The sequence below is a fragment of the Nycticebus coucang genome, chromosome 16 (genome assembly GCF_027406575.1).
Source record: "Nycticebus coucang isolate mNycCou1 chromosome 16, mNycCou1.pri, whole genome shotgun sequence".
In the NCBI taxonomy this organism is placed as follows: Eukaryota; Metazoa; Chordata; class Mammalia; order Primates; family Lorisidae; genus Nycticebus; species Nycticebus coucang.
This window is the reverse complement of record NC_069795.1, coordinates 91,315,574-91,603,931: the sequence shown is the minus strand read 5'-3', so window position 1 is coordinate 91,603,931 and position 288,358 is coordinate 91,315,574. Positions and strand designations below refer to the sequence as shown.

The following is a 288,358-nucleotide window of genomic DNA, read 5'->3' as shown; positions in this document are numbered from 1 at the left end:
GAAGGTTTAAGGGGAAAAAATCACAAAGCTTTAAAAACTGTCAGTCTCATTAATGGGGCCATTGGCTTCTTTGCCATTTTTTTTTTTTTTTTTTTTTTCACTTTTTAAAGGGATGGAGCTCATTGGTTTTCACCCAGTCATGTTCTCACTCCTGTATTTGTTTTGCATGGAACTTCAACTCTCTTCTGTATGTAATCTTCAATCTGCCAAATTGTATGCATGACTTATGTTGGTGTTAAAAGATAATTGCTCATTTGAACATTCTAAATCTAGCCTTCCATGGCAAGTTTACATTCCTCATGCAAGATAAAGTGAATGGGGAGATCACAAAACCAGAGCAGTGAGGAACACTGCTTGATCATGGTGAGTAAGATCAGTTTTGTTGTCTTAATTGCCTTGTTTAAATTCTTGTGAAGAACTGGTTGTAAATACTTTAAACCTTATTAAAGAAACACTTGAAACAAAGGCCTCAGATTTCGGCTTCTGGCAGTAAGAGAGATTAAATATCCTGAAAGGTCCTCCCCCCCAGAAAAAACAAGTAGCTCCATCCTTTACTGCATTTCTGAATTGTAAGGAAAGATGGAAATCTTCAGGTATTCCTCCAAGAATAAATTTTTAAAATGCAAGATGGTGACTGGTGATTAAAAGAGGAGAGTGGACTGCTTAAAGACAAAAGCCAAAGTCGAAGCTTTGGTAGCTGAACTAATTCTTGAGCTAGAAGCAAGTACAGGAGTTGAAACTGAAAGTCCCACTTTAAGGTGAGACTCTCAAAAAACACAAAAATATGCCAGGTCAATAGTTACCCTATTTCCTACCAAAAGCAAAATAAATTTTTTTCTGGAAAAAAATCCACAATGGATTCCCACAGAGTAAAAGCAAACAAATATAATGTAAAAACTAAAATCATCAAATACACGTGCGAAGAAGTCATCATTAAGGTAAGTCACCAATAGCTACAATAGTTTTAAGCCTGCAAGAATTTATATTTTGGAATTGTCAGGTACAGAATATAAAATTGCTATCTATAAACTAATTAAAAATGTGTTCATAAAATGATTAATTATTCAGAGACTGCCAATATATCATGCAGATTTAAAAGTAAATACAAAAAGAGTTTTTAGAAATAAAAAATATAATTGTTAAAAAAGAAAACTTAACAAATAGTTTAAGTTGCAGATTTGATGTGGATGAAGAAAGAATTTGTAAACCAGATAATATATATAAAAGAAATACCCAGGATCGGGCGGCACCTGTGGCTCAAAGGAGTGGGGCGCCAGCCCCATATACTGGATGTGGTGGGTTCAAAAACCCAGCCCTGGCCAAAAACTGAAAAAAATAAAAAAAGAAAGAAATATCCAGGATCTAGTATAGAGAAAAAAAGAGGTAGATATTAAATTAGAGAGATTAAAAGATATGAAGAATAGGGCAGCGCCTGTGGTTCAAGGAGTAGGGTGCCGGTCCCATATGCCAGAGGTGGTGGGTTCAAACCTAGCCCCGGCCAAAAATCTAAAAAAAAAAAAAAAAAGATATGAAGAATAGATTAAAAGGCTTTAATACAATCAGTCAGAATCCTAGATAGGAGAATAGAGAGAATGGAGGAAAATATTTGAGGAGAAAATGACAAAGAATTTTCCAAAACTGATGAAATACACAAGGTAAGTAAAAAGAAACACACACATAGTAGTAAAATTACGGACTATAAAAGACAAAAAGAAGATATTAAAAAGTAACCTGAGCATTGGATTAAAGATGGTGGTCGAGTAACAGCTTCCCTGCAACTGGGCACAGTTAGTCTGGGGAGATAAGACTCCAGACATCTCTGGCTGGTGGGATCTGTCTATAATCATCCCTTTGAGGATACAGGGAGTCAGCAAGGGATTTCTGGACCCCAAGAGGAGGACAAAAACAGTGGGAAACTGGCAAGTGGTTGCGTGTGTTCGATCGACCTAATCACGCAGGCAACCGTAAGTACAAGCAGCAGTGAGACTGCAAACTGCACAGGCCTTACCTGTGAACTGTTTTGGTGTTTTTGGACTTGGCACTCAGTTGAACTGCCTTGGGGAGAGCTTGAGCAGGAGTGTGGAGAACTTTGGGCATTGCCTGGGGCCCCAGACAGAGCCACTGAGCTGGGCTGCGGGGAGCCATTGTGTGAGAGAACTGATCCAGCAAGCTCCGCCCTCAGGGTCCTGGAGCAAGGATTGGGCGAGACCTAGTTACCTATCAACTGAGCAGCCTAAGGGCGGGGACTGAGTTGCCTTGTAGCCTTGACCCTTAGGGGCAGAGTGAGATGGTTTTGACACTCTGCAGGCTCAAGCTGTTGCCCTGGGTAGAGTGCCATGTTGTCCACAGCTCATAGCAACCTCAAATTCCTGGGCTTGGCACTGCCCAGACCTCCATGGGATCTGTGCTGCGACCCTGCACCAACCGGACCTCCGCATGCACTAACCAGGAACTTCGGGAGCCATGCAACCCTGCATCCTCCCTCCTGTGTCCAGCCTCCACACTGGCCCGCTCGTCTGGCCAGTGATACTGGTAGCCACATGCCCTCTGGCGCCCTCCCTGCCTCTACACGGAGCCCTTCTCCTGGCCAGAGACTGCTGAAGCATTGGGCTCTCTGTGCCAAAGTCACTGGGTGCCAGGCACTCCCAGAGCCATGCGCACCACCTCCCGCCCTGTGGCTGGATCCGGGTGTGTCACACACCGGAGCTGCTTCCACAACCAGAACTCCCTAGCTAGAGCAGCCCCAGAGGAACTACACAGGGTCACTCCCTACAAAGATCAAGCAACAATAGAGTGATCCCACTGGGATCTAATCTTGGAGAGACACCTCCCCAACTCTGAGGATGGCCAGAGGCAACTGTGAAAAACAATCATGAGGTGAAATCAACAGAAAATCTCTGGCAATATGAATAATCAGAGTAGATCAACTCCCCCAAGGATCAATGGGGCAGACACAGCACAAGATCCCATGCACAAACAAATAGCTGATGTCAGAAATCGAATTCAGAATCTGGATAGCACATAAGATTGAATTAGAACTCTAAGCAATAACCCAAAAGATATCTCAAGAATTCAACAAATTCAAAGACCAAATGACCAAAGATTTTGACACATTGAGACAAGAAGTTGCAGCCCTCAAAGATCTGAGAAACACAGTAGAATCCCTCAGCAACAGAATGGAGCAAACAGAAGAAAGGATTTCTGACACTGAAGACAAAGTTTTCGAACATTCCCAAACTCTCAAAGAGGATGAGAAATGGAGGGCAAAAACAGATCACTCTCTCAGAGAGCTCTGGGATAATTTGAAGAAAATGAATATTCATCTTATAGGGATCCCCAGAAGTGATGAAGTGGCTTCACAAAGCACAGAGTCTCTTCTCCATGAGATTATGAAGGAGAACTTTCCAGACATGCCAAGAGATTCCGAAATTCAGATAGCAGACAGTTTCAGAACTCCAGCCCGACTCAACCCAAATAAGACATCCCCCAGACACATCATAATCAATTTCACTAAAGTTAATATGAAGAAGAAAATTCTGAAAGCAGCCAGATCAAAGAAAACCATCACCTACCAGGGGAATAATATTAGAATAACTGCAGATCTCTCTGCTGAAACCTTTCAAGCTAGAAGAGGATGGTCATTGACTTTTAACCTCCTAAAACAAAATAACTTTCAACCCATACTTCAATAACATTCACATGTTGAAGAAATTTGCCATAAGTAAACCAGCTCTCCAGGATATCCTCAGACATATCCTCCATAAAGACCAGAGTAATCCTCCACCACAAAAGTAAACTAACCCAGAAAATTTTGATCAAATTCCAACTTCCACAGTCGCAAAAGGATTAAAAATGTCCACTGGACTCTCGAAAGGCTTATCAATATTCTCAATCAATGTGAATGGTTTAAACTGACCTCTAAAGAGGCACAGGTTGGCTGACTAGATACAAAAACTCAAGCCAGATATCATACAAGAATCGCATCTTACATTAAAAGACAAATATAGACTCGAGGTGAAGGGATGGTCATCTATATTCCAGGCAAATGGAAAGCAGAAAAAAGCAGGCGTTGCAATCCTGTTCGCAGACACAATAGGCTTTAAACCAACCAAAATAATTAAGGATAAGGATGGACACTTCATATTTGTCAAAGGTAATACTCAGTATGATGAGATCTCTATTATTAATATTTATGCACCCAACCACAACGCACCTCAATTTATAAGAGAAACTCTAACAGACATGAGCAACTCGATTTCCTCCACTTCCATAGCAGTTGGAGATTTTAACACCCCTTTAGCAGTGCTGGATAGATCCTCCAAAAAGAAGCTAAGCAAAGAAATTTTAGATTTAAACTCAACCATTCAACATCTGGACTTAACAGACATCTACAGAACATTTCATCCCAACAAAACTGAATACACATTCTTCTCATCAGCCCACAGAACATACTCCAAAATCAACCACATCCTAGGCCACAAATCTAACCTCAGCAAATTTAAATAAATAGAAATTATTCCTTGCATCTTCTCAGACCATCATGGAATAAAAGTTGAACTCAATAACAACAGGAACCTGCATACCCACACAAGAACATGGAAGCTAAACAACCTTATGCTGAAGGATACATGGGTTATAGACGAGATTAAGAAGGAAATCACCAAATTTTTAGAACAAAACAACAATCAACACACGAATTACCAGAACCTCTGGGATACTGCAAAGGCAGTCCTAAGAGGGAAATTTATAGCACTGCAAGCCTTCCTCAAGAAAATGGAAAGAGAGGAAGTTAATAACTTAATGGGACATCTCAAGCAACTAAAGAAGGAAGAACACTCCAACCTCAAACCCAGCAGAAGAAAAGAAATAACCAAAATCAGAGCAGAACTAAATGAAATTGAAAACAAAAGAATTATACAACAGATCAATAAATCCAAAAGTTGGTTTTATGAAAAGATCAATAAAATAGATAAACCTTTGGCCAACCTAACCAGGAAAAAAAAAGAGTAAAATCTCTAATTTCATCAATCAGAAATGGTAACGATGAAATAACAACAGATCCCTCAGAAATTAAAAAAAAATCCTTAATGAATACTACAAGAAACTCTACTCTCAGAAATATGAAAATCTGAAAGAAATCAACCAATACCTGGAAGTACGCCACCTACCAAGACTTAGCCAGAACAAAGTGGAAATGTTGAACAGGCCTATATCAAGTTCTGAAATAGCATCAACTATACAAAATCTCCATAAAAAGAAAAGCCCAGGATCAGATGGCTTTACATCAGAATTCTACCAAACCTTTAAAGAAGAACTAGTACCTATACTACTAAACCTCTTCCAAAAATATAGAAAAAGAAGGAATATTACCCAACACATTCTACGAAGCAAACATTACCTTGATCCCCAAACCAGGAAAAGACCCAACAAGAAAAGAAAATTATAGACCAATATCACTAATGAATATTGATGCAAAAATACTCAATAAGATCCTAACAAACAGAATCCAACAACACATAAAAAAAATTATACACCATGACCAAGTGGGATTTATCCCAGGGTCTCAAGGCTGGTTCAATATACATTAATCCATAAATGTAATTCAGCACATAAACAAACTAAAAAATAAGGACCATATGATTCTTTCAATCAACGCAGAAAAAGCTTTTGATAATATCCAGCATCCCTTCATGATCAGAACACTTAGGAAAATTGGTATAGAAGGGACATTTCTTAAACTAATAGAGGCCATCTACAGCAAACCCACAGCCAATATCATATTGAATGGAGTTAAATTGAAATCATTTCCACTTAGATCAGGAACCAGGCAAGGTTGCCCATTGTCTCCATTGCTCTTTAACATTGTAATGGAAGTTTTAGCCATTGCAATTAGGGAAGAAAAGGCAATCAAGGGTATCCACATAGGGTCAGAAGAGATCAAACTTTCACTCTTCACAGATGATATGATCTTATATCTGGAAAACACTAGGGATTCTACTACAAAACTTTTAGAAGTGATCAAGGAATGCAGCAATGTCTCAGGCTACAAAATCAACACCCATAAATCTGTAGCCTTTATATATACCAACAATAACCAAGCCAAAAAACAGTCAAGGACTCTATTCCTTTCATAGTAGTGCCAAAGAAGATGAAATATTTGGGAGTATACCTGACAAAGGATGTGAAGATCTCTACAAAGAGAACTATGAAACCTTAAGAAAAGAAATAGCTGAAGATGTTAACAGATGGAAAAACATACCATGCTCATGGCTGGGAAGAATCAACATTGTTAAAATGTCCATACTACCCAAAGCAATATATAATTTTAATGCAATTCCTATTAAAGCTCCATTGTCATACTTTAAAGATCTTGAAAAAACAATACTTCGTTTTATATGGAATCAGAAAAAACTTCAAATAGCCAAAACATTACTCAGCAATAAAAACAAAGCAGGAGGAATCAGGCTACCAGACCTCAGACTATACTATAAATCAATAGTGATCAAAACAGCATGGTACTGGCACAAAAGCAGAGAAGTAGATGTCTGGAACGGAATAGGGAACCAAGAGATGAATCCAGCTACTTACCGTTATTTGATCTTTGATTTAATTGATCAAGCCAATTAAAAACATTCAGTGGGGAAAAGATTCCCTATTTAACAAATGGTGCTGGGTAAACTGGCTGGCAATCTTTAGAAGATTGAAACTGGACCCACACCTTTCACCATTAACTAAGATAGACTCTCACTGGATAAAAGATTTAAAATTAAGACATGAAACTATAAAAATACTTGAAGAAAGTACAGGGAAAACTCTTGAAGGAATCGACCTGGGTGAATATTTTATGAGGACTCCCCAGGCTATTGAAGCAATATCCAAAATACACTACTGGGACCTGATCAAACTAAAAAGCTTCTGCACAGTCAAGAACATAGTAAGTAAAGCAAGCAGACAGCCCTCAGAATGGGAGAAAATATTTGCAGGTTATACCTCCGATAAAGGTCTAATAACCAGAATCCACAGATAACTCAAACATATTAGCAAGAAAAGAACACATGGGAAAGGGACTTGAAGAGAAACTTCTCTAAAGAAGACAGATGCACAATCTACAAACACATGAAAAAAAAAGCTCATCATCCTTAATCATCAGAGAAATGCGAATCAAAACTACTTTGAAATATCACCTAACCCCAGTAAGAGTGCCCACATAACAAAATCCCAAAACCAGAGATGTTGGTGTGGATGCGGAGAAAAGGGCATACTTCTACATTGCTGGTGGGAATGCACACTAATACGTTCCTTTTGGAAGGATGTTTGGAGAATACTTAGAGATCTAAAAATAGGCCTGCCATTCGATCCTGTAATTTTTTTACTAGGTATATACCCAGAAGACCAAAAATCACAATATAAGAAAGACATCTGTACCAGAATGTTTATTGCAGCCCAATTCATAATTGCTAAGTCATGGAAGAAGCCCAAGTGCCTATCGACCCACGAATGGACTAGCAAATTGTGGTACATGTATACCATGGAATATTATGCAGCCTTAAAGAAAGACGGAGACTTTACCTCTTTCATGTTTACATGGATGGAGCTGGAACATATTCTTCTTAGCAAAGTATCTCAGGAATGGAAGAAAAAGTATCCAATGTAATCAGCTCTACTATGAAGCTAAACTATAGCTTTGACATGAAGGCTATAACCCAACTACAGCACAAGACTATGGGGAAAGGGCCAAGGAAGGGGAAGAGAGGGGGGAGGTTTGGGTGGAGGCAGGGTGATGGGTGGGGCCACATCTACGGTGCATCTTAGAACAGGTACAGGCGAAACTTACTAAATGCAGAATACAAATGCCTACAAACAGTAACTAAGAAAATGCCATGAAGGCTACGTTGAACAGTTTGATGAGAATATTTCAGATTGTATATGAAACCCGCACATTGTACCCCTTGATTGCAGTAATGTACACAGCTATGATTTAACAATAAAAATAAATAAATTTAAAAAAATAAAAAGTAACCTGAAAAAAAGATGATTAGCCTCTCAACAGTAACAATAGAAAACAAAGCAAATGAGAATAATATAGTCAACAAAGCCATCCTTTCAGAAATAAGACAATAAGGACATTTTAAGTTGAACAAAAAGCTAGAAAATTTGTTGCCAACTGCTCTTCATCATAGGAACTTCTAAAAATGTGCTCCAGTAGGACAGACACTTAATGCAAAAGGAAAGTTTGAAATGCAAAAAAAATAAATCAGCACATATGTGGATAATTCTTTTTTTTTTTTTATTTTCTTTCTATTGAGACAGATTCTCACTCTGTTGCCTAGGCTAGAGTGCCATGGCCTCAGCCTAGCTCATAGCAACCTCAAACTCCTGGCTTCTAAGGATCTTCCTGCCTCAGCCTCCTGAGTAGCTGGGCTATAGGTGCCTACCACAATGCCCAGCTAATTTTTCTATTTTTAGTAGAGACAGGATCTGATTCTTGTGCAAACTCCTGAGCTCAAGGGATCCTCCCACCTTGGCCTCCCAGAATGCTAGGATTACAGATGTAAGCCACCACGCCCAGCCCAGATGTAGATAATTATAAGGTGATATCATGTGTATGAAAAAGAGAAAGACAAGGACAAAGAAGAGGAAAAGAAAGAAGGAGAGAAGGAAAGGGGGAAGATCTAATTTATAATGTTTAAAAAATAAAATATAATAAAAAAATAAAATATAAAACTGAAGTTTTTACTTTCAATGGCATTTGAATCAGAAGTGAGTAGCTGATTGGAAAGTGTTCTAAGATCCTTGGATTTTTTTTTTAGGAGAACATTGAACTTATTGGCTAACTGTGTTAGTTCATATTGCATTGCTATAAAAGAATACCTGAGACTAGGTAATTTATAAACAGAAGAGGTTTGTTTGGCTCACTGTTCTGCAGACTGTATAAGAAGCATGGTGCCAGCATCTGCTTCTGGTGAGGACCTCAAGGAGCTTCCAGTCAAGGCAGAGGAGGGTGCAGGCAAATCACATGGCAAGAGAAAGAGGAGGGGGTGCCGGTTTCTTTCAAACAACAGCTCTTATGTGAACTAATACAGAGAAAACTCACTTATTACCACGGAGGGAGGTTCCAAACCATTCATGAGGGATTTGGCCCCATGACCCAGACACTTCCCACCCCAGTACACTAAGGATCAAATTTCAACATGAGATTTGGAGGGGCCAAACATGCAAACCATATCACTTACTTTAAACCTATTTAAATTTAATATGAGTGATAAAATTTCAACATTAATTACTAAAAGAAAATAATATGGCTCTCGCACTCTGAGACGCCAAGGTGGGTGGATTGCTTGAGCCTAGAAGTTCAAGACCAGCCTGAGCAAAAGTGAGACCCTGTCTCTAAAACTAGCCAGGCATTGTGGCGAGTGCCTGTAGTCCCAGCTACTCAGGAGGCTGAGGCAAGAGAATTACCTGACCCCAAGAGTTTGAGGTTGCTGTGAGCTATGATGCCACAGCACTCTACCCAGGACAACAAAGTAAGACTCTGTCTCAAAAAAAAAAAAAAAAAGAAAAAGAAAAGAATAAATTATTTTAACTAGTCTAGGAGAAACATTTGGATAAGAAAAAAAAATCTAGGCAAAAAAACTGAATTCATTTTGGCTCGGCGCTCGTAGCTCAGTAAGTAGGACGCCAGCCACATACACCAAGACTGGCGGGTCTGAGCCAGTCCTGGGCCTGCTAAACAACAATGACAACTCCAACCAAAACATAGCTGGGCATTGTGGCAGGCACCTGTAGTCCCAGCTACTTGGGAGGCTGAGGCAAGAGAATCACTTAAGCCCAAGACTTTGAAGTTGCTGTGAGCTGTTATGCCATAGCACTCTACCAAGGGCAACATAGTGAGACTCTGTCTCAAAAAAAAAATAATAATAATTTTTAAAAGGCAAGGGGAAGGCTTGGCAGCTATGGCTCAAGCAGCTAAAGCGCCAGCCACATACACCTGAGCTGGTGGGTTCGAATCCAGCCTGGGCCCGCCAAACAACAATGATGGCTGCAACCAAAAAAAAAAAAATAGCCAGGCATTGTGGCAGGTGCCTGTAGGCCCAGCTACTTGGGAGGTTGAGGCAGGAGAATCGCTTGAGCCCAGGAGTTGGAGGTTGCTGTGAGCTGTGATGCCACGCACTCTACCCAGGGTGACAGCTTGAGGCTGTGTCTCAAAAAGAAGAAAAAAAAAGGCAAGGGAAAAAAAGCAAGTGAAACAAGAGGAAACTTTATGTTAATAGAAATAAATTCAAATATATCAATAATCACAACAAATGTAAATGGATTAAACATCAGTTTTTAAAATTGGGGAGTTGTTTTGTTTTATTAAATCATAGCTATGTACATTAATGCAATCATGGGGTACAATGTGCTGGTTTTATATACAATTTGAAATATTTTCATCAAATATTTTCATCATGGTTAACATAGCCTTCACGGCATTTTCTTAGTTACTGTGTTAAGGCATTTATATTCCACATTTAGTAAATTTCACACGTACCCTTGTAAGATGCACCATAGGTGTGGTCCCACCAATTACTTTCCCTCCACCCATCCTCCCCCCTCCCCTTTTTCTTGGGCTATAATTGGGTTATACCTTTCATAAGAAAGCTATAAATTTATTTCATAGTAAGACTGAGTACTTTTTCTTTTCCTCTTGAGATACTTTGCTAAGAAGAATATGTTCCAGCTCCATCCATGTAAACAAAAGAGGTAAAGTCTCCATCTTTTTTTAAGGCTGCATAATATTCCATGGTGTACATATCCCATATTTATTAATCCATTCATGGGTGGATGGGCACTTGGGCTTCTTCCATGACTTAGCAATTATGAATTGGGCTGCAATAAATATTCTGGTACAAATATCTTTGTTATAATGTGATTTTTGGTCTTCTGGATATATACCTAGTAGAGGAATGGAGGATCAAATGGCAGGTCTATTTTTATATCCCCTAAATGTTCTCCAAACATCTTTCCAAAAGGAACGTATTAGTTTGCATTCCCACCGGCAGTGTAGAAGTGTTCCCTTTTCTCCACATCCATGCCAACATCTCTGGTTTTGGGATTTTGTGATGTGTGCTTATCTTACTGGAGCTATCTCAAAATACTGTGATTTGCATATCTCTGATGATTAAGGATGATGAGCATTTTTTCATGTGTCTGTAGGCCATGCGCCTGTCTTCTTCAGAGAAGTTTCTCTTCAAGTCCCTTGCCCACCCTGAGATGGGATCACTTGTTCTTTTCTTGCTAATACGTTTGAGTTCTTTGTGGATTTTGGTTATTAAACCTTTGTCGGAGACATAACCTGCAAATATCTTCTCCCATTCTGAGTGCTGTCTGCTTGCTTTACTTACTGTGCTCTTGGCTGTGCAGAAGCTTTTTAGCTTGATCAGGTCCCAGGAATGTATTTTTGGTGTTGCTTCAATTCAATTGCCTGGGGGGGGGGTTTCCTTCTCATAAAATACTCACCCAGGCTGATTTCTTCAAGTGTTGTTGTTGTTGTTGTTGTTTTTGAGACAGAGCCTCAAGCTGTCACCCTGGGTAGAGTGCTGTGGCTTCACAGTTCACAGCAACCTACAACTCCTGGGCTCAAGCAATTCTCCTGCCTCAGCCTCCCAAGTAGCTGGGACTACAGGCACCCGCCACAATGCCTGGCTATTTTTTGGTTGCAGCCATCATTGCTGTTTGGCGGGCCCAGGCTGGATTCAAACCAACCAGCTCAGGTGTGGCACCTTATCCGCTTGAGCCACAGGCGCAGAGCCTTCTTCAAGTGTTTTCCCTGCACTTTCTTCCAGTATTTTTATAGTTTCTTGTCTTAAGTTTAAATCTTTAATCTAGTGAGAGTCTATCTTAGTTAATGGTGAAAGGTGTGTGTCCAGTTTCAGGCTTCTACAGGTCGCCAGCCAGTTCAAAAAATTGGGTTTTTTTTAATCTAGCTATACTATTTATAATAATCACACCTGAAAATGTGGGAAGGTTAAAAAAAAAAAAGAAACATCATACAAATAAAAAAAAAATAATGCAGAAGCCACTACATTAATATTAGATAAAATAGATTGTAGGACAAGGAACATCACTGGGAATGGAGAAGGATACTATATAATAATTAAAGTTTTTAATCTACTATGTGATTATAACAATTTTAAACCTGGATGTACATAATAAAATTGCATCAAAATAATTATAGGATGGTCTAGCATACCTCAATCGATGATTTAGAAGATAGCAAATTAATATAGATAAAGAATATTACATAACAACATGTGTATAACTAGCATATGCTAGAATTGTGCACCTAACAGCTAGAGACAATCTCATAAGCAGCATTGCTAAAAATCAACCACTCAGCCACAGAGCAAGTCTTAACCCATCTCAAAGAATCAGTAACACAAAGACCATATTTTCTGGTCAAAAAGTAAACAATAATACAAATTTGATGAAAGACTTTCAGGTGCACATTCAAGAAGTTTTATGAATCATAATCAGAATAACTACAAAGAAAACTTAGCATATCAGAGTAAAACAGCTGAAAAGCAAAAACAAAGAGCAAATTTTAAAAGCAGTTGGAAAGAAAAGACCAACAGTAAGACAAGCAACCATCCTCCCAACAGAAACCCTGGAAGTCAGAAAATAACAATAATGTAGCATTTCATATTTACCAAAAATATCCTTCAAATATAAAAGCAAAATAAAGATTGTTTCAGACCTATGAAGTTTTGGTCAATTTGTCACTAACAGACCACATTAAAGGAAATGCTAAAGGGTGTTCTTCAGACAGAGGGCAAACGGTCGTGGTCTCAGATGGAAGCTCAGAAGTACAAAAAGAAATGAAGAATAACAGAGAAGATAACATTTGGGTAAATATAAAGGACTATTTGCTATGTAAAACAATAAAGAATATTGCCTTATAGACCTAGATGTATGTATACATATAACAGCAATAACACAGAATTCAAGTGAAAAGTAAGTAGAGTCTAAGTGTCCTAAAGTCTTTTTACCTCATACAGTTGTTCTTAAAGTGTAGTCTTCAGGTGAGCAGCACCAGTATCACTTAGAAAATTATTGGAAATGCAAATCCCCAGGCCTCACCCCAGACCTATTGATGGAAGGACACAGCAATCTGTGCCGTAGCAAATCCTTAAGATATCTCTGATGCATGCTCAAGTTTGAGAACCACTGACTTAGGAAATAGGAAATAGCAAATGTACTAATTTACATACATATCCAATAAATTGAGTAGCATGCTATTATCTCTAGGCTAACCACTAAGAGAGAAATAAAAGAACATATAATTAATAAACTAATGAAGAGGTGAATCAACAAATATAAATTACCAAAATAAAAGGCAGTATCTGACAATGAGCAAAGGCAATTCAATGGAGAAGGGCAGACAGTCTTCCTAACAAGTGGTACTGGAACAATTGGATTTACGTAAAACAGTAAAAAAGAAATGTAGACACAGACTTCACATCTTTCACAAAATTTGGTTCAATGTAAATTATAGACCTAAATGTAAAAACACAAAACTGTAAATTTCTTGATGATAATATGGAAGAAAATATAAGTTGGGTTTAGTTACATGTTTTCAGATACAACCCTAAAAACACAGTTCATGAAGGAAAAGAACTAAGGAGTTAGACTTCATTAAAATTAAAAACTTCTGTTGTTCAAAAGACACGTGGCTTTGAAAATAATGGCATCTGTAAGACTCAAGGCAAAAGGAACTATATGTTAAGGACTCCAGTGAACTAAGTGTTTTCCCGTGGAGGTGTGGGTTAACAGTTCTAATACCTCCGGATACCACAATACACATATACAGGAATTGAACAATTAAGTAAATGCGTAGCAAAAGCTAGAAGGCAGTTTTCTCACTTTTGAAGCAGGACTTTATAAAGAAAGGGAGAAAGAATGAAGCATGTGGTAACGGATTAGAGTTAGAGACATCAGTAAGAACTCACATAACAATGAACAATGTCCACACAGATGGCTCATATAGAAATATTTATAAATATGCGTATATACACAAGTCAATGTATTTCTTTGTTCTATCAGGTGAGAAGCCATAAAACAAAATGGCAATCCCAATAGCAATGAACACACCTAGCACCCAGACCTTGGTTTTTAGTACCATTCTCCACATAAAAGAACCAACTCCTTGGAGAAATGACCATGTAGGGCAGGGGAAGGCTATGTACAAGATGAGCCTGGAGCACTGGTAGTGTCAGAAAGTAAGGAAGTGTTCACACACGCACACACACACACACACACAGGTGCGCGCACAAATTAATCAGGCTCGGAAACCAAATGAAAGAGCTCCCAGTGGCCAAAGCAACAAAATAAGTAAAGTAGTATTAGCTATAGCCCAAAGTACAAAATATATACCTACAAGCCCAGACTTGATACAAATGAATGCTTGAATAAGTTAACAAGTACCCGAAGAGAAACAAATACCTAGTATAAAAGAATTTCAAATAAATTCTGTAGATATTTTACCCTAAAGGAGGTGAAACAGTGTTTTTACAATGGACAGAAACTTGAAAAATGCTACCTGAACCAGGTGGCCAACGTCTGCATCAACAATCGTAAGTCATGTTGACAGTCGTGATATTATATGATGAAAATGGCACTCTTCCTCTATGATCTTCCCCCCAAAAGCCATAATCCTTCTAATCATGAGAAAAACATCTGTCAACCTCAAGAGGGAGACTCTCTAAAAGAAGATGGTGTTTACTCAGAAATAGGCACTGCAAATAAGAATGTGCATGTCATAGCAAATTATCTACATATTCGGGGAGGTAAAGGAGACAACGGTTTTTAAAGGAAACAAGAGGAAAATTATATAATCGTTTGAGATAATTACCCTCGGATAAAGGATCGATGAAAAGGGTGGCGCCAGTCTGAGGTTGGACAGACAGTTGCTGGGCCGACGTCCTCATAGAATTACTTTTTCTGTGTAAGGTTGCAATGGCCTTGCAAGGTTGTGGCTTTCATAGACTCTTCTGTGACAGTTCTTGTTATCAGGCATTTGTGCATGAGCACCCTCCCTTCGTGGCCTTCCCTGGCACTTCAGGTATGCTAGATGTGTGAATTCATTCCAATGCTATTGGAATTCGTAAAATCTTACAATATACCTGACCAGTATGCCTCAAAACTGTTAAGGTCATTAAAAGCAAGGAAAATCGAAGGAGTAAGGAGACATGACAACTAAATGTAATGTGTCAACCTGGATAAGATCCTGGAACAGACAAATGAGATTAGGTAAACACCAATGATATTTGCAAACAAAATATTAACTTCAGTTAGCAATAATGTATCACTACTTATCAATCGATTATAACAAATGTTAACTATTATAAGATGTTAATGATAAGGGAAACAGGGAGTACACAGAAACTCTGTTCTATCTGATCAATTTTTCTGGAAATCTAAAACTATCCAAAAATAAAGCCTAATATTATTAAAAGCAAAATAGGAGAGAAAAATGCCATTGAAAAAATGAGAAAAGTGAAAAGCATATGGTAAGATGGTAGACAAAATTCAATTTTATCAATAATTGCATTAAGAGCAATTAAAAAAAAGATGGTCAGGCTGAATTTTCAAAAACAATTATATATTGCTTATAAAAGACAATTTTAATAAATGATACATTTCATTTCTTGAAATGAAAGAATGGGAAGAAATGTCATGCTAATACTAACCCCCAAAAGCCGGCACATCTTTTTCTATCCTTTACTTTCAATATTATATTTCTGCATTTTTTTTTTTTTGAGATAAAGTCTCACTTTGTTGTGCTGTGGCATAATAGTTCACACCAACCTCAAACTCCTGCAACCCTCTTGCCTCAGAGTCCCAAGTAGCTGGGACAACAGGTGCCCACCACAACACCTGGCTAGATGTGTACATCTATTTTTCTATTGTTAGTACAAATGAGGTCCCACTCTTGCTCAAGCTGGTTTGGAACTCCTGGGCCCAAGGGATCCTCCCGCCTCAGCCTCCCAGGGTGCTAGAATTACAGGTGCGAGCCACCACACCTGGCCTATTTCTGCATCTTTATACATAAGGTGGATATGTGTGGGCTATACTATGTCAGATAAAGTAGAGTTTCAGACAAGAAACATTACCAAAAATAAAATGAACATTTTACAATAAGGAAAAAGTCAATTGACCAGGAAGATATGACAATTTCAAATCTTCAACTAATAAAATAGTCTAATTCAATAAGTATAAAGCAAAATTTGACAGCATTAAGAAGAGAAATCAACAAATATGAAATCAGTGAGTTTTCTTCAATTTCAGATTAATATGAGAGTACATATGGCTATGTTATACTGTTTGCATTGGTGAGGTAAAGTCTCATTTGTAGTTGTGTCTTCACCCAAGAACTGTGCCGCTTACCTGTACATTATACCTGTTAGGAGGGAACTTACCAAACCAAGAGAGTTTTTTTGCAGTTTTTGGCCGGGGCTGGGTTTGAACCCACCACCTCCGGCATATGGGGCTGGCACTCTACTCCTTTGAGCCACAGGCGCCGCCTGCAAATGACAGTTTTTAAAATTACCTTTCTCAGTTTTGATAGAAGAGGCAGGCAAAAAACTGATAAGGATTTAGATTATCTTAAATATATGATTAACAATTTGAACTTAGTAAATATAGATAGAAAACTGCCCTCACGGATACAAAATTCACATTGTACACAGAGAATGATACAAAAATTGGCTATCTGTTCTGTCATTAAGCAAGTCTAAACAAATTTAAAATATTAAATAAGAATATATTATCTGACTGTAGCAGAATAAATCTAGAAATAAAGAACAAAAAAATTAGTAGGAAATACCTTTATACTTAGAAAATGAACTGTACAGTTCTAAATAAACCATGGACAATATTTTCAGCCAGGTACAGTGGCTAATGCCTATAATCCCAGCACTTTGGGAGGCCAAAATGGGAGGATCACTTGAGCCCAGGAGTTTGAGTCCAACCTGGGCAACATAGCAAGATCCTTTCACTGAAAGAAATTTTAAAATTAGCCAGCTATGGGGGCATATATGTACAGTCCCAGTTACTCAAGAGGATGGGGGAAGAGGATCCCCTGAGCCCAGGAATTGGAGGTTGTAATGAACTATGAGCACCCTACTGCACTGTAGGCTGGGCCCAAGAAAGAGAAAAAGAGGGAGAAGGAAGGAAAAAAGGAGAAACAGAGAAAGAAAGAGAAAAAAGAGAAAAGAAAGGAGGAGGGAAAGAGGGAAAATATTTTCAATGGAACAACAAATAAACTACATTTCAAAACATGTAGGTTGATATAGGTTGCATATAAAACCAAGTTTGCAAGAGAAATATAGAGCTTTAAATACTTACAACTTAAAAGAGATTGAAAAGGCAATTATCTAATCATGTATTCTGAAGGAGCTAGAAAAAGAGCAGCAAAATAATACCAAATAATAAATAATAATACCAAATAAAAGTAAAAGAAGACAATAAACACAAAAAAAGGAATCAATGAAGTAGAAGCAGGCATATAATATAGAAAAAGAGAGAACACATAAATTATAAATATCCATCAATAAAAGAGGAGATATCACTAGAAATACTACAGACATTTAAAAATTAATGTAAAAGATACAATAAATAACTTATGCCAATAAATTTGACAACTCAGATGCCATGGACAAATATCTTTGAAAATATAACTTACCAAAAGTGACACAGAACAAATAGAAAAGGTTTTCCTTCTGCAACGTTTTTTACAACATATTATTTGGTTATTAATAGATGCAGCATTATTTAAGTTATTTGCATCTTCTTTCGGAGCTTTCAACTTTTGTGCTCTCAAAGAATTTGCCTATTTCACTTAACTTGTCAAATTTAGGAGTCTACATTTGCATGCAATACTTCAATTTATTGTCCTTTTAATGACTGTATGGTTGGTATTGATGGCCCTTTTTCATACCTAACATCAGTCATTTGTGTCTTTTTCCTCAGTCTGACAAGAGGTTTATCCGTTTTACTGATCCCCTCAAATAACCAGCTTTTGATTTCATTGATTTTCTCTATTTTGCTGTTTCTTATTTCACAGATTCCTATGCTTATCATTATTATTTTCCATTATTCTGCTTACTTTGGGCTTAATTTGTTCTTCTTTTTCTAGCTTTTTTTTTTTTTGAGACAGAGTCTCACTTCGTTGCCCTAGTGTCACAGCTCACAGCAACCTCAGACTCTTGGGCTGAAGCAATGCTCATGACTCAGCCTCCTAAGTAGCTGGGATTACAGGCATCTGCCACAACACCTGCGCATTTTTAGAGATTGGGGGTGTGTCTCACTCTTGCTCAGGCTGGTCTCAAACTCCTGAGCTTAAGCAATCCACCTGCCTTGCCCTGCCAGAGTGCTAGGATTACAGGTGTGAGCCATCGCACCTGGCCCTTTTTCTCGCTTTTTAAGGTAGGAGTAAATAAAGGACACCTACAAAAACATACAATTAATATCATACTTGAAGAAAAAAGACTGAAAGCTTTCCCTCTAAAATCAGTAACAATACCAGGATGTCTGCCTTCACTGTTGCTATTTTATATCATAATGAAGATCCAGTGGAATAAAGCAAGAAAAAGAAAAAAAAGGCACACAAACTGAAAGTGAAGAAATAAACCTATCTTTATTTACAGAAGCTATAATTTTCTATGGAGAAAATAAATTATAAAGAATCTACAAAAAAAAAAGACTAGAAACCACAAGTTTAGCATGGTTTCAGGATACAAAATCAATATAAAAAAAATCAATTGTAATTCTATATGCTAGCAGTGAAAAATTGGAAATTCAAATTTAAAAGTAGAACTACTTACAGAAACATCAAAAAAATACAATATTTAGGAAAAAATCTAACAAAATACAAAAGCTGTACATGGAAAAATATAAAACATTGCTGATAAAAATTAAAGAACTAAATAAATGTGCTGAATCCACAGATGAGAATACTCTATATTTTTCAGATATCAATACCTTACCAATCAATACATTGCCAATGAATATCCCAGCAGGCATTTTCTGAAAATAGATAAGTTAATCCTCAAATTTTATATGGAAAGAAAAAGACCCAGAATAACCTGTTTTCCCATCAGCCACCCAGACTCCCTATATTTTGAGTTTCATACCATCTTTAAGATTCAGAATTTTCTCCTAACTAAATCTATTCACCCTGTACTCATTGCTTAATCTACTGTACATTGAATGATTTATGTGTTCTTTAAACTACAATCACATTTTATTTAGAGCAGTGGTTGACATAAATACACTCAATTAGAATAACTTTCTGTTTTTGATTGACTTTCTGGGAAGAATCAAGAAATTCAAATGTCAAGGTATAAATTTACCAGATAACCCTTTTTCTAGAAAATAAAAGTGTGACTGTGTACCTCCTTACTTGCAAACAGAAGTAATAAGTATTATTCTTTTCCATACTTTTCGAAGCAACTTCTTTCACTAACATCTGGTGCTCTTTACATGTTTACCTGAAGATATGCACCAGTTATCTTAAGCTCTATCAAAAAGAAAGCTAGAACATGTGTGAACCAAAACCTTAAAATATGCCGGTGGTGCCTGTGGCTCAGTGAGTAGGGCACCAGCCCCATATACCAACGGTGGCGGGTTCAAACCTCAGCCCTGGCCAAACTGCAACAAAAGAATAGCCGGGTGTTGTGACTTCACCTGTGGTCCCAGCTATTCAGGAGGCTGAGGCAGGAGAATCACCTAACCCAGGAGCTGGAGGTTGCTGTGAGCTGTGACGCCACAGTGTTCTACCAAGGGCAACAAAGTGAGACTCTGTCTCAAAAAAAAACCTTAAAATATGAATTTAAGCCTCTCCCTATCTTATATCTTATCCAAACTTTGCCTCTAGTTTCTGTGGATGTTTTTATAAAATCATTAAACCCATGTCCTTTGGTCTCCTCATCCCTACACTCCACCACCACTTGCTCCACCCAGTCATCTCCCACATCCTGCATGTGCCATGTCTCCAAAGCCTGCTAGAAATTTAGGCTTGATTTCTGCTGATTCTATTTGATTAGCTCATTTTGCAAGTTTCTGGGTCGATGCAGACGATCACAAAGCCCACTTGGCCAAGGGACAGAAATCAATAAGGAAGGAGGCAGCAGGAACGACAGGGGTCGGGTTCAGAAACCTTGCCACACAGTGCGCTGGCTTTGTTGAGCTTCATGGCACCGGCCCATGTTCTGTAAACTTTTCATCTGCACACAAATTGCATTTCACAGTGATCCTAAAAGGGTAGGTTACTGATGCCGCACGTGGGAGGTATGTGCACAAATCCTGTTATCAGATAATGGGATTACCATGCATGCCTCCTGAGCATGCTTTGAAAGTTTACTCCTAAATCTACGTATACGGCCACAGGCCAGCCATTTTATAGCACAAATAAAATCACTGCCAAATCATTTTTACAGTCACGATTGTTGTGGTTGTTTCCGTCATCCCTTGAGTTGAGCGGCAGCAACATCCAGATCAAAGTTTTCTTCCCTCCCGTATCCCTGTTGTCACACCCCACCCACTCCAGGTAACACCAAAATATTTATTAGTATTTCTTCTGAAGCCCCAGAAACTCATAGCCCTCAAGTAAATAAAGAAGAAAAATCAATGGAGAAGTAAGAAAACACCAGGTATTTTAGCAATACCAATGAGTTACCTTCTACAGAACTAATAACCTTAGAAAGCTATTTAAATGGTCATTTACCATCTATGTTGTCATTGGCTTTGATTTCACTTTGCACTTGGTCTTAAGTTATGGATAGCACTAATGTAGGTTCAAGCCTGCACCCAGCGTCAATAATTTCACGTCTATTACTTTGGCTCTGTTGTGGCTAGGAATACCTCACGCTGTGCTCCATCTTCACCACTCCAGCTGGGGAAATTGCCCCTCATGAGGAAATTAGGCTGTGATCCTCAGGACCATGGTGACTGTCAATCAGAGTCCCTGTACTGACAATCAGAATGCCATAATTTATAAATAGTATTTCCTTAAATGTGAATTTATTCATTTGGAAATTATTCGAGGTATTCAAATAAATCCTTTTTGCATACACATTTAGTGAATCATTGTTACTATAAATTATATGAAAAGAAACACAATATATGTATAAATAAAAAATAAATATACAATTCAGTGAGTCATCTCTTGGATGGGTCTGTAGTTGTATCTCGCTGTAATTTTAATTTGCATGATCTTTATTACTAAAGAGTCCAAGTGCCTTTTCATAGCTTTATTGACCATTTAGATATCCCCTCTCCTGCACTGTCTGTTCAAATCCTTTCCATTGCTTTACTGAGCTATCACTTTTTTGTTTGTTTGTTTTTTGTTTCTTGTTGAATTGTAAAAGTTCTTTTTATATTTAGGATATGAGCCCTTTGTTTGTTAGATGTGGGGGTTTTTGCTTTTTTCGTTTGTTTGTTGGAGACAGAATCTCACTCTGTTCTCTGGGTAGAGTGTCATGGCATCATAGCTCACAGCAACCTCAAACTCCGGCTCAAGAGATCCTCTCGCCTCAGCCTCCGCAGTAGCTGGGACCACAGGCGCCCGCCACAACTCCTGGCTAGTTTTTCTATTTTTGGAGTCGGAGTCTTGATTTTGCTCAGGGTGGTCACTGTCCATTAGATGTGTTGTGTTTTCTTCCTCTTTGTGACTTTCCTTTTCCTCCTCTTAATGTCTCTTCTGACATATGTAGTAAAATTTAACAATCTCTTTTTTTCCTGGGCCTTACTCACAAATATCTTTCCCTTGCCCAGGGGCATAAAGGGATTCTTTAGATTACAAAAAAAACCTACACTGTTTTGCATTTGACATTGAGATCTGCTTTCCACATAAAACTGACTTTTGTCATAGAATAGATTGTGGAACCAATTTCTCCCAGTACTCCTTTTTCTTTTTCTTTCTTTTTTGCCATTTACGACTCATCTGTCTTAGCCCCTTTCATTGAAAAGATGAAAAGATAGTCCTTCTCATACAGTTTCCATTGCTTCCCTTGTAATCAATGTGATCAATTTATAAGTATCTGTCTGGGTCTTAAACTCTCTATCGTTTGCCTATTTGTCCATTTTTGAACAAAAATAATGCTTCATACTTACTAATGCTTTTAGGGTTTGGTATCAAATAGAGCCAATGTTCTCACATTGGTCTCCTTCCTTAAGAGTATCTTAGCTATCCTTGGTCCTATGCATTTTCATATAAATTGTGAAATTACTTATCAAATTTTATTCACACATACAGAGAGAGAAAAACAATTTTTCTATTTTTTACTGGCATTACATGAAATCTCTAGATTTATTTGAAGAGACTTAACATTTTTTTAAAATGTTGAATCATCAAATCCATAAACATGGCACATTCATTTAAGTTGTTCACTTAAGTTTTATAGTTTTCTTCACATTCTCCACTTTTTTTAGATTTATGCCTAGGTACGTAACTTCTTATGCTATTTCGAATGATATCTTTTATTTCATTTTCTAAATACTGGTTACTGATACATTACTGATAGAAATGTAATTAATTCTTATACTGATTTTGTACCTATTAACAAATTTGGTTATAAATTCTAATGATGTATTTATAGGTTCTTTGGATTTTCCATATCACTATCATATCATTTCTAAATAAACCACTCTGTTTGTTGTTGGTTTTTTTCTTTCCAATCCTTATACCTCTTATTCCTTCTTCTCATCTTATGGCTCTGAGGCTCAGCTAAACTTCTGAAAGCAAATAGTAATAATGAGCATCCTTGTATTTTTTCTGATTATCTCATTTGTACCCATGAGATCTTTCTTTTATTATCTTAAGGCCCTGTCCTTATCCTTGCACGGGATTTTTATTTACAGAGGTGACTGAGTTACAACATGAAGAGGTTACTTGCATTGAAGAAGACATTTCCCAACAGAAAGGGGCAGCCACACCACATAGGGCCGCATGGGCAGCCCAGGCTTGGTCAGGAGGCAGAAGCAGAAATAAGGGGAACACCTACGAAGCCTTTACCAGGGTTTTCTCAGCAAAGGCAAGGTAAGACAGTAAAAAATTTGGGTCAGGCAACTTTGAATAATAAATAACAGGCTTTGGGCACTAGGGGGCTCTCTAGCTGCCATGTTCATGGATTTGATGACCAAAGGCTTGGTGTGTGAGAGTGAGAGTTAGATAAAGGGAGAGACTAGCTTGCAGAGAGGAGTGAGGCTCCCATGTTATTTACGGTTTTTAGAAATTAGCAAGCCCTGGGAAGGCAGTTTCACTGCAGCCAGCAAGATTTTTTAAAATGTAAAAACATCATTAGATACAGAAAATCAAAAACATGATTAACACACTGATCTAAAAGAGAAAGTTACCAATATTCCATTAGTTTTTATTTTATTTTGTTTTACGTAGCCTTTATCCTAAAAAAGTTCTTTTCTATTCCTAATTTTCCAATAGTAGTTTTCCTAAATAGAAACAGATGTTGAATTTTATTGAATATTTTTCCTAAATCAATTGATTATATAACTTTCCTCACATAACTTGTCAATATGAATACTGCCACTTCTTAAACTTTTAATGCGAAACCGTATTTTTATTTCCTAGAATAAACTCAACTTGGTCATGATGTATTTGCTTTTATATATTGTTGAATTTGGTTTATCAACATTTTGTTAGAATTTTGGCAACTGTATTTATAAGAGAAACTGATTTTAGTTTTTTCTTTTTCCTTTTTTTCTGTGCTGTCCCTATTTGATATTGGTAGAAGGTTTCATCAGCCTCCTGAAATTAGTTAAAAGGTGCACATCCTTCTTCTGGACCAGTGTCTTTCAACCTTTTTATCTCACGGCACACTTGAACCTATAGTTAAACTTCCACGACACACTCAAATTATGTTAATATAAAAAAAGAGTAGATGGAGGCGGAGCAAGATGGCAGCCGAGTAACAGCTTCCTTGCATCTGGGCACCGTGAGTCTGGGGAGATAGGACTCCAGGCATCTCTGGCTGGTGGGAACTGCCTATCATCACTCCTATGAGGATACAGGGAGTCAGTGAGAGACTTCTGGACCCCAAGAGGAGGACTAAAACAGTGGAAAAACGGCAAGTGGTCGCATGTCTTTAATCCGTCTAAACCCGCCCACAACTGTAAAGTTCAGTAGCAGCAAGACTGCAAACCAGAAAGGCCTTACCTGTGAACTGTTTTGGTGTCCTTGGACTTGGCACTGAGTTGAACTGCCTAGGGGAGGGCCTGAGCAGGAGTGCGGAGAACTTTGGCCGTTGTCTAGGGCCCCAGTCTGAGCCGCTGAGCCAGACGGAGCTAATAGTGTTTGGCGGTGGGTCACACGGAACCATTGTCAGTGATCTGCCCCAGCAAGCTCCGCCCTCAGGGTCGCAGAGCTAGAATCGGGTGGGAGCTGGTAACCCAGCAACCAAGTAGCCTAAGGGTGGGGTCTGAGCCGCCTTGCAGCCCTAACCCTCAGGGGCAGAGTGAGACCCGTTTTGGCACACTGGGTAAGTGGATAGTCACTTCAGCAGTGATTCCAGCGAGAAAGCTGGGAAAGCTTCTGCTCAGCAAGTTTACAACTTCAAAGTGCCTTTTAGTGGGCTGAAGAGAGATTTAGGGTGTCTACCTGCTGGGGTTTGAGAAATCAGCAGCCTCCAGTCGTATCAGAACTGTGATTAACATCTCATACCCCAGAAGACCACGTGTTGCCCAGACAAAATTCAATAACATATACAAACTGTTTTGTTTTTGGTTGTGTATTTTTTTCTTGTTTTTTGTTTGGTTGTTTTTTTTGTTTATTTTGACGTTGTTAATGATCTTTTGCTTTTTAATTTCAATCTTTTCCATACAGATCCCTTTTTCTTTCTCAATTTTTCTAGTTTAATTATAATTTCCCATTGCTGCCTTTTTTAATAACTAGAACTTCATTTTTGCTAGTGTTTCTACCGCTATCATTTGGTTTTTCACCCAATTTTATCCCCATAAAGTTTTCTGTTTGCTTGTTTTGGTTTGATTTATAGCATTTTTGTCTTTCCTCTCTACTTGGTGGAGGTGGGGTACTGTGTCTGATCAGGTTAGCAAAGAGCTGCTGACCTCAAGGGAACCACCCAACTGGGCACACCCAGAAGGTGGGGTTTTTTAAGGTTGTGTCAAAGTACCCTACTGTACACCTATATTGCCCTGTCTCCCTCTTTCTGTGCCTCTCTTCTCTTTGTCAATATTCCTTATACACACCCACTCTCCTTTCTCTATCTTTCTTTTTTTTCTTATCACTCGGTCCTCCTTTCTTTCATCCCTTTTTTGCTCTTCAACCTTCTCACCCTTCTGGTCCTGTAACCCTTAGTCCACAGGCACGAGAACTTAAAGAGCAAGAGGAAGTGAAAGGAAAATTAGGGCAAGGAAACAGATAAAAGAAATCACTCATGAGGAAGAATCAGCAGAAAACTCCAGGCAACATGAAGAACCAGTCTCGAACAACCCCACCAAGGGACCATGAGGTAGCTACTGCAGATGATTCCACCTGTAAAGAAACGTTAGGAATGACAGAAAGGGAATTTAGAATACACATGTTGAAAACAATGAAAGAAATGTTGGAAACAATGAAGGAAATTGCTAACAAAGTGGAAAATAACCAAAAGGAAATCCAAAACAGAATCAAATAAGAGATGAACGATATGAAGAATATAAAAAGGATATAGCAGACCTGAAGGAACTGAAACAGTCAATTAGGGAACTTAAAGATACAATGGAAAGTATCAGCAACAGGTTAGACCATGCAGAAGAAAGAATTTCAGAGGTAGAAGACAAAGTTCTTGAGATAACTCAGATAGTCAAAGAGGCAGAAAAGAAGAGAGAGAAAGCAGAACGTTCACTGTCAGAATTATGGGACTTTATGAAGCGTTCCAACATACGAGTTATAGGAATTCCAGAAGGGGAAGAAGAATGCCCCCAAAGGAATGGAAGCCATACTAGAGAATATTATAAAAGAAAATTTCCCAAACATCACCAAAGATTCTCACACACTGCTTTCAGAGGGATATCGGACCCCAGGTCGCCTCAACTCTAACCGATCTTCTCCAAGACACATTGTGATGAACCTGTCCAAAGTCAAGACAAAAGAAAAGATTCTGCAAGCTGCCAGGAATAAGCGCCAGTTGACCTACAGAGGCAAATCCATCAGAGTGACCGCAGACTTCTCTAATGAAACTTTCCAAGCAAGAAGACAATGGTCATCTACCTTTAATCTACTTAAACAGAACAATTTCCAGCCCAGAATTCTGTACCCTGCTAAGCTAAGCTTCAAAATTGACGGAGAAATCAAATCATTTACGGATATACAAACATTGAGGAAACTCGCCACAACAAGACCAGCTCTACAGGAAATACTTCAACCTGTTCTGCACACTGACCACCACAATGGATCAGCAGCAAAGTAAGAACTCAGAAATCAAAGGACAGAACCTAACCTCCACACTGATGCAAAAGATAAAACTAAGCAATGGACTCTCACAAAATAAGACGAATAGAATACTACCACACTTATCAGTTATCTCAATAAATGTTAATGGCTTGAATTCCCCACTGAAGAGACATAGATTGGCTGACTGCATTAAAAAACACAAGCCATCCATTTGCTGTCTGCAAGAAACACACCTGGCTTGAAAAGACAAAGTAAAGCTACGAGTCAAGGGTTGGAAGACAATTTTTCAGGCAAATGGAATTCAGAAGAAAAGAGGAGTTGCAATCTTATTTTCAGATACATGTGGATTTAAAGCAACTAAAGTCAAAAAAGACAAAGATGATCACTTTATATTGGTCAAGGGAAAACTACAACAAGAAGACATTTCAATTCTAAATATTTATGCACCCAATTTAAATGCTCCCAGATTCTTGAAGCAGACCTTACTCAGTCTGAGCAATATGATATCTGATAATACCATCATAACAGGGGACTTTAACACTCCTCTTACAGAGCTGGATAGATCCTCTAAACAGAAAGTAAACAAAGATATAAGAGATTTAAATGAGACCCTAGAACAACTATGCTTGATAGACGCATATAGAACACTCCACCCCAAAGATAAGAATACACATTCTTCTCATCACCCCATGGAACATTATCCAAAATTGATCATATCCTGGGACACAAAACAAATATCAACAGAATCAAAAGAATTGAAATTTTACCTTGTATCTTTTCAGACCATAAGGCACTAAAGGTGGAACTCAACTCTAACAAAAATGCTCAACCCCACCCAAAGGCATGGAAATTAAACAATCTTCTGTTGAATAACAGATGGGTGCAGGAAGAAATAAAACAGGAAGTCATTAACTTCCTTGACCCTAACAACAATGAAGACACAAGCTACCAAAACCTGTGGGATACTGCAAAAGCAGTTTTGAGAGGAAAATTCATCGCTTTAGATGCCTACATTCGAAAAACAGAAAGAGAACACATCAACTATCTCACAAGAGATCTTATGGAATTGGAAAAAGAACAACAATCTAAGCCTAAACTCAGTAGAAGAAAAGAAATATCCAAAATCAAATCAGAGATCAATGAAATTGAAAACAAAAGAATCATTCAGAAAATTAATGAAACAAGGAGTTGGTTTTTTGAAAAAATAAATAAAATAGATAAACCATTGGCCAGACTAACTAGAAATAGAAAAGTAAAATCTCTAGTAAACTCAATCAGAAACGATAAAGGGGAAATAACAACTGATCCCACAGAGATACAAGAGATCATCTCTGAATACTACCAGAAACTCTATGCCCAGAAATTTGACAATGTGAAGGAAATGGATCAATATTTGGAATCACACCCTCTCCCTAGACTCAGCCAGGAAGAAATAGAGCTCCTGAACAGACCGATTTCAAGCACTGAGATCAGGAAACAATAAAAAAGCTTCCAACCAAAAAACGCCCTGGTCCAGATGGCTTCACTCCAGAATTCTATCAAACCTTCAAGGAAGAGCTTATTCCTGTTCTGCAGAAATTATTCCAAAAAACTGAGGAAGAAGGAATCTTCCCCAACACATTCTATGAAGCAAACATCACCCTGATACCAAAACCAGGAAAAGACCCAAACAAAAACGAGAATTTCAGACCAATCTCACTCATGAATATAGATGCAAAAATTCTCAACAAAATCCTAGCCAATAGATTACAGCTTATCATCAAAAAAGTCATTCATCATGATCAAGTAGGCTTCATCCCAGGGATGCAAGGCTGGTTTAACATACCCAAGTCCATAAACATTATCCACCATATTAACAGAGGCAAAAATAAAGATCACATGATCCTCTCAATAGATGCAGAAAAAGCATTTGATAAAATCCAGCATCCTTTTCTAATTAGAACACTGAAGAGTATAGGCATAGGTGGCACATTTCTAAAACTGATTGAAGCTATCTATGACAAACCCACAGCCAATATTTTACTGAACGGAGTAAAACTGAAAGCTTTTCCTCTTAGAACTAGAACCAGACAAGGTTGTCCTCTGTCACCTTTACCATTCAACATAGTGCTGGAAGTTCTAGCCAATACAATTAGGCAAGACAAGGAAATAAAGGGAATCCAAATGGGAGCAGAGGAGGTCAACCTCTCCCTCTTTGCTGATGACATGATCTTATACTTAGAGAACCCCAAAGACTCAACCACAAGACTCCTAGAAGTCATCAAAAACTACAGTAATATTTCAGGATATAAAATCAATGTCTACAAGTCAGTAGCCTTTGTATACACCAATAAACAGTCAAGATGAGAAGCTAATTAAGGACACAATTCCCTTCACCATAGTTTCAAAGAAAATGAAATACCTAGGAATATACCTAACGAAGGAGGTGAAGGACCTCTATAAAGAAAACTATGAAATCCTCAGAAAGGAAATAGCAGAGGATATTAACAAATGGAAGAACATACCATGCTCATGGATGGGAAGAATCAACATTGTTAAAATGTCTATACTTCCCAAAGCTATCTACTTATTCAATGCCATTCCTATCAAAGTACCTACATCGTACTTTCAAGATTTGGAAAAAATGATTCTGCGTTTTGTATGGAACCGGAAAAAACCCCGTATAGCTAAGGCAGTTCTTAGTAACAAAAATAAAGCTGGGGGCATCAGCATACCAGATTTTAGTCTGTACTACAAAGCCATAGTGGTCAAGACAGCATGGTACTGGCACAAAAACAGAGACATAGACACTTAGAATCGAATTGAACACCAAGAAATGAAACGAACATCTTACAACCACCTTAATCTTCGATAAACCAAACAAGAACTTACCTTGGGGGAAAGACTCCCTATTCAATAAACGGTGTTGGGAGAACTGGGTGTCTACATGTAAAAGACTGAAACTGGACCCACACCTTTCCCCACTCACAAAAATTGATTCAAGATGGATAAAGGACTTAAATTTAAGGCATGAAACAATAAAAATCCTCCAAGAAAGCATAGGAAAAACACTGGAAGATATTGGCCTGGGGGAAGACTTCATGAAGAAGACTGCCATGGCAATTGCAACAACAGCAAAAATAAACAAATGGGACTTCATTAAACTGAAAAGCTTCTGTACAGCTAAGGAGACAATAACCAAAGCAAAGAGACAACCTACACAATGGGAAAGGATATTTGCATATTTTCAGACAAAAGCTTGACAACTAGGATCTATAGAGAACTCAAATTAATCCACATGAAAAAAGCCAACAATCCCATATATCAATGGGCAAGAGACATGAATAGAACTTTCTCTAAAGATGACAGACGAATGGCTAACAAACACATGAAAAAATGTTCATCATCTCTATATATTAGAGAAATGCAGATCAAAACAACCCTGAGATATCATCTAACCCCAGTGAGAATGGCCCACATCACAAAATCTCAAAGCTACAGATGCTGGCGTGGATGTGGAGAGAAGGGAACACTTTTACACTGCTGGTGGGACTGCAAACTAGTACAACCTTTCTGGAAGGAAGTATGGAGAAACCTCAAAGCACTCAAGCTAGACCTCCCATTTGATTCTGCAATCCCATTACTGGGCATCTACCCAGAAGGAAAAAAATCCTTTTATCATAAGGACACTTGTACTAGACTGTTTATTGCAGCTCAATTTACAATCGCCAAAATGTGGAAACAGCCTAAATGCCCACCAACCCAGGAATGGATTAACAAGCTGTGGTATAAGTATACCATGGAATACTATTCAGCCATTAAAAAAATGGAGACTTTACATCCTTCGTATTAACCTGGATGGAAGAGGAAGACATTATTCTTAGTAAAGCATCACAAGAATGGAGAAGCATGAATCCTATGTACTCAATCTTGATATGAGGACAATTAATGACAATTAAGGTTATGGGGGGGGCAGAAAGAGGGATGGAGGGAGGGGGGTGGGGCCTTAGTGTGTGTCACACTTTATGGGGGCAAGACATGATTGCAAGAGGGACTTTACCTAACAATTGCAATCAGTGTAACTGGCTTATTGTACCCTCAATGAATCCCCAACAATAAAAAAAAAAAAATTAAAAATACATACTTACTGTGCTTTAAACTTCTTTTGAAAATAATTTAATTAATGATCTTTAAAAATTTTCGCATCACACCAGTGAGTTTTTCAACCAGTGTACCACAGCATGCAGGTTGAAAATCACTATTCTGGACCAAGAAAGAGCCCATAGAATGTTAGCATTTTTACCCTTAGTGAGTAGAACTCTCAGTTACACCAATCAGGCCTGGAATTGTCTTTGCAGCAAGAACTTTAACTAGGGATCTGGTTTATTTGATAGTTATAAAAGTGTATACATTTTCTATTTCTTTTTTTGTATCAGTTTTGGTAGGATGGTAAGTTTGTGTCAGTAGTAGTAAGATCGTATTTTTCTAGGGGTCTGAACATTTCATCCCAATTTTCAATTTTTTGGCATAAGATTGTCAATACTATCCTTATAAAACTAAACTTCTTTTTTTTTTTTTTTGAGACAGAGTCTCACTCTGTTGCCCTCGGTAGAGTGCTGCAGCATCACAGCTCACAGCAACCTCCAACTCTTGGGCTCAAGTGATCTTGCCTCAGCCTCCCCGGTAGCTGGAACTACAGGCGCCTGCCACAACACCCAGCTACTTTTCTCTTTTTAGAGATGGGTCTCACTCTTGCCGAGGCTGGTCTCAAACTCCTGAGCTCAAGGGATGCACCCCACCTCAGACTCCCAGAGTGCTAGGATTACCGGTGTGAGCCACTGTTCTGGGCCATAATATTAAACTTATAATCTTTTTAATCCCTACAGGATTGGCCATTTTCATTTCTGATATTGTTTGTTCTTTCTTTTTTTTTTTTTTTGAGACAGAGTCTCACTATGTCACCCTCACTCCATGGTGTCACAGCTCACAGCAACCTCCAACTCCTGGGCTTAAGCAATTCTCTTGCCTTAGCCTCCCAAGTAGCTGGGACTACAGGCACCTGCCACAATGCCTGGCTATTTTTTGTTGCAGTTGTATTTATTGTTTAGCAGGCCTGGGCTGGTTTCGAACCTGCCAGTCTCAGTGTATGTGGCCAATGCCAAGCCCTTTCTTTTTTTCTTGATAAACCCCAGCAAAAATTTATCACATTTATTAGGCTTTTCAGATGACTATCTTTTACCTTTGTTAATCTTTTCTGTTGAAAGTTTGTTTTCTAGTTCATTAATTTATGTTTTCACCTGTTGTCTTTTTTTTCCTCCTTTCTAATTGCTGTGGATTCAGTTTTCTGTTCTTTTCTAGCTTTTTGAGATTGATGTATGGCTAAATAATTTTCAGCCTTTTTTTCTTAATATATACATTTAAGTCAATACATTTTTCTACTAAGTACTGACCTAACCCTACTTTTAAAAATTAAATGTGTAGCTTTTTCACGATTATTGCAGACAAAAGTATTTTCCAGTTTCTTTTGGAATTTCTTCTTAGGTCCATAAGTTATTTAGAAGGACATGGTTTTAATTCTAAACAAATGAGGATTTTTGTAAATTTATTTACAAAATATTTATTGTACAATAAATAAATCTGTACAATAAATAAATTATTACAATTTATTTATTGTAAATTTATCTTTTTTTCTCTAATACATGGTACTAGTGAACATATTCTTTATTATTTGAGTTCTCTTAAGTTTGTTAAAACTTTCTTTACAGTTTCCATATACTGTCAGTTATCGTAAATACTCTGCATGACTTTGAAAAGAATATGCGGCAGCTGACGCAGCCCTCTGCGTGTGTCGCTTGTCAACGTGTTGAGCATGTTGCTCATTTCATTTATACACCATCTGATTGTTTTCATCTTCTGGCTTTATCAGTGAGTGAAAAGGATCTATTGAAATCTTCCCTACGATGGTGCATTTATTCTCCTTGTAGTTCTACCTGGCTTTGTTCTCTCCATATTTATGTCATTAAAAATATGCAAATACAGAATTGCCCCATCTTCCTGAGCAGTTTGGCCTTTTATCATTATGAAGTAAAGCACTTCTGCTTTTTCCTACAGTCTATTTTGTCTGATATTGCCATAGCCACTCCAGTTTTAAAACAAAATGGGAAGAGAGGAGGAGTTACTATCTTACTTTCTGTCTTTCTATATCTTTATTATCTTTATCTTTTAGGTATATTGCTTGAAAAAAAATTTTATATATCCATACACACGATTTTTTTCACTGGAGCATGTAGTCCTTTTTTTTTTTTGAGACAGAGTCTCACTCTGTCACCCTGGGTAGAATGCTGTGGCATCATCATAGCTCACAGCAACCTCAAACTCTTGGGCCCAAGTGATCCTCCTGCCTTAGCCTCCCAAGGAGCTGGGACTACAGACACCTGCCACAACACCTGGCTAGTTTTTCTATTTTTAGTAGAGATGGGTCTCCCTCTTGCTCAGGCTGGTCTCAAACTCGTGAGCTTAAGCAATCCACCCACTTTGGCCTCCTACAGTGCTAGGATTACAAGTATGAACCACAGGGCCCAGCCCATTTAGTCCATTTGTAATTAATGTAATTACTGTATTTATCATCTTACTGTATGCCTATTTGTCTACTAGGTCTATATTCTCTTTCTTTCTTCTCTTGTCTTCTTGTGTAGTGATTCCTTGGAATTTTGTTTTATTTTTGAGACAGAGTCTCATTCTGTCACCTTCAGTAGAGTACTGTGCCATCATAGCTCACAGCAACCTCAAACTCTTGGGCTCAAGCAATTCCTCCCAGAGTTCTAGAATCCAAGGTATGAACCACTGCACCCCATCTGTTTGCTTTTATTTTTATTATGCTTTTTTCTCTGTTAGTATGAATGATGGACAATCTCTTTAGATTTCTTTTCTTTAGTGATTACACTAGAAGTTACAAAACAGATTTTAACTAACAAAGTCTAATGTAAATTGAAAAAAAGTATTCATAAAAATGATTTAATGGGCTGGGTAAGGCAGCTTATGCCTGTAATCCTAGCAATCTGGGAGGCCTAGGCAGGTGGATTGTTTGAGCTCAGGAGTTTGAGACCAACCTGAGCAAGAGTGAGACCCAATCTCAACTAAAAATAAAAAACTGAGGCAAAGGGTCGCTTGAGCCTAAGAGTTTGAGGTTGCTGTGAGCTATGACACCATGGCAGTCCGCCACGGATGAAAAGCGAGACTCTGTCTTAAAAAATAAATTAATAATAATAATAATAAAAATTTAATGGCAACAATAGCATTATAATCTTCCAGATACTTTGTTTTTTGTCTTTTTTTGTTTTTTGAGACAAAGTCTCACTTACTTGCCCTCACAGCAACCCCAAACTCTTGGGCTCGAGTGATTTTCTTGCCTCAGCCTCTCAAGTAGCTGGGACTACAGGCGACTACCGGCTATTTTTAGAGAAGAGGTTTCACTCTTGCTCAGCAGATATTATTTTTATTTGTTTCATTCAGGCACCTAGAGGCACTGGCAGTCAAGAGCACCTAGCTTGGGATTTTCCAGGCCACCATTATGATCAGAAAGGCATAAACCCTGCATGACCCGATCTACTTCCAGTTCATTTTTATTGCTGTGCTGCGTGTCCAAAAAGTAGGAGCAGGGTGTTATTTATCAAGACACACATACTTTGCATGCCCTGGACTCAGATCTAGCACCCCTAGGTCAGTTGGACATCAGCTCAGCCTTACAGCTGCAGCTCTTCTGAATCAGCAGGGTAAGTGAGCAAGTGCTAAGTTCACATCCTGAGCTCCTAAACTGTCCACTGCTTGCTTGCTCTTTGATACATTTTAGAAAAAAATTCAGTATGTTTCATTTAGTTGCAATGCCTTAGAAAGATTATCCTCTCTGTCTTTGCCACTGAAGTTCCTCGAGCTACCAATGACCTCTTTACCTGTTTAACCAGTACTTACTGAGAGCCTACAGCAGTAAAGCCCTGCCCTGGAGGAACGGACATTCTAGCTGAAGAAAGAGGTGATAAACAAGTAAACACATCTGAATCGAGAGAATAAACTAAACAAAATCCTGCTAAAGAGCTTCTTAGGTAGGTGAAACAAGTTCAGAGGCCCTGAGAAAGGAGAGTGCTTGGTAATTAAAACCACAGCATGGGGCAAGTTCCTGCAGCAGATTGAAGGATGGTAGCAGAGATGAGGACAGGAGGGCCAAGGCCCAATTGTGCAGAACCTTGTAGGGTTTTATTCTAAGCGTGATGAAAAGTTCTTAGCATGGAGAAACTTGAAATAACTTGTATTAAAGTGCTCTGGGCCAGGTGCAGGGGTTCATGCCTTAGATCCAAGCACTCTGGGAGGCTGAGGCAGCTGGATTGCCGAAGCTCAGGAGTTCAAGACGGGCCTAAGCAAAAGTGAGACCCTGTCTCTACTAAAAATAGAAAAAACTAGCCAAGTGTTATGGAGGGCACTTGGAGTCCCAGCTACTTAGGAGGCTGAAGCAAGAGGATCTCTTGGGTGGCACCTGAAGCTCAGTGGGTAGGGCACCGGCCACTTACACCCAGGCTGGCAGGTTCGGACCCGGTCCAGGCCAGTTAAACAACAATCACAACTGCAAAAACAACAACAACAAAATAGCCGGGTATTGTGGGGGGCACCTGTAGTCCCAGCAACTTGGGAAGCTGAGGCAAGAGAATCACTTAAGCCCAAGAGTTTGAGGTTGCTGTGAGCTGTGATGTCATCCCATGGCACTCTACTCAGGGCAACAGCTTGAGATTTTGTCTCAAAAAAAAAAGAGGATCTCTTGAGCCCAAGGTTTGAGATTGCTGTGAGCTATGACAGCACAGCACTCAACCCAGGGCAACTGAGTAAGACTCTGTCTCAAAAAAAAAAAAATTTTTTTTTTTGCTCTGGTAGTTTTGTGAAAAAGAGCTTATAGATCTTTTCTCTGATTCTAATTTAAAACATTCCAATAAATTCCTTTTCTCTCCTGAATTAGCTATAATTATAGAACCAAAAGGAAAAAATCCTAACTACCGCGTGTAGAGGAGACTGTAGAGAAACGTGAGGTATTAAATTTGGTGGAAGACAGTGAGGACCCCCATTCATATTCCAAGTTGGGAAACTAGCAGCCTTAGGGTTATAGGCCTCAAGCCCTGCTAACACTCTGACTGATTTGGCAGAGCCACTACCACAACAGAAAATGGAGAAAAGCGCTGCTGCCTAGCCCCAGGCTGCTCCAGGAACCAGCCATTCCCCTGAACAATCAGGACTTGTTCTCAACCTAGATCACTGGCCCCGATTTCTCCCTCCTTCATCCCCAGTGGGCACTTCTGTGTTCTCTGCCACCCAGTGAGTCCTTCTTCAGTTAAGGTCACACCTGTCACCTGAGATGTTCTTAGAATGGAAAGAGATCAGGCCATGACACCAGAGATCAAAGTTGCAGATAGCACAGAATAGGTACCACTGAGTGGTAGCTGAATACAAGATCAGTCTCACTTGGCAGAGACAGAACACTGGTGCAGAACTTCAGAAAGCAGGTTTTGACCACGTTTAAAAAATGAAGTAGAAATAAAGCGATTATGGCACAAATAGAAAGGCAAATGTGAAAAACTCTAAGGAAAATGGTTTCCCGTTCCTAGATTGCTTGTGGACACATGTTAAACATTACATATCCCAAGATGGGCCATAGCGGCCAAACAGCCACTTGGTTCCGTGTGATAACACTTCATCCCTTCAGGGTCCAGCTGTCTAGCTATTTCAGCTATCCAGAATATAGGTGTAAGCAAGACAATAAACAAAAAGTTATCCCAAGATTCAAATAGATTGAACAGGCTTCAACTTTAAAATGTCTCTTTTCTCTTAGGTTATTCATATTTCTCTCAGTTCTTTTTTCTGTTGGTTATTTTCAATATATTGATATTAGATTAATTGTAATCAACATAATTTGATATGTATAATTATTGATATTGAAAGAACCAGACCAGTGCCATCTTAAGAGTTAAGTTTCGCTTTCCCTGCCATTTCACTCAGTACAAGCCCAGGTAATTCCCCGAAATCATGAGACAACCGCCCACCAATCAGGGACCCCCCCACCTAACCAATCCAAAGCGCCCCCTTTGTTTCAAGCTGTGCATGCGGACCCACTGCGCAGAACCATAAGAACCCCTTGCTCCAGAGTTCGGGGCTCCTGGCTCGGATCCGTTGCAGCGGAGTCCCTGGGAGCCCAAGTTTAAACGTGCAATAAAAGGCCCTTTTGCTTCTGCATCAGACTTGGCTCCCTGGTGGTCTTTGTGGGGGATTTCGAGATCTGGGCACAACAATATCAATTAGATATATTGAAAGATGGACTACCACAGGAAATATGTAGTACATTGAAAGCCACCAAAAATAACTGAGTAAAAATTTGAAAATACAGATATAAATATTATATCTTTAAAAATAAGGCAGTTTGGACCCATTTTTGTCTCTGGGAAAATGGCTATTACATAACAGCTAAAATACATAAAGATTGGCCTTAAAAATGTCGACCTAAAATAATCAAAAGGGATGGAATCTAGTTTAAAGAGAACTTATTCGAGCACAATGTTTGAGTGCAGACACCAAAGAATGGAAGAGAATGTAGACATATAAGTTGTTTATATAGACGAAGTTTAGGGAAGCTGAACAGAATTTCAGCATCTGTCTATATACTGCTCAATGCATGGTTACAATGATTTGATCAGTCAAGGTGCATAGTTAACACCCCACACGGAAGACGTAATAGTCATGAGGTATTTATACCAGTGGTCCCCAACCTTTTTGGCACCAGGATTGGTTTCAGGGAAGATGATTCTTCCCCCAACAGGGGGCAGAGGTGGGGGTGGGTGGGAGGGAGGGTGGAGGGGAACTGACAGGAGGCAGTGCTCAGGGGGTGAGGCAGCCCTGGGAAGCGGCTGTGAACACAGAAAGCTTTGCTCTCCAGTCCACTGCTCACCTCCTGCTGCTCGGCCCAGTTCCTAACAGGTCATGGCTTCATGGAAGACAATCTTTCCACATGTGGGTGGAAAGTGGGGGAGATCTGATAGGAGGTGGAGCTCAAGTGGTGATGGGGAGTGGCTGTAAATACAGAGGAAGTTTTGCTCCCTCTCCAGCCACTTCCCTACTGCTGTGTTGTCCAGTTCCTAACAGGCCACAGACTGGTACTGGTCCCCAGCCCAGGGGTCAGGGATTGCAATTTTACACCACCTGGCCTGAGTTAGGTAAAGGACTATAGAGTGTGCAGCTGATCTGTAGCAAAGATCAGTGATTAGAAGGGCAGGAGGTCTGGTCTCTGGTGTCTCCTAGTCATTTCCAGAATAAGAACAATGAGGAAGAGAGTTAATCTATAATCTAAGAAACAGAAGTTATAGCTACAGGACCCTTAACTCAATAATAGCCACATCTCCCAAGGCTGAAAGCATATCGGGGGTTCCAGTATCTTTAAAGTTTGGCAAGAAATGTGTATTGCCTTATAGAAAAAGTACCACTAAAACATAATTGAGAGTCTTTTTTTTTTTTTTTTGAGACAGTCTTACTCTGTCACCCTGGGTAGAGTGTCGTTGTCATCACAGTTCACAATAACCTCAAACTTGGGTTCATGGGATCCTCTGGCCTCAGCCTCTGGAGTAGCTGGGACTACAGGTGCCAGCCACAAAGCCCAGCTAATTTTTCCATTTTTAGTAGAGACGGAGTGCTACTCTTGCTCAGGCTGATCCACTCACCCAGCCAAGAGTCTTTTTTAAATATGAGGGAATGTGGAGTTATAACTCATTTACACAGCCCACTGTTTTATTACAGTAATTTTTTCTTCTTTTCACGTGGTGATTACATAAGCACCGAGAACATATATACGATTGTGTGGTTAAGAACCAGGGCTCTGCCTGGGGCAGTGGTTTGTGCCTGTAATCCGAACACTCTGGGAGGCTGAGGTGGGTGGATAGCTTGAGCTCAGGAGTTCGAGACCAGCCTGAGTAAGAGCCAGACCCTGTCTTTAAAAACAGCTGAGCATTGTGGCAGCACCTGTAGTCAAGGAAGATTGTCTTCCATGAAGCCATGACCTGTTAGGAACTGGGCCGAGAACTCGGGAAGCTGAGGGAAGAGGATCGCTTGAGCCCAAGAGTTTGAGGTTACTGTGAGCTATATGCCTCTACCCAGGGCAACAGAGTGAGACTCCATCTCAAAAAAAAGAACCAGGGCTCTGAAATCAGACAGATTTAGACTCAAACTATTTAACAGCCATGTAATCTTGGAAAAGTTACTTAACTTCCCTAAGCCTGCATTCCTTCCTGATCTCTAAAGCGAGATAATCAGCACCTTCCTCAGAGGGTCGTGTGAGACGCTCACCCCACACAGCACACAGCAATTACTCAGAGAATAGAAACTATTCTGTCCTAATGCTGGAGGCCAAAAGAGTGTAACTGTACCTACCTCCAGAGCTGTGGGATAATTGAGTGAGTTAAGGCATAGAGAGTGCTTATATCAGGGCCTGGCACTTAGAAAGCACCAAGTATGTGCGGACTGTCATTGTTATGAGTGACTGACCATACCATTTTCATGAAGTACCTCTCCTCCTGTATCTCAGCTTCCTTCCCCTGGCGTCCGTTGGCAAACAGGTCAAATGCAAAGTGCTTTTATGTACCTTGTCCCAAAGGCGTCCTAGTACATGCTGTGATACAAACAGAGGGAGAACCTGATACAAATGGACATAAATTCACACAAACATTTGTCTTAACAAGTATTGAACTGAATGTGAACTCTAAATATTAAACAATACAAATGTCATGACACATAATAGTAAATTTGAAAAAGAAAAGAAATTAATGTGTAGCATCAGAAAAACAGGGTCTTCATCTCTAATTCCTGGAGGGTATAGCTACTGAGTCCAGGGCAATGCAATTTGTTTAAATAGATGCAATTCCTCCACTGGAGCGTCAGGTGGAGCCAAAGGAGGCCTTAATCTGTTGTTCTGTAACAGAATCTCTGTGTTGGACAAGATGTTACAGATAGCCAGAAAGTCTAGGAATTCAAGCAAGACTTTCTAAGTTAACTGGATGCCCTCAAGGAGCAGCAGTTGTTAGTAGCTTTCTAGAACCTTCTCAGCCAACACTTATGAAATTGTTTCATCTTGGGTAAGACCAGAAAAGTTACTTTGCAAAAACAGGCCTAAAAATAACCTTTGGTTCTACTGATATTACTCAGGGCTTACTCTTTGACACCTGCCAGGAAGCTGTGCTATTTTCTGTTTCTTTTGTTTTGTTTCTGGCAGACAAAAGTAACCTATACAGAATGTACTGAAGCATCATACTACAACCCACAGATAACCATTAACCTCTCTCCCAAATTTTCAGCTTCCCAAATTCCCTATTTCTAGCTTTCTAAACTCTCTGCTTCCTAATTTTAACCTCCCAAATCCTGTACCAATATTTTCCAGTGGGCTAAATTCACAATATTAGAGGTATTTTGCTCTTTCCTAACAAAACAATAAAGATATCCACCTAGAATTACATTGTTTTAAAATGTTTAATCATCGGAAATCTGTGGCACAGGAATGTGAATATATTTACACTATTGACTTGTACATTTAAAAATGTTTAAGAGGCTCGGCAACCATAGCATAGTGTTTATAGTGCCGGCCACGTGCACCGAGGGTGGCAGGTTCAAACCCAGCCCAGGCCAGCTAAACGATGACAACTGCAACAAGAAAACAGTAGGGCTTTTTGGTGGCCAGCTACTTGGGAGGCTGAGGCAAGAGACTCTCTTAAGCCCAAGAGTTGGAGGTTGCTGTGAGCTATGACACCAAGGCACTCTACCAAAGGCAACATAAACTCCATCTGAAAATAAATAAATACATAAAAATTAAAATGTTTAAGATGGTAATTTTCATGTTATTTCCTTTTTTATCCACAATTAAAAGTTATTACATTTTTTCAAAAAGGAAAAGTGTTTAACCATTAACATTTTTATGCATTTTTATACACATTAATTTAAGCAGTCTTATCCACAGTACAGAGAAGGATTGGAAAACAAGGTAATAAAGAAGTTCAGGCTGGGCAGCACCTGTGCTCAGTGGGTAGGGCGGTTCAAACCTGGCCCCTGCCAAACCGCAACAAAAAAATAAGCCGGGCATTGTGGCAGGTGCCTGTAGTCCCAGCTACTCGGGAGGGTAAGGTGAAAGACTTGCGGCAGAACCCCCCACTCAGCCCGGAGCTCTGACCACCCCAATCAACCGCAAGAGTCGTCTCTTGATGCAAAAACGCAAGAGGATTTTTATTCCTGTATACGGGGACTTGATTCACAACTCTTTTAGGAGCCGAGAAATCAAGTCCCCCACAGCAGTTTTTTACAAGCTTATAAAGGCAAAAACTACAAAGTAGGCGGGAATAGCAGACATGCCAGGGACTCTAACAAAGTAAGAGAGAATAAACACACCTGGGATTCTAATTAGATAAGGAGAACTCTAGTTCACTATTCAACTGTCTTAAGACATGACTAATAGTCAAATATTTACTTAATAGTAAACATTTGCTGAAGCTCCTGGGGCTATCTTCTGGAACAGTTACAAAAGGTCACATTCCTATGGTAGGGAGCGAGAAGTGGTCACATTCTCATGGTAATATTTTCTTTCAAAGGCAAGAGAATTGCCTAAGCCCAGGAGTTGGAGGTTGCTGTTAGCTGTGACCCTACTGTACTCTACGGAGGGCGGTAAAGTGAAACTCTGTCTCTAAAAAAAAAAAAAAGTTCAGGCCAAGGAAAGAAATTAAGTAACCTTGTGACTTTGGGACTCACTGGGCATGTGTTTCAAGGAACATACCATTCCTAGTGCTGGGTAACAATAGGGCAAGATAAACGTGAAGATTAAGACTGTCAACTTCAACTCTAGTTTCTCCAATGAGTTGGCCATGAAGTCCAAGTAACCCTGTGTACTTCTTCTTCTTTTTTTTTTTTTAAAGACAGAGTCTCACTTTATCGCCCTCAGTAGAGTGCCATGGCGTCACAGCTTACAGCAACCTCCAACTCTTGGGTTTAGGCAGTTCTCTTGCCTCAGCCTCCTGAGTAGCAGGGGCTAGAGGTGCCCGCCACAACACCCAGCTATTTTTTTGTTGCAGTTAGGCTGGGGCCGGTTCAAACACACAACCCTCAGTTTATGGGGCCAGCACCCTACCCACTGAGCCACAGGCACCACCCCTGTGTCTTCTTTAGGAGGTCAGGTGATGACAAAAAATTGGCAATGTCCTAGTCTTTGGCAACTACAAGAATAATTGGGTATCTACGATGTGGGGGAGGAATGACAGAAATAACTAGTTACAGTCTGAGACTCCTCCAGATTTCAGGATATGGTTGAGGTGAGATGTTTTGTATGATGGGGTTTAACAGCTGGAAATCATGCCAAAGTGAGATTTCGGGGTCTGCAAATCTCCAGAAGCAGACTGTATGCCTTCAGACCCTACCACTTACTAGCTGTGCAGCTAGCTTTGCAAATAATTTCATCTTTATGTGCCCACTATCCCTTTCTGTAAGGTAGGAATAATGGCATATCTCATGGTATTGCTAAGTAAATGAAAAGAATTAATAGTATGGCATTCAACATACAGAAATCACCTGAGAAATGTTAGCTATGAGTAGTGATTCTGGAGGGCCTTGAAAATTAGTCTGAAAAGTCTGGATGGTAAGCAGCAAGGAAACTCATTCAGGAAGAGAGGATGAAGACAGAAGCCCAGGAGAAGACCAGTGTGTTCACAGAGAACACACCTATTTGTTCACCTATTTGGCTGAAATAGTGGCTGTAGGGAGCAATGTATGTGAGAAATTGATTAGTTATTGTGAGGAACAAATGTCAGAGGGCTTAAAAGTACCCTGTTTCCCCAAAAATAAGACAGTGTCTTATTTTAAGGTGTGCTCCCAAAGATGCGCTAGGTCTTATTTTCAGGGGACGTCTTATCTTTCCTGTAAGTGGGTCTTATTTTCAGGTGATCTTATTTTCGGGGAAACCAGGTAGAAAGAGCACCTGGGCAGCGCCTGTGGCTCAAAGGAGTAAGGCGTGGGCCCCATATGCCAGAGGTGGTGGGTTCAAACCCAGCCCCGGCCAAAAAAAAAAAACTGCAAAAAAAAAAAATAAAGTAGAAAGAGCACCCTACTAAGAACTGGATAGCTTGGGCCTGACCAGATTTTGAGTCTTAGGGAAGTCATGAAAGCTATTCCATCCTCTAGTCATTCTTCTGTTAATATAGAGCAGAGATTTTCAACCAATGTGCTGCAAAAATTTTTAAAGATCATTAATTAAATCATTTTCAAAAGAAGTTCAAAGCATACTAAGTATATTCTTTTTTTTAACTTTTTTTTTTTTTTTTTGAGACAGAGTTTCACTTTGTCGCCCTTGGTAGAGTGCTGCAGCATCACAGCTCACAGCAACCTCCAGCTCTTGAGCTCAGGCAATTCTCTTGCCTCAGCCTCCCGAGTAGCTGGGACTACAGGCGCCAGCCAACGCCCGGCTATTTTTTTGTTGCAGTTTGGCCTGGGTGGGTTTACCACCCTGACAATATATGGGGCCAGGGCCCTTCTCACTGAGCCGCAGGCCCCGCCCATTTTTTAAACTCTTTCTTTTGACCAACATAATTTAAGTGTGCCACAGAAGTTTACCTATAGGTTCAAGTGTGCTGTGAGATTAAAAAAAAAACAAGGTTGAAAAACACTGAGTTAGAGAATATCTTCACGTCCTCCCATACAGTTTGTTGGGAGAATAAAATTGAATTGTTTGCATGAAAATACTTATAAAATAATAACATTCTTAATGGATATTACTACTGTTTTGTTAGGAGTGACTAAAATGCCTAACAGGTGAATTTAGTAAACTAGAAAATATTGACAAAAATATTTCTAACAGAATATAGAATTTGAAAGGCTAAAATTTCAAGAAGGGCTGAAAGATAATTAAGCCAACTTCAGAGCTATGAAATGGAAGTATTTAGAACACTAAACCTTAAGAACTGGGTTTAAAACATTCCATAGTCATCTAAATTGACATTAAATGAAGACTTTAAACTGCTCTGAAAACAATATAACTGAAGGGGTTCAATAGAATCAAAAACTCCACTGAAAGATGAATTGAAACATTAAAAGAACTAAACTTCCCTTTTAAAATTAAAAGGATCGGGGCGGCGCCCATGGCTCAAAGGAGTAGGGCACCGGCCCCATATGCCAGAGGTGGTGGGTTCAAACCCAGCCCAGGCCAAAAACTGCAAAAAAAAAAATTAAAAGGATCATGGGATGTAAAAGTGGAAGAATGGGTTCTCCAAAATATGCCACTTTGGCATAAAGGTGCATTTTGAGCTAAGTGTACTTGAAAAACAGCAGGTGCAAGAAGGCATTCTAATCTCTTCTCTTTCTAAAAACAGGAAAGAAAGACTCCCACATTAACCGTGGTTGCATGCTAAAGATTGGGGTCAGGAACCCACCCCAAGGAAGTGGTTTTAAAACATCTGGTCAAGGTAAACAACTGAAAATGTGAAAACAAACCATTGGTGTGGTCACACACACTTTGGTACACAACTGTTAAAGGCACGCTCCCTGAACCAAGAGAAAAGAAACATTCTCTGAGGGGGAGGCATAGCCAAGAAAATTCAGTACCAGCAGACCTTGTTAAATTAATTTTTATCTTCCTTTAGCCTCCTTATATAATTTACTTTCCACATTTGCCTGTCTTTGTTCAACCTAAAACAAATCATTTGGCTTTGCCACTCCTTTGGATCTTCGTTTTCTCATGGGCGCTCCTGTATCAAGCAAAACCTAAGTTTGTGTGCTTTTCTCCAGTTTATCTTATGTCAATTCAATGCTGAAGCCAGCTGGGGACTTTAACAGGGTCATGGTGAAGTCTGGCCTTCCCTACAAAAGGAGGTTTAATTCCATCATGGGTGGCCCTGAAGAGACATAATTAAAAGAAAATTGAGCTGCTTAAAGTGAAGACTGATTTCTGGTTAAACAAATAGGTTAATCACATACTTCTATTTCCCCTGCTATTCAAATCCTGCTTAAGTATCACTAAGTGAAGGAAAAGGTACCTACTCTAAGGACAAAGAGAGTAAGTGAGGAGACAGCAGGTGATGCAATGAACTTTTACTAGGCAAATCGCGGGGTGTCTTAGCAAAGGGGAGAGAGCTACTACCGCCACCTGGAGAAGGGAATCCCAAGGAGAAACAAGCCAATTTGCTTTGCAGAGCTGTTGAGAAGCTTAGGATTTGGAGGAACCACAGAAGGTGGGAGATGCTGTGAGGGTCAAAAATAGGGAAGTAGTTGAAAATCCACTCATGAAGTTTGGACTCCTGCCTCTAATATGACCGCAATTCAGTATCTGTAGGTGGGAGGGGGAGAGGGGGAGAGGAAATGCCTGGGCAAGAAGCCTCCATGTACAAAGTTATGCTTCTATGTTGTTTGTTTAAAAACCTCAGAGGGATCTGTGCGTGGAGGGAGTGGACTCCCTCCATGCATTGAATTTCAACACTGCAGACCACATCTCCCCAAACGGAGGAGATAAGCTCCCTTCTCTGAAGCAGTATAATCCTCTCCCCACCCCAGACCCCACGATTGAGGAACGATGCCTCTCAGACATTCACAGGGAGGAGGAAAAAGAAGACCTTACGAGCAGAGGGCCGGAAACAGCAAAATATCCTGTGGTTGTTTAACATTGGTTTAAATGGACCCAAAGGTGGGAGTCAAATAACCCCTAGACTGATTTTATTTCCCTGTATCCTGAAGAGTCCACCTCATTCCTCACAATAGCAGCGCAGTGAAGGGAGTCACTCCTGATTTTGATTTGTGACCCAAATGTAAAAACTGACACTGGGAGACAGAAAAAGAAAGGTAGGAAACCACCACCCTTACAACAACCCTGCATGGCTGGTTCGGTGCCTGTGGCTCAAGAGGCTAAGGTGCCAGCCATATACACCTGAGTTGGCGGGTTCGAATTTAGCCAGGGCCCACAAAACAACAATGACAGCTGGAACCAAAAAAAATAGCCGGGCATTGTGGCGGGCACCTGTAGTCCCAGCTACTTGGGAAGTAGAGGCAGGAGACTCGCTTAAGCACAGGTGTTTGAGGTTACTGTGAGCTGTGATGTCACAGTACTCTACCCAGGGTGAAAGCTTGAGGCTCTGTCTAAAAAAAAAAAGACTGCATGGCTCTTTTTAGAAAATGAAGCAACCCAAGAAAAAGGAAAGGTAGTCGCCTGCTCTCCTTGTTCTCTTTACTCTCTATATCTTGGTAAAAGACATCAGAAAATAGTTGGTGACCTTAGCTTCTCCCTGCAGCCCACTCCTTTCTTATATCACAGACAAGTACTAACCTCTTTGTGACTCATTTCTCAGCAGTAAAATTAACATTGTGATATGCAAAAGTGCATAGTCATTAATAAGACACACTCTCTAAAATGAGACAGAGCTGGGTTCAAACCTCCATGTCCGACCAGGCACAATGACTCACGCCTATAATCCTACCACTCTTCTTGCTTGAGCTCAGAAGTTTGAGACCAACCCGAGCAACACTGAGATCCCATCTCTACTGAAAATAGAAAAAACTAGCTGGTGGGCACCTGTAGTCTCAGCTACTCTGGAGGCTGAGACAAAAGGATGGCTCTAGCCCAAGAGTTTGAGGTTGCTGTGAGCTATGACAGCATTGCACTCTACCCAGAGCACAGAGTGCTCCTATTATCTGGATGATTTCATTCATTGCTTAACCTCTCTGAACCTCAATTTTCTCATCTATAAAAATGGTTATCATAACATATATGCCATGGAGTGGCACTATATATGTATTATTGTGGGGATCCAATGAGATTATGTGTATATAAAACTTGGGCAAAAACAAAATTTCATCAGGTACAAGGTTCTGCATTCGTTTCCTATAGCTGCTGTAACAAATACCACAAGCTTTGGGACTCAAACAACACACGTTGATTCTCTTATAGTTCAGAAAAGCAGTTTCCCAGGTGTGGGCAGGGCAGGCCCGTGGCTCCTCTGGAATGTCTAGGGCTGAACCCATCTCCTTGCCTGTCCCAGCCCTGAGAACCACATGTATTACACTCCTTCCTCCACCCCAAAACTATCAGGATTGCGTTTTGAGTCCTCATTTTGCCTTCTGCATCCAATCACCCGTTGCCTCTTTCTTAAAAGGACACCTGCATTTAGAGCTCATTTGGATAATGCAGGATAATCTCATCTTGAGACCTTTTAACTTAATCACTTCCGAAAAATCTTTTTTGCCATGTGCTATAGTTTGTATGTTTGTCCTCTGAAATCTTATGATCCCCACTGGTGGGGGTGGGGGTGGGGCCTATTAGAAGGCACTTGGGTCATGGGGCTGTCATGAATGGCTTGGCGATATCCTTATGGCAAAGAATGAGTTCTTATTCTGTTAATTCCCAGGAGAGCTGGTTGTTAAAAAGAGCCTGGCATCTCCCTCCTCTTCCTCGCCTCCTCTCTCCCTTGTGATCTCTGCACATGCTGGCTCCCCTTCACCTTCCACCAGGAGTGGAAGCATCCAGAGGGCCTCGCAGGAGCAGATGTGGTGTCATGCCTCTCCTACAGCCTGAAGAACTGTGAGCCAAATAAACCTCTTTTCCTTATACATGACTTAGCTTCAGGTATTCCTTTATAGCAACACAAGTGGACTAAGGCACCATGTAAAATAACCTTCCCAGATTAGGACCTGGATATCTTTGGAGTCATTACACAGCCTACCATAGGCTTTATCTACAATATATGCTTTAGGGGAAGAGGGGACACCCAGTGACATTTTTAAAAACTCATCAAGTATATTGAACATCAAAATGCCCCTGCCACCCTGGCTCCCCCTTATCCTACTGCATTCTGGGTTAAAACCAACTGAATAGGAAAATATCCCTATCCTGGCTCCAGCAAGCCAGAAAAGAAGTTTTTCGAGTCACCCAGTCCTAACTTTGTCTTCATGAAGCCAGAGAGGGGCCTCCGCTGGCTCTGCAGAGTCCCTGCTGCTGCTGTTCTGTCACCTGTGCCTTGCCTGCCCTGCTGGGGCTATTGGCAAATGCCACAGAGTGCAGGCAGGTCGTGGAACTCCAACAGAGAGAGGCATTGGGGGGTTTCTTTACTCTGCAGCCCCCACCTGGAGCCCTGCCAAGGCCAGCACCAGAAATTAGGAATACATACTGTGCTCTCTACTTCTTTGGGTGGGGGTGGGCGTATCAGGCCTTCTGTGTAGATAAAGAGCCTCTTTTTAGACAGCACCATCTGGCATGGTTCCTTTTCATTATTAATTGCAGTGTTTTTGCTTTTGTTTTTACTTCGGCAAGGCTTATGGCCATGTAGCTCCCAGGCCATGTCATTCTTCAATATTTCACTTGGCCATATCTTATAGACTTGGCAATACACTCAGCATATGTAAGGACTACCAGTGAGAGACAAGGAAATTAAATGAAACAATATCTGTTGAGGGCCTGCAGTGTACCAGGCACAATGCTGAGTGCTTTACTTATGGTATTTCATTTTGTTTTAACAGAAAACACATCATACAAGTGAGGGAATCAGGGCTCAGCTAAGTCAAAGGGTAAGTTACTTTCCCAAAATCATGAGGTTAATAAGAGGCAGAGTTTGAGTCATACTGAAATGTGTCTGACTCCCATACCATTGTGCCAGTGCACCCTTCCAGGGTATCTTATCACGACCATGACTGGGTGTTTTGGTTTGAAGTTCCTTTGTTACCAGCAGCAGGTTATTCCCTCCTTACAGGTTCATACTCCTGGTCACAAACAAATGGTTAAGTGATCGGTAAATAGCACACAAGTTAGACATTGCTCTGCAAACTAAAATCTAATATATTCTGCTTGTATGACTAACTGATTGCCTATGGGTGTATGGTCTCCAATAGTATATGACTATGCATCCTGGTCAGTAAAAACTGGACCTAGTTGACCACATCCCTAATAAAAGTATAGTCATTTGTAAAAATTATATGTAGGCACTATCAATAGGAAAAAAACACAAAAGTAAGCATTCACAATGTGAGATTTTAGCAGTTAGATGTTCTAATGTTTTCTTTTCACACTTTCCACAGTCTGTTTGCACTCATTGTTGTATGAACAGGCCAGCTGGAAGACACTGTCATACTCGGTTACTGTTGCAAAACAAACGCACTGCTATATACCAAAACTCATTCATCAACATCTAAGAAAACCCTAGCAATGGGTATAAATGGCCATTATGAAAGATCACTATTTCTATAATCAACTCAGGTGATGCTGAATTCTACTAATCATTTAAAAAAGAACTAATATTAATCCAACTTACACTATTCCAAAAAATCAAGAAGGGGATACTCCCAACCTTGAGACCTGTATCACTCTGGTACCAAAACCAGACAAAGACACCACCACCACAACAAAAAAGAAAAGTATAGGCCATTATCTCTGATGAACACATGCAAAAATCCTCAACAAAATGCTAGCAAATGGAATTCAACAATACCTTAAAAAGATTATTCATAATGATCAAGTGGGGTTCATCCCAGGAATGTAAGGATGGTTCAACATAATGAAGGACAAAACATTACAATCATTTTAACGGATACTGAAAAAGCAATCGAGAAAATTCAACATCCTTTCATGATAAAAACTTCCAAAAAACAGGGTACAGAAGGAACTTACTCCAACACAATAAAAGCCATATATGAATGGGAAAAAAACAGAAAGCCTGTCCTCTGGGATCTGGAGCAAGGATGAGGCAGAGAGGAACCAGAACGAACAGGTTGAGGCTATTGCTGGAGTCCAGGAGAGAGACAGTAGTGCTTAGATCGGGTGTCAGCTGGGGCAGTGGAGGAAAGTGGAGATAAACCAACAGAACCTGTTGATAGATTGCAGGGGGGAAGTGGTACATAAGGGAAAGGGAAAAACCAAGGATGACAAATGAGATAGCAACGTAGGCAGGAAGCACTGCACCAAATAAAGAGATTTGGTTAGGGCAGTGCCTGTGGCTCAAAGGAGTAGGGCACCTGGCCCTATATGCTGGAGGTGGTGAGTTCAAACCTGGCCCCAGCCAGAAACTGCAAAAAAAAAGAAAGAAAGAAAAAGAGAGAGAGATCTGGTTAGATTATGGCTTCCTGGGAGGATAGCAGAGAAGATTCCTGCTGGGAAAGGGGTCAAGGTGCCAAAAGGTTGATGTCCTGTATGGAATTTCTGTTTCAAGGGTTTGAAGTGAGAGGCCTTACCAATGGCCAGGCTATTTATTTCATCTTATTTTGAAAATAGATACAGACAACTTTATGCAATCTCCACAGACTTGAAGGTTGGTTCCTTGGTACTTATATCATCCTGCATATTTAAAAATGGCACTGAATTAGTCAATGCCTAAAATATTCAACTCATTTGAATTGTATTTTCAAATAACTTGATTTGTCAAATTAAAAGGCCATGAAATCTCAGCTGGACTGTTACTGGCATATAGGAAGTCCACTGATCCGTGGATACTTTGTTTTCTTGATCACTTCTAAGAGTCTCTGGGGTTTCCAGGTATAAGATCATGTCATCTGCAAAGAGTAAGAGTTTGACCTCCTCTGTTCCCATTTGAATACCCTTGATCTCCATCTCTTGCCTGACTGCATTAGCCAGGACTTCCAGCACTACAATAGCACTGGAATGGCAGTGAATAGCAGTGGAGACGGTGGGCATCAGGTCTGGTTCCAGTTCTAAGTGGAAATGCCTTCAATTTTACTCCAGCTATACAATATTGGCTGTAGTTTTTTGTAGAGGGCCTCCATCAGTTTAAGAAATATTGTACCCTGACTATTTTCTTAAGTGTTCTTGTCAGAGAAGTATGTTGAATTTTGTCAAAAGTCTTTTCTGCATCAATTGAGAGAATCATATGGTCTTTGTTTTTGCTTCTATTTATGTGGTGAATTACATTTATGGATTTACATATGTTGAACCAACCTTGCAAGTGGTTATAAAACCCACTTAATCATGATGTATAACTTTTTTAATGTGTTGCTGTATTCTGTTTGCGAGGATCTTATTGAATATTTTTGCATTGATAGTCACACCTGTAATACCAGCCTTCTGGGAGGTAGAAGCAAGTGGATTGCTTTGAACTCAAGAGTTTGATACCAGCCTGAGCAAGAGTGAGACCCCATCTCTATTAAAGATAGAAAAATTAGGCGGGCACAGTGGCATAGGCCTGTAGTCCCAGCTACTTGGGAGACTGAAGTAAGAGGACCACTTGAGCTATGGATGTTGTGAGTTGTGATGCCACAACACTCTACCCACAGTGACAGAATGAAACTCTGTCTCAAAAAAAAAAAAAAAAAGATATTGGCCTATAGTTTTCCTTTTTGTTAGGTCTTTTCTTGGTTTTGAAATCAATGGAAGCAGCCCAAGTGCCCAAGTATTAATATGAAACCAACATATAAACAACTACATGCCCACATGAAAGAAAAAACACGAGTATAGTCTAGCAAGGGGGAGGGGAGAGGAGAGAGAGGGAGATGGGAAGGGGAGGGTGATTGGGGGGGATCTCACCTAATGTGCACACCGTGAGGGTGTTCAGCAAACCTCCTAAGTGAAGGGCTCAACTACGACTTGAACTTTACTTTAGAAATGAAAATGTAGTTGCATCCCTGAGGTTTTCCTTCTATGAATCTGAAATTAAAAAAAAAAAAAAAAAAGCCATGAAATCTAGTGTCATGAGACAGGATTCTCTGGGATCTATGACTCTGTTTCCAACAAACAGGATCAGAGGGCAATGCCCCCTGGTGCTGAGCTATCTGTATGGCCAGTACAGGACATTTAGCATCCCTACCCTCATGCCTGCAAAATGCCAGTTGTAGCCAGTCATTGTAACCAACAAAAAAGCCCCACACATTTCCGAATAGCCCTTGGGTATGCTGACCCTTGCCAGCAGAAAGCCCCAAGTTGTGCATTTATTAGGATCACTTCACTCTGGATAATCTCATCAATCACAGTCACAGAATCTAACTCAATTATGTTCTCACTAGTCCATCATACTGAGATGGTTCTGGTTATTTACTTTGCAAGAAATAATTATGTTTTCCCACACTCTTTTTCTCCTACAAACATCAGCTTAGACTTTTTATCTAGTTCCCTTGGGCTCACACGTCTTTGAAGTAACTGTCTTCTTAAGTAAGTTGGTCTTAATGGGAGAGTCCTGCTGTTACATGCCCCTGCCCGTCCGCTCTTGTCACCACTTTTTATCCTTATAGGCACTGGTGGAATGCTGTATGCACCAGCACAGAGCATTCCCAGAAGGGGTACGGTAGGGGGTTGGGGATGTTACATGGCAAATGACTGGATCAAAAATGGATCCAGTGGGGGCATAACTGCTGTCACTAATGACACTGACTACCTTTCCAGGACAAAATATATTGTCTTGAAAAATAGTTCGACTTTGCCAGAGAGGGAGAGACGGCAGCAACTTTTATCAAACAAGGCGTAACGACTCCCTCCTTCTCAGCAGGTTTCGCCAGTTTTGCTTTTGGGTAGCTTGATCTGATAGAACCAAGGGTGGATTACCTCCTGCCTCTGCCTCTGACTCATAGCAAGTTTCTCCTCTGGTTGTTGTGAAGGATGTATTACTCACCAAAAAGTCACAGCCACCAAACTCTGTAATTGGCTTCTCTGACATCCTCTCAAAGAAAACAGTGTATAATTTCAGAGTACAGAGTTATGAAATATATGTTGCAGTCAATTAAGTCTGTACTTTTACTCTGTATAAATGCTGACGAGTTTTATCACACATATTCTGTCATGATGCGATTGCATTATTTACTTCCCGTCATGACAACAGACAGTTGCCCCATTTTCATTGAAAGTTACGAAGCTAAGGTGTACAGCAGACTGTGTCTCCTTCTAACACTTTTTCCCCTCGCTCAAACATCAGTGTACAGTGACACAATCTTCTGCAGAGTCTCACGTGGGTGAAGCAGTGGACACCCCCACTGTAACTTGATTCACAGACCGTGTGGATTGCAGCAGACACTCACGTTACTGTCTTATCTATGCTGGAAACACAAGAGCAGTGCCTCTTCTCCCCTCGGTTCTGCCTCGGAGCATCTCTCTTTACACCTTCCTTTCACCCTCTCCACCTGTGTCAGATGGGGAACGTGCTGCTACATCTCCCCTCTGCTCCCTCCACTGCTGTGGCCTCACCTTCCTCCTCACTGTTGAGTCCTTTCCTCTCTCCAGCACCTTCACTGTCCCCTGAGTCACTGCCCTTCTCTTCCATCTACCCTGGGAAATAAGCCCGCCCTGCCCTAGAAATAAACAAAACCAAGGAAAAACTGTGGCTAACTCACTGCCTCGGCACCTTACCCTGCTCCTCCCCTGCCTTTCTCTGCCAAACTCCCAGTGTCCACCCACTGCTTCCACTTTCCTACTGTCCACCCACCTCACTCCAGTTCCACTTCCAGAGTTCCGAGGAATCTGCATTCTCCGGTGCTGTTCATTCACATTTTCCTCTGTAGTCCTCTGCAAATGACCACCCCTATTTAAAAGGCTCTCTTTTCTTTGAATTCTGAGAAAGTTTTCTAATCAATCTTCTCATTTCTGTTTTCTTCACTCTTGATTCCTTTCTTCTCTACAACCACTTGCCCAGAAATCTCACCCACATTCAGGTTTTCCAGCTGCCCCTGGCAGCCTTGCAGGTCCAGCAGCTGTGCCTGCCTCAGCAGCGTGTCCGTTTCACAGACTTTGCCTCCTGAGCTGCGGCATGGGAAGACTAGATGACTGAGGGGAAAGGCCCAACTCACTCCTAGCCCTGTTCTCCTTGACATGCCTGCTGTCAGCGGCTCGCGTGCTCTGCTCTCCCCGCAGGTCGCCTGGGGGTTCCACCTTGGCAGCACGTTTATTTCTCACATCCTGCTTCTTGAGTTTTCTCCTGAGGTTTAAGTCTAAATTTCACCTGCCTCCTAAATGTTTCCACTTGGTTTTTCTCTCAAAGTCAAAGTGTAAGAACAAATGTATCTACCCCTAGAGGAGTCAAGGACACGTGGTACACTTTCTGACTCACAAATTTCTTTTCTTTTCTTTTCTTTTTTTTTTTTTTGTAGAGACAGTGTCTCACTTTGTCAACCTCCGTAGAGTGCTATGGTGTCACAGCTCACAGCAACCTCCAGCTCTTGGGCTTAGGCGATTCTCTTGCCTCAGCCTCCTGAATAGCTGGGACCACAGGCACCCACCACAACACCTGGCTATTTTTTTGTTGCAGTTTGGCGGGGGCTGGGTTTGAATCCACGATCCTCACTATAGGGGCCTGGCGCCCTACTCACTGAGCCATAGGCACTGCCCGAGTCACAAATTTCTATCAGCAGCATTGTTATTCACTTAGTTAATCTCAAAATTCTAGTTATTTTTTGCTTTCCTTTTGTTCTAGTTACCAAGCCCTCTAATTCTTCCTCTGTACTTCACATACAGGAAAAAGGCCAAGGTATCAACCTCCAAGCACAGTGGGATCTAGGAACTAAAGCAATGTTGTTCAGGGTCTCTCTCTCTCCACCTCGTGCGGTGGCTTCTCTGTCAAGCACGTTCTTCCTAAGTGTGACAACATAGCAGCCACTGCCTGCAGACTTGTGCTGTGGAGTGTAGGGTCATTAACATCATTGGAAAGAGAGTACTCTTTCTCAGCTGTCCACCACAAGTGCTGACCCAAGACGTCAGTTTGAAAGACCTGGGTCATGGACCCAACTTGGAGCCAGGAGGGCAATGTCAACCATCCAAACTGCCTGGATTAAGAGTAGAAAAATCATGTTTCCCACAGAAGGTAAGGGTGCTATCTCCAGAGGAGAGTACGGTCACGGGTATGCAAAAGCAACCGATGTCCAATACATTCTCTCATGAACATATGAAGATATTAGATGGCCTCAGTCTGACACTCAAGGTATGGGCACCTTCATGAGTGTCAGACTGGCACCTCAAACTTCCTTTCCAATTTTCTCACCCCTTATTCAACACATACCTTTTGCAGAACCAATCTTAACTATTTGTTATCCATGATAACTTCTGCGGCCTTTCATATCTCTACACCTTCATTTATGCCACTACCCCATCACTGCTTCAAATTTTACCCTCCAAATGCAAGATCAGGACTCTATCCCAGAGTGCAATGATTTATGCTTTTGTTGACTCAATTAACATTTATTGACTATAAGCTGGTCAGACAGAAATAGGAAACAGTGTAGTATCCATGCCTGTCACATTGCTAAACACTTAACCAAAAGATTGCTAAAGATAGGCCTCATGCCTATAATCCTAGCACTCTGGGAGGCCGAGGTGGATGGGTTGCTTGCACTCAAGGGTTCGAGACCAGCCTGAGCAAGAGTGACACCCGTCTCCACTAAAAATAGAAAACTGAACCACCAGGTATTATGGCAGGCACCTATGGTCCCAGCTACTCAGGAGCTTGAAGTGGTAGGCTCTCCTGAGGCCAGGAGTTTGAGGTTGCTGTTAGCTATGACAACACAATAGCACTCTACCTGGGGCAACAGAATGAGAGTCTGTCTCAAAGAAAGAAAAACAAAAAAAAGATTGCTAAAGATAGAAAAAGCTAGTAAAAGAGTGAATATTTATTTAGAACGAGAAAATAAATCACAACTAATTATAAATTTTGAAAAGGTGATGCATGTCACAAATATTATAAGATCCAATAGGCAAAAGTATTTTTATTAACTGACTGCCTGGTACCTCTCTATAAACTTGTTTGCTACATTTTTGACTGTGTTTTCTTTAGGCAGCTTCTCCTTTGACAATTATTTCTATTTCTGTACAGAAAAGAGAAAGATAATTCAATATTTCCTATAGCTTAGCTAAGGCTTTATTTCTTATGTTTCAAAATTTATTTCAGGGTTACAATTCATATTTGGTAACACCATGTAAATATTTAGGATGCTGTCAAACTTGGGGAAAAAGCTACCAGCAAATTTTTAAAAATTTATAATCTATCATATTCGGAAAAAAAATTTTTTTTTTATTTTTTGTAGAGACAGAGTCTCACTTTGTCACCCTCAGTAGAGTGATGTGCCATCACAGCTCACAGCAACCTCCAACTCCTGAGTTTAGGCGATTCTCTTGCCTCAGCCTCCCAAGTAGCTGGGACTACAGGCGCCCGCCACAATGGCTATTTTTTTGTTGCAGTTTGGCCGGGGCTGGGTTTAAATCCATCACCCTCGTCATATGGGGCCGGCACCCTACTCACTGAGCGCCTACTCACAGGCGCCGCCCCTGGAAAATTTTTTAATAGGTTAGTTTGTGGCTCATACATATATAAGTCAAATTATGGCTCAGAATAAACCTCTTTAAATTATGTAAATTTAAATTATATAACTCTCACCCACACTTGAGTCTTCCAACTGCCCATTAAAGCCTTGTGGGTCATATTTAAGGATTTGTGCCAACTCCTGCCATATATATAATAATTTATATAATTTAAAGAGCTTTATTCTGAGCCATAATTTGAGGATCATGTCCTGGATGGAGCCACACCCAAGAAGCCTTAAGTAGTGGACATTTGGGGTTATAGTTTGGTTTTATAGATTTTAGGGAGTCAGGAATTACAGGTGGGTTCATAAATCAATACATGGAAAACAGATATTGGTTTGGCCAAAAAAGGTGGGACATCTGGTGCGGGCCTTATAGGTTATAGCTGGGTTTAAAGAGTCTCCAGCTGAAAACTGATGGAAAGAGTTAGGCTTTGTCTGAAAGACTTGGAGTCAGTGAAAAAGAATGCTTAAGATAAAGGGATAAAGGGTCTATTAATCTGAGACAAAGTACTGGAAAGACTCAAGTAGTTTGTTGTGTATATTGAGGACCTTAACCCTGTTAATGAGTCATGAAGGACATCTATAAGAAGGGAAAGGGACGTGATGAGCCATGTCTGATCTTCTTTCTCAAGGCCAGCAACACAGTGTTAGGGATCCCCTTGCCCAAGAGGGGGGTCCAGTCAGTCATCTGGCTCCTAATGTTTTAAAACTTGTTGCTTCTCTGCCTCTGGTACTGGGTGAATGGAACATGGACATATCACAATGAGAATTATGATCCTGCTGCTCTTTGGGGTGCAGAGTGACAAGTGAATCAGCTCAGATGTTGGAAAGAATATTCTCAGAAGCCATTCCATTTCCTTCACTGGGATGGCTAGCAATAAGTTTGCCCAAGGTAGGGTTAGTGAACATGTAAGTATATATTACTAAAATTAAATAATTAATAAATATATTTCCAACTCAACTGTCCCTTAGCTGGATCCCAAAAATGTTCATGGCCACCCCAAAGCCATAAGTGGAAATGGCATAAATTGTAAGGCAGAGTGTAAGGTAAAGTTATACCAAATTACTCAATTATGGGTAAAATATTTGTTAAATTTTACAAACACATGACTATCCTGCTAGGAAAACATGTGAAGAGTGAATTATGTGGGTTATGAGTGTCTTATTTAGCATACTCTACTTGGTTTTCTGGTTCTATAGGGGCTTATGCTTTTTCATTGACTTTGAGCTATTTTCAAACTCTGTAAATTGTTAAAAATGTATAGTAATACAAATGATCACTGTCCGTAGAAATGCAATATACATTATCCTGTGGAACACAATTGATTATTGCTCTGTGGATATTGACTACATTGGGGTCTACATGTAAACGCAACTCCATAATCCTGATTGCATATATGTAGGTATATATACACACAATGTACAGAGTCTGACAATTAAATTAACAAACTCACCCTAGAAAAAGTACTACATAACCTCATTACTGAATATTATTACAGTCACCTTGGAAATACTCTCCTTGGGAAGCTACAAACTGACACCGGTGTCTAGTCCACCCTTCAAAGCAATTTTGGAACTCTTTTGGGAATGGCCCTCAGAGCTGTCATAATATTACCCTTGATGTCCTGAATGTCATCAAAATGTCTGCCTTTCAATATTTCCTTTATCTTCAGGTAAAGAAAAAAGTCGTTGGGGGTTAGAAAGGTGAGGAGGAAGGGCATTCCAATACAATTACATATAACTGGCTAAAAACTTCCTCACAGACAGTGTCACGTGAGCTGGTGCATTATAGCAATGCAAGATCATGAGTTCTTAGTAAAAAGTTCAGTTTGTTTATTTGTTTTGTTTTGTTTGAGACAGAGTCTTACATTGTCACCCTGGATAGAGCACTATGGTATCATAGCTCATAGCAATCTCAAACTCTTAGGCTCAAGTGATCCTCTTGCCTCAGCTTCCCAAGTAGCTGGGACTATAAGCAAGCACCACTATACCCAGCCCGTTTTTCTATTTTTAGTAGAGTCGGGGTCTTGCTCTTGCTCAGGCTGGTCTTGAACTCCAGAATTCAAGCAATCCACCTGCCTTGGCCTCCCAGAATTCTGGAAGGATTCCAGGCCCAGGATGTTTTCATCTAACTTTTTTGTGCAGCCTTTTCCACACTTCCAAATAGTAAACTTGGTTAACTATTTGTCTAATTGATACAAATTCATAATGAACAATCCCTCTAATATCAAAAAAAGATAGTAACATTATCTTGACTCTGATTTAACTGCAGAACTTTATTGGTTGTAGATATTTGGCTGACTTCCATTTTATACTTTGATGCTTTGTTCCAGGGTCATATTGCTACATCCAGTTCTCAGTCAGATTTAGGGACATACAGGAAGAAGCCTGATAAACAAAATTATGTTTTGGGTCATGTTTCACTATATGTGTGTGTGTGTGTGTGTGTGTATGTGTATATATGTACATATATGTGTGTATATATATATATACAGTGTGGCTGAAAAGTTCACATACAATTTAAAATAGTGTGCAATTAAAAACTGCACACCAACTTCATGGCCACCCTACGTATGTATATGTATGGTCTGACAAGTTCATGAACTTGTCAAAACTTGTCAGACCATACATAAAAAGTTCAGACCATACATTCTCTTGCCTCAGCCTCCCTAGTAGCTGGGACTATAGGTGCCCGCCACAACACCCAGCTATATTTTTTTTAATTCTGCTTCAAACTAGTTGTAACTGCTTATTGGTTCCTTCATTAACTAATGAGTTAATCTTTGCTACATATTCATTTTATTTCTATGTGTTGTTATATTACCTTTTTAAAAAATAACCTTTTTCCTTTAACAATATAAACACATTGATAGGGCCCCTCCTAGAATCTGGGAAGGAGCCCAGGCAAAGTGAGGTTATAACATTTAAGTTTCTTTAGCCTCATGAAAAGCCACCCTCTGCTTCTGCTTTGGAGAGCATCTTAATTCTATTTCAATTTGCAGTTTTAAGGAAGGAGCCAAAGAGAAAAACAGAAAAGGATTTTAGAACTGACATAATTTTATTCAGAGCAAGAACAGCTCCCAATACTGCTTGAGATTGTGTGTAGCACCTAGGAATCAAATCCTACATCTCCTTTTATCAGGCTTCTTCCTGTATGTCCCTAAATATGACTGAGAACTTTATTCCAGAGCATTTCCCTTCCTGAAGGGGAATGTCCCAGATCAAAGCCACAGGTGTCCAGCTGCTGAGCTTTGTCTAACCACTTGGACCAGTTCCACAAGTTCTTATCAGTTCTAAACTAATGCTAGTAGGGGGAAAAGCGTGATGCTGGGTTAAAATCTAGTATCCGGAATGACCAGCTGTAAAGTTCTAAGCTTTTTTACTAAATGATATTTCCCTAACAATAAATGCCTACATATACCAGTTATCTAGCTGGAGATTGCTTGAGCCCAAGAGTTTGAGGTGGCTATAAGCGATCACACCTTGTGCTCTACCGAGGGTGACAAAGTGAGACTCTATCTCCAATGTGTGTGTGTGTGTGTGTGTGTGTGTATATATATATATATAAATTTAAAAAATAAAATAAAATTTATCTTGAAAATACTTTCTGTTGCAGTGGATAGTAGATAATATATGTAAAGCCTTAGGGACTCCATTAGTTAAATGAATGTAGTAAAGAAATTCTTAGAAAATTCTGGATCATTTATGCAAAGGGAAGAGTTTCCCCTCCAATAGCAAGGAATTCAACACCTATAAACATTTAAAAAATAAAAGACTAGACATTATAAAATACTTTTATCATTTTTACAGTCTCATTCAACATACTCCTTGACACAGTAAGTCATCTTACAACCTGTTTAAAAAAAAAAAACAGAGGTCAAAAGACAAAATCTATGTTAACTGGATAAGGTGTATTTCTACATAAAATATTTTACCAAAATGTAAAAAAGTTCATTGTAACATAGACACATCTCTGATTTTCACTTGTCTTAAACTTGACCCCATGGTAAATGCAAACCCTAGTCAGGCACTCTGTGGAACATTAAACATGTAACTCACTCTTTATATTCACTTAGTAGTGTGGTAGCAGATCGCAGCAGCACACAGTAGTAGGGTATAGCAGCGTAACCCCCCGAGCACCACTACTATGCACTTAGTGTATGGTATGGTGGAGTGGCTAAGCAAGTTGGTGCTAGAGCCAGGCTGTCTGACTCAAATCCTGGCTCCATCACAGAGGCAAATATGCCTCACCTCAAAAATGGTAATCATGGGTCTTCACCTCATAGGGCTGTTGGAAGTTAGTACTGAGTACAAGGAAATTGGGGCTGTGCCTGTGGCTCAGTGAGTAGGGCACCAGCCCCATATACAGAGGGTGGCCGGTTCGAACCCAGCCCCGACCAAACTGCAACAAAAAATAGCCCGGCGTTGTGGCAGGCACCTGTAGTCTCAGCCACTCAAGAGGCTGAGGCAAGAGAATCACCTAGCCCAAGAGCTGGAGGTTGCTGTGAGCTCTGATACCACTGCACTCTACTGAGGGCCACAAAGTGAGACTCTATCTCTAAAACAAAAACAAAAACAAAAACTGAGTACAAGGAAAGCATAAGCAAAAAGTAATTGGCCAATGGATTTAGATACCACTGTTATTAGGACTAATAGTAAATAAAGAAGAAAATACATTACATTTCAGAATGGTCAACTGATGCAAAGTTAAAACACAGTACTACAAATGAGCAATTATAAAATTCTAATGCCTATGTACTAAATGATGTTCCCCCAGAAAAGATATGGGGGCATAAAAAGCCGACATTGTATCTTTCTTTCTTTAGCGTGCAAACATTGAGATAAACAGTACCTCTTGTTGTATGTGTGACTGTGCAGATATCATCTAGGATGGGGTGTGTGGGAGAGTCTCAGGGGCATTCCATGCCATTCTAGGCAAGATCTGACTAATGAGATTATATTCAATAACTCTTAACGACAATCACATTGGATCCCATATGGTGGATTTTCTGAAACTACCATGTTATTATGACAAATATATCATACATGATAATTTTTTTTTTTTATTGTTGGGGATTCATTGAGGGTACAATAAGCCAGGTTACACTGATGGCAATTGTTAGGTAAAGTCCCTCTTGCAATCATGTCTTGCCCCCATAAGGTGTGACACACACACCAAGGCCCCACCCCCCTCCCTCCTTCCCTCTTTCTGCTTCCCCCCCATAACCTTAATTGTCATTAATTGTCCTCATATCAAACTTGAGTACATAGGATTCATGCTTCTCCATTCTTGTGATGCTTTACTAAGAATAATGTCTTCCACTTCCATCCAGGTTAATACGAAGGATGTAAAGTCTCCATTTTTTTTAATAGCTGAATAGTATTCCATGGTGTACATATACCACAGCTTGTTAATCCATTCCTGGGTTGATGGGCATTTAGGCTGTTTCCACATTTTGGCGATTGTAAATTGAGCTGCAATAAACAGTCTAGTACAAGTGTCCTTATGATAAAAGGATTTTTTTCCTTCTGGGTAGATGCCCAGTAATGGGATTGCAGGATCGAATGGGAGGTCTAGGTTGAGTGCTTTGAGGTTTCTCCATACTTCCTTCCAGAAAGGTTGTACTAGTTTGCAGTCCCACCAGCAGTGTAAAAGTGTTCCCTTCTCTCCACATCCACGCCAGCATCTGCAGTTTTGAGATTTTGTGATGTGGGCCATTCTCACTGGGGTTAGATGATATCTCAGGGTTGTTTTGATTTGCATTTCTCTAATATATAGAGATGATGAACATTTTTTCATGTGTTTGTTAGCCATTCGTCTGCCTTCTTTAGAGAAAGTTCTATTCATGTCTCTTGCCCATTGATATATGGGATTGTTGGCTTTTTTCATGTGGATTAATTTGAGTTCTCTATCGATCCTAGTTGTCAAGCTTTTGTCTGATCGAAAATATGCAAATATCCTTTCCCATTGTGTAGGTTGTCTCTTTGCTTTGGTTATTGTCTCCTTAGCTGTACAGAAGCTTTTCAGTTTAATGAAGTCCCATTTGTTTATTTTTGTTGTTGTTGCAATTGCCATGGCAGTCTTCTTCATGAAGTCTTTCCCCAGGCCAATATCTTCCAGTGTTTTTCCTATGCTTTCTTGGAGGATTTTTATTGTTTCATGCCTTAAATTTAAGTCCTTTATCCATCTTGAATCAATTTTTGTGAGTGGGGAAAGGTGTGGGTCCAGTTTCAGTCTTTTACATGTAGACATCCAGTTCTCCCAACACCATTTATTGAATAGGGAGTCTTTCCCCCAAGGTATGTTTTTGTTTGGTTTATCAAAGATTAGGTGGTTATAAGATGTTAGTTTCATTTCTTGGTTTTCAATTCGATTCCAAGTGTCTATGTCTCTGTTTTTGTGTCAGTACCATGCTGTCTTGAGCACTATGGCTTTGTAGTACAGACTAAAATCTGGTATGCTGATGCACCCAGCTTTATTTTTGTTACAGAGAACTGCCTTAGCTATACCGGGTTTTTTCCGGTTCCATACAAAACGCAGAATCATTTTATCCAAATCTTGAAAGTACGATGTTGGTATTTTGATAGGAATGGCATTGAATAGGTAGATTGCTTTGGGAAGTATAGACATTTTAACAATGTTGATTCTTCCCATCCATGAGCATGGTATGTTCTTCCATTTGTTAATATCCTCTGCTATTTCCTTTCTGAGGATTTCATAGTTTTCTTTATAGAGGTCCTTCACCTCCTTCGTTAGGTACATACCTAGGTATTTCATTTTCTTTGAAACTATGGTGAAGGGAGTTGTGTCCTTAATTAGCTTCTCATCTTGACTGTTATTGGTGTATACAAAGGCTACTGACTTGTGGACATTGATTTTATATCCTGAAACATTACTGTATTTTTTGATGACTTCTAGGAGTCTTGTGGTTGAGTCTTTGGGGTTCTCTAAGTATAAGATCATGTCATCAGCAAAGAGGGAGAGTTTGACCTCCTCTGCTCCCATTTGGATTCCCTTTATTTCCTTGTCTTGCCTAACTGTATTGGCTAGAACTTCCAGCACTACGTTGAATAGTAAAGGTGACAGAGGACAACCTTGTCTGGTTCCAGTTCTAAGAGGAAAAGCTTTCAGTTTTACTCCATTCAGTAAAATATTGGTTGTGGGTTTGTCATAGATAGCTTCAATCAGTTTTAGAAATGTGCCACCTATGCCTATACTCTTCAGTGTTCTAATTAGAAAAGGATGCTGGATTTTATCAAATGCTTTTTCTGCATCGATTGAGAGGATCATGTGATCTTTATTTTTGCCTCTGTTAATATGGTGGATAACGTTTATGGACTTGCGTATGTTAAACCAGCCTTGCATCCCTGGGATGAAGCCTACTTGATCATGATGAATGACTTTTTTGATGATAAGCTGTAATCTATTGGCTAGGATTTTGTTGAGAATTTTTGCATCTATATTCATGAGTGAGATTGGTCTGAAATTCTCCTTTTTGTTTGGGTCTTTTCCTGGTTTTGGTATCAGGGTGATGTTTGCTTCATAGAATATGTTGGGGAAGATTCCTTCTTCCTCAATTTTTTGGAATAATTTCTGCAGTACAGGAATAAGTTCTTCCTTGAAGGTTTGATAGAATTCTGGAGTGAAGCCATCTGGACCAGGGCATTTTTTGGTTGGAAGCTTTTTTATTGTTTCTTTGATCTCAGTGCTTGAAATTGGTCTGTTCAGGAGCTCTATTTCTTCCTGGCTGAGTCTAGGGAGAGGGTGTCATTCCAAATATTTATCCATTTCCTTCACATTGTCAAATTTCTGGGCATAGAGTTTCTGGTAGTATTCAGAGATGATCTCTTGTATCTCTGTGGGATCAGTTGTTATTTCCCCTTTATCATTTCTCATTGAGGTTACTAGAGATTTTACTTTTCTATTCCTCGTTAGTCTGGCCAATGGTTTATCTATTTTATTTATTTTTTCAAAAAACCAACTCCTTGTTTCATTAATTTTCTGAATGATTCTTTTGTTTTCAATTTCATTGATCTCTGATTGGATTTTGGATATTTCTTTTCTTCCACTGAGTTTAGGCTTAGATTGTTCTTCTTTTTCCAATTCCGTAAGATCTCTTGTGAGATTGTTGATGTGCTCTCTTTCGGTTTTTCGAATGCAGGCATCTAAAGCGATGAATTTTCCTCTCAAAACTGCTTTTGCAGTATCCCACAGGTTTTGGTAGCTTGTGTCTTCATTGTTGTTATACTCAAGGAAGTTAATGATTTCCTGTTTTATTTCTTCCTGCACCCATCTGTTATTCAACAGAAGATTGTTTAATTTCCATGCCTTTGGGTGGGGTCGAGCATTTTTGTCAGAGCTGAGTTCCACCTTTAGTGCCTTATGGTCTGAGAAGATACAAGGTAAAATTTCAATTCTTTTGATTCTGTTGATATTTGTTTTGTGTCCCAGGATATGATCAATTTTGTAGAATGTTCCATGTGGTGATGAGAAGAATGTATATTCTTTATCTTTGGGATGGAGTGTTCTATATGCGTCTATCAAGCACAGTTGTTCTAGGGTCTCATTTAAATCTCTTATATCTTTGTTTAATTTCTGTTTAGAGGATCTGTCCAGCTCTGTAAGAGGAGTGTTAAGGTCCCCTGTTATTATGGTATTATCAGATATCATATTGCTCAGACTGAGTAAGGTCTGTTTCAAGAATCTGGGAGCATTTAAATTGGGTGCATAGATATTTAGAATTGAAATGTCTTCTTGTTGTATTTTTCCCTTGACCAATATAAAGTGACCATCTTTGTCTTTTTTGACTTTAGTTGCTTTAAATCCACATGTATCTGAAAATAAGATTGCAACTCCTCTTTTCTTCTGAATTCCATTTGCCTGAAAAATTGTCTTCCAAACCTTGACTCGGAGCTTTAATTAGTCATTTGAAGCCAGGTGTGTTTCTTGCAGACAGCAAATGGATGGCTTGTGTTTTTTAATCCAGTCAACTAATCTATGTCTCTTCAGTGCGGAATTCAAGCCATTAACATTTATTGAGATAATTGATAAGTGTGGTAGTATTCTATTCATCTTATTTGGTGAGAGTCCATTGCTTAGTTTTATCTTTTGCATCAGTGTGGGGGTTAGGTTCTGTCCTTTGATTTCTGAGTTCTTACTTTGCTGCTGAACCATTGTGGTGGTCAGTGTGCAGAACAGATTGAAGTATTTCCTATAGAGCTGGTCTTGTTGTGGTGAATTTCCTCAATGTTTGTATATCCGTAAATGATTTGATTTCTCCATCAGTTTTAAAGCTTAGCTTAGCAGGGTACAGAATTCTGGGCTTGAAATTGTTATGTTTAAGTAGATTAAAGGTAGATGACCATTGTCTTTTTGCTTGGAAAGTTTCATTAAAGAAGTCTGCGGTCACTCTGATGGATTTGCCCCTGTAGGTCAACTGGCGCTTACTCCTGGCAGCTTGCAGAATCTTTTCTTTTGTCTTTACTTTGGACAGGTTCATCACAATGTGTCTTGGAGAAGCTCTTTTAGAGTTGAGGCGACCTGGGGTCCGATAGCCCTCTGAAAGCAGTGTGTCAGAATCTTTGGTGATGTTTGGAAATTTTCTTTTATAATATTCTCTAGTATGGCTTCCATTCCTCTGGGGCATTCTTCTTCCCCTTCTGGAATTCCTATCACTTGTATGTTGGAACGCTTCATAAAGTCCCATAATTCTGACAGTGAACGTTCTGCTTTCTCTCTCTTCTTTTCTGCATCTTTTACTATCTGAGTTCTCTCAAGAACTTTGTCTTCTACCTCTGAAATTCTTTCTTCTGCATGGTCTAACCTGTTGCTGATACTTTCCATTGCATCTTTAAGTTCCCTAATTGACTGTTTCAGTTCCTTCAGCTCTGCTATATCCTTTTTATATTCTTCATATCATTCATCTCTTATTTGATTCTATTTTTGGATTTCCTTTTGGTTATTTTCCACTTTATTAGCAGTTTCCTTCATTGTTTCCATCATTTCTTTCATTGTTTTCAACATGTATATTCTAAATTCCCTTTCTGTCATTCCTAACATTTCTTTATAGGTGGAATCCTCTGCAGTAGCTACCTCATGGTCCCTTGGCGGGGTTGTTCTGGACTGGTTCTTCATGTTGCCTGGAGTTTTCTGCTGATTCTTCCTCATGAGTGATTTCTTTTATCTGTTTCCTTGCCCTAATTTTCCTTTTACTTTCTCTTGTTCTTTAAGTTCTCGTGCCTGTGGACTAAGGGTTACAGGACCAGAAGGGTGAGAAGGTTGAAGAGCAAAAAAGGGATGAAAGAAAGGAGGACCGAGTGATAAGAGAAACAAAGAAAAATACAGAAAGGAGAGGGGGTGGGTAAAAGGAATATTGACAAAAAGAAGAGAGGCACAGAAAGAGGGAGACAGAGCAATATAGGTGTACAGTAGGGTACTATGATACAACCTTAAAAAAAAACCCACCTTCTGGGGGTGCCCAGTTGGGTGGTTCCCTTGAGTTCAGCAGCTCTTTGCTAACCTGATCAGACACAGTACCCCACCTCCACCAAGTAGAGAGGAAAGACAAAAATGCTATAAATCAAACCAAAACAAGCAAACAGAAAACTTTTATGGGATAAAATTGGGTGGAAAACCAAGTAATAGCGGTAGAAACACTAGCAAAAATGAAGTTCTAATTATTGAGATAGGCAGCAATGGGAAATTATAATTAAACTAGAAAAATTGAGAAAGAAAAAGGATCTGTATGGAAAAGGTTGAACTTAAAAAACCAAACAACATTATCAACATCAAAATAAACAAAAAAAACAACCAAACCAAAAAAAAAAAAAAAAAAAAAACACAACCAAAAACAAAGCAGTATGTATATGTTATTGAATATTGTCTGGCAACACGTGGTCTTCTGGTGTATGAGATGTTAATCACAGTTCTGATATGACTGGAGGCTGCTGATTTCTCAAACCCCAGCAGGTAGACACCCTAAATCTCTCTTCAGCCCACTTAAAAAGCACTTTGAACTTGTTCACTTGCTGAGCAGAAGCTTTCCCAGGAAAGTGCTTGTTGCTGGAATCACTGCTGAAGTGGCTATCCACTTACCCTGTGTGCCAAAACTGGTCTCCCTCTGCCCCCGAGGGTTAGGGCTGCAAGGCGGCTCAGACCCCGCCCTTAGGCTACTTGGTCGCTGGGTTACCAGCTCCCACCCAATTCTAGCTCTGCGACTCTGAGGGCGGAGCTTGCCGGGGCAGATCACTCACAATGGCTCCCTGTGACCTAGAGCCAAACACTATTAGCTCCTTCTGGCTCAGTGGCTCAGACTGGGGCCCTAGACAAAGGCCAAAGTTCTCCGCACTCCCGCTCAGGCTCTCCCCAAGGCAGTTCAACTGAGTGCCAAGTCCAAAGACACCAAAACAGTTCACAGGTAAGGCCTTTCTGGTTTGCAGTCTCGCTGCTACTGAACTTACAGTTGCGGGCGGGTTAAACGGATTGAACACATGTGACCACTTGCCGGTTTTCCACTGTTTTAGTCCTCCTCTTGGGGTCCAGAAGTCTCTCGCTGACTCCCTGTATCCTCGCAGGGGTGATGATAGGCAGATCCCACCAGCCAGAGATGCCTGGAGTCCTATCTCCCCAGACTCACGGTGCCCAGATACAAGGAAGCTGTTACTCGGCTGCCATCTTGCTCCACCTCTCATACACAATAATTTTTAACAAAAGAACGTATAACAGTTATTCATAAATAATTGGTGGGATGGATTTTATATCATGATCATTTCCAGTAGGGCCTCATTTATACAAAAATAGTAATAATAACCAATATTTACTGAGTTCTAAACACATGTCAGGAATCGTTCTAAGTGCGTTACACGTATGTTCTCATTCTACCCCCTCAGCAGCCCTGTGAAGTGGATGTTGTTATTATCCTCACCTTATGTTGGCTCCGAGAGGTTAAGTAATTTGTTCACATCACAAAGAAGTTATAAAGATGATTCAAAACCATGTAGTCTGATTTCTTAGTCCATATTATTAAACACATCATATTGCAGAGAAAGAAATTAGCAGGCAATTCTTCACTTTTCAAAAAAGTTTACTAAAGTTTTATCAGCATATCTTAATATTTTAAAAATATGATACCATTTATCACACACATCTCAGGAGCCCATAATTTGCATGATTTTTTTTATCAGTTCACTCTAAGAAAACAGCATATTGCTTTCCTTTTAAAATGATTTTTACCTTCAAGTCATCTGGTTAAATGCTTTTAAATCAAATCTATGCATGGTTACTCATTTAATATGCTTGAAATACAAACTTAAAAGACATAAAACTAGGGTGCCTGTGGCTCAGTGAGTAGGGCACCAGCCCCATATACTAAGGGTGGTGGGTTCAAACCCAGCCCCGGCCAAAACTGCAATAAGAAATAGCCAGGTATTGTGGTGGGCACCTGCAGTCCCAGCTACTTGGGAGGCAGAGGCAAGAGAATCACCTAAGCCCAAGAGCTGGAGGTTGCTGTGAGCTGCGATGCCATGGCACTCTACTGAAGGTGACAGAGAAAAAAAAAAGACATAAAATTAAAACACCATTTTCTATTTGGAGATGCATATATATACGGGTATATATGTTTCCTAGAGGTACACAGTTTCCTAGGGGTACTGCGGGGTATAAATAGATTTCAAAAAAATCATGAATAGTATCTTTAAGGAAATGATAAAACACTAAATCTGTAAAATAATACCAGGATGGCATTTTTATAGAGAACAATTGGAGAATAAGAAATATGCAGTCAGCTGGGGACAGTGTCTCACACTTGTAATCCTAGCACTCTGAGAGGCCAAGGCAGGTGATTGCTTGAGCTCAGGAGTTCAAGACCAGCCTGAGCAAGAGTAAGACCCCATCTCTACTAAAAATAGAAAAAACTAGCCAGGCATTATGGCAGGTGCCTGTAGTCCCAGCTACTCAGGAGGCTGAGGCAAGAGGGTTGCTTGAGCCCAGGAGTTTGAGGTTGCTGTGAGCTATGACACCATAGCACCCAACCCAGGGCAACTGAGTGAGACTCTGTCTCAAAAAAAAAAAAGAAAAGAAACATGCAGTAACCAGTTTCTAAGATGGCGCCCTGTGGTTGATTCTTTCCTCTTGGAATTCAAAGCCTTATGTTATCCCCTTCCAGACTGTATCAGGATTGGTCTGCTTGACCAAGAGAACAAAGTACAAATAATGTTATTTGACTTTTGAGACTAAGTTATAAATAAAAGATATTGTGGTTTCTGAGCATAGTGATGTGGTCAAAGCTCACTGCAACCTTCACCTCCTCGGTTCAAGCGATCCTCCCACCTCAGCCTCCCAAGTAGCTGGGACTACATGTGTACACCACCATGCCTGGCTAATTTTTTTTTTTTTTATTGTTGGGGATTCATTGAGGGTACAATAAGCCAGGTTACACTGATTGCAATTGTTAGGTAAAGTCCCTCTTGCAATCATGTCTTGCCTGGCTAATTTTTAAAATTGTTTTAGAGATGAGGTCTCACTGTGTTGCACAGCCTGGTCTCAAACACCTGGCTTCAAGCAATCCTTCCACCTCAGTCTCCCAGAGCACTAGAATGACAAGCTCAATGTCCCTGAGGCAGGAACAAGGTTCCTTCCCTCTCACAACCTGATAAACCAGTCTGCCACAGGTGTGAGTCACACAGGAGTCTTTGTGCTTTATGGCTCAATAACACATATCAAGCTCTACAAATGGCCCTACTAAAGCATCTCCTGATAGGCTTGAGGTGTGGGGTGAGGTGCCCCACACCCTCCTCCTGCCCTTAGTAGTTAGGAAGCACCATAGCTTCTCCAAAGAAATTTTTAAATGTGTAAGCAAAGGCCAGGAAAAAAAATTGTTAAGAGTTGAAAGTGGCCAGGCATGGTGGCTCACGCTTGTAATCCTAGCACTCATGGATCACTTGAGCTCAGGACCAGCCTCATTTACTTAATTATTATATTAAGACATTATACCCATATTTAATAGGATCCGACATGTACCTTGCAATATGCACCATAGGTGTGATCCCACCATTCACTCTCCCTCCATCTGCCCTCCCTCCTCCCCTCCCCCCTCCCTCCTTCATCCTGGGCCATAGTTGTGATCTATTCTTCATATGAAAGTGTGAGTGATTATAAATTGGTAAAAATTATCTATGAAATCAGCACATGGTACCCCATAAATGCATTAATGTATACATGATCTACCTCTTTATGATATAATAATAACAATACAAAGACAAGCCTGAGCAACAGCTTGACCCCATCTTTACTAAAAATAGAAAAACTAACAGGGTGTTGTGGCAGGGGCCCGTAGTCCCAAATACTTGGGAGGTTGAGACAAGAGGATCAAGAGTTTGAGGGTGCTGTGAGCTAGAGTGAGAACAGATCACTCTACCCAGGGTGACAGGGAAAAAAAAAAAAAAAGAGTTGAAAGTGGCGGTCTCTGAAGAGTGGAACTGGGAGACCACTAGTTTATGAAGTCAAACAGCCACAAAGGGCTTATAGCAAAAGATAGTGTTTGACTTCATAAACTAACCTCATGTATTACTTTGATAAGGAATTTAATTAGGAAACAGGAAAGAGAAACACACAGGTGTTTTCTTTCAAAAAATGTAATTAAAGGCAATTAGCACTGACATAAAGCATGTTATAAAATGTCTATATTTTACTAATTAAGAGAAGAATTTCCTGCGAGTGCAACTGTAACATTTATCATGATAACATTTATCATAGCAATGTCCCTGGGATATGTAGTGAGAGGAATGTGTGATCATATTCCCAGGGAAATGCTTTGGAATCAGTCTTCCTCTCAGACACCAAGTAAACAATGTCTCCACCTAACATGAAGTTTAAAATGGCCCCGTTAGTTGCCATAAGAGAGGAAATGCCACAAAGTAGGGGGCAAAGAATGTTCAGGTTCAAGCAAAAGGGAAGATCTGCGTGCACGTCAATGGCCCTCCCCAGGTCACCAGGTGCAGCCAGCCTGGGCTTCTCCAGACCATGGTTAATGCAAGGATAAAGCCTCTACAGAGAATTTAAAGAAAACTTTGAAAGTGTACAACAGCAAAGGCTAAGAACTTAATGTAACTGGGCCCTGTTATAACAAACTGGCATCTTAGCATGAGAGGTAGAACTCACGTGGAAAAGAATCAGCAGAACCTGGGACAAAAAGGAATGCAGATCAGACCAGAACACAGGCTACAAGTTCTTCTGCTTCTAGAAGGCCCTGGAAGTTTATATCAAAGCCCTGGATTTGTCTTTAAAGTGGTTTATAGCAAAATATATTGAGTTGTCAGAGGAGTGAACAATCCCAAACCCTTTATTGTTAAAAAATCTCTTTGAGGGATTGGCATAGACCTGTGTCAGAAGAATTTTTTTGTAATTCTAATTTATTCAGTTCTCCTGTTTTTCTCTCCCTCCAGGCTCAAGCAAGAAGCAAAGTCCTTTGTAACTTCTTACCATGGGAATTTTCACAGAGCTGGAAAACATGTACATATGAAGTCAGAGGCTTTTCTGGTCTATAAAACTGAAGTCCATAGAAGACGTAACCCTGGGTGTCTTGGAGCAGAAGTGGGGAGAGGAAAGCATCTTTAAAAAAAAAAAAAAAGCAGAAAAGAGAAAGAGGAGAGATTCTGGGAGACTGGACAGGGGACAGAAGTGTGTGTGTTCCACAAAGTGTTGGGTCCCTGTGCAAGGCTTGACAGCAGCACCCAGGGGACGTGGCAAGGCTTTGGAGGGCCAGGCTCATGGTGCTCCTGGGGAGAACAGACCCAGGGTTCAAGGGCTCCCAGTGCTCCCCCCACCCCCACATAGTCCTGCTCTGGGAACGGTCCACAAGCAGCTAAATCATCAGAGCACACTCATGAGACACGGGCATGTCAGCAGGAACCAGTGTGGGCCACCACTCGCTAACCAGAATGGTTAGCATTTTCCCAGAGTTTTAGCACGGTCCTGTGGCAAGAGCCAATTGTGACAGCAAGTGAACGCATGCTGGCAGTTCTTAGGATGAGGGCTCAGAGTCAGATTTCAGTGACTTGAAGAAAACAAAGAAATGCTGTATTTGCTGCATGGCTGAGTTTTTGGACTTCACTCCCACACAGATGGCTACCCGGAATGATGGATACCACCTGACTTTCATAGGCACGGTTTTGGCATCTAGTGGGGACGAAATGGGATCATCAATCCCTCTTACAGAATGTCTTAACAAGTTTCCATAACTAAGTGGAGTGGAGAAGTTTTTTGAAAAATAATTGTTTACTGGGAGAAATTATCATCCCATTTCTGACAAGTTGTGGGATGATGTCTGGTGGATTAAGCTTAAAAGTGTGGAAAAATTGGTCAATCAGGCCAGTTTATTAACTCTGATAGTTTAAACATAGAATACATCTGTATTTATAGAACATATTATGAGTACTTTTAAGAGATTTATTTTAAAATATTATAGAGTTGGGCAGCGCCTGTGGCTCAAGGAGTAGGGCGCTGGTCCCATATGCCGGAGGTGGCGGGTTCAAACCCAGCCCCGGCCAAAATCCACAAAAAAAAAAAAAGAACATAAAAAAAATAAAAAAAATATTATAGAGTTTTGCCTCTAAGATCTCTCCCTAAGATTAAAAATCAGTCCATGTTAGCTTAATAACATTACAGAGAAATGTAAAGAATATTCTACATGGGTCAATTACCATATTGATTGTATTTGTTTATTTACTTATTTATTTATATTTTTTCGAGACTGAGTCTCACTCTGTTGCCCTGGGTAGAATGCCGGGGTGTCATCATAGCTCAACAACCTCAAACTTCTGGGTTTAAACAATCCTCTCGCCTCAGCCTCATGAATAGTAGCTAGGCCTACAGGCACGTGTCACCATGCCCCACTACTTTTTTCTATCTTTAATAGAGAAAGGGTCTTACTATCGCTCAAGCTGTTTTCGAACTCCTGAGCTCCAGCAATCCTCCTGCCTTGGCCTCCTAGAGTGCTAGGATTACAAGTGTGAGACACCGTGCCTGGCCTAGATTTTATTTATTTTGATCCATATGGAATTACACTATGGAATAATAGTGTAATTATTAAAAGTCACCTTGGGAATAAATATTTCAGTTAATTTTTAAAGGGTCCATCAAATACTTTCAACTCATTATTTTAGTGGGGTTCCAAAACCTAATGTTCTTGTATCATTCTCATTCCAAAAGTCATAGTTAGGGAGTTTATTCTTAACCTGGCAAGATTCAATAGTGTAAAAGACAAAACATGAAATACTCTCTAAAAGTAAATTGATTAGCAAGGATTCCTCGCACAAACCAGGGGAAGCATTAATACAATGTAATGTGTTAACTAAAAATGAACTAAAATTATTAAATAGCCTAAAGTTAAATTTAATTTCCCACTCTAGAAATACAAGTATTAGTGGAGTTTTTCCCCCTTGTTATTACAAAATTGTGTGGAGGAAGAAAGGAATGGAGGGAGGATGGAAGGAAGGCAGGAGGGAAGGAAAGGAAGGAGGGGGGCGGGAGGGGCTACCTTGCCTTAACAATCTTCCAATCTAACTGAGAGAAAAAGTATACCTGAAAAAACTCATGAACAAAGCAAACACAATCACATGCTGGGTCAGATACCACAAGCAGCTGATATATCATTTTACTAAACAGGTTGAAAATTAAACAAGCACTTTATGCATGTGGAACATTTTATTATCACTTATTAGGTGCCAAATGTATGTCAATATCAAATAAAGGGCAAGGGCACCTCCTCCCCCTCCTCGTCCTCTCATCTCTGCCTTTCTGTTTTCTTCAGTAGTAAAAGCCAGTAGGCCCAGATAGTTTTGGAACAGTACAAAGTGTTCAGGGCAAAAATACCTGGGTTTGAGTCTCACCTGGACCATTCCTACTTAATCCTGGACTGATTAACTTCCTTTAGGCTCTATGTCTCTTAGGTAAAGGGGAGATAACAGTGCCAGGCTCAGAGAGCGAGGATGCGGGGAAACGGCATTCAGGAAGTGAGCCGCCAGCAAGAGCAGGCATGCAGTCACTGGTGGCCATGATGTCATTATTCTTTCTCCTTCGAAAAGGGGTAAAAAAATGAAGAAGTCTGTTTTAGAGCAGTGTTTCTCAATTTGTGTATGATGTTGCTGTTAAAGTGGAAAGCTGTTAAAATACAGATTTTGATTCAGCAGGTCTGAGGTGGGGCCTAAGAGTTACTGGTTCAGGCACCACCTTTGGGCACCATCTGTAGTAAATTTTTAGAAGTGAAAAGAACATGTAAATGGTCAGAAGAGAAAGATAAATAAGGAGGGAAATAAATCAATATACATAGAGTGCCTACTGTATTCCTAGAAACGTATACCTAAATATATCTTTTCTTCTATTTGATCCTCAAAATAACTTTAAGAAGTGGGTTTTGTTTTCATTAAACACAGCCAGAAATTGAGAATCCGGGGCCTTTGCTCATAAGAGACTATGGAAATTCCAAAGTTCACATTCACTGCACACCTTGAGAAAGGACACTGTGGCTAGAAACACAGAGATGGGCAAGACAAATGAGTCCAAGGGGAAGCCTGACCAGGTTAGGGTAGGCACCCGGGACCTGTGCAGGGAAGGTGGAGGGCCTGGGGCATTGGAGGGCACAGAGACAAGGGTGCAGGAGCAGGAATCCCATCTCCCATCCTCCAAACACCAGAACAGTTGCTGTTCTAAATTCAACCCATCACTTTTTACGTCAAATCATCATTAACAAAGCATTGATGCGACTGTTATCTTCCATGCGATGAAGGAGTGGGTCTCAGCCAACTTCATTCACCTCTCCACGTTGTTTCTCTAGTTACCAAGATAAGAAAGTGCAAAGAGGTGGAAGGAAGAGAACCAAGTGTTGCAGTTCTAAAGGGACTTTTTCCAACTTTTTCAACTCTGAGCTTGGCAAAGAGTTCTTATCTAATCTAAGTTCAACACTGCACTGGTAAACAAGAGCTGGAGTCAGAGGTATGAGCCCATGATTATAATGAAGTCTAGCAGGTGACAAGTCATGTGGCACAGGAGAAATACCACCCTAAATATCTTAATGTGAAGCAGCGAGTACTGCAGTGTTTAGGCTCCATAAGGTGTGAATTTCATTCAGGACAGACACAAAGATCATAACTATTTTTAATAAGCTATAACTTTAATTTTGCTTTTAGCATGACTACTGAACTATTTTCATGGCACCAGATTCAGAAATATACTGCTTTGAACCCAATCAGTAAATTTCTTCAAAAATCGTCATGAAACCTATAATTATTAAATCAAACACATTTATATGATCTGTTTTATTGCACTAACTACTTCCTTCCTTGAGGGTGTAGGGTTTGGAATGAATTGAAATAAATGGTAATCTTTATCTGCATGGGTAAGACCTGAATAGGATGACCCCCAGAGTAATCTTGATCAGGGATCAAAGTTATACCAGAAAAATGGTAAAAAGCAGCAGTGAAGAGAAAAGCAGGACCAGCTTTATGACAAGGAAAGCCACGATGGATTCAGTATTACCTACAGATATTAATTGTATTAAATTTTCACAAACCTGTGGACTAGATAGTGATATTCCCACTTTAGATGCTAGGACTGAGGTTCAAGCAAGTTAATTAACTTGCTCCTGGTTGTACAAATAGTAAATGGCAGTCAGGATTTTACAACAAAAAGGCAATGCTTTTACAAAGGGCATAGGGATTACGGAAGAAAGTGTTAAATGTTTCCCTATATCAAGTCTCCTCGTCTTCCTTAACCTAATCCTGATTTTTATGTGGACAAACTGTCAGTTTGAATAAAAGACTATATTTCACAGCCTTTTTTGCAGCTAGTTGTGCCATTTGCCTTAATTCTGGACAATGGGGCACAAGTGAAAATGTCACGTGGAATGCTGGGAAGTATTGACAGAGCCACCCTGTGTGTGGTCAGCGGCATCCTGCCTTCCCTTCTCAGTCACTGGTGCTTAGTTCTCAGGCCATCCCAACTAAAACTGGGCTCCAACTGTGAACTCCATCGCAAATGGTTGAAACCTTTAATTTTCCCTAGCCCCAGCTCAATTCCTGTGTGCTTTTCCCCTGAGGGTGATGCTCCTCTTCTCCCCTGACCTCCCTATGCTGACCAGCATGCCCTGGAAGCCTGCCTGAGTATCAGGAAGCAACTATTCCCAAATAGCTTCACTAAGAGTGACCAGGCTCATAGCTGGTCCCTAGTGCCTGGTCAAACCTCTTTCCGGAATCTCTGGGGGCCTGGAGCCCAGCTCTGAACCCCACCAGGCTGGCTGGGGCCCTCACTGTCTCCTGGCTACTGATGACCCGATTTCCAGAGCTGGATTGTGATATGTCTCACCTCACCATGAACACACCCCTCTGGGTTACAATCTAGTCCCCATAACATCCACAGTTAGCGCTGCCTGCACTACCCCTTAAAATCAGATCCCTTCCAGCCATAAAATAAACTGAATACTGCATGCAACTGAAGTCTCCCGAGTAGCTGGGACTTACAGGTGCCCTAAGTCCCAACAAGATATTATCAAACTGTTATGCTTCCCAAACAACAAGGTGCCACATGTACACCCTCATCAGAATATCACTAGCGAGCAAGTCACAAATCTGTCTCAGCTCAAAACTCTCCTCCATTCCTAGTACTGCCATCCAGAATGCCATTCTGTGAGGAAAGAAGGGAGAGCAAGGGGCAGAAATCCTTTTATGATAATGAAATATAACTAACTGAACCACTCGGGTTAATTTATATATGTAGACTGCATATGCTAGTATAAATTACATACATACCTACACAGACACACACACACACACACACACACACAAATTAGATCAGTTTTAAATGGTAGAACTATGCCTAAAATCTGATCCTTATTTTCTACTCTCTTTTTCTTCTTCTTCTTCTTTTTTATTTATTCATTTTTTTTTTTTTGAGACAGAGTCTCGTTATGTCACCCTCGGTAGAGTCCCATGGAGTCACCATCACAGCTCATAGCAACCTATAACTCTTGGACTTAAGTGATTCTCTTGCCTCAGCCTCCCAAGTAGCTGGGACTACTGGCGCCTGCTACAACTCCTGGCTATTTTTTTTTTGGTTGTAGTTGTCATTGTTGTTTGGCAGACCAGGGCTGGGTTTGAACCCATCAGCTCCGGTGTAAGTGGCTGGAGCCCTAGCCGCTGAGCTACAGGCACAAAGCCTACTCTCTTTTTTAAAGTCTTTTTTAGAGATGAGGTCCACAGAAAAGTCTAGATAGAGCACATGAACAATGTTCTAAGGCTTCAGTCACATGTAAGCTCATACGAGTTCTATTCAAACTCAAAGAGCATCTGGATTATTTTGGAGCAAATTCAAGATACATAATTTCTTCTATATATATTTCTTTTTTTTATTGTTAAATCATACCTGTGTACCTTAGTGCAATCAAGGGGTACAATGTGCTGGTTTCATATACAATCTGAAATATTCTCATCAAACCGTTCAATGTAGCCTTCATGGCATTTTCTTAGTTATTGTATGTACTCATTTGTATACTGCCTTTAGTAAGTTTCGCCTGTACCCATTCTAAGATGCACGGTAAGTATGGCCCCACCCATTACCCTCCATCCACCTTAACCTCCCCCCTCCCTTGCCCTTCCTTGGCCCTTTCCTCATAGTCTTGTGCTATACTTGGGTTACAGCCTTCATGTGAAAGCTATAATTTAGCTTCATAGTAGGGCTGAGTACATTGGATACTTTTTCTTCCATTCCATTCCTGAGATACTTTGCTAAGAAGAATATATTCCAGCTCCAGCCATGTAAACATGAAAGAGGTAAAGTCTCCATCTTTCTTTAAGGCTGCATAATATTCCATGGTATACATGTACCACAGTTTGCTAGTTCATTCATGGGTCGATGGGCACTTGGGCTTCTTCCATGACTTAGCAATTATGCAGTGGGCTGCAATAAACATTCTGTTACAGATGTCTTTGCTATATTGTGATTTTTGGTCTTCTGGGAATAAACCTAGTAAAGGAATTATAGGATAGAATGGCAGGTCTATTTTTAGGTCTCTAAGTATTCTCCAAACATCCTTCCAGAAGGAACGTATTAGTGTACATTCCCACCAGCAGTGTAGAAGTCTGCCCATTTCTCCACATCCATGCCAACATCTCTGGTTTGGGGATTTTGTTATGTGGGCTACTCTTACTGGGGTTAGGTGATATTTCAAAGTAGTTTTGATTTGCATTTCTCTGATGATTAAGGATAATGAGCTTTTTTACATGTGTTTGTAGATCATGCATCTGTCTTCTTTAGAGAAGTTTCTCCTCAAGTCCCTTGCCCACCCTGAGATGGGATCACGTGTTCTTTACTTGCTAATGCGTTTGAGTTCTCTGTGGATTCTGGTTATTAGACCTTTATCCCGAGGTATAACCTACAAATATTTTCTCCCATTCTGCTTACTTTACTTACTATGTTCTTGGCTGTGCAGAAGCTTTTTAGTTTGATCAGGACCCAGTACTATATTTTTGATACTGCTTCAATTGTCTGGGGAGTCCTCCTCATAAAATATTCACCCATGCCGATTCCTTCAAGAGTTTTCCCTGCACTTTCTTCAAGTATTTTTATAGTTTCATGTCTTAAGTTTAAATCTTTTATCCAGTGAGAGTCTATCTTAGCTAATGTTGAAAGATGTGGGTCCAGTTTCAATCTTCTACAGGTCGCCAGCCAGTTTATCCAGCACCATTTGTTAAATAGGGAACCTTTTCCCCACTGAATGTTTTTAATTGGCTTGTCAAAGATCAAATAAAGATAAGTAGCTGGATCCATCTCTAGGTTCTCTATTCTGTTCCAGACATCTACTTCTCTGTTTTTATGCCAATACCATGCTGTTTTGATCGCTATTGATTTATAGTACAGTCTCAGGTCTGGTAGCATGATTCCTCCTGCTGTGTTTTTATTGCTGAGTAATATTTTGGCTATTCGAGGTTTTTTCTGATTCCATATAAAACAAAGTATTATTTTTTCAAGATCTTTAAAATATGACAATGGAGCTTTAATAGGAATTGCATTAAAATTATAATTTGCTTTGGGTGGTATAGACATTTTAACAATGTTGATTCTTCCCAGCCATGAGCATGGTATGTTTTTCCAATTGTTAACATCTTTAGCTATTTCCTCTCTTAAAGTTTCATAGTTCTCCTTGTAGAGATCTTTCACGTCCTTTGTTAGGTATACTCCCAAATATTTCATCTTCTTTGGCACTACTGTGAAAGGGATAGAGTCTTTGATTGTTTTTTCGGCTTGGTTATTGTTTATATATATAAAGGCTACAGCTTTATGGGTGTTGATTTTGTAGCCTGAGACATTGCTATATTCCTTGATCACTTCTAAAAGTTTGGTAGTAGAATCCCTAGCGTTTTCCAGATATACGATCATATCATCTGTGAAGAGTGAAAGTTTGATCTCTTCTGACCCTATGTGGATACCCTTGATCACCTTTCCCTAATTGCAATGGCTAAAACTTCCATTACAATGTTAAAGAGTAATGGAGACAATGGGCAACCTTGCCTGATTCCTGATCTAAGTGGAAATCATTTCAATTTAACTCCATTCAATATGATACTGGCTGTGGGTATGCTGTAGATGGCCTCTATTAGTTGAAGAAATGTCCCTTCTATACCAATTTTCTTAAGTGTTCTGATCATGAAGGGATGCTGGATATTATCAAAAGCTTTTTCTGCATCAATTGAAAGAATCATATGTTCCTTATTTTTCAGTTTGCTTATGTGCTGAATTACATTTATAGATTTATGTATATTGAACCAGCCTTGAGAGCCTAGGATAAATCCCACTTGGTGGTGGCGTATAATTTTTTTGATGTGTTGTTGGATTCTGTTTGTTAGGATCTTATTGAGTATTTTAGCATCAATATTCATTAGTGATATTGGTCTATAATTTTCTTTTCTTATTAGGTCGTTCCCTGGTTTGGGGAACAAGGTGATGTTTGCTTTGTAGAATGTGTTGGATAACATTCCTTCTTTTTCTATATTTTGGAAGAGCATTAGTAACATAGGTACTAGTTCTTCTTTAAAGGTTTGGTAGAATCCTGACATAAAGCCATCTGATCCTGGGCTTTTCTTTTTAGGGAGATTTTGTATAGTGATGCTATTTCAGAACTTGATACAGGCCTGTTCAACATTTCCACTTCATTCTGGCTAAGTCTTGGTAGGTGACGTATTTCCAGGTATTGGTCGATTTCTTTCAGATTTTCATATTTCTGAAAGTAGAGTTTCTTGTAGTATTTGTTAAGTATTTTTTCAATTTCTGAGGGGTCTGTTGTTGTTTCATCGTTACCATTTTTGATTGATGAAATTAGAGATTTTACTCTTTTTTTTCTGGTTAGGTTGGCCAAAGGTTTATCTATTTTATTGATCTTTTCAAAAAACTAACCTTTGTATTTATTGATCTGTTGTATAATTCTTTTGTTTTCAATTTCATTTAATTCTGCTCTGATTTTGGTTATTTCTTTTTTTCTGCTAGGTTTGAGGTTAAAGTGTTCTTCCTTCTTCAGTTGCTTGAGATGTCCCATTAAGTTATTAACTTCCTCTCCGTTTTCTTGATGAAGGCTTGCAGTGGTATAAATTTCCCTCTTAGGACTACCTTTGCAGTATCCCAGAGGTTCTGGTAATTCGTGTGTTGATTGTTGTTTTGTTCCAAAAATTTGGTGATTTCCTTCTTAATCTCGTGTATAACCCATCTATCTTTCAGCATAAGGTTGTTTAGCTTCCATGTTTCTGTATTGGTATGCAGGTTCCTGTTGTTATTGAGTTCAACTTTTATTCCATGATGGTCTGAGAAGATGAAAGGAATAATTTCTATTTTTGAAAATTTGTTGAGGTTATATTTGTGGCCTAGGATGTGGTCGATTTTGGAGTATGTTCCGTGGGCTGATGAGAAGAATGTGTATTCAGTTTTGTTAGGATGAAATGTTCTGTAGATGTCTGTTAAGTCCAGATGTTGAATGGTTAAGTTTAAATCTAAAATTTCTTTGCTTAGCTTCTTTTTGGAGGATCTATCCAGCACTGCTAAAGGGGTGTTAAAATCTCCAACTATTATGGAACTGGAGGAAATCAAGTTGCTCATGTCTGTTAGAGTTTCTCTTATAAATTAAGGTGCATTCTGGTTGGGTGCATAAATGTTAATAATTGAAATCTCAATCATATTGAGTATTACCTTTAACAAATATGAAGTGTCCATCCTTATCCTTCCTTATTTCAGTTGGTTTAAAGCCTATTGTGTCTGCGAACAGGAGTGCAACGCCTGTTTTTTTCTGCTTTCCATTTGCCTTGAGTAAAGATGACCATCCCTTCACCTTGAGTCTATATTTGTCTTTTAATGTAAGATGCGATTCTTGCATGTAGCAGGTATCTGGCTTGAGTTTTTGTATCCAGTCAGCCAACCTGTGCCTCTTTAGACGACAATTTAAACCACTCACATTAATTGAGAATATTGATAAACCTTTTGAGATTCCAGTGGACATTTTTAATCCTTTTGCGACTGTGGAAGTTGGAATTTGATCAAAATTTTCTGGGTGGGTTTACTTTTGTGGTGGAGGATTATGCTGGTCTTTATGGAGGATAGGTCTGAGAATATCCTGGAGAGCTTGTTTAGTTATGACAAATTCCTTCAACATGTGAATAACATTGAAGTATTTAATTTCTCCATCACAAATGAAACTCAGTTTAGCTTGGTACAGGATCCTGGGTTGAAAGTTATTTTGTTTTAGGAGATGAAAAGTCGATGACCATCCTCTTTTAGCTTGAACAGTTTCAGGAGAGAGATGTGCAGTTATTCTAATATTCTTGCCCTTATAGGTGATGGTTTTCTTTCGTTTGGCTGCTTTCACAATTTTCTCCTTCATATTAACTTTAGTGAAATTGACTATGATGTGTCTGGGGGATGTCTTATTCGGGTTGAGTCGTGCTGGAGTTCTGAGACTGTCTGCTATCTGAATTTCAGAATCTCTTGGCATGTCTGGAAAGTTCTCCTTCATAATCTCATGAAGAAGAGACTCTGTGCCTTGTGAAGCCACTTCATCACTTTCGGGGATCCCTATAAGACAAATATTGTTTTCTTTGAATTATCCCAGAGCTCTCTGAGAGAGTGATCTGTTTTTGCCCTCCATTTCTCTTCCTCTTTGAGAGTTTGGGAGTATTCCAAAGATTTGTCTTCAATGTCAGAAATCCTTTCTTCTGCTTGCTCCATTCTGTTACTGAGGGATTCTACTGTGTTTCTCAGATTTGTGGGCTGCAACTTCTTTTTTCAATGTGTCAAAATCTTTGGTCATTTGGTCTTTGAATTCGTTGAATTCTTGAGACATGTTTTGGGTTACTGCTTGGAATTCTAATTCGATCTTATTTGCTATCCAGATTCTGAATTCAATTTCTGATATCTCAGCTATATTTTTGTGCATGGGCTCTTGTGCTGTGTCTGCCCCTTTGATCCTTGGGGGAGTTGATCTACTCTGATTGTTCATATTGCCAGAGTTTTTCTGTTGTTTTCGCCTCATGATTGTTTTTCACCATTGCCTCTGGCCATCCTGGAGTTGGGAAAGTGTCTCTCCAAGATTAGACCCCTGTTGGATCACTCTATTGCTGCTGGATCTTTGTAGGGAGTGACCCTGTGTAGTTCCTCTGGGGCTGCCCCAGCCAGGGAGTTCTGGTTGTGGAAGCTGCTCAGGAGTGTGATACACCCGGATCCAGCAACAGGGCGGGAGGTGGTGTGCAGGGTTCTGGGAGTGCCTGGCGCTCTGTGACTTCTGTATCCTCAAAAGGGATGATTATAGACAGATTTCCCCAGCCAGAGATGCCTGGGGTCTTATCTCCCCAGACTCACTGTGCCCAGTTGCAGTGAAGCTGTTACTTGGCCACCATCTTGCTCCACCTCCTCAAACCCTATTTAAACAGAAGTCTGATGGTTCACTGCTGTAGCGTTTCAGATGAAATTAAAGCACTAGCTTAAGTCTTTCATTTTCTGTCCTCCATGCTTTAATGAAAACATTCAGATTTGCCGTGAACCACTGGCATTCCGTGTGGGGCTGTCACGGATGTGCTCACAGGTGAGGCTGGCAGGGTTAGACGACTTGCAGTGGTTCTCAACCTGTGGCTCATGACCCATGGGAACTGTATTAAAGGGCTGCAGCATTAGAAGGTTGAGAACCTCTGACAAGGAGAGACATGGGGCTCAAATTTAGGAGCTGCCCCCCACCCATCTTCCCAACCTGAGGGGACATGTGTTCTCCAGGCCACCCTGGGGGAGCTGCCTTGTTGAACTCCAGACAGAGCTGGTTAGGAAAGGAGTTTTATATATATTTCGATATGTGTCTTTTAATAAGGGACTATATACACTCAATACTAAACTGGAACTAATCAGTTGACACTTATCTGCACATAAAGAAGTAAAACTCAATGAAAATATAGCAGGTGGTTTTGTGTCCAGGAATTCCCAAAGAGCACACCATCACACTAGTCGAATTAACAGAAGAGTTCTTTATTGTCAGCTGGCGACTGCCTCAGTGTCCTAACAAGGGGTTTCTGAGAGCAGTCCCAAGTGCTTAAGGGGTCGGGTTTTTAAGGCCTGGTCTGCATGCTGGTTGGTGTGCAGGCTGTCCAGGTGCATCTGGGTAGGACAGCAAGCAAGCATTGTGGTTAGTTAGCTACACGCCATATACCCCCTAGACATCTTAGTTTCATACATCTTGTCTCAGTATTTTCTCCACCTGGTATTGTTTAAAGGTTGGTCTGGGGACAGTTGGTTTGTGGTGAACTAGAAGTAACAAATCAATTAGTATTTTCTCATTTATTTTTGGGGATTTTTCTCATTTATTTTACTTCATTTCTTTTTTAAAACTTGCAGTCCAGAAATTTGTCAAGAGTTAACTGGTATTTTTCCATTATCGTCTAGGCCTGACACTTTCTTGCTTTAGCCTAGGCCCACTTAGGCCTAACAGTGGGAAGTGGGAAGAGGGGATGGGCAAATTCACACCTAATGAGTACAATGCACATTATCTGGGTGAGGGCACAGTTATAAATTTGACTCAATCTATACAAAAGTAAACCATGTAGCCAAAACTTGTGTGCCCCCATAATATTCAGAAATTAAGAAAGAAAAGAGATTTAACTTTTTTTTGAGACTGCGCTTTTTATTTTTATTTTTTTAATTTCAATCTACTATTTGTTAATTAATATGGGTGGAGACTAATACCCTCATAAGGTCCTTGTGTCAGAAGGTAACACTAAAGTATGCAAACCATCCTAAGGGAAGATGGGTCTGTCAGCAGGCCACAGGCTGGACAAGGTGCCCCACCTGTTCTCTTTCTACTTATTTATTTATTTTATTAAATCATAGCTGTGTACATTAGAGACTTCGCTTTTTAAATAGCTATAATACTCTTGCTCCCCCCAAATTAGGAAAAATTTAATATTATCAAATATCCAGTACTTCATTTTCATTATAACTTTAAAACCTTTATTAAAAATAGTTTATTCATATCTACAGATAAACAATTTCTGCACATTGTTATTGGCTTATATACAACTTGAAGTTTGGGTTTTCTTGAAAAATCTGTAAGTTTTCCCCTAGATCTTTTTTTTTTCTTTTCTTTAAATTTTATGGTTGAAGAAAATGGGTAACAGTCTTGCAGAAGTTCCTACTGTTTGGATTTTGCTGACTAAATATCCATGGAATCATCAAACATGTTCTTCCAGCCTGTGTATTTTCTTTTTCTTTTTTTTTTTTTTGAGACAGTCTCACTTTGTCATCCTTGGTTGAGTGTCATGGTGTTATAGATCACAGTAAACTCAAACTCTTGGGCTCAAATGATTCTCCTGCCTCAGCCTCCCAAGCAGCTGGGACTACAGGTGCCTGCCACAATGCCCAAATTATTATTATTATTTTTTTTTAGAGACAGGGTCTCACTTTTGCTCAGGCTGGTCTCAAAGCCATGAGGTAAGGCAATCCACCCGCCTCAGCCTCCCAGAATGGTAGGATTACAGGCATGAGCTACCATGCCAGGCCTGTGTATTTTCTTTTTTGTTTCTTCCATTTGTTCGTGTCTTCTTTTTTGTTGTTGTTATTTTCCAGCCTGTTTATTTTCTGTAAATTAAAATCTGTAACTTGATCATTTGTAGATTTTTTTTGGGGGGAGGGGGTAGAGTACTTCATAGGTATTAGATGCTTCCATCAAAAAGCCATATAATGTCTGGTGGTCTTCCCAGGATGCTAGCAGTCAATCCTGAGTAATGCCTACATAGTGATGCCTTAATTCAATTATTTCTTCTTCATTTATTAGATATAATACTGTTAAAGAGAAACTTTCCCTCATCATGTTATTAGGTTACTCCCAGGCACAGGTCATATTAGTAGCAACAGCAACTGAAACTATACCTGTATTAAAGTTTTGTAATTAAATTTTATAAGTTTGACATTATATTGCAGAATCAATCATTATTCATCACTATCAGCTGCTGGATTGTGTCCTATAGTCTCTGTACCACACATACGTATTATAAAATATATGCTTAGTTTTGTTTTTGTTTTTATGAGATATATATATATATATATATGTTTTTTGTTGTTTTTCTTTTTGAGACAGAGTCTCACTTTGTTGCCCTCGGTAGAGTGCCATGTTGTCATAGCTGACAGCAACCTCAAACTCTTGGGCTCAAGCATTCTCTTGCCTCAGCCTCCTAAGTAGCTGGGAGTATAGGCGCCTGCCACAACACCCAGCTATTTTTAGAGGGAGGGTCTCACTGTGGCTCAGGCTGGTCTCCAACCTGTGAGCTAAGGCGATCTGCCCGCCTCTGCCTCCGAGAGTGCTAGAATTACAGGCATGAGCCACTGTACCCAGCCCACTATTTGAATATTTTTCTAATGTTAGATGCTTATTTTCAACTAAGATTGATGAAGGAATGTGGTATCTAGTTTCCAAAGATAATCAACCAAAATCTTAATCTGAATAGTGATTAATGTATATCAATGTCTTATTGTCAATAAAGAGGTGATGAATATATTCATATATTTATCTTTTGTTTTTGAATTGGGGGGATAAATTCCTCAAAATATTATTAATAAAGCAAAGTATTTGACTATATTTATGAGTATTATTCCTGATTCCTATATTCTTTTTCAAAAGGATTGCATTAATTTACAGTGCCATCAAAATAAGTACATAAATTTTACTTCAATATTGACAACTGTTATAATGAAAAGTTCTACTTCTTGCTCCTTTAGTAGATAAAAAGTGCCATTTAAAAGTTGCTTTACTTTAATTCCTTTGATTACTATCAAGTATTAAGAATATTTCCTCTTAGGTAGAAGAGACATTTTTCTTGAACTATATACATGTCTGAACAAGATAACCAAATGACATTTCAAAATCTGGTGATTTCTAAATTTTCACAACTTGGCTTATTAGCACAGAGTATAAACAGTTTCGGTTTTAATTTCCTTTTTTGTAAAGTTGGTCTGAATATACTTAAGCCACAACAGAAGGCTATTAAAAAAATTCTATGAGTTTACATACCTTTAATTCTTATGAAAAAGTGTATCTAACAATTATCTTAAGCATTTTTAATATACAAATTTAGCATTACAAAAAAAAAAAAACTTCTTACATTCAGTTATATCCTTGAATTTGGTGTCTCAGTCTGTTGGGGCTGCCATAACAAAATGTATTAAACCGGTGGCTTATAAATCTCTTAGCATTCCAGAGGCTGGGAAGTCCAAGATCAAAGTACCAGCAGATTTGATATACGGTGGGGGTCCACTCTCTGCTGCGCAGATGGTGCCCTCACACGGTAGAAGGGGCAAACAAGCTTTCTCTTTTGGTAACAACTTAATCACCTCCCTAAGCCCTCACCTCTTAACACTATCACATTGGGGGTTAGGTTTCAAAATATGAATTTTGAGGGGACACAAAAACAGCATTTGGAACTGGGAATTTATTCCAAATAAAACTATTAGCCTCTACTCATTCCTATTAAGGGAAAAAATGGAGTAGATACAAATTAAAAGTTTCGTAAAAATTAGCTCCTCTGAAAAATCAATCTATTCAGCAAATACTAATTAACTCACTGGATTTCTTAAGGCTGGGAACAGGGAGTAATGTTTTGGGAAGGAAATTTCCCTCGGGGTTAGAATATATGATGACATTCCCTTTTGTTTTGTTTTTCATCAGAAAACCCAGTAGATTTAACAGCCAATCCTGTGACCATCCAGATATAGGTCAATGTACTACCTCCTCCCTGGGGAGGGTGATTTTTCCAGCCTAACCAGGGACAAGTAAGGGGAGGAGGAGGCTGTGCAGAGAACATTCGCGTAACAGATATTGGGACCTGGTCCCAGTCTAGACTTGTATATTAGTCTAGTTATCATTGGCAAGCAACCAGATTAGTTTAGCTAATTTAAAACTGACAGGGATTTATGCTTATCCATTTTGAGCATTTTCTTTCTGTTTTTTTTTCTTTTTTTTGAGACAAAGTCTCATTCTGTCACCCTTAGTAGAGTGCCCTGGCAAACTCTTGGGCTCTAGTGATTCTCTTGCCTCAGCCTCTTGAATAGTTGGGACGATAGGCACCCTGCCACAATGCCTGGTAATTTTGAGCAATTTCTTAGCCTCAGCAATTTTCTTGACCCATAAATGCACACAATCACAGTAAAAGAAAGCCTAGGTGACAGTGATTTTACAGAAAATTTTTAATCTCCCATGGATTTTTACTTCTAGGAAATTTAATCATTTCCCTAGTATATTATGTACTTTTCTTCTTTTAATTGGCACCTTAGTGCCTAATTAAGTAAGCATGCTAATTAAAATAACAATAATAATATAAAATTAACTTTTGAAACCTCATGAACTTATCAAGGGTGAGGCATTGGGAAACCCTAATTCTAACCCAGCCTGTTCCTGACGTAGTCTATTCCCATGCTTCTTATTTCTTCTATTTGCGAAACTACTGTAAAACTGGAAATGATGTCAAACTAATTAAAAGCTAAAAGTTAGTAATTGCTCTTACAAATAGTATATCGGGGAAAATCATGCATGGGATAAGGAGATCGCCTTGAAGAATGGGAAATCAGGCTGCCCTCTGGGTGTTAAACCCAGTGTTTTTCAACCCTTCTATCCTGACAGCCCAGCTGAACCTATTGTTAAACTTCCCTGGCAATCTTAAATTACGGTGATTAAAAAAAAAAAAAAAACAGAGTAAAAAAAGAGAGAGAGAGAATATACTTACTGTGCTTTGAACTTCTTTAATTAATGATTTTTTAAAAATTTCATGGAAATAGCTGGGCGTTGTGGCGGGCGCCTGTAGTCCCAGCTACTCGGGAGGCTGAGGCAAGAGAATCGCTTAAGCCCGGGAGTTGGAGGTTGCTGTGAGCTGTGTGAGGCCACGGCACTCTACTGAGGGCCATAAAGTGAGACTCTGTCTCTACAAAAAAAAAAAAAAAAATTTCATGGAGCACCTAAGATCCTTTCACGGCACACCGATTGAAAATCACTGGTTAAACCAAAAATCAATACAGAGATACACAAAGTCACCTTAAAAAAAACAAAACGTCCTGCCACCTTAACATACTGAAGGTAAAGAGTTCTGACCAGCCACAAAAATATAGGAAATAAGAGTCAAAAGAATAAACATTGGCAAAGCTAATTTGTGTCCTGAGAAAAATGAACACATCTGGCTTCATTGTAGTTGTATGTAGTTGGCTTTGTAGGTATATCCTGAGAGCAGAAACACATGTGTTTGTCTCTTGCAACATGATAACATTAAAAATCACACTCATACCAACTGTTCTTCTAAGCCAGCGGTTCTCAACCTGTGGGTCACGACTATATTAAACTATATAGTTTAACTATATTAAAGGCCCGCGGCATTAGGAAGGTTGAGAACCACTGTTCTAAGCCTGTGCTCCTCAAAGGCATCTTCTGAATGTTTGGTTTCTTATGTGGTTTGTGTTCAGAGAGAATGAGACAAGGAGAAATTGAACAATGGGCTTCTGGCTCCCAAAAGTTTTTTTTCTCATTGTAAATTAATAAAATATATTTGTTTTTATATGCAATTCTAATTAGAGGCTTCCTAATTGAACACTCCAAGTCTGATCAATTTCAAAATATTGATGAAACAGATTTTGGAATCTTGTGATGCTTGGACCAAACTCTATGAAACAGGGATTTCACCAAGTCTTCCCAAGCTAATCCCCTCTGCATTGATGAATGTCAAGCAATCTTTTTCCATTCCAAAATGTCTACATCCTTACTAGTGAGCAGGGCATGTCCTGGTCACCCTTCAGCTGCAGAACATAAACACAGTAGGCAATGCATAGGAATGACATCCAGAAGTTAACTGTGTCCTTCAGGAGATGTAGACCTTACTTGCCTTATGTCCCCTGATCTGTGAGGTAGCAAATAAGCCTCTTAGCATATAGCAGGCATTCAGTAAATACAAGTTGAGGCCAGGAGTGGTGGTGTGTGATCCTAGCACTCTAGGTGGCCAAGGTGGGTGGATTCATCAAGCTCAGGACTTCTAGACCAGCCTGAGTAAGAGTGAGACCCCATCTCTACTAAACGTAGAAAACCTAGCCTGGTGCTGTGGCAGGCACCTGTAGTCCCAGCTACTCAAGAAGCTGAAGCATAAGAATCGCTTGCTTAAGACTGAGTTTGAGGTTGCTGTGAGCTATGAGGACACCACAGCACTCAACCCCAGGCGCAACAGAGTGAGTCTCTGTCTCAAAAAAAAGAAGTGTTGAAATGATGGCTGCACTTGCACAAATATGTTGGTCTCTCTCAAGGAGGCAGCTTGCTATCTTAGGAGTATCTTTTGACTGCAAATAAATATCTGGACCATTTAGTCTCAGAGTGTGGCCCCAGAGAGAACAGAACTTCCCACAACTTAAGTGACTTTTTTCTTGACAGACTCTCCTCAGATTCTCAGGGGGACAAAAACAATGCAAAGAAATGAAATGATAGGATGGCACCTGTGGCTCAAGGAGTAGGGCGCCAGCCCCATATACCAGGGGTGGAAGGTTCAAGCCCAGACCCAGCCAAAAACTGCAAAAAAAAAAAAAAAAAAGAAAGAAATGAAATGACAGCTGGGTGCAGTGGCTCACATCTGTAATCCTAGCACTCTGGGAGGCTCAGGCAGGTGGATTGCCTGAGCTCATGGGTTTGAGACCATTTTGAGCAAGAGCGAGACCCTATCTCTAAAAATAGCTGGGTGTTGTGGCAGGAGGCCTTGAGAGGTTGAGGCAAGAGAATCTTTTGAGCCCAAGAGCTTTAGGTTGCTGTGAGCTATGACATTATGGCACTCTACTGAGGGCAACAAAGTAAGATTGTGCAAAAAAAAAAAAAAAAGAAAGAAAGAAAAGAAAAGTAATGGAATGACAGTAACACAATCACACTGGCTTAGGCCTCTCCGGGATATGTAGAGATTCAGCCCTCTGCTTCCAGGTCCCTTCTATCTCCCATCAGGGCCCTAGGGGATGCCCATACCCAGTTTCTTTCAGTCCTTAGCAAATAGCTCCTGCCTCGGCTTCTCCCCACCTATTCTGATCCTCTTGGGTGGAATAATAAGGGAAAACTCCAGCTTCAGTTGTGTTTCTACAGCTCTGAGCTCAGATCCTTCCCAAAGCCACCTTGAACCTGTTGTAAAGCTGAAGCTGGGACAAGCTGCATCCCTTCCTAAACGCTACTGAAAGTCCCAGGATCAAACATCACCAGAGGCCTGTGTGGCCACAACCTCAGGGCCCAGGACAGAAAGCAAGGGAACAGCTCCTCCCCGCTGCTGCTGTGGGCTGACTCCTCTGGGGGCGGGGGGGAGGTCTCAGGAGCCTCAGATAGGGCCAAAAAGCCCACTGCAACCTTGAATGGGTCAGCAAATGTAAGGGTACAGGAGAAAACAAACTTGGTTTCTCCCACTATGCTCTCACAATACAGAACACTTCTGCGAGCCAGATGTGCGTGAGTTCCCCCCATACCAAGCAATTCTGCAGCAGATTCTCCAGTGGACACCAACTGAGTGTCCTCTAATTGGATTTAATTTTGACATTATTTACCTGAAGATAGCTTCAGGTTCTACAAGTTAAGGTGGGATCCCACAGGACTGCCCCCCATGTCCGCCCCCTACTTCAGACTCCAGTCCTAAGCACCGATGGTGGCCTTTGCTTCCCATGGCTCTCCTTGGGATCACTTAATTGGCTCACAGAACTCAGGGAAACACTTATGTTCAGTTTATTATGACAAAGGATACAGATGAACAGCCCGAGGGGAGAGATGCATAGGGTGGGATGTGAGAGGAGTGTGGAGCTGCCACCACCCCTCCAGGCATGCCCCCCTCTAGGAACCTCCACCTGTTCAGCTATCAGGAGATCCTCACGCATGATTGATTAAATCATAGGCTACTGGTTTATCAACTCAACCTTCAGCCTCTCTCTTCCTTAGTGGAGGTTGAAGTGTGAAACCAAAAGTTTCACGGTTGGCTTCCCTGGCAAACACCCGCCATCCTGAGGCTGCCTAGGGGACTCCAGCCACGAGTCATTCTGATTAGCATGCAGAAGACACTTTCATCACTTTGGATATTTTAGGGATTTTAGGAGGCAGATGTTAGAAAATGGGGGACATTTTACAATATCACAATAAGAGATAACAGGCACATGCTGTCCCAGACACAGTCAAGATTCCTTTGGTTCCAATGGTGGGGCACCCACTGAGAAACCTTGTTGGCCCTGATGCCAGACATTCCTTCAAGAGATCTTACTGCCTCCTCATTCTCCAGACATCACCTACAGATAAAGGGTGCTCTTTCTTCTACCATGTAAGGAATATTTCTGCTTTCTCCCCAAATTACCCTGTGCATGCATGGATGTAGCATATCTAATTCTGGGCACTTTGCTGCATTTTGTTAAATAAAAGTGTGCTTTGTGATCATTAGATTTCTTTATGTGCTGATCTAAGTAATTGCTTTTTTATTTTTATTTATTTATTAATTTTTGGTAGAGATAGAGTTTCACTTTATCGCCCTCGGTAGTGTGCTGTGGCATCGCAGCTCACAGCAACCTCCAACTCCTGGGCTTAGGCTATTCCCTTGCCTCAGCCTCCTAAGTAGCTGGGACTACAGGAGCCCACCACAACGCCTGGCTATTTTTTTGTTGCAGTTTGGCCAGGGTTGGATTTGAACCTGCCACCCTTGGTATATGGGGCCAGCGCCCTGCCCACTGAGCCATAGGCGCTGCCGAGTAATTGCTTTTTAAAAAGTATACAGTACTGAAATAATAGCATTTGTATTATTTAATAGTAAGGAAAATATTGATATTAATATTTATTCATAAAATAATTTTTGGAGAGAAAGACATGGTAGATAGATGCAAAAGTAGAAAAGAAAATATAAAGGTAAAAGTTTCAACCTTTGGTATTTGGATTTTGAACCTTAAAATTATGTAAAACCAAATATAATTTAAAGGTATATAAAATGTTATTTTTATAACATAATTCTTAATGCATTTAATGCATACCAAATTTTCTGATTTGGGGTACAGTCATAAAACAATTAAGGTAATTTCTACCTATAGAGAGATTATTGCAAAATACAACATGTGCTAAATTAGTGAATGTAGGATGTTGGCTGAATAATGTACAGCAACACCCATCATCAACCTAGTATTTGCATGCTCATTATAATGGCATGCATTATAATGCAAAGGGAACCAGTTAGGAGAATAGTATCAAGACATTTTAAATTTACTGTACAAAGTAGTCAGACATAGAGTATGGAATTCTAAAGGTATTCACATTTGACTTGGGAAGTCAACAAAATAATAAAATCAATTCTAGCATCTTTGAAATAATTTGAATTTTTTGTTTTTTTGGAGACAGAGTCTCACTATGTCACCTTCAGTAGAGTGCCGTGGCGTCACAGCTCACAGCAACCTCAAGCTCTTGGGCTTAAGTGATTCTCTTGCCTCAGCCTCCCGAGTAGCTGGGACTACAGGCACCCACCACGCCCGGCTATTTTTTGGGTGCAGTTGTCATTGTTGTTTAGCAGGCCTGGGCTGGGTTTGAACCCACCAGCTGCAGTGTATGTGGCTGGCGCCATAACCACTGTGATACGGGTGCCCAACCTTGAATCTTGATTGTTATTAATGATAGTACATTTTCTGGGAGTTTATATTAGAGATAAATAATATTTTTTGCTAAATTAATTAGGTAATTTTTTTTTTTTTTTTGAGACAGAGTCTCACTATGTCATCCTTGGTAGAGTACTGTGGCGTCACAGCTCACAGTAACCTCAAACTCTTGGGCTTAAGTGATTCTCTTGCCTCGTGAGTAGCTGGAACTACAGGCACCCACCACAAAGCCTGTCTATTTTTTTTGTTGCAGTTGTCATTGTTGTTTAGCAGACCCAGGCTGGGCTCAAACCCGCCAGAGCCTTGGTGTATGTGGCTGGCATCCTAACCACGGTGCTACGGGAGCCAAGCCATCAAAGCTAATTTTCATTACTGTTTAATCAATATTGTACTACAAGTCCTATTATAGCCTCCAATGGAATTTTTTCCACTCAAGTAAGCCTGAGAGAACTGAGGTTTTTATTCACCTAAATTCTGTATGAATAGAAATGTTTTTTTCTGTATGAATAGAAATGCTTTTAAAAATCATACTTATGGTAATTAGACTGTATACCATTATTAAACATGTAAGTTTCTGGCTTCCATTGATTCATCAGCTTTCAAAAGGCTCAGACAATCTTAAAGATGAAATGAAGACAATTGCTTATGGAGGAAGGAAGTTGAAACCAACTGGGGATACAGATAAGATATTGAAGATCTACTATTATCCACAAGATAATATGCTGGGGAGAGAAATAAAAAGTAATAGACTTTGAGACTCCCACACTGTATATTCACATAATTTTTTTTTTTTTTTTTTTGGCCAGGGCTGGGTTTGAACCTCCACCTCTGGCATATGGGACCGGCGCCCTACTCCTTGAGCCACAGGCACCGCCCACATAATATTTTTTTAATTCCATGATTATTTTCTCTGAATATCACATTGAGGAAATTTTACTATTTATTAATAATTAAAGTTGTTGGGCGGGCATTGTGGCAGGTGCCTGTAGTCCCTGCTACCTGGGAGGCTGAGGCAAGAGAATCACCTAAGCCCAAGAACTGGAGATTACTATGAGCTGTGACGGCACAGCACTCTACCGAAGGCAATAAAGTGAGACTCTGTCTCTAATAAATAAATAAATAAATAAATTTATATAAAAAAACTTCTGTATTAATTATAAGAATGCATTATGTTTAAGAGTGTGATTATTGCATGACAGTTAAACTGCAGCTTACTCATATAGCCAAATTTAATTAAGCATACTTTTATTCTTAGTCTAACATTTAATCTATAGAAATTTGAGCCAGATGAGAAAAAAGGAGTTAAAGAGTAGGCTGTACTGTATTTGCTCATCTCTAATATAGAAGACAACCTCAGTAGTTATTATTAAGTAAAGTTGTATTATGTAAAAATTAATAATACTGCATCAAAGTTATGTTAAAATGGGTGGTCGAAAGTAGCAAATGTCCCTCCTAAAAGAACACAAGTACTTTCTGTCATTTTTCAGGTTGGATTCAGTGGTGCATCCCTGGGCTGTGACCCAAGGGTAGGAAGAGGCTGGGGAGTGGGATTCTGGGAAAGGGCAGAATGGGGAGAGGAGGAAAGGACTAGTCCACCCACCCAGATGCTGAGGAGCACAAGAGCATCATCAAGGGCTGGGAAGAGAGGATTCATTCTAGAGAAGCCAGGGGGGACAATATAAAACCTATAAACTAAGTATTTTATCAGAGTTTAAATAACAACTAGATAAAACACAACAGATGGAGCTAAAACTAAAAATGGATGGGTATAACCTAAAAACTGGCATCTCTCCCAAGATACTATTCAATTAGTTAACAATGGAGAAAAACTGTCTGACATATCAAAACATCTCAGTGAAGTAAAAACATACTGTCATTCAGAATTCCAATGCAACCTGTAGACTTCTCACACTTAATGATGTCATTAATTATTCAGAGGAATTAAAATCTATTAATTATTAGGAATTAAAATCTATTAATCTATTAATACATTAATGGTATTAATAATACATGTTATTGTATTGCTGACATGTTATTATTTTGCTGAAGGTTTAGATGATATTTATGTTTTTTTGCGCTGCTACCTAGATAAAAACGACACACATAAAATAACAGAGGAAAACATGTATATATGTGTGTAAGTTTAAAAGTTGTTCACCTTCTCTGTTGTGATCTAGAGTACTTATTTTTTCCTTTTCCCATAGTGATGGGGAAAGTCACAGAGTGACGTAACTAACACTAACCTCTTCTTTATTAAACACAATGATGATGCAGATATGCCATTACATGACTGAGTTGACTTTCTGGTCAGGCTAGTGAAATTACCTGAATTACCTGCTCCCTATTGTCATGTTTCAGGGCTGGAAGAGCAAGGTACAGTAATGGAACAGAGACCTTTCTCTGTGTAACGCTAACAACCACCTGTGACTCCTACACTTACACATTTGTTAACTCTTATTAAAAATCAAGTGAGCTGGTCAGGCGCAGTGGCTCATGCCTGTAATCCTAACACTCTGGGAGGCCAAGGCAGGTGGATCACTTGAGCTCAGGAGTTCAAGACCACCTGAGCAAGCAAGAGTCAGACCCCTGTCTCTAATAAAATAGAAAAATTGGGGAGGAAAGAAGGGGATTGACGTGCTCCCACTTTATGAGCACAATGTAAGGGTATAGCCCACACCTTTCGGGGACAGGACACAATTACAAGAGAAACTATCTACCAAATGCAAATATCATAACTTACTTGTTTGTACCCTCACATTAACCTGAAATTTTAAAAAAAGAGAGAAAAAAAAAAGAAAAATAGAAAACTTTTCTAGGCATTGTGGAGGGCACTCGTAGTCCCAGCTGCTTGGGAGGCTGAGGCAAGAGGATTGCTTGCTGTAAGATATGATGAAGCCAGGGGTACTCTACCCAGGGTGACAGAGTGAGAAAAAAAAAGTCACGTGAACGCATTAATAAAACATATACACATCCCCTCTCCCATCTCTCAGCACAAGCTTATATATATACATACATAAATGCATGCACACATATAGGCGGGAAACATCATCACTTCTGCTTTGGGTAAATAAGGTCTGCTCTGCTTTTCTACAGACAGGATATTTCTTCATGAAAGGTCACTGGGTGTATGTATGCTATTAGCAAGAAGCATTGCCACATCCAAAAAAGTTACCATGTCTCAGCTGAGGACTTATGTAAGGTTAGTGAACACGTAGGTCTTAAGTTGGGGGTGACAAAACCAAGAATTTCTAAACTTCATTTTTTTATAGAGCTTCCCTACTCTACGTCCCTGTAATTTCCCACATAGGTAGTCAGTACCTTTGTTAATAGTTATTTAATGTACTCCAAATAACAGACATAAAATTGTCTTGCTATTAAAAACTTAATTCTGAGGCAGTGCCCTAAGCCTTAAACTATGAACTCCTTGAGGGCAAGGCCTATGGGACTATTTGCCTTGGCACCTAGCTCAATGGCTAGTACTTGATAAATGCTCAGCAAGTATCTGTTGAATAATTAAATGGTGGAGAAGAGCTGAGAGGAGAGAAAGAGAGCCTGAGACCTCCAGTGTAATATCTGGACAGCAGAATATGAACGAGCTTAGTATGATTTTATGGATATTATAAAACTGCCAAAAATAGATTGTAATGACAGATTTATGTTGTATTTGACTAGGAATTATCTAAAGGAAAGCAATTCACCTCTCCAGAATAGCAACATTAAATAGGCTGTAGTCTTTGATAAAATTGATATGGGAAAACACCTCATTTCATAGTTTTTTTAACCTATTAAATCATCTTAGTCTCTTTTTACTTTTAAAAGTCCAATTTACCACTCTAAAAGATTACTGATTTCTCTACTAATCACTTAATAGCTGCTTACTTTTTACAGAATAGCTGGTCAAATAAGCAAATAGTTGAGGTATTGATGAATTTCACAGAGTCCCTGCCCTCCAGAGTAAGAGTCTTGTGGAGAAGGCAGACATTAAAGATACTACAGCAAATGATTACCCAACTACCAGTGTATGAGTACTTGGAGCCGTGTAGGACACAGAAATGCTTACTGGGGAATGTGCAGAACTCCCTGGCTGGCAGACTCAGCACATTCTTGAGGCACCAAAAGAGAAAGGCTCAAAGAGGGAGAGAAAGAAAGAGCAAAGGGCAATACTTGTAATAAATGAGAGAGAGACGGAAGAGAATTTGAATCATAAGAAAATTTAGGCTGTGCGTGGGGGGGTCACACTTGTTCGGGGAGGCCAAGGCAGGTGGATTGCCTAAGCTCAGGAGTTCAAGACCAGCCTGAGCAAGAGTGAGACCCCCGTGTCTACTAAAAATAGAAAACTAGCTGGGCATTGTGGCAGGCGCCCATGGTCTCAGCTACTCGAGAGATTGAGACAAGAGGACTGCTCAAGCTTAAGAGTTAGGTTGCTGTGAGCTCTGATGCCACAGCACTCTACCCAGGATGACAGAGTGAGACTCAGTCTCAAAAAAAAAAAAAAATTAAAGGAAAGAAAATGTAGTAAAAAGTTTATTTAGGATATGTATATTTTTTGTTGTATGTTGTTTCAAAAAATAAATAAGTGTTTGTTTCACACTTGCTTTAGTTTTTATTTAGGTCAGGGTGTTGGATGGGGGGAGAAGCCATAGAACCTTTAAGTCAGTGGTTCTCAATCTTCCTAATGCCCTGGCCCTTTAATTCAGTTCTTGTGGGTCGCGACCCACAGGTTGAAAACCTCTGCTTTAAGTGCTTAGAGTTGATAAATGTCTTATCCCAATGGTGCAAGAGGACCTAAACCATTTCTAAAGGGTAAATTTTAAGCTGAGACTTAACTGATGAAGAAGAATTAACTGAGTAAGAAGAAGGTCGGGGATGACAGAAGAGATTTCCAGACAGAGGGCATATGCAGCATGAGAAACCACCCAGAGGGGGCTGAGACCACAGTCACAGTGCCATTCATCTCTTCCGTCTCCACAGTGGGCAGTCATTTCCCAAGGTGGATTCATCCAGGTCCTGTCATACATGCTGCTCGAGGGAAGGCCATCCTGCTGGGAGAGCCTGTCTGTGTATAAGCCACAGGCAGCAGGCAATCCCAGCAGCATGGAAATACAGCTCAGTTTGGTCCAGCTTTATTTAGATGACAAAGAACTGTTCGGAACACCTACTACGTAACAGGCTGTAGGGTAAACTCTGGGCATACCCGGGGATTTCCTCTACCTTGGTTCTCTCAGGCCCATTGCCAGATCTCAGCTCTCATCTGTCCAGATCCTTCTGTCACCTGACTCCATCAGAGCTGTGACTTCTCCAGGTTGCATCCTCTTTCTGCCTGAGCGCCCTATCTTCCCTAATCCCAAACCAACCCAGCCACTGTCTTTAGTCCACTTCAAGTTCTTTCACCAGCCTCTCTGAGCACCAAGGAAGCAATGTGATTTTTGCTGGTCCCCAAGGATCATCCAGGATTCTGCCCCACTACACCTTCACCTGCTGTTTGTATTTATTACTCTTTGTAGTTATTACTATGAATCTCCCAGACTCTTCCTTAGTGGTGAGCTATTACCATAATCAGAAATTCAGGCTAAGCTCTTGAACAAGTAGCCACTTTCTTCCTGCTTCCCATACAGAAGTCTCTTTGAACTAGAATTTCTCTGTTTTCAACTTCCAACCCCTTCTACTTCTCCTGACGTTAAGGAACCACAAAGTCTGGGCACTTGCTGGAAGCAAGCGTTTGACCTTTCAAACAATTGGCACAACAGTGAAAGGAAGTACATTCAACTACATAATTCAAAATGGCCACGAGATCATAAAACAAACTAGGTGCTCAAGAAAAGCACAGCTATTTGTGGTACTGAATTTCTGCAGGCTCTCATTAAGAGAACACAGTGTGGTCAGGTCACTGAGCAGCATTCTCAGATGTAGCTCGGCAGTAAAAACGGCCGGTTGTAGGGTTCCCAAGGCTCGTTCTCTTACCACCCCTAGACTGAGGCTGTTTGTGTAATCCTAAACCACAGTCCAATAAAAGCAATCACATGAGGAATCACAGAAGACTACATAATGCAGCTGTTTTTTTCCCTTAATACAGTGTACATGCTATGTAATAATGTAGTTGTTTTAATCAGAGGAAAACACAAAATCTCTAATGTCAAACAGTAAAAGACATCTGTAAAGGTATTACCAAACTAATACCTCTAGTTGGCTTCATAATTTGATTTATTATATAGCACAGGTGACCAAAAGTTGGAGTGTCTTTTTATTTATTTATTTTTTTGTAGAGACAGAGTCTCACTGTACTGCCCTCGGGTAGAGCGCCGTGGCGTCACACGGCTCACAGCAACCTCTAACTCTTGGGCTTAAGTGATTCTCTTGCCTCAGCCTCCCGAGCAGCTGGGACTACAGGCGCCCGCCACAACGCCCGGCTATTTTTTTTGTTGCAGTTTGGCCGGGGCTGGATTTGAACCTACCACCCTCGGTATATGGGGCTGGCGCCCCTCTCACTGAGCCACAGGAGCCACCCTTTTTTTGCTTTTTTTTTATTAAAAAACATACATTTATTTATATATTTAGGTTAGACTGTCTTAACAATAATAGTTTTAACAATTCTACTTAACAATTTTAGTTTTGCTACAGTTGATCTGAGGCCATCAATGCGTTTGTTAGTAACTGAATCACAGGTCATTTGTTATTTAACCTACTCCTCCCTCTTCTCTTTTTTTTTTGTTGAGACAGAATCTCATTATGTCACCCTAGGTAGAGGTCCGTGGAGTCACAGCTCACAGCAACCTCGAACTCTTGGGTTTACGAGATTCTCTTGCCTCAGCCTCCCAAGTAGCTGGACTGCAGGTGCCCACTACAATGCCCAGAATTTTTTTTGTTGTTGTAGTTGTCATTGTTGTTTAGCTGGCCTGGGCCGAGTTAGAACCTGCCAGCCTTGGTGCATGTGGCTGGGGCCATAACTACTGTGCTATGGGCACCCTCCTCACCCCACTTTTTTTTAAGATAGTATCTTGCACTATCACTCAGGCTGGAGTGCAATGACAAACTCCTGGGCTCAAGCCATCCTCCTGTCTCAGCCTAGAAAGTAGCTGAAGCTACAGGCATGTGACACCATCCTTCACTAATTTTATTTTTTGTAGAGGCAAGGTCTTGCTATGTTGCCCAAGCTGGTTTTGAACCCCTGGCCTCAACCTCCCACCACACTAAAATTACAGGAGTGAGCCATTATGTCTGGCCTTTATCTGCTTTTCTAAGTCAAAATCATATACAAAAAAGTTTATCATTTTATTTTCCATTCTTTTTTTTACAAAAGAAGGAATAGAATACTATATCCAGCTCATCCAAAGGTAGTATCAAGTTATTAAAAGGCAATTTAAAAATAAGGAAGAGAAGTACAACATATATTTATGTTTTAGATATTTTCTTACCTTTCAAGAGATCATTTTTATGAGTTCTAATTTTTACATTGGTTTTTGAGTTTCAATTCTGTGTAAGCATGAATTAAAAAACAAAGACTGAGTTCATATAACTTATCTCACCATTGATACGTTTGAAGAATTTTCAAGAAAAGATACAAATATGTAATGAGATGTTCCTAATGAAAATCTTCCCAAAATGATAAAATAGATAATGCTGTTTTGTATTAGAAAAGCTTTAAACTCTTCTTGGTCTTGTCTGGAAATCAGAAACAAACTGCTTTTTAAATGGAATAATCTGTATTAGGTTTATGATTTTGAGGAAGTGGAAAGTTACTCTTAAAAACAAAATGAGATAGAACAAATTCTGGGCCCATGTGATAGTTCCATCACCATAGAAATGATTAAAAGGCAGCAGACTGGCAAGGCTCAGTGTCTGCAAGCAGACTGACCTTTGAAAAACTCTGAGAGGCACAAGAGTGTGTTCTGTCTGGATCTGAAGGATGGTGACCACTGGTGTTGCGTGACCGGAGACGCGAACAAGCAGCAGCTTTGCTGTAGGTGTAAACTCGCTCCTGTAATTATTAAGTCAAGAAACAGACTATACACAGTGGGATGGCATATAGCAAAGTTCTTTATTCCAAGTTTAAGTTTTATACTCTTCCAGTCACGTACACACCTAATCCATTATCTGTTAGTTTCATCATCTTATCTTCCTTTTTACATATCTGTAATTTAACTTGAAAGGAAATATTTATCATATCAATGCAACCACTTGTGTAGTAAATCTCTTCCTCTAAACAGTGACTAGTTTTCCAAGCAGGGCACAAAGACGAAAGCAGCCACAGGGGAACAGAGTTAATAGAAGAATATCTTCAAGCATTCACTCAGCTTACTCAGTATGAAGTAATGACTGTGATCTTCCTTCAGGGCAGAGCACCTATAGACCTCTGACAATATGTTGTTAACATATGTCAACCCTCTGGCCCGTATCTCTGAGGAAGGGTTGATCTCAGGCTTCACGGGGTGTACTGCTTCAGAGAAAAGGCCTAAGGAATTTTACAATTCCAAAAAAAACCTAACTCTGCGAGTAACCCAGAGGGGTCCAAGCCTCTTAAGCCTCTGGAAGAAAAGCATGTCATTTTAAACTCACACTGAATTTACTTTGTGTGCTTGATGTAGGATAAGTTTATTTCTTTTTTACTATGTCTTTTTTTTTTTTTGTAGAGACAGAGTCTCACTGTACCGCCCTCGGGTAGAGTGCCGTGGCGTCACACGGCTCACAGCAACCTCTAACTCTTGGGCTTATGCGATTCTCTTGCCTCAGCCTCCCGAGCAGCTGGGACTATAGGTGCCCGCCACAATGCCCGGCTATTTTTGGGTTGCAGTTTGGCCGGGGCTGGGTTTGAACCCGCCACCCTCAGCATATGGGGCTGGCGCCCTACTCACTGAGCCACAGGCGCTGCCCGGATAAGTTTATTTCTAAATATTATCCTACAACTGGTCTTATTGTACTAAAGGCAATTATTATGCTTTGCTCTTTATCTCTGGGATATTCCTGAACTAGGTATTTTTTTCCCTAATTACTCAGTCCTTGGCCTTAGTCATTCATTTCACAAGTATTTACTGAGTACTCTTTCAACACCAAAAGATGTGTTGAGCCATAAATGAAGGAGCCACAAATCTCAACCTTAACAAGCTCACAGTCTGTGTTTTCTATTGATAGTAAAAGATGTTCAGATCAAGAAAAATATCCCTTTGTTTTGTCTGTGTTATGGCTGAGTATCTCTATCACATCAAACTAGGTTTTTTTTTTCACCCTGGGAATTAACATGTCTCACAAGTATCACCAGTACAGAATTATATTAACAAGTGTACTCAACAAGAAGAACCATTTTTGTCATTTATTCAGTGGCTGTTATGTGATGCTGGTAAACCTATTCTCTTGGAGGATCTGTCACCTCATTCAGAATGGCTTAAGTTTCAGGTTTCCTTCTATCTGGGCAAAACTTCCTATAACCGGCCATTTCTAGCTCTTTGCCAGTCTAGCACTTTTCAACTTAATGCTTGGCTCTAGTAATAATTTCCTGTGTGATCTTTCTTCTCTGTCCAATCTGTCACATATAGTGTCCATGGATTAGCACTCTGATTTCATCCTGCCATCATTCAGAAAATTGCAAGGATTGCCCATTTCCTGCAAACTCTTGTGTCCATACAGAAACTGTCCCCATACTATCCCTCCCCTTACTTATCCAACCCCATCTATTATTACCACAAACTAATTGTACTTCAACATTTTGAATATTTGCTCCTGCAGTTCTACTGTTGGAAAGCCTTTCCAACTTCAACCTCCCATTTCAAGTTCCATTTATATTTAGCTCCTTTGGCTGGGTGCAGTGGCTCACACCTGTAATGCTAGCATTCTAGGAGGCCTTGGTGGTAGGATTCTTTAAACTCAGGAGTTTGAGATCAGCTTGAGGAAGAGACCCTGTCTCTACTAAAAATGGGAAAACTAGTCCACATAGTGGCACATGCCTGTAGTCCCAGCTACTGGGGAGGCTGAGATAAGAGGATCTCTTGAGTCCAAGACTTTGAGATTGCTGTGAGCTATGATGATGCCATGGCACTTTACCGAGGGTGACAAAGTGAGATTCTGTCTCAAAAAAGAAAATATCAGAATACATTGCACAGGGTAAGTACTCATGTGTATTGTTTTGTGTAATTTTGATTTCACTTGCATGTATATACTCACACACATACCCATGCATATCAGGTAACAATTGTTACGTGTGTGAGTATATACACGCAAGTGAAATCAAAATTACACAAAACAATACACATGAGTACTTACACTGTGCAATGTATTCTGATATTTTCTTTTTTGAGGACAGAGCCTCGAGCTGTCGCCCTGGGTACAGTGCTGTGGCATCATAGCTCACAGTAACTTCCAACTCCTGGGCTCAAGCAATTCTTCTGCCTCCACCTCCCAAGCAGCTGGGACCACAGGTGCCTGCTACAATGTCTGGTCATTTTTTTGGTTGCAGCTGTCATTGTTCATTGGAGGGCCCAGGCTGGATTCGAACCACCAGCTCAGGTGTATGTGACTAGTGCCTTAGCTGCTTGAGCCACAGGCACTGAACCGTATTCTAATATTTTCTACTCTATTTTTCAAATTATTGATCATGATCAATTGATTTCACCACTAAAACGTAATTACAGTATGAAAATACTCTCCTGCCTCATGGTCTTTGTATTAATATGAGGTGTATAATCTTGCTCTTAAAAAAATTCTTAAACCCAAATTACTGCTTGGACTGCTCATTCTGTTCCTGACAGGTGGTGCTTCAATTTGATCTTTCCATAACTATCTTCCAACCATTCCTTGTCACAGTCCAACTTGTGAATCAACTCCTCCCCACAACTTTTTTCTTTTCCAATTTGGGCCAGTTAAATAATGACGCACAAAGTATCCTCTAGATTGCTATTTCTGGTGTTATACTGACCAATTTTAGGGGCATATAAATAAAAATTTCCAGGCCTAATTAGAAATGATTTGCAGAAGAAGAAAAGTAGGGATGGTCACACTTTTGTTTTTTGACATAGTTTTAAGAGCATGAGCTCTAATGCCACCCGAATCTGAATCCTAGCTTTGCCAAATTACTTAACACAAACTTTTATTCCTATTTCAGAGGCTTGATGGGGGTTAAATTAGAGCATGTTAAGAGCTTGAAACAGAGCCTGGAAGCTCCAGGAACAAACACAACGATCCCCTGAGCCCTTTATGGACATCCCTGAGGCCTTAATGGACACACGGTTCCATAAGTGGTAGTAGTAACATTTTATCATTATAACAAATAAGTAAATGTATCTCAAACTTCCTTTTTCAGTCATAATAATAAAAGAACGTTACTTTTTCTCTTTAAATATCTAGCTATTTTTTGAAGCTGGATGATTTAAAATATGTAACACTGCTGGTTTTATATATCATAACTATCCTTTAAAAAGGGTTCTATTTGTAGTGCTGGATAATCACTATATATTAAAGAATGGCTCCTGAAATGAAAAGACTGACTATACATATGCAATGACTCGCCTAGTCATGCTAATCTCATTTGGATTTGCTTTCCCATTAATTTTTTTTTTTGATAGAGAGCCTCAAGCTGTCGCCCTGGGTACAGTGTTGTGGTATCACAGCTCACAGCAACCTCCAACTCCTGGGCTCAAGCGATTCTCCTGCGTCCACCTAGCAAGTAGCTGGGACTACAGGTGCCCGCCACAATGCCGGGCTGTTTTTTGGTTGCAGTCATCATTGTTGATTGGTGGGCCCCGTATGGATTCGAACCCGCCACCTCGGGTGTATGTGGCTGGCACCTTAGCCACTTGAGCCACATTCACAGAGCCAGCTGATTCATTTTTTTTTTTTTTTTTTATTGTTGGGGATTCATTGAGGGTACAGAGAACCAGGTTACACTGATTACATTTTGTTTAAAATCACAAACATCTGCCTGTCGGTGAAGTGTGCTTTGGGTAAAAATACCACGGCTCAATACTCTCTCTCTGTGTATATATGTATATACATATGTATATGTATACACACACAGACACACACACACACACACACACACACAACACAAGATGTCCTGTAGACTAGGCTGCTTTTAAACAAAGCAAGGGTTTTGTCTGTTTTTTTCACTGAGACCAGGAACTACTGAAGCGACTCTCCCGCCTCACCCTCCGGAGGAGCTGGGACTACAGGTGGGAGTCACAATACCAAACTGCTTTTTTAAAATTTTTTTTTGGTAAAGACGAGATCTCGCTGTTGCTCAGGCTGGCCTCCCAACTCCTGGCCTACAGCATCCCCAAAGCTAACAGGCCTGAGCCAAGCCGGGCCTAGGTTCTTTCATATTCCTTCTCACCCCATCATTCACACACTTACCTTACCTAGGTCAAGCTACTTCAAGGGTGTTTTGATTGCGAGACTTTGGCACTTAACAGTAAACAACCACTTTCCATAAAACCTATTTTCCCCTTCATCCGTCCAATTAGCACAGCAAGACAGACTATCGCGTCCATTCTCCACGAAACATAGGTCCAGCAGACTCAGGGAGTAGCAACCCTTTCAAAATCACCCGAAGGAAGTGATCGAGATTCCCCTGGCCCCACGTCAGCGTTCTGCTAAAGAAAAGGGCTGAGTTATGTGGTGAGACAACAGCTTTGACAACTGAACCAGACTGGGACCTCCAGGGATTAACCTTCAGCCACACACACTCCAGACTGTGCGCGTGCTGGGGGGACGCGCATACTTATGAAGGCAGAGAGGCAGAACCAGACCTGCAACAGGAGGCAGACACCAAGGAGTCGGCCACGAGCTGCGGTCTCCGGAGCCCGGCAGCTCGGACACAGCTAAACTGCTCCCGGAGAAGGGGGAGGGAGCCACCGAGGACGCGACCCGCGTGGAAGAAGCCGGTGCCTCTCCAAGCCCGCCTCCGCCCCGTCCCGCCGACCCCCGGCTCCGCCCGGCAGCCGGGTACACCGGGACCCCTCCGTCCACCACCCGCTGACGTCACGTCCGGGGGCGGGCCGGGGGCCGGGGGCCGGGCCGGGCGAGGGTGGGGTTGCGGGGCTGCTTCGGGTGACAACGGTCAATAATGAAGGTGGCTGCGGCGCGGCGGCAGGCTCAGCTGCGCCGGGCGGGGGCGGCGCCGGGGCCGCGCCTGTAGATCTCGGGGCCGGCGCGGCGGGATGGGGACACCGCGCAGGGAGTGAGGCGGCGGCGGCGGCTGAGGCGAACTTCAGCCCGAGAGGCTCGCCCGTTCCCCCTCTCTGGTTTGTCGACCTCCACCCGCAGCCCCTCGGCCCCGGCGCCCCGCGGGACCAGGACAGCGACGGCGGGGGCATGTGGCGCTGGATCCGGCAGCAGCTGGTAGGTGCCCCCGCCCCTCTATCCCCGGGCGGCCGCCCCGCGCGGCCTCTCGGCCCGAGTGGCGGGGAAGGCACGGCGGCGCGGCTGCCGGCCTAGGCCGCGGCGGCGCAGGGCGCTGGGCCCGGAGTCCGCAGCGGGAGCAGCTCGCACGGCCCCGGCGCCGGCCTCCCCCCCGAGTCTGGGCCGCCGAGGCCGGCGCCGGGCGGCGGGAGGCGGCTGCTTCCTGCCGGCGCTGCTCCGGGCGGCTGCGGCCGAGCCCCGAGGTCCCGGGTCGGGTGTCTGTGCCCCTGAGGATCCGGGAGAGGCGGCTGAAGGAGGTGAAAGAGGCGTGTGTTTCCTGCCTCTGACAATTTGGGACGCGTTTGGTTGAAGCGGAGAACTTGGCTGCAGCGCCCAGTCGAGAAGCGTGTCACGAATCAATGTGTTCGTTAGCGAGGAAGCGGATCCTTATTTAGGCTAATTCCTCTTTGTCTGAGGAATTTTAATCCGAGGAATTTAATCTGAGAGGAAGAAAGAATATTCCAACTCCCCGTCTAGTTTCAGAACTGAGGAGTATGATAGTTGTGAGGGACTAGTTTTCCTTCCTTCCTTTCCCTCATTCAACCCCAAGTGAAACTTTTGGAATGTGAGCCCTACTTTTTCCTGGTTCCCCTCAAAGCAGCTTGAACTAGTCGGATTTGGAACCAGTGGTTAATTTTCCAGTATTACTGAAACATCTGGAGGGGAAAAATAAATTTTAGAAAAGGGTGATTTAAGTCCTATAAAAAGCGTCACCTTTCCCAGAATTAATTCAGATAGAAAAAAATATTTCCTGCCTCCTGGCAACTACCGCCCAGAAAATACAGGATTAACTGCAGAACTGACAATTAGGACAGAAATTGCTTTTGGCTGAAGAATCCTAACTGTCTCTGTCTGATGAGGTTGGTTAGACTGTTTGATTTCTCCATCAAATTAATTAAATGCTTCTACAATTAAGTGTTTTCGTTTAATAATTCTAAAGTAAGTGATAAATCTTAGTGAAGTAGAAACTCCTTTTGTGGGACTAAAACATTGATGCCTTCCCCCCCTTTCTTCTGGAAAAACATTTTAATGTTAAAAGTATGGTGTTTCAGAGCTAGGTTTCTGTTACTTCATTTTGCAGTGGGCATCATTCTCAAAAAGATAATCTTATAAATAACACTAGAACTGCCTACCACTCCCTCCTACAAACGCTGGCTATTTTTAGCTCTCTTTAGCTAATTGTAAATTCACATATCCCAGATATATGCTTTGTTAGGAAGCCAAGTTAATGACGTCATTATAATTTCATATTGTAATATTTTGGCTTTGTTGCGGTAATCCCTAGCACAGCAGTTTGACTCAGAAAATTATTACAGATAGGATCTCATACTTTTGATTTGCCAAATCTTCATGTGTATAGAGACTTATTTACCTGATGGTGTTTCTGTGTAGTAGTAAGATCATTCCAAAGTGGTTTCTTAAAGCTTTTCCTAATAGATTTAGATGCCATTTCTCAGTATTAGGTATTTTTGTTAGCCTGAATAAAATCCTGGTTGTATAACCATTTTCATCTTCAAGACAGAAAATCTGGAAATGTTTTTTAAAAATGGCTTCAAGTGAACACAACTAAAAGAAAGAGCTGGAAATTGTGCAGTTACTTTATAAGACAGCTGCCTTACTGGGATGGTTAACAAGTTGAACAAGTTACTATGCATAAAAAATGTTATCTCAGACATGTATTTGCTTACTTCAGTAGTTATAAGTTATCAGATCTTCTAAGTGTGTAATCAGACTTGTACCGAGGTAGGAGTTTGTATTTCTGATTCAGTTTGTATTGCCACTTAAACATTAAGGATGGTGCATACACATCTATACCAATCATAAACAGCATCAAGAATTATTCAGCTCGAAGTCCAGTTTAGATTATACTAACATTTGTTCAATGAATTGAGTTACCATGTCTTTAGCAATGAGTTTATTTTAAAATTCAGATAAATGAGACAAATTTGAGGAAATTGATAAGGAAATTGCCAGGACAAGTAGCTGGGAGTTATAAGCATACTTTATTCATTATATAAATCCTGATTTTCAACTACTTATGTTGTCTCACCAAAAATGAGTTTGTCATTTTATTATAGAAATAACTACTATGCTCTGGTAATTTTTTCCTAAATTAAAAAATGTTTGTATCTGGACAAAATATTTTCACGATTTGGCAAAAAGAGAAAAATCAGAAAGTTGACAGAAGTTTGATCTTCTGTCAAATAGAGGGCAAAAGAAAAGACTGGAATATCTTTATTTTTCTTTTCTTTTTTTCTTTCTCTTTTGGCTCACATGATAAAAGTTACCTTATGCTAAGAAAATTGTGTTTCTTTCTGGTATAGTTATTTATAATATATTCATTTTCAGCATCGTAATTTATGTTTTAACTTATTAATGATGACAGCACCTTATTATAATAGTGGAAATGCCATTAGCTACTCACTGTATTCTAATATTAAAACTGTATGGCAGCCATTAACCACATGTGACCATTAAAATTAAAATTAGAATTTATGTGGCTGTTGGTACCATATTGGACAGTTCAGAGTAGAACATTTTCATTATCACAGAAAATTCTGGTGAATAGCACTGATTTTAGACTTTCAGTTGAGTTTTTGTTGATACATATTGTGATTAACATAATATTTCTTAAAATTTTTTTAGAGACAGGTTTTGCTGTGTTGCCCAAGCTAGTCTCCAATCCTTGGCGTCAAGTGATCCTCCAGCCCACGTAGCTCAGATTATAGATGTGAGCCACTGTGCTCTGCTCCTGTCATGTCATATTTAGAGCAATGCGATACTACATTTTTAAAGCACTTACTGTGTGCTGGTATTAAGATAAGTTAAATACTAGGGATACAAATGGAGTTTAATATTAGACTTACTTGACAGAGTACACATTGGGTACATGTTTGCTGAATAAGTGATGAAAAATGAGGGAACAAAATGAACCTATAGTATTATTTCTATATTTAGAGATAAAGTGACAAAATTCAAGATTGACTAGCCCAGAAAAAAAGCTAGAATATGACTGTAACTGTACAGAAACACAGTATGTCATGCTAGGGTAACTATTTCTTTAACTGTTCCATAAAACATAGTCCCTCCAGATTTTACTGATGATGGTGGAAGGAAGTTGCTAAGATTGTTTTCTGAGTGACTGAGAAAAATGGAAAGGTGTTAACCTGAGCTCCCCCAGCTTTCTGTTCTCTCTCCCACTCATACTTACCAAACTTGCTTATACCTGTACTTAATTCTTCTTTTCTTTCCACTTGTCACAAGGAAGGTGCAACCCTTCTCTTTTCCAGGGTAAGGAGCCCACTTCTTAGCCTCTTCTTTTCTGCTCTCCACACTCCCCATTAATTATTATATATTTGTTCTCCTTCTCTTTTTCTTTAACCTGTGAACTTGTTCAAAAACTAGCCAGGTCTGGCTTGTTACCCGTAGATCAGTGGCTAGGGAGCCAGCCACATGCCCCAGCACTGGGGGGTTAGAATCCAGCCTGGGCCTGTCAAACAACAGTGACAAGTACAACAAAAAAATCGCTGGGCATTGTTGTGGGCGCCTGTAGTCCCAGCTATTTGGGAGGCTGAGGTAAGAGAATTGCTTAAGCCCAAGAGTTGGAGGTTGCTGTGAGCTTTGATGCCACAGCACTCTACTAAGAGGTGACATAGTGAGACTCTGTCTCAAACAAAAACAAAAACAACAATGTTTAAAAACTAGGTAGGTCTGATGAGGACAATTAATGACAATTAAGGTTATGGGGGGGAAGCAGAAAGAGGGATGGAGGGAGGGGGGTGGGACCTTGGTGTGTGTCACACTTTATGGGGGCAAGACATGATTGCAAGAGGGACTTTTCCTAACAATTGCGGTCAGTGTAACCTGGCTTATTATACCCTCAATGAATCCCCAACAATAAAAAAAAAAAAAACTAGGTAGGTCTGGTGGCAGGTGCCTGTGTCTCAGCTACTTGGGAGACTGAGGCATTATGCCCAAGAGTTTGAGGCTGCTGTGAGCTATGATGACGCCACCACACTCTACCCAGGGTGACATAGTGAGACTCTGTCTCCAAAAAAAAAAAAAATCAAAAACAGTATGTAAAAAAGGAAATCATTTCAGTTTTTCCTTGGTTACATGATGTGATATAATATTTTGGATATAAGGTAAAATATATTATTAAAATTCTCTGTTTCTTTTACTTAAAAAAAGGTTACACCTTATTAAATTGGAACTAGTTGATCAATACTTATGTGCACATATGGGTGTAAAACTCATGAGGATCAAGTAGGTAGAGGGGAAGAGGGAATTGGCTTAATTCACACTTAATGGGTACAGTGCACACATTCAGGGTGAAGAGCACACTTATAACTTTGACTTTGTACAAAAGCAAATTATGCAAACAAAATGTGTGTACTCCTGTAATAGTCTGAAATGTAAAAAAGTCTTGGGGAGAAATTTTTTTAAATGTGAATTTAAAGATTATGTATGTGGCTTGCATCTGTGGCTCATGTTCTGTTTGTATTAGTGCTGCTATATAACATTTAAAATGAACTCCTCCTTCTATATAGCATTATCTCAGTCTAGAGAGCTTGTAAAACTCATGAGGATCAAGTAGGTAGAGGGGAACAAGGGATTGGCTTAATTCTAGACTAGACTAGACAGTAAATATGTTGGGGCAAAGACCTTATCTTATTTATCTTTATATTCCTTGCTCTTAAGATAGCAGCTGGCTCAATGTAGGTACTTATTCACCAAATGTTGGTTGAACACATGAATGAGTAGTGAGAATTAAATTTAGTCCAGCATCAGTTTGGAAGTACCTGCATTTGCCTCTCCCCCAAAGAATGAATGGAGGCGTAGAAAAGGCAGCACTGCCCTCTGATGCTATTTTTGTGGGGCTAAGTTTTAACTTTAAGAATTAATGTTTAAGAACCTAGATCTGGCTCTGTGCCCATAGCACAGTGGTTATAGCACCAGCCACATACACCAAAGTTGGTGGGTTTGAACCTGGCATGGGGTCAGCTAAACAGCAACAACTGCAACAACAACAACAAAATAGCCTGGCGTTGTGGTGGCACCTGTAGTCCCAGCTACTTGGGAGGCTGAGGCAAGAGAATTGCTTAAACCCAAGAGTTTGGGGTTGCTGTGAGTTGTGACACCACAGAACTCCACCGAGGGGGATAGAGTGAGACTCTGTCTCAAAAAAAAAAAAAAGAACCTAGATCTGTGAATATGTGCTTCCTTATCCCTATGTTCAGACATTTATTTGCAGATACCAGATTTTGCTTTCTTTCCCCCTTTTTTGGGGGGGGAGGAGGGAAGAGGTGAGGTCTCATTGTGTTGCCCAGCTTGATATTGAACTCACAGGCTCAAGCAATTCTTCTATCTCATCCTTTCAAGTATCTGGGATTACAGGCACAAGCCACTGCACCAGCCTCTGTTTTCATTTGGTTAGAGCTCTGGGTAAAGCATTAGAGGAACCTCAGGTATTCCCAGTAGCACTGAAGGTAGAGACTTTGTTATAGATCCTTCATAGAACCTGGTGATTACCGTTATTGTCATTAAATATTTTCAATAGGGTATCTACATGTGGCTACTGAAAGCTGAAATGTGCCTGCTGTGAATTGGAATGTGCTGGAAGTATAAAATACATACTGGATTTTGAAGGCTTAGGGGGAAAAGGGTTATAAAATGTCTCATTAGTAATCTAATTGATCACGTGTTGAAATTATATTGGGTTATATAAACGTAGAAGTATATTGGGTTAAATAAGATATATTATTAAATTAATGTTATTTATTTTTACTTTTTTTTTTTTTTTTTTTGTAGAGACAGAGTCTTACTTTATGGCCCTCAGTAGAGTGCCGTGGCCACACACAGCTCACAGCAACCTCCAACTCCTGGGCTTAAGCGATTCTCTTGCCTCAGCCTCCCAAGTAGCTGGGACTACAGGCGCCCACCACAACGCCCAGCTATTTTTTGGTTGCAGTTTTGGCCGGGGCCGGTTATGAACCTGCCACCCTCGGTATATGGGGCCGGGGCCTTACCGACTGAGCCACAGGCGCCGCCCCTACTTTTTTTTTTTTTGAGACAGCGTCTCACTGTGTTGCCCTGGTAGAGTGCCCAGGCATCACAGCTCATAACAACCTCCAACTCTTGTCTTGGGCTTAAGCTATTCTGTTGCCTCAGCCTCCCAAGCAGCTGGGACTACAGGCACCCACCACAAGACCCAGCTATTTTTTGTTGTTGTTGCAGTTGTCATTGTTATTTTAGCAGGCCCAGGCCAGGTTGGAACCCACCTACCTCTGTGTATGTGGCCAGCACCCTAACTGCTGAGCTACAGGCGCCAAGCCTATTTTTACCTTTTTTTTTTTAATGTGGAAACTAAGAAAATTACATACATTTGTGGCTTAGGTAATATTTCTGTCGGATAGGCACTGATTTAGATGGTTGTAACAATGTATGATTTCTGGCATAGTTTCCAGTTCTAAGGACTTTCTGATTTTACCCAGGCTTTTGTTGTGTGAGTTTCCTATTTCTAGAGTATTGGTCCACATTAAATATAAGAGACTGGAGGCTGCCAGATAAACTATGTGTTTCATTGGGAAGAATTTTTCTTTTCTTTCTTTTTTTTTTTTTTTGAGAGTCTGAGCTAGAGTGCAAGGAACACAGCAACCTCATGGTGCCTAGTTCTAGGACTAACATGCCCACCACCATGCCTAGCTAACTTTTTAAATATTTTGTGTAGAGAGGGGTGGGGGTCTTGGTTTTGATCTTTTGGCTCTAAGTGATGCTCCCACCTCACCCTTCCAAAGTGCTGGGATTACAGGTGTAAGCAAAATTCAGTATATTCTTATTGGATATTTATATGGGGACTTATTAAACCAAGATTTCAGGTTAGAAATAATTATATGTATTGAATTCTTCTGTATATGTGGTTATAATGGATTCAGTAAGCTTTCCCTGGTGTTGTGAATGAGACATGTATTGAATTTGTATTACATTTTAGGACTTGGAAATGGCCCGGTGGGAACTGTTTCGACTCTTGGGTGTGTTTAGGAGAAATCTAGAATGCTAAATTTTTTATGCTGACTGGTTTACTTAAAGTGATCACTATAGTTTAATTTTTTATTTTCTTCTTTCCTTATCCTATACATGGTATTGGCAAATTCTTTGCAAATTTTTGTAGTCTTAGTTAACATTGAGTTAGCTCATGCAAATAATCATATTTGTTTCTCTTTCAAACTATTATATTATCCAAAATTTAAATAAAATTAGAAATTAAGATTATCAGTAAATTAAGCTCTGTTTATCTCCATATTTTAATTAGAAGTGGAGTACCCTCAGGAAAAGAGGGGGAAAAAGATAGGATAATATGCACAGGTATTGTCAGTCATTCTACTCTTTGCAAAAGTTAGGAACAAAAGCAGATACTGTGTATGTATAGCTTATTCTTACTACGATACGAAGTCAGTATACTTGGTATATGTTATTTTTATTCTTTCTTTAAGCTCTATCTTATGTAAAATTTTAAGCATATACAAAAGCAAATATATAGATGAGTCCTCATCCCTCACCCAACTCGAGCAGTTATCAACACATGACCAATCTTGTTTCATCTATTCCCCCCTCCACTATCCTCACTCCTTCAGTGATTTTTGTGACAAATCTGAGACATTATCTAATTCTTCCCATAAATATTTCTATATCTCCAAAAGAGAAGAATTCTTTTTGTTAGATGTACATAACTATAATTTCTGTTATAGTTTGTGTATTCCCTTGTTTTTTTTCTTTCCATCTCAAATTCTAAGGAGTAAAGTTCATTAAAAGTCTACTAATTTTTTCCTATGGATGCATCTGTGGGGAGATGACATCATGAAAGAGCACATGAATCAAAAAATGCTTTGGCTCAAAATACCATGTTATACAGCTTAGATACTATGTATATACAGTTTTTGTAAACTAAAAATAATTAAAAAAAAAAGATTTGATTATTACATGAGTGAAGTTTTAAGTGTTCGGGGAGCAAACCGTGTCTCCTTTTTTGTTGTTGCTAAAAATGATAAATCTAGAATCATTTCTTTTTTTTTTTTTATTTTTTATTTTTTTGTAGAGACAGAGTCTCACTGTACCGCCCTTGGTAGAGTGCCGTGGCGTCACACGGCTCACAGCAACCTCCAAGTCTTGGGCTTACGCGATTCTCCTGCCTCAGCCTCCCGAGCAGCTGGGACTACAGGCGCCCGCCACAACGCCCGGCTATCTTAGAATCATTTCTTTACCCTTCTGCCACCAATCTGGACTGAATTTCGTATCTCTTACCTAGATCATTGCAAAAGCTTCCTAGTTTATCTCATTGTTTCTCCCCTGTGTTCCTGCATTCTGTTTTCAATATAGTAGCCAGAGGGATCTTTTTACACTGGTTAAAACATGTAATTGCACTGCTAAAACCTTCCAAGTTGCCTTCTTTAGAATAAATGCCACAGTTGCTTCTTGATCTGTATTACCTACCCTCTTACCAAGCCAGTTGGTTTCTTATCCCTACCACTCTTCCTTCACTCTCCGCTTTATCCACACCGGCCTCCCTGTAGTTTGAAAGCCCCAGCCATACTTCAATCTTAGGATCTTTGTTCTGGCTGTTACCTCTACCTGGAACGTTCTTCCTGCAGATATCTGCTGGCTCCTTCACTACCTCCAAGTCTTTATTCAAACACTGCTTTATTAGTGAGTGAGGCCTTTTCTGGCCATGCAATATGAAAAAAAATTCTAACCCTCCCGGATACTTCCCTAACCTGCCTTCTCTGCTTTATTTCTGTTAACACTTGTCACTGTTTAACCTATTTTGTAATTTACATATTTGCCTATCTCAGGAAGGCAGGAATTTTGTTTTTGTTCTCTGTTTAACAAAAGCTATTTTTCAACTGCATCCCTTTTAGGTAATAACTGTTTCTTTCTCATTTATTTATTTATTTATTCACTCAAACATTTTCTGAATTTTCTGACCAGCTTAGTTGTGATGGCATATTGCTAGGCTTTGGAACTACCAAAATGAAGCAGTCCCTACCCCAGGCAATCTTTGGGAGCTTTTTGTCTCTAATGGATGTTTGGATTGTTGCCAGTTTTTTCCTAGTACAAAAAAGGGTTGCAGTGACCATTCTTGTTTATTATGTTTTTTTTGTTTTTTTTTTTAATGTGGAATTGCTGGGTCATGAGGTGTGCATAGTATAACTATTATTAGATACTGCCAAATTATTTTCCAAAACATGAGAATTCCCCTTTCCCCTCATTTTGGTCAATACTTTGTAAACCGTTAGACTTGAAAAAATTTATCAGTCTGTCTGGTGGGCATGAAACTATCTCATTTTGTTCTAATTTGCATTGTCTTGAGTACTGGTTAGATTCAGATATCTTCTATTTCATTGCTGTGACCACATTGCCCATTTTCCTGTTTGGGTAGTTTATTTTTTTCTTATTCCTGTGTAGTCTGGATGCTAATTCTTTTTGTATATATTGTAAATATCTGTTTCCAGTCTGTCCCTTGTATTTTTTATGGTATGTTTTTTCATACAGAAATTTTTAATTTATTATGCAAATGATTTCTGCTTTTTAAAAAAACGTGGTTAGGAATTCCTTTACTATGCTAGAATCATAATGCTTCATTTCATTTATTTATTAATTTTTTGAGATAGAGTCTTGCTCTGTCACTCCAGGTAGAAGTACATCATCATATTCCTTGGCTCAAATGATCCTGGCTAATTTTTCCATTTTTGGTAGAAATGGGATCTCTGTCTTGCTCAGGCTGGTCTAAATCCTCTTCCCTTGACCAACCAGAGTGCTAGGATTAGGGACGTGAGCCACTCCCTGTTGGCCTTTTTTTCCCCCCTCTCTTTCTTTAGAGACAAGGTCTTGTTCTCTTGCTCTGTCAACTTGGGTTCAGTGGCACAGTCGCAGCTCACTGCATCTTCCTACTTCTGGGCTCAAGCAATCCTCCTTCCTCAGCTTCCTGAGTAGCTGGTACTACAGACACTTGCCACCATGCCTGACTAATTTTTAATTTTTCTATGGAGATAGGATTTTGCTATATTGCCCAGGCTGATCTTAAAACTCCTGGCCTCAAAGTGATCCTCTTGCCTTGGCCTCCTAAAGTGCTAGAAGTAGAAGTGTGAGCCACCACGCCTAGCGTAAAGCTGTTTTCTAGTGTTTTCTTTAAGTTGTTTTAAAATTTAGTTTTTCAACATTCAGGTTTTTATGTGGAATTGATTTTTGTATATGGAATAAGGTAGGGAATTTGTTTGTTCCCATATGGAAAGTTGTTTGTGTCAGTGCTGTTTATTGAATGAGCCATCCTGCACCCCCCCCCCCCATTAATTTCTTTTGGCTAAATGACAGTGTTCCCTGTCAGTTTTTTTTCTCAGCATTCTCTTTCATATATCTTGGACTCTTTCTCAGTTCTCTGGCCTTTAACTTAGATGTGCAGGAGACCCTCATACTTTGTGGTTCCCACTCATTATGCAGAGTTAAAGGGAATTGGTAACAGTGTTAACCTGCTGCCAGTGTTCATCAGCTTTTTTTCCCAGCATACATTTACAGAATTAAAAACAAAAAAAGGATTATGAGAAAGAGAAAGTGAAGATTTTTAAGTAATAGTAATGTGCTTTTAACAGTCTTCTTAATTTACAGTCTTCTCCACCATGGGTTCCCATGATATTTCCTACAGACTGATAGGTCTGTGGCAAAATGAGAAAAATTAGGTCATTATCATGTGTGCGATTGCATAAATTTATAGATATCCTTGTTTTTTTTTTTTTTTTTTTGTGGTTTTTGGCCAGGGCTGGGTTTGAACCCACCACCTCCGGCATAGGGGACCGGCGCCCTACTTCTTGAGCCACAGGCGCCACCAGATATCCATGTTTTTGAGTAATGTTTTTATAACTTTTTAAATATAAACTTTATTTTAGAGTAGTTTTAGATTAACAGAAAAGTTGCAAATACAGTATAAAGAAGTCCTGAACACTCCTCTCCCACCCAGCTTCTCTTATTGTTAACATTGTACATTACTGGGTGGCGCCTGTGGTTCAGTGAGTAGGGTGCCAGCCCCATATACCAAGGGTAGCCGGTTCAAACCCGGCCTCAGCCAAACTGCAACCAAAAAATAGCCGGGCATTGTGGCGGGCGCCTGTAGTCCCAGCTGCTCGGGAGGCTGAGGCAGGAGAATCGCGGAAGCCCAAAAGCTGGAGATTGCTGTGAGCCATGTGAGCCATGTGATGTCATGTCTCACTTTACTGCCCTCGGCATCTGTCTCTACAAAAAAAAAAAAAACGACATTGTACATTACTGTGCTATATTTGGTACAGTAATAATATTGAGACTATTATTATTAAACACTGTACTTTGTGTGAATTCCTTAGTTTGTCCTTATGTTCTTTTTCTTATTCATAATCGTATCTGGGATACCATGTCACATTTAGTCACAAGGTTCTTAGCCTACTCTGAGCTGTAACAGTTCTGCAGACTGTTGACAATAACTGTCTTAAGTCTTAGATTGTTTTCCCTACTTTCTTTTCTCTTAAAATTCTTTTCGTTGTCGTTTTTTGAGACTAGACTCTTTCTCTGCTGCCTGGTATCAGCCTATAGCTCACAGCAACCTTAAACTCCTGCATTCAAGTGATCCTCCCACCTCAGCCTCCAAAGTAGCTGGCACTGCAAGTGCTGGCCGCAAGGCCTAGCTAAGTATTCTAGTTTTTAGTAGACACGGGGTCTCGCTATTGCTCAGGCTCATCTCAAACCTGTGAGCTCAATAGATCCTCCCACTTCGGCCTCCTAGACACTAGAATTGTAGGCATGAGCCACCATGCCCAGCCTCTCTTAATATTCTTGCTTGGAAAAATTAAAAGTTGACAACCCTATGTCAATTTCCCTATATATATTTTTTATTTCTAAATATTAAGGAGGTACAAGTGTTTTTGTTACATGGATAGATTTCATTATGCTGAAGTAAGGGTTTTTAGTGTGTCTGTTATGAGAGGAGTGTACACTGTACCCAGTACATCCCACCCAGTTTCCCAATTTGGAAAAGTTTTACTCGTTTGGGAACTCCACATCTCTGAGAACTGATGCCTTTGGTTGTAGGAAGACAGTGTGACAACCACTAAATTTAGAGAGTGTTTAAGTTTCCTAATTATGTTTTATTTTTATTGTACAAGAAATATCAGTGATTTAAAAAAATGAATTTTATTTAGAATTGGGGGGAACTGGTGATTTGATTTGTGACAGCAGTTTGAGTCTCCATTAGAGATACAAGTGTGTGTAGAAAGCTGTAAGAAGATAGGAAGGAGGTTTGGATACATTGAGTAATGGAACACATACTAATTCATCACAAAAGGATTTCTTAGAATTATTTCTAAAATAGAAAATATAATAGATGTTTTTATCTTTCTTCATTTTTCTTGTATAAGTACAAAAAAATATTCTCCTCTTCTGGTGAGGAGGGACCCTATCCATTTCCAAAGTTAATCCTTTAACCTTTGGCTCCTTTTTTCTTCCTTCTTGAGTTAGGGTGCCTAAACTTTTTTTTCTTTGCTGCACAATGCAAGAAGAGTTGTCTTGGGCTATACTAAATACACAAAACACTAATGAAAGCTGATTAGCAAAAGAAAAAGGTCCCTGCATACTTTTCTTGATAGCTGACACCAAAAAATACCTCATAAAATAAGCATGCAGCCCAGGGGCCACAGGGTAGCCACCCCTGTTTCTCGATCCTTAAGTAATTTTTCTTCCCAAAACTTTATTATTCTTCATCAGATCTTTCATTTCTAACCTAAAAATATGCTTATGGTTTACTTACACTAAAAATCCTTCACTTTTTTTAGAGGTTAGCTCTATCCATACTTGCCCACCCTGGTTGACCAATCCATGGTGGTCTGACTTCAACCCATTAATTTTACTCAAACTGGGCTTACAGAAGTCACCAATCCTTTCCTAATTGTTAAACTAAGCAGTCTTCCATCCCCCACTCCAGTTCTCCTCTTTCTTTGTAGCATATGAAATAATTCCCTTTTGAAACTTCTGAGTTTCTGCCACACCACTTTTTTTCTTTTTCTTCTTCTTCTTTTTTTTTTTTTTTTTTTTTTTATAGAGAGAGTCTCACTATGTCGCCCTTGGTAGAGTGCTGTGGCGTCACAGCTCATAGCAACCTACAGCTCTTGGGCTTAGGCGATTCTCTTGCCTCAGCCTCCCAAGTGGCTGGGACTATAGGTGCCTGCCACAATGCCTGGCTATTTTTTTGTTGCAATTTGGCCGGGGCTGAGTTTGAACCCGTCACCCTCAGTATATGGGGCCGGCTCCCTACCCACTGAGCCACAGGAGCTGCCCAACTGTTTAATTTTTCTATTCTTCCATGTGTATCCCAAATGATGGCCCTGAGAATTTCATTTCTTACCCTATCTCTTCTTGCTCTGTACACTTAAAATAGGCAACCCCATACACCCTTGGCTTTAACCATCACCATTATGCTTGCTGGGTTCCAATCTCAAGTCCAGCTCTCTTTGTTTAAACTCTCAGCAAGCATATCCAGGACTTGCTGGATTATTAGACATCTGTACTGGTTGTCCCACATTTAAAGCAGAAGATAATTCTGGCTTGATCTTAAGTATGTAGGGAAATAGGAAATTATATCTAAGGTACATAAGTCCTAAATCACTAAGATTTCATTGATTCCAAGTGAGCAGGTACTAAGTCATGTATTTTTTTTTTTTTTCCGCATAGTACCCTGAGTGGTCCTTAGCACGCTACAGAGCACATAGTAAATTTGCAGTAATACTCTTTGACTTTTGCTGGAGTAAATGTTTCTAATTGTATACAGGACGATGTCAGAAGGCAAGAATTGCACATCAGCAGCACAGTTTTAATAGTTATATATAGGGTTAATGCTCTGCTTTCTGAAAGAAGGGAAAATATGCTATTATAAAAGAGTCTTTTGTGTTTTTTTAAAATACAGTTTCAGAATTATGTTGGTTTGATACAGTGTTGATGAATACTCCTTTGCTTAATTTTCATAGCAGTAGTTAAGATTTACTGAGTCTTTTTTTAAAACCCTATGTAGACATGTCATACTTTATTCTAAAGCATGTTTAGATGTTAAAGATTTCTTCTACCCTACTTTTTTCTTCCTTTTGTGTCATTTCATATCTAAATGCCTAAATAACATTCCCTCAGCATCTCTACTCTTTAACCTCAGTATATTTTTATATTGTTATTATTGAGAATCTTTTTTAACTAATACATTATCCTATTTAAATCTGTATTTTGAAATATTTGTTATATAATAATTTACTAAATTGAACATGGCTATGCTGCTCATGTAGCATAAGCAGCACCTTCTTAACTTGAGATATAGAAAATACTTGTAAATACATAACGTATATGTTAACATCTAAGTATGTAGTTGATTCTTAACCCTGGCAGACACAGTGACCCCCATTTCTATTAAGTACTTTTAAATACTTCTTCATTTTTTATCCTGGAAGAAAATTTAAATAACTTGCCTATACAAATAATTTTTTAAAAACCAACTTTAACACCCTGTCATATGAAGGAAGTGATGCAGTTTTTTCCAAACAATAAACAACTCTTCCTAAAAGTTCTGACAAAGCAAGACTATAATCTTTTCTCCTTTTTGTTTTTAGAGAAATAAAAATTAAGAGAGTGGTCTGTATGCCCTTTATACACTTTCAAATGAAACAGTTTTCAAAAACTATTTTGGTTAGAAGCTTTGTCAGTATAAATCAGTCCAATGTGCCTGGCAGATAACATGAAGCTACTACGTGGTATATCGTATCTTATTGGTGGTTATTGTTAGAAAAGAATCTTATCCATTTTTTTGACCCTGGTATTCCCAATTACTAGGAGCATATTATTGCTCATTAATGGTATTAATTATGAATTAATTAATAATAAAACAATAAATTTAATAAAATTTAAAATGAAATAATAAACTTAATAATAATAAAATAATAAAAAATGAAATAATTTTTTTTTATTGGGGGACCCTTGAGCAACCTCCAAGTAGGTGTCCATATTTTGGTGGGGGGGCAGCAGAGTCTCATTATTTTGCCCTTGGTAGAGTGCCATGGCGTTATAACTCACAGCAACCTCAGATTCTTGGGCTCAAGTGAGCCTCTTGCCTCAGTTTTTCATTTTTAGGAGAGACGGGGTGGGCGGTGGGGTTCTCACTCTTGCTCAGGCTGGTCTTAAACTCCAGAGCTCAAGGGATCCACCCGCCTTGGCCTCCCAGAGTGCTAGGATTACAGGTGAGAGCCATCGTGCCTGCAGGTGTCCATAATTTGAAAACAATTAGTGTGAATTATCCATTTGTCCAAATGCTTGGTGTGTATAAGTTGGTCTGATAAAGCTTGATGTTGTCATGACAGAACATTAAATTTTCTTAGCCAGTTTCTCTGGAGAGAAGTATTAAGAGTCAGTGGAGATTTTAATTCACTTAATTTCAGACATTTCTTCCTGGAAAGAGACCTGTCTCTCCTGAAATGAACACTGGTGCTCAGGAACTCCCACAGGTTTTTATCTGTTTGCTAGAGATGCTCAGCTGGGAACAGCCAAGGTTTAACCTGTAAACCTCATTAGTTCCGTTTCCTACTGGAATGTGAGCTCCAAGACACCAGGGGTCGTTTTCGTTTCATTTTCTACTGTATCCATGAGGCCTTAATTCAGGAATATGGAGAAAAAGGAGCCATCAGCTATAGTTTATGTAATGTATGCCTGTTTATCTTCTGTTTCTTGGAAAAGTAGCCTATTTGTGACACAGTAGAATCAAAGTGTTCTGCTTCGGTTTTTCACAGTCCCAGGCTCTAAGATTCTTTGTTTGCACAGCTCTGTCATGTCCACCTGTCTGCCTTTACAGACAGACCTTATCCACATCTCTGCTTGGCTTCCTATAATTACTTAACAAAAAAGTGGTAGGCTGGGCTTTGAAAAGAGGTATTCCAGGTACAGTCAGTCGCTATGGAATCCTTGGCAGGGAAGAGGAGAGGCTTAAGTTTGTATGTCCAGGGTCTCCACCTTAAGAGTTCTAACACTCTTTTTGATGTTTGTTATTGTTACTGAGATGTATCTCTTTGGTTAGCTTTCTCCATCTGCTATGAAAACTACTGACTCTTGTGGTCTGGCTGATGTTCTTTGGGAGCAAGTAAAACGTGGTCTGGCTGATGTTCATTGAGAGCAAGTAAAACCAGGCATTCATCTTAAGTTCTTATGAAATAGAACAAAACATTCTGATCTGCAGAGTCCACTTCTAAGCCTGAGAGGGTTCTTTTTTTTTTTTTTTTTTTATTGTTGCCGTTTGGCTGGGGTTGGGTTTGAACACACCACCCTCAGTACATGGGGCCAGCACCCCACTCACTGAGCCACAGGCACAACCCAAGAGGGTTCTTGTCATAAGCTCATTTTGTAGGGGTTCAGGCAGTTGTCTGCATTCTCAGTTCTTGGTATGCTCTTGACTGAAGAATGACCAGACCAGTCAAAAAGCAAGGCAAGTGTGAAACAAAGTTTATTGAGGAAGAAAAAGATAAATTTCCAGAGCAAGAGCAAAATACAGGTTTACAGAGAAAGATACATTTGCCATAGTCAACAAACAGGCTCCCTTTTCAGGACAGAAAAAGATATATAACCTTTTTTCAGTTTACATGGTAGTGGTTTTCCTGGAAAATGCATAAATCCATATAAGAGCTTCTGTTTATGTTTAAATAGAGGGTTCATATTCTTTCAAAGAAATTTTTACCAACATGAATTTCAGGCAGGGCATTTGAAAGTTGTGTGGCCTGGATAGGATAGTTCTTTGTTGGCAGGATTCTACAGTCCATTGCAAAATGTCTAATAGCTCTGCCCTGCCCCCCCATCAGTAAATGGTAGTAGCATCCCCCAGTCATGAAAATCAATACCAGCTTTATTTCTGAAGTGTTCCTAGAAGTCTGCCTGCCTTCCTTTGACTCATTCCTCAGAAGGCAGTTTTGACTTTGAGGGATACAATCTCTCAGCTATAAGAGAAGTATTACCTATAGGTTCCTATTGATAATAGGGAAACATACTTAAGCCGGCAATCAGAAAATGATAGATGAGTGAAAAAAAAGCCGGTAGTGCAAACTGTGTGTTCATTCAGAAACATTTCTTTTAGGTAATTGCCCCAGAGAAAGTCCCTCCCCCAGAAAAGTCCCCTCCTGCTTTCTACAGACCAAGATTAGCTGTGTCACTCTTAAAGTTACAGCTACCCGCTGAAAATTTTAAACTTATGGCCTTCCCCTAAGGGCTCTTCCGGCCAGTGCAGTAACTCCTTACTGGCTATTCTACCCTCCCATCACCATTCTAAGACTTCCCCTAACTGAACCTATATAGCTCTCTCACCCCTCTTCTCTTGCTCTCTCTCCTTCTCTCTGTCTTCTTCTCCCTCCCTCTCTCTCCCCCCCTTCTTTTCTCTCCTCCTTGGTGCTGCTCTGCAGCATCCCTACCTCGTCAATAAAAACCTTTCGTACAAGCCTTGGTGGTCTTGTGAGATCTTTGCTGGTCGATTCCCCCCCCCTTTCAATTTCAGTTATGGTATTAGTAATATTTTGGTTGATCTGCCCAATGTAAATGCTTACATTGTACCTATCTGACAATAGGGACAACATAACATACATTTCATTCTGTATAAGAGCAAGAGTATTATGTATTTTCATAAACATTAAAAATGTTTATAATTACACAAGATGAAAGGTAAGATATCTAGATTGTGTAAAATGGGGCTGGTAGGAAGTACACGGCGGTTATTGGTTTTTGTTGTTGCTGTTATTTATCCATAATGCTTTCTTGGCTCCGGCTTGGCATTCCTGAAAACAGATTTCCAGCATAGAAGATTAATAGGACAACTGCATCTCTTCTTTCACCTTTTTTTCTGTTTTGTGTCAATTCTTATCTAAATAACCAAATAGGATTTGGCCAGTATGTTTTCTAGATTTCAGTATACTTTTTAATGTTGTTATTGTTTAGAATTTTGGGATGTGCCTTTGTGGTTGATTATTTTTTAAAATACTTAACTTTGAAGATCCTGTGAAACAGGTATTTTTTTGATTGACTACATGTCTCCAACCTACATGCAGAATTGTGATCACTGTTTTGACATAACAAGGATGACCTAGGAAGCCATCTTCATTGCTGTTTTGTTTATGGTTGTGAGGGGAGAAAGAGGCTCCAGAGTGAGAAACCTGTGTAGAAATGTCTTTTTATATATTTATTTCCAATCTGGATACCAAAGCTATAAAATTTATAGTTTTACTCCTTATCTGCACAATGTTTCACTGGAGAGGCAGACCAAAAAAACGTAAATTTAGGGTTTGTATTTAGTCTCCATTATTAAGACCTATCATCTTTAAATTTGTTCTACACTAAAACAGCCTTGCGCATTAATTTTTGTCATAAATATCTGTGTTTCTCTACGGGGAAACCACCAGTCCAGCAAATCAAGGATATTCACTGTCATGGTTGAATCATGGCCACATAGAACTTGACTAATACATACAATCCACAATGAAGGCCCAAATGGGGGAAGGTGGTTTTTTAAATTGTGGTGAAATATGTATAACATAAAATTGACCATTTTAAGTGTCCAGTTCTGTGGTATTCAGTATACCTAGATTGTTAACAGCTATTACCACCATCCATCTCTAGAACTTTTTATCTTCTCAGAAACTCTCTACCCATTAGCTTGCTATTCTCCATTCTCAGCCCCTGGCAATCACCTTTCTACTCTTAATTCCTGATAGAAGAATAATCTTATAGTATTGACTTGTACTTTTGTGACTGGCTTATTTCACTTAGTATTGTCCTCAGTGCTCATCCTGTTGGGGTCCCGTCCCGAGAGCAGCAAGCAGCGTCCGCTGAGACCTGTGGAAACTGGTGGTGATCGACTGAAGAAATATGTAGAGTTAGAAGTGACGGTAAAGAAAGACACGAGACATAGAGTAGAATTAAAAGGGGAGTTCAGGGGTCCATTGCCCATCTTGGGATTCCGGCAATGGCCAAGAGTGTTTGCTGCACTTTGATTTTATTGAAGTCTATTTGCCCAGAGGGTAAGATGAGAAAAGGAACAATTTTCCTGTGTAAGAAGGGATATAAGCTCTTCTGCCCGTATCTCAGCTGCTCCCTTAGTCTCTGCCCCAGGCAAATGAAAATCTCCACAATGGGTATCTGCTTTGCCTGTTTAATGGGCGGGAAACACCCTAGAAGATGTATCTTTTCTCTGACTGGCCATAATCTCTTCTATGGCCATTATTCTCCTCAGAGTGCTCACAGACCAAGCAGGGTGTTTGTAAACTGTATCCCCAACAGGCTAGAATTTCAGAAAAGGCAAGAAGCTTTCTAGCAATGGCTAGCTTAAATGTAAACTAGCTGACTTTTCTTTATTCCAACTCACTCAGCTTACTTTTTAGTTTTCCTCTTTTTCTGGGGGTACTTTCCTTTGCCAAGAATGGGATATTGCAGCATGTGTCAAAATTTTCTTCCTTTTTAAGAGTGATTAGTTGCCCTAGCACAGTGGTTCTCAACCTTCCTAATGCCTCCTAATGCTATGACTCTTTAATACAGTTCCTCATGTTGTGGTGACCCCCAACCATAAAATTATTTTTGTTGCTACTTCATAACTGTAATTTTGCTACTGTTATGAATCATAATGTAAATATCTGATGTGCGGGATGCATTTTCATTATTACAAAGGGGTTGCGACCCACAGGTTGAGAACTGCTGCCCTAGCACATGCTGCCCTTAAGATCTGACAGTTTGGAGGATATACAGGCAAGCAGCTGCAGTTCAGTGTAATGAAGTCCATAATGGGAGTGGGTAATAGGTTCAGTGGGAGAAGTCGACACCACCTGCTTTCCTTTGTTTCAGGTAAAGTTCCACTGAGAAGGAAAAGGAAAAGCTCTTAAGCTGAAAAATGAACGAGTAGACTTTTGCTGGAGGTGTAGGAAATCAAGTTTGGGAAGTAACATCATAACCTGTAAGGGATAAGCTTCCTGTAGGAAAGCATTGGCAGACGATTTGAGAATTTCGAGTTACCTTTCTCTAAGATCACTCTACGGCTTGAAAGCCAGTTCCAACTTGACCCTGCACTAAGCCACAGTTCTTGAAAGCCCCGACTGGTCTGATAAATGGCAAACTAATTTAAATCCTAAATGGGAGTTACATAACTTAAAACAAAAAATTTAAATTATTGTGTTTGTTTATATTAGCATGTTTTAAGTTTTTCTGTTACTTTATTGTGGTCTGTTAACAATGTCCCATTATCCTGCCCTTTTATAGCACCATCATATAGGTCTGTTTTATATATTGAAAGTCTATGTCCAGGAAACAGTAAGTAATAGTTAACTTTGTAGATCCTGGTAAAATGCTAGTATATTAAATCATTCTTCCCTGAAGTCTTGGTATTTCTGCTAGGCTATTTTCTTGTTCCTGTGTATGTCAAATGTACACATATAACCAATGAAAATTACTTTCTGTTATGTAAAGTGTGTGATCTACGTAAAGTTCTGTCCATTTATTTTAATAACTTAATATTGTTGCAGTTTTGATGCAACACTTTTTATTTTTGTTGTTGTTGTTTTGGGGTTGTTTTGATGTTTTTTATTTCATAGAGCAGCAAATAGATAACTTACAAGGATGATAGAAGGCACAGATTTACTTCAGTTACTGTGAACTCTAAAGGTGATGTTTGCCTAGTTATGTTTAAAGAAGTATGACAATATTTGATTACAGTATTCATGACTATAATTTTAGTCTCTTCATGATTCTTTTATTTTAATATTTGTAGTTTTTAATAAAATGTTTGGAATTTTAAGATATTGCAGAGGCTGATGTATTTGGCCTGAAAATGTAAAATGTTTTGATTCATTTCCAAGTATTACTTTAGGCCAGAGTTCTAACCCAGGTCTCTTCAGATCATGTTTACGAAAGGAGCCTCTCAAATCTACCCGGCTATCGCAGTTCTTCCCCTATCTGCCACCATCCATTGCTTATTATTATCCTTATTATTATTGCCGCTTAAATATTCACCTACTTTTTAAAAAATATGCGTGGCTTTAACGTATCTTTTAGGAGATGTTGACAGGGTGGCTAGAATAGCATTCATTGTCCTCAATTCCTTTGCCCAGGACAAGGTCAAATCTGAGGAGAAATGAGCAGTCAAGCCTTCTGGGGTTAAGGGTATGAATGGGTAGTGTGAGACAACAGCAGAAAATGAAGAAAATACAGTACGTGTCAAAGGTTTCTGAACCTTCTGTGGCCTTGACCTAGAGATTAGGGAGTACGGGTTGTGTTTCTTCCTTAGTGCTATAGAATTGCTGATAATGCTTGCTAGAAATAATGTGAAACTGTACTTGAACTTCGTACTAACAGTATAGATATAAAATTAATTTTGACAATAGTTGTTTGTTTTGACTTCTATTAAGGAAGGTGGAGGTGTTATTGAAACTTAAATATTCTCTCCAGTCAGTTTAAATAGTAAGTGTAGGATAGGGAACTGACAACAAAGCATGATTTTAACTTAAGTGGTTTTAAGCTTCTTGGTATCTTGAAAATCTCATGAAACCTGTGCAGTCTTATCAGAAAATATACATAATGCAAATATGCACACAATTCCAGAAATTTATAGACCTGAAGCTCATTTATGGATGTTGCTGTAAGTCAATTTCTTCATTTTTGGACAGTTTTGTTCTTTAAGTTTTATTTAGTTTGTAGCTTGTTTAATTTTTTGCAGAGAAGACAATGCTTATGAACTGAAATTACAGGTTTAATTTCCATCAGAGACATTTTTGGCCATACTTATACCACCAACACATATATCAAATTTAACTTTTGTGTATGGAACAAAATACATGTACATCCACACACTTGTATAGTATTGATTAGAACATAGATAAGATCATGTAAATTTATTGCAACTGAAAAAAATCATAAAATGCAAAGTAGATGTTGTATCTCTCATTTGGGAATGAGGAAAGATGTTAGAGTTCTTTTTCTGTTATTTCAATTCTTTGTTTTATATTTTTTCTTAACTTTAAATATACATCATAGTAATTGCTATTGTTGATGGTAATTTAGCAAAAATTAAAATTGTGTAGTAGTGGTTTTCAGTATTAGTTGTCTTGACACCTTCTTAAAGATTTATAAATTCTTTCAGGCATTGAAATTGGCTTTTTTAAAAACCTTATTCCAGAATTTTACATGCATGATGTGTAACTTAGTGTTAAAGAGAAGCAATAACATTAATTATATTTTATCAATGTAAATATTCTTTGACAGGTTTCCATCTGAATCTGTTGAGTTGAGCTGAAGGCAGAGTGATGCTGGAAGGGTGGCAGAAAGCATATCCAAGAAGCAGGGACTAGTGTATGGGGTGATACATTAAACATGGTTACAAATTACCTGGATAAATATTCCTCATGCAATCTAGTGCTCCTTTACCTGTTTGTAGGTAAACTTCCTGTGAACTGCTTTTTAAACCGCTGCTAAACCAGTGGCATTTAAGGTATTCGTTCACTTAGTCATTTATAGCAGAACCTCTGTAAGTTGACCAACCAAAGGAACTGTAACAAACTGGTCAGTGTACAGAGGTGGTCAGCATAAGGAACTACCCTGTTTCCCCGAAAATAAGACAGTGTCTTATTTTAAGCTGTGCTCCCAAAGATGTGCTAGGTCTTATTTTCAGGGGACATCTTATCTTTCCTGTAAGTAGGTCTTATTTTTGGGAAAACAGGGTAGCTCTGCTGTACTGATAATGTGCATGAGGTGCATGTCTGGTCTATGAAAATTAGTTCCACTTAAGGAGGTGGTTAATATAGGGAGGTGATCAACTACGGAGGTTCTATTATATTTATAAAATTGTTGAAATTACATTACTTGAACATTAATTTTTACTTCAACTTGTTAATATGTTGTTCAGGACACAGGATACTGTATCATTTATAAGTGAATTATGTTTGTAATTTCCCCTTTATAATAATACATTTTTTCCAATTTTAATATCAGGGGTATCCAAATTAAGTAGAATGATTTTGAAGTATTTCTTCTTTTTCTATTGTCTATAAGATTTGGCATGCTCTGTTTTTTGAAATTATCTTTTATTTTTATTTATAAATATTAGTTGTCTATTCTTTGATACTTTGGGAAAAAAATAATAAGAAGAAGTTAATTGATGGCTCCATACTGAACCTCAGAGTCAAAGCATTCTATAATAGACATACTCTTATTTGACAATGTGAATGTTACTTTCTTTGCATTACTATTATTATTATTGCTTAATACTTCGTTGCAGCAATTGTCTGATTTCTTTTCTGAATGTACTTGTCTTTGTTGGTTCTTTGCGAGGTTTTTGTTTCTGGTCCTTATCTTAAACATTGTTATTGTTGTTAAATTTTAAGCCTTTTTAATTTTGTGAAGGCAATAAGTAGAAGCCTAATGAACTCATGTATATGTGAAAATAAAAAAAAGAATAAAATAAAATTGTGAAAAGTTGAAAATAAAATTTATGAGGAAAATAAGTATGCATGCTGCTGTATTTTTTTTTTTCTTGAAGAGACTGATGTTGGAATCAGGCACATAATGAAAGAGTCACATCTCTAAAATGTAGTCATCACTATTACAAAGTGTTGCAAAAGTAAGATAGAAAATGATAGCACTATATAGTATAGACAAGTAAACTTGTTCTTCATGTTGCACGCACATGCATTTTATATAGCCCTGTACTGGCTGTTTCTAAGATCACAAATGAGATTTTGAAATCAAGAATAATAGTTAAATACCATATATAATACTGTTAATATTCCGATATACTATACAAAATATTCCTCTAGGTCAGCGGTCAACCTGTGGGTCGCAACCCCTTTGTAACAATGAAAATACATTGAGGCATTAGGAAGGTTGAGAACCAATGCTCTGGGTTATATAGGATTTACCACCATCTCTGAATGTCTAGGCTTAACAGAAATGTTACAAGGATGTTAAGCATTGAATGGCAGCCAGATTGCTGAGGTGGTTATGAACTTAGTCTTTACTAATATTTAAAAACGAATCATTGTAGTTTATTAAAACCAGGCATAATTTACCTTTTAAGAACTTCATAGTACTGATAAATAGCTCTTGACCGCTATAAAAAAGAAAACATATGAGGAATTGCAAATCACTTGTCTGTTAAGAAAGTCTTGCATTTGGGGATTGCTTTCAACCAGTTGAGCATTTCCGAGGTCTGTCCAAGAAATCTTGAAGGTTCACTTGCAATTCTGGAAAAAAGTACAGTACTAAAGGAATAGAATATGAGTATTCTTGTCACCAAGGAGAACTTTTCTACTAGGTATTATTACTAATGTAGCTTGAGAGATGATTTTCTAAATTTGAAACCAGAATACGAGTTCCTCAAGGCCAGTAATTACAGTATATTCACAACAGTTTTTCAGGAAGTCAGTTGATACTGTAACTGGCACAACTAAGTGGTTGTGTAGAATGAATCGGGGCAAGACCCTTCCTAATGCATTAAAAGTCCTGTGGGAACAAAGCTATTTGAAACCAAGATCATCTGTGTATAGAAGAAGTGAAAATAAATGTAAATCTTTGCCATCAGATGTGTTAGGTACTTACTAGGCTTTAGCTACCCTGGATTTCACATCACTAAATGGAAAAACATTATAAAAAGAAGGGAAGGAACCCAGAAAAATGAAAAGGAAGGAACACATTGGATAAAGAAATTTTGTCCTTAAATGCTTTTGTAGGTATCCTATATGATTTTTTTTCTTGTAGTCGCATTTCTGATAGATTTTAAAGTGTTTTTCACTACTAGAAGTATTATATATTTTATATCTGGAGATAAGGTACCTGTTTACCTGTGAATGAAAAATATAGGTGACGTAACTCTTCTAATAGATTCTGTATGCAGGTGAAGGCTAGTAATAATATATGTAATTTGATCAGTTAAGTAGAACCAACAGTAACATAACTAACCTGGTTGACCAATGCTACTTTTTCTCTTGCTTGGTCTTAGGGTTTTGACCCACCACATCAAAGTGATACAAGAACTATTTACATAGCCAACAGGTTTCCTCAGAATGGGCTTTACACACCTCAGAAGTTTATAGATAACCGAATCATTTCATCTAAGGTAAGGATTGACACTTTTATTATTAAAACTATAGATATGTGCAGTTTTATTTTGAAAAGTGACGTATATATTTGAGTATATATTTATATCCTTACAAAGATTAAGAAAATGGTGGTAGATAGATTTGTCTTAACCAAAATGGTGAACCGTAAAATAAAAGGATTTGCTAGTTGCTTATATCAGGTAGCCACATGCCAGTTATTGTTAGTTACAGTTAAACTATGGAACTTATATTTATCCTGGGTGTCAGGCACTATATTAGGTACTTTTCATATAATACCATTTAATCCTTAAACAGCCTTATAAGATAGCTCTTGTAAAATCTACTTTACAAAGTATTTTCATACTTATTTCAGTTTCTTCAACTGAAGTGCTGGGAAATTGAATAGTTTTCCCATGATTGCACACTAGTGACTAGGTTGGAATTCGAACTCAGTTCTTTCTGACTTTAGCCTGCTTCCTCCAATTTTATCACTTACCTTTAAACGTTTTATGGTACCAAAGTACTGCTTCACTCTTACATAATCTTGTTTTCATCTTTTCCAGTGACATTTTTAAAATGTTAGGTTATTTTGAAACTGAAGATTATACAGTAGTGCTGTCCAATACACTGTTCTCTCATAAAGGAATTGTCCAATATGAAGGCCAATAGCCATACAGGGTTATCAAGGTCTTGAAATGTGGCTAGTATAACTCCAGAACTGAACTTTGAAATTTAATTTAAGTCTATTTTATTTATTTAATTAATTTTTTTTTGAGACAGAGTCTCATTATGTCACCCTCAGTACAGTGCTAAGGTGTCACAGCTCACAGCAACCTCAAACACTTGGGCTTAAGCCATTCTCTTGCCTCAGCCTCCAAGTAGCTGGAACTACAGGCGCCCACCACAACAACTGGTATTCTTTTGTTACAGTTGTCTTTGTTTAGCAGGCCCAGGCCTCTGTATGTGGCTAGCACCATAGTCACTGTGCTATGGGCGCCAAGCCAATTTAAGTCTATTTTAATTTAAATGTCAATAGCCACATGTGACTAGTGGCTGCCTTACTGGACAGTACAGTAAAGAGCACCTAAGAAACGACTTTTTTTTCTTTATCTTTTTTTTTTTTATTGTTGGGGATTCATTGAGGGTACAACAAGCCAGGTTACACTGATTGCAATTGTTAGGTAAAGTCCCTCTTGCAATCATGTCTTGCTTCTTTATCTTTTTTTTTTGTTAAATCATAGCTGTGTACATTAGTGCACAAGGGGTATAATGTGCTGGTTTCATATACAATCTGAGATATTCTCATCAAACTGTTCAACGTAGCCTTCATGGCATTTTCTTAGTTACTGTATGTAGGCATTTGTATTCTGCCTTTAGTAAGGTTCGCCTGTACCCATTCTAAGATGCACGGTAGGTATGGCCCCACCCATTACCCTCCCTCCACCAAAACCTCCCCCCTCCCTTCCCCTTCCTTGGCCCTTTCCTCATAGTCTTGTGCTATACTTGGGTTATAGCCTTCATGTGAAAGCTATAATTTAGCTTCATAGTAGGGCTGAGTACATTGGGTACTTTTTCTTCCATTCCATTCCTGAGATACTTTGCTAAGAAGAATATATTCCAGCTCCAGCCATGTAAACATGAAAGAGGTAAAGTCTCCATCTTTCTTTAAGGCTGCATAATATTCCATGGTATACATGTACCACAGTTTGCTAGTCCATTCATGGGTTGATGGGCACTTGGGCTTCTTTTTTTTTTGGTTGCAGTTCAGCCGGGGCCAGGTTTGAACCTACCACCCTCCGTATATGGGGCCGGTGCCTTACCCACTGAACCATAGGCGCCGCCCCGGCACTTGGGCTTCTTCCATGACTTAGCAATTATGAATTGGGCTGCAATAAACATTCTGTTACAGATGTCTTTTTATATTGTAATTTTTGGTTTTCTGGGAATAAACCTAGTAAAGGAATTATAGGATCGAATGGCAGGTCTATTTTTAGGTCTCTAAGTATTCTCCAAACATCCTTCCAGAAGGAACGTATCAGTGTGCATTCCCACCAGCAGTGTAGAAGTGTGCCCTTTTCTCCACATCCACGCCAACATCTCTGGTTTTGGGATTTTATTATGTGGGCTACTGTTATTGGGGTTAGGTGGTATCTCAAAGTAGTTTTGATTTGCATTTCTCTGATGATTAAGGATGACGAGCTTTTTTTCATGTGTTTGTAGATCGTGTGTCTGTCTTCTTTAGAGAAGTTTCTCTTCAAGTCCCTTGCCCACCCTGAGATGGGATCACATGTTCTTTTCTTGCTAATACATTTGAGTTCTCTGTGGATTCTGGTTATTAGACCTTTACCAGAGGTATAACCTGCAAATATTTTCTCCCATTCTGAGGACTGTCTGCTTGCTTTACTTACTATGCTTATTCTTGGCTGTGCAGAAGCTTTTTAGTTTGATCAGGTCCCAGTAGTGTATTTTTGATACTGCTTCAATTGCCTGGGGAGTCCTCCTCATAAAATATTCACCCAGGCCGATTCCTACGAGAGTTTTCCCTACATTTTCTAAAAGTATTTTTTTTTTAATTTTTTTTTTTTTTTTTGTAGAGACAGAGTCTCACTTTATGGCCCTCGGGTAGAGTGCCGTGGCCTCACACAGCTCACAGCAAGCTCCAACTCCTGGGCTTAAGCAATTCTCTTGCCTCAGCCTCCCGAGCAGTTCTTCAAGTATTTTTATAGTATCATGTCTTAAGTTTAAATCTTTTATCCAGAGAGAGTCTATCTTAGTTAATGTTGAAAGGTGTGGGTCCAGTTTCAATCTTTTACAGGTTGCCAGCCAGTTCACCCAGCACCACTTGTTAAATAGGGAATCTTTCCCCCACTGAATGTTTTTAATTGGCTTGTCAAAGATCAGATAACGGTAAGTAGCTGGATTCATCTCTTGGTTCTCTATTCTGTTCCATACATCTACCTCTCTGTTTTTGTGCCAATACCATGCTGTTTTGATCACTATCGATTTATAGTACAGTCTCAGGTCTGGTAGCGTGATTCCTCCTGCTGTGTTTTTATTGCTGAGTAATGTTTTGAGGTTTTTTCTGATTCCATATAAAATGAAGTATTATTTTTTCAAGATCTTTAAAATATGACAATGGAGCTTAATAGGAATTGCATTAAAACTCTATATTGCTTTGGGGTAGTATAGACATTTTAACAATGTTGATTCTTCCCAGCCATGAGCATGGTATGTTTTTCCATTTGTTAACATCTTCAGCTATTTCTTTTCTTAAAGTTTCATAGTTCTCTTTGTAGAGATCTTTCACGTCCTTTGTTAGGTATACTCCCAAATATTTCATCTTCTTTGGCACTACTGTGAAAGGAAAAGAGTCCTTGATTGTTTTTTCGGCTAGGTTATTGTTGGTATATATAAAGGCTACAGATTTATGGGTGTTGATTTTGTAGCCTGAAACATTGCTGTATTCCTTGATCACTTCTAAAAGTTTTGTAGTAGAATCCCTAGTGTTTTCCAGATATACGATCATATCATCTGCGAAGAGTGAAAGTTTGGTCTCTTCTGACCCTATGCGGATACCCTTGATCTCCTTTTCTTCCCTAATTGCAATGGCTAAAACTTCCATTACAATGTTAAAGAGCAATGGAGACAATGGGGAACCTTGCCTGGTTCCTGATCTAAGGGGAAATCATTTCAATTTAACTCCATTCAATATGATATTGGCTGTGGGTTTGCTGTAGATGGCCTCTATTAGTTTAAGAAATTTCCCATCTATATCAGTTTTCTTAAGTGTTCTGATCATGAAGGGATGCTGGATATTATCAAAAGCTTTTTCTGCATCAATTGAAAGAATCATATGGTCCTTATTTTTTAGTTTGTTTATGTGCTGAATTACATTTATAGATTTACGTATATTGAACCAGCCTTGAGACCCTGGGATAAATCCCACTTGATCATGGTGTATAATTTTTTTGATGTGTCGTTGGATTATGTTTGTTAGGATCTTATTGAGTATTTTTGCATCAATATTCATTAGTGATATTGGTCTATAATTTTCTTTTCTTGTTGGGTCTTTCCGTGGTTTGGGGATCAAGGTGATGTTTGCTTTGTAGAATGTGTTGGGTAATATTCCTTCTTTTTCTATGTTTTGGAAGAGGGTTAGTAATATAGGTACTAGTTCTTCTTTAAAGGTTTGGTAGAATTCCGACGTAAAACCTTATGGTCCTGGGCTTTTCTTTTTAGGGCGATTTTGTATAGTTGATGCTATTTCAGAACTTGATACAGGCCTGTTCAACATTTCCACTTCATTCTGGCTAAGTCTTGGTTGGTGGCTTACTTCCAGGTATTGGTCGATTTCTTTCAGATTTTCTTATTTCTGAGAGTAGAGTTTCTTGTAGTATTCGTTAAGGATTTTTTTGAATTTATGAGCGGTCTGTTGTTATTTCATCGTTACCATTTCTGATTGATGAAATTAGAGATTTTACTCTTTTTTTCCTGGTTAGGTTGGCTAAAGGTTTATCTATGTTATTGATCTTTTCATAAAACCAACTTTTGGATTTATTGATCTGTTGTATAATTCTTTTGTTTTCAATTTCATTTAATTCTGCTCTGATTTTGGTTATTTCTTTTCTTCTGCTGGGTTTGGGGTTGGAGTCTTCTTCCTTCTCCATTTGCTTGAGGTGTCCCATTAAGTTATTAACCTCCTCTCTTTCTGTTTTCTTGAGGAAGGCTTGCAGTGCTATAAATTTCCCTCTTAGGACTGCCTTTGCAGTATCCCAGAGGTTCTGGTAATTCGTGTCTTGATTGTTGTTTTGTTTCCAAAATTTGGTGATTTCCTTCTTAATCTCGTCTATAACCCATCTATCCTTCAGCATAAGGTTGTTTAGCTTCCAAGTTTTTGTATGGGTATGCAGGTTCCTGTTGTTATTGAGTTCACCTTTGATTCCATGATGGTGTGAGAAGATGCAAGGGATAATTTCTATTTTTTAAATTTGCTGAGGTTAGATTTGTGGCCCAGGATGTGGTCAATTTTAGAATATGTTCTGTGGGCTGGTGAGTAGAATGTGTATTCAGTTTTGTTGGGATGAAATGTTCTGTAGATGTCTGTTAAGTCCAGATGTTGAATGATTAAGTTTAAATCTAAACTTTCTTTGCTTAGCTTCTTTTTTGAAGGATCTATCCAGCACTGCTAAAGGGGTGTTAAAATCCAACTACTTTGGGACTGGAGGAAATCAAGTTGCTCATGTCTGTTAGAGTTTCTCTTATAAATTGAGGTGCGTTCTGGTTGGGTGCATAAATATTAATAATTGAAATCTCATCATATTGAGTATTACCTTTAACAAATATGAAGTGTCCATCCTTATCCTTCCTTATTTCGGTTGGTTTAAAGCCTATTGCGTCTACGAATAGGATTATAATGCCTGTTTTTTTTCTGCTTTCTATTTGCCTGGAGTATAGATGAGCATCCCTTTACCTTGAGTCTAAATTTGTCTTTTAATGTAAGATGTGATTCTTGTATGCAGCAGATATCTGGCTTGAGTTTTTGTATCCAGTCAGCCAACCTGTGCCTCTTTAGAGGACTGTTTAAACCATTCACATTAATTGAGAATATTAATAAGCCTTTTGAGAGTCTGGTGGACATTTTTAATCCCTTGGCAACTGTGGAAGTTGGAATATGAACAAAATTTTCTGGGTGGGTTTACTTTTGTGGTGGAGGATTATGCTTGTCTTTATGGAGGATAGTTCTGAGAATATCCTGGAGAGCTGGTTTAGTTATGGCAAATTTCTTCAACATGTGAATGTCATTGAAGTATTTCATTTCTCCATCATAACTGAAGCTAAGTTTAGCTGGGTACAGGATGCTGGGTTGAAAGTTATTTTGTTTTAGGAGATTAGAAGTCGTTGACCATCCTCTTCTAGCTTGAAAGGTTTCAGCAGAGAGATCTGCAATTTTTCTAATAATCTTGCCCTTTTAGGTGATTTTTTTTTCGTCTGGCTGCTTTCAGAATTTTCTCCTTCATATTAACTTTAGTGAAATTGATTATGATGTGTCTGGGAAATGTCTTATTCGGGTTGAGTTGTGCTGGAGTTCTGAAACTGTCTGCTATCTGAATTTCAGAATCTCTTGGCATGTCTGGAAAGTTCTCCTTCATAATCTCATGGAGAAGAGACTCTGCCTTGTGAAGCCACTTCATCACTTTCGGTGATCCCTATAAGACGAATATTGGTTTTGTTCAAATTATCCCAGAGCTCTCTGAGAGAGTGATCTGTTTTTGCCCTCCATTTCTCTTCCTCTTTGAGAGTTTGGGAGTGTTCAAAAGCTTTGTCTTCAATGTCAGAAATCCTTTCTTCTGCTTTCTCCATTCTGTTACTGAGGGATTCTACTGTGTTTCTTAGATCTTTGAGGGCTGCAACTTCTTTTTTCAATGTGTCAAAGTCTTTGGTCATTTGGTCTTTGAATTCATTGAATTCTCGAGATATCTTTTGGGTTACTGCTTGGAATTCTAATTCTTATTTGCTATCCAGATTCTGAATTTGATTTCCGACATCTCAGCTGTTTGTTTGTGCATGGGATCTTGTGCTGTGTCTGCTCTGTTGATCCTTGGGGGAGTTAATCTACTCTGATTATTCATATTGCCAGAGTTTTCCTGTTGATTTCACCTAATGATTGTTTTTCACTGTTGCCTCTGCCCGTCCTCAGATTTGGGGAAGTGTCTCTCCAAGATGAGACCCCAGCGGGATCACTCTATTGTTGCTGGATCTTTGTAGTGAGTGACCCTGTGTAGTTCCTCTGGGGCTGCCCCAGCCAGGGAGTTCTGATTGTGTAAGCAGCTCCGGATGTGACACACCCGGGTCCAGCAATAGGGCGGGAGGTGGTACGCACAGTTCTGGGAGTGCCTGTCATCCAGTGAGTTTGGCACAGAGAGCCCAAGGCTCCAGCAGTCTCTGGCCAGGAGAAGGGCTCTGCGCAAAGGCAGGGAGGGCTCTAGAGGGCACGTGGCTACCAGAGTCCCTGGCCAGACGTGCAGGCCTGTGTGGAGTCACAGAGGATACAGGAGGGAGGACCCAGGGTTGGGCGGCTCCCGCAGTTCCTGGTCAGGGCATGCGAAGGCCCGGCAGGCACAGGTGGAGGGTCAGGGGTTGCGGCGCAGCTCTTATGGAGGTCCGCCAAGCCCAGGAGTTTGAGGTTGCTGTGTTCTGTGGCGCTACAGCACTCTCCCCAGGGCAACAACCCGAGGCGCCAGTTTGCCAAAACCAGTCTCACTCTGCCCCTGAGGGTTAAGGCTGTAAGGCAGCTCAGTCCCCGCCTTTAGGCTGCTCAGTCACTAGGTTACTAGTTCCCTCCCAGTCCTTGCTCTGCGACCCTGAGGGCGGAGCTTGCCCGGCAGGTCTTTCACAGTGGCTCCCTGTGGCCCACAGCGGAACACTTTTAACTCCGTCCTGCTCAGCGGCTCAGTCTGGGGCCCTAGACAATGCCCGAAGTTCTCCACACTCCTGCTCAAGCTCTCCTCAAGGCAATTCAACTGAGTGCCAAGTCAAAAAACACCGAAATGGTTCACAGGTAAGGCCTTTCCCGTTTGCAGTCTCACTGCTGCTTGTACTTCCTGCTGCTGGGAGGATTAGGTGGATGTTGCACATGGAACCACTTGCCAGTTTTCCACTGTTTTTGTCCTCCTCTTGGGGTCCAGAAGTCCCTTGCTGACTCCCTGTATCCTCAAAGGGATTAGTATAGATAGATCCCACCAACCAGAGATGCCTGGAGTCTTATCTCCCCCGACTCACCGTGCCCAGTTGCAGGGAAGGTGTTACTTGGCCACCATCTTGCTCCACCTCCTGTTAATCTTTTAAGAAGAATCTTTGTATGGCTCCTTCCCTTCCTTCTAGAGTAGCTGATGGGTTTTGTCTAACCCTCTCCTTTTCCCTAAGGATGTTGGCTTTGGTCTGCAATTCCTTTGCCCCTGCCTCTCTTATTAAGCCTTTACATTATTTGTGTATGTAATATAGCCATCAGTGACATGTCTGATTTTGGATGATGGTTCTACTACATGGAGCAGAATGTAGGAGAAGGAAGCCTCAGAATCTAGGATGATGGAAGAGCTCTAGATAAGTGCCACAGTTCATAGTATTAATAATTATGCAGGAAATAAGTTCTTTTTGACAACTTTAATATTTTTATATTTTATTTATTAATTTTTTTGAGACATAGTCTCAAGCTTTCGCCTTAGGTAGAGTGCTGTGACATCACAGCTCACAGCAACCTCCAACTCCTGGGCTTAAGTGATTCTCTTGCCTCAGCCTCTGAAGTAGGTGGGACTACAGGCGCCCACAATACTCGGCTATTTTTTGGTTGCAGTTGTCATTGTTGTTTTAGGTGGCCCTGGGCTGTGTTTGAACCCATCAGCCTAGGTGTTATGTGGCCTGTGCCTTACTCACTGAGCTACAGGCACCAACAACATTAAATTATTTTTTTGTTTGTTTTTTTGTTTTTGTTTAGCAGGCCCTGGCCAGGTTCAAACCCACCCACCCTCCTTCTCCCTATGCACAGGGCTGGCGCTCTAAATATTGAGCTGTAGTCGCCCAGCCAACTTTAATTTTTTTAAACTGGAGATATGATTTATATTTAATAAAGCTCACCAGTTTTTTTTTTGTTTTGTTTTGTTTTTTTTGAGACAGAGTCTCACTTTGTTGCCTTCGGTAGAGTGCCGTGGCATCGCAGCTCACAGCAACCTCTAGCTCTTGGGCTTAGGTGCCTCCTGAGTAGCTGGGATTTACAGGTGCCCACCACAACACCCGGCTATTTTGTTGTTGTTGTTGTTGCAGTTTGGCCAGGCCCAGGTTTGAACCTGCCACCCTTGGTATGTGGGGCTGGCGCCCTACTCACTGAGCCACAGGTGTCGGCCAAGCTCACCAGTTTTAATTGTACACTTGACAAGTTTTTACAAACGTATAATATCATGAATAAAGTAAAAGTCCTTTGTGTCTAATTCTTTTTACCTAATGTAATATGCTTTTGAGATTCATTTTTGTTATTGTAAATATCAGTATCAGTAGGTTATTCCTTTCTATGTACTGTTTATCTGTCGTCAGCAGGGTTTGGATAGCTTATGTTCTGAATTTGGGTCATTTTCTTGTGTGCTTCTCTGACTACCAGTGTAGTATTTTTTCCCTTACATTTCCAGCTGCTTTTCCAGCCCTGAACTCTTTTGTTGTTAAGGCTGTAATTTTCCCCTACTGTTTTGTTGGCCATAGCTGTGTCTGAGTTGGGTACTATCTCCAAGCTAAGAAGCCCCAAATTCACAATTCATATTTCTTCTGTTTGCAGTTTTTTGAAATTAACTCTTTTCCTGCTTTTGTGTGTCTTTTGGACACTTTCCAGGATTTTAAATATTTTTTTTAAATCTAGTGTTTGCTGGGCATTCATAGGGCTTCTTTACTTCTTTGCCAATACTGGAAACCGAATGTCCTTCTGGAAAATTTTTGGGATTAAATAAATATCTTGGGCTAGGTGCAGTGGCTCATGCCTATAATCCTAGCACTTGAGAGGCCAAGGAGAGTGGATTGCCTGAGCTCACAAATTCGAGACCAGCCTGAACTAGAGCGAGACCCCATCTCTAAAAATAGCCAACCGTTGCGACGGGTACCTGTAACCCCAGCTACTTGGGAGGCTGAGGCAAGAGAATCTCTTGAGCCCAAGAGTTTGAGATTGCTGTGAGCTATGATGCCATGGCACTCTACTGAAGGCAACGAAGTCAGGCTCTGTCTCAAAAAATACAAAACCAGAAAACCAAAAAAACTTCATATGACTATTTTCAGATGCAGCGGTATTGGGTTTAATGTTCTTGACTGTAGTTTCAAAAATGTACATGTTTCTTTTTTTTTTATTATTATTAAATCATAACTGTATACATTGATATGATCATGGGCCATCATACACTCGCTTCACAAACCATTTGACACATTTTTATCACAGTGGTTAACATAGCCTTTCCGGCGTTATCTCAGTTACTGTGCCAAAACATTTACATTCTACATTTACCAAGTTTCGCAAATACCCCTGTAATATGCACCACAGGTGTGATCCCACCGATCCCCCTCCCTCTTCCCACCCCACCCCCCTTTCCCACTTCTCCCTATTGTTAAGTTGTAGCTGGGTTATAGCTTTCATGTGAGAGTCCCAAATTAGTTTCATAGTAGGGCTGTGTACATTGGGTGCTTTTTCTTCCATTCTTGGGATACTTAACTAAGAAGAATATGTTCCAGCTCCATTCATGTAAACATGAAAGAGGTAAAGTCTCCATCTTTCTTTAAGGCTGCATAGTATTCCACGGAATACATATACCACAATTTATTAATCCATTCGTGGATCGATGGGCACTTGGGCTTTTTCCATGACTTAGCTATTATGAATTGGGCTGCAATAAACATTCTGGTACAAAATCTTTGTTATGTTGTGATTTTTGGTCTTCTGGGTATATGCCCAGCAGAGGAATTACAGGATTGAATGGCAGATCTATTTTCAGATCTCTGAGTGTTCTCCATATATCTTTCCAAAAGGAATGTATTAATTTGCATTCCCACCACCAGTGCAGAAGTGTTCCCTTTTCTCCGCATCCACGCCAACATCTCTGGTATTGAGATTTTGTGATATAGGCTAGTCTCATTGGAGTTAGATGATATCTCAAAGTAGTTTTGATTTGCATTTCTCTGATGATTAAAGATGATGAGCATTTTTTCATATGTCTGAAGGCCGTGCGCCTGTCTTCTTCAGAGAAGTTTCTCTTCAAATCCCTTGCCCAGCCTGCGATGGGATCCCTTGTTTTTTTCTTGCTGATGCGTTTGAGTTCTCTGTGGATTCTGGTTATTAAACCTTTGTCAGAGATATGCCCTGCAAATATCTTCTCCCATTCTGAGGGCTGTATGCTTGCTCTGCTTACTGTGTTCTTAGCTGTGCAGAAGCTTTTTAGTTTGATCAAGTCCCAGTAGTGTATTTTTGAAGCTGCTTCAATTGCCCGGGGGGTTCTCCTCATGAAATACTCACCCAGACCAGTTTCTTCAAGGGTTTTCCCTGCATTCTCCTCTAGTATTTTTATAGTTTCATGTCTTAAGTTTAAATCTTTAATCCAATGAGAGTCTATCTTAGTTAATGGTGAAAGGTGTGGGTCCAATTTCAGTCTTCTGCAGTTTGCCAGCCAGTTCACCCAGCACCATTTGTTAAATAGGGAATCTTTTCCCCACTGAATGTTTTTAATTGGCTTGTCAAAAATCAAATGGCGGTAAGTAGCTGGATTCATCTCTTGGTTCTCTATTCTGTTCCAGATATCTACTTCTCTGTTTTTGTGCCAGTACCATGCTGTTTTGATCACTATCGATTTGTAGTAAAGTCTGAGGTCTGGTAGTGTGATTCCTCCTGTTTTGTTTTTATTTCTGAGTAATGTCTTGGCTATTCGAGGTTTTTTCTGATTCCATATAAAACGAAATAATGTTTTTTCAAGATTTTTAAAATATGACAATGGAGCTTTAATAGGGAGTGCGTTGAAATTATATATTGCTTTGGGTAGTATGGACATTTTGATAATGTTGATTCTTCCCAGCCATGAGCATGGTATGTTTTTCCATTTGTTAACATTTTCAGCTATTTCTTTTCTTAGAGTTTCATAGTTCTCTTTATAGAGATCTTTCACGTCTTTTGTTAGGTAAATTCCCAAATATTTCATCTTCTTTGGCACTACTGTGAATGGGATAGAGTCCTTAACTGCTTTTTCAATTTGACTGTTGTTGGTGTATATAAAGGTTACCGATTTATGAATGTTGATTTTGTAACCTGAGATGCTGCTGTATTCCTTGATCACTTCTAGGAGTTTTGCAGTAGAGTCCCTAGTGTTTTCCAGATACACAATCATATCATCTGCGAAGAGCGAGAGTTTGATCTCTTCTGACCCTATATGGATACCCTTGATCGCCTTTTCTTCCCTAATTGCGGTGGCTAAAACTTCCATTACAATGTTGAAAAGCAATGGAGACAATGGGCAGCCTTGTCTGGTTCCTGATCTGAGTGGAAATGATTCCAATTTAACTCCATTCAATATGATATTGGCTGTGGGTTTGCTGTAGATAGCCTCTATCAGTTTAAGAAAAGTCCCTTCTAGACCAATTTTCTTGAGTGTTCTGATCATGAAGGGATGCTGGATATTATCAAAAGCTTTTTCTGCATCAATTGAGAGAATCATATGGTCTTTGTTTTTTAATTTGTTTATGTGCTGAATTACATTTATAGATTTACGTATATTGAACCAGCCTTGAGACCCTGGGATAAAACCAACTTGGTCATGATGTATAATTTGTTTGATGTGTTGCTGGATTCTGTTTGTTAGGATCTTGTTGAATATTTTTGCATCTATATTCATTAGTGATGTTGGTCTATAATTTTCTTTTCTTGTTGGGTCTTTTCCTGGTTTGGGGATCAGGGTGATGTTTGCTTCATAGAACGTGTTGGGTAGTCATCCTTCTTTTTCTACATTTTGGAACAGGTTGAGTAATATAGGTACTAATTCCTCTTTAAAGGTTTGGTAGAATTCTGATGTGAAACCATCTGGTCCCGGGCTTTTCTTTTTAGGGAGGTTTTGTATAGTTGATGCTATTTCTGAACTTGATATGGGTCTGTTCAACATTTCCACTTGATTCTGGTTAAGTCTTGGAAGGTGGCGTGCTTCCAAGTATCGGTCTATTTCCTTCAGATTTTCGTATTTCTGAGAATAAAGTTTCTTGTAATATTCATTAAGGATTTTTTGGATTTCTGATGAGTCTGTGGTTATTTCGTCTGTGTTGTTTCTGATTGATGATATTAGAGATTTTACTCTTTTTTTCCTGATTAGGTTGGCCAGAGTTTTATCTATTTTATTGACCTTTTCAAAAAACCAGCTTTTTGATTTATTGATCTGTTGTATTATTCTTTTGTTTTCAATTTCATTTAATTCTGCTCTAATTTTGGTTATTTCTTTTCTTCTACTGAGTTTGGGGTTGGAATGGTCTTCCTTTTCCAGTTGCGTGAGATGTCCCATTAAGTTGTTAACTTCCTCTCTTTCCGTTCTCTTGAGGAAGGCTTGCAGTGCTATAAATTTCCCTCTTAGAACTGCGTTTGCGGTGTCCCAGAGGTTCTGATAGTTTGTGTCTTCATTGTCGTTTTGTTCCAAAAAATTGGCGATTTCTTTCTTAATCTCATCTCTGACCCAGCTATCATTCAGCATAAGGTTATTTAACTTCCATGTTTTTGTATGGGTATGCAGATTCCTGTTGTTACTCAATTCAAGTTTTATTCCATGATGGTCCGAGAAGATGCATGGAATAATTTCTATTCCTTTAAATTTACTGAGGTTAGACTTGTGACCTAAAATGTGGTCAATTTTGGAGTAAGTTCCGTGGGCGGATGAGAAGTATGTGTATTCAGTTTTGTTGGGATGAAATGTTCTGTAGATGTCTGCTAAATCTAAATATTGGATGGTTAGGTTTAAATCTAAGATTTCTTTGCTCAGCTTCTTTCTGGAGGATCGATCCAACACTGCCAAGGGAGTGTTGAAATCTCCGACGATTATGGAGCTGGAGGAAATCAAGTTACTCATGTCTGTTAGAGTTTCTCTTATAAATTGAGGTGCATTCTGGTTGGGTGCATAGATATTAATAATTGAGATCTCATCATATTGAGTATTACCCTTAACAAATATGAAGTGACCATTCTTGTCCTTCCTTACTTTTGATGGTTTAAAGCCTACTGTATCTGCAAATAAAATTGCAACACCTGCTTTTTTCTGATTACCATTTGCCTGAAATATGGATGACCATCCTTTCACCCTGAGTCTGTATTTGTCTTTTAAGTTGAGATGTGACTCTTGTATGCAACAAATATCTGGCTTGAGTTTTTGTGTCCAGTCAGCTAACCTATGCCTCTTTAGAGGACAGTTTAAGCCATTCACATTGATGGAGAGTATTGATAAGTCTGGTGGAATTTTGGGTATCGAGTTTTTCAAAGGTCCAGTGGACATTTTTAATCCTTTCGCCAGTGTGGAAGTTGGAGTTTGATCCGAAGTTTCTGAGTGAGTTTACTTTTGTGGTATAGGATTGGGTTGGTCATTGTGGAGGATAGGTCTGAGAACATCCTGAAGAGCTGGTTTATTTATGGCAAATTTTTTCAACATATGAATGTCATTGAAGTATTTAATTTCTCCATCATAGATGAAACTCAGTTTAGCTGGATACAAGATCCTGGGTTGAAAGTTTTTTTGCTTTAGGAGATTAAAAGTTGATGAGCAGCCTCTTCTGGCTTGAAAAGTTTCAGCAGAGAGATCTACAGTTATTCTAATATTCTTACCTTTGTACGTTATAGTTTTCTTTCGCCGGGCTGCTTTGAGAATCTTCTCTTTCATGTTAACTTTAGTGAAGCTAATTATGATATGTCTGGGGGATAACTTATTGGGGTTGAATCGTGCTGGGGTTCTGAAGCTGTCTGCTATCTGAATTTCAGATTCTCTAGGCATGTCTGGAAAATTTTCTTTCATAATTGCATGCAGAAGGGCCTCTGTGCCCTCGGAGGCGACTTCATCGTTCTCAGAAATTCCTATAATCCTTATGTTGCTTTTTTTCGAATTATCTGAGAGTTCTCTGAGTGAGTGATCCGTTTTTGCTCTCCATTTCTCTTCCTCTTTGAGAGATTGGGAGCATTTGAAGACTTTATCTTCAATGTCAGAAATCCTTTCTTCTGCTTGCTCCATTCTGTTACTGAGGGATTCTACTGTATTTTTCATATCTTTGAGGGCTGTAAGTTCTTGCTTCAGTGTGTCTAAGTCTTTGGTGGTTTTGTCTTTAAATTCGTTAAATTCTTGAGGCAATTTTTGAATTTCTCCTCGAATTCCTAATTCCATTTTATTAATGTTGTCTGCAATCCAAATTCTAAATTCGATTTCTGACATCTCAGCCAGTTGTGTATGAATGGGATCTTCAATCACATCTGCCGTATCTTTTCTTGGGGGGGGTTGATCTATTCTGGTTATTCATGTTACCAGAGTTTTTCCGCTGATTCCGCCCCATGGTTATTTTACTCCCTTTGGTTTTTCCCCTGGGGTTTTATCGAGGGCCCGTACAGTGTTGTGGCCTGAGAAACTGGGGCCCTGTCTGGTGTGGTGGAGCAAAGTGGTTCTGTCTTGTTTTCAGCTGGTTTCTGTTCGATCCTATTGCAACTTCTACTCTAGCTTGAAGTCTCAGCTGTGTGGAAAAATCAGCAATTAAGTCACCCTGCCTGCCCACCTCTGGCCCCAGTTGGAAAAGGAGAATCAAACCTTCCTACAATCGCACACCCAGGGCACCGCCTGAAAAGTCCTCAGTCTATTAGCCCAGTTCAAAAGGTCCAAATCAACTGTCTCAATCGGCACTTGTCTCGGGTGGGAGAGTTCAAGAGGTCTCTGGGAACTGGATCACAGGGGCCGGGTGACTCCTCTGACACGGCTCACCCCAGTGCAGCGTGGAGTCAGGAGGAGCCACCCAGCAAACAGAGCAGTCTAGGAAGGTTGACGTCTCCTTCCCCACTTTGCCCCTCCGTCGGACCCAGTCACTGGTATCTCTGCAGATGGCTAACCCAGTTGCCTGCAGTGAACAGACACTCCAGGGGTTTGCACCTGCCTGAATCGCAAGGAAGTCTGCCAGGCCCCCGCAGACTGCCACTATCTAGCAGGAGGAGATGGGGCCTGACATCTTTGAGTGTTTGATGCAGGTGATGGGAAGGAGGTGTTCACTCAGGCTTAGCCCCATCCCTGATGGATGCTGCTAACGGAACAGAACAGAACAGACAACTTTGCGGGGTTCTGTCTCTATTCCTGTCGAAATCGCCTACAGAAGACGGGCTGTTTTGAGTTCAAACGTCTTTGCTGCTGGAGATTTGTGTCCGAACACCTCTCTGGGTCAGCCTGCCCTGGAAGCTTCCCGGGTTGTGAGCGGTGTCAGGAAATCCCCCGCTCACCGGTGGCCTCCTCTGGTTGCCCAGGGAGACAGGGGGTGTGGCCTCAGAATATCCAGAAGTGAGCGTTCTGCCGTTAAAGAAAAAACGGCTGTTGATCTACCTCCAGGGAACTGCTGCTCTGGTGTGGGCACTCAGGCGACCCTTTTCTCCTCTGTCCCGTGCCCCAGAGTCAGCACTGAGCGGCTGCAGTTTGTGCTGGGTCCACACCCCTCAAGAGATCCCCCAAGAATCAGAACTCTTGGGGGATGGGCCCCCAGACCCCGATTGGGAGTGGGGGGGGGAAGCTAGAGTTTCATTCAGTTTTATGCAACACTACGGCCCAGGGAGGGCTCCTGCACTGCACCGCAGGGAAGTGCCGCCAAGGCTTGATTTCCCCTCAGCAGAGTGCCCTCTCCTCGCTCACGTGTCCCAGAGTCAGCGCTGACCTGACGCAGCTCAGGCACTGTGCACTCCCCTCGAGAAATCACCCAAGGATCCGAACTCCTGGGGGATTGGCCCTCAGACCCCAGTGAGAGTAGGGGCTCTCAGCTCTAAGCGGGGAAGCTAGAGTCTTATTCAGTCTTGTGCCATGTAATGTTGCCCGGGGAGGGTTGGTGCACTGCACCGCAGGGAAGTGCCGCGAGGCTTGACTCCCCCTCAGCCCGGTGCCCTCTCCTCACTCGCGCGCCTCAGAGTCAATGCTGACCAGTCGCAACTCGGGGACTGTCCACTCCCCTTGAGAAATCACCCAAGGATCCGAACTCCTGGGGGACAGGCCTCCAGACCTCAGTGGGCGGGAGGGGAGTGCCGGAAGGGTTGTGGGCGAAGGATTCCCAAAGTTTTATTCAGTTCTATGCCTGGCAGGAGAATACCACGACACCCCAGTAGGGGAGGTAGGTCCAGTTTTTAGAAGGTCTCTCCTGTGGAGTGTAGTGGGAGGGCCTTTAATTTCTGCCCGCTTGTTTAATTGTGGGGCTCTTGAGCCGGTCTCATGGGGGAGGGGGACTCCCGTCCGCTTGGTGGTGGATTTTGTACCTTTTGTTTGCGTCCTTGTGATCACAGCTTGCCTCAGCGGTGTTGATGTGCGTTCTTTAACCTTCTCTCTTGGTGAGGCTCAAGTCCACCAGGATACTTAACTAAATTCCTGTCCCTTAACTCTCCTTCTGGACGGGAGCCTCTGTTGAAAGCTGGCTTCAGTCCGCCATCTTGCCTCCCTCCCAAAATGTACATGTTTCGGGCATTGCCTGTAGCTCAGTGGGTAGGGTGCCAGCCACATACACCCAGGCTGGCAGGCTCAAACCCAGCCCAGGCCTGCTAAACAATGACAGCAGAAAAAAAAAAAAAAAAAAAATATCTGGGTGTTGTGGTGGGTACCTGTAGTCCCAGCTACTTGGGAGGCTGAGGCAAGAGAATCACTTAAGGCTAATGAGGTTGCTATGAACTGAGACAGCACAGCACTCTACCGAGGGGCAACATAGTGAAACTCTGTCTCAAAAAAAAAAAAGTAGATATTTAAATAAACTTGTCCTTTCTTCCTTATTACTTCTTCTATTATGCCACTGTTGCTGTCTTAAACTCCTTCCAAACCAGATTACCTGCTGTTCCACAGACTCATTTGAACTTTCGTAACATTGTGCCTTTGTTTTGATTTTGTGTTGTTAACCAGTTATTCAAATGCCAATTTTATTTTTTGAGAATTTGAAGGGATTTTTGTAGAAATGTAGAATTCATGATTTTGACTACAATTTCAAGAATGCAAGTATTTATGTAGATACTGTGGCTTTTTTCCTGAGCATCGTGAGGCCTGCTTCTCGTTACTCTTTCCGTTACTCCTTCCAGACTTCATTCTCACACAGCATGACGAACTTCCTGCCTCTGTTCCTTTTTCATGCTGTCCAATCTCTCTGAAATGTTCTCCCTTATGTGCCTTTGATTTTTTTAGCCTGTTGAACATTCCTCTTTTAAAGCTCTCACCAACTGTGATCATCATTAAATTATTTTTTCATTTCTAGCATCTTTGAATATAGCTGTTGATATTTTGTTCTTGATCTCTGCTATTTAATATTAATCATCTTGTCTTTGTTTCTTTTATAGTGTAAGTTGCTTACATATTTTAGATGCATGGTATGATTTTGTTTAATTTTTTGTATTATAGTAATTTCCTTAAGTTTAAACTTCTTCATAAAATATTTAATTTCATAGCCATGTTTTCGTTTTCTTAGTAAGGAGCAAGATAAGGCTAATTATACAGTCAAATATAACTGAAGGGAAGTTATACTTCTAATTCTTTTACCTTAACTATTATTATATAACAATTAATTGAAACACAATAAATTATGTTTGGCATTACTTTCACATTGTTTGATATACTACTAGAGTTCCTCTTATATGTTGGACAAGCACAGATTTTTTTTTTTTTTATTTTTTTGTAGAGACAGAGTCTCACTTTATGGCCCTCGGTAGAGTGCCATGGCATCACACAGCTCACAGCAACCTCCAACTCCTGGGCTTAAGCGATTCTCTTGCCTCAGCCTCCCAAGTAGCTGGGACTACAGGCGCCCGCCACAATGCCCAGCTATTTTTTGGTTGCAGTTCAGCTGGGGCCAGGTTTGAACACGGCACCCTCGGTATATGGGGACAGCACCTTACCAACTGAGCCACAGGCACCGCCCAAGGACAAGCACAGAATTTAGGCTCATTCAATCTGTTAATATGTTTATATTTCATATATCCTGAAAACAATTCCTATCATTCGTATGCTAGTTTTCATAAGAAATTTTTATTTTTCTGAGTTTTTTCTTGTATTATTAAGCTAGCCAAAGAAACCAATTACCTTACAGTCAATTTATACAGCTGCACCCCTCAAGATTCGGCAAGACAAAGTATATTGTCACTGTTATGATTTAAACAGATTGGTGTAAAATTAGGACATTGCCAACTTAATTGATTTAGTGAATGAAGAAGTTACATGGAGTATTCGTATTCTGACCCTTGTAAAGGGGCAACTGCCTTTTTATTTTTGTAGACAGAATCTCACTCTGTTGCCCAGGGTGGAGTGCTATGGCATCAACCTACCTCACAACAACCTCAAACTCCTTCCTGGGTTCAAGTGATTTTCCTGCCTCTGCCTCCCAAGTAGTTGAGACTACAAGCACCTGCCACAATGCCTGGCTAATTTTTTTATTTTTAGTAAAATTTTTTTTTAGTAAAATAAAAACATTGTTAAGCTGGTCTGGAACTCTTGAGCTCAAACGGACTTTTGCCTCAAGCCTCCCAAAGTGCTAGGATTACGGGTGCGAGTCACCATGCCCGGCCTGTCTTATCTTTTTAAACTGACATTGTCACAGATTTTTTCCTTTTTTTTTTTTCCTTTTAAAAGATTTTGGATTAATATAAGTATGCATCGGATTTGGGATTTTTAGATTCTTTATGGAATTTTAGGTAAGTTATCTCAGTGATCACTTACCTAAAGCATTTTTATTTCTTTAACATTCTAGGTTATTTTTCATATTTCATACTAAACAAAGAGTAAAAGAATAATTAATCCATTTCTTCTTTTTCTGACACAGAACTAAATACAATACAAAATAAGTTGTATCTAGTGTCAGCATTTTTGTTAACTCTTACTCACCTTCACCATTAGGTTTAATTTGTATTATATAACCAAAGTCCAAAATAAATTATTAAGATGCTATTTTAGATCTATCTTCTCCAACTTCTAAAAAATCAAGAATTTAATAGCAAAATCGATAGGTTCCAGTTATCTTATTTAAAAAAATTATACTATAATTGCCAATAAATAGTAAAAGAACAAAGGAAAGTAGAATAAAAGTCTTGAACTCTAGAAAGCAGATAGTTTTGTAGCAAGCACAAGTACATGATTTTATTTAACACCTTAGTAAATCTGATTTTACTTTTCTTAGTATTACATCTATATAATGTATATATTATTTTTCAATGTTAATTCATTGATCTCTCCTTTTTCTTTTTAGTATACTGTGTGGAATTTTGTTCCAAAAAATTTATTTGAACAATTCAGAAGAGTGGCAAATTTTTATTTTCTTATTATATTTTTGGTTCAGGTAAGCTTTATTACTCAATAGACTGTTAAAGTTGTAAACATGATTTCTAAAAATATATATTAGTACAGGGAAAAATTATACTGTGTTCTTAATTGTTTGATTCTGTGACCATTTTTTATGCAAAGTTCACCATTGTCTTCAGTGAATGCAATGTTCTAAATTACATCTAGATTTCTAAAACGTAACCTATGAGTTTTAATGTTAATTATATTTTGTTTCTTCAGTGGTATGCTGCAGTATTTAAATTAACCATAATCTACGAATATAACCTGTCATCTTTCAGACGCTCTACTTCAGAACACAAATATTTTGGCTTTTAAAATACAGTGAATATTTTTGGCATATTTCTCCCAATGGAATCATCTTTGTTGAAAGTATACTTTTATTTGGCTTTTAATTTTAATTTTTTATTAACCTAAACATTTTAAAAGAATTTTAATTTTTGAACATCCCTGTGATTATATATAATTTATTCAAGAGACCATTTTCTTAGCTTAAGTTTATGTTCATTATAGACCATTTGGCAGTTTCTTAATTTTCACGTTGTGATTTGATATCTATATCAAAATATCAAGGGAACAGCCCGTGAAACTTAATTATAAGTCAAGATTTTAAAAATAGTGATTGTCACCTTTCCTTTAAAGACGTTATTAATCTCATAAAACTTTAGCAGATTATTTCATTGTGGCACTGAATTTTTGTATAGGCTCCGAACTTTTGTCCTGGTAGAACCTGCCGTTTCAAAAGAAAAATTAAAAGTTGTCAGGTGATCATTTTAAAACTTTAGGAAATACTTGCTTTTTTATAAAATTGCTTTTCTTCATGACCAATAAGGACCTTCTTAATTTCTATTAATAGAGCATCGTCTTGATTTTCTTGGAAAAGCAAGGAATTTATACTAACCATATCTACATAACATGCATGCATTTGTGAAAATAGTAGCTGAAATCAGGAATTCAGCTTGTCTATGGAAAAGAACAAATTTAATTGGCCTGTCCAGATTAAAGGAACATTACTACCTCATGAGATCTATGTCCTAACTAGCCACATAGAATTACTGCAGATATATATTTCTCCAGCAGTTTGTTGAAACCTCAGTTGTATGATTTAAATCATAATTGTAGCATCATTTTCCTAGCTGTCCCCCTCTGGCTCTGCTGGATATAACAAAAAGGGCTTCACCTGAGGAAAAAAACCCTTTCTGTGGTCCCATTTCTAGTTCTTTTTCCCCTACTACTGAGGTGAGTTTATTTTAAATCCCAGGGCAAAAACTGCTGACAAATTTCAGCATTTATTAGTATGTGCAAAGAATGTGATCTGAGCAGCTATCATTCCACTCCTGGGTCTAGATTGAGGAAAACCTTAAGGATGCTATGTGTTAAGCCAGCAGAGTGACTGAGTTCATTCTAGAAACCTGTGTGACTAGCCAATAGATTTAAGTATTCTACCAACCCCATTTAATACCATAAAGTGAAATTGTGAACTAAAATTATGGCTATTGCATAATAGTATTAGATTTTAGATATTAGTAGTGTGACATGTACAATATAAAAATATAAGACTCTGCATTCTTTTTTTTAAAATCTAGCTTATGATTGATACACCTACCAGTCCAATTACCAGTGGACTTCCTTTATTCTTTGTGATAACAGTAACCGCCATAAAGCAGGTATGAAATACTTTCTATTATTGTTGTTTTTCCCCCAAGTCATTAAACAGTTACTAAATATTTCTATTCCAAAGTAACATTTACGAGGGCTGTCCAGAAAGTATCTACCATGTACTATGAAAATTAGAGGCATGCATGGCTAGTTACTTTCTGGACAGCCCTCATGTTGTTGTGAAAATAATTCCCATTCATTTGTTTGATATGTGGTAAAATCAAACTAAGATAGCCATTCTATTATATTTTAGGTACCTGGTGAATTATAGAGTGATTACCATTGTTAAAATATGTTGTTCCCTTGACACATCTAGGTAGCTTCTAAAAAATGAGTATTATATATGTACAAACATATGAAACCATTCTTCTTATGATCTTTGTAAAGAACTTTATGCTGTTCAAAGGAAATGCAGCTCAAAAGGGATATGTTTATAGGGAATAGAACATTTGTGAATAAAAATTGTATAGTATTTTTCTACTATTTTTTATTAAATCATAGCTGGGTACATTAATGCAATCATGGGGTACAATGTGCTGGTTTTATATATAATTTGAAATATTTTCATTATACTGGTTGAGATAGCCTTCACGGCATTCTCTTAGTTACTGTGTTAAGACATTTATATTCTACACTTAGTAAATTTCACATGTACCCTTGTAAGATACACTGTAGGTGCGAAATATGTTTCTACTTTTTTAAAGCTTTTTCTGGTGAAGTTATTTCTTATGTAAAGTACTACACCCTAGGTGAAATAGTTTGAATCAAATCATGAATTAACATTAAAACCTATATAGAGAAAATAAGATTACTGGATAAACATAACAATTAAGAAATAATGATGGGTGGAGCCTATAGGGCTCAGTGAGTAGGGTGCCGGCCCATATACCAATGGTGGAGGGTTCAATCCCAGCCCCAGCCAAACTGCAGCAAAAAAATAGCCAGGCATTATGGCAGGCACCTGTAGTCCCAGCTACTTGGGAGGCTGAGGCAAGAGAATTGCCTAAGCCTAGGAGTTGGAGGTTGCTGTGAGCTGTGACGTCACTGTACTCTACTGAGGGTGACAAAGTGAGACTCTGTCTCTAAAAAAAAAACAAGAAAGAAAGAAAGAAAAGAAATAATGATAGCCAGGCGTTGTGGCGGGTGCCTATAGTCCCAGCTACTTGGTGGCGGGTGCCTATAGTCCCAGCTACTTGGGAGGCTGAGGCAAGAGCCCAAGAGTTTGAGGTGAAGCTGTGAGCTGTGAAGCCACTGCACTCTACCGAGAGGGACATAATAAGACTGTCTCAAAAAAAAAAAAAAAAAAAGATAGGAAGTAATAATGAAGTTTATAGAAATGCCATGTTGATATAACCACCTCTCCTCAAAAAATCTTGGCAGAGACTCAGTTATATACAGATGATTTCATCTACATGCAAGAGAGTTAGATTTCTTCTGTAAATGTGATAAATTTTCATTTTGTAAGATGTAGGGACAAGATAAATTGGCAAACATTTTATACTTCCAGGATGGTTATATAAGAAGATAAGAGGAGGCTATAGATTAACAATGACATTATATGTACAATATGTCAGAGAATATTAAGCCATAGCTCTCACTAGGTTTGATTTCCCTTTCTTCACTCTTCTATTAGACACTAGAATTTGTCTGTATTAATCAATAAGCATCCAGCTCACTCTATACATTTACGTATTTTATTTAGTTTTGCAGATGTCATTTATTTTATTCAAGTAACTCATTTTTGTTCCCTGGACCTCTTTTCTCTATATATTTTCCTCTTAGGTGATTTCATCCAGTCTAGTGGCTTAAAGTACCATCTCTATATTGATGGTTCTCAAACTTATACCTGTCCTGAAACTATTCTTTGAGCTCCCAATGTACAGACATTGGGACATTTGTACATTTCCAGTTGGTCATCTCACAACAATCTTAAACAGAACAACTGATTTTTTTTCCTCTAAAACTGTACTACTATTATTTTTTTCCCAGTTTATTGAAAGGCATAACCATCCACTTACCACAAAACTTGATGTCATTATTCTTTGATTGTTTTATCCCCATCTTCAAGATCTACCTCTTGAGTCCAAGCCACCATTATCCCTTTCCTGGACAATCACATTCTTCTCCAAATAGTTCTCTCACTTCCACTCTAGCTCGCCTACAGTTTTCACACAGCAAGTTGATGGATCTCACTACCCGCCTCCGTAAAACTGTTCAGTAGCTTCGTACTATGAACAAAACAAGTCTTTTCAGGATCTGCAGAGATATATGAGGTTTATCTCTGGTTCCTTTTGCTTCATTTCCTACCATTTTTCCTTTTACTCACTGTGTTCCAGACATGTACCTCTACTTGACCTCAAACATGGTCAGCATTCTGTTTCCAAGGCTTTATGTCTTGTTCTAATTGTACTCTCTTCCTGGCAAGTTCATCCACCCAATAATTTGCATGGCTCACTCTCTGAGTTTATTTATACTTAAGCTTTGTGTTTTCCTGCCACCATGTCACTCTTCTTGCGTTAGCCTTCTCCCATTATATCTTTGGTCACTACCTTTTGTTCTATTGAATAAATGTTTATTAGTTTATTTGTCACTTTCATTGAATATTTAACTCTAGGAGGGCAAGACTGTTTTAAATACCAATTTATTTCCAGTGAATAGAACAAGGCCATGCATATACTGGGCCTTCAGTAGATACTTGTTTAATAGATGAACGAATGAACCTACTGAATATTTTTAAAAGTAACATAAAATGTGACAACGCCTCTTGCCTTTAGCTCCCAGTAGGTATTTGGCCAGATACAGACTGTATTTAATTGGAATGTGATACAATTAACTGAGTTGGGAAAAATACTAGTGAATTTTTATCTGCAAAATAAGATAATTTATAATAATTGATAACCTGTCTTCTTCCAAAACTCTGAAGGTGGGAAGCAGAGGGATTATACCTCAAATCTGTGTTAGTATGGCTATTGCAATTGAAGGCCAAGTTTACATGAAGAACTTCTTGACAACTAAGGAAAAGGAGCAATATGAAAGGTCACATAATTTTTAGAGAGAAATTTTGATCTATAAGGATTTCTGTATCAAAATTTCAAGACTTAGAATTTTCTCTTTTTTTCTTATAGAAATACTTGTATACATATTATTGAAGTATTATTTGCAATGTCAAATGATTCTCTTTTAAAACAACTGTTTTTTACTCGATTAGTAAACACAACTGCTTCCAGGTATTCAGGTTTATATATCCATCACTACACTACATATCAGTAGAATAAATTTTGGAAAAATTGTAAAAATAAAAATTGCCATATTTCAACTTTCCCTTCTTGTGTTCCCCCCATTAGTCTGCTTTTGTCCTTTGTACTTTATCAAAATAAGGAAAGGCTCTATTATCAATTACTTACACTTTAACATGAATGAAGTTGTCAATTCTTTGTTTTTAACTTTTCCCAATCATATTTATGTATTAAATCTTCTCTGCAGTTGTTTAATGAAAATATAATGCTTTGATAAATAAGACAGTTTTTGCCCCATGTGAACCTAAAACCTATGAAGTAGGAAAGTAAGATAAAATATAAAAATAATCATAGGTTAATGTAGTAGTAAGATCCAGTTAGGGATAGAACACTTGAAGAGAGAGATATCATGGAAGAAATATTATGAAGATGAGTCTTGGAATATGGGTAAAATGACAATTGATGAAGAAGGTGAGGTATAAACAAACAACTTGGGCAAAGGCCTAAATGCAAAAAAAGGCAAGACCTTTTGAGGAAATGATTAAGTCCAACTAATGTTTTTCCCTGTTTAGGAGAGTCTTCTGAAATCATATTAGAAGTGTTAAGTTGTTTCTAAATTAAGGAAACTGGAAGATACTTTGCTCTAAGCATTGAGAGTCACTGAAGAGAGGTTTTGAGTAGGGTAGTGAATTAAAACATTGTTTTGGAAGATTAATTGGGCAGTAATGTGTAGGATGCATTAGAATTAGTGAGCTTTTGTAAAAAAAGAAACTGTTTGAATTATTATTGCTCTTCTATTAATGTCATCTGACTATATGAAAAGATAATTTCAGAAAAGATGTTTTGACTCTGTTAAATTTCTCTGAAATAGCATACAGCTTACATGGGGCCAAACATAATTTAGGTGTCTGAAGAGTGCTTTGCAAAAAGATTTCTCCTTGAAAAAAGATAGACCTTCAAGGCAATCATTAATATTTTGGTTTTATGTTTATGGTGTTTTAATATTTTTAAAGTAATAGGTGCACATATTTTTGAAGTTAGAAACAGTACAAAATAGCATAAAGTAAAAAAGTCTGTCTTACATATCTGACCCCCAGTCTCCTAGTTCTCCTCCCAAGGGAGCATTTATTTGTAATTTAGTCCAGATGTCTGTATAAAGTGTTCGCATAGACAAGCTTATTTTTTTCTATGAACATATTTGTTCTATGCTACAAGTGGAACATAACCTATTCTGCACCTTACTTTTTTTTCTTTTTTTTTGAGACAGAGTTTCACTTTGTTGCACACAACAATCTCAAACTCTTGGGCTCTTACCTCTGTTTTTTGTTTTTAATAGAGATGAGTTCTCCCTGTTGTTCAGGCTGGTCTCGAACTCCTGAGCTCAAGGTATCCACCCTCCTCAGCCTCCCAGAATGCTAGGATTACAGGTGTGAGACACCATGCCTGGCCTGCACCTTACTTTTTATAACTTAGTACTATCTCTTAGATACCCTTCCATTATTTGTACTTGTGCTGTACCTTTGAGTTCTTGAATTTTCTTAAAATAGCATAGGAAATCTTTTCCACTTAAAAAAAGATTGCCATTTCTTAGCATTTAATTACAGGATTCTTTGTGAAATGCTTGTATTTGTTTTCCTTTCTAATGATGGTCCATATAGCCTATCATATTTTCACAAGCACTGATATCCCAGCATTGAAAATTCATGTATAGTAATCATGAATTACTATAGTATCCCAGCATTGAAAATCATGTATAGTAATCTTCCTGGCATCTGTGGAGCTTGATAGATTCTGGATAAATGTAAATTTTAGTTGCTTGAGAGTTACTATTAAAAATAGGCCTGATTCTGTATCCCATGCTATACCATTTCATATCATGCCATAAACTCTATATTGACTTGATATTAATGTTGAAATACACTCACTAAAAGCAAATTAAGGCTCGGCGCCTATAGCTCAAGTGGCTACAGCCACATACATTGGAGCTGGCAGGTTCAAATCCAGCCTGAGCCTGCCAAACAGCAATGACTACTACAACTAAAAAAAAAAAAAAACAATCGCCGGGTGTTGTGGCAAGTGCCTGTAGTCCCAGCTACTTGGAAGGCTGAGACAAGAGAATCACTTAAACCCAAGAGTTGGAGGTTGCTGTGAGCTATGACACCACAGCACCCAGGGCGACAATTTGAGACTCTGTCTCAAAAAAAAAAAAGAAAATTAAGTGAAATACAAACTTTATTTAATAATAACACAGTTTACTGTATTATAAATGCAGTGTACAATTTTGGTTAAATGATAGTCAATACACTTTACAACTTCACTACCATATTTCCTTAATTTCAAGTAGCACACGTTAACACTTAAAACTGTTAGAACACAGGGGAGCTGCAGGAGTGATACACAGAGTGTTTGCTTACTGATGGCACAGTGCACCAGGTTCAAATTCTGATTTTTGGCAGGGGCAGATTGCATTCTGGTTGTTCGAGTTCCAGATAATGGGGAATTTACAGTATAACTTTCAACTCCCCCCAAATTTTAATAATACTGTACTGTCTCACTTATTTTATATATATATTTTTGGAGACAGAGCAAGACTCTGGCATGACAGTGGCATGACTCCACCTTACTGCAACCCCAACACCCCGGCTCAAGCAGTCCTGCCACCTAAGCTATACATGCACACCATCATGTCCAGCTACTTTTCAAAAATTTGTTTGTGTAGACAGGGTCTTGTTATGTTGCCCAGGCTGGTCTTGAACTCTTGGCCTTAAGTGAACTTCCTATCTGAGCCTCCCAAAGCACTGGGATTACAGGCATAAGCTACTATGTTTGACCTAATAGCATACTATTCACCAGAAAAGCCTTGCTGATATGATAAACAGTTGATGAACACATATCTTATATGTTACATGTATTATATACTCTGTGTGTGTGTGTATTTTTTTTTTTAGACAGAGTCTCACTCTATCACCCTGGGTAGAATGCTGTGGCATCATAGCTCATAGTAACCTCAAAAAGCCTGGCTAATTTTTCTATTTTTAGTAGAAATAGGGTTTCACTCTTGCTTAGGCTGGTCTTAAATCCTTGAGCTCAAGGGATCTTCCTGCCTTGGCCTCCCAGAGTGCTAGGATTATAAGTGTTAGCCACGACACCTGGCTTTTTATACTGTATTCTTAACAATAAAGTGAGCCAGAGAAAAGAAACATTATTAAGAAGCTTACAAGGAAGAGGAAATATGTTTATTATCATTAAGTGGAGGGGAATCATCATAAAGTTCTTCATTCTTAAACTGGTCCTCTTCATTTAGAGTAGACTGAGGAACTAGAAGAAAAGGAGAGGTCGGTCTTGCTGTCAAAGGGGGACAGAGGAAGACGAGTTGAGGAGTTGGAGGAGGCAGAAGAGGCAGACACACTCAGCGTAACTAATCGGAAAAAATGTGCATACATAAGTGGGCCTGTGCAGTTCAAACCAATGTTGTTCAGGGGTCAGCTTCACTAATTATAAATAATTCTATTGTTCTGTTGTTTAAGAAAGTGAAAGAACTTAATCTCAGTTTCAAAATCTTTCATTTTTTTCCTACTTACTATTTGTAATTATGCTCTGTGAATTTACACTTTATGATTAAAATATCATTGTACATAGAATTTAGTGATGGATCAAGTGTTAGGGAAAGGTAAGAATCAGGAATGACTCCCCAGATTCCTGGCAAAAACAGCTTGGTAGATGGTGATGTCTTTTGTCAAGCTGGGAGACACTGGAAATTCAGTGGACTTTAGGGATAACGTTAATTTGGTTTTGAATGTTTAAGTAACTTATGAGACATCAAAGTGGAGACATTAGCAAAGCAGTTAAATATTCAGGTTTGGAATCCAGAAGAGAGACAGGATCTGGAAATACAAATTCAGAATTACCAGCATATTTTTACTATTTGAAAATACAAGGATAGAAGAAATTTCTTAGAAAGTGAAGTATGGGAAAAAGGTCTTCTATGTGAATAGAAGATGCTGCCCACAAAGCAATTGAGAAGTAACTAGAGGTCCTATGAAAGCCGGGAATATGTAGAATGAAAGCAAAGAAAAGAAAGTATTTCTAGTAGAAGCAAATACCAATTACCTATAAGCATATGCATCAAAATAGCCTAATATAATTCTAGTAAGTGAAATGCTTTTAGGCAAGTTTTTATGTTTTTTTTTTTTTTTTCTCATCTGGTAAAATTATCTTCAAATTAAACAGATATTTTTTATTCTTTGGATGTTTACAGGGATATGAAGATTGGTTACGACATAACTCAGATAATGAAGTAAATGGAGCTCCAGTTTATGTTGTTCGGAGTGGTGGCCTTGTAAAAACTAGATCAAAAAATATTCGGGTATGCATCTAGTAAATAATAAAATCTTTTATATTTCGGTACCATAACACATAATTCACTTTTGATTATGGTTTAGTTAAAAACCTACTTTCCTACACTAAAATACTTTGATAGACCATTTATTTATAACCTCATAAAAATAAGTCCTCAATTGCCTTTTAAAATCTGTATATTTACTTTTCTCCAAAATTCTTCATAGGTAGGTGATATTGTTCGAATAGCCAAAGATGAAATTTTTCCTGCAGATTTGGTGCTTCTGTCCTCAGATAGACCTGATGGTTCATGTCATGTTACAACTGCCAGTTTGGATGGAGAAACTAACCTGAAGGTTTGTTCATGCATGTGTTTGAGACTTGCTCTTGGTAAACAAAATAATCTTTGGGTATAGTATAGTATATTTTCCTTTGGTTAATTCAGTAAAGTTTGATCTGATTAAGGAGAAATTATTTTAAATCACTGAAACTTTTTAAAACATTAAAGTTTAAAAATGAATTAATGTTATATATTGTTATTTATAAATATTTATTATAAGCATTATAAGTATAGAATGTTATTATGTATTTAAGGGTAGCCTCACATGGTTTAGTTAATTCAAGTTAAAAATAGATTGTAATTTTAGGAATAATATAAACTTTTAATATTTTGGGTACCTTTTAAAATAAGGGACAGATTTAAATTTTCTCAGTTTTCAGAGTATAATCAAGAGTGAATATTCACATTTTTTTTACTGTTAAATCACTTATAAGCATAGACTTAATTTCCTTATTTGCAAAAGACCTTTACAGACAGGCAGTCATACTAGCTTTCTTTGCTCCTTGTTTATTTTACATTTTTCTTTCTCCTCTGTTTTGTCTAGCTGCCATGATTTTATCTGTAAAAGAGATTTGAATTACTTGATATCGAAGGTCCCATTTGGATCTTGAAACTGTGCAATTTAATTTGTTTTTTTCAGACACATGTTGCAGTTCCAGAAACAGCAGTATTACAAACAGTTGCCAATTTGGACACTCTCATAGCTGTGATAGAATGCCAGCAACCAGAAGCAGACTTGTACAGGTACAGTGTGTTGTTCTGTATACTCATCTTAAGTCCTGCTTTATAGACCTTGTTTATTATAACCATCAACATAAAATGAATCTTTAGCTAATTGGAGACATGTTTTGTGGGGCAGTTTGAAAGGGGATACATTTAAGGGGAAAAGAACTGAAAGCAGAATTTGTCAGAATTCCAAGCCAAAGCAGTGTTTTTATTCACAGGTTCCTTCATATCATCTATTTTGGTATTAACTGTGGGCTCACTTTGTAGCTTTAACAGTGGAAGTAATACTTCCTTAGAAGAAAATAATCTAATGATTTTTTTGGTAAGCTCCAATGAAGGTCGAGGCTATGTGTTTGTGTTCACTATTGTATTATTTAAAGGATACTACTTTTAAATTAGAACCTTATAATTTATATGACTTTCAATATTTCACTTACACATAGCACATAATAAAGTTAAAAAAGTGATAGAAACATTATTCTTAACAGCTATGAGTTTGTCAAGAATAGAAATCATTCTTATTCATCTTATTTATTACCTATCACAGCACAAAATTAATTTTTTTATTTTATTAGATTTTTAATAATTTTTATTTCAGAATATTATGTATATATAAACATTTTGGTTACGTAAATTGCTTTTGTACTGATTGAGTTATATGTGTGCCCATCACCAAGATAGTGTACATTATATGTATTAGATATGAATATACCATTCCTTACCTCCTTCCTCCTGCCCATTTGATTTTTAGTGAATGTTATTTTCATATGTGCACATTAAGTATTGATCAATCAGTTCCAATTTTTTTTTGTCTTTTATTTTTGAGACAGAGTCTATCTCTGTTGCCCCTGGTGTTGAGTGCCGTATCGTCCTCATAGTTCACAGCAACCTCATACTCAGGCTCAAGCGATCCTTATGCTTCAGCTTCCTGAGTAGCTGAAACTAAAGGTACTCCCCACCATGCCTGGCTGATTTTTCTGTTTTTAGTAGAGACAGGATCTCACTTTTGCTCAGGCTGGTTTTGAACTTCTGAGCTTAGGATTACAGGCGTGAGCCACCCCTCCCAGCCTGATTAGTTCTAATTTAACAGTGAGTACATGTGGCGTTTGTTTTTCCATTCTTTTTTTTTTTTTTTTCTTTTTGTAGAGACAGAGTTTCACTTTATTGCCCTCCGTAGAGTGCCGTGGCATCACACAGCTCACAGCAACCTCCAACTCCTAGGCTTAGGCGATTCTCCTGCCTCAGCCTCCCGAGTAGCTGGGACTACAGGTGCCTGCCACAACACCCGGCCATTTTTTTTGTTGTTGTTGCAGTTTGGCCGGGGCTGGGTTTGAACCTGCCACCCTCGGTATATGGGGCCGGTGCCCTGTTCACTGAGCCACAGGCGCTGCCCTGTTTTTCCATTCTTATGATACTTCATATAGAAGAATGATCTCCAGTTCCATCCGGCTTAATACAAGAGGTATTCGTGGCTGGGCGCTTGTAGCTCAAGCGGCTAAGGCACCAGCTACATATGCCAGAGCCCGTGGGTTCGAATCCAGCCCAGGCCTGCCAAACAGCAATGACAACTGCAACCAAAAAATAGCCGGGCATTGTGGCAGGCGCCTGTAGTCCCAGCTACTTGGGAGGCTGAGGCAAGAGAATTGCTTAAGCCCCAGGAGTTGGAGGTTGCTCTGAGCTGTGATGCCATGACACTCTACCCAGAGTGATAAGCTTGAGGCTCTGACCCCCACCCCACCCCCCCAAAAAAAACAAGAAGTATTCACCATTCTTTTTATGACTGAGTAGTACTCCATGATATACATATGCCATATTTTATTAATTTGTGTATCAATGGACACTTGGATTGTTTCTGCGTCTTTGATTCGTGAATCGTGATCCTGTAAACATTCTAGTGCGGGTGTCTTTTTAAATAGAATATTTTTTTTTCTTTGGGTAAATACCCAGTGGCGAGATTGCTGAATCAAATGGTAGATCTACTAGTTTTTGTTCTTTGAGGTGTCTCCATAAGAATTTCCATGGAAGTGTTAATAGTTTGCAGTCCCACTAACAGTGTATGAGTGTTTCTGTCTCCACATCCACACCAGCATTTGTTGTTTTGAGACTTCTGGGTTACTCACATGAGTTAAGTGATATCTCATGATTTTGATTTGCATTTCCCTCATGATTAAAGATGTTCTGAGTATTTTTTCATATGTTTGTTGGTTATTGGTTTATCTCCTTTTGAAAAGTTTCTGTCCATGCCTTTTGCTCACTTTTTAATGTTTTCTTTTTCTTGCTGATTTACCTGAGCTCTTCACTGATTGTGGGTATCAGCTCCTTACTGGGTGTATAGCACACAGACATTCTCTCCCATCTGTGGGTTATTTGTTCACTCTGTCAGGTTGCTTCCTTGGCTGTGCAGAAGCTTTTTAACTTGACCAAGTTCTACTTATTTATTTTTGTTGTTTCTATGATGGGTTATTATATTTTTAAAGATCTTGTTTCTGAAAGGAGAGGAGGAACTAACTTCTTTTAACATTACAGTTTATTAAATACAGTGTTAGTCATCCTTCAGTGTCTTACTGATTATTAGAAGTCTATGTAATGGAAATGACTTTTTATTATTAAAGATTTATATGGGAAACTAAGTTCATTTCTATTTAATAACTGGTGATAGACTATAAATTGTGACCACATTATAAAAATGACCCTCAGCTTCATATCATATTGTGTATCTTCCCTGTCACTTGAAAATATTTCAAAATCTTGTCTAGTCACAGGCTTTTTCTAATCTCTTGCATATTTTTGTTCTGTATATCATTATTTTGGAGGTTTTCTCTATGTAATGTTACAAAAATCTTGCATTTTCATCAGTCAAATGCAGTATAGGATTTTCCAAGCAACTAAAACATTTGGAATCATATGCTTTAAGAGCATTTAAAGTATAAAATACATTTAACTCTGACTAATAAAGTACTTTATGATTTCTGTATTGCTGTTTTGTTCTAGTCTCAGGTGATGGAGAATTATAAAAAATTCTTTAAAACCAGAAAGGGATACAGAATTAAGCAAGCATAAGATTAATGTGAAATAAAATAAGATCAATGCTTTGGTCTGTGTTTCTTAAATTATGTTGGGATGTGGAGAGAAAGCTTAAAAAAAAAAAACCACCAAACTTTTTCTAAATACATAATCTCTCTCCCTTACTGGAAGTACATACTTGCTTTTAAATATAAATGTAACATCATCATTACAGCAGGCTTTTATAATGGAAAATAATTCATAATGAATTCTGCCTGTACTTAAAATTTTTTGATTGCCGTTTTTTATTCATTCATTTAACAAAATTTCACCTATTACAATGAGCACATAAATACTCAAAATTCCATTAAGTTGAGAGACTAAAAAACAGTACTTCTCCCTGAAACGAGGAACTGAAGGTAGTAGAAGAGATTAGCAACAAATAACGAACCCAGAATCTCCAGGGATAAAGAATCTGTGAGCTGGAAGTAAGAGGATAATAGGGAACATTTGGAAGGGAATGCTTAACATTTCTTTGCCTCAAGATTAACATCTGTCTAGAATTTACTTTAATTTGGAATTTACTTCCTACCAACTGGAAAGTAATTGTACACTTGAATTAACTCTGTGCTGTGAAGTTGTTGCAGAAGTAGACACTGGGACAGAAAAGCCAGGTTTTGAAAATCTGTTATGAAAACAGGCCATTCACTCTAGATTTAAGGCAACCAAAAATGTAAACATGATTATGAGGTTAAAAAAGCTGTGCAGTTCACTGACAGGTTTTTGCTTACTACTCTATCCCCACCACTTAACTCATACATGGCAGTTGCTCAGTGAATATTTGTTGAATAAATAAAGACATGAATAACTGAATAAGTAGATGAATGATCAGGTTGCAATGATCTGGAGGTCACAGGGGGCCTCGTTTAGTAAACTATAATGAAATATATGAACATTCATTGTAGGCTAAATAATTCATACATCTTTGTGTAGTAATTATACATTCTCATGATGACTAAATGAATGATAATAGTAATAATGCATAACAGCTACATTGCCATTTTGAAAACATTTTTTATTTATTATTCATTTGTAGCTGCTATAGAAATGGCAATTATTTTTAATTTTTCAAAGCTTAAAGACTAAGTATTTTTATGATTTCTATCATGAACATTGAACCATTTGTATATATATATAAAGGGTTGACTTTGTTTTATGTGTGAGAATAGTGCTAAAGCTATGTAAAATGTTCTACCAATTGATTTCATAAGTAATGCAACACATATTTTTGTAATATGGTGAATTTTTTAATAGATTCATGGGACGAATGATAATAACTCACCGAATGGAAGAAATTGTGAGGTAAGAGTATATTCACGTTATTTAATTACGTTTTTTTAGGGGAAGGACTTGAGTTTAAAGGAGATTAGGTAAATAAATAGTATATTGTGGGAATGGGTTAACTTAAAATTAAAAGTAGTTAGCATTTCACCTGCTAGTAATTTGTAGCAGCAGCAAGTGAAGATGAAGCAAATTCAAAGAAATGGTATCAAAATAAAATTTAGTAAGATTATATTTCTTTTTCTCATAATGTTAGGTAATAACATTAAAAGAAATTCATTTATTTCATATTCATATTCTTACGCATTTAAACCCACAACACTTAAAAGGTACAATTTTTTTTTTTTTTTCCCTTGAGCCAAAGTGTCGCTCTGTCACCTTGGGTAGAATGCCATGGTCAAAAGGTCGAATATGAAAAATAGTTTATATAACATTCAACAAGTATAAATGCTGTGTTCAGGCCAAGCGCAGTGCCTCACATCTGTAATCTTAGCACTCTGGGAGGCCAAGGCTGGAGGATCCCAAGAGTTTATGAGACCAGCCTGAGCAAGAGTGAAACCCTGTCTCAGCTAAAAATAGAAAAATTAGTCGGGAGTTGTGATGGACAGCTGTATTCCCAGCTCCTACTCAGGGGACTGAGGTAGAAGGATGGCTTGAACCTAGGAGTTTTAGTTGCTATTAAGTAGGCTGACTCCATGGCACTCCAGCCTGGGCAACAGAGTGAGACTCAAAATGAATAAGTAGGTAAATAAATGCTATGGTCTTCTTTACTTAAGAATCATTCAGTGCAAGCTAGATTATTAATAACTGATCTAAAACTGCTTACGTACTCTTTTGATTAGTTTATTGTTTTGTTGGCTATTTCATTTTGTTTACTCTCAGTATTCAGGTTAATTTCTAGTGCCTTAGTTTAGATCTGTTCAAAGATTGACTGATAGTATGAGATTTCATTGTTATTCATGACTATAAGCCTGATTTATAATCAGTCTTAGAATCAGCACTTGAATTTTTAATCAACTGTAACATTCTACTTCTTTTCTTGGGACATAGTCAATTTATACCAGCTGCATGAAATAAATCACTAACCAAGAGTTGAGCATTTTTCAATAAAATCCTAAGACAAGCCAAGAAAAGCATCATGTATTAGCACTGATTCACATTTTTAATAAGCATTAACATGTTCAATAAACTGTAATAAGATCTCTTATGTATAGGACTCCTGCTGAATAACTATGACTCTACTTAAGTTTATTTTGATTTCTGTAGTGAAATAGAAATGTGTGGATACATAGGCCGAATTACATTAAGGTATTGTGGATAGTCAAGAAAAATAGCAATTATGTTACTTCAGCTCCTGGGGTACTTAAAAAATGAACCATGTTCTTCCCTGAAGCAACCTAAATGAATTGACGAATTTTCTTTCATTTATTTATTTTTGTTGTTATTTTTGTTTTTTATGGGTTTGCCAACTTTTTATTTTGCCAAGTTAGGAAATTAACTAAACAACCACAGCCGCAACAACCATCATCTACCCTAATTAATTTTGTAAAAGAAAGGACATTTAAAAATAAAATTTTAAAGTATAAAAAAATTATTAATTTAAAGGTTACTTGGCATATATATATATTTAATTATGTATCATATATAATATACATATTTTACATAAGATACAAAATATATATGTGTAACATATACATATAGTATATATAATTTCCACTCATGTATGTGTTTTCTCATCTCACTGAACACCATTGAGAACTTTTGCCTGCTCCTAAACTGGAGTCCACTGAGGGGTGACAGCAGTCCGGAAAGGAAGTTAGTTCTGTGTGGAGGATACGTAGGGGCCCTTGAACTCAGTCAAGATAAAAAATGGCTTATTTTGCCCAGTACTCATCAGGATGCGCAAGGTTGATGATGATGGAATTAGGGCTCTTTGTTCTTAATACGATATATATCGTATATCGTTTATACATATATCGGTATGAAAGTCCTTAAGTTATTGGCATTTTTTTTACTTAATTTTTATTAATTCATAATGCATACATTTATGGGGTTCAATGTGATGATTTGATATACAATGCAGAATGCTTAAACTAACATAGCCATCACCTCACTTACTTATTATTATTTTTTTTCTTTTGCAGTTTTTGGCCGGGGCTGGGTTTGAACCCACCACCCTCGGCATATGGAGCCGGCGCCCTACTCCTTTGAGCTACAGGCGCCGTCGCTCACTTACTTATTTTGGGGGGACATTTATAATATACTCTTAGTCGTTTTGAAATGCACCCTTATGTTACCAGCATTTTAAACTCTGTTTTATCTGGTTTCCTAATCACTAGTACAGTGGTTCTCAACCTATGGGTCACGACCCACAGGAACTGTATTAAAGGACTGCGGTAATTCGGAAGGTTGAGAACCACTGCACTTGTAGAAACCTTTCAAAAATAGGTGGTGTTGAAGATTAATTTTATTATATGAAGTTCTCTTACTTAGATACTACATTTTGCCAGATGTGACTAGACATGTTATATAATATTTTTTAATTTTCATAACAATATGCTTATTATGAGTCAATGCCCAGACATGTACACGTGCATATATAAATTGTCTAGGTCAGCAGAAGAGTTTATTAATGTATTTTTCTGAGCAAAACCTACTGAATGTCTGAACTCACAGGGGGCATCCATTTTGTATTTCCCAAAGACCTTTCATTCATCTGATAAATTATCATTTAATCTAAATCTGTCTTTATATACCAGTGTGAGCACAGAGTATTTCTTTTTTTTTTTTTTTTTTTGCAGTTTTTGGCTGGGGGCCAGGTTTGAACCTGCCACCTCCGGTATATGGGGCTGGCGCCCTACTCACTGAGCCACAGGTGCCTCCCCAGCACAGAGTATTTCTACTTATTATTAGAAGCAACATCAAGTGAAAAAGAGCTATTTTATAACTCATGAATAGTTTCCACATTGATTTTGGAATGTCAATGGAGTACACTCCAAACAAGACTGCCTAGTAGAAACTATACTTATTAACCACGTTCCATACCTCTGGTCTTCCTTGGTACATTGCCATTTTTTGTGGGGGGTGGGGAGGCAGCATTTAGGTTTATAGATATCTTCATGAATGGTTCAGATTCTGTTTGGTTTAGACAAATATATATATATATGTATGTATGTATTGCAAAAAAGCATAAAGAATATAAAACAATAAAGGCTTTTTAATTTATCCATAGCAGATTCTTACCATTTTGCTAATCACTAAGAAGATACAATTTCCTTTCTAGTTATTCCTTGTCGTTTTTTTTCTCCTTTATGGAGAGAAATTCAAACAGCAAGAAGACCTGTGCTCCAGGAAGTATGCAATGCAAGTAGTCAAGTTATACTGTGCAATCTTGCCTAGAAAAAATACTAACATACTTTCTCCATTATGTTTTATAATCCAGTATAATTTTAATTGTGCATAGCTCATGCATTTAAACAAAAATCATACTACAATTTATGTTTACATTGCATTTTATTTCTGTATCTTCCCTTTCAAAGCTGTTTATTAATTTTGCTCAAAAATTTTATGTATCATCTTCTGCTAAGCATTTTAAAATCAGTAATCTTTGATTTTGCTGAATTTTGTTTAAAAATGTTTGAAACTAGTGGCTTTGTGAGTTTATTTACATGCATAATTTTAGGTATGAGCCACTAATCTTAAAGTGACTGAAATACTAAAGCAGGTGTTTGTTGTTACAGTAACTAACATCATGATTGGTGTAGGCAGCTTTATAATATATGCTGGGATTTTGGTTTTCTCTGAAAGCAATATTGTAGCAGTAGCTTAAGTATCTCCTGCTAAAGATGCCATTTAGAATTCAATTACAGTTTTAATTATTCAATGTTTTGGGTTATTTTCTTTTTTTCCTAGACCTCTGGGGCCAGAGAGTCTTTTGCTTCGTGGAGCCAGATTAAAAAACACAAAAGAAATTTTTGGTTTGTACATATTATTTAAACATTTGAAATAATTGATTTGTGTGGGTGCTTTATATGAAGTATTTTTAAAAAGCATAACATTTATGGTGTTTTGATTGGCTAATTTATTAATTGAATTTTATGATAATTTTCATATAAAGATTGTGTTAATATAGTTTTGTAGAGTTTTTTGTTGCTGCTGATCCACATTTTTGAGTAATACAACCTTGTTCTTATATTGTCTTTCTGTGAATACTTGTGAAACTGAGTGCTAATAAGATAATTCTGACACTTGTAGTAATGATGGATGGGAACTAATATAATCTGGCATCATGGTGCAGTAAACCACTTCTGCAGTTCCTTTATGATTATTCTTAGATTAGATTAGTAACTGCTGACTTAGTCATTCATACATTTACTCATTCAACAAATTCTTACTGACTCCAGGTTGTCCACAAAGTATTATTGGAGCATATACTAACTGGATCAATAGATTGAATAAATACTGCCCTTGCCTTGGAGATCTAAATTAATTTAGTATACTCTGAGTCAACTCTAGGAAAACTGTGACATTGATAATAACCTTTAGCTGTCAACTAGTTCCTCCCATTTTAGGAGTGGCCCTTAGTATCCTGGCCTTCTAAATTACCCACTGGCTGTATACAGCTTTTAATAAAAGGTTCTCTTTTTCATTCTCTTTTTTCCTGTTAGTTCTCTCACTTTTATTTTATTTATTTATTTATTTATTTATTTATTTATTTATTTATTTATTTATTTTTGAGACAGAGTCTCACATGTTGCCCCTTGGTAGAGTGCTGTGGTGTCACAGCTTACAGCAATCTCAAACTCTTAGACTTAAGCAATTCTCTTGCCTCAGCCTCCCAAGTAGCTGGGACTACAGGCATCTGCCACAGCACCCGACTATTTCTTTGTTGCAGTTGTCAGTGTTGTTTAGCAGGCCCCGGCTGGGTTTGAACCTGCCAGCCCCAGTGTATGTGGCTCAACCCCTAAGCTAACCCAGCAGCCCTGCATACTTCCACACACACTGCTTCAACTGGCATTCCTCCACATACGAGTATACATTAAGACATCTGTACGTGCTAGTTAATCTTTGTGAAAAACCTTATCCACTTCACTTCTCTCGTTTTTAGATTCTCTAATAAAGATATTCATATTATCAAAAAAGAAAAAAATGTTGGGGATTTAGAGAAATTGAAACCAAACCCTTGTATGTTGCTGATGGGTATGTGAGATATTGTGGCTGCTGGGAAAAATAGTTTGGCAGTTCTTTAATAAGTTAAATGTAGAATTATCATGACTCAGAAATGCTACTCTACATATATACCCAAAAGAACTGAACAAAGTTGTTTAAATCAAAACTTGTGGAAAAAGGTTCATAGAAGCACTGTTTATAGTAGCCAAAGGCTGGAAACAGCTCAGATGTTTATCAGCTGATGAATGGATAAACAAAATGTGGTATATTTATATAATGGAACATTATTCAGCCATAAAAAGGAATGAAGTACTAATCCGTGCTACAACATGAGAAACTTCAAAAATATGTTGAGTAAAAGAAGCCAGACACAAATGGCCATGTATTATGTGATTCCATTTACTTGAAATACCCAGGCAAATCCATAGAGACAGAAAGCAGTTTAGTGGTTCCTAAACCTAGGGGCTCAGGAGTAGAGGAGAATGGAGAATGATCGCTGATGGACACAGCATTTTCTTTGGGTATAACGAAAATATTATGTACTTAAGAGAATAGGATGGGTACACAAAATTATGAATGTACTAAGTGCCATTGGATTAGTTAAATGGAATCTTAAAGTGCCACTGAAAATGGTAAATTGTATATTATGAGTATCTTACCACAATTTAAAAATTCCATAATAATGTTTTTTAATGGCTGAAGCCACAGTAAACCCTTAGGGCTTTTAGACCTTTTCATGTAACACCATATTTTAATACATCTTTCTAGCAGTAACTCCTTCACTCTTGCTTACCTTAAAGCAGGTATCCAACTTTTGTACACTCTGTAATCGAATGTCTTTACATGGGTATGTCTTCTATTAATTTCCCCAGTACCACAACCTCCTGTGTCATTCTGGCTGTTTTCTCACATTCCTGTTATATAATTGCAGTGCCCTTTGTTTGAGTTATAACCCCTGCCTTTTAGGAATAATTCTAATGATAAGAATTAAAGGACAAATCTTTAGGAGGAGGGCATAATGTGTCTTATAGTGGTTTTTAAATCTTAGGAATGGATAGGAATGAGCATTTATTGATCATCTGTCCATTTCAAGGCATTTAGCTTTTTCATATAGATCTCAAAACAACTGTGGTATTTTTTCTCATTTAAAGATGGGAAAGTTGAGACTCAGACAAATTACTTACCCAAGTTAGTAAGTGACAGAGCTGGTATTCAAACCAAAGTCTAACCACAAACTTTTTGTAATTTCGTTCATTGCCTAGTTTTACTCCCATTGCCCCCGTCATTCTCACTCATCTCAGAGTTCACATAGAAACAAATTTTTAAATAATATTCTCCCTGTGTTTCTTGGTTGACTCTGCCAGACCTCCATATTATCTATCCATTGCTTATGGAATGATGTCTAGACTCCAGACTCATCCTGGCCCCAATTGTTTCACCCTAATAGAAAGTGTGTTTCCAGTTCCATTTCTGTCTTTGTTAGCGGTTTGCTCTATTTATAATGGCCTTTCCTGCCATCTTCATCTCTCAAATTCTTTTCTTCATCAGTTCCAACTCAATTAATCACTCTTCATTCACTTAACTGTTATAACTCAGAAACAAACCCCCCTAAAAAGTTCCTCTCATTGAGCAGGTTGAGTGACCCCAAAACTGGACTTAGAAAGCCTGTTGAAATTCTGAAAAGACTTAAAGGAAGACAAAATTATAACTATAATATACTTTTATAGGAACTTTCGTGCTAGTGAGCATATTTATTTCTTGTGAAACACACAAAAGGATTCTTTTAAACCAGAGTTTTGTTTTGCAGGTGTTGCTGTTTACACTGGAATGGAAACTAAGATGGCATTAAATTATAAGAGCAAATCACAGAAACGATCTGCAGTAGAAAAGTAAGAAAACTATCTATTTTCATTTATTTAAATATGATAACTATAAATTATTTGTGTATAAAAATATGTGTATCAGGTCAAGTAAACAAAATGATATTTGGATAGAGATTTTTTTTCACGTTTTTAAGTACAGGAGCATTTTTGTAGTATTTGGAATGCAGTAGGTTCTAAAGTATGACTTTAGAAGTAAATACTGTTGAGTAAATGATGGAATCACTTGATTAGACTAACACTCTGCAGATAACAATTATAAAACTGAAAGAAAATTTTTAAAAAATGAACAATTTGAAAGCAGTGAAGAGTAACCAAAAGCATATGGGAGCTGGCAAGAAGTGTGTCCCCAGAGATGCCAGCAATAAGGTTTAAGAGTGCAGGTTTTTGACTGAAGTCACTCCCCAATTTTTGTGCTACTTGAGGCATCAAGAAATCTGAGTTTTACTGGGTTGGATTATCCAGGGATGAGGTTTAAAGCTTGAAGAGCAACTAGAAAGTTGGGGGGAATATGTAAGGAAAGAAGCCAAAGAGGGGAATTAACTCCAAAACTTGTACTTATTCTCTACCCAAATCCTTGGCTGACTAGTAGAACTGTGCGAACTATGTGTGTACAAAGGAGACCCCAACTGGCTTGGCAAAAACACTAACAGAAAACTAAAAGAATTCAACAGAGAATTTTGCTCTTGCCCATTGCATTGCATACAGAGTTTGGTGTTTGAGCCCAGTCAAGTTAAAAGCCTCTTGGAACATCAGCACTCTTCTTGGGAACATAATGGAATATAGATTGTCTGTAAAGTCCAATATGCAATAAAAATTAAGCAGACATAAAGAAGATGTAAGTAGTCCATAGAAACTATCTTCCAGTCTACGGCCATACCACCCTGGATGCAGCTGATCTCGGAAGCTAAGCCGGGTCAGGCCTGGTTAGTACTTGGATGGGAGAAACTGTCTCCCAAATGATCTAGAATGATCTTGCAATTAGCAGACACAAATTTTAAAGTAGGTCTTACAAATATGTTTAAAGGCCTAAAGGAAAATTTAAGTGAACGTATGGGAAAACTCAGCAGAGAAGTGGAAACTATGAAAAAGAGCCTAGGCCAGGCCTGGTGGCTCATGCCTATAATCCCAGCACTCTGGGGTGGGTGGATTACCTGAGCTCACAAGTTCGAGACCAGCCTGAGCCAGAGCAAGGCCTCATCTCTAAAAATAGCTGGGGAGGATGGGTGGAGGGAGGGTGATTGGTGGGATTACACCTGTGGTGCATCTTACAAGGGTACATGTGAAACTTAGTAAATGTAGAATATAAATGTCTTAAGGCAATAACTAAGAAAATGCCAGGAAGGCTATGTTAACCAGTGTGATGAAAATGTGTCAAACTGTTTATAAAACCAGTGTATGGTGCCCCATGATCGCAATAATGTATACAGCTATCATTTAATAATTAAAAAAATAGCTGGGCATTGGGTGGCACCTGTGGCTCAAGGAGTAGGTCCCATATACCGAGGGTGGCGGGTTCAAGCCCGGCCCCAGCCAGAACTGCAAAAAATAACAAAAAATTGTGGCTGGTGCCTATAGTCCCAGCTACTTGGGAAGCTGAGGCAAGAGAATTGCTTAAGACTAAGAGAGTGAGGTTGCTGCGAGCTGTGATGCCAAGGCACTCTCTTAGGGTGACAAAGTGAGACTCTGTCTCAAAAAAAATAAATAAAACTCCAATGGAAGGCCATCAGAAGTTGAAAACAACCAGTTGAGAGTAGTCATTGAAGCTGATCTCTGACAGCTACACAAGAAGTTGCTGAAGAATTCAACGTCAACCATTTATGGTCATTGGGCATTTGAAGCCAATTGAAAAGGTGAGAAAGCTTGCTAAGTGTGTGGCCCTTGAGCTGACCAAAAATCAGAGCAATTGTTCTCCAGTGTTTTCTTATTCTATGCAACAATAAGGAACCATTTCTCGAAGGCATTGTGATGTGCTACAGAAAGTGGATTTTATACAAAAACCAGTGATGACCAGCTCAGTGGATGGAATGACAGGAACCTCCAAAGTACTTCCCAAAGCCAAATTTGTACTATAAAAAGGTCATGGTCACTGTCTGGTGGCTTGCTGCCAGTCTGATTGACTACAGCTTTTTAAATTCCAGCAAGACCATTAAATGTGAGAAGTCTGCACAGCAAGTTGATGAAAGACACTGAAAACTGCAGTATCTGCAGTCAGCACTGGTCAACAAAAAGTGCCCGATTCTTCATGACAACGGCCAACCGCATGTCATACGACCAATGCTTCAAAATTTGAACAAATCGGGCTATGAGGTTTTGCCTTATCTGCTGTATTTACCTGACCTCTGCCACTTCTTCAAGCATCTGGACAACTTTTTGCAGGGAAAATGCTTCTACAACCAGCAGGATGCAGAAAATGCTTTGTAAGAATCCATCAAATCCTGAAGTATGGATTTTTATGCTAAAGGAAGACTTTCTTGTTGGCAGCAATGTGTTGATTGTGATGGGTCCTATTTTGATTAATAAAGATGTGTTTAGGCTTGGTCATAATGATTTAATATTCATGGTCTAAAACTGCAGTTACTTGTACACCAACCTAATATCATCATCATCTCAACTGTGAAGTTTTATTTGTGAACTGACTTGGACTAAATTTTGCGTGAGAAAACTCAATCTAGAAATACTGATTTTTTTTTTTTTTCTTTTTGAGACAGAGTCTCAAACTGTCTCCCTGGGTAGAGTGCTGTGGCGTCACAACTCACAGCAACCTTAAATTCTTGGACTTAATTGATTCTCTAGCCTCAGCCTCCCCAAGTAGCCAGGACTACAGGCGCCTGCCACAACGCCTGGCTATTTTTTTTTTTTTTTTTAGATAATAATGTGGTACTAGTTTGAAAATTAAATTGAGGAAAGTTGAATATAAAGTAGGATGGAATTTAGGAAGGAGATGGTTTTTTAGTTAAACAGCAAAAAATAGGTTAAATAATATAGGTAAAAAAGGATAGTGTATCTGATGAAGAAAGTAATGAGCAAAGACAGAAAGATGGAAATAAACTAAGCATTACAGTTATATTATCACAAGGAGACATGAAAAAGGTCAGAATTTTGAATCAAACAGATGTAGATTTAAACTTCAGATTCCCTACTTACTAACTATGTTTCCTTGGACGAGTCATTTCATTTCATTTCATTGATTCCAGTGTTCTTATCTATAAAAATGTGAGCCGTGTTGTATGTGAAGTATTGAACATTGTGCCTAACACACAATAACCAAACAAAAAGTCTTTCTTGTGTGCATTATCCTCCACCTGCTTGTGACAGTGTAGAGTTTATGTTGGAAGATAGAGAAATATCAACTTATTGTGTAATTAAGATAAGGCTAAATTATAGAAGGTCTCAGAATTCAGGCTTTTTTTTTTTTTTTTTAAAGACATTTTATTTATTTATTTTTATTTATTTATTTTTTTGTGTGTGTGGTTTTTTTGGCCTGGGCTAGGTTTGAACCCGCCACCTCCGGCATATGGGACCGGCGCCCTACTCCTTGAGCCGCAGGCGCCGCCCATCAGGCTTTTTTTTTTAATCTTGAGTTTTTACAAAGCCTTGACCCATATTCTTCCTCACACTGGGGGTTCATTATACCACTCTGTATATTTTGTGTAGATTTGAATTTTTGAATTATAAAACCTTTAATTGCATTAATAATTTATATTTTCAAACTTAAAATCAAAGATGTGACAAAGAGAGGTTCCGAAGTCAATTCCTGTCATGTAATTTTAGGAAATTTATACAGTGATTTTTTTTTTTTTTGGCCTTTGGTCTTCATCAGTAAAAAAGGTATAAGAATCACTTTTTTAGGCTTGGCGCTCGTAGCTCAGTGGCTAGGGCGCCAGCCACATACACCAAAGGTGGCAGGTTCTAATCCAGCCCGGGCCTGCCAAACAACAGTGACAACTACAATCAAAAAATAGCTGGGCATTGTGGTGGGCGCCTGTAGTCCTACCTACTTGGGAGTCTGAGACAAAAGAATTGCTTAAGCCCAAGAGTTTGAGGTTGCTGTGAGCTGTGTCACCACGACACTCTACCCAGGGTAATAGCTTGAGGCTCTGTCTCAAAAAAAATCTCTTTTTTAGAAGTTTTTGTAAAGATCAAATAAGATAGTGAATATGACAAAAATTTTATATGATTTTAACACTGTACAAATGTCATTTAATACACTTACAATTAGATGGGTCCTAAAAAAGTAAAAAATCTTAGAGTAATTACTTAAGACAAAAATAACTGGCCAAAATTGTCATTTACTGAAAGCATTTTGAACAGTAACATAGTTATAGTAAGTAGGCCTACCATCTGTGTGTATTGGATATTTTATTGCTAGTAAATAGATTTATTTGAATGGTAATTTCTTGAAAAGAAAAACTGTGACCTATTTTAAAAGACAGTAATTCCTATAATCATTCCTTCTATATTTTAATATATTTTTAATTTAAACATTAATTTCTGAGCAAATGTAGTAACATGGATTTTTTTTTTTATTCTCTTGCTTCAGGTCAATGAATACATTTTTGATAATTTATCTAATAATTCTGATTTCTGAAGCCATCATCAGTACTATCTTGAAATATACATGGCAAGCTGAAGAAAAATGGGATGAACCTTGGTATAACCAAAAAACAGAACATCAGAGAAATAGTAGTAAGGTATTTTATGGTGTTCTTGACTGTTGTAAAGGAAACTTCATTTTCAGCATAGTTGATGGATTGGTAGTTACTTCTGATAACGAGGGACCACCGTGATCTCCTTAAAACCATTAGCACTGAAGGATGACAAAATGGTATTACAAGTAAAGAGAAACGGATGTTTGGCCTGGTTTTTTTTTTTTTTTTTTGAGACAGTCTCACTGTGTCGCTGTCAGTAGAGTGCTGTGATGTCACAGCTCACAGCAACCTCAAACTCTTGGGTTTAAGCAATTCTCTTGCCTCAGCCTCCCAAGTAGCTAGGACTACAGGCACCTGCCACAACGCCTGGCTATTTTTTTTGTTGTTGTTGTTATTGTTGCCATTGTTGTTTGGCAGGCCCCCAGCTGGATTCAAACCTGCCAACTCCGGTATATGTGGTTGGCGCTCTATCCACTGAGCTATAGGCACCAAGCCTGTCATGGTATTTTTTTTTTCACAGTTTAGGGAGTAAGCAGTTATACTCCCTGTAACATGATTTAAAGAGTTCAAACAGGTCACAAAATTTTAATTCTGTCCGTAATTGCATTCCATGTCAATGCTACAAATTCACTTTTCTAATCCATTTACTGTATCTTAATCATAAATGAATTAAAGAGTAAGTTGACTTATTTTTAATTTTGTCTGAATATTTTAACAAGTCTTGATGATAGGAAGGTGTAGTACACAAATTATGTCATATAGCGTTTTGAACTGATTGAATATGGGCTACCAAGAGAATTTAACCTACAATTTTGGTAAATAATTGTTCTCCAAATTTCACTTTCAATTACAGTGTACGTAAGAGAGGACAAATTTGGATCTCACGAAACCACAAAGCAGGCTCAGCACCCGTAGTTCAGTGGCTAGGGCGCCAGCTATATACACTGGGGCTGGTGGGTTGGAACCCGGCCTGGGACTGCCAAAAACAATGACAACTACAACCAAAAAATAAGTAAATAAATAACGGGGCATTGAGTGGGCACCTGTAGTCCCAGCTACTTGGGAGGCTGAGGCAAGAGAATTGCTTAAGCACAAGAGTTTGAGGTTGCTGTGAGCTGTGACGCCACGGCCCTCTACCAAGGGGGCGACTTAGTGAGACTCTGTCTCCAAAAAAAAAAGAAACCACGAAGCAGATAATCACAGGATTGTATTTTCAGTATTATTCACAATTATTTTATCTTTCATAGAACACATGATGAAGTGCAAGTCTTGCTAACCCATAGAAGGAGGCTCTTCTTTACATTCTATACTTACAGAGAGTTTTAATTTCTAGCACTTCCAACCTAGCAATTATTTCATAATTTTTTGTTGCACTCAATTCTTAGTTTGTGATTTTGAAGGGTAGAAGTAGAATGGATGAGTACGCTCCAGAGATTATAATTTTGCTAACAGTAGTTTCTATCAGACCAGGCTTTTTATTAGCTTCTAAAAAGTAACAAATTAACCAATTTGAATTTTCCCATTTCTTCTTTTACTTAGATGAACATTCTAATGAGCAGTAAAATTATCCACAGGAAATACAGTGTTACAAAGATAATTCAATAAATGAATTTTAATTCATGAAATTAACCTGTCTCAAAATATAATTGATGATCTATTTAGGCATGAAACTTTCTAATAAATTTCCTTAGTGAGACTGAAGAAATTCTCATGTATTTTCTTTTATCAAATAATTATTTCTTTTTTCCTAGATTCTGAGATTTATTTCAGACTTCCTTGCTTTTTTGGTACTGTATAATTTCATCATTCCAATTTCATTATATGTGACAGTTGAAATGCAGAAATTTCTTGGATCATTTTTTATTGGCTGGGATCTTGATCTGTATCATGAAGAATCAGATCAGAAAGCTCAAGTCAATACTTCTGATCTGAATGAAGAGCTTGGCCAGGTAAAAATAATCCTAATTTTTTTTTTTCTAATTTGTTATTTTTATCAAAACAATAAATTTACAAAGATTGATGTAACAAAATGTTATGCAACTTAAACCAAAAAATAGCTCTAGTTTGCTTCAGTCCTAAATCTTGTTTTTGATTCTTAAATCTTAATTTTTTTAATATTACTTACCACTATATTTCAATATGGTATTCTTTCTTCCTTCTTAAATTTAGACATTATCTACGAGGGAATATAAACATGACACTAGTCCTCCCACACACATACCCAGACATGTGCCCACTTTGCTTCTCTACAGCCCCTAACATTGTTCTGTCACAATTTGAGATTTAATAAGTATTTGTTGACATTATTTTGACTTTTTAAATATTTGTTCAATAATTCCTAGTTCTGTATATGCTCCCTATAATATCATGATTGCATTTTCTTCCTTTTATGTTTTGTTTTCCCTAGAATTAATTGCTGTTTTTCATTTGCTTATTTTCCAATTACCACAAACAAGTCCCTGACAAAGATATGCACATCTCTCTACATATTCAGACACATCAGGTAATCTAGGATTTTCCTTTTTCTTCCTCTCCACCCTCCCTCTGCCCCCTTTATGTTTTGGTGGTAACTTCTGCAGAACCTTTTATCTTTCTGTTCCCGTTGGACTTACTGTCTCCGAGCCTGCTCTAAGCTGGCACTTTGGACTTACATTTACCATCGCTCTGGAAATTCCTTTGTCTTTCCTGGAGGTTCTAGTATTTCTGTCTTAGGCATCCCATGTCTTTCTACCTGTGGCTTATTGTCTCATTTCAGTGTAGCTATTTAGTCTAATAACTTCCTGAAAAAAAGATGTGAGAAGAAAATATTTTTAAATTTTGCATATATGAAAATACCTTTATTCTCTCTTCCCACTTGATTAATAATTTATCTGGGCATTGCATTTAAAATTGTAAATTATTTCTCCTCAAAATTTTAAAGGCAGTTACTTACTGTTTTCTAGATGTCAGTGTTGCTGTTGAGAAATCTAGTGCCGGGCGGCTCCTGTGGCTCAAGGAGTAGGGCGCCGGTCCCATATGCCGAAGGTGGCGGGTTCAAACCTAGCCCCGGCCAAAAAGAAAAAAAAGAGAAAAATCTAGTACCATTCTAATTCTTGATTCTTTATATGCAATCTTTCTCAGACACTCATAAGGTCTCCTTTTTCTGTAATAGTTCTGAAATTTCATGTTAATGTGCCTTGGTTAAGTTTTTCTTTTTTCATTGGGCAGTTAATTCTGTGAGCCCTTTCAGTCTCGAAACACATGTCCTTCCATTCTAGAAATCCTCTTATTTCTTGGAAAACTTATCTTTTTGTGTTTTGTTTTACTTTGTAGATGTCAGACTACTTATTAATCCTTTAATTCTCTTCAACTTTTCAGTTTTCATTTTTTTAGTTTTTATATGCTTTCTGGGAGAATTCTTTTTTTTGGTGGGGTACTCAATTTTTATTTTATTTTTTTATTAAGTCATATACACATAGATCATGAATACATTTATGCATATGTGGGGTACTTTCTGGGAGAATTCTACAACTTTATCTTTCTTCTAATTTCTTTTATTTCTGCTATAATATTTTTAATTTCTGAATAATCTTTTTTAATTGTCTCATTCTTTTTTCTTGATTGTATCTGTGCTTTTACCTCTCTGTGGATATTTGTGACAGTTTATTTGCATTAGCTTTGTTTGTTCCTAGTTCTTTTTTCCAAATAGTTAGTTCTGCTGTGATGTGACATACACATTCCTAAAAATCACTGCACTGTGCAAAATTGTTTGGTAAAATCCACAGGGATTATCAAAGAATGGATTAGAAGTACAATGTAAGAACTTCATCAATAGCACAGTAAAACAAAGATAGGAACCTAATAAAAACAGCACTTGCTAAATTGTTACAAAATACATAAATACTATAATAAATATGGCACTGATCTTGAAAAGACCTGAAGTTTGCTTATGGAAAGTAGGAATCAGAGATCTCAATGTATGTGATATTGTGAAGTATTAGAAAGGTTATCTGTAATCAGAAGGAAAATTGTAATACCGGATGTGGTTGAGTGTGCCTCACGACATATGATGAACTGAAGTAGCTAGGAGTTGAGCTTTGTGCATTTCATGTATTTTTATATAGCTCATATGTAGTTTTCTGCATTCATTTAGCATTTCGTATAGACAAAATTGTGCTCAAATTGTTTCCTGATATAGTAGTTACATTGGAATAAATTTGTGTTTTCAAGGCAATGTTACAGCAGAACTGATTGTAATTTGTTTTAGATTCTACCTTTCATGTAAGGAACAGTTGTCCAATGAATGCTAAACATTGGCTATCCTTTCAAATTTAAAAGTGAGGCACTAAAAATGCTTATTTGAGGCTGCTGATTAGTGAGCTTCTCCTTAAGGTCATGGGTTGACAGGCCCAGCTTTTTTTTGAGGTCTTCAATAAACATCATTATCTGTTGGCATTCCCTCACTTTCCCCAGAGAGAAATAACTACAGGTAATAATAATTCTGCTGCTTTTGATTGTTAGAGCTGGCCAGTGAAAGTGTCTGTAGTGTACTGAGTGCCTTACCTCTGCTTCTGGCTGTTTTTGCACAGTTCACATTCTCTCTGGTTCAGCCTCCTTAGGGAATAAACCTAGCTGTTACTCCAGTAGATTAGGGGCATTCTTAACTTTGTGAATCATAAAGGGGTTTCAGGATCTAAACTGCTTCTGACAACACCTCCTGTTTTGGGCCCCATCCCATACTCCCACATTCAGGGGTAGCCGGTACATCTACTTCCCAAGAGTTTCTGGTGGTAGGTTTTCTGATTGGTAGATTTCACAGCTCTGATGAATCATTTACCACTCATTAATTTTTCTATCTTCCAAAGTTGTGTCAAATCTCTCTTCTTGTGTTGCCTTTTTTTACCATTATTTTTGTTCTTTTTAAAATTTCCTTATTGTCATTATGATGAAGTTTCTAGAAGAGCAGAGATAATTGCACGAGCTCAACCTGTCATGTTTCACTAGAAGTTGATCCCATTTTTTAGTAGCATTTAGGAGGCTTTAATAATTTATGTTAAATATTAATTTATGTCACATTTCTTTAATTATGTATCACAGATTCAAGACCTAAATCTATAGCCCATTTTTTCTTTCCTAAACAATTTTTTTTTCCACTGTGCCTTTGAATTTTGCCAGATGCTTTTCCTGTATTTATCAAGATATTTAATTAATAGAATAAAGGGCAAGTACCATTTTATTAATTTGATGGGTTTCATTGATTTTTATTTTAATGTTGACTCAATCTTGCATTCCTGGAATAAATCTCATACACTCATGGTATATAATCCTTTTTATATGTTTTTATTTTCAGTTTTGCATCTAATTCATAAGGGATATTCGCCTATACTTTGTTTTCTTGTGATATCTATCTCCATAATTAAAAGACTTCTTTCTCAAGTTACAATTGCAATAATCATATTTTTTTCTTTTTCTCTATAATCTTGTTTGGATCAAGACATGGCTTACATTCTTCTCTTTATGGATATACTTTCTTTTAAAGTAAATTTTCTGTAATTAATCTCCAAAGGTAATAAGATAATTTGCCCTATCTAGTTTTTAAAAATACATTTTCTAAAAAAAAAGAAAAATACATTTTCTGTTACTTTTAACATTACTGATTTTGTTTCCTGCCCTAAATTTCAATTTCCTCTGTCTTTTTTAGACAACTTCTTACATTGCTATCATTTTGTGTTCCTATTCCTGGTCCAGATGTCCTTTCACATTCCACGTTCTTATGAAGCATCCTTTCTACTTTTATTTCAAAGATAATCCTCGAGTACTACTACTTAAAAATACCTTAGCCAAGAGACAGAAAAGAAGTATCACATTCTCAGTCTCCTGTAAAGATGAACATACATCTAAAGATGCCACAAACTTCCAAGTGTATGTAGATTTGAGACATTTGCTATTATCTTGGTTTGTTTTCTTGGCATCTTTATTATCCAACTGTGATTGGATTATAATAATCTCAGCATTGGTTTATCAGTGTTAATAGGTAAACTTGACTTCGGTGACAGGACAAGGGTTTTTGGTTTGGGGGGGAGTTTTTTGTTTAACATAGGATCATGTACACTTCAGTTTATTTTCTTTTGTTTTCTCTCTAGGTGGAGTATGTGTTTACAGATAAAACTGGTACACTGACAGAAAATGAGATGCAATTTCGGGAATGTTCAATTAATGGCATGAAATACCAAGAAATCAATAGTAGACTTGTGCCCGAAGGACCAACGCCAGACTCTTCAGAAGGAAACTTAACTTATCTTAGTAGTTTATCCCATCTTAACAACTTATCCCATCTTACATCCAGTTCCTCTTTTAGGACAAGTCCTGAAAATGAAACTGAACTAGTAAGCAATTTTTAATTAATAAATCAGGAATTCATGTGAAGTAATTCTATTCTGTAGCTGATAGGTTGTAGGAAAAAAAAGTTTAAGTGTCAACAAAGCAAAGACTATATATTTGAAATGTGTATCTTTGATTCAAGGCTACAAAATAGAATCCTAAGAATTTGTAGTTATAGCCCAGTTTAACTTATTATATAATATGTGTCTGCTTTAGCTCTTTGAGCATTTAAATGGAACAGAGTTAAGGAAAGCCCTTTCTGCCTTGAGATGAAGAAGACTTTATTAAAAAATAGAACTTACATAGATTTAATATTTTGGGGGACCTCACTACTTTCACAAAAGCATATTCCCCTTTCCTTAGAATTTGGTTTTGCCTCCTAAAAGATGCTGATACGTTGAAGGATCCTAAGCAAATGTAATTTTACTTTTTGAACTCAGAAGCAACCAGCTGTTATTCAGGAATCAAGGTTGTAGCACTCTTGTTCTAGATTTTAGAATTCTGTTTCTGATTTCCTAAGTAAGATTTCAGAATGGCATTTTAATCATGAATACTAACTATGTTCCTACAGATCAAAGAGCATGACCTCTTCTTTAAAGCAGTCAGTCTGTGTCACACTGTGCAGATTAGCAATGCTCACACAGAGTGCATCGGGGATGGGCCCTGGCAGTCCAACCTGACACCCTCCAGTTTGGAGTACTATGCATCTTCCCCAGATGAAAAAGCTCTAGTAGAAGCTGCTGCAAGGTAATTTAGCCTGATTTCCAAACCTTCAGAAAAATACCTTTTAAATTATAGAATACAAGAAAATCAAGGCCAGGTGCAGTGGCTCACGCTTGTAATACCAGCGCTCTGGGAGGCTGAATCTCCTGAGCTCATGAGTTCAGGACCAGCCTGAACCAGAGTGAGACTTCATCTCTAAAAATATCCAGGTGTTGTGGCGGGCGCCTGTGGTCCCAACAGGCGGTTCAGGCAGGAGAATCACTCAAGCCCAAGAGTTTAAGGTTGCTGTGAGCTGTGATGCCACTGCACTCTACTGAAGGCTCAAAATAAAACTCTTGTCTCAAAACAGAAAAAAAAGAAAGAAAATCATAATTTAAATTTTTCAAACATGAATTTGTCATCTTAAGTTGTCAAAATTCATACACATAAAGATAGAAGTCCGTTTTAAATTTTAAATGAGAATTTGAAGTATGGTATTAATTTTGTTACGAAACTTGCATTGAGTCAGACTTTTTAAGATTTCTTTAAAAATATGATCACTAGGAGATCTGTGTAATAAAATTATGAGAAATACTTGTTTATGTTTTGCTGCACTTATTCTTTTTTATTATTATTTTTTTTTTTGCAGTTTCTGGCCAGGGCTGGGTTTGATCCCGTCACCTCCGGCATATGGGGCCGGCGCCCTCCTCCTTTGAGCCACAGGCGCCACCCTGTGCTGCACCTATTCTGATATTTCAGATTCTTAAAAGTAATGATACATTATTTAAAAGAAATACTTTAAAATGTATTCTAAACTTTTATTTTAAATGTTTTTTTCTCAGGCTAGACTATAATGACGTACTGTGAAATATGAAATATCATTTCTTTTTTTTCCCCACTTTTTTAATTAATTTATTTTTATTGTTAAATCATAACTGTGTACATTAGTGCAATCAAGGGGTACATTGTGCTGGTTTCATATACAATCTGAAATATTCTCATCAAACTGTTCAACGTAGCCTTCATGGCATTTTCTTAGTTGCTGTATGTAGGCATTTGTATTCTGCATTTAGTAAGTTTTGCCTGTACCTATTCTAAGATGCACCGTAGGTGTGGCCCCATCCATTACCCTCCCTCCACCATAACCTCCCCCCCTCCTTCCACTTCCTTGGCCCTTTCCCCATGGTCTTGTGCTATAAGTTGGGTTATAGCCTTCATGTGAAAGCTATAATTTAGCTTCATAGTAGAGCTGAGTACATTGGTGAAATATCATTTCTTAAGTCTTAACCTTTCTTTGTCCTTTTAATCCCTAGGATTGGTATTGTATTTATTGGTAATTCTGAAGAAACTATGGAAGTTAAAACACTTGGAAAACTGGAACGGTAATTTTTTTCCTACTTTATAAAGTTCTTTATATTAAGCATATAGTAGAAAGCAAGGTTCAGTAGACTATGGCCCATGAGCCAAACTGTCATCTAGGTTGACAGGTAGTGGCATGATCATAGCTCACTACAACCTTCAACTCCTGGGCTCAACCGATCCTCTTTGGTCTGGAAAAGCTAGGACCACAGGTGTGCACCTGGCTAATTTTTAATTTTTTTGTAGAGATGGGTTGCTGTGTTTTCCAGTCTGGTCTTGAACTACCGGGCTCAAGCAATCCTCTTGTTTCTACCTTCCATATTGCTGGCATTATAGGTGGGGTTATTCATGGCACCCAGCCATGATACATTTTTAAAGAATTGTTTAAAAAACAATGAAAGAATATACAACAGAGACTATTTATGGCCTGCAAAGCCTCAAATATTAGTATCTAATTCTTCACAGAAAAAGTTTACTGATCTCTGTTCTAGAATAATCTCATCCTTACATTGTATCTTACCACAGTTATAACAATATTCTACTCTGAATCTTTTATCTGTATTTTAGCTTACTGGTTCTTGAATTTACTTATATGTTTAATTTTAGACATTCCTAGGGTAATGGATTTCATAGGTTTCTACTCACTGAATAAAGAAAACTTTCCTTATATTATCTATGATTTTATTTTTTAAACATTAAGGAACAACTATCCATTTTCAACCTTTGATTAATTAGTCCACACTTCTCATACTTAAAGTGTTCAAAGTTTTATCAATTCTGAGTGTATCTCAACTCCAGCCGTGCTTTCTGTTTTTCTTTTTTTTGGAGACAGAGTCTCACTTTGTCACCCTTGGTAGAATACTGTGGCGTCACAGCTCATAGCAACCTCAAACTCTTGGGCTCAAGTGATTCTCTTGCCTCAGCCTCTTGAGTAAATGGGACCACAGGTGTCCACCACAATGCCCACGTTTTTTTTTTTAAGAGATGAGGTCTAGCTCTGGCTCAGACTGATCTCAAACCTATGAGCTCAAGCAATTCACCCTCCTCAACCTCCCAGAGTGCTAGGATTACAGGCAAGAGCCACTGTGCCCAGCCTTCCGCTGTGCTTTTTTCAAACTGTGCTTTTTCATACAAAATAAAGCTCATTCTTGGACTCCTTTCTTGTGGAAGCCTATCAGTTCTTTTTATTAACTTTAGGGGTGTCCAGCCTTTTTTCTTCTGCACATTGGAATAATAAGAGTTTTAATAACACATTGAAAACACAAACACTAACAAAAGCTGATCAGCAAAGAAAAAGGTCTGTGCAAAGTTTTTGTAATATCCAACCCCACAGATAACCAAAATGGTTCTCAAATAATCTGCATGCATCCCATGGGTCGTAGTTTGGACACCCCAATAACCATGATTCAACTCATTGGGTTTTTTTGAGATTTGCAAAGCATTTCATATGTACATCATTGTGTAAGATTCATCCAGAAGACTTTTTAAGGCACACCTCACCTATACACACAAATTCTTTCCTAGCTCCCTTGAGAGGTATTTGTTACTATACCTTCCTTACCTATCATACACACCTAGGTGCAGAATCACTGCCGGTAATGAGCCCCTGAACTAATGTGAATTTGGAATTGTCAGGTGTAAAAGGACACAAAAAAGGGTTGAGAATCAGTCTCCTTTTTTAGTCAGAAAAACATGAAGCTATAAAGATTTGGATTCTAGTTCTTGCTTTGCCAAACTTATTTTACTTTAGGCAAATTACTTAATCTTTTTGAGTTTAATAGTCCTCATCTATAAAAATGAGTTGAGACCTACTTCCTTGAGTTCTCATGAATATTTAATGACATAATGTATGCATCTGTATGGTAAGTAGTCAATGTCAATTCTTCCTATTTCTATCCTGTTTCGTTAGTAATAATTCATAACCCATCATCAAGAAAATGTAGTGAGATTAATTTCTTATTCTAAATTAGCCATTTTATCTTTTATAGGGATTCTTTACATATATTTGTTTAGTATTTTTCAAAAAAGTAAAGTTTTTGTCTTGTTTCCTTCAGATACAAACTGCTTCATATTCTGGAATTTGATTCAGATCGTAGGAGAATGAGTGTAATTGTTCAGGCACCTTCAGGTAACAAATCTAAATTTTCATAAATTTTAGTTTATCTAATATTAATAGCATAATAACTCATCTTTCCCTTTTAGGTGAGAAGTTTTTATTTGCTAAAGGAGCCGAATCATCAATTCTTCCTAAATGTGTAGGTGGAGAAATAGAAAAAACCAGAATTCATGTAGATGAATTTGCTTTGGTGAGTAGAGATGTCTATATTTTAAAAAACTGTAAATAATATGAATGATTTGGCAAATTCATCTTTAATAACTGACAAAAAACACGGAAATTATGCAGTTCTGTTACATTATTTGTTGGCTCTATGTTCTTTGTGTAAAAACTGACTTTAATTTGCTAAAGCATAAGTCATCTCCTCAAACCTACTACAGTCAGGGTACTTATGCTTACAAGGACCACTCAAACTACACTATTAAAAAGGGGTGTTTATTAAAAGAATATGGGGAATTCCAATAATGTGGAGAAACTAAAACCTTCATACATACCTTGCTGGCAGGATTATAAATGGTGCAGTCACTTTGAAAAAGTTTGGCAGTTCCTCAAAAGGTAAACATAGAGTTATGTTAATATATGACCCAGCAATTCCACTCCTAGATATAACCCCAAGAGAATTGAAAACATACGTCCGCACAGAACTTGTACATGAATGTTCAGAAGCAGCAGTATTTCTAACAGCCAGAAAATGGAAAACCCAAATGACCACTGATGAATAGATACACAAAATGTGCTTTATCCATATAATGGAGTATTATTTTGCTACTAAAAGTAACGAAATACTAATATATGCTACAACCAGGATGAATCTTAGAAAGATTGTGCTGAGTAAAAGAAGCCATTCACCAAAGACTACACATTACATTTAAATGAAATATTCAGAATAGGCAAATTCATATCAGTGTAACCTGGCTTATTGTACCCTCAATGAATCCCCAACAATAAAAAAAAAAAAGAATAGGCAAATTCATAGAGAAAGCAGATCAGTGGTAGCTAGGGGCTGAAGGAAGTGGAGGAAAGGAAAATTTCTGCTAATCGTTGTGGAATTCCTTTGGGGAATAATGAAATATTCTAGAATTACATGGTGATGATGATTGTATAACTCTGAACCTGCCAGGAACCACTGATTTGTACTCTCTAATGGAGTGAATGTTTAGTGTATGTGAATTATCTCTCATTTAAAAATAGAAGGAGGCTAGGTGCTAGGGCACCAGCCACATGCTCTGGGGCTGGTGGGTTAGAACCCAGCCTGGTCCTGCTAAACAAACAACAACAACAAAAAATAGCTGGGTTTTGTGGAGGGTGCCTGTAATCCCAGCTACTTGGGAGGCTGAGGCAAGAGAATCGCTCGAGTTGGAGGTTTCTGTGAGCTATAATGCCATGGCACTCTACCAAGGGTGACAAAGTGAGACTCTGTCTGAATAAAAAAAAGAAATAAATAAAAAATGTAAATAGCAAAATTATTAAACACCTCTCAGTGTTAAACCCACATGATCTCTCATTTTTGTGTTTCTATAAATGTATGCTCATGCTCATCTCTGCTCACCTATGTCCTTTATATAGTTTATGATTTCTTTTCTTCCATTATGGGTTTCCTAATCATTTAAGATCTGGTTCATCTACTGCACTGTAACATCTGTAAGAACAAAGACATTGTTATACCTCACCACCATTGTAATATCCAGAACAATACTGACACATAGCTGGTGCTTAATAATTATTTGTCATGAGATGAATTAATTTATTCATATATAAATAGTTGATGGTCCCTTAACTGTTATTTAAGAGAAACATTTATAGGTATGCGTCATTAATAAACCAGGGAATGCCAGTATTTAGAAATCTACTAAGAAGTATGTCGTGTAGTATTTTAAAATCCACCCTTTCAAAGTTCTGTTATGAGAACATTTATTAAGAGTTATTCTCGGGAAACTGTATAACAAGAAAAGGAACGTTTATGAGTCTTTAGATTTAGATAGAAACTTTTAGAGATTAATAGCTTCTAGCTCAGTAGAATCAGATGATTCTAATTTCATTTCTCTGTTATGGATATAATATTTAAAATCATTCATTTGTTAAATCTAGAAAGTATTGTTTGCTCAATAGTACCCAAAATGGCAAATTTTGTCACGCAGTGAACCCTCAGGAAACTATGTTATTTTCTTTTTTTTTTTTTTAAAGATTAACCTGTTGAGGGCGGCGCCTGTGGCTCAGTTGGTAGGGCGCCGGCCCCATATACCGAGGGTGGCAGGTTCAAACCCGGACCCGGCTGAACTGCAACCAAAAAATAGCTGGGTGTTGTGGTGGGCGCCTGTAGTCCCAGCTACTTGGGAGGCTGAGGCAAGAGAATCGCTTAAGCCCAGGAGTTGGAGGTTGCTGTGAGCTGTGTGATGCCATGGCACTCTACCGAGGGCCATAAAGTGAGACTCTGTCTCTACAAAAAAAAAAAAAAAAAGATTAACCTGTTGAATAGGTAAAAGTGAATTTATAAGTTAAAATGGGAGAGTGGAACCTGGCGCTATCTCTCCCTTAATAATGCTGAAAGTATCCTTATAGAATTTTCTGACTTTCCATTTAACACAGTTTTAAAACCACAAATAAGATCCTTTCTAGGCTTAATATTCTACAATTCAGTGATCTTAGTTATTTTTAAAAACTCATCAGAAATTGAAAAAGTTATGATGTGTCTCAACTCAGATCACTAGGGCATTAAGACATTTCCTTATTTCCTATCACTACATGATAGTACTTTTTAAATGGTTTGTAATGCATTTTTGATAATAGGTCCTCAGTTTATTTCAGTGACTTCTTCATTTTCCACTAGTTATTTGTGTTTTTCTTTTTTTTTTTTTGGTCTTAGAAAGGGCTAAGAACTCTGTGTATAGCCTATAGACAATTTACATCTAAAGAGTATGAGGCAGTAGATAGACGCCTGTTTGAAGCCAGGACTGCCTTGCAGCAACGGGAAGAGAAATTAGCAGATGCTTTCCAATTTGTAGAGAAAGACCTGATATTACTTGGAGCTACAGCAGTGGAAGACAGGTAAGTATCAGATAAGTAAGCAATAACATTTTTCTCTCTTAAGAAAAGTTTCTAATATATGACATAAATTCTGTTTATTAATATTCTAAAACTTTATATTTTTAAAATCAGCATAGAGAATTGAAGCCTTAATTTTTCCTAGTCAGTGTATACAAATTTTGTTCTAGCTAGATATCTAAAATAGATGAAAAGTCTACCTATAATTTTCCCTATAGGCTTGAATTTTTTAAATACCCCTCAGTGGCCGTCCAAAGACTTTAACCACCTGCATAATTCTTCAGCCTCACCTCCCACCACTATCCCCTCCTACTTTGTTTCAATAATACCAAACTGTCTGTGGTTTTTCTCTGCACACCAACTCTAGTTAAAACTATTCTACGGGGTTTCCCAAGTCTCCCATAAAGTCACCATACATAGGGAAAAATGGGAAATTATAGCTAAGGGTACCTTTATTTACAAAATACTCATCACAAAATATATTTATAAAATATACTTTACATGTTAGCCTTCTCTTTGTAAAATTTTGTAATAAATATTTTGTAAATGTGCATTTAGCCACAACTTCCCATTTTCTCTATGCATGGTAGCTTTATGGGTGACTTTTGGGATATCCTATGTACAGCTGACTATTTTAAATTGTACACAAACTTTATGGACACCTTATATTCTGTACCTGTGTTCCTTGGGAAGGCTGTGCCTTCGCCTGGATGATTCTTCTCTTCTCTATCTATCTGTGAATATCTATTCATGAAATATAGCCCAAATATTAGCCCCAGTCTAGTAAGACCTTTCCTGACATCTAACTGGATAAAAGATTCTTTTCTTTGTGAAGTCTTGTTGTAGGTCGTTCTGTTGGTAGTCCTGTGGTGCTATCTTATGAGCATATGTTTAAAAACTTTCTCCTCCGTTAGCCTGTGAATTCCTTGAAGTCCATTTATTCTGTGTTTGTTCCCCAGCACCTAACTCAATGTTTATTTCACAGTTTCTTGAATTAAATTGAATTCTGTGAGTTAAAATAAATTCTACAAATTAAGCTTGTTGATACCAAGCTGTTTTCCTGCACACACCATAGGTGCAAAGGTATATGCATTTTTTTATGTAGGCTCTTATTTACTTTTCAGTTGTCCTCATGAGATTTCCCAGACTTTAGGTAAAGTTATATGGCCCTTTATTTCCTTTATTTTTTCCATGTTCTTGTATTTTCAGTTAAATGAGTGAGGTGAGAGATTTTCTTATCAAAACAGAGAAAAGTTCTGCTGCTGCTTTTTTTTTTTTTAGGAACAGTCTGGTATGCAGTGGTATAGTCATAGCTCTCTGCAACCTTAAACCCCTGGCCTCAAGCAGTCTTCCTGCCTCAGCCTTTTGAGTAGCTAGGACCACAGGCACGTATCACCAAGCCTAGTTTTTTGTTTTGGGTAGAGTTGGGGGTCTCACTGTGTTGCCCAGGATAGTCTCAAACACCTGGCTTCCAGCAGTCCTCCTGCACTGGCCTCTCAAAGTTCTGGGATTATTGGCTTGAGCCACTGCTTCTGACTGAAAAATCTTCTGATTTGAAATTTAAGACTTCCTGATAAAATGGTACTTTGAAGATAAACTCTGAAAATATGAAATTGTAGATTTTAGTTGACTGGTTTTGTGTTAACCGGATGATCCATAATCTGTTTATTTTTGTTTCTTTCCTAATGGGAGAAAAATTTCACCTATATATCTATATATACATTCCTAAGTCAAGGATTTTAGAATTTACCTTACATATGCTATGTGGTTTATAGTTAACATACAATCAGAAAAGTCTTCTCTTTCTAAAAAATATTTATGCAAATATGTATGTATGTATTTATTTATTTAAGAGTCAGGGTCTTGCTTTGTTGCCCAGGCTGGAGTTACAGTGATCATAGCTCACTGTAACCCTGAACTCCTGAGCTCAAACAGTCCTCCCATCTTACCTGGAACTAGAGGCACATACCACCCGACCCAGCAGAAAAGTATTACCTACTATCAATTTGTTCCTTCTATTTTCAGATTACAAGATAAAGTTCGGGAAACTATTGAAGCATTGAGAATGGCCGGTATCAAAGTATGGGTACTTACTGGAGATAAACATGAAACAGCTGTTAGTGTGAGTTTATCATGTGGACACTTTCATAGAACCATGAACATCCTTGAACTTATAAATCAGAAATCAGACGGTGAATGTGCTGAACAGTTGAGGCAGCTTGCCAGAAGGTAAGAATATTGGTCTCTGTATCATGCAGTTCTGGGGTCAATAAACTATGACCTGTGGGCCAGATGTCTGTCTTTTATAGCCCATAAGCTAAAAATTGTTTTTATATTTTTTGGTTGATGAAAAGGAATCCAAAAAAGAATAATATTTCATGAAATGAAAATTATATGATATTAAATTTCAGTGTCTATAAATAAAGTTTGATTGGAACCCAGCCACGTTCATTTGCATATTGTCAGTGAGTGCTCCTGTATGACAGCTCCAGAGTCGAGTAGTAGTAGCAGGCCTTATGCAGGACTCTTCTCATCACTGCTACTTGATTCATGACAAATCACAGTAACACATTCGTGACTTGTAGTGTGTTAAGTGCCATGCAGAGCACCATGTTATGGCATTTTACTATTTTTATTGTTAGTATATAGCTATCATGTCAAACAAGAAAAGATAGACTTTCACTATCATACTTTTAAGACACAATGGAGTCTGTAAAGAGCCAGAGAGTAAACATTTCAATTTTAAACTTGTGTTAGTGTTTATTTTATTATTGAATTAGATGGCAAAGCATTATCTTTATTCAGTGATATTTTAGCTGTGCTACCTGTTTGAAAAAAACATTTTTAATAATGAATTCCAAATTCATTACAGATAGCTATTACCAGATGAACATTTGTAATTAATTTTGATGGTAGGGAACATTAACTTTGAACTCCAGTTAAGCAAAATATTATCCCCCCCAACAAGAAAAGATTCTCATTCTTTTCCTTATATTACTCTCTATTAAAAAAATTCTCAATTCGGGTGGTGCCTGTGGCTCAGTTAGTAAGGCGCCAGCCCCATATACTGAGGGTGGCGGGTTCAAACCCAGCCCCGGCTGAACTGCAACCAAAAAATAGCCGGGCGTTGTGGCAGGCGCCTGTAACCCCAGCTGCTTGGGAGGCTGAGGCAGGAGAATCGCGGAAGCCCAAGAGCTAGAGGTTGTTGTGAGTCCTGTGTACATCATGGCACTCTACTGAAGGCGATAAGGTGAGACTCTGTCTCTACAAAAAAAAAAAAAAAAAAAAATCTCAATTCATACTACATTTTTAAATAAAAATAAAGTAATAAAAATGTTGTTGAAATTTCTTTTCTCATTGTAAACACTTGTATAACATCCTCAGTTTTTCCTCTTGGTCCACAAGTTTAAAATTGAAATGTTTACTCTCTGGCTCTTTACAGAAAACATTTGCCAATTGCTGAGATACTTTGTATGACTAAAGCGATGTTAATGATATTAATCTGATATTAATGATATCTGATTAATTCATCTGATATTAATCTGCATTTTACTGTTCAAAGACTATTTCATAAGAATTTATGCTCTAAATTCTGTCTTTTTTGTAAATCCCTTTTTTACAGGCAGATTAAATTTATGCCCCATATGGATGCAAATGGTGCCTCCAACACAGTCTGATTTTTCACAGTAAATTAAGAAGAGCTTCGTTGTAAGCATCAGAGCTGCTTGCATGTACACATATTGGGTCTTCGGCAGGTTCCTGTCATTTGTAATCTGGTGATACAAACCCAGAAAAACAAACACAAAAATAGTCACACCATGGTTATAAATATATATTCAGCCTTTATATTTGTTATGAAGGCATTGATGTGTTACTAAGCTTTGGATTTCATCTAAGAAAAGCTTATTTAAGAGATGTTTTAAAAAGACAGTGCAATTTGCCTGTATTCCCAGCTGCTTGAGAGGCTGAGGCAAGAGGATTGCTCAAGGCCAAGAGTTTGCTGTGAGCTACGATGCCATGGCACTCTACCGTGGGTGACAAAGGGAGACTCTGTTCCCCTTCCCCTATAAAAAAAAAAGACAGTGCAACTGTCAGAAAGTTCTTTGCTTGAGTGTGAAAAAGGTGATTGAATAATGAGTCAGTACAGGTGATTGAATAATGAGTCAGTAATAACAAGAGCAGTGTCAACATCATTGTGGATGCTTAAACATTTTTTTTTTCTTTTTGGAGACAGTGTCTCACGGGGTCACCCTTCATAGAGTGCTATGGCGTCATAGCTCACAGCAACCTCAAACTCCAGGACTTAAACAATTTCTCTTCCCTCAGCCTCCGAAGTAGCTGGGACTACATATAGCTCCTACCACAACACCCTGCTATTTTTAGAGGTGAGGTCTCACTCTGGCTCAGGCTGGTCTCAAACCTTGTGAACTCAGGCAGTCCACCTGCCGCAGCCTCCCATGTGCTGGGATTACAGGTGTGAGCCATCACACCTGGCCCAATGCTTAAACATTTTAATACCATAATGTCAAGGAGAACTTCCTAAAATGTAAAGATTAATTGCTTAGAACCATTTCCCTTATATAAGCCTTCAAATATTTTTTTCTGATTACAGAAGTAATGTCTACTTAAAAATACTGAAAATTATAAAGACAATATACATAGTAGTAGTTAATGACATAAAACATTCATCTAAAAATAATTATTTATACTCTAGCATATTTTATTTAAGTCTTCTATATATGTGTTTTTAATGAATAAGTTATCATCATTGGTACTGTTCATTCCCTTTCTGTACAAAAGCTGTATTAGAAATTGAGGACTAGGGTGGTACCTGTGGCTCAGTGGGTGTAGGGCCCTGGCCCCATATATGGAGGGTGGTGGGTTTGAACCCGGCCCCGGCCAATCTGCAACAAAAAATAGCTGGGCGTTGTGGTGGGCGTCTGTAGTCCCAGCTACTCGGGAGGCTGAGGGAAGAGAATTGCCTAAGCCCCGGAGTTGGAGGTTGCTGTGAGCTGTGACGGCACAGCTCTCTACAGAGGGTGATAAAGCGAGACTCTTGTCTCTTAAAAAAAAAAGAAAAGAAATTGAAGACTGTACCCTTAAAGTGACTCTTGCTTAGTTCACTTGTGCTGCTATAACAAAATCCCTAAGACTGGGTAATTTGTGAAAAACAGAAATTTGTTTTTCCCTGCTCTGGAGGCTGGGAATGCCAAGATCAAGGCGCCAGAAGGCTATGTAGTGGGAGGCATCTCCATGCTGCAAGACAGTCCCTTGTTGCGTCCTCCCAAGGGGAAGATTGCTGTGTCCTCTTGTGAGGGAAAGGATTAAGGTCAAGAGGGCAGACTCTCTGAAGCCTCTTATATCAGGGTGACTTAATCACTTCCCAAAGGCCCCCGCCTCCTAATACCACCACAGTGGAGATTGTTTCAGCATGAATTTTGGAGGAGATAGTACATTCAAACTGTAGCACTTGCTATGTGAAATTTCTACTGTATTTAGGAGATACTGTATCTTTTTGATGGAAAATTTCTGAAATAACTGTTAAGTCAATAGAATTTTGATTCATAGACCTGCAAGTAATAGCTATTCTAAAAATCTCAAAAAAATCTTGTGTAGGAAAAATTTCATACCTTTGAAAGCTTTAGTTTATACTTAGTACATCTGTTCCTTCACAAACAAATATTGTCTCCTCTCTAGGCATTTGGAACACAAAGTCATATAAGGTGTGTTGTTTATTCCCCATATGTTTACAGCATGGAAGAAAAAGAATTAAATACATTATCATAGACCTGTCACAACTGAATTAGGCAAGAACAGAAGTTGTAGGACAGAACAGAGAAGCTTAGCCTAGACCAGGCATATAAGGGAGAGCTCGGAAAGAATAGACAACTGTGTTGCCTCCTGACATGTGAAATGTTAACTGCACAGAGAGTGAAACCAAGAAGCAAAGGGAGCAGTGTGTGCACATTTCCAGAGCGGGGAAAGAAGCTTAACAAAGCAATTGATAGTAGAGTGGGCCATAGAAGGGTTTGGGTAGCAGAGGCCGTGGAGAGAGATTATGAGCCAGGAGGCTGCAGAGATGAGCAAATGCTACTACCTACTGTACACCAGAAATGTAGGTGCTTTTCCATACTTTTTTTTTCTTTTTTGTTTGTTTTATTGCTCTTATTTATTTTTTTTTTTTTTTATTGTTGGGGATTCATTGAGGGTACAATAAGCCAGGTTACACTGATTGCAATTGTTAGGTAAAGTCCCTCTTGCAATCATGTCTTGCCCCCATAAAGTGTGACACACACCCAGGCCCCACCGCCCTCCCTCCTTCCCTCTTTCTGTTTCCCCCCCATAACCATAATTGTCATTAATTGTCCTCATATCAAAATTGAGTACATAGTTTTCATGCTTCTCCATTCTTGTGATGCTTTACTAAGAATAATGTCTTACACTGCTGGTGGGACTGCAAACTAGTACAACCTTTCTGGAAGGAAGTATGGAGAAACCTCAAAGCACTCAAGCTAGACCTCCCATTTGATCCTGCAATCCCATTACTGGGCATCTACCCAGAAGGAAAAAAATCCTTTTATCATAAGGACACTTGTACTAGACTATTTATTGCAGCTCAATTTACAATCGCCAAAATGTGGAAACAGCCTAAATGCCCACAACCCAGGAATGGATTAACAAGCTGTGGTATATGTATACCATGGAATACTATTCAGCCATTAAAAAAAATGGAGACTTTACATCCTTTGTATTAACCTGGATGGACGTGGAAGACATTATTCTTTTCCATACTTCTTAAACATTATTCCACAGGCTCAGTACAGTGGCTCATGCCTATAACCCAGCATTTTGAGAGGCTGAGGTGGGAGGATGACATGAGCCCCAAAATTTAAAAACCACCTAGGCAACGCCATCTCTACAAAAAAAAAAAAAAATTATTAGGCATGGTGGCATGTGTCTAGTTCCACCTACTCAGGAAGCTGAAGCAAGAGGATTGATGCAGCCTAGAAGTTGGAGGTTGCTGTGAGCATTAATCATGCCATTGTTCTCCAGCCTGGGCAGGAGAGCAAGATCCTGTCTCAAAAATAATATAATTATCCCGTGGATAGTGAGATCATTTATGAAGGCTATCCGGAGGAAAACCTGATGTAGTGTGCCTTAGGAAGATTCTCTAGAAAACTCATGTGTTCCAGTCTTAGTTGCTGTCACTCTGAGGCATGCTGCCCCGGCAGTGCTTAGGGCATGCTTGAAGACATTGGAGGCAACACAGGTTGCTAATGTTTGGCCAGCAGAGAAGAAAAATGTAGGTAGTGAAGAAAAACGTAGTCAAGATACGTGTTGGTTTCAGATATGGGAGGCTTAATAAAGGAGAGAAAAATAAATTTTTAGAAGTTTTGTAAGGGCCAGGTGGGGTATCTTACACCTGTAGTCCTAGCACTCTGGGAGGCTGAGACAGATAGATTGCTTCAGCTTAGGAGTTTGAGACCAACATGAGTGAGAGTGAGACCCCATCTCTACTAAAAATAGAAAAATTAGCCGGGCATCATGGAGGGTGCCTATAGTCCCAGCTATTCGAGAGGCTGAGGCAAGAGGATTGCTTGATCCCAGGAGTTTGAGGTTGGTGTGAGCTATTAGGCCTTGGCACTCTAGCATAGGACAACAAACTGAGACTCTGTCTTAAATAAATAAATAATTTTTGTGATGTAAACTGAATTAGTTACCACTTACTAGTTACAGTGCAACACAAGAATGATTAGGCATGAAAGACCCCATTTAACTTGTGAAACTAATTTCTATTATGAGACTAAAATCTATCAATATATGTTTAGCTTACAGTTTATTGCTCATGTAATGGACTTCTCACTTCTAATTTGAAAATGGAGGCCTATCTCAGTAGTAGTGTATAGAGTGTGAACCTGCAGGACTTTCCTTGTGATGGCTGTGACTTTCCACAACACAAAGGAGCTTGCACCGGAATATAGACCCATGTGCGACTTTCTTCATCAATAAAGTCTTACTACCAAAGAGGCTGGAGGAAAATAACAGTTCAATAAAATAGCGTATTTAGTGATTTGGTTGATTTACATACTACAGCACAGTCCTTATCGCTTCCTGGCAAAAAGTAATTTGCCCAGCTGTCTGTAGTCAGCTTGTGCCTTGAGCAGCAGGCGCGTGGTCCGCGCCCCCAGGGAGGGCACCCGTGTTCCACAGTAGTAATGTCTGGTGTCACAGTCCATCGTCTAGGTCAATATCAAAAGATGGTACCCATTCCTTCCGCTTTGTCTTTCCTATTCATACATGGTGAATCTAGCTCATGGATTTTCCTGAACATTCTTGATTTCATTTGATTTTTTTTTAATTAGTAGAATTTGCTTAATGTTTCTGTTTTTGTAAAACTTTTCATGCAGTTTGGAAGAATATCTTGAGAGTGTATATTACAGTTCATATTTTATAAAATATAATTACTGTATCTACATATCAGTTTATTGCAAAATTGGGTATCATCAGTTCAATCTGTATCAGTGACACTCAGTTCTGCTTAATCTTCATCGGATTAGGTAATATGATTGTGTTTGATCGCTAATTCATCAGACTTGTAACAGAAGGATCTGTGGGTGAATGATCAGTCTTTCAGTAAGAATCTTTTTATATTAGTATAAGTGACACAGCTTCAAAATGTCTTACAGAGGATATAATTATTTTCTCTCTTAGAATTACAGAAGATCATGTGATTCAGCATGGGCTAGTAGTGGATGGGACCAGCCTATCTCTTGCACTCAGGGAGCATGAAAAACTATTTATGGAAGTTTGCAAAAATTGTTCAGCTGTATTATGCTGTCGTATGGCACCATTGCAGAAAGCAAAAGTATGTATATGTTATAAAAATCCTGATAAAGATATTTACTTCTAAAAATGTTCTTTAAGGTTAATACTTGACATACCCTGTTTCCCCCAAAATAAGACAGTGTCTTATTTTAAGGTGTGCTCCCAAAGATGCGCTAGGTCTTATTTTCCGGGGACGTCTTATCTTTCCTGTAAGTAGGTCTTATTTTCGGAGGATGTCTTATTTTCAGGGAAACAGGGTAGTTGCATTTTACTTGGAGTTAGTCACTTCTCATGTTATGAATTTTAAGTGTGTAAAATTGGAATTCGCAGAGTGAACATTAAAGTTTCAACTGTTTATAATGACCTAGAAAGTCTGTAATGGGTAGCATATTTGTGATTTTGCTGAAATACAAATTTAAACTGTGATAACCATGTTACATAGGTTAGTTAGTTAGTTAGTTACCTGGCAAAAGGGCCTAGGAGACTTCAATTCATCTGCACCTTCAGATGGTTCTAATGATCTGTACTTATTCTTTCATTGTTATGAAGTGATTCTTTGTTAAAAGTGAGAAGTAGAACATTAGTAAAATGTTGAAAAGCCACTTAACTTATAATGTGAAGCTATATTCAGGAAATGTTTAAATTTCAGCTACTTATGATTTCATGAAAAGCTGGAATTTGAGATCTTAGATTATATTTTTCATAAATATCTTTTGCAATGCATATCTATATACTGATTGTTTCATATCCAGGTCTAATAAATTACTCATTCAGATTTGTTTTGTTTTGGCTACATAGGATTTTGCTACAGTGCCTGTAGGATAACTAATGTGCTCTAGTCTTTGGAGACTAAAAATGCCTAGCTAGGTTCTTTGTAAAACTGTATTCAAGAATTCCAAAGAGACCTTTCTTTTGATTCCATTGAATTTAATCTTGATTTTTCTTTAATTTTTAAATTTTATTACAGGTGGAAAAATTGCCTTTCCTCTACATTAAATAACATTTTTTTGAGAAAAAAACTTATTTTGTCTTAACAGTTCAATTAAGTGCAGTTACTTTTTTACACAGTTATGTATAAAGAACTGATTCATTGCTGTCTTTCAGGTAATAAGACTGATAAAAATCTCACCTGAAAAGCCTATAACGTTGGCTGTCGGTGATGGTGCTAATGATGTCAGCATGATACAGGAAGCACATGTTGGCATAGGTAATTGATTTTTTTTATTTTTAAAGTTGGTATAATTATTTGATGGTTTTGAATTTTTCTTTTGTAGATTAAAATACAATATCAAATTTGTTAAAAAAAAAAAAAACCTAAATGCAGCATGATAAAATATCACAGTGTAGCCCCATTAGAAACTTCTTGTAATTAAGTACACTATGTAGTATATTTTAGTTCTGAATTTTAAAGGAAATAAATACATTAATGAATTTTATCTTTGCCAGTACTTGATAATAAAAGTTACATGTCATTTTGTGCCTTTTATTTCACACATTTTAAAGATAACTTTAGAGATGAGAAATTGCATCAAACTGTAATACAAATATAAAATTTCAAATAGTTTTCTGATTTTAATAACTTTTATTCTAATTGTTTTTCTCTTTTTGCCTAAAACTTTTATTAGATTCAGACTACATTTTTACTTAATTACATTTATTAATCCTTTCCTATTTTAACCATGTTGCGACCTATCTTCCTCTATAATTTTATTTTACAAATACCAGCATGGATATTTCTTTTTTTTTTTATTTCTTTTTTTTTTTTTAATTTGGCCGGGGCTGGGTTTGAACCCGCCACCTCCGGCATATGGGACCGGCGCCCTACCCGCTGAGCCACAGGCGCCGCCCAAGCATGGATATTTCTTATTGAAGGATAGAACTTGAAAGGTAAAAGAGAGTTACACAGGTCTCTGTTCCAGAACAGTCCTTATAATGTCTTGTATAACATCTAAAGCATTTACAAAATTTGTTATATAATAAAAGATGTTTCACATAAGTGCAAACTATTCAGTAAAAAATATTGATAAAATTGGTTAGTTATTTCAGAAAAAGAGAAGTTAGGTCCCTTTTCATTACTTATAGTAAAACGAATTCCAGATGGATTAGAATTTAAGTAATTTTTAAAAACCACAGAAAGTAATAGAATAAATTTTAATGAATAATCTTACTATTGGAGGTGCGGAAGGATCTTTTAACCCTAATACCAAACCAAACAAACAAACTTGGGGCTAGGTGCAGTGGCTCGTGCCTGTGATCCTGGCACTCTGGGAGGGTGAGGCAAGAGCATCCATTGAGCTCAGGATTTCCGGACCAGCCTGAGTAAGAGGGAGACCCCTTCTCTTTTCTACTCAGAAGAGAAAAATTAGTCAGGCATTGCAGCAGATACCTGTAGTCCCAGCTATTTGGGAGGCTAAAGCAGGAGGATCACTTCAGCCCAGCAATATGAGATTGCTGTGAGGTAGGCTGCCACCATGGCCCTGTAGGCTGAGCAACAGACTAAGACTCTGTCTCAAAAAAAAAAAAAAAAAGCCTTGGCAACAACTCTTGCTTTTTTGAAACCTAAAGGATGGTTGTAACTATAAAACAGTACTCATATTTGCCAAATAAAATGATGTGTTGATTTCAAATGATATTGGACATTTTTCTTGTATTTTTTAAAAATGTACTTATTCTATATTTACAGTCTTCTTTTAAAAAGCACAATTTATTTGACTTATGCATGAAAGACTTTTCGTTTGTTAATTTTTTTTTTTTTTTTTTGCAATAGGGTCTCACTCCTTGCCCAGCCTGAATTGCAGTGACCCCATCATGACTTACTGTAACCTTGAATTACTGGGTTTGAATGATGCTTGCCCTCCTGCCTCAGCCTCCTGAGCTGCTGGGATGACAAGTGCATGCCACCACACCCAGCTAACTTTTTTATTTTTTATTTTTGAGAGATAAAGTCTTTCTGTGTTGCTCAGGCTGGTCTTTAAAATCCTGGCCTCAAGCAGTCCTGTCACCTTTACCTGGCAGAGTGCTGGGATTACAGGCATGAACCACTGTGCCTGGCCACGTGAAAGTTTTATATCATTTAAACTGTGCTTACTTTTTATTTTTGCTAGGTTCAAATTATTCAATTTGAATTTTTTTTTTTTTTTTGAGGCATAGTCTCACTATATCGCCCTTGGTAGAGTGCTGTGGTGTCACAGCTCATAGCAACCTCAAACTCTTTTTTTTTTTTTTTTTTTTTTGTAGAGACAGAGTCTCACTTTATGGCCCTCGGTAGAGTGCCATGGCCTCACACAGCTCACAGCAACCTCCAACTCCTGGGCTTAAGCGATTCTCTTGCCTCAGCCTCCCGAGTAGCTGGGACTACAGGCGCCCGCCACAACGCCCGGCTATTTTTTTTTTTTTTGGTTGCAGTTTGGCCGGGGCCAGGTTTGAACCCGCCACCCTTGGTATATGGGGCCGGCACCTTACCGACTGAGCCACAGGCGCCGCCCGCAACCTCAAACTCTTGAGCTTAAGTGATTCTCTTGCCTCAGCCTCCCAAGTAGCTAGGACTACAGGTGCCCGCCACAACGCCTGGCTACTTTTTGTTTCAGTTGTCGTTGTTTAGCTGGCCCAGGCCGGGTTTGAACCCGCCACCCTTGGTGTATGTGACTGGCGCCGTAACCACTGTGCTATGGGCGCCAAGCCATGAATATTTTTATATTCATTAGAAATAGTGAAGCTAAGGGCCAGGCATGGTGGTTCATAACTGTAATCTTAGCACTCTGGGAGGCCAAGGCATGTGGATAGCCTGAACTCAGGAGTTCGAGATCAGCCTGAGCAAGAGTGAGACCCTGTCTCTACTAAAAATAGAAAAACTAGCCAGGCACTGGGTAGGCTCCTATAGTCCCAGCTACTTGGGAGTCTGAGGCAAGAGGGTCGCTTGAGCCCCAGAGTTGGAGATTGCTGTAAGCACTCTACCCAGGGCACAGAATGAGACTCTTGTCTCAAAAAAAAAGAAAGGAAAAAAAGAAAGAAAAGACAAAAGAAAAATAGTGAAACTAAATCTAGTTTATAGCATTCTGTCCATCAGAACTCTGTTAACCCAGTATTTGTGCTTATTTGTATAATAGTTAACCTTCCTGCTGCATACTGAACTTGGAATATTGCCTATGTTAATTATATTTTATCTTATTATATTCCAGTTCTTTGAAAATAGGTATTACATGTCTAATATATATTATAGCTTTATATTAATTACCTATTTAGGTAGAACAACCTTGCAGACATCTATTACCTGCTAACTTAATAGGATTCAGTGTTTCTAAGTCCATGTTTAACTATTATAAATAATTAAGGTATTTGCAGATATATCATGAAAATTATACTTACCAGTTAAAAGTGAACATGCCTTTTTGTCCCCTTTTTACAGGAATCATGGGTAAAGAAGGAAGACAGGCTGCAAGAAACAGTGACTATGCAATAGCTAGATTTAAATTCCTCTCCAAATTGCTTTTTGTTCATGGTCATTTTTATTATATTAGAATAGCTACCCTTGTACAGTATTTTTTTTATAAGGTGAGTTTCATGTGGATACTTAGAATCAATTATTGATATAATAATTCAGAGTTTCAACTTAAGGAATGTTATAACCATATATGTTTTTCTTAAAATAGTTTCTTTAAGTAAAAATAACAGTAGTTTGTCATAACTACTGTTTCTATACCAACAGAAAGCAAATCTGTGCTTGCCTGGAGCCAAGGATTCAGGTGATAGAATTGTCTAGACAGGGATATAAATGAGCTTTTTGGGGTGATAGAAAAGTTCTCTACTTTTATTATAGTGGTAGTATGTAACTTTGTCAAAACACATCAAAATTTATAATTAAAATTCTTGGCTTAGTGCCTGTAGCTCAGCGGCTAGGGCACTGGCTATATACTCTGGAGCTGGCAGGTTCAAACAACAGTGACAACTATAACAAAAAAAAAAAAAAAGAAAAAATAGCCGGGTGTTGTGACGGGCGCCTGTAGTCGCAGCCACTTGGGAGCCCCCAGTGTTTGAGGTTGCTATGAGCTGTGACGCCATGGCACTCTATCAAGGGTGACATAGTAAGACTCTGTCTTAGAAAATAAATAAATTGTTTATGTTTTGCTCTATGCAAATTCGAACACAATAAACATTATTTCTTTGAAGTCATATTGTCCTGAACCAATTTTAATTTAACTCTGATATGGTGGTTTCAAGCAGAGGTTCTTAAACCTTTTTTGTGCCATTAATGACCCTTTGGTAGTCTAGTGAAATGTATGAGCTCATAAATATGATATTTTTATATGCATAAAATAAAATACATAAGCTTACAAGGAAACTGATTATATTGAAACACTATGCTATCTCTGGATCCTTTTGAGGAGGGTGGAAGTCTGTGGAACCCACATTAAGAGCTCCTGCTACCAATGCATTTAATACCCCAATGTCATATGTTAGGTATGTTCCTGTAAGTAATAGCTGCAGGCCAGTGAAAGAATAAAAGTCATAGAGTACACATTTCTATAAGATGATGATGACCGTTTCCTTAACTTATTTTTCTAACTTGTAAGATGAGTATATTGAGATGGATATTTTGACAGTTCCATTTATTGTGTTTTGAAGTATTTTTGTATTACAAAGCTATCATAGCCCTAAAGTTTAAGTAAATCTTACTTATTGTACTGTATACAAAAAGAACTAATAGTAGTTGGAAGGTTGTAAATTCAAAATTGTAGTATTGCTTGGCAAAGATAGGAGTCAAGGGTATTTTTATTCCAATATCTATACTTTTGAAATTTTTTTAACAAATGAGGAATCCTCCTTTCTTGGTTTATATGGACAAGTCCTTATCCTTTATTTACCATATTACTGAGATTGTATTTAAATGACACCTTAGTAGTCATTAAAATTTTTTTTCTCTTTTCTACCTAAATATTTTAATTATTTCGTTTTTCATCTTATTTTTCAGAATGTGTGCTTTATAACACCCCAATTTTTATATCAGTTCTACTGTTTGTTTTCTCAACAAGTAAGTAAAGCTTATCTTTTGTCCTTTTAGAATAAGGTATGTATGTTTGGATTTTGATAGACATTTGGAGAGATTTTTCTCATTTTTATTATTCTACAGGTAACTAGACAAAACTTTTTTGCTTATTGTATTTATAATCAGCATGACAGTCATAATATTTATTCTGGTTTTCAGTTTGAGGTAAGTATTAATATTGAAATACCATTCTGGACAGTTTTTTTTGTTTTTTTTGTAGAGACAGAGTCTCACTGTACCGCCCTTGGGTAGAGTGCTGTGGTGTCACATGGCTCACAGCAACCTCTAACTCTTGGGCTTATGCGATTCTCTTGCCTCAGCCTCCCAAGTAGCTGGGACTACAGGCGCCCGCCACAACGCCCGGCTATTTTTTTGTTGCAGTTTGGCCAGGGCTGGGTTTGAACCCGCCAGCCTCGGCATATGGGGCCGGCACCCTACTCAATGAGCTACAGGTGCCGCTCCATTCTGGACGGTTTTAAAAAAGATATTAACTCTTGATAGCTTATGAGAGAATTTTGATCACTTTTTTCAACTTTTTTATGACGTTTCTATAGAGTCCACATCAAGTCACACCAGATAATATTGAAGGTTTACCTAATTTTTATTTTTAGCTTAGGATTTTTAGATTTGGAAGGACCCTTAGTGTTTGAGTCCATAGATGACATACAGGTTTTTATCTCAGAAGCTAGCTTGAAATAATTGATAGAGGTACCTGAAGTGCTATATTGAAAACGTTTCCTAAGCTTTAGACTCAGAAGGAAAGTGTTGTAATTTGTTAGTAGTGACTGTAATGGGCACAGAGTTGGGTTTTTTTTTTGTACACGTTACATATTTGCAATTCCTGATCTACTCCATTTTATTTTGTAGAAAAATGAAAGTGAAATCCTCAGAGATTAAGTAACTTGCCTTAGCTAAAGTAATAACTAAACTATGACTTAGAGGCCGGGCATGGTGTCTCACGCCAGTAATCCCAGCACTTTGGGAGGCTGGGGTAGGTGGATTGCCTGAGCTCAGGAGTTCAAGACCAGCCTGAGCGAGAGCAAGACCCCATCTCTTAAAAACAGCCGGATGTTCTGGAAGGCACTTGTAGTCACAGCCACTCGGGAGGCTGAAGCAAAAGAATTGCTTGAGCCCAAGAGTTAGAGGTTGCTGTGAGCTATGATGCCATGGCACTCTATGGGAGAATGGAGGTGTGAGGGGGACAAAGTGAGACACTGTCTCCAAAACAAACAAAAAAAACCCACTATGACTTAGAGCTACTGATTCAATTGAGTATCCTTTTCACTTACAACACTATAGCTCAAATTTAGACATTGGTTCTAACATAATGAAAAAAGGGCTTAATTATCTTAGATTTTTAATGAGTTGTTCCTATCCTTAATTGCTGTTTTCTCCTCTTTCTACAACCTGTAACTCTAAAATTCGAAGTTATCAGCGTAGGCAGTAATTGTAACAGTTTACCTAAATGAACTAAAGACTGCAATAAGACCATATAACTAAGAGACCAGACCTATTTTGATTATGTTTTCAGGGGCTTTGCAGAGTAATTAGGGTGGCAATATTAATAACAGTAAAAACAACATAATATATGAAACATAGGCAAAGTGCTCAGCATTAATGCTAACTTGTGATGTTGTAGTGGAGGAAGGCATCATCAAAAATTTGGGCAACCGTGCAGTTTCATGGAAGAAGAGTGTCTTGTTCGCTGCCTTAAAGGAAAGCATAGGACATAGAAGGGGCAACAAAGCCATGAAAACCTAACTATATGTATTTTAAAGGAATTCCTGTTGAGGAATAGTAAGTAAGAAGCCTGGAATGCATTTAGGAGAATTGTGTAAAATTACTTTACAGTAACCAAATTGTGAAAAATTTTTAAATATTGATCCAATTCACTATAATTTTAGAAATATGTGACTTACAAAATATTCTAATTCCCATAAAGAATATAAGTCTAGGAACATTATATGTTTATTTCTATACTAAAAACAAGTAGAAATTATTTAATTAGCATTGTTGAAATGGATTTTAATATAAATTGACACAGTATGATTTTATGCTTATTTTAATATGCTTCTAATTATGTGCATAATTATAATACTAATTCATAATTTAGAATCTCAGCATTCCTACCAATTTCTCTTTCTAGACATTGTATGACAGCGTGTACCTGACTTTATACAATATTTGTTTTACTTCCCTACCTATTCTGATATATAGTCTTTTGGAACAACATATAGACCCTCATGTATTACAAAACAAGCCTACCCTCTATAGGTAAGTATTTTCAATTAAATGTTCATAATATTTCTCATTGTAAGTAGTATATTAAATAGTTACCAGTTTTTAAAAGTATCTAAAAAATAAGCCAATTAGTGTCTTGGATTAAAATTTTACTAAGGAACATACTATAATTGTCATGTGATTTACAGTTATTGAATATCAAGGAGAAAGATTTGAATAGTTTTTCCAGTGTTTGTGAGAATAAAGAATTCTTTGTAACTTACTTTTACAAACAAGCATATTCTTGGGCGGCGCCTGTGGCTCAAGGAGTAGGGCGCTGGTCCCATATGCTGGAGGTGGCGGGTTCAAACCTAGCCCCGGCCAAAATAAAAAAAAAAAAAAATTGGAATACAAACAAGCATATTCTATTTTGTATGTTCAAAAGAAGTTATTCAGGAATTAGTGGTCTCTAGAATTCCTAAAAATGAGCCTATGTTCTGCTTTCCCCAGATACACAAGTAGTGGTCAATATGCAGTGCAGGGTTTAGGGTACTTATTCCCATCCCAGATCCCCTGCTTTATTCCTGGATCCCCAGAACCAAGTCATCACAGAGATGTCATTGGGACCTGTTCCTCAGGACCAGCTTATGATTTCCATTGTAAGTTCCTATAGAGATATTACTTGTAGAGGTAATACTTATTCAGATACAGACACTGAATAACTTAATTCTATTTCCCAGGATATCTAGGACAGAGATTGGCACACATTGTTCTTCCCATGTTAGCTATTGTTGGAAATGAAGTTAATTGGGAGCCTCAGTCAGTGCTAAATCTAACTCAGATGACCTCCCTAAAGAGAGACCATGATAGTAAAGTGATTAACAGAAGAAGATAATAACAGATAAATCAGCTTTTACAATTAAACTGACATGTCTATGTCATATTTCTTTATCAAATGAGAAAATGGATTTGAATATACTGTGTGAACTATCAACAGTCACACAGACGTATGATATCATAAGCAGTGGTTTGTAAAAGTGTTTATTCTTTCTGTTAATAGTTTTAAGCATGTGAAATTTAAAAATCCATCTTGTCTTTTAATTACCAAATTATAATAATTTAGTAGCTAATTAATAAATGATTCCTAATATGTTCCTTTTTCTTTTTTTGATTTACAGAGACATTAGTAAAAACCGTCTCTTAAGCATTAAAACATTTCTTTATTGGACCATCCTGGGTTTCAGTCATGCCTTTATTTTCTTTTTTGGATCCTATTTTCTGATAGGGAAAGATGTATCTCTGCTTGGGAATGGCCAGGTAAAAAATATAATTTTTTAAAGAATACTTGATGATATTTTGATTTGGTTTGATTTTTGATAACTTTTGTCATAAAAATGAAAGTAAAAGTCAATTTAAATTTTAAAATTTCAGCTATGAAATTAAAATGCAAGAATATAAAAAGTTCAAAAAAATTTTACTTAAATAATAGTTTCATACAAATTAAAATTCAAAGAGAAAGACAAGACAATTTAACCTTAAAATGAAATTTAAGTTACTAGACAATTTTGCTATTCAAAAATTAGCTAACACAGGGTGTATGCTATGGCCTTACATGCTGTTCACCTCAGGATTATATTTTAATAATCACAGCTGTTTACTTTTGCTATTTTCATTAACCTCATAATTTATATGTCCTTATTTCTTATCATTATAGCAAAGTAATTTTTGCATGTTATTAAAAATATTTCAAAAATAATTTTTTTTGGTTATTACACATCATCGTTTATTTCCTTAATTAGAGAATTTGTTTGTTTCTAATTTTTAGTGACTTCTAAAATAATTGAAATCTTGAGCATTCTTTACAGAAAAGATAAAACCTACCAGGCACGGTGGCTCACACCTGTCCTATAATCTCAGTACTTTGGGAGACTGAGGCAGGAGAATTGCTTGAAGCCAGGAGTTTGAGACAAGCCTGAACAATATAGGAGTGTCAATCCTCACCTCATAGTTTTCCTGTGAGGAGTAAATGACATGTAGAGATTAAGCATAGTGGCCAGCATGTGGGAGTACTCAACCCTATCTGGCCTACTTCTCCCAGAAACTCTGTGAAAGTTACTTCTTAGAATGTGCCATGTTCATTTCTAGTTCTAAGCCATTGCTTGTTTTCTCTCTCAATTCTCTTAGCTGTGTTCTTCACAGTTGAGTCCACAGATGCTTTTCCTTTTGCTCCAGCTCTCTCCCATGTCTCCCTATGCTAAAATCCTTTCAGACTTATTCAGCACTGGCCATGTTGAATGCTTCGTGTTTTCTGAACAGTTGAGGAGTAGAGTAGAAGTTGTTAGTTAGAATGGAGTACTAAGAAAAGTAGCTGGAGTGATCCCGAGAGAGGGGCAGGAAAAAGTTGCAGTAGTTTGGGGTGAAGTCCAGAAGAATTCAAAAGTTAAGATTTTATGCCAATTTTTTTATATAAGCCTCTAGCAAAATTACGAATATTGTATGTTGATGAATTTTCAACAAATACTTTAGAAGTCTTCACTTATCTTTCATTTCTCTTAAGCTGAGGAAAGAACTATTCATCCTTCATAAGTATTTCTCACATCTTTTTAATAGGCGTTTCTTCCCCTTAACACTGCTTTTTTGTGGGCTTCACAGCACCGTAAAGCTTTCCTGGCCAGGCCTGGTGGCTCATGCCTATAATCCAAGTATTTTGGAAGGCCGAGGTGGAAGGAGTGCTTGAAGCCAGGATTTTGAGGCCAGTCTGAGCAACATACTGAGACCCTGTCTCTACAAACAATGGAAAAAAATTAGATGGGCACGGTAGCACATCCTGTAGTCCCAGGATGTAGTCCCAGCTGCTTGGGAGACTGACGCAGGAGGATCGCTTTTGAATTCAGGACTTGGGGGTTATATAAGAGTTAAACTCACATAAAATTTCTTTAACCATATGCAGACTTAAAGTAGTCACAGTCTTTAAATAAAAATATCAGTTAAGAACTAGGGTTTGTTTTAAAATACGGTAGTGTTGTCTTACAGTAACATCTGTTAAGAATTTATAGGTTAGTAATTTAGTAGATATTGTTTGGGTAATCTTTTCATTTTATTTTTTGAAATTAAAAATGAGTTTAAGGCTTTCAGTTTTGGTCATTTGAAATCAACTTTTTTGGAATTGATTTTAAATAGGGCTTCATAGACTACTACAGATTTATTTTTAATAGGAGATTGTTATTCTCATGCTACTTTAATTTGTAAGATTATCATTCTCATGCTACTTTAATTTGCAGATTTATCATTAAAGTTCGTCATTTCTTTTTATTTAATAGAATTTTGATGAAAGGTAATATTATAAAATTTGTGAGAGATTTAGGTGTAAATTTAAAAATTTAAGGCCTCACCCCCCCCCCAAATAATATGCCATCTAAAAAAACTGACTTCCATGAAATCATTTTTGAAACAACTTTATTGAGGTATAATTGACATATGATAAATTATGCATATTTAAAATAATGCAATTTGCTACTTTTTAAAACCATTTTAATCATTTTTAAATGTATAGTTCAGTAGTGTTAAGTATATTTACACTGTTGTGCAGTAGATCTCCAGAACTTTCTCTTTCTGCAGAACTGAAACTCTATTCCCATTAAACAACTACTTCTTATTTTCCCCTCCCCTCAGACGCTGGCAGCCACCATTCTATTTTTTGTTTCTATGAATTTACTACCTATGAACTCTTTTTTAAAAATTAAATAAGTATTACAGCTCTTTTAGAATTTGGTGATGCTTAAAAAAAAAAGGCTAAATAATTGAGAGTTAAATACCCATGAAGAATGTTAAGTGCATTATAAATTAGAGAAGTAACTAAAAACTAATGATTGTGGTTTTTTATTTTTATTTATTTATTATTTTATTTTATTTTTGAGACAGAATCTCACTATGTTGCCTTCAGTAGAGTACCGTGACATCACAGCTCACAGCAACCTCAAACTCTTAGCCTTAAGCGAGTCTTTTGCTTCAGCCTCCCAAGTATCTGGGACAACAGGCACCTGAAACAACACCTGACTTATTTTTTTTGTTGTTGTAATTGTCATTGTTGTTTGGCAAGCATGGGCCAGGTTTGACCCCGCCAGCCCTGGTGCATGTGGCCGGCACCCTAGCTGTTGAGCTACAGGCACCAAGCCTAGTTTTGTCTTTAAAAAGCGCTTACTGGCTTGGCACCTGTGGCTCAAGTAGCTAAGGCGCCAGCCACGTACACCTGAGCTGGTGGGTCCAAATCCAACCTGGACCCGCCCAATGACAGTGATGGCTGCAACAAAAAATAGCTGGGCAGTATAGTGGACGCCTGTAGTCCCAGCTACTTGGGAGGCAGAGGCAGGAGAATCACTTGAGCCCAGGAGTTGGAGGTTGCTGTGAGCTGTGATGCCATGGCACTCTATCCAGGGTGACAGCTTGAGGTTCCGTCTCCAAAATAAACAAATAAATAGCACTTACCTTCTCTTGTCTTCATCCTTACAGAATAAGTGATCTTAATCTAACAATGTTGCTGTTGTATAAAGTATTTTTGGAAATAGCTTGTGTTTATCTTTCTGTGATCTCAGCAAGGAAACTTCCTCAAGGAAGAAGCTGTTTAAAATTATAAATAAATATGCTACTTAAGATTATAGATAAGGAAAGAAAGTGATAGGAAAATGTGAAAGAATCAATTCATATTGAAAGAGTTTACCCCAATTAAAACAGACTCACACAGAAGGAGATGGAAAAGGCATCATGGCTGCCTTGTTAGATGAGTAAAAATATTACAATGAAGGAAACAGGAAAGAGAGAATTGTCATGTGGTAAGAGTAGAAAACTGTGGTGATATAGTATGTATCAGGAAAACGTCAGAACAGTTTCAGAGATAGCTGAGTTCCCATCCCAGTCTTTGGGACATTCTGTTTCTCTGGTGATTTCAACCAAAGGCTTCAGAAGAAAAACAGGATAAACATATAAAGAATTCTTTGTTAAGTCCAGGACCCAAACACTAATATCTAATTCTGCTCATTCTCAGTGATGTGATATGAAAATTACAAACTTGTTAACTGCCCTTTCAAATGTGATCTGGCCAAAATAAAGTTTTTTTTTTATTTTTAGTTTTATTTTTTTTTTTTTAATTTTACTGAAGCGCATAGGAACTCAAGTGGAAAATGTCTACCAATAATGATTTTTTTCTTCCTTTATGGAAGTGTACCAGTTTGAAAAATTAAAATTAAAAAATTTTTTTTTCTCCCTTTTTCTTTTTTTTTATTGTTGGGTATTCATTGAGGGTACAATAAGCCAGGTTACACTGATTGCAATTGTTAGGCAAAGTCCCTCTTGCAATCATGTCTTGCCCCCATAAAGTGTGACACACACCAAGACCCCACACCCCTCCCTCCGTCCCTTTCTGTTTTTCCTCCCCCCCGCATAACCTTAATTGTCATTAATTGTCCTCATATCAAAATTGAGTACATAGGATTCATGCTTCTCCATTCTTGTGATGCTATACTAAGAATAATGTGCATCTATCAAGCACAGTTGTTCTAGGGTCTCATTTAAATCTCATATCTTTGTTTAATTTCTGTTTAGAGGATCTGTCCAGCTCTGTAAGAGGAGTGTTAAAGTCCCCTGTTATGATGGTATTCTCAGATACCATAGTGCTCAGACAGAGTAAGGTCTGTTTTAAGAATCTGGGAGCATTTAAATTGGGTGCATAAATATTTAGAACTGAAACATCTTCTTGTTGTATTTTTCCCTTGACCACGATAAAGTGACCATCTTTGTCTTTTTTGACTTCAGTTGTTTTAAATCCACATGAATCTGAAAATAAGATTGCAACTCCTCTTTTCTTCTGAATTCCATTTGCCTGAAAAATTGTCTTCCAACCCTTGACTCGGAGCTTTAATTTGTCTTTTGAAGCCAGGTGTGTTTCTTGCAGACAGCAAATGGATGGCTTGTGTTTTTTAATCCAGTCAGCCAATCTATGTCTCTTCAGTGGGGAATTCAAGCCATTAACATTTATGGAGATAATTGATAAGTGTGGTAGTATTCTATTCGTCTTATTTTGTGAGAGTCCATTGCTTAGTTTTATCTTTTGCATCAGTGTGGAGGTTAGGTTCTGTCCTTCAATTTCTGAGTTCTTACTTTGCTGCTGATCCATTGTGGTGGTCAATGTGCAGAACAGGTTGAAGTATTTCCTGTAGAGCTGGTCTTGTTGTGGCAAATTTCCTCAATGTTTGTATATCCGTAAATGATTTGATTTCTCTGTCAATTTTGAAGCTTAGCTTAGCAGGGTACAGAATTCTGGGCTGGAAATTGTTCTGTTTAAGTAGATTAAAGGTAGATGACCATTGTCTTCTTGCTTGGAGAGTTTCATTAGAGAAGTCTGCAGTCACTCTGATGGATTTGCCCCTGTAGGTCAACTGGCGCTTACTCCTGGCAGCTTGCAGAATCTTTTCTTTTGTCTTGACTTTGGACAGGTTCATCACAATGTGTCTTGGAGAAGCTCTTTTAGAGTTGAGGCGACCTGGGGTCCGATATCCCTCTGAAAGCAGTGTGTCAGAATCTTTGGTGATATTTGGGAAATTTTCTTTTATAATATTCTCTAGTATGGCTTCCATTCCTCTGGGGCATTCTTCTTCCCCTTCTGGAATTCCTATAACTCGTATGTTGGAACGCTTCATAAAGTCCCATAATTTTGACAGTGAACGTTCTGCTTTCTCTCTCTTCTTTTCTGCCTCTTTTACTATCTGAGTTATCTCAAGAACTTTGTCTTCTACCTCTGAAATTCTTTCTTCTGCATGGTCTAACCTGTTGCTGATACTTTCCATTGCATCTTTAAGTTCCTTAATTGACTGTTTCAGTTCCTTCAGCTCTGCTATATCCTTTCTCTATTCTTCATATCATTCATCTCTTATTTGATTCTGTTTTTGGATTTCCTTTTGGTTATTTTCCACTTTATTAGCAGTTTCCTTCATTATTTCCATCATTTCTTTCATTGTTTTCAACATGTGTATTCTAAATTCCCTTTCTGTCATTCCTAACATTTCTTTACAGGTGGAGTCCTCTGCAGTAGCTACCTCATGGTCCCTTGGCGGGGTTGTTCTGGACTGGTTCTTCATTTTGCCTGGAGTTTTCTGCTGATTCTTCCTCATGAGTGATTTTTTTTATCTGTTTCCTTGCCCTAATTTTCCTTTCACTTCCTCTTGCTCTTTAAGTTCTCGTGCAGTTGCAGGCGGGTTTATACCAATTGAGCACACGCGACCACTTGCTGGTTTTTCCCTGTTTTAGTCCTCCTCTTGGGGTCCAGAAGTCTCTCGCTGACTCTCTGTATCCTCGCAGGGGTGATGATAGGCAGATCCCACCGGCCAGAGATGCCTGGAGTCCTATCTCCCTGGACTCACGGTGCCCAGATGCAAGGAAGCTGTTACTCGGCCGCCATCTTGCTCTCCTCCTCCAATAATTAAAAATTTTTAAATATGTGATTGGGAGAAAAAGTAAAAAGCTAGTAGATAAATTCCAGTTAGAATTCTCCTAGAGATATTAGAATTGTCAAACCTTCAGCACCATTCTAAAAAATACATTATATGTACTGTACCATCATTTTAAAAATCAAATGAGAAAGACTAGGTTAAGGAGAAAAATAATTATTCACCTCTTCATTAAATGTTGTAGGTATGAACCATTTCCCAGGTTAGTTGATAATACTAGCAATACAAGGCAGCAATAATTATAATAATAAAATATATAATATTAATAGTATATCATTATTAAAAGAATATAATAGCAATAATTAGCAATACAAGTTAGACTTAGGAGGTGAAATTTCATTTTTCATTTTTTTTAAAAAATATGCTGTTTATTTCAGCTGTTTCATTAACATGTCACATACAAGGGCTATAAAGAAACAGTTCTGTTGTATTAACTATATTCTGAGGTTTACATACTGTCTACGTTACAGTCATCTTGGGAAAATGAGGCTTTTTTTTATTATTTTTATTTTTTTTATTAAATCATAGCTGTGTACATTAATGCGATCATGGGACACCATACACTGGTTTTATAGACCGTTTGACACATTTTCATCACACTGGTTAACATAGCCTTCCTGGCATTTTCTTAGTTATTGTGTTAAGACATTTACAGTCTATATTTACTAAGTTTCACATATACCCTTGTAAGATGCACCACAGGTGTAAAGGAGGTGAAATTTCAGATTATAATTTTGAAGAAAGAAAAATAAACCTTTTATAGTATTTACTATTTTTTTCCTGAATTTTATAACAACCTTTCCCTTATTTCCTATTCCTAATTAATTTCTTTTTCATGCTATACATGTCATCAGCTGTTGAAAGCTAACCATCAAATGGTAAGAGCTCTGTTGAGGCACCATACTGTATCTGTATTCCACAAGAATGCTGCATCCTTTATTTCAATTCAAATGATTTAACTACTGTAATTGCCAATCAGGTAATTCAAGAACACATCCGATTTAACTCCTATAGGTAGATATAGATATTTTAATAAAAAGTTATTTATTAAAAACATCTTTGTCTAGTTCATCATAGAATTTCCCTGCGTGCTCATTTATTAATGAGACAAATATTTAAAGCACTTACTGTATCCCAGGTACTTAATAGAAAATTAGATATAGGTACACTTAAGAGGAAAACAGGGTACCTTGCTTCTAATGGTATTACTCAATGATTGGCCATATGTTATAATTGGTCAAGAAGTCAATAGTAAAGAGTTTGTACTGGAGAATTGAACAACTAATTAATTCTAGGGAAGGTAGTTCTTGTGTAGATAGATGTATAGTTAAGTTAAACCTGATAAAGAAGTTTTCATTTTTTGTTGTGTATTCTTTAAAACCTTCTTAACACAAGAATTTGGTCCTGCAATTATCCTCTCTTCCATCTCCATTAAACTCTCATCCTCTGTTGGATCAAACCCTGTCACCATTCAGACATGCTTTAAGATGTTCCATCTCCTAATAAAAAACATACTGCTTTGGCTCACAGCCTCCTGCTCTGGCTGTATTTTAGAGCAAAACTTGAAGAAGTGGTGTTTTCTCATTATTTCTTCTTCCTGAACTCCTATTGCCCCTTGAACATATTCCAGTGGGTCTTTCCCCCCAGCACTCCTCTCAAAACCTTGTCTTTATCATTATCACCACTTCTGTGCTGCTGAATCCTAAAGTGTGTCTCAGACCTTACAATTCTGACCACTGGACACGTTTATAAAGCCTTCCTTCTTGCCAAGTGATCCTCTCTCGGCTTCTGTAGCTTACTTTGGCTTCTTACTATTTTTGACTATTCTTCTTCTCTCTTCTCTTCCTGCCCTTAGAATCAGAGTTTCTCTCAACCCTGCATTATTGACATTTTGAGCAGGGTAGTTTTTTGTGGTGGGGGCTCATCCTATGAATTATGACATATTTAGCAGCATCTCTAGCCTCTACCCGCTGGAGACCAGTAGCATGCACACATGCATGCCCTTAGCTGTGTCAACTAAAAATCCTCCAGACCTAGTCACGTGTCTTCCGGCCAGCAAAGTCACCCCAGCTTGAGACCCACTGCTCTCAGTGGAACAGAGGCCTAGGGCTCAGTCCTAGGCAATCAGTTCTTCTTTATCTGTCCACTGGCTACACTCATCCTCCCCATCTAAGAAATGATAGAGAAAATAGGTTGGGATAGAAAGTATGTTGAGCATCTGCAAGACAGATCCAGGTTTAGTGATGTCTAAACATTTTAAAAGGCTCTATTTAAGGAAAAATATCATACAATTACAAATACAAACTTAAGTATACATGAAAGTGATTTTGTGTGACACAAATATACCCTACTTAATCCAAACCACATGTAAATTCAACTCACTTTTCTTTAGCTAGATCTATAAATGCCTTCTGCCTGCTACTTACTCCGTTACCAGCCAGCTCAAGGGGAGATCAGATAACTGATGGATTACAGTTAAAATACATTATTTTTCATATTTTTAGCCAAAAGTCGATTTGAATGTTTCTGTACAGCTTTGAATGAGGCCTGTGCGAGGGGAAGCCCTAAATTCTCCTCTACTTCTAAGGAAAATACCATGTAAAATGCCCCAATGTAGGTCCAGTAAAACCAGATACTGAAGGATAGACGTGTGCTTCTGTTACCGCTTCCAGGCCCCGGTCCCCTGTGTACATCAAAGTATCTGTACCTGTGGCCCTGAAAAAGGAGATTGGCTCTTCTCCAAGAGCTAAGCTGAGACCCGCTGATTGTCAGGATTCTGCGTCATTTCTAGAGATAATAAAAGCAGAAAAATAAGCCCAGGTTCACTATGGCTTTTCTCTTGTCTTGGCAAACTCCCCAAATACCCTAAGTTAAGGAATTTCATGACATTTCATTACTGATAATTCTATTATTGATTGCTTATTACATGCTAGGTACCCTGTTCTCTGTATATCTTAATTCTTACAGGAACCTCTGAGGTTTAACCTCATTTTTACAAATGAAGAAAGTGAGATGCAGAGAGGCTAAATAATTTGTCCAATAAATGCTAATTGGTAGAGATCCATGACTTTAACAAAGGAGCTTTTAAAATAATTTTTTAAACCAGTGTTAAGATTATAACTTTTATAAACTAAGTTAGCATAAACTTCTGGTTATGTTCTTATTTGTGGAAATAAAATACTAAAATTATCTTGGGATTCTGCTTATTTAGTAAACCTTAGTAAGTTTTGGCTGCAAAGCCCAAGGGAATCCTTTCTGACTGACATTAACTGCATTTTTCTCTGGAATTCTTTGAGGAGTACTTCCATTGTCTATCATCCCTTCCTTTCAGTCTCTAGTGTTATACTTAAGTTTCTTTTCTCTTGGTCATGTCCAAAAAATTACTGTGGCAAGTGACCTACTGTAACTTCTGGTTGGGAGGGTTTCAGAAAAATACTACAATTGTGATCCAACATGCAGGCATGGTGGCTCACGCCTGTAATCCTAGCACTTTGGGAAGCCAAGGTGGGTGGATTGCCTGAGCTCCTTGGTTCGAGACCAGCCTGATCCAGAGCAAGGCCTTGTCTATAAAAAAAATAGTCAGGCATTGTGACAGGCACCTGTAGTCCCAGCTACTTGGGAGGCTGAGGCAAGAAAATTGCTTAAGCCCAAGAGTTTGAGTTTGCTGTGAGCTATGATGCCAAAGGTGACAAAATGAGACTCGGTCTCAAAAAAAAAGAAAAAAAAATTGTGATTGGACAAGGTTTTGTTATCATTTTTACCATGACAGGAATAAAGAAGTCACTAATGACTATATTATTCTAAAAACAGTCTATGCCACATAGTTCGAGCCCATCTTTGGGTTTTCACTCTGAAAATGCTACCTAAAGTACCATTGAGTATAAAAATAATAAGCATAGGGCAGCGCCTGTGGCTCAGTGAGTAGGGCGCCGGCCCCATATGCCAAAGGTGTTGGGTTCAAACCCAGCCCCGGCCAAACTGCAACAAAAAAATAGCCGGGTGTTGTGGCGGGCGCCTGTAGTCCCAGCTACTCGGGAGGCTGAGGCAAGAGAATCGCTTAAGCCCAGGAGCTGGAGGTTGCTGTGAGCTGTGTGATGCCACGGCACTCTACCAAGGGCCATAAAGTGAGACTCTGTCTCTACAAAAAAAAAAATAATAATAATAATAAGCATAATAATGCTTTATTCTATTACATTTTATTAATTTAAATTTAAATGTAACGGGCTTAGCGTAGTGATTTTTAGTAGAGAATGAAATTACTTTTTACCTTACATTTAATTTAACATCATGTTAACACATAATGTAATAGTTTATCCCTTCTGTTTAGATGTTTGGAAACTGGACGTTTGGCACCTTGGTCTTCACAGTCATGGTTATTACAGTCACAGTCAAGGTATGTCACTGAAATTAGAAACAGAGACACACGTAGTTATCTATGTGCATAATTAGTTAATAGTCTGCATTTCTCTAGCCGCAGATATTTTTTCATTTTTCATTATAAATAATATTACTGATTGGTATTTTAATAACTCATTTAAATTTTATCACAAAGTTCTCATTATTTTAAGAAGCCTCAGCTGATATTTATGATCAAATAAAAATCTCTGAAATTTTGTTTCTTTGTATATAATGCAAGATCATAGTTTGTTTTATGCTGTGGAGTTGAAATAGAATAATCACATGAAATTTCAGTGCTGCCTCCTCATAAAAAAAAAGCTAAAAATTTTCCAATTTCATACTAGCACTCTTTCATAAATACTGCTTCTAAGGGATTGTGCCATGGTATTTTTAGATACTTAGAGTTATTACATTTTATTCCTGAGATATATTTCTAATAATTTTTAAAACAATTTTTAGATGGCCTTGGAAACTCGATTTTGGACTTGGATCAACCATCTTGTTACCTGGGGATCTATTATATTTTATTTTATATTTTCTTTATTTTATGGAGGGATTCTCTGGTGAGTAACTATATTGTATTTTAATTATATTGACTCAACTATAATAAACATTTATTATAAGTTATATTATGAACAGATTTTGTGCAGAATAGTTTTGAGATCCTATTCTAATAATAAGTTCATTTTTTTCAGTTTACTACTACACAGAAAAAAAAGAAAGTAACATTTATTGAATATCTACCACATTCTAAATGTTTTATGTAAGATTATTTTATAGCCTCATTATAATACTTATCCCTATTTTTTTTTCTTTGTGGAAACTGAGCCTAGAGGCCACAATGGTAAAAAAGTAGCAAGGCCACGATTTAAACCCAACTTGTCTTATTTCACAATTATCTCTACACTAACCATATTACCTCCAAATTATTTATTAATGTATACAATAAAATAAGTCACATAGAACCATTAAATTTTTAAATTGTTGAGTTGACTTCTCTCTGAAAGGTAAATAGTTGCATCATCTTCATTGGTAGAATCAGATACTCAGCTGGCTACTTTGATAGATGAAAAATTAATGCTTCTCCTAAAATTCTTTGGTAAGTAATGGACAACTAAACATAAAGTCTCTGTCTAGGAGAATTTATATTACATTTGACTGCTGTGTCTGATCCATTTGTCAGTCAAAAACTTCTATTTAGGACCATAAAAGGATACTTGTATGAATATTATTGGTTTATAATTCTCTTTAAGTCTTTGCTTTTTTCTGTATTTCTCCATAGTCCCTTGAACTGATATATACAAAACTCAAAAGGAATATCTTTGCAATACTTATTAACATGTAAAACTAGTATTTATTTATTTTAAAATATGTTTTAAAAGAAGAGCCTTTGAATAAAGCTTTCATCCTAAGATTTAGGTAATCAGTCTTTTAACCACTCACATGACAATATTTTTGTTATATACTTTTTTTCTTTCTTTTACTGATCTCTTAAGTCTGGATTACTACCTTATTCTTATGGTATCCTACCACCAAGATAGGGTTATTAGTCAATTGCCTGCTACTTTTCTTTTCTTTTTTTTTTTTTTTTTTTTTTTTTTTGTGGATTTTGGCCGGGGCTGGGTTTGAACCTGCCACCTCCGGCATATGGGACCAGCGCCCTACTCCTTGAGCCACAGGCGCTGCCCAACTACTTTTCTTTTGATAAAAACTTACCGAGCCTGAGTAAAGGTGAGATCCCATCTCTACTAAAAATGAAAAACTGAGGCAAGAGAACCCCTTGAGCCCAAGACTTTGAGGTTGCTGTGACCTCAGAAGCCGTGGCACTGTACTAAGGGCAACAAAATGAGACTCTGCCTCAAAAACTTATATTTTGTTTTTAATATTTAAAGTCTATTTTGTTTTATAATTAAATTATAGCGATTTTTATTTTGAACATTTTCCTGGAGTCTTAATTGTTACTATCAAATACATTATGTTAATAGGATGTCCTGATTTAAGCATTTAGTTTCTACCTTTATTAAGCCCACTGTCTTAATTTGCAGGCCATTTTTGAGCTCCCAGAATATGTACTTCGTATTTATTCAGCTTCTATCAAGTGGTTCTGCTTGGTTTGCCATAATCCTCATGGTTGTTATATGTTTGCTTCTTGATATCATGAAGAAGGTATTTGACCGACACCTCTATCCTACAAGTACTGAAAAGGCACAGGTAATCACTTTTTGTATTCAATGCCTTTTTAGTTGTGGGTCTTTGATGATAAATGGCTGTCATTATAATTTGCTTATGTCAGAAAATAGGAAATGACATATTTCTGTAACAAGTATTTTGCAACATAAACATTGTTAAATGTGACATTTTTAAAGATGTTCCTTCTATTAATTTTATGACCACTGGTAAAGTATGAGTACTTTAAATTACATTGTTATTATAAAAACTCTGGCTTTTTAAATATAAAACTGTCAAGTTATGTCCATATAATAATAATAAATTTTTTTAAATAATATCACAGTATTCTATATGTAATTGAGATACAGAGTCATGTCGTTAGAAACATTAGAATTTGTGTAGTATCTTTTAAGGTTATATTATTTTCAACAAAAGAGTGTGAAATACATTTTTAACCTAATTAATTTTTACAGAATGGAATTTCATAAAATAATATATCTTCTCTAAACATTTATTAATAAATATTAAACTACAGCAGATACTGGCAGTAGGTTACATAATGCTTAAGAATGTTGTCTTTGGGGACTGATAGATTTCAGTTCAAATATCAGCTCCACCATTTGGTAGAGTTTCAGTTTCCTCATTGGTAAAATTATGGCAGAAATATCTCTTTCACTACTTTTGGAGTAAGGATTAAATGAAAGAATTTTCAGGCACATAGTAGACACTCAAGAATTGGTAGCTGTTTAGTTGAATGAGCCTTTTCTGTGTATTTGAGTAGTACGTGAGCTGAAATCTATCTCACTTTGTCCTTGTACCTATACCATGCTATTGGGTATGTACTTCCAAGAATATATTCTAATCAACCTCTTATACCCTGGTAAACCCTCAGTTTATTAATCATGTAGTTCTGGTTAGGTTGAGATTTTTCTCAACATGTTTGCAACATGCCAAATAAGGTTTGTTTAAATTTTAGAAATTTGTGTATTTATTCTAAAAATAGAAAAAGTATTCCTTAAGTATTTAGACTTTGAGTTTAGAATCCCTGAACAGTGGATTGGTTTTAATTTCAATAGGTCATATCAACATTTCTCTACCATTTATTTGCTTTGGTAAGATAATCCTAGCCAATACACATTTCAACAGTATTAAAACAGTGCAGTCCTGTGAAGGCTGACAACCCTGAATTCAAATACAGTTTTAATTATTTATACAGATGATATATGTACTTGATCAGGTCACTTTGCTAAGCCTCACTTTCCTCCTTTGTAAAATCAGAATAAAAATTACTACCTTACAGGGTTGTTAGAGATAGTGAGTGTGAAGCACCTAAAATTGGGCCTATATACAGGTAGTCCTCAGTAAAAAAAAAAAAAAAAAATGTTACAAGTATAATGAGGATGAAAATGTTGCTCTGTTGCTCTGTGGCTCAGCCCCCATAGCACAGTGGTTACAGCGCCAGTCACATACACCGAAGGTGGCAGGTTCGAACCCAGCCCAGGCCTGCTAAACAATAGCTAAACAATTACAACCAAAAAATAGCCAGGCTAAATTGTGGTGGGCACCAGTAGTCCCAGCTATTTAGGAGGCTGAGGCAAGAGAATTGCTTAAGCCTGAGAGTTTGAGGTTGCTTTGAGCTGTGACGCCACAGCACTCTACTGAGAGCAAAATAGTGAGACTCTGTCTCAAAAAAAAAAAAAGGAGAAATTAGTTGCCAAGTACATGGTATTTATTAGGGAAAACAAATTCTCTTACCACCAGATTCCGTGGTGATAGAATAAATAATAAGATCCAAAGGGGTGAAGAGATTGAAACATTTAAACTAGATATTAATATACAGAGTGTACAAAAAAATATATACACTTTTTTTTTAAGAGGCAGAGTTTCATTTGTTGCCCTTGGTAGAGTGCTGTGACATAGCAGCTCACACCAACCTCCAGCTCTTGGGCTTAGGCGATTCTCTTGCTTCAGCCTCCCAAGTAGCTGGGACTACAGGCGCCTGCCACAATACCCAGCTATTTTTTTGTTGTTGTTGTTGCAGTTTGGCAGTGGCTTACGCCTGCAGTCCCAGCACTTGGGAGGCTGAGGCAGGTAAATTGCCTGAGCTCGCGGGTTCGGGATCAGCCTGGGCCAGAGCGAGACCTAGTCTCTAAAAACAGCTGGGTGTTGTGGCGGGCACCTGTAAGTCCCAGCTACTTGGGAGGCTGAGGCAAGAGAATTGCTTAAGCCCAAGAGTTGGAGGTTGCTGTGAGCTGTGATGCAACGGCACTCTACTAAGGCTGACCAACATAGTGAGACTCTGTCTCAAAAAAAAAAAAAGAAAGAAAATATTGCTCTGTGATAGTGATCCCTAAATGGGGCTAAAAAAACTTGCAAATCTGATTACTTTGTCTGCCTATGCATGTATTTCTATCAGTATGGACAGACTTTTTCACTGTGCAATATATTACTTAAATATAAATCAGAAATGTTTGCCTGGCCAGGCGCAGTGATTCACACCTGTAATCCCAGCACTTGGGAGACTGAAGTGGATGGATTGCCTGAGCTCACAGGTTCTAGACCAGCCTGAGCCAGAGCGAGAACCTCATCTCTAAAAATAGCTGGGCGTTGTGGCGAGTGCCTATACTCTCAGCTACTTGGGAGGCTGAGGCAAGAGAATCGCTTAAGTCCAGGAATTTGAGGTTGCTGTGAGTTGTGATGTCACAGCACTAACCAGGGTGACAGCTTGAAGCTCTGTCTAAAAAAAAAAAAAAAAAAGCTTTGCCTATCTTACTGTTTCTAATCTTTAGAGATAAATGTTTATAATAAAATCATTCTTTTTTATACATCAGCCATTATCTTTATGGAAATTAATATGTCTCCCCCTCTGGGGATACATTCATTTGTATTTCACCAAAATATATGAATCGCATTATTTTTAAAACTCAGTTCTTTATAGAAGTAAACATAGATTGACTATCACTTCTGTTTTTTTTTTTTTTTTTTTTGAGACAGAATCTCCCTGTGTCTCCCTCAGTAGAGTGCTGTGGCTTCATAGCTCACAGCAACCTCAAACTCTTGGGCTTAAGTGATTCTCTTGCCTCAGCCTCCCAAGTAGCTGAGACTACAGTTGCCTGCCACAACACCCAGCTATTCTTTTTGTTGCAGTTGGCATTGTTGATTTTAGCTGGCCCAGGCCGGGTTTGAACCTGCCTGCCTTGGTGTGGCCAGTGCCCTACCCACTGAGCTATAGGCGCCGCCAGATTGACTATCACTTATCCAAAATGATCATCTCAGATTTTAGAATTTTTTTTTAATTCTGGAATATTTGCATTGTACTTGTTCAGCATCCCTAATGCAAAATCTGAAATGCTCCAATGAGCATTTTCTTTCAACATCACGTTCCTACTCAAAAAATTTTGGATTTTGAAGCATTTGGGATTTTCAGATTAGAGATACTCAACCTGTAATCAAATTTATTTCTATTTATCCTTAGAAATTCTACTGTAGACAGAGAATTGACAAACTTACTGAAGTCATTTCATAGAGATTTCTTAATGCTATGATGATAGATGGTATTCTTGTTATTTTTACATAGGAAATATCTGATACCTTAAAGTAGGCCCTTCCAGGCTTGGCGCCTGTGGCTCAAGAGGCTAAGGCTCCAGCCACATAAACCTGAGCTGGCGGGTTCAAATCCAGCCCAGACCCACCAAACAACAATGAAGTCTGCAACCAAAAAATAGCCAGGCATTGTGGCGGGCGCCTGTAGTCCCAGCTACTTGGGAGGCTGAGGCAAGAGAATTGCTTAAGCCCAAGAGTTTGAGGTTGCTGTGAGCTGTGACACTACAGCACTCTACCCAGGTGGACAGCTGGAGACTCTGTCTCAACAAAAAAAAAAAATGGAATGTACGGTAAATCAGTCATTTCATCTATGTGTGAAAGCCATTATAATCTTCCTTTTTGGGTCACCAAATTCATTTCTAAATGACAACTATTTGTTCTAAGTGGTCTAATCCAAGAAGGAAACCTCCTCTTTCACAGGAGATCTCTAGACTTCTAAGGTGGTTTTTTCTTGTTGGTTTTGTTTTTCTGTTTTTACTGAAATAGTATATGGTCATTTGAATCCCTTATGTGACATTATTCCTTTGATATAGGCAGGAATCATTATTATTTCAGCTTTATCCCATCACTTTGACTTAAATGATGGGGAAATGACTAGAAACTTAGCAGCTACTTGCTGTTTACCAGAAAGAGCAAGAAAGAGCTCTTCAGAAGAAGAGATGGCAGTGTTGATTCTGAGCTGTGTTTTTCTCCAGAATAAGAATGTGGAATTAAGCATAAAGAATAAATTCTTTTATTTTTTTATTATTATTTTATTTTTTGATACAGAGCCTCAGCGGTCACCCTTGTTAGTGCTGTGGCAATCACAGCTCACAGCAACCTCAAACTCCTGGGCTTACGCGATTCTCTTGCCTCAGCCTCCCAAGTAGCTGGGACTACAGATGCCCACCACAATGCCTGGCTATTTTTTGGCTGTAGTTGTCATTGTTGTTTGGCAGGCCCAGGCTGGATTCGAACCCACCAGCTATGTTGTATGTGGCTGGTGCCTTAGCTGCTTGAGCTACAGGTGCGGAGCCAAGAATTAATTCTTTTAGTGGCAAAGCCAACAGCCCTGCCTATGTCAATCATATATGTGTATTATGTATATTTCTTACTCATGTAGGAACAGATGTATTTACGAAACTTGTCCTGTGTCTGTCTCTTAGGTGATGAATACAGCTCACTGACTTGTCGTGTGTCCCATCCCTTTTCTGTCCACTTATAGATGTACTCCAACACAGTCGCTTTAAGTGACGAGTTCATCGCACTGCAGCCATTGTCGAGGGCCAGGAATCAGCTGAGCAAACTTAGGTAGAGTAGGCGGAGCAGAGTCTCATTACCTCTTCTGCATGCTAAGGGTCAATTGAACAGTATCTGAAAGATGGGCAGAGGCATGAATGAAGAGTGGGACGTTTTTGTTAGCATAACTCTGTCTCTGGCTAATTTGACCTTTATTAATGTTTGTTGAAACCTAAAAAATATATCCATTTGTTTTTTGAGAAAAAAACTCAGGTGAAAATTCAGCATGATAACAGGACAGAGATGTATACCTTATTATATATTTTTACACCATGACAATCTTTTCTAGCACAATTCTAATGCTTCTGCTTGTCATATTCATATTTAAGAATGCTCTTGCATGTTGAGTAATTAAAGCTACAAATATTCATCATAAAATTTAAGTTTTAAGTTATAGTTACTTGGAAGTGAGAGTTGCCCATTTTTTTGTGTTGCCTTAGTCCGTGTTGTAAGTACATGTGCATATTTGTGTTTGTACGCTGTAATGGCTGCTGAAACATTTCATACCTTTGCATCTATAAATTGAACATTGTGTCTTTATGTCTTTTATCTCCACAGACAGATTCATTTTTTATTTTCTGCAAAAAATAACTGGTAGTTTAGACATGTCTTTTGATGAAAAGGAATGAAAACTTAGATTCTAGAACTTTTGATATCAAGATCCCCAAAACATGTATTAACTTCAATATGGTTTGAGGGGGAAAGGTACTATAACTAAAGTTTTTTTAGTTTTAACACTTTTCAGTTTCTTACCCTGTCAATATCTAATGTATTCTTTCTTAGGTATTTAAAAAAATTTTTTTATTCTCAAGGTTTCTTACCGTTCTATGTTTATTTGATCAAGTGAATGGCTTCGACAAAGCCCCATTTAAGTAACCTTTTATGGAACTCTATGAGTTTGTAATATTTACCTATTTCAAAGTTTTATCAAATCTTTCAGATTCTGCATTAGTATTAGCTTTAACTTTACCTAAACATTCTGCTTTTAATACTAAAGGTATAATAATTATACATGAATATACAAATGAATATCACAATTACATTGGTAGGTGATTTTCTAAAAACAATGGGTTTCTACTATATTTTTGAATATCTAATTATTTAACTCTAAGGCAGTACAAGAGCTCATTATTTTAAAGAACACTCTGGCCAACTCTTTTCTCAAGTAAATATAACTTTTGCATTGTGAATAGTCATATTTTCATGAAATCATATTTTCACATGTTGGCTTAAATGAAGCCACATTTTTTGAGCAATACTAGACTTTTTTTTTTTTTTTTTTAAGAAACAGGCGTCTCACTCTGGCTCAGGCTGGTCTTGAACCTCTGAGCTCAGGGCAATCCACCCACCTCGGCCTCCCAGAGTGCTAGGAGTACAGGCGTGAGCCACCATGCCCGGCTAGCAATACTAGATTTTAAATGAAAGGGGAAAGGAAATCATGAGTAACGAGATCCCAGACTCCAGATTACTGTAATAAAGAAGTAAGCTTAACATTCATGTGAGAAGATCACAGTGAGAGTAGGATATTAGTGAGATGGTCTTTCTACAAGCCCCTCTCCAATCAGGTGGTGCGCTGCTGAGGAAGTGGAGACCTGAACAGCAGTGCCACACTGGTGCTGCTGCAGCGGGCTCTAACCACGTCTGTTCAGCTTTTTGAACCTCCAGGTTTTCCACCTACTAAATAATCATTTTACATCCTATGGTCTGTTTACTTACTATCAGCATCTAAGAAAACAAAAAGGAGAAATATCATGCTCCACCAAAAGCCAGGTAAAAGTAACTGTTACTGAGAATGAGCAGTGAGTGACCACTGGTGATGCATCTGCTGGTGCAGCCTGTGCCTTTGAATACATCTTGTTTTTAAACTACAGTGACTAGTACCCCATCAGTGTGATCCCTGATAGCTTAGCTCTTCACTCTTGTGATAGGGAGGAAGATTGTGAGGATATCAGATATCTTTAAGCACTTTCAAATCTTCAGCACGTCTTAAGAAACATTAACATAAAACTATTAACAATTTGCTTTTGAATAAAGGAAAGTTCATTTTGTGTGTTTCTCCCTCCCATTATAGGAAAATTTAATAAACTGTCTTCCTATCAACTTACTGTACTCTTGAAACCAAGGAATTCTACTGCTTATTCTTTTATTTATGTAGAGATTCACCAGAGCTTTTTATATAGAAATAATTATTGTTCAGCCCTAAGACTGGAAAAACACATACAGATGAGGCAAAATTTATTGATTTATTAAGGACATTTTCATGTGATTTAAGAAAAGTTAAAATAAGTATGGTCATGGCACAGTTTTTAAACTTTCTCAAAAGATCTTTAATACAAATATAGAAAAAACAAAGAACTGAAGTTTATATAAATTATTTGACCCTCATCAAAAATACATTTCAAATTAAGTATCAAATTTATTTTGTTAAATAAATCAAGTCAAACCCATTACACATACATTTGTAAGGCATGTGATCATTCTAGTCTGCTGAAGCCCAATTAGAGTAGCAAAGTCTTCTGAGAACGGGACATGAGAGGCGAGAAATTAGAAATACCATTGCAATAAGAACCCTAAATCTTGGTAGCAATGAATTTAATAGAAGAAATTGAATTATATCGAAGGAAACATGGTTTTAACTCAGCTGTACTGTATGTTTATACTAGCTCTGTGCACTGGAAAATCACGGCTTTGTTTTGTATGCTTCGTGTTTCCCTTTAGAAGCTCCTGTTAGCCCTCTTCTGTGACAGTAAATGTGCCATTGTGTGAACATTCATTTGTGCCTCACAGACTGTGGACCTCAACTTGTTTTAATTTTAAACGTATATATGGCGAAGAGTATCATTCTGTAATATGAGACTTGTTGCTTTTCTGTCCTTCCAGATGGAAGAAGATAAGGGTTCAGTCAGCTCAGCATATGAATTTGCTGAAAGCCAGCACAGAGGGGAGGACAGTGGGCACCTGCTAGCTGAGGCTTGCAGCCAGCAGGACAGTTGTTGCGTGCACTAGGTAGTATTGCGCTGGACCTTCCTGGGGACTCATCCGCCAAGTTCTCACGCTTGGGGCATGTCATGGGAGAACTGACTTGACATTTCCATTCTACCTTACTAATGCCTTCACTGTTTCTCATGTGTTGTTTTGGTTTTCTTGTTTTTCTTTTTTGTGGTCTTTACATTTTTCATATGTCCATCTCTGAAATTGGATTAGTCGTTCTTTAGACTCACAGTGGTAAACCAAACTTTACGTTTAATTCTAACCTGGAAAGGTATTCTCACAACCTATTGTGAAATTATTTCTTTTCACTTCTCCTTTTGAAATGTCATGCTATTTCTATTATTTCTGAAATCATTTTTCCCCAGGAAGATGTGCTGTATATCATTTTACACATGTTAATGTAGTTAAATACTGAATCACGTATATAAGCCCACCTCTTAAGTTGAGTGATCAAATGAATGAGGGCTTCCTGGGTCAGTAAACTGTCCATTCTTACGTTTAATAAATTTTCATAGTCGTATCTTTTTAATAAAAAACAACGAACTGATGAGGGCTTGATTTATTCCCTTCTTGAGGAATAAACCTTAACAACCTCTTAGGGATATACAAATATTTTCATTAATAGCAATTGTGGAGGACAAAAGTTCCTACCACTAAAACTGTATTTTACTTGAACTAATTGCCATTTTGTTTATTATAATTACTGGTCAAGAAAATGCTATTGTCTCATCTGAGATAAGCAAATGGTGAAACTTTAAAACAAAAACAAAGCCACTTGATTATAAATCTTTTAACTACACTGTAAGTCAGACCAGGGATCAGAATAATAATTTGAAGAATATGAATTATTATCTATATGACATTTTTAAATTTAGATTCATTTAGTTAATTGCCCTAAATGGAAAATTAACTCTGTTATTTATCAATTGAAAAGAATTCTGAATTTTTATTTTGTTTTGGTATGCTTCATATGATTATTTTTACATTGTATTTATCTTACATTGTGCTTTGCTGTAAAAAGATGTTTAGTTTTTTAAGATGCCATGATTGAGTTCCAAAGAAAGCTCATGTGAAGAGCTTACTGGTTAAAAAGCAGGCAGTGGCCAGATTTAGATTGTGCCCTGGATAGTCTACAAAGCACATAATCCACTTGAGCTTGACATGCTAAAATCATAAAATTACGTCCTCTGTGATAAAAGTTCCCCAGAGGGTCAAGTTCACTTACATATTTCATTAGACATGAATATGGTACTGCTTTGCTTTAATGTGTCTATTAAAATATATGATGTAGTTGAAAGTTGGGTTCTTAGAATACTCTATTTTTTGTTGTTGTTGGAGATTCATTGAGGGTACAAAAAAAAAAAGAAACAGGTTACATTGATTGCATTTGTTAAGTAAAGTCCCTCTTATAATTGTGTCCCGCCCCCAAAAGGTGTGTCACACACCATAACCCCACCCCCCCTTCCTCATTCTCTTTCTCTGCTCTCCCCTCCCCCAAACCCCAGCATGTACTAGGTCGTTAATTGTCCTCATATCAGAATTGAGTACATGGGATTCTTACTTCTCCATTCTTATGATACTTTACTAAGAATGTTTTCCAGCTCCATCTGGGTTAATACAAAAGATGTAAAGTGTCCATCTTTTTTAATGACTGAATAGTATTCCATGGTGTACATATACCACAGCTTGTTATCCATTCCTGGGTTGGTGGGTGTTTAGGCTGTTTCCACATTTTGGGGATTGTAAATTGAGCTGTGATAAACCTTAGAATACTCTTATTAAATAACAGAGGCCTTATTGTGGTTAACTTGCAAAAGGATGATACATGAGTTTTCTTCCTTTACACCGTACAACATTAATTTACCCTCTGCATTAAATTTGGGGATTTTATCATTTTTCACAGATACTGATATTCTTCCTCATGTGAACTACAAACTCATCATATATTGTTATTTTTGTAACCAAATAAGTATATTATTAAAACAAAAACTAGAAATAGGCCAAATTATCTAAGTAAGCTTACCTAATATATATAATTCTTACTGTATTCTTACTTTTTTAGCTAATCCAAGCAGCACAGTCAGAAAGCATCTCTTCTTGGGAAATCTCTAAAAAACAGTATGAAAATATTTTAAACTATCCATCAAAGTTGTTGTTTATTTTCTTTAGGGGGAAAGGAAGAGAGCAGGAAGTTTAGAGGAGTGAATGTGAGCTTGAAGCAGATTTTGGAGAAACAGACCTTGAGTAAGATATGCCAGTTAATCACTAAACGTCTACCTCCATTTCAGTTCTAAATGATGAGATGGAGCTATCACTTGTTTTAGGAATTTCATGATTCCTAACCAGATTTGGGGATCAGTAATACTTGATGACTTCTGATTTCACATTAAAAAGAAAAACTGTTTCTTAAACACAAACCTGTTTTGGTTTTTGTTCAGAATTACAAGTTGAAGGCTTCTTTCCTGATACCTTCTTTAAAGTTATGCAAGGTGCTCACTGATTATCCAATATATAAAATAATTTTGAGACCAGGCACAGTGGTTCATCCTGAAATCCCAGCACTGAGGTGGCTATTCAAGACCAACCTGCCAATGTAATGAGAGACTCTGTCTCTACAAAAAAATTTAAAAATTAGCTGGCATAGGGGCATATGCCTATAGTCCTAGCTACTAGGGAGTCTTGAGGGGAGAGGATAGCTTGAGCTCAGGAGTTCAAGGTTGCGGTGAGCTATATTGCTATTGCACTATAGCCTGAGCAACAGAGAGAGACCTTATGTCTAAAAAATAGATTAATCAATTAAAACAATTTTAAAGGCAAACACCTAATATGGCTAATGGTTTGACAGTTCTTAACTAAATGTTTAAAAATGAATTTGACTTGATAGAATGTTATAGGCATGGGTAAAACAAATATTAGAAAATAAGGTAACTTTTTAACATAAGATTTAAGGAAGATTTTAAGATTTAAGAAAGATTTTTTATGTAAGCAGTAAGAAAAACTTCTAAGTGTTCACCATCATTGATAACAAAATAATGGAAATAAGACCAATGAGCCAGAATTCATTTCATAATGCAAGTTCTGTAGACGTGAACATTTTTATTAGCCATGTTGAATGTACATAGTTGTTTTGCTCAGCAGCCTAACACTAAATTATGTGGTTGTTCCTGGAAAGCAAGTATGGTGGAAAGCGGAGTATTTCACAGTTCCCCCAGGTAGGGTGCCAGTCCTATTACTGTGCTTTTTTTCTTTTTCAATACTTATAAGTAGTCCCCTCCAAAATGTAATGATGCCCTGTCCGTACTTTGAATGAAGTGATATCCAAATGCTCCACTCCATTGCCACCCCCCAGTTACACTGGCAGCTGTGGCCGGGGTAGTCTGGGTCAGCTCCCTGTCCCTGAGGATTGGGATCAAAGGTGTGAGAAAGCAGCAAAGCTTGGAGATTTGCTAAGAACAGTGCAGCATTTTCCATAGATGGCTTCACAGAAACCCAGTTGACCACCATTCAGTATTTTCAAAGTAGTTGGAGTTTTTCCTCTTTAGAGAAAAAAGGAAATATATTTTGTTTAATTTGAATGGTGATCTGAAGAGATAAAGATCATTTCTTTATAATATTTTTGACATTTCAAGATGTTTCTTTTCTCTTTGGGGTTGTCTGTATTTTAATACCTGTCCTTAGGTTTAAAAGTGAATGATGATGAATGCAAAGCAAGGTCCTTTCCTTTCCTTAAGGTCAGACCCAGACCTAACCAGTGACCTGCGTGTCTGTGGACCCCCATGCTGCTGACCTGCTAGATGTCATCTTCAGTGGGTCTCTGTCAGTTGAGTGGGCACCAGCTTTGGGCAAAGCACATGTGGTTAAACTAAGATGCATGAGACAAGATGCATTCTCTCAATATCTGGTCTAGTTCAGTGCTCCCCAAATTAATGTGACTAAGGACCAGTTTGTTCTCTTGTTTTGTTATCTTGTTTTGGTTTGTTTTTTTTCTGTTTTTTTTTATTATTATTATATTTTTTTATTTTTTTGTAGAGACAGAGTTTCACTTTATTGCCCTCGGTAGAGTGTCGTGGCATCACACAGCTCACAGCAACCTCCAACTCCTGGGCTTAGGCAATTCTCCTGCCTCAGCCTCCCGAGTAGCTGGGACTACAGGCGCCCGCCACAACGCCCGGCTATTTTTTTGTTGCAGTTTGGCCGGGGCTGGGTTTGAACCCGCCACCCTCGGCATATGGGGCCGGCGCCCTGCTCACTGAGCCACAGGCGCCGCCTATTATCTTGTTTTTAATTTCCAGTCCATCATGGACCAAAACTTTTCAAAACATGATAAAAATGAATTACTAAGGAAATGAAATTTAAGAGATATATAAAATAAGCCTCAATTTTAAAATTAGTATTAGATATACCAGTCATAAAAGTATTCTATCAAATTGCTGTGGGATTTTTTTAAACTCTTACCCTTACAGACCAGAAATTCATGGGCCAATAACAAAGCATTTGTAGATTGACATTGATCCATGGATCACACTACCCTTTACTTAGGTTAAGTTTGGTCTGAATACACAGCACACCCCTGTGCACATATAGTTACTCATTTCTTTCACTCAGCCTGGTATGCTCTTTCTCCCCCATCACCAGTTGCTGAAATGCCCTTATCCTTAAAGATGTATTCTAATTCTTTTTCATCAAATCTTTCATGCCTTCCCACCAGTGCCACCAACAACTGGGTCTGAGCTCTGCCTGTTGTCTCAGCAGTCGGCCTCGTGGGCAGAGTTGAAGAAGGCAGAGGAATCAAAGAAACCAAGGTTCAGCCTCGCTTGAGTGGTGACCTTGGACAGATTGTTCACCTCTTTGTTTCCTCATCTATAAAATGGGGATGATTATGGTTCCCATTCCAAAGACCTGCTGCAAGTTAAATGAGAGTGTCCATGAAAAGCATCTAACAGAGTAGCTTGCACACATGCAGTAAGCATTCCATTTATCCAGCACTGTCAGCATGGGTTCCTGACCCGTCTTCTCTGACACATCCTTCTTTACCTTTCCCTCGCTAGCCTGAGGGCAGGGTTGCTGTCCCCTGTGGAAACTGGCCCGGTACCTTGCTCAATATTGAATTTTAAGTGTGTGTGCCATTTAAGTGATACAGACATGCAGTAGAATAGAATCCAGAGAGAAAGAGATTACTCATAGTTGGAGAGGTAAGGGCAGTTTCATGAAGATAATGGAGTATAAATGGAACTTTGGTTTAGGGTTTAGCATTCTGACCCTACAGGCCCCGACACATGCCCACTGGCAGCGAAAACTGCCCGGTTGGCTGCAGTGGGGTCTACACAGGAACACTAGGAAGTAGAGTAGGAAAGGCAGCCTGGGTCAGGGAATAGTGTGCCCTCAAGATGCCTTAGAGTGTTAGACATTATCCTTTGAGTAGGCAGCAGTGATAAAGAGTCTTGGTTGCTGCAAAGGAGGTATTGTAGCAATCAATCAGAGCCCAGAGACCCAAAAAGGAAATGAGGAAACTGAAGAAATTCTGTACTAAAATCTGCATTTCTCCAACTATTTCTTCTAGTGTTGATTAATGTCTTCTGGCTGAGGGGTTAGTGGGGAGAGGGTTCATTGAGAAAAAGAGTGGGAGAATTATAATATCTTAAGTGTCCCCCACGGAGACTGACCATTTGTCCTGACTTACTGACAATCCTCAACTTAAAAAGTCTGTTTAGGACCATGTCTAGTGGCTCACGCATGTAATCCTAGCACTCTGAGAGGTAAAGGCAGGTGGATTGCTGTGGTCTGGAGTTGGAGACCAGCCTGAGGAGCAGGGAGACCCCCATTCCTACTAAAACTAGAAAAAGTTAGCTGGGCACAGTGGTGCACACCTGTAGCCCCATCTATTTGGGAGGCTGAAGCAGGATGATCACTTGAGGTCAGGATGATGCCACCACACTGCAGCCTAGGTAACAAAGCAAGACTCTGTCTCAAAAAAAAAAAATCTGTTTTTAGAACTTCACTGAATTAGTATTTCCCAGATTTGATTGGCCACAGAAACTTTGTTTCATGAGGTGTCTATAGACACCTCATGAAACACAGTTTAAGAAACAGTGCCCTAAACAGACCTAAAAAACAGTAAAGTTTGGCTTTTTCTCAGTGTTTAGCAGATCCTAGGATATTGGAGCAATCAGGCACTTGCCAAACAGGAACTGTGTTCTGTTGTCACTCTGAGCATGGACCTTGCAGGACATCACCAGTTGCTGATGTTCAGAATCCCAGGTTATTTTTGTTCCACCACATCCACTCTTCTGTCCATTGTGAGCATCTCTCCACGTGTCCTCTGTTGCCATGCCTACACCCAACATGGTGATTCCCAACCTTTGTGGAGGTGCAGCCCTCCAATCAGTTTAATTTTATTGTTTTCTTTCTTCTATATCTTCAAAAGATTTGTTATATATAATGCTATATGTATAAAGGAAAGTGAATTAAAGTAAGATTTTTTTTTTTTTTTAAACAACAGCCCTTGAGAAATTTATGAGCATCCTTGACTAGCAAAACCAGGGTTGGGATTCATTGAGCTCCACGGTCATAGCATTTCCCTCCTTCATTTTAGCACAATTGAAATTGTCAGTAGTATGGAATTTAGATATCTTGCTGGGTCATTTATTTCTGAATTGATATCAATCTTGCATACATTCAGAAAGTTCAATTTCAAATCATAATATTATTGCTTATTTGCTTGTTTAATAAATTTTAATCCATGTACCATCAGTTTAACTGTTAAAAAGCAGGATAAGCTGATTATGGGCATAGTTACCACTTAATTAACATAGTTAATACTTGTTTACTATTTTAAGGTAAATGATGCTTTTTTCAAAAACCATTACGGAGTGGGAATATGATGAAGAGTGCTTAGAACCTGGCACATAGTAAACACTACACAACGCATTTGCTACTGTTGCTGTTGTTGTGTTACGTGTGTGTTAGTGAAGGTTGGGATTAGGTCCTGCCCGCTGTTACTTCCCAGTCTTCCAAGTACTCTACTTGTCTCCATGGCTAGACATTTTAAGTGAAATTGCAGAAGTATTTCACCTAAAGGAAAACTATGTGAAGAATTAGAATTTATTAAATTTCTGAGTGATTGACATAAATCATTTTGACCAAAATAAGTTATTAAAATAAGATATTAAAAGCCTGTCTTTATAGATTTTAATACTGTCCAGCTACTTGTTTTTATATATTTTACTAGACCTCTCATTTAGGACACAAGGCTTTTAAATGTTATTCTAGTAAATTAAAGCCTTTTATACATATTCCTGTATTATAGAAAAAACATATAAATTGGTACACATTACTTTTCGTTTTGAAGTGCTTGGTGTAATTTTTTAATGCTTTTAGAAGTCCATATCTATAAATAACTAGCTTTTTTTCTGCTTCCACTCCTCCAGCTTACTGAAACAAATGCAGGTATCAGGTGCTTGGACTCCATGTGCTGTTTCCCAGGAGAAACAGCATGCACGTCTGTTGGAAGAATGCTGGAACGAGTTATAGGAAGATGTAGTCCGACCCACATCAGCAGGTGTGAAATTTCTCTAAGTAGCCTTTGCTGCAAATGAGTGTCCTGTAACTGGAACAGGATGAATCTGTAGCTCTAGATACCTAATATATCGGCAGTAGGTTTTACCAATGTAGCAGGAGGTCTGTTCTTTATTAGTACTCTTTGGTGGTAGATTTCACTTTGTGGCTTTGGGTTAAAGGGTTCTTTCACTGACAAAGGAAGAGAAAGCACCTCTGAAGAGACTTTTCATCTAATGAACACAAAATTTTGTTCCATAATTTTTCTAAAATGTGGTGAATAGGAATATGTATATGGTACTCTTCCTTGGTTTACATAACTTTCTTTTATTTCAATTACAGCTATATTAATAGTTTTTATCTTGCTTTTTCTTTGTTTTTTGTCTTTACAAAATCTCCACACAATAATGAAATCAAAAAGTTTCTTACTCTTCATGTGTATTTCCTAGTCAGTTATTTGAGACTTTCAAGTGTTTGTAAATACAAAAGGCTGTATTTCTACTCCCGTACCCCTTGTTATGTCTATAATGAAGCTATGAAATGAGTTACGATTTCTAAGTTTCTTTGCCTGGTACCTATTGTCTAATTAAAAGCATTTATAAGTTAGAGCAGGCTCTTTAAAGGATGAGTAAGAAGCGGCAGCATTTCTGTCCGCTCTCAAACCCGTTTCCTGAGTTAGATCTATTGCAGTGCTTGCTTTTGTGGATCATAACTAAAAACCACCACTTTTTTCTAAATGCCATTTGAAAGTGAAATGGATTTATTTCTTCAATAGGCATATCATTATTTAGGGGATGTTAGGGAGTAGAAACATCTTTTTCTATATGTGGTGTTCCTTAGGTGAATGATATCATATTCTCAGAATTAGAGCAGCAGCGCACTGCCATGCAGGAAGGGCTGCAGGTGGGCAGGGAGGGTGGGGCCTTACAGTGTCCCCAGTGCCATGGCATGGAGAGGTGGGGAGTAACCAGGAGCAGGCTGTACGGGCGAAGGAGGCACTACCTCTTATCTACGAACAGAAGAATTTGTGATATTTGGTTAGCTTTTTGTTTTTAAAAAATGATGAATATGATATCATTCATCTATGATTACCTAAAATTCAGGTAACTTTTACTGGTGAACTTGGTAGTCTCACGTTATCTTTAGCTATGGCCATGTCTTTATGGTACAATCAGATTTACAAATAGCTTTCTTATGTTAATGTCTATGATTTCAATCTCCATTTTTTCCAATTTGGTAATAACGTGTGATCTAAAATATTCCTATAATGCTGTGATGCCATTTTGTAGTAATTTCATTCCATATGGAAGGATTACCTTGAGCAATTAAATTTACTGGGACTTTGTTATGACTTCCATATTATATTAAAAATGTAGCTCTCTGTCATGTACCGAGGCCAGTACATTTCCTAAAGGAAGTTCAAAAGGACTTATTTATAATATTACTTACCTAGTAACACAGCTTTATTACATAGAACCAAGATGGAAGTTAGACTAATATACAATAGGAATTTTTAAATTTCTACTTCGACAGAAATTTCCTTTTAATGACAATGTACTTTTTTGTTAGTGATTTTAAAAAACTAAAATTAAAACAAGCCAACAAGAATAATAAGCCAGCAGAATTTTCTGCTTCCTACATTATATCCATTGTCTTGAGATCACTTATGTGGGTAATGTGCCCCTATTATTCTTGCATAGCCATATTTATTATGAGTTACCCCTTTGAACCTGCCCGGGTGTTACTGAATCTATATTGACATGTTCTCTTGAAGGTGATTATTATCATCCGTACTTCTTTTCATTTAAAATCATATTGTATTTTTCTCTGAGATTTTTAAAATTTTCATAATAAAATGTTTAACTTAGTAATTAATTTCATATTTGACAGACTATAAATATAGCCTTTTCAGTTTTATCCAGTGTCTCAGCTTACATCACTAGTTACTATTATTTTCTCCCTTTTTCCTCAGAAAGTAATCTAACAGTCTTTTCAGATTGGTTAATTTTTTTTCTAGAGGACAAAGTCATACAATACACAGAGCTATGTGGTGCTTTTCAAAGGGCTTTATGAAAATTGCCGTAGATCCATTAACATGACGTTTAACACATAACAGTAAAAGTTCTTTGGATGTGTAGAGTCTGGTTTTTGTTTTTTACACATATTTGTGAAATGTGTTTGGCATTTCTATTTTGACTTTGGAGCAACCTATATTCTGCATTTCTCTTTGATGTCTAATTAAAAGATAAGGCAAAGCTGAGACTGCCGTTACCCGACGTTGAAGCCCTGAGATATTTGTTCCATTGATACATTAAGCATGAGAGTCATAGGCTTCACTTTAAAAATATAACTAGTATTTTTTATACGACAGATTTCTTTGCTTACTAAATTTTTTTCTATCCAGGCACAAAAATTCTACTTGCATTTTGTTAATTGATGTTGGTAAAGGAATATCCCTATTGCCAGCTCAGTTTCAAAGGGAACATCTTGGTGTGCCATGCTGTACCTTGAAGAGCTGCATTTCAGCAATAAATGATTTACTGTGTGTATGTTACTAGTAGTTACTTTGCCCTACTCAAAACTATCATTTAAATAGAAAGGAATTAATAGTGTGTCATTCAAGTGTTGAATGTTCTGTCAAAAATGATATTTAACATGAATGTACATGTGCACTTTGAAAAGATAAAAAATGAGGGAAACTTTATGTAATAAGATTCTTCTGTGTAAGCAATGGTTGGAAAGAAGAAAAATATATTTTATATATATTATATTTCATAATATATATAAATATATATTATATAATTATTTATAATATATATTTTATAAATAAAATATATAATATAAAATATTGGCAGTTGGGAATTGGACATTTGACTCCACATAATTAAGGTATTGATAGTTACGTTAAAAGTTACAGTTAAAAACATACTTCTCCCCATACCTACTCTTTAAGAAATTTCTATATTCTCATTTTAATCATTTTTCTGCAAATGTTATGTGCCTAATATGTGCTAGACATAGTTCTAGATGCTAGAGAGAGAGTAGTGAACGGGCCTTCCTTAAACTAAGGTAGATACTTCTGAAAACAAGTAAAAATCAGAGAACTGGAATAGTTGCTATTTGTTTTTCTGTTTGCCAATTTTGTGAAGCCTCAAAATTCTAAACTTCTTTTTGTTTGTGCTCACGTAATAATTGATTTAAACTTGAACTCCATGCCAACTTAGAGTCTCTGGGGGGGAGAAAGGATATTTCATAAAGGTGAATTGGGACCATTTTAAATGTTAGTCTCTTCCTCTAACATCTCTATTTAGTAAAGGTGCGCACCCTTGCAAAAGTTACGTAAAATGTTTTTATTGTTAAATGGTTTTAGTCTCACAAGAAAGCCACCTTTCACTGGATAATCCTAATGTTGTCCTTGAACTAGGTTAGTCTGTTTTAAGCATGGCACACTATGTACAGTCTTGAGTTATTTTAGCTTAAATTAACTCAAGCTAATTTAAGTTTACAGCTGCAAATAAAGTGTTATGTAATGAATTGCTGAAGGGCCTTACCATTCAGACAATGGTTGACTTTTCCAGCCCAGTAGAGGATCTTAGTTAAGTGAAAACTAGTGACCCACAGGTGTCTTTGATACCTTTTAAATAAACCATTTGCTACATTCTAGCTAATTATGCTCAAGTCTTTAGAATAGAATTTATAACTGAAAAGAAATGAACAATAATATGAACATAGTAAAATTCCATTCCAAAATTTTTGGTAAGTGGGATTTTTATTTGTAAATTTAACTTTTTAGTAAAATGGAATGTGCACAACTCTTCATATACTTATTTCTTATTACATTACTAAGATTTTAAAAGCAGCTTATGCTTTACTACATATAAAAATTATTTTAATGCTAATGAATGTCTGAATTTTGGCTAATATTTTTATATGATGACTAGAGCATTATTTTCCCTGAGTTTTTGTATAATATAAATAGAATATTTGAGCACTCAATAGTAGTATAAAGAACTTCTCTTCAACATCTAAAAATGAATGAATCAGTAATTATTTCAAACTCAATTCGCATTTTGGTCCTAAGTTTTAGAAAGTAATTTTTTTCTCAATTGAAACATAGGTTCTGGTGAGCCAAACTTTTTTCTTATTGTTACTTTAGATCATGGAGTGCATCGGATCCTTTCTATACCAACGACAGGAGCATCTTGACTCTCTCCACAATGGACTCATCTACTTGTTAAAGGGGCAGTAGTACTTTGTGAGAGCCATTTCACCTCCTTTCCTAAAATTCAGTGAGATCAACCTGTAATGGCCACACTAGCTCCGAAGTTACTTTCTGAAATCTCTGGAGTAGTTCAGACCCACTCAGAGTCAGATGGCAAACACACAGGAAGCTTTAACGTGAGCCCCTTAATTTAAATCTGAACATGTTAAAATTTGTGAATAAAGAGACATTTTCCATCTCTTTGTCTGGTTTGTCCCCTGTGCTTATGGGACTGCTAATGGCATTTCAGCCTGTTGCTGAGGCCACTGCATTTTAATGTCAAGGTAGAAAAGAGACAAATCCTAGTCATGTGGTTTTTTTTAGTGTTAGCTCGGTTATTGACTCTTCTATTTAAATCTGCTTCTGTAAATTATGCTGAAAGTTTGCCTTGAGAACTCTATTTTTTTATTAGAGTTATATTTGATGCTTTTCATGGGAAAAGTTAATGTGAATAAGGAATTTTGGTCCCTCAGTGACCTGTACTGTTAATTCATTAGTGTTTTCTAAGTTCACAGAGCAAATTAGGAGAATAATTTCCAACCATTATTTACTGCAGTATGGGTAGTAGATTTATACAATACCAACTTCTCTAACTGTATTGTAATGTGACCCGTAAAGCTAACCGTATAAATGCAAAGGGTTTATCATATCTTATCTATAAACCAGGAATCATGTGCATTCACCAAATTTCCAATTGTTTACTGATATATTTGTGACAGAATATGAAGAATCTATAGTGGGTAAATTAAATACCTTAGCGTATTATTAACGTCTTTTTCATTGGATCTTTTGCATGCTTTAATCTGGTTAATATATTTAAATTTGCTTTCTTTCCCCTCTTTAGAAGGCTCTGTTTATAGAATTTTATGAAAATGTTGTAAAATTCAACTATATCAATAAAAAATAAGTTTGGATGGTATTTAAATATTGCAAATACTTTTAATTACACAAATCAAAATATTATGGGTAACTAAATTAATAAAAAGAATAGCCTCTTTCTATGGCCAACTTAGAATTGTTCTTGCATTTTGTAAGCTAGACTTTAAACTATTAAAGGATTTCAGGTAAGAATTTTGTTATTTTTAAGCTAGCATATGTTATCTAAGTTACAACAAGCTACCATAGTAAAGTGAATTCGGCCCGGGGTCCCATTATAAGGTATAATTTCAGGCATGGTGGTGGAATGTGAGTGAAACAAAGTCTAAAATGCTAAATTTATATCTGATAATGGCAGTACTCAGTTAAAATGAATGCAAAGACTGGTTAATCAGGTATATGTTATTGCCTTTCAAAATTTAATTTTTATCCCAATTTTACCAAATAGATTCAGTGTAGTCATTTGTTTTGTTAAAAAGTGATATTTTGAGATTTGGAAATAATTAAGAACTATTACCCAGCTACATGCATATGTATTTAAAATTGTAAGAAAAATGGTTAAATGAGGTTTTGCCAAAATTTTCCTTGAAAATATAATTCCTTTTTGGAGATTAGTTCTGTAACCCTTCACTCCTTTACTATTTCATGAATATAAAACTTCTGTAATTGGGCTGGTAGGGAAGGAATAGTAGGAGATAGGTGGAGACAAGAATTAAGGCTTTACTTTGCTTGCTAGCAACTATTTTCTTTGTTTTTTGTTTCTTTTTTAAAGACAGAGTTTTACTCTGTCGCCCTGCATACAGTATAGAGCGCTATGGCGTCATAGCTCACAGCAACCTCAGACTATTGGGCTCAGGCAGTCCTTCTGCCTCAGCCTCCCGAATAGCTGGGACTATAGGCGCTCACCACAGTGCCCAGGTAGTTTCTCTACTTTTAGTAGAGATGGGGTCTCTCTCTTGCTTAGGCTGGTCTCCAACTCCTGAGCTCAAGCAAACCACACACCTCAGCCTTCCAGAGTGCTGGGATCATAGGCATGAGGTACCGTGCCTAGCCACAAACTATTTTCTTAACCCTTGTCTATTTCAGTAAGTAATGATACTGAGTATTGATTTCAGGCTAAATATTGATTTTCAAAAATAGCTATCCTTTAACTTATAAATTCTTGAGTTGGGTTTAGGAAGATCTGTTTTTCTGGAAATACATTAAACAGATAATACAATGTACAATTCATCAATTCTTGTTCCATAAAAGGAAATATGGCAGAAATATTCAGTAGAGCATTTCTGTGGAAGATAATAATGGAATTTGCTTTCTCTTAGAATATCTTATATAATGTACATATAACAAAGTGGCATTCATAGGCTTTTTTTTTCCATAGGCTTTTATTACATCTACCTGATGGTGTTTATTTGCCGTCAAGTTGTCTATGACCAACTACAGCTAAACAGGTGATCAGTTAAGCCTACAAGGTGCTTACAGTGTGGTTAATGTAATTTTCTTCACTCACCACTTGAAGTTAGTTAAAAACTTTCTTTCAAAAGAAAAAGTAAGCTCCGTGCCTGTAGCTCAGCGGCTAGAGTGCCAGCTACATACACCAGAGCTGGCAGGTTCGAATCCAGCCCAGGCCTGCCAAACAACAATGACAACTACAACCAAAAAAATAGCTGGGCGTTGTGGTGGGCACCTGTAGTCCCAGCTACTCGGGAGGCTGAGGCAAGAGAATCGCTTACACCCAAGACCTTGAGGTTGCTGTGAGCTGTGACGCCATGGCACTCTACCCAGGGCAACATCATGAGACTCTGTCTCAAGAAAGAAAAAAGAAAAGAAAAAGTTAATGGCATCCACTGATGTTCTTATCTTATTCTGTTGTTCAAAATCTACTTCATTTCTAAAGGAAGATTATCTTGTAAGTTTAAGAAAAGAGTTATTTTCTATTTATTTAATAACAGTGTAGTCTTCAAGCTTTTGTAGTTTTCTAATGCTTATATTCATATTGTAAAACTACATACATAACCAATAATTACAAGAAAAATTTCCCCTTTGCATATTCCTTTAAAATTCTTTGTAAAGTATGATGTCGATAATTACTCTTGTCTTGCCAAAACCAGAGCAAGATGCTAAATGTGTTATTGCTAGTTAATTTAATGTTCTTAAATCTCACTTGCCTGCCTTTGCCTCATCTGAGGCTGTAGCCTGAAGATAGTGGCAGGCACCAAGTCAGTTTTCAAAATTGTCTATCAGCTGCTTTCGGTGACTCAGCACCATACCCTGTGTCAGCGTTAGCAAGCATTGGCTCACCCTGGGAGTAGTACAGTGTGTGCCAGTGAGAACATAGCTACCAAGACTTGCTATGAGTTGAGAAAAGGAAAGAATTTATGGTCCGCCTTTTCTAACTGCCCTGCTCCCTGGGTCTGAAGCTTTATGATGTACAAAGGCCTCCAGAATGGACCAAAACCCAGGCACTATCCCATGTGGGCCATCAGACAGAGGTGAATCACTCTTTTAGGATATACCTGCACTCAGCCCATTAGGACTAGGACTGGGATCATTTCTGCTGCAGAAGATTGTGAAATTAAACTTGTCTGATAGCTTGAGACTCCTAATAGGCAGGGGTCAAAGCCACTAAAAATTTAACAAGTCAGAGGTGAAAGCATTTAAAATATGCTCCTCTGAAATTCCCTTTGGAGGCTGGAGGAAAAAGAAAATCTCCCATATTTGTATTTTTTCCTGTAAAGATCCATTGTGGGTGTGATAATAAGCAGGTATTAATAAAAATAATATACCAAAGAGTCTTATTAATATAAAACATTTTATTTGATTTTGGTCCCATTTATAGAAATTTTTATTTCTATCTTGAAATGAGGTATATATTTTCATAAAAGGAAAACATTTAAGTACTGTTAAAATAACTTTTGATATTCTTAAAAAATAGATGATGATTAATGATATGTTTGTAATCATGGTTATTGTTAGATTTTTATGAGATATGAGTATCTGGAAATACTATAGCAATACTTAGTTTAAAATTTTGGACCTCAGACACTGTGGCTGTCTAATGTAATTCTTTAAAAACCATCTGCGTTGTCAGTAAGCATAGTGTACTTATTGTACAGATCTCAGTAATTTTTAATGTTTATGAAGTTATATTTATCAAATAAAAATTTTCCTATATAATTTTGTCTCCATTATTTAAGCATTTTAAGCCTCTCTTTGCTCACCACAACCAAACTCCAAACATGTTTCTTCCCTGATTGCAGGTTTCAAAAATGTTCTTTGATTACCTAGGCCTTTTGTTTTTTGGACACAGAATCTCACTTGGTCAACCTGAATAGAGTGCTGTGGCATCATAGCTCACAGCAACCTCAAATTCCTGGGCTCAAGCAATTCTCTTGCCTCGGCCTGTCAAGTAGCTGGGACTACAGGTGCCACACTACCCAGCCAGTTTTTTTATTGGGGGGGGGGGAGGAGGTTGCAGTTTGGCCGGGGCTGGGTTTGAACCCACCACCACCTCCAGCATATGGGGCCAGCGCCCTACCCCTTTGAGCCACAGGCGCCACCCTTTTATTTTTGTTTTTTTCTTTGAGATAGGGTCTTGCTCTTGTTCAGGCTGGTCTCGAACTCCTGAGCTCAAGTGGTCCACCCACCTAGGCCTTCCAAAGTGCTGGGATTACAGGTACAAGCCACCGCACCTGGCAGATTACCCAAGCTTTAAAAAAGGTCTGGTAGAAATGCACGAAATGTATTGACCAACGCACTTAAACTATCATTTGTAAAAAGCCTACTAAGAGCACTCAGAAATTTGGAAATGCTTTGGTTCATATAAAACATAATGCTTTTTAAAAATATGTAACTGATACAATGTATACTTATGTTAAAAGTATTCTGATTTCCAAATGGCAGTCATTCCTAAACTTTACTCATCCTAAAGCTTCTTCAGTTGCTAGTTAGAACATATACAATTGTCTGACATACACATTTATTTTAGAAGTTAAGCTGTTGTCTTTGCCCAGGTGTTAGTATTTACAAAGGTTGACAATGCCTGATTTATATAGCATATTGCTGAAACAAAATTAGAATATGATCCTGGGCAAATCAATTTAGGCATCTGTTTTTGTATTTAAAAAGCAGTTTTTTGTTTAGACTATTTTTAAGGTGATTTCTGTCTTTAACATCTAATATATAGCAAGTAGAACATAATAACCAAGAAATTTGGACCCCAAAAATGCTTTTGTTAGAAGCATTTTACCAGGAAATTTTGTGAATTCAAAAACAATTCAAGTTTTATATTGAAGAGCTAACTGAATCAAGGGACAAGGCTGTTATAAATGGAGGTAAGTCACCGCCTCTCTCTGTGAACAACTGTTTTTTGTAAGTTTTAAGGTAAAATGGTTTTTATTCAGATGTAACATAGACAGTAATATGAATTGGAATTTAGGATTATAGTTCAATTGCTTTAGATAAATCTATACACCTGTGCAACCCTTACCTCAAATCCAGGTAAAAACCCTTCCAGCATCCCGGAAGGTTCCCTTTGCAGTGAATTCATTTCCCACTTCCTGTCCCAGCAACCATTTTTCTGTTGTCATACATTGGTTACCTGTTCTTGCATTTTACATAAGTGGAATTACACAATGTGTTCACTTTAATGTTAGGCTCTGTTGTTCAACACGCCTGTGTGTCCATGAGGTTCATCCATGTTTTAGTGTGTATCCGTAGTTTGGTTCTTTTCGCTGCTCAGCAGGGTTCCATTGCATGAATATATCATGATTTGTTTATCCTCTTTATGGAAATGGGTTTTTTTTTTTTACAATTTGGGGCTATTGTAAATGAAGGTATTAGGAACATTCTCTGTGAATTTATTTTTTCGCTTGTGAAATAACTACAAGTAGAATTTCTGGGTCCTGAGGTAGGTTTATGTTTAACTTTGTAAGAAACTGCCAAACAGTTTTCCAAAGTGGTTGTATAAACCATTTTATACTGCCCCCAGCAACTATAAGAGTTCTGATTCTATATCCTTGTCAACATTTGGTATTGTCTTTTTAATTTTGGCCATTCTAATAGATGTGAAATACCTCATTATGATTTTAATTTGCATGATGACTTCACATTTAAACCCTTTTCATAGGGTGGTTGCCTGTGGCTCAAAGGAGTAGGGCGCCTGCCCCACATGCCGGAGGTGGTGGGTTCAAAGGATTCAAACCCAGCCCTGGCCAGAAACTGCAAAATATATTTCATATATGTATTGGTAGATTAGCATTTTTTTTCCTAAAGTATCCGTTCAAGTCTCTGGCCATTTTTTTCATTAAGCTACTTTTCTTACAGTACATGTTACTAAATGGTAGGAATCCTTTAAGTCCTTCATCAAGTGCATGGACACCAGCAGTTTTCCCCCCAGTCTGTGGCTTGCCTGTTTATTTTCTTAATTGTGACTCTGGGAGCCGAGTGTTTTATTTTGATGAAATCTAATTTTTTTTTCCTTTTATGGTTAAGATCTTTTTGTCTTCTAAAAACTCATCAACCCCAAGGTCATGAGGATATTTTCCTGTGTTTTCTTCTGCAAGTATTGCAGTTAACTGTTGTGTTTAGTTAATCTGTTATCATAGGTGATCTATGATCATCTCAAATTCATCTGTGTGTATAATGAGAGACAAGGAGTGAGGATCTTCCTTCCAACAATCCATAAGGTTTTATGTTTGGTTAGCTCCATTTGTTGAAAATAATCACTTTTTCCATTGAATTGCTAGGGTGCCTCTGTTTAAAATTAATTGACTATCAAGTGTAACTCTGTTTCTGGACTCTGTTCTGTTCTATTTATTTGTCCTTGCACTAATTACTTGGCACTAAACACTGCCTTGGTTACTATGGCCTTACAGTTTGCTTTAGATTCAGGGCCTATAGTTCCTCTAAACCTGTTGATAAGATTTTTTTTAGCTATCCTTGGTCCTTTGTATTTCCATATAAATTTTGAAATCAGCTGATCAATATCTAAAAGGAAAAAAACCTGATATGACTTTCATTTGTATTGCTCTTAATCTTTACATCAGTTTGGAAAGAATGGACGTTTTAACAGTATTGACAGTATTTAACAATACTGTTTTAACAGTATCCTCCATTTTGTGGATGTGGTGAAGCTCCATTTATCTGGTCCTCTTGAATCTCTCTCAGTGTTTTGTGCTCTCCAGTGTAGACATCTAGAACATCCTTTGATAAAGTCTTAAATTTTTTTATTCTATGTTAAGTGGAATTATTTTTAAATTCATTTTCTAATTATTCGTTACTAGAACACAGAAAATCCAATTAATTTTTCCAAGTATTTCTGCAATAATATCATCCTAGACAATCAATTTTGACTTCATAACCTTACAACCTTGCTATATTTGCTCATTTGTGCTAATTGGGCTTTCCTCCCTTTTTAATAGAATCCTTTGGAGTTTCACATACACAATCATGTAATCTGAGAACAAAAAAGTTTTCATTTTTGCCTTTCCAATCTTTGCCTTTCATCTTGTGAACTACCCTGTCAAACTGGCTAGTACTTCTGATAGTGTTAAATAAGCACAGTGAGAACCTTGAATAGGTATTGAATTTTGAAAAGTGCTTGTTCTACATTTACGAGATGATCATGTTTTAATTTTTTAGTTTAAAAACAAATTATCTTGGTTGATTTTCAAGTACTACACCAACTTTTCATTCCTGAAATATATCTCACTTGGTTATGATGCATTATCCTTTTGTGTTTTGCTGTTTGATTTTTTTGTTCTGTTTTGCTGTCTCACTTTGTCCCCCTGGGTAGAGTGCTGTGGCATCACAGCTCACAGCAACCTCAAGTGACCATCTTGCCTCAGTCTCCCAAGTAGCTGGGACTTCAGGCACCCACCACAACACCCACCTGTTTTTCGTAGAGATGGGGTCTCACTCTTACTCAAGCTGGTCTTGAACTCCTAAGCTCAGGCGATCCACCTACCTCAGCCTCTCAGAGTACTAGGACTACAGGTGTGAGCCACCATGCCTGTCCTGATTTCTTAATGCTATGTAGGAGCATAGGTATCTATGCTTATGGAGGCTATCAGTCTGTAATTCCTTTTTCTTGTGGTGTCCTTGTCATGTTTTAGTATTAGGATCATTCTGGCCTTGTAAAATGATTGGGGAAGGGTTCCCTCCTCCCCTATGATGACGTTGGTATTATTTCTTCTTTTAACATTTTAAAGATTTAACCTTTGAAGTGATTCAGGCCTAGGATTTTTTATTTGTAGGAAAGTTACAGATTACAAATTGAATTTCTGAAACAGATATAGGGCTCATCAGATTTCCTTCTTACTTACTTTGTAAATAGATTTAGGAAGTCCAGTGGTTTTTGTGTGACATAGATGAATTGCATATTGGAGAGGTCTAGACTTTTAAAATACCGATTGCCTGAACAGTGTACATTATATCCAATAGATAATTTTTCATTCTACATCCTTCCCCTTCTGAGTCCCCAGTGTCCATTAAGTTGCTGGATGACCATGCGTACATATTGCTTAGCTCACATTTATAAGTGAGTATATGTTGTATTTGGGTTTTTTCCTTGGATTATTTCACTACCATAATTGCCTCCATTTCCATCCAAGTTGCTGTAAAATACATTATTTTATCTTTTTCGTGGCTGAGTAGTATTCCATACCCACTCCATTCCAAGTGTCAGTTGATGGACACTTAGGTCGATTCCATATCTTTGCAATTGTGAATTGCACTGGTGTGAATATATTGGTGCAGATGTCTTTCTTAGGAAAGGACTTTTTCTTTTCCTTTGGGTGGATTCCCCAGTAGTGGGAGTACTGGCTCAAATAGTAGATCTACTCTTAGTTCATTGAAAAATGTCCCTGCTGGCAGCGCCTGTAGCTCAGTGGGTAAGTCGCCGGCCACATACACCCAGGCTGGCGGGTTCGAACCTAGCCGGGCGTTGTGGCAGGCACCTGTAATCCCAGCTACTTGGGAAGTTGAAGCAAGGGAATCACTTAAGCCCAAGAGTTTGAGGTTGCTATGAGCTGTGATGCCACAGCACTCTACTGAGGGCAACATAGTGAGACTGTCTCAAAAAAAAAGAAAGGAATTGCAAGAGGGACTTTACCTAACAATTGCAATCAGTGTAACCTGGCTTATTGTACCCTCAGTGAATCCCCAACAATAAAAAAAAAAAAAAAGAAAAGAAAAATGTCCCTGCTGTTTTCCATAGAGGCGTTAATTTGCATTCCTACCAACAGTAGATATACTCTCCATTTTTACCACATCTGCACCAGCACCTATTATCTTTTTTACTTTTTAGTAATGGCCATTCTGATAGACGTGAAGTTGTATCTAATTATGGTTTTAATTTGCATTTTCCTAATGATAGTGATGTTGAACACTTTTTTCATATGTCTATTGGTCATTTGTTTCTCTTTTGAGGATTATCTGTTCATGTCTTTTGCTCAATTTTTCATTTAATTATTTTTTTTCTTGCTGATTTGTTTGGGTTCCTTATAGATTCTGGATATTAGGCCTTTGTGAGGTTTATAGCTTGCAAATATTTTCTCTCACAAAAGTTTTTCAGTTTAAGTCCCATTTATTTTTGTTTTTCTTGTATTGGCTTTTGGGGTCTTAGTTATAAATTCTGTAAATAAATAAATTCTTACCTAGGCCAATGTCAAAGATGGTTTTTCCTAAGTTACCTTCTAATATTTTTATGGTTTCAGGTCATACATTTTAAGTCTTTAGTCCACCTTGACTTACAAAAATTGTCTGTGGTGATCCAGTTTTCCCAGCACCATATAGGGCATCCTTTCCAATGTATGCTTTAGTCTGCTTTGTCAAAGAGCACTTGGCTACAGGGATATGGCTTTATTTCTGGGTTCTCTATTGTATTCCTTTGGTCTCTGATTTTCCTTTGGTATCAGTACCATACTGTTTAGGTTACTGTTGCCTTGTAATATTTGAAGTTAGGTAATGTGATGACTCTAGATTTGGTCTTTTTTGCATAGAATGACTTTGGCTATATGGGCTCTTTTTTGGTACCATATGAACTTTTAAGGTTGTTCTAATTCCATGAAAAATGTGACAGGCGCCTGTAGTCCCAGCTACTTGGGAGGTAGAGGCAGGAGAATTGCCTGAGCCCAGGAGTTGGAGGTTACTGTGAGCTGAGATGCCACGGCACTCTACCCAGGGGGACATCTTGAGGCTCTGTCTCAAAAAAAAAAATGAAGGTAGTATTTTGATAGGAATTGTATTGAATGTGTAGATTACATTTAGGCATATGAACATTTTAACAATATTGATTCTTCCAATCCATGAACATGGGGTGCTTTTCCATATGTTTGTGTCTTCTGTGATTTCTCAGTGTTTTTTAGTTCTCCCTGTAGAGATCTTTCACTTCCCTGGGTAAGTATATCCCAAATATTTTTCTACAGTTACTGTAAATGGGACTGAATTCTTGATTTGATTCTCAGCTTGCCTGTTAGTAGTGTATAGAAATGCTACTGATTTGTGTATATTGATTTTATAATCTGAGACTTTACTGAATTCATTTATCCACTCTAGGAGGCTAGCGATGTTTATGGTTGTCTGGATACAAGATCATATCATCAATAAACAGGGATAATTTTACTTCTTTTCTGATTTGTATGCTCTTTAATTCTTTCTCTTGCTTGATTGCTTTGTCTAGGACTGCCAGTACTATGTTGAATCAAAGGGATGAAAGTGGGTATTGTTTCACCTTTTCCCCCTTTCAGTATGATGTTGGCTGGCTTTTTATGTGTGTGTGTGAGAGAGTTTTTTATATATAACTTTTATTACTTTGAGGTCTGTTCCTTTATGCCTAGTTTGTCTTTTTTTTACTTTACTCAAATTAATATGAGAATACAATATTTAGGTTACATTGTTCTCACTTCCAGGGTAACATTCCATTTGTAGAGGAGCTTTTCACCCAGGGGCATGTTATACCCCCTCACAGTGTGCACATTAGGTGAGCTTTCGCCTCCTGCCCTCCCTCCTTCTGCCATACATCCTGCCCACTCCCGCCTCCTCCTTCACTCTACCCCTGAACTGAACTATATTAGTGTTTTATTGTTCTGAGGAACATGTAACTGTTTATATATTGATTTCATATTAGTAGGGAGAACATTGGATATTCATCTTTCCATTCTTGCAGTACTTTACTAAGAAGAATATTTCAACTCTATCCAGGTAAATGTAAAAGATGTAAAGTCCCCATCTTTTTTAATGGCAGCATAATATTCCATGGTATACATTTAGATCTTTGAGGATTCTCCATAATTCTCTCCAAAAGGGCTGTATTAGTTTGCAATCCCAGCAGCAGTGTAGAAGTGTTCCCTTCTCTCCACATGCACGCCAGCATCTGGTGTTTTGGGACTTTGTGATGTGGGCTAATCTTGCTGGAGTGTTACGTGATATCTTAAGAGTGGTTTTGATTTGCGTTCTCTGATGATTGAAGACGATGAGAAGTTTTTCATGTCTTTCTTGGCCATTCATCTGTCATCCCCAAAGAAGTTTCTGTTCAGATCACTTGCCTACTTGTAGAGAGGATTGTTTGTACTTTTCTTATTGTTTAATTTGAGTTCTCTGTAGATTCTAGTTATCAGACCTTTGCTGGATTCATAACATGCAAAAATCTTCTCCTGTTCTGAGGAATGTCTGTTTACTTTGTTTGTGGTACTCTTAGCTGTGCAAAAGCTTTTTAGCTTGATCAAGTCCCAGTTATTTATTTTTGGTGTTGCTGCAGTTGCTGGGGCGGGGGGGGGGTCTTCCTCATGAAGTTTTTTCCCAGGCCAGTATCTTCCAGTGTTTTCCCCACATTCTCTTCTAGAATTTTCATTGTCTTAAATTTAAATATTTGATCCAATGCGAATCAATTTTTGTCAATGGTGAGAGGTGTGGGTCCAGTTTTAGTCTTCTGCGTATGGATAACCAGTTCTCCCAGCATTATTTGTTAAATAAGAATTCTTTTCCCCATTGCATGTTTTTGTTAGGCTTATCAAAGATTAAATGACAATATGTGCCTGGGTTCGTCTCTAGATTCGCTGTCCTAGTCCATAGATGTGTGTCTCTATTTTTGTGCTAGTACCATGCTGTTTTGATCACTATGGCCTTGTAATATAACCTGAAGTCTGGCAATGTGATGCCTCCAGAATTTTTATTTCTAAGAACTGTATTTGCCATTTGGGGTTTTTTCTGGTTCCATATGAATCAAAGTACTATTTTTACAATATCTTTAAAGTATGACATTGGTATTTTGACAGGGATTGCATTAAATCTGTAGATTGCTTTGGATAGTATGGACATTTTAACGATGTTGATTCTTCCCAGCCGTGAGCATGGCATGCTATGTTCTTCCATTTGTTGACATCTGCTATTTCCTCTCTCAAAGTTTCATAATTCTCTTTATAGAGATCTTTCACTTCTTTTGTTAGATATATTCCCAGGTATTTAATCTTCTTTGGTGCTATTGTAAAAGGAATTGAGTCTTTGATTTTGTTCTCAGCTTGACAATTGTTAGCATATACAAGGGCTACTGATTTGTGAGTATCGATTGTGTAACCTGAGATGCTGCTATATTTCTTGATCACTTCTATGAGCTTGGAAGTTGAGTCCCTGGGGTTTTCCAGGTATAAGATCATGTCATCTGCAAAGAGGGAGAGTTTTGACCTCCTCTTCCCCTATTTGGATTCCTTTGATCTCCTTCTTTTGCCTGATTGTGAAGGCTAGAACCTTCAACACTATGTTAAATAGCAGTGGAGACAGGGGACATCTTGTCTAGTTCTAGATTGAGTGGGAAATGCTTTCAGTTTTATTCCATTCATTGTTATTGGCTGTAGATAGCCTCTATCAGCTTAAGGAATGTTCCTCTAAGCCTATTTTCTTGAGTGTTTTTTTGTTTTGTTTTGTTTGTGTGACAGAGCCTCAAGCTGTCACCCTGGGTAGAATGCTGTGGCATTACAGCTCACAGCAACTTTCAACTCCTGGGCTCAAGCAATTCTCCTGCCTCTGCTTTCCAAGCAGCTGGGACAACAGGCACTTGCCACAACACCTGGCTATTTTTTGGTTGCCGCCATCATTGTTGTTTGGCAGGCCCAGGCTGGATTTGAACCTGCCAGCTCAGGTATATGTGGCTGGCGCCTTAGCCGCTTCAGCCACAGGCACCAAGCCTTTTTTTTTTTTTTTTTAATCATGAAAGGATGCTGGATATTGTCAAAAGCCTTTTCTGCATCCATTGAAAGAATCATATGGTCTTTGTTTTTCATTCTATTTCTGTGATGTATTTATAGATTTGCATATGTTGAACCAACCCTATAGTCTCTGGGATAAAACCCACTTGATCATGATGTATCACCTTTTTTAATGTGTTGTTGTATTCTGTTTGCTCATATCTTGTTGAATATTTTTGCATTGATATTCATTAATTATATTGGTCTATAGTTTTCATTTTGCTGGGTCTTTGGGGATCAAGGTGATATTTGCTTCATAGAATGTATTGAGGAAGGATTCCTTCTTTCTCTGTATTTTGGAAAAATTTATGCGTTTGAAGGTTTGATAGAATTCTGCTGTGAAATCATCTGTCCAGGGCTTTTCTTTTTTGGGAGATTTTGTATAATTGATGCTATTTCAATACTTGATACTGGTCTAGTCAAGATTTCTAAATCTTTCTGGCTGAGTTTTGGAAGGTATTATGCTTCCAGATATTGGTTCATCTCCTCTACATTTACATATTTCTGGGAATAGAGTTTTTGAAGTAGTTATTGAGAATCTTTTGTTTTTCTGTGGTATCTGTTGTTACTTTCCCTTTATCATGTCTGGTTGTAGTTATCAGAGATCTTGGTGTTTTGTTTCTGGTTAGTCTAGCCAATGGTTTATCAATTTTATTTATCTTTTCAAAGAACCAACTTTTTGTTTCACTGATCTTCTGAATAATTCTTTTGTTTTTAATTTATTTAGTTCTGCTCTAATTTTGGTTACTTCTTTTCTTCTGCTGGGTTTGAGATTAGATTGTTCCTCCTTTTCCAGTTGCTTCAGCTGGCCCATTAAGTTGCTGACTTGCTCTCTTGTTTTCTTGATGAAGGCATCTAATGCTATAAATTTCCCTCCAAGGACTGCCTTTGCAGTATCCCACAGGTTTTGATAGTTTGTGTCTTCATTATCATTTAGTTCCAGAAATCTAATGATCTCCTTCTTAATTTTGTCTATTACCCCAGCTACCATTGAGTGTAAGGTTATTTAGTTTCCATGATTTTATTTGAGTATGAAGATTTCTGTTGCTGTTAAGTTCAACTTTTATTCCATGATGGTCTGACAAGAAAAAGGGGATAATTTCTATTCTCTTGAATTTGTTGAGGTTAGCCTTGTGACCTAAGATAGGATCAATTTTGGAAGATGATCCATTGGCTGATGAGAAGAACATATATTCAGTTTTATTAGGATAAAGTGTTCTATAGATATCTATTAAGACCATTTGTCTAGGGTCTTGTTTAAGTCCATTATTTCTTTGTTTGGTTTCTGCTTAGAGGATCTGCCCAGTACTGCCAGTGAGGTGTTAAAATCTCCAATTATTATACTGTAGGAAGATACCATATCATTCAGATTAGTTAGCGTTTGTTTTATATATCAAGGAGCATTCAGATAGGGTGCTAGATGTTAACTATTGAAATCTCTTCATGTTGTGTGTTTCCCTTGACCAGTCTGAAGTATCCATTTTTGTCTTTCATTATTTTTCTTGGTGTGAATCCCATTATACCTGCATATAAGATGGCAACCCCAGCTTTTTTCTGCTTTCCATTTGCCTGGAATACCATTGCCCATCCATTCACCCTGAGTGATGTTTTATGTTTTGAGGTAAGGTGATCTTGTGGGCAACAGATGTCTGGCCTGAATTTTTGTATTCAGTCTGCCCACCTATTCCTCTTTAAAGGAGAGTTCAAACCATTCACATTAATTGAGAGAACTGACAGATGTGGCAGAGTTCTCGACATTTTGTTTTTTAGAAGCCCATAGCTTAATTTTATGACTTTCACCATTGTGAAAGCTAGACTTTGTTCTTTCATTTCTGGGTAGGATTACTTTGGTGGTGTACCCTCCTATTGATTGTTAGGAAGAATGGGCCTGAGTATGTCTTGTAGAGCTGGTCGAATCATGACAAATTTCCTCAGCATGTGGACGTCAGTGAAGTATTTAGTTACTCCATGAAACGCAGTTTAGCAGGATCTAGGATCCTGAGCTGGAAATTGTTAAGAAGGTTTGAAGGTCAAGGACCATCTTTTTCTGACTTGGAAAGTTTCAGCTGAAAGATCTGTAGTCATCCTTATCCTTTGCTCTTTGTAAGTAATATTTTTCTTACACCTCACTGCTTGGCATAAACTTCTCCTTCGTGTTGACATAATGCTTAGTTTGTTAAGCATTGTTATATTTTGTCAAAAATTTTTTCTGCATCTGTTAATGATTGTATGATTTTTATTTTGAATTATCTTAATTGACTTGCATATGTTGAACCATTTTTGCATCCCTGGGATGAAACCCATTTGATCATGGTAAATGTCTTTTTGATGTGCTATTGAATTTGGTTTGCTAATATTTGTTGAGGAATTTTTGCATCTGTGTTAATCAAGGATGGGTGCTCCATATTTTTCTTTTTTTATTATGTCCTTTTTCCTGATTTTGTCATCAAGGTGATCCTGGCTTCATAGATGAGTTAAAGAAGGTTCCATCCTTTTCAGTGTTATGGAACAGTTTCAGTAGTTCAGTAGGATAAATAATATTCTTGGAAAATTTGGTAGAATTCAGCTATGAATCTGTCTGGTCTTGGACTTTTTGTTGTTGTTAAATTTATCATTGCTAAGTCAGTCTTGCTATTTGTTACTGGTCTGTTAAGGATTTCTGTTTCTTTCTGCTTCAAGCTTAGGATGTTATGTGTTTCTAAAAATATATCCATTTCCTTTAGATCAGGGGGTCCTCAAACTTTTTAAACAGGGGGCCAGTTCACTGTCCCTCAGACTGTTGGAGGGCCAGACTATAGTTTAAAAAAAAAAAAAAAACTATGAACAAATTCCTATGCACACTGCACATAGTTAAAAAACAAAACGGGAACAAATACAATATTTAAAATGAAGAACAAGTAAAGTTAAATCAACAAACTTACTGGTATTTCAATGGGAACTATGGGCCTGCTTTTGGCTGATGAGATGGTCAATGTCCGGTTCCATATTTGTCACTGCTAGTCGTAACAAGTGATGCAAGTGTGCATCCGTTAGTCTAGATCTGGTTGGAGATTTCAGATGTTTCGTTCTGGGAAAAGTCTGTCCACTGACATAAGTGCTGCCAAAGATGGTTGCCATTTTGAGTGCATGGTTCCTGAGATTAGGGTATGTCTCAGAGGGGAGAGATGCATAGAAATTAGGAAGGCTGCTTGACTTGAATGCGTCTTTCAGAGAGTCACAATTCTGCAGTTCAGCCAGTTCCATTTGGTAAATGGTATCCACATTTTCAATGTCAACAGAAAATGGGTTACGGAAAAGCTGTATGTCCTGTTCATGGAGATGAAGCTCTTTAAATCTAAATTGGAACTCTTTTTGCAGCTTTTCCAGTGAATCCACACATGTTTAATTTGGGAATGCAACCAATGGTTTTTCCACTAACAGATTTTGAGTTGTGGGGAGATGGCAGAAATTTTCCTCCTTCACTTGTTTGATGAGGAGGCCCAATTTTACTTCAAATGCTTTCACATGTGATTGCATATCACAGATGAACTTCCGCTTTCCTTGAAGTTGCACATTGAAACTGTTGAGTAGCTCTGTTACATCTGTCAGAAAGGCAAGATGCCATTTCCATTTTGCATCATTGAACTCTGGTACTTCTTTGTTTTTTGAAAGCAGAAAAGCTGTAATCTGTGGAAGTAAGTCATAGAAATGTTTCAAAACTCTCCCTCAACTCAGCCAATGGACTTCTGTGTGGTACAGAACATCTTCATAGGCAACATTTAGCTCAGACAGAAATTCCTGAACTTGTCTGTGGTTTAGTGCATTAGCTCTAATGAAGTTAACACAAGATACCACAATTTTCATAACAGAGTCCCACTTCAGTGATTTACTACACAGCGCTTGTTGGTGGATGAGGCAGTGTATGGCTATTGGCTGAGAATGGTTATGTTTGTCCATCTCTTGGTTAATGTGAGCAATTACTCCTTTCTTAGTCTCCACCATGCTAGGAGCACCATCAGTTGTCACACTGGCTAGTTTAGCCCAGTCCAGCTCGAAACTATTCACAGTTTGGCAAACCTTTTCATAGATATCCTGTCCTGTAGTTGTTCCTTTGATGCTTTGCAGTGCAGCAAGCTCTTCTGTGACTTCGAAATAGTCACTAAAAAAATAGAAGTTGTGCAGAATCACAAACATCATTACTTTCGTCGAGTGCCAAGGAAAAATAGGAAAGTTTTTTTGCAGAGTTTTGCAAGTTCTGATGCAAATTGTCTCCCATTTCTTCAGTCCTTCGTGTAACTGTAGGTCCTGAAAGACTCACTGTACTAAATAAATCGGCCTTCTCTGGACACATCTCTTTGGCAACAGAAAGAAGGCATTCTTCAACAAATTCTCCTTCCACAATCGTCTGCCAGTGCACGCTATTAGCTTGGCAACTTGAAAACTTGCTCACAGTGATGAAATATTTAGCTGCTTCTGCTTCACAAAAGTATTTTGCTGAGTTGTCAATGTATTTTTCAGTTTTAGTATTTTATCTTTTCTCACTTCTCTGACCAAACAATCATATTTATCTTTATGTTGAGTTTGATAGTGTCAACGCAAATTGTATTCTTTGAACACAGACACTATATTCTGGTATATCAAACACACAGCTCTTTCCTTGTACTGCATGAAAAAGTAATCATAAGTCCACTGTTCTTTGACTATCCTACACCCAACTCAATTTTTCTCTTTCTTGATATTATTGTTTCCTAGGGATTCCAAATTGCTATTAGTAAAATACCAATATATATATACAGAGCTCTAAAAACAATATACCAGCAATAACTTTGCCCACACAGAGAAATATAGACTGCACTGCCCATCAATGCAGTCTGATCAATGTCCATCAATGCAGCCTTGCCAGTCCACATCATTTCAGCCTCACCAATGCCCATATTGGTAGACATTTGCTTTTACCTCAGGCTCACACTGGTGTGGTGCGGGAACAGGCACGATTACAAAGCTGGTTCCTCCACCACCTTTCCAGTTCACACTACCCTGTGTGAGCCACACTGTGATCTGTGAACTCGCACTGGAATCTGATCGCATGGGTGAGAAGACCCATGCGATCAGATTCCACTACAGGAAAAAGGAAGGTAGAAAAAAAAATCCCTTTTTTCTTCTGAATATAATGCGAGTTCAGCCATATGCCTGTATCGCTCAACTCACATTGCTCAGAGATCGCAACAGTGTGAACCGGGGCTTACACAGCATACAACATCATACACAACTGAATAGCAATCAGAATATAAATGCAGTGGAGTCTGAGAGTTCGGCTCACATTCCACACATGCGCACTGCTGGCCTGGGATGAGTCTACTGCTAAGCAGGACAGGCAGTGGTGGCAAAAACACCCGGCAGGCCTTATGTGGCCCGCAGGCCGTAGTTTGAGGACCCCCGGCTTTAGATTTTCTAGTTTGGGTAGGTAGAGTTCTCCATATTCACCTCAGATGATCTTTTTTATTTCTTCATTATTTTTTTTTTTTTAGAGACAGAGTCTCACTTTGTCGCCCTCTTATAGAGTGCCGTGGTGTCAAGAACTTCTAGCTCTTGGGCTTAGGCGATTCTCTTGCATCAGCCTCCCAAGCATCTGGGACTACAGGTGCCCGGCTATTTTTTTTGTTGTTGTTGTTGCAGTTTGGGCCAGGTTTGAACCCGCCACCCTCGGTATATGGGGCCAGCACCCTACTCACTGAGCCACAGGCGCCAGCTGATCTTTTTTATTTCTGTTGTATCAGTTGTAATGTTTCCTTTTTTTATTTCTGTTTGAGCTTATGTGAATCTGCTCTCCTATTTTCTTGATTAATCTATTAATACCTAGCCATCTTTTTGTTTCGTTGATGTTTTGTAAGTTTTTTTGCTTCAATTTCATTTAGTTCTGCTCTGATCTTTGTTAGTTCTTGTCTTGTACTAGCTTTGGGGTTGGTTTGTTCTTGTGGCACTAGTTCTTTGGGGTGGGACATTAAATGGTTCATTTGTGATCTTTCTTTCTCATGTAGGTATTTAGTGCTAGAAACATCCCTTTTAGCATTGCTTTTTTGGTGTCCCAGAGATTGGATAGATTGTGTTTTGATTTCCACCTCAATTTCATCATTGACCCAAAGATCACTGATCAGAAAGTGGTGTAATTTTCATGTAATTGTATGGCTTTTAGAGTTTCTCTTGGAATACACTTGAAGTTTTTTTCATTCCACTGTAGCCTGGGAACATACATGGTATGATTTCAACTTATTTTTTTAACTTGCTGAGACACATTTTGTGGGCTAACATACCTGTAACACAGAATAACCTCCATAGCAGGAATAAACTTTAAATTACTGTTTTTTTATTTTTTTATCTCCCCTATTAGACCTCATCTGTTTTTATTTTTTATTTAAACTCTCTCCATTCCTTTACATACTCATCTGAGAAGCCTGAAGTTGTTCCAGCTTTGGACAATAACTGCTTTTATTTTATTTTTTATTTATTTATTTATTTATTTATTTTGGAGACAAGAATCTCACTTTGTCGCCCTCAGTAGAGTCCCTTGGCATCACAGTTTACAGCAACCTCAAACTCTTAGGTTTAAGCAGTTCTCTTGCCTCAGCCTCCCAAGTAGCTGAGATTATAGGCACCTGCCACAATGCCTGGCTGTTTTTCCAAGATGTAGTCTCGCTCTTGCTCAGGCTGCTCTCAAACTTGTGAGCTCAGGCAATCCACCTGCCTTGGCCTCCCAAGTGCCAGGATTACAGTCATGAGCCACCACACCCAGCCCTAGAATAACTGTTTTTAGAAACTATGAGATAGTTACAAGAGAATAGTTGCCCAAGATTCAGAATTTTTTAATGGAGCATGTGTATTATGTGGCCGATATCTTCACTCCAACTTAGGAGACTAAATCCACTCTTCACTGCTCTAACATGCTGAAGAAATCATCTGAAGAGAGAGAGGGATGGCTGGTTGTCACATCAAAGGCAGCAGCCTTATTCTAAGAGTACCCACTCTTTTAAGCCTTCACTGTTAGAGGTGTGAGGTTACATTGTATTCTTTATGAACGTAACTGATGGTATTGAGTATATAGCCTGAGCAGAACAGACAATGTGATACATTTTATGCATGCCAATAAAGGAATGACTTTTTCTTTCTTTTTTTTGAAACGAAGTCTCACTCTGTCTCCCTGGGCATATTGCTGTGGCATCAGAGTTCACAGCAACCTTAAACTCTTGGGCACAAGCGATCCTCTTGCCTCAGCCTCCCATGTAGCTGGGACTACGGACACCCACCACAACACCCAGCTAATTTTCCTCTTTTATAGTGGAGACAGAGCCTCACTTTTGCTCAGGCTGGTCTATGAATTCCTGAGCTCAGTCTGTCTGCCTTGACCTCTCAAAGTGCTGATTTCAGGCAGGTGTGAACCACCACACCCAGCTGGAATGACTTGGTCTTATTCTACTGAGAATGGAAACTGGAAATCAAACATCCCTTGTATTGCAAAATAGGGTTTCAAACATACTGTAATTTCCATTTAAATTATTAGGAGGCTTGGAGCTATTAATCTTTCTTCCATTGCATGAATATAGCACTGATTAAATGATGTAGGTTGCCAATGGATGATCAACTAAAGCTCTGCTGATAATGGATTTTTCTTTTTTTTTTTTTTTAAGACATGAGTTTTAGTATGTCACCCTTGGTAAAGTGCTGTGGAGTCACAGCTCACAGCAATCTCAAACTTGGGCTTAAGAGATTCTCTAGCTTCCACTTCCCAAGTAGCTGGGACTACAGGCGCCCGCCACAATGCTGGCTCTTTTTTTGTTGTAGTTGTCATTGTTATTTAGCAGCCCGGATCCATTGGAACCCACCTGCCCCGGTGTCTGTGGCCCCCACCATAACCACTGACAGTGAGCTACAGGTGCCAAGCCTCAACCCTATTTATGACCCAGTTGTCCCATCAGAATAAATGACACCGTCATCCACACAGTTGTTCCAGTTAAAAGTTGGTCTTCCCTCTCCTCTGACATACAATCCATCATTAAATCCTTTTAACTCCGCCTTTACAAATATACCCCAATTTTTCTTACCTCTGTTTTCCTATCATTGTCACTATAGTTCAAACCAGCATCGCCTCTAGCCTAGACAGCAACCTCCTAACTGCCTAGGAATACATCTCCACACACCAGCCAGTGACCTTTCAAGAGAAAAACTCAAGTCATTTTACTTCCTTTAAAATGTGCAAAAGTGCCTCATTACACTTAGAATGAAATCCATACTCCTCATGCTGGCTCACAAAGTCTGTGATGTGGTTTCTGCCTGTCTGAATTCATACCACTCATTCATCCACTGTGATGCCACCTCACTGCCTATCCCTCTGTTCCTCAAAATTGCCAAGTTCATTTATAACTCCGGGATTTTGCACTACTGCAAAACTACAACTCTGTCCCAAATGTTCTTCACTAGATCTTCAAGTGGCTGGTTCCTTTTCTTTTGGAGATCCAAACCAGCTGAATCAATGCAGAGTCTCTAAGTGGTTATGTTAAAAATAAGTTTTAAAAAACTCAAATACAGTAAATTTTGACAACTACTGAGCTAAATTTTTCCTTGCATTACTGACTAATGAATCTGGAGAAGAAAAGCATCTCAGTATGTAATTCAAATACTTCTCATTTTCCTAAGAAAGGTTTATTTTACATTTGGTGCATGTGTTGGTTAGAATACGGCCATACTGAGGTTAACAGAGACACCCAACAACAATAATGAGGCTTAAAAAGAAAGGGTGTAATGTAATACAGTAAGAGCTTCAGTCAGCTGCCATGAAGTCATTCAGAGACTCACTTTTTTGACTCTGTTGCTCCCCCATCCTAACACATTATCGCATGCCTGGGAGCTATGAGAAGGGGAAAGATAATGTGGAAAAGGCATGCTGTTGAAGGCACTAGTCCAGAAGTAAGACACACGAAATCTACCCACATCTACCAACAAGAACTTAGTCACGTGGTCACACCTATAGGCAAAGTCCCCAAACAGGTAACTACATGCCAGCTACAACTGGAGAAGGAAAGAACAATTTTGATAGACTCAGCCACAGTGAGATATGGGTGTCCCATCAAAGAGTGGTCCAAAAGCTTGGACATAGTTTGTGAACCAGTTGTATATAGTGCATCTGAAGGCATTGTGGAATCAGAGATTATTGATATAGAAGGAAAGCTAGTTTTACAGATGTGTAATAAAAATAGACTTGGAAGCCCAGCATGGTGGCTCCTAGCACTCTGGGAGGTTGAGGCGGGTGGATTGCCTGAGCTCAGGAGTTAGAGACCAGCCTGAGCAAAAGTGAGACCCCACCCCCACCCCCATCTCTACTAAAAATAGAAAAACTAGCTGGGTGTGGTGGCAAACAACTGTAGTTCCAGCTACTTGGGAGGCTCAGACAAGAGGTTTGCTTGAGCCCAAGGGTTTGAGGTTGCTGTGAACTATGACACCGTGGCTCTCTACCAAGGGTGACAAGTGAGACTCTAAAAATAAATACTCTATCTTTTAAAAAAAAAAAAAAACAAGTATATTAAAAGCAGAAACAGGAAAGAGGATGTGCAAGATATCCACAGTGCAAAAACCCAACTACACACAGGATGCCTTTAATTGGGGGACAGACAGAAAGGAGTGCAGGGAGGGTGGTAGATACTAAGTTGAACAGGAAGAACTCATCTTGATTATTTCAGCACAATTCGCCAACCACTCTTCTCTTGCAGCATCTTTTTCTGTCTACTGAAAATTTCTCATCAACATACAAACGTGAATTGCTTCCATCTTTAAAAAACCTTTCCTTGACTACTCTTCCTCTTTTAGTTACCTGTTTCTTTGCTCCTCTTTGCAGAAAAACTCGAGTTTTCTGTACACGCCATCCCAGTTCCTCTTTGATTCTCTCTTGGACCTGCTCCAATCAGGATGTTGCCTTCCATGACTCCACTGGAGCTATTCATATTCAGCAAGGTCAACAATATCCTCCACGCTGTTAAATCCTACCTTCAATTTTTATTTTTCTTGAGCGAGCTGCAGCCTTCTACATAAATCATCACTCCCTCCTCTTTGGAACAATCTCTTCACTTGGCTTCTAGACTCTTCAGGCTCTCTCCCATCTCACTAGTTGCTAGTTCCTCTGTGCCAACCTGATCTCATAATAACTGAGTACTTCAAGGATCAGTCCTTCAATCTCTTCCCTCCTGTTCACATTCTCTGCAATGGCAATCTCAGTTTATCGAACAGCTTTAAACACCATGAATAATGATGACCTCCAAATGTGTATCTCCCAGCAATTACCTCACCCTTTATCACCTGATCCATGGTATCTGAATACCTATTCAAAATTTCATTGGGTCATATAAGCATCATAATACATAATTCTGAACAAGAGTCCTGATCTTTTCCTCCTAACCTGTTTTCTCCGAGTTTTCTAAATCTTGGTTAGTAACAATTCCATTCCTCCAATTGTTAAGACCAAAAAACGTAAAATCAGCTTTGAACCCTTTCTTGCTACACTATGACCACCACCACCACCACCTCTCTCCCCATTTATATCTAGTTCCTCAGAAAATATAGTTAAAATATATCCAGAGGCTGGGCGCAGTCACTCACACCTGTAATCCCAGCACTTGGAAGGCCGAGGTGGGTAGATTGCTTGAGCTCAGGAGTTCAAGACCAGCCTGAGCAAGAGTGAGATCCCAGCTATTTGGGAGGCTGAGGCAAGAGAATGGTTTAAGCCCAAGAGTTGGAGGTTGCTGTGAGCTATGACACCATGGCACTCTACCAAGGGTGACAAAGTCTCTAAATAAATTAAATAAATAAATAAAATACATCCAAAGTTCAACTACTTTTTGTCATCTCCACTGTTATTGCTCTGGTCTAAGTCACAATCATCTCTCAGGATAATTACATTAACTTCTTCTTAACTGACATATTAGTTATCTGTTGCTGCCTAATAAATTATCCCAAAATTTAGCATCTTAAAAACAGTAGGCCTTATACCTCAGTTTCTGTGGATCCAGAATATGAGTGCAGATTTTCTGGGTATCAGAGAATCAAGGTCTTTCTCACAAGGCTACAGTCAAGTTTTCAGTCACAACTGCAGTCTCATCTGAAGGCTCAATTGAGAAAGAATCTGCTGTCAAGCTCATTAATGTGAGTGTTGGTATGATTTAGTTCCTCAAGAAATGTTGGACTGAAGGCCTCTGTCTTACTGTTTGGCCTCCAACAGAGTGAGGAGAGGGCATGCAAAATGGAAGCTACTGTCTTTTTAGAACCTAATCTCAGAAGTGATATCCCATCACTTTTGCCATATTCTAGTCATTAGAGGCAAGTCATTAGATCCAGACCATAGTCAAGGGCAAGGGATTCCACAAGGGTGTGAAGGAGGGGACCACTGGAGGCATTTTAGGGGCTGTCTACCACTAGTCCCCACTTTCATCTCATCTCCACTTTTTTTTTATGTACCTCCACATTTCAACAATCTTTTTATTGTTTGGGATTCATTGAGGGTACAAAGAATTAGGTTACACTGACTGCATTTGTTAGGTAAAGTCCTTATAATTGTGTCTTGCCCCCAAGAGGTGTGCCATACACCGTGACCCCCAACCCCCTTCCTCCCCTCTTCCCACTCTCTCATTTCCCTCCCTCCCTCCTGCTGCCTTCATATTAGAATTGACTACATTGGATTCTTGTTTCTCAGTTCTTGTAATGCTTTACTAAGAAGAATGTGTTCCACCTCCATGCAGGTTAATACAAAAGATGTGAAAAATCTCCATCTTTTTAATGGCTGAATAGTATTCCATGGTGTACATATACCACAGCTTGTTAAGCCATTCCTGGGTTAGTGGGCATTTAGGTTGTTTCCACATTTTGGTGATTGTAAATTGAGCTGCGATAAACAGTCTAGTGCCAATGTCCTTATGATAAAATGATTTTTTTTCTCCTGGGTAGACGTCCAGTAATGGGATTCGAGGATTAAATGGAAGATCTAGTTTGAGTTCTTTGAGGATTCTCCATACTTCCTTCCAAAAAGGTTGTTTGCAGTCCCACCAACAGTGTAAAGGGGTTCCCTTCTCTCCACATCTATGCCAGCATCTGCAGCTTTGAGACTTTGTGAGGTAGACTATTTCAGGTGGTTTTGATTTGCATTTCTCTGATGATTAGGGATGATGAGCATTTTTTTGTGTGTCTGTTAGCCATTCATCTGTCTTCCTTAGAGAAGGTTCTGTTCATTGCCCAGTGATCTATGGGATTGTTAGCTTTTTTGTTGATTTCTCCATAGATGCTAGTTATCAAGCCTTTGCCCAATTCATAATATGTAATTATCTTTTCCCATTCTGAAGTTTGCCTGTTTGCTTTGGTTATCTCCTTAGCTGTACAGAAGCTTTATACATTAAGTCCATTTATTTTGTTATTGTTCCAATTGCCATGGAAGTCTTCTTCACAAAATCTTTTCCAAGGCCAATATCTTCAAGTGTTTCCCCCACACTTTCTTCAAGGATTTTTAATGTTTCATGCCTTAGATTTAAATCTTTTATCCATCTTGAATCAATTTTTGTAAGTGAATGATGCAGGTCCAATTTCAATCTTTTCCATGTGGTTGGCATGGAGGAACATTTATTGAATAGGGATTCTTTTCCCCAGTGTATGTTCTTGTTTGGTTTATCAAAGATCAGGTGGCTGTAAGATGTTAGTTTCATCTCATGGTTTTCTATTTGGTTCTAAATGTGTATGTCTCTATTTTTGTGCCAATACCATGCTCTTTTGATCACTATGGCCTTAGTGTAGCCTAACATCTGGTAGGATGATGCCCCAAGCTTTATTTCTATTACTAAGAATCGCCTTGGCTATATGGGGATTTTTCTGGCTCCATACAAAATGAAGAATCATTTTTTTTCAAATCTTAAAAACATGATGTTGGTATTTTAATGGGGATTGCATTGAATTTGTAAATTGCCATGGGAAGTAGACATTTTAACAATGTTGAGTCTTCCCAGCCATGAGCATGGTATGTTCTATGTGTTAATATCTTTTGCTATTTCTTTTCTCAGGGTTTTGTAATTTTCTTTGTAGAGGTCTTTCACCTCTTTTATTATATTCCTAGGTATTTTTTTCTTTTTTCTTTTCTTTTCTTTTTTTTTTTTGCAGATTTTGGCCAGGGCTGGGTTTGAACCCACCACCTCCGGCATATGGGACCTGCGCCCTACTCCTTTGAGCCATAGGCACCACCCGGTATTTCATTTTTTTGAAGCTCTTGTGAAGGGAATTGTATCCTTGGTTAGCTTCTCAACTTGGCTGTTATTGGCCTATATAATAGTCTTTTCTTAACACATAAGCTAAAGCAATTTTGCTAAAAGCTGAGTCAAGACCTGTTACTCCCCTGTTCAAAGTCCTTCAGTGATGCCCTACCTCACTGTAAGAGCCACAGCACTGACTGTAGCCTGTGAGGCTGTGCACAGCTTTCTGCCTGTTACCTCTAGCCCCATAGTTCCCCCTCCAGCCTGACATCTTCCTTACTATCCCTCAAACAAGGTTGCCAACTCAGAACCTTTACGGTTTCTATTTGCTTTGCTTACAAAATCTTCCTTAGCTATGTATGTGGCTTACTATCTCATTTCCTTAGGTATTTATTCAGGTATCTCCCTGAGGCCCTATCTGATCGTCCTATTTAAAATTGCGCATTTTCCTGCTTTGTTTCCTGGCCATAGCACTTCTCATCATGCATCACACTATGTATTTTGCTGATTTTGTTTATTATGTCCCCTACACCACAGTGCAAACAACATGAGGGCAACTCTTTATCTACTTGGCTCACTGCTGTATTCCCAGAATAATGCCTGACACATTAAGGACTTAGAGATATTTATTTGAATGAATGAGTAAATAAATTCTGAAAGAAATGAGCAGCTACCCAAAGGATCTTAAGTCTTAGATCAGGCGTCCTCAAACTTTTTAAACAGGGGACCAATTCACTGTCCCTCAGACCTTTGGAGGGCCGGACTATAGTTCAAAAAAAAAATATGAACAAATTCCTGTGCACACTGCACATATCTTACGTTGAAGTAAAAAACAAAATGGGAACAAATACAATTCACACCGCTTCATGTGGCCTGCGGGCCGCATTTTCAGGACGCCTGTCTTAGATAATCATCCTGAGAACAGTGAGAACAAGTGATTGAAAGAGAAGCAGACTGAGGGCATGGAGAGCATGTAGGAAGCCACTGCAGGTGTCTAGGTAGTATGTGATGAGAATTCAAATGAAGTCAGTGACACTAGGGATCAAGAACATCATACGGAGACACATGAAATAGTGAAGCAAAACTTAATGAGCAGTCCCACAACTGATGGGCAAATTCAATGCAATCCCTATCACAATCCCAGTTAGCTTCTTCTGCAGAAATTCACAAACTGATCTTGCTATTCATATGGAAATGCAAGACTCCTAATAGCCAAAGCCTAAAAAGAACCAAGTTGGAAGATTCACCTTTCATGACTTCAAAACTTTACTACAAATTAACTTGGCAGCCTTACTGAAAATCAATCACCTATAAATGTATGTGTTTAATTCTGGATCCTCAGTTATATTCTGGTCATCTGTGTCCTTCCTTATGCCAGGACCATACAGTCTTGATTACAGACCATTTGAGGAGAGAACAGTCTTTTCATGAATGGTGTAGGGACAAATAGATATCCACATGTAAAACAATTCATTTGGACTCCTACCCCACACAGAATAAAAAAATTAACCAAATCACATTAAAGACTTAAAAGTGAAAGCTAAAATGGTAAAACTCTTAGAAAGAAACAGCAGAGGCAAGAGGGATCACTGGATCCCAGGAGTTTGATGCTACAGTGAGCTAATGGCTACTGTGCCACTGCATTCCCTCCAGCCTCGGTGACAGAGCAAGACCTAGTCTCAGAAAAATAAAGTTAAAAAGGAGAAGAAAAAGAATAAAAATAATAGTAAGAAGAAAACATAAGTAAATTTTCTGACACTGGATTCGGCAATGATTTCTGAGATTTGATGCCTGAAGTGTAAGCAACCAATGGAAAACAATAGGTAAATTGGACCTCATCAGAATGAAACTTTGTGCCATAAAAGACACTATCAAGGGCGGCGCCTGTGGATCAGTGAGTAGGGTGCCAGCCCCATATCCCAAGGGTGGCGGGTATGAACCCAGCCCCGGCCAAACTGCAACAACAACAAAAAAGACACTATCAAGAAAGTGAAAATACACTACCTGGACCTGATCAAACTAAAAAGCTTCTGCACAGCCAAGAACACAGTAAGTAAAGAAAGCAGACAGCCTTTAGACTGGTAGAAGATATTTGCAGGTTATGTCTCTGATAAAGGTATAATAACCAGAATCCACAGAGAACTCAAACGTATAAGCAAGAAAAGAACAAGTGATCCCATCGCAGGCTGGGCAAGGGACTTGATAAAAAACTTCTCTGAAGAAGACAGGTGCACGGCCTACAGACATATGAAAAAATGCTCATCATCCTTAATCATCAGAGAAATGCAAATCAAAACTACTTTGAGATATCATCTAACTCCAGTAAGATTACCCCATATCACAAAATCCTAAGACCAGAGATGTTGGCGTGGATGTGGAGAAAAGGGAACACAGCTACACTGCTGGTAGGAATGCAAACTAATATGTTCCTTTTGGAAAGATGTTTGGAGAACACTTAGAGATCTAAAAATAAAACTGCCACTCAATCCTACAATTCCTCTACTAGGTATATACCCGGAAGACCAAAAATCACATTATAACAAAGATATTTGTACCAGAATGTTTATTGCAGCCCAGTTCGTAATTGCTAAGTCATGGAAGAAGCCCAAGTGCCCATTGATCCACAAATGGATTAATAAATTGTGGTATATGTACACCATGAAATATTATGCAGCCTTAAAGAAAGATGGAGACTTTACCTCTTTCATGTTTACATGGATGGAGCTGGAACATATTCTTCTTAGTAAAGTATCTCAAGAATGGAAGAGGGAGAGGAGACAAATGGCTGACTGAAGCCAGCTTTCCACAGAGGCTCCCATCCAGAAGGAAAGTTAAAGGACAGAAATTTAGCGAGTAACCTGGTGGATAAGAGCTGCGCCAAGAGACAAGGTGGAAGAACGCACATCAACCTTGCTGAGGCGAGCTGCGCCAAGAGACAAGGTGGAAGAACGCACATCAACCTTGCTGAGGCGAGCTGCGATCCCAAGGATACAAACAAAAGGTACAAAATCCATCATCAAGTGGAGGAGAGTCCCCACCCACATGAGAATGGCTCAGAGTACCCCATAAACAAACAAGCAGAGTTCAAAAGTCCTCCCATTATACTCCACGAGAAAGACCCTCTAAAAACTGGACCTACTTCCCCTACTAGGGTGCCATGGCGCTCTCCTGCCAAGCATAAAACTGTGTAAAACTATATATATTCTCTACCTGCAATTCTGAACTCCCAGCACTGCCCTCCACTCTCACTCTGAGGTCTGGAGGCGTGTCCCCCAAGAGTCCAGATTCTTAATGATTTCTCGAGGGGAGTGGACAGGGCCTGGACTGTAGCTGGTCAGTACTGATTCTGCGGCACGGGAGTGAGGAGAGGACGGTCGGCTGAGAGGGAACCACGCAGGAGCAGTGGTGCCCCGAGGCGCAGAATAGCAGCCGTTTTTGGCAACAATAGGGCTCACCCCTGGATATTCTGGAGTCACACCCTCTCTCTTGGCAACCAGAGGCGGCCAGGCATCTTCTCAGGTGGCAACCACCCGTGGAACAGATCTGGGATGGAAACACAGGCCCTGTGACTAAAGGGTTTACCTGAGGTGATACCAGCCTGGGTGGAGCATGGGGACTAGAAAATGCACACACAGTCCCAGCAGACTTCCAGGGTGGGGCTGACCCAGAGGACCGCTTTACTGAGCTTAAGACGCACCCTGCAGCCAGGGGATCATCAGCCTAGACAAAGGAGGGTAGGAGGCTAGCACAGACAGCTAACCATTCTGTAAATACAAACCTGCAACAGCAAAGACAGGGCCTAAGGTGCAGGTTCTCTGAACTCAACACAGCTTCGCTTCTGCAGGGGAATTGAGCTGGGACAGAAATTCTGCAAAGTTGTTCTGTTCAGTCAGTAACATCAATCAGGGGCAGGGGCTAGAACTGAGTGAAAACCCCCCAGCCTCCATCAAGCACCCAAAGTTGTCAGGCCTTACCTCCCCCTGCTGGATAGAGGCAAAGAGCAGTGGCCTGGCTGAGGAGACATAGATTTCCTAGTGATTCAGGCAGGTGCAAACCCCTGGAGTATCTGCTCATTGGAGGCAACTGGGTCACGGCCCTGCGGGGTTATCAGTGACTGCGTGTGACAGAGGTGCAAGGTGGGCAAGGAGGCATCAACTTTCCCAGACTAATCAATTTGCTGGGTGTGTCCTCCTGACCTCACGGAGCTCCAGAGCAAGTCATTATTTGAGTTGTCAACAGATCCTGTGATCTAGTTGCCAGAGACATTTTAAACTCTCCCACCCGAGATAGGTGCTGACTGAGACAATTGATTTGGGCCTTTTGAACTGAGCCAATCGCCCGAGGACTATCCAAGTGGTGCTCTGGTGTGTGGTTGTAGGGAGGTTTGATTTTCCTTTTCCACTTGTTGCCTGTGGGGGGCGGGGTGACTTAATTGCTGGTATTTCTCCACAGCTGAGACTTCAACCCAGAGTAACTGTTTCACTAGGGTCCGACAGAGACCAGCTGAAAACAAGACAGAGCTACTTAGCCCCACCACACCAAACAGGTCCCCAGTTTCTCAGGCCGTAGCACTGTACGAGTCCTCAGCAAAGCTCCAGGGGAAAAGTCAAATGGTGTAAAATAATCACGGGACAGAATCATTGGAAAAACTATGGTAACATGAATAACCAGAGTAGATCAACCGCCCTCCCCCACCCCCACCAACCAAGGAAAGATATGGCAGATGTAACTGAAAGATATGGCAGATTTTTGGAAATTCCAAAAATCCTTAATATTACAAGAAACTTTATTCTCAGAAATATGAAAATCTGAAGGAAATTGACCAATACTTGGAAGCACGTCACTGATCACATCTTAGGTCACAACTCACTCCCACTAATAAACAGATGGCCGAGATGTCAGAAGTCGAATTCAGACTTTGGATTGCAAACAAGATTAATAGAATGGAGGAAAAGTTGGCATTAGAAATTCAAGGAGCAATTCAAAAGTTGGAATTAGAAATTTGAGGAGAAATTCAAAAGTTGTGTCAAGAATTCAACGAATTTAAAGACAAAACCACCAAAGATTTTGACACATTGAAGCAAGAATTTGCAGTCCTCAAAGATCTGAAAAATACAGTAGAATCCCTGAGTAACAGCATGGAGCAAATAGAAGAAAAGATTTGTAACATTGAAGACAAAGCTTTTGAACATTCCCAAACTCTCAAAGAGGAAGAGAAATGGAGAGCAAAAATGGATCATTCTCTCAAAGAGCTCTGGGATAATTCGAAGAAGGCTAAAATCAACCTCATTTGAATCCCTGAAAGCGATGAAGTGGCTTCACAAGGCACAGAGGCCCTTCTCCATGAAATTATGAAAGATCATTTTCCACATATGCCAAGAGATTCTGAAATTCAGATAGCAGACAGTTTCAGAACCCCAGCATGACTCAACCTGACTAATACATCCCCCAGGCACATCATAATTAACTTCACTAAAGTTACTATGAAGGAGAAAATTCTGAAAGTAGCCAAACGTAAGAAAACCATTACCTACAAAGGGAAGAATATTAGAATGACTGCAGATCTCTCTGCTGAAACTTTTGAAGCAAGAACAGGGTGATCATCGACTTTTAATCTCCTAAAACAAAATAACTTTCAACCCCGGATCCTGTATCCAGCTAAACTGAGTTTCATTTATGATGGAGAAATTAAATACTTCAATGACATTCACATGTTGAAGAAATTTGCCATAACCAAACCAGCATATTAGGATATTCTCAGACCTATCCTCCATAATGACCAGCCCAGTTCTCTACCGCAAAAGTAAACTCACTCAGAAACTTTTGATCAAACTCCAACTTCCACAGTGGTGAAAGGATTAAAAATGTCTACAGGACTTTCAAAAAACTCTATACCCAAGATTTTACCAGACTTATCTATATTCTCCATTAATGTGAACGGCTTAAACTGTCCTCTAAAAAGGCACAGGTTGGCTGACTGGATACAAAAACTCAGGCCAGATATTTGCTGCATACAAGAGTCACATCTTACCTTAAAAGATAAATATAGACTCATGTCAAAGGATGGTCGTCCATATTTCAGACAAATGGTAATCAGAAAAAAGCAGGTGTTGCAATTCTATTTGCAGATACAATAGGCTTTAAACCAACAAAAGTAAGGAAGGATAAGAATGGTCACTTCATATTTGTTAAGGGTAATACTTAATATGATGAGATTTCAATTAATATTTATGCACTCAACCAGAATGTGCCTCAATTTATAAGAGAAACTCTAACAGATATGAGCAACTTGATTTCCTCCAGCTCCCTAATAGTCAGAGATTTCAACACTCCTTTGGCAGTGTTGGATAGATCCTCCAATAAGAAGCTGGAGCAAAGAAATTTTAGATTTAAACCTAACCATCCAACATTTGGATTTAGCAGACATCTACAGAACATTTTATCCCAGCAAAACTGAATACACATACATCTCATCAGCTCACAGAACATACTCCAAAACTGATCACATCTTAGGTCACAAGTCTAACCTCAGTAAATTTAAAGGAATAGAAATTATTCCTTGCATCTTCTTGGACCACCATGGAATAAAAGTTGAACTTAGTAACAACAGGACTCAGCATACTCATACAAAAACATGGAAGTTAAATAACCTTATGCTGAAAGATAGCTGGGTCATAGATGAGATTAAGGAGGAAACTGCCAAATTTTTGGAACAAAACGACAATGAACACACGAATTATCAGAACCTCTGAGATACTGCAAAGGAAGTCCTAAGAGGGAAATTTATAGCACTATATGCCTTCCTCAAGACAAGGGAAAGAGAGGAAGTTAACAACTTAGTGGGACATCTCAAGCAACTGGAAAAGGAAGAACATTCCAACCCCAAACCCGGTAGAAGAAAAGAAATAACCAAAATTAGAGCAGAATTAAATGAAATTCAAACCAAAAGAATTATACAACAGATCAATAAATCAAAAAGTTGGTTTTTTGAAAAGGTCAATAAAATAGATAAACCTTTGGCTAACCTAACCAGGAAGAAAAGAGTAAAATCTCTAATTTCATCGATCAGAAACGACAAAGACGAAATAACAACAGACTCCTCAGAAATTCCAAAAATCCTTAATATTACAAGAAACTTTATTCTCAGAAATATGAAAATCTGAAGGAAATTGACCAATACTTGGAAGCACGTCACTTTCCAACACTTAGCCAGAATCAAGTGGAAATGTTGAATAGGCCAATATCAAATTCTGAAATAGCATCAACCATACGAAATCTCCCTAAAAAGAAAAGCCCGGGACCAGATGACTTCACGTCAGAATTCTACCAAACCTTTAAGGAGGAACTAGTACCTATATTACTCAACTTGTTCCAAAATACAGAAAAAGAAGGAAGACTACCCAACACGTTCTACGAAGCAAACATCACCTTGATCCCCAAACAGGAAAAGACCCAACAAGAAAAGAAAATTATAGACCGATATCACTAATGAATATAGATGCAAAAATATTCAACAAGATCCAAAAAAACAGAATCCAGCGACTCATCAAACAAATTGTACATCATGTCCAAGTCGGTTTTATCCCAGGGTCTCAAGGCTGGTTCAATATATGTAAATGTATAAGTATAATTCAGCACATAGACAAATTAAAAAACAAAGACCATATGATTCTCTCAATTGATGCATAAAAAGCTTTTGATAAAATCCAGTATCCCTTCATGATCAGAACACTTAAGAAAATTGGTATAGAAGGGACATTTCTTAAACTGATAGAGGCCATCTACAGCAAACCCACTGCCGATATCATATTGAATGGAGTTAAATTGAAATCATTTCCACTTAGATCAGGAACCAGACAAGGCTTCCCATTGTCTCCACTGCTCTTTAACATTGTAATGGAAGTTTTAGCCATCACAATTAGGAAAGAAAAGGCGATCAAGGGTATACATATAGAGTCAGAAGAGATCAAACTTTCGCTCTTCACGGACGATATGATTGTATATCTGGAAAACACCAGGGATTCTACTATAAATCTCTTAGAAGTGATCAAGGAATACAAAAGCCTCTCAGGTTACAAAATCAACATTCATAAATCGGTAGCCTTTATATATACCAACAATAGTCAAGCTGAAAAAACAGTTAAGGACTCTATTCCATTCACAGTAGTGCCAAAGACGATGAAACATTTGGGAGTTTATCTAACAAAGGACGTGAAAGATCTCTGTAAAGAGAACTATGAAACTCTAAGAAAAGAAATAGCTGAAAATGTTAAGAAATGGAAAAAACATATTCATGGCTGGGAAGAATCAACATTCTTAAAATGTCCATACTACCCAAAACAATATACAATTTTAATGCAATCCCTATTAAAGCCCCACTGTCATACTTTAAAGATCTTGAAATAATACTTTGTTTTATATGGAATCAGAAAAAACCTCAAATAGCCAAGACTTTATTCAGAAATAAAAACAAAGCAGGAGGAATCACGCTACTGGACCTCAGACTTTACTATAAATCAATAGTGATCAAAACAGCATGGGTATTGGCACAAAAACAGAGAGGTAGATGTCTGGAACGGAATAGAGAACCAAGAGATGAATCCAGCTACTTACCGTTATTTGATCTTTGACAAGCCAATTAAAAACATTCAGTGGGGAAAAGATTCCCTATTTAACAAATGGTGCTGGGTGAACTGGCTGGCAACCTGTAGAAGATTGAAACTGGACCCACACCTTTCACCATTAACTAAGATAGACTCTCACTGGATAAAAGATTTAAACTTAAGACATGAAACTATAAAAACACTTGAAGAAAGTGCAGGGAAAACTCTCGTAGGAATCGGCCTGGGTGAATATTTTATGAGCAGGACTCCCGAGGCAATTGAAGCAGTATCAAAAATACACTACTGGGACCTGATCAAACTAAAAAGCTTCTGCACAGCCAAGAACACAGTAAGTAAAGCAAGCAGACAGCCCTCAGAATGGGAGAAGATATTTGCAGGTTATGTCTCCGACAAAGGTTTAATAACCAGAATCCACAGAGAACTCAAATGTATAAGCAAGAAAAGAACAAGTGATCCCATCGCAGGCTGGGCAAGGGACTTGAAGAGAAACTTCTCTGAAGAAGACAGGTGCACGGCCTACAGACATATGAAAAAATGCTCATCATCCTTAATCATCAGAGAAATGCAAATCAAAACTACTTTGAGATATCATCTAACTCCAGTAAGATTACCCCATATCACAAAATCCCAAGACCAGAGATGTTGGCGTGGATGTGGAGAAAAGGTAACACTTCTACACTGCTGGTGGGAATGCAAATTATATATATTCCATTTGGGAAGATGTTTGGAGAACACTTAGAGATCTAAAAATACATCTGCCATTCAATCCTACAATCTTCCTACAATCCTCCTCTACTAGGTATATACCCAGAAGACCAAAAATCACATTATAACAAAGATATTTGTATCAGAATGCTTATTGTAGCCCAATTCATAATTGCTAAGTCATGGAAAAAGCCCAAGTGCCCATTGATCCACGAATGGATTAATAAATTGTGGTATATGTACACCATGGAATATTTTGCAGCCTTAAAGAAAGATGGAGATTTTACCTGTTTCATGAGACTTTACCTCTTTCATGTTTACATATATGGAGCTGGAACATATTCTTCTTAGTGAAGTATCTCAAAGAATGGAAGAAAAAGTATCCAATGTACTCAGCCCTACTATGAAAGTAATTTATGGCTTTCATATGAAAGCTATAACTCAGTTATAACCTAAGAATATGGGGAAGAGGGATGGGGGGAGGGAGGGGGATTGGTGGAATTACACCTATGGTGCGTCTTACAAGGGTACATGTGAAACTTAGTAAATGTAGAATATAAATGTCTTATTAACTAAGAAAATGCCAGGAAGGCTATGTTAACCAGTGTGATGAAAATGTGGCAAATGGTATATAAAACCAGTGTATGGTGCCCCGTAATTGCATTAATGTACACAGCTACGATTTAATAAATTTTAAAAAAAGAAAGCGAAAATACAACCCACAGAACACTAGAAAATATTTTCAAGTCATATACCTGATAAAGATCTAGTACCTTGAAGATACAAATAACTTTTATAACTCAACGATCAAAGACAACTCAATTAAAAATGGGCATATAAAACCTACCAAAATTGAACCAGAAAGAAATAAAAAAAAATTGAACAGACCAGTAACTATCAAGGAAATTTAACCAGTAACTAAAAATCTCCCAAGAAAGAAAAGCATAAGACCAGACACCTTCCCTGGAGAATTCTACCCAACATTTAAACAAGAGTTAACACCCATAATCTCCATACTCTCTAAAATATTGAATGTTGAATACTTCCAACCCTATTCTATGAAGCCAGCATTACCTTAATTGGAAAGCTAAAGAGGCTAGAAGAAAATTACAGATCAGTATCTTTACTGAATATTGATTCAAAAATCCTTGATAAAATACTAACAAACTGAATAGCACTTTAAAAGGATTATATACTATAACCCATTGAAAGTTATTCTTGGAATGAAAGAATAGTTCAACATACAAAACTCAATCATTATAATACACCACATTAACAAAATTAAGGACAAAAACCACATGGTCACTTCAACTGATGCAGAAAAACATTTGATAAGATTCAATAGCCTTTCATGACAAAAACACTCAATAGGCCGAGAGTGGTAGCTCTCGCCTATAATCCTAGCACTCTGGGAGGCTGAGGTGGGTGGATTGCTCTGAACTCACAGGTTCCGAGATCAGCCTAAGTAAGAGCGAGACCCCATCTCTAAAAATAACCAGGTGTTGTGGCAGGCACCTATAGTCCCAGCCACTCGGGAGGCTGAGGCAAGAGGATCATTTGAGCCCAGGAGTTGGAGGTTATTGTGAGCTATGATGCCACAGCACTCTACCGAGGATGACAAAGTGAGATTCCATTTCAAAAAAAAAAAAAAAAAAAAAAAACACTCAACAAACTAGAAATGAAAATACCTCAGCATACTAACAATGATGTATGAAAAACCCATAGTTAACATGAATTCAATGGTGAACAACAGCTTTATCTCCAAGATCAGGAACAAGATGAGGATGCCCCCTTTACCACTTCCATTCAACACCGTGTTGAATTAGGCAAGAAAATTAGGCAATTAGGCAAGAAAAAAAGACAAAGGCATCCAAATTGTAAAGGAAGAAGTAAAATTATCTCCTTTCAAAGATAAGATGTTCTTATATGTAGAAAATCCTAAATATTTCTAAATATACACACACAAAAAAAACTATGACAAATAATAAACAAATTCAGCAGTTATAGAATACAAAATCTACACACAAAAATTAGATGCATTTCTATTCACTAATAATGAACACTCCAAAAAGAAAATTAAGGGAACAGTTCAATTTATAGGCCAGGCAGGGTAGCAGCATTTTGGGAGGCCTGGGGAAGACCATCACTTGAGGTCAGAGGTGTGAAACAAAGGTGGGCAACACAGCAAGACCCCATCTCTACAAAATATACAAAATAAATTTTAAAAAATTTTTAAATTCAATTTACAATAGCATAAAAAATGTAAAATGCTTAGTACTCAACCTAACCAAGGAGAAAAATAAATTGTTAAAAGACATTAAAGAAGATACAAAAAAAAAAATGAAAGCACATCCTGTATTCACAGACTAGAAGATTTAACATTGTTAAGATCTCAGTGTTACCCAAAAGAAGCTATAGATTCAAGGAAATCACTATGAAGATGCCAACAGCATTTACTGCATGAATAGAAAAATCCATTCTAAAATTCCTATGGAATCTCAAGGAACCCTGAATACCCAAAATATTTTTTTAAGAAGAACAAATTTTGAGGATTCATACTATGATTTTAAAACAAATTATAATCATGTCACAGTAACCAAAACAGTGTATATACTTGTATGAAGACCATGTAAAACAATGGAATAGAAAAATCCTTAATAAACACTCACATAGGGTGGCACCTGTGGCTCAGTCGGTGTGGCACCTGTGGCTCAGTCGGTAAGGCGCCGGCCCCATATACCAAAGGTGGTGGGTTCAAACCTGGCCCTGGCCAAATGGCAAAGGTGGCAGGTTCAAACCCAGCCCCGGCCAAACTGCAACAAAAAAATAGCCGGGCGTTGTGGCGGGCGCCTGTAGTCCCAGCTGCTTGGGAGGCTGAGGCAAGAGAATCGCATTAAGTCCAAGAGTTAGAGGTTGCTGTGAGTCGTGTGACATCATGGCACTCTACCCGAGGGTGGTACAGTGAGACTCTGTCTCTACAAAACATAAAAAAAAAAATAAAAAAAGCCAGGCGTTGTGGCGGGCGCCTGTAGTCCCAGCTACTCGGGAGGCTGAGGCAGGATAATCACCAAAGCCCAGGAGTTGGAGGTTGCTGTGAGCTGTGTGGTGCCACAGCACTCTACCGAGGGCCATAAAGGGAGACTCTGTCTCTACAAAATAAAAAAATAAACACTCACATATATGTTCCTATAGTCTTTGACAAGGTTGCCAAGGCCACTGAATGGAGAAAAGATAGTTTTTCTCAAGAAATAGTGTCAAGGGTGAGTGCCGTGCCTCACATCTATAATCCTAGCACTCTGGGAGGCTGAGGCAGGTGGACTGCTTGAGCTCAAGAGTTAAGAGACCTAGGCAGCGCCTGTGGCTGTGAGTAGGGGCACCAGCCCTATATACTGAGGATGGTGGGTTCAAATCTGGCTTCAGCCAAACTGCAAGAAAAAAATAGCTGGGTGTTCTGGCTGGTTGGGAGGCTGAGGCAAGAGAATTGCCTAAGCTCAAGAGCTGGAGATTGCCATGAGCTGTGACGCCACAGCACTCTACCAAGGGCGACAAAGTGAGACTCTGTTTCTAAAAAAAAAAAAAAAGAGTTGGAGACCAGGTGGCTTCCGTAGCTCAGTGGGAAGGGTGCTAGCCACATATAAGGAGGCTGGTGGGTTTGGACCCAGCCTGGGCTAAAACGATAATAACTGCAACAACAACAAAAAAAATATCTGGGCATTGTGGCGGGTGCCTGTAGTCCCAGCTACTTGGGAGGCTGAGGCAAAGGACTCGATTAAGCCCAAGAGTTTGAGGTTGCTGTGAGCTGTGATGCCACAGCACTCTACCCGGGGTGGCAGCTTGAAACTCTCTCTCAAAAAATAAAAATAAAAAAGAGTTGGAGACCAGCCTGAGAAAGAATGAGATCCCATCTCTACTAAAAATAGAAAAGCTAGCTGGGTGTTGTGGCTGCCATCTGTATGTAGTTCCAGGAGGCTGAGCCAAGAGGCTCGCTTAAGCCCAAAAGTTTGTAATTCCTGTGAGCTATGACGACACCAGGGCATTCTACCTACCCAGGGCAATAGAGTGAGACTCTATCTCAAAAAAAAAAGAAAGAAAAGAAAAGAAAAAAAGAAAGAAAGAAAAGAAAAGAGAACTGGATATCCAAACAAAAACAATGAAATTATACCCTTACTTTACATCATATTGCAAATATTAATTCAAAATGGATCAAAGACTTACACAAAAGACCTAAAACTATACAACTCCTAGAAGAAAATAATAGGGGAAAAGCTTTGTAACATTGGATCTGGCAATGATTTCTTGGATATGAAACCAAGCAACAAAAGCAAACATAGGTAAATGTGACTATTTCAAACCCAAAAACTTCTGTGCATCAATGAACATAATCAACAGAGTAAAAAGGCAACCTGTGGAATGGGAAAAAATATTTGTATATCATATATCTGATAAGGGGTTAATGTTCAGAATATATAAAGGATTCCCATACAACAAAAATAACAAAAATCAAATAACTTGATTTTTTCAAATGGGCAAAGGAATTGAATAAGTATTTTTCCAGATATGATAAACATTAAAAGCACTGAACTGGGCGGCACCTGTGGCTCAAGGAGTAGGGCGCCGGCCCTATATGCCGGAGGTGGCAGGTTCAAACCCAGCCCCAGCCAAAAACAGCAAAACAAACAAACAAAAAGACAGTGAAAGCACTCAATACATCACTGATCATCAGAGAAATTTAAATCAAAACCACAATGAGATATCATCTCAAAACCATTAGAATGGCTTGTCAAAACACAGATAATAACAAGTGTTTGAGCCCTTGTGCATTGTTGGTAGGGCTGTAGAATGGTGAAGCCAATATGGAACAGTATAGCAGTTCCTTAAAAAATTAAAAATAAAGGGCAGCACCTGTGACTCAAAGGAGTAGGGTGCTGGCTTCATATACCAGAGGTGGTGGGTTCAAACCTGGCGCTGGCCAAAAAAAAAAAAAAAAAAAAAACTGAAAAAAATAAATTAAAAATTAAACTATTATATGATCCAGCAATCCTACTTCGGGGTACATCACCAAAAGAATTAAAAGCAAGATTTCTGAAGCATTTGCATAATCAACCAATGGTAGAAGCAACCCAAATATCAACAGATAAATAAACAAATGTGGTATATACATACAACGGAATATTACTCAGCCTTAAAAATGAGGGAAGTACCATCACATGGTTCAACATGAATAAAGCTTGAGGACATTATGCTAAGTGAATTGCATCAACCACTAAAAGGCAAATACCATATGATTCAACCTATATGAAATATCTATAGTAGTAAAATTCATAGAAAAAGAAAGTAGGAGCTGGGCGCGGTGGCTCATACCTATAATCCCAGCACTCTGGGAGGTCGAAGCAGGTGGATTGCCTGAGCTCACGAGTTTGAGAACAGCCTGACCAAAAGTGAAACCCCATCTCCACTAAAAATAGAAAAACTGAGGCAAGAGGGTCACTTGAGGCCAACAAGTTGGAGGTTGCTGTGAGCTATGAAGCCAAAAGAAAGTAGGTTGGTGGTGATCCAGGTTTGGGGAAAGGGAGATATAGAGAGTTGTTTAATGGGGATGCAGTTTCAGTTTTGCACGATGAAAACATTCTGGAGATCTCTGTTGTAGAACAATGTAAATGTATTTAACTGTACAATTTGATAATGGTTAAGATGGTAAATTTTATGTTTTCTACCACAATAAAAAAATTTAATGGGAAAACACTTTAATAGACGTTTCTCCAAAGAAGATATACAAATGGTCAATAAGTACATGAAATGATACTCAACATCATTAGTCATGAGGGGAAATGTAAACCAAAACCATAGGAGATAATCACTTCACACGCAGGATTACTTTAATCAAAAAGACAGACGGTAACAAATATTGTTGAGGATGTAGACAGGAATTAGAACCCTTGAACATTGTTGGTAGGAGTATAAACTGGTGAAGCTGATTTGAAACTGTTTCTCATGTAGGCCAGGTGCAGTGGTTCACACCTGTAATCCTAGCACTCTATGAGGCCAGGGCAGGTGGAATGCTTGAGCTCAAAAGTTCAAAACCAGCCTGAGCAAGAGTAAGACTCTGTTTCCAAAAAATAGCTGGGCGTTGCAGTAGGTGCCTGTAGTCCCACCCACTTGGGAGGCTAAGGCAAGAGGATCTTGATACCAAGAGTTGATGTTACTGTGAACTACCAAGAGTGACAAAGTGAGACTATCTCAAAAAAAAAAAAAAAAGTTAAACATAGAATTACCACATGACTCAGCAATTCCAATCCTAGGCATACACCTAAAAAAGTGAAAATAGGTACTCAAATACTTGTACATGAATGTTCATTCACAGCACCGTTATTCAATATAGTGTCAAAAATGGAAACTCAGATATCCAAAACTGATAACTATATAAACAAAATATTTATATTCATACAGTGAAATATTATTGAGACATAAAAGGGGAATGAAATATTGATATATGCTATAACACTTGAAACCTTGAAACCATTATGCTAAGTGAAAGAAGCCATTCACAAGAGGTCATATAGTACATGATTCCACTTACATAAAATGTCCAATATAGGCCAATCTATAGAGACAGAAAGTATATTAGAGTTTGTCAGGGACCAGGGGAAGAGATAATGAAGAGTGACTTTTTACAATTTCTTTCTGGGACAAGAATATTCTGGAATTAGATACTAGTGAATATCATACAGCCTTGTGAAAATACTAAACATTTTATACTTTAAAGGGATGAATTTTTATGTTATATGAATTATATCTCAACAGAAAATTAGCAAACCAAATCCAGAAACATATAAAAAGAATTATATACCATGACCAACTCAGGAATTCAGGGGTGGTTTAACCTCCAAAAACTGTGTGCTACAAAAAATTAAGAACAAAAACCACCAGTTTGCCTCAATATACATAAATAGCACAAGTAAAACAAAAAAATCCACCATGTGATAAAATTCCAACACCTACTCATGCCAAAAATCCTAACACACTAGGAATCTACAGTTAATTTCATACTTATTAAAAAATGGAACGTTTTCCCCCTAACATTAGAAAAAAGGCAAAAAGGACACTGTCACTATTTCTATTCTATTCAATATTGTACTTAGTACAATACAATACAAATTAAAGGCATATAGATTAAAAAGGAAGAACTCAACTGTCTTTATTCACAGATGACATAGTCTCATAAGTGACAAATCTTAAAAAATCTATTAAACTATTGGAACTAATAAAAGGTTAGTTTAGCAAAGTCACAGGATCCAAACTCAATGTATGAAACCATTTTTGTTCTTATATGTACATATATTAGCAACAAAACAGCAAATATGAAATTAAGAAAACAAATTTACAATAGCATCAAAAAGAATATTTTAAAAATAAACAAAGATACAATACTTGAATACAAATAATCATAGAACACTGCTTGGGGAAATTAAAGAAGCCCTAAATAAATGACATGCCTATATTTCTGGATTTTAGAACTCAATATTCTTTAAAATAACAAATCTTCCCAAAATTAACCTATAGATTTAATCCAAGGTCTCTAAACTTTGGCATTGTTGACACTAGGGACTGAACAATTCTTTGCTGTATGTCCGTTATAAGATATTTAGCAACATCCCTGGCTCCACTAGCTGCCAATAGCACCACCCTACTCCAATTTTAAATAAAAAATGTCTCTAAATATGGCCCAGTTGAAAACTACTGATTTAATACAATCTCTGTCAAAATGATAGCAAGACTTTTAGGACAAACTTTATAAAAAAATTTTAAAAAAAATTTTTAAGGAAAAGCTAATCCTAAAATCTATATGCAAATGCCAGCGACTTAATGTAGTCAAAAGATTTTATAAAAGCACAAACCTGGAAAACTTAAAGCACTGATATCAACACATAAAGCTGCAGAAGCTGAGGCAAAGTGGTGCAGGTGTTAAGACTTGACATAACAGAAGAGAGTTCAGAAATAAACCCACACATACATGGACAACGGCGCAATGACAAAAATTATTTTTAAAAAAATAAAAAGGAATCTAGACCCTAATAACACATCATATATATAAATTAACTCAAATTGAATGATAAACCTAAATTGAAGACCTAAAACTATACAACAGGGGGGTCCAACTTGTGGCCCGAGGAACACCTGTTAATTTTGTGAGGTCTTTTTTTGTTTATCTGATGTTGGACATCACAAAAAGTATCCATGGACTTCTTTTTTCACTAATCAGCTTTTCTTAGGGTTTGTCTATTTAAAGTGTGGCCAACAAGACAACTCTCATTCTTCTAATATGTGACAGAAAAAAAAAGTTTGGACACCCCTGCTAAAACTTACAGAAAAACATAGGAGAAAATCTTAGTAACTCTGGGCTAGGCAAAGATGTTTTAGATACTACACTAATAAAAGCAACATCTGTAGAATAAACAAGTTGATAAATTGGATTTCATCCAAGTTATATTATTTAGCCCATCAAAAAGATAACATTAAGAAAGTGCAAAGGCAAGCCACCAACTACGAGAAAGTAAATACAAAATATATGCCTAATAAAAGATTCCATTCAGAGTATATTTTCTAAAATATATCCTATAATCCGATAAGACAAATTATATTCTAAGACAGCTCTTGCTTCTCTAAAACACTAAGCCTCTCTAAATATAAAGATAGGTTTTATTTTTTACTAACGGAACTGAGACAAACATATCAGTTCCTCTGCTATCTCAAAATACATATATTTTTTTTGAGGCTCACTCAAACTCTACCAAGGGCAACATAGTGAGACTCTGTTGTCCAGGCTAGAATACCATGGCCTCAGCCTAGCTCAGAGCAATCTCCAGCTCCTGGGCTCAAGCGATCCTCCTGCTTCACCCTCCTGAGTAGCTGGAACTACAGGTGCCCAACACAACACCCATCTAATTTTTCTATTTTTGGTAGAGATGAGGTCTCGCTCTTGCTCAGGCTGGTATCAAACTCCTGAGCTCAAGGTCTCCTGCCTCAGCCTCCCAGAGTGCTGGGATCACAGGTGTGGGCCACTGTGACTGGCTTCAAAACACTTCCAATAAAGTTATCTATAAAGCACTGTATGTCCTACTTCCAGTCAAGAGGCAGAAGAAACATTGGCAGATGATAGAAACCTAAGATTCTGCTAACCACATGTAAGAGGCACAGAAGTGATAGGATAACATTTTCAAAGGGATCCATGCAAAGACAGCTTATCATTGTATGTATCCCATCTTCAAACTGAGCACAAAGTACTCACCAAGGTAGAGATAAGCTGAACCAATTAGTACTTAACTGGTAGGGAAATGGTAGGTTGTGAGCCTGCTGTGATAAGGCTTTACTAGACAAGATAAAAACAGTCATCACAAAAGATCTGCATAGAAGAGCTTAAGAAGCTAAAGTGGTTACTTGAATTTAGGACTTGTTTTTATTAATTTTCTTTTTTTTTTTTGAGACAAAGTCTCACTATGTCACCCTCAGTAGAGTTCTATGGCATCACAGCTCACAGCAACCTCAAATTCTTGGGCATAAGTGATTTTCTTGCCTCAGCCTCCCAAGCAACTAGGACCTACAACAGGCATCTGCCACAGTGCCCAGCTATTTTTTTTGTTGTTGTAGCTGTCATTGTTGCTGGCCAGGTTCAAACGATGTGACCGGCACCCTAGCCGCTGAGCTACAGGAGCCAAGCCTTGAATTTAGAACTTGTATTCTTCCTCATGTAACTCTGGGAACTTGCCTTCAAAGCCACATTCTGGCACTGGCAGAATGACATTCTGGTCTGGACCACTTTAGACCAATGAATGAGTAACTCCTTGGCCTGGTTAAAGAGGAGGACACTTTCAAAGCAGTTATGTTCTATAAACTTTCGTTTTTGTTTTTTTTTCTGAGACAGTGTGTCACTTTTGTCACACCTCTGTAAGTGCCATGGTGTCATAGCTCACAGCAACCTCAGACTCTTGGGCTCAAGCAATTCTCTTCCCTCAGCCTCCCGAGTAGCTGGAACTACAGGCGCCCACCACAACACCCAGCTATTTTTAGAGACAGGGTCTCACTCTAGCTCAGGCTGGTCTTGAACTTGTGAGCTCAGGCAATCTGCCCACCTTGGCCTCCCAGAGTGCTGGGATTACAGGTGTGAGCCACTGCACCCAGCCTTGAACTTTCTGAGATCTCTCACTCTAAAGAAAACCTATAATAAAAACAGGCTCTCTGAAAGGCTCTGGTATAATACATAAGTTAACCTTCGAAACTATTTTAAAGGCACCTCTTCCTTAATCCCTCTTCCTCTAGACAGAAATATAAAATCTTTTTACAACTGAATGTAAAAGTTACTCTTACCTTCTAGTCTGTAATACACCGTAAGTTATGTTGTGTTAAATAAAAATTT

At 38.4% G+C, this 288,358-nt stretch overlaps 1 protein-coding gene across 7 annotated transcripts; it reads left to right on the top strand.

The window, feature by feature from the left end:
- The first annotated feature begins 105,925 nt into the window (after positions 1-105,925).
- ATP11B (ATPase phospholipid transporting 11B (putative)) lies at positions 105,926-246,306 on the top strand. 7 transcript variants are annotated; one of them, XM_053565188.1, is made up of 31 exons: positions 105,926-106,217; positions 131,329-131,445; positions 151,400-151,489; positions 153,078-153,158; positions 160,645-160,752; positions 160,952-161,080; positions 161,705-161,808; positions 166,108-166,155; positions 170,047-170,111; positions 173,111-173,192; positions 177,727-177,877; positions 179,587-179,784; positions 183,958-184,200; positions 184,767-184,942; positions 186,211-186,279; positions 188,311-188,384; positions 188,459-188,562; positions 191,236-191,417; positions 193,440-193,643; positions 200,127-200,280; positions 201,345-201,447; positions 204,646-204,791; positions 206,209-206,268; positions 208,430-208,557; positions 209,682-209,820; positions 220,330-220,395; positions 220,860-220,963; positions 222,446-222,611; positions 227,377-227,462; positions 237,869-237,999; positions 240,400-240,452. In XM_053565188.1, exons 1-30 carry the CDS (start codon positions 106,191-106,193, stop codon positions 237,969-237,971), a joined length of 3,507 nt encoding a protein of 1,168 aa, XP_053421163.1. In that variant the 5' UTR covers positions 105,926-106,190; the 3' UTR covers positions 237,972-237,999; positions 240,400-240,452. The 7 variants fall into 7 exon arrangements, with proteins under 7 accessions (XP_053421163.1, XP_053421164.1, XP_053421162.1 ...); XM_053565189.1 differs by lacking the exon at positions 240,400-240,452 and adding an exon at positions 230,331-230,456 and having other exon boundaries at positions 237,869-237,905; XM_053565187.1 differs by lacking the exons at positions 227,377-227,462; positions 240,400-240,452 and adding an exon at positions 242,152-246,306.
- Positions 246,307-288,358: the final 42,052 nt, after the last annotated feature.

What these genes read in the sequence shown, in the direction of transcription:
- ATP11B (XM_053565186.1), top strand. Translation starts at nt 106,191, where the DNA reads ATGTGGCGCTGGATCCGGCAGCAGCTG. An exon ending in ATGTAGATGAATTTGCTTTG is followed by an intron (nt 188,563 to 191,235) that starts GTGAGTAGAGAT and finishes TTTTGGTCTTAG; the next exon opens with AAAGGGCTAAGAACTCTGTG. An exon ending in CACCATTGCAGAAAGCAAAA is followed by an intron (nt 200,281 to 201,344) that starts GTATGTATATGT and finishes GCTGTCTTTCAG; the next exon opens with GTAATAAGACTGATAAAAAT.